This window comes from Pogoniulus pusillus, chromosome 37 (assembly GCF_015220805.1).
Source record: "Pogoniulus pusillus isolate bPogPus1 chromosome 37, bPogPus1.pri, whole genome shotgun sequence".
NCBI classification, from domain to species: domain Eukaryota; kingdom Metazoa; phylum Chordata; class Aves; order Piciformes; family Lybiidae; genus Pogoniulus; species Pogoniulus pusillus.
In genome coordinates, this window is record NC_087300.1 from 9,550,328 (window position 1) to 9,832,259 (window position 281,932).

Sequence of the window (281,932 nt, forward strand, 5' to 3'; positions counted from 1 at the left end):
AGAGTGAGAGAAAATGGCCAGAGTGTTATCTAATGTTTTCATGTCTTGTTCCCATACATCTCAGCAAGGCTCTGAGCGAAGCAGACATCACCATTGTTTCCTTTCACAGCCTGTGATCTAGTTCTTCTCACCAAAACACTCTAGCTAGCTTCAAACTAGCACACCTGCACACAGGGCAGATGTGAGCTTGGAGCAGCTGCACCATGGCCTGCACAAATTTCACACCTGCAAACATCTTCAGGAACAGAAACACACAGGAACAGAGCCACAAAATCTGGCAGCAGCACAACAGAGCCTGCAGCCAGGCTGCCGAGGAGCAGCACGGGCCCAAGGGGAAGCAGAAGTTGCTCCACATTGGTGCTCCCTTGCTTTCCTGGTTTTTCTCATGGAATGCCATCCAAATAAACAACCCATGGTAGGCCCTGGCCATGTCACAGTATCACAGTATCACCAAGGTTGGAAGAGACCTCACAGATCATCAAGTCCAACCCTTTACCACAGAGCTCAAGGCCAGACCATGGCACCAAGTGCCACGTCCAGTCCTGCCTTGAACAGCTCCAGGGACTCCACCACCTCCCCGGGCAGCCCATTCCAGTGTCCAATGACTCTCTCAGGGAAGAACTTTCTCCTCACCTCCAGCCTAAATCTCCCCTGGCGCAGCCTGAGGCTGTGTCCTCTCATTCTGATGCTGGCCACCTGAGAGAAGAGAGCAACCTCCTCCTGGCCACAACCTCCCCTCAGGTAGTTGTAGACAGCAATAAGGTCTCCCCTGAGCCTCCTCTTCTCCAGGCTAACCAATCCCAGCTCCCTCAGCCTCTCCTCGTAGGGCTGTGCTCAAGGCCTCTCCCCAGCCTCGTCGCCCTTCTCTGGACATGCTCAAGCATCTCAATGTCCCTCCTAAACTGGGGGGCCCAGAACTGAACACAGGACTCAAGGTGTGGTCTAAGCAGTGCAGAGTACAGGGGCAGAATGACCTCCCTGCTCCTGCTGGCCACACCATTCCTGATGCAGGCCAGGATGCCACTGACTCTCTTGGCCACCTGGGCACACTGCTGGCTCATGTTCAGGTGGGTATCAATCAGCACCCCCAGATCCCTCTCTGTTTGGCTGCTCTCAGCCACTCTGACCCCAGCCTGTATCTCTGCATGGGGTTGCTGTGGCCAAAGTGCAGCACCCTGCACTTGGAGCTATTGAACCCCATCCCACTGGACTCTGCCCATCTGTCCAGGCGGTCAAGGTCCTGCTGCAGAGCCCTTCTGCCCTCCAACCCAGCCACATCTGCCCCCAGCTTAGTGTCATCTGCACACTTGCTGATGACTGACTCCATGCCCTCATCCAGATCATCTATGAAGATGTTAAAGAGGATGGGGCCCAGCACTGATCCCTGAGGGACACCACTAGTGACAGCTGCCAGCTGGATGTGGCACCATTCACCACCACTCTCTGGGTCTGGCCCTCCAGCCAGTTCCTAACCCAGCACAGAGTGTTGCCATCCAAGCCATGGGCTGACAGCTTAGCCAGCAGTTTGCTGTGGGGGACAGTGTCAAAGGCCTTGCTGAAGTCCAGACAGACCACATCCGCAGGCCTCCCCACAGCCACCAAGCAGTCACCTGATCATAGACGATCAGGTTGGAGAGGCAGGATCTGCCCTTCCTAATCCATGTCCATGCTGTGAGGAGCACCAGAGCCCCCCAGGGCATGGGGTCATGTCTTGGGAGAGCCACCAGAGACAGGCTGAGGGTTGTGCCCCTGGGCCACACCGATGGAGAGCTTCAGCCAAAGTGCTCCAAGAGCCAGAAGCTGGCATGGACTCTTGGGCATCTTTAAGTCATGCTTTGGCTGTTGGGCTGGTGAGCTCGAGCTCTAAGTGGGACACAGCAAGCTCATCTGCTGGGCAGATGAGGTACTGATGGAGAGGGCAAGAGGCAGAGCAGCAACACTGCTGAATTTTGGCTTGCCTAGCCTCAGGCACCTAGAATCAAAGGGTGGCACAACATCAGTGGTGCCAGGACCAAGCCTCTGTCCATGCAGGGACTGGATGTCCCCAGCCAGGGGCCTGGCAAATCCCAGCACTGATCTGGGCTTCTTTGCCTCAGTCATAAATCATAAACCATAATCAGTCACCTCTTCCCTGGTTCTTCTCCAGAGGGTGCAGGCAGCTCACCCAGGGCTATTCTAGAGGGAAGCAGTTGGGGTGCACTTCTTGGTGCCCCGGGGTGAGCAGAGGCAGGGTGTGCACCCAGCTGCCTGCAGGCACCATGAGCCCCAGCCCAGCTCCCAGCCTGGAAGGGTTGTGCAAGTGCTCAGCTGTGCAAACCAGGGTGCCCTGCTGCTCCAGGCCCTGCTCAGAGGAAGCTCCAAAACACCACAAGTGGCACCACAGCTGGACATGCCCTGAGCTGCTCTGGGATTGGCTTTGTCTCCCATGTCAGCAGCCTGAAGTATCCAAAGAACTCAGAAGCCACCTAATCTGAGCAGGGCCCAAATGCCCCCCATGCAAGGCAGCACTGCATGGAGTGGGAGGCCCTGCCGTGCCCCAGCAGGGTGGGCTGCACCAGAGGGCCAGGAAACAACCAAGCTCTGACTCTGTCTGGCCATAGCAGGGTGACCTGAAGGGTGACTTGAGGCTCCTGCAGTGATGTTACAGACTTCTGCTGGGGCAGAGGCTGCAGCAGTCTCTGCCCTTCTGCCACCTGCCCTCCTCCCTCCTTCCCCCTTCCTCATCAGCCACAGTGAAGACAGCCCAAGGAACCAGACTCTTTGTGGGCTATGCAGAACCCCACTTATGCCCCAACTGCTTCTGGGAGCTTAAATTGAAACCCATCTCAAAGAGAGCCAAGGAGGCTGGCAGGCAGCCAGTGAGGATGTCTGCTTGCAGAGGGGAGGGAAGCTTGCAGGCACTGCAGCAGTGGCCAAGGTTTGCTGTCCTGCCACAGCCAAGTTCTTAGAGGAAATGGAAGCCCAGGAGGTACTGAGCTGGGGAGGAGCTCTCATGAGAATCTTCATCCTTCCTCTGCTTGGCCTGCCTTGGCTCTGCCACTGATGGGACACACGCTTGGTCCTGAGGTCCTGCAGAGTCTGTAACCCCCAGAGAACCAAGCAGCACAAACCCACCAAGGTCGGTGGTGAAAGACACAAAGAGACCTGAGGGATGGAAGCTGCAGCAGTGACACAGCTTTGCTCCCACTCGCGCTGGGGTCAGGACACCTCTGACTGCCCTAAGCTGGCACCAAGCCCACGATGGCCTGAGCCTCCTCACTGCTCTTCGGATTCACGCAAGTTTCAGCGTTGCCTCAAGTGCTCAGACTGTGCCCCAAGCTGCTGAGACTGACAGAAATGCCCAGAGCATGCTTGGTGGTGTAGATCAGCCTCTTGCTAGGCTTGCCCTGCCCCTTGTCCACCTCTGAGTTAGGTGAGAAGTTCCCTTCCTTGCCACCTCCAACGTCAGCTGCTGCATTTAAAGCATGAAAGGTCGAAGGGACCCAAGAGTCAGCATGCACAGTGCCAAGGCACTATGTGAACACTCCCAGCCCCTCCTCCTGCACTGCCCCCTCTCTGTTTCACACTGACACATCCCACTGTCCCGGGCAGTGCCCACAGCCAGCCCCCCTGCTCTGCATCCCTTCCAGTCTGGGGACTCCTCTCCCTGCTCTCCTGGGCTGTTGCCCTCTCCGTGTGCCTGGCTCAGAGCCCCCAGTGCTTGGCACCTTGTGCTGGCAGGGGCCTGGCCCAGTGGCCTTGCAGTCTTTGGCTGACCTCTTCTCAGCTTGGGCACACAAGCCCTGACGATGCTGCATGCCAGGCAAGGCCAAGTTCAAAACAATCTTGACTGTCTTTTATCAAGCAGACTTAGAATCTAATAAAGCCAAATCAGCTTCGACTGCAGCTGATTCCCGCAAGAGGCTGCTGAGCACTTCAGGCTCTCCAAACAGGACTTGGATCCTGGAGCAGCTTTGCAAATGTTGCTTCCCGGAGACAGCCTCATGCAAATTGCAAACTGGTTGGGTTGGCAGGCAGTCCTGTTGCTGGCACTGTGCCAGCACTCCCATGGCAAGCACAGACTGCTGTGAGAGATGCTTGCTGCTTCTTTTGGGCACTGCCGGCCTCTGGCGTGTCCTTGAGGTCACTTCTTTCTGAGATGTAGCCTGGCAGCAACACCCCCACCTCGGGTGGCCACACACATGTGCATTTTGCAAGTATCAAAAACTCTCTTGGCTCTGAAAACAAAGGATTATGAACAGGAGCAAAGCCACCTCCTGCCCGGACCGGGGAGCAGTGCCTCAGCCACAGCCTCTGACAGCCAGCTGCCTGTTCCGTGGCAAGAGCAGGGAACAAGGACAAGAGACAACACTTGGAGCTGGTGAGAGCACCAGCTGCTGCCAGCAGGCTCAGAGCTGCGTGGTGCCCGCAGCACACCGAGCCAGCACACAGGTGAGCGTGGTCCCTGCTGGTGCTGGGCAGACAGGCCTTTAAAAGGTCCTTTTGAACCAGAGCAGATGAGAGTCTGGCACTAAGCATTCTGCCAGTGAGCTTCCACTGCTCATCTGCTCCCTCTGCACGATTTCCTGTTGCTTGTTGTAGGAAAGGAATGGAAATGGCAACTCTCTGCAGCTTGCCCCTGCCAGCGTTCCCAACCCAGCACAACACATCCCCACCTCATTACCAATGCCCAGAATGTGCCCAGAGCAGAGGTTGCTTGGCAGGGAAACTCACCAAGCCCAGCAGTCAGGAGCCCCTCTCAAGCAGGACCAGCCACATTCTGGCAGTCATTTGACAGTTGCAGAGGCAGGGCACAGCTCCTGGGATAGCCCAGCCTGGCAGGATGGCCCTGCCAGGAGCTGAGTAGCCCTGCCAGCTGAAGCACAGAGCAGAGCCCGGCTGGCCTCAGCGGGTGGAGCTCATGCAGGGGTGACTGCTGCCTCCCAACAGCAGCTGGCTGCCCTCTGCCCTGGCCAGGCTCTGCCCTGACCCTTGCCCCAGCCCGGTGGGAGCAAGGGCATGGACTAAACACCAGCAGCATAAGGGACCTCTGCTCCTGGAAAGCCTTTGAGCATTGCCTCCTCTTCCTCGCAGGAGGAAGGTCCATGGCAGGACTCCTCACCCAGCAAAGCCACCCAGATGTGCACCAGGACCCAGATGAGGGCAGTCCCCACCTGCTCAGCCTGACCCACCATGGCACGCCTCAGCCTGCGTACTGGACACGGGGATGGGGAGGACAAGGACAGCTCTGAGGCCCCTGGAGCTGTCTGAGACGCACTGCTCAGAGATCCAGGGCCACATGTCCCAAGATGCCCAGACAGAGAAGGAACCTATGGAGCCCAGGGAGGGAGGCCAGCACCCTGGACAAGCAAGCAGAAGGGGAAGGAGCCTCTTACCTCGGGGCACAGAGCAGCTGGCCGCAGACCCCAGCCGGCCACGTCCCTGCTGCAAGCGGAGCCGCCAGCAGAGCCGAGCCGCCAGCGTGGAAGAGACGCGGGTGGGAAGGAGGACCGGGAGGGTGGGGAGCACACGGCGCTCACTCGCAGGTGGGTGACTCACTTCCCTCCTGCTAGTTGCGACACAGCTCAGAAGTGCCTCCGTTGCACCTCGCAGCTTGACACAGACTGCCGTGGCCCTTCCTGGAGCAGGCAGCGGCAGGGAAGCGGTGGCAGAGGCTCCCTCCTGGCCAGGAGCCTGTGTGTCCCCCGGCGCCTCGCAGATCTGACATAGGGCGGCCCTGCCTGGCGGCAGCCCCAGGACATTGGCAGTCGCCGGGCCAAGGTCACAGAGGTGCAGGGGCTTGGCCAGGGGTGGGTCTGTCCCTGGGCTTCTCGTTTCCTGCTGGCCGCGGGGCCGGAGCCAGCGCAGCAGCAGCAGCAGCGGCAGGAGCCTGTTCGGACCCCTCCACGGCAGGTGGGGTGAGGCTCTGCTCTGCTCCCTGCCCTCGCTGCAGGTTTACAACGCCTCCTCGGCTCTTGAGCTCCTTCGGCTTCAGAACAGGCACAGGAGGGACCCACTGCTTGCTGCTGCATTCCTCCGGCATTCCTCTGCTCAGGTTTCAGCTGGGATTTCCCCGGAGCTGTCCTGTGGCACTGGCATCTCCTGGGGCACGGGTTCCACATCCGCCTGAGTCACCCGAGTCAGAGCAAGAGCTCACAGGTCTTGCTGTCTGCCCTGGAACCAGCCTGGGGGTTGACAAGGAAATGCTGTTGGCCTCTCTTAGCTGCTCAGAAGAGGCACTGGCTTCTGCAAGCAAGAAGCTATGAGGCCTCAGACAGCCCTCAAGAATCAGACAGTCACAGCTGCTCGGTGCAGAAAAGCAGATGGAAAGCACAGCTAAGCAGGCAACACCACCTGCACCACCAGCAGCAGGAAATGGCTGTTTGGGTGTCCTGCGGCCCCCACCTGAGCTTGCAGCATGCAGAGCTGCAGCAGATCCTCGTTCCCCAGCTGCACAGCAAAGCTGCCCCAGTTGCATCTCTCCTAGCAGCAGGGCTTGCTCCTGTGAACGGGCAGGGCTGGACCATGCTAGGAGCACAGCCAGCAGGCTGAGGACAGTTCATATCCCCTCTGCTTGGTGGTCCTGCACCTGGAGCAGTGGGAACACTTCAAACTCTAGGAGCACTGACAGAGAACTACCACCACAGACTGAGCTTCAGGAGGAAGCTGGGCTGGGAGAGCCCAGAGGCTGAGGGATGATCTGATCTTGGATGTGCGGGCCGAGGAGGTGGCATGTGCCTCAACAAGGCCAGATGCTGTGTCCTGCACCTGGGTCACAACAGCCCCATGAACACTGCAGGCTTGGAGCAGCACGGCTGGAAAGCTGCCGGGCAGAACAGGGCCCGGGCAGGCAGAGGGGCGTCCCATGGACAAGTGGCTGAAGATGAGCCAGCAGTGTGCCCTGGTGGTCGAGAAAGCCAATGGTATCCTGGCTTGGATCAGCAAGGGTGTGGCCAGCAGCAGGGCAGTGATTGTCTCTCTGTACTGAGCACTGGTGAGGCTGCACCTTGAGTGTTGTGTTCAGTTCTGAGCCCCTCGATGCAAGCAGGACATGGCTGGTATTAAAAATGCTGTGTGCAGCAGCAGCAGCAGGGAGGGGATTGTCCCCTTGGGCTCAGCTCTGGTGAGGCCACAACTTGAGTGTTGTGTGCAGTTTGGGAACCACAATACAGGAGAGCTGTGGAGGTGCTGGAGCAGGTCCAGAGGAGGGCAAGGAAGCTGTGAAGGGCCTGGAGAATAAATCCAATGAGGAGAGGCTGAGGGAGCTGGGGATGGTTAGTGTGAGGAAGAGGAGGCTGAGAGAAGACCTCATTGTTGTCTACAACTATGTGAAGGGACACTGTGGAGAGGCTGCTGCTGGGCTCTGCTCACAGGAAATTGGAAACAGAACAAGGGGGAATGGCCTCAAGCTGAGGCTGAGCAGGTTTAGATTGGACATTAGGAAGAAGGTTTTCATGGTCAGAGTGGTCAGGGACCACTGGTCAGGTCAGGAATGAGCTGCCCAGGGAGGTGGTGGAGTCCCCACCCTAGATGTGTTTCAGGGTGGTTTGGCTGTGGTGCTTGCGGCTGTGATTTAAGGCGAATCTTGCAGAGCAGGGTTCTAGGTTGGACTTGGTGATCCTGAAGCTCAAGCTACCTCTCTAGCAGGTTATACCTAGCAGGATGAATAAGGTAAAGAAAATGTATGCCTGTGTTTACAGAGAAAATAGAACTCTCAGAGGCACAGAACACCCAGACACCTTCCTTGTACTAGGCAAGAACATGTCACTGTACATCTGCTCACACAGACCAGTGCAGAAGAACAGAAGAGATGAAAGGGGGTGGAGGGCAGCAGCCACTGTTCAGCATTCATCTGTCCTGGGCCCTCTCTGCACAACTCCATCATGGTGCTCATCCCTAGCAGGCAGAGATGGAAAGCAATTAACCAGTTCTGAAAGGTGAGACATCAGAAGATGCAGGCATCTCCTCAGGGCAGCAGAACCCCTTTTCCTGAAGGGAGCCCTTGTGAGTGCCCAGGACACAAAGAGCAGCACAAAGGAGTGTGCACAGCTGAAGAGGAGTGCACACAGGACAGCAAGCCCAGGTGAAAGGAGCTGGCAGCATCTTCATGGAGGGAAGCTGCTCACAAGACCCAGGGTCCTCAGGGCAGCTGGGGAGGGTTTCTGGGAAGGTCTGCAGAGGGTTGTGCCATGCACACCAGTCTGCAGCACACAGCCTTTCAACAGCTGAGAGTCTCTTCAAAATGTACACCACCCACAAGGCAGGATTAAAAACAGAACTGGGTTTGAGCTCATCCCACAGCTCTGAGGAGCTCCACTCGCACAGGTGCCCAGGTCCTCTCAGCCCACCCACGCTCCCCAAAGGCTCACAGCTCAGCTTTCAGCATGGGCTCTGGCACACCTGCACCCACCCAGGCAGGGAGTGAGTCCTGTTCTCCTGGGTGCCACTTAGCAGCACTGCCACTTCAAGTCAGCAGACTCTGGGACTCTAGCAGAACCTCAGCAGGAGAACTTCATGCTGAAGAGTAGCAACACCTCAGTGGGCAGCACCCAACTCACAGCCCTGCAAATGTGCCTTTGAATAACTCCACCAGAAAAAAGGGAACTTGGGTAAAAATTTATTTTACATACAGACCATTGCAACTTAACTAATCATAGGAGAGGTTATTGTCCCTTTGCAGGAAGTGACCTGCAGGAAGGGCTGAGATTAACAGAGGTCTGAGCCTGAGAGCTGGGATAGGAGTTTGGAAATCAGATTTTGGGGACGTTCTTCCAAGCACCACAGTTCAGTGAGGAGCTGCAGGTCAGCTGCACTGCGCAGTGCTGGAAGCAGATTCCCAGGGTCAGTTCAGCCCTTTCCAAAGCTGAACTTGCTGAGCAAGATGATGCCTGGGAAAGGATGGATGCATTCTCAGTATTTTGTTCAGCTCTCAAACTAGAAATGGAAGTGGTGAAACAGCACAATCTGGGAAGTACAAAACATTTAGTTACAGGGCAGCAGACAAACAGGACAGCAAACAGTGGGGACCCTCCTAAGCCAAGGGTTTTACGTGGAGCAGGGTCCTGGCAAAGTTCCTACTATGGCCCTAGTTCAGATGGACAGAGTACAAAAAATACTTTGACCAATAATTAATTGTACTGGAAACAAAGAGTCTACTAAAAAGCAAATCTTACTCTAGGTGCCAATGAGTCCTTAAAAGCAGGGAAGGGACTGAGGAGCTGCACTTGGGCAGTGCTGCCAGGATCATTCGCGCTGCTCCATTTTTACTTTGGGAGGTCTCAGGAAGGTCCTGTTCTTCTTTTCCTTCTTTCCCTTTGTATTTGCCTGGAAATTTCTCCAGCTGTCCACACGCCCATCCCGACTCTCCTGGGAATGAGAGAGAGGCAATGTGAGAGTGAAGAAGTGCAGGAGGCAGAGCACAGGCAGCACACACTGGTAGCAGTGGAACAGTAGCAATTTCCCACTTATCCAGCATGGAGCACCCTGGCAGCCAGGACAGACAGACACTGTGAGGAGCCAAGACAGTCAGCTCAGTGGAACCACAGAGGAGCTCACAAACACCAGCACCAGCATTAATCTTGCTTCAGAAGCAATCAGCTTGAGATGTGCAGTCCTGACTGGTGCTGGATTCTCTGATGTACAAAGGAAACAAGAAACCTCCTCTGCAGTGCAGGGCTCTGGTCTGCCAGCCCAGAAGGTGCTATTGCCTTGCTCTGCCCCACAGCCCTGAGACAACTCTGCTTGAGCTACAGCCTGGAGACAGGCAGAAGGGGAAGGGAACCATACTGCTGTCTTCTCTCATGCTTCTTGCCCCAGGCTTCATCACAAAGACACAGTGAGAACAGGTCTCTAATGCCCTTTTCTCCCCTCCCTGACCTACCTACAGAACAGAAACCCCTCCTATAAAACACAGCAACCAAAAATCCTTCCCCCAAGCCAGCCTACAATCCCTGCAGGCTGAAGGCTTTGCACAGCTGGACAGAAGTCCAAGGAGGCTCTGCCTCACAGCATGGGATCCATACACTCAAGTTCCACCTGCCCATGCAGTGCCTGCAGCACTGGTGCTGCACACAGGTTCTGGCCAGGACAGCTGCCTGCTTCCCTGCCCTGCTTCCCCATGGTGTGATGGGGTCAGTGATCTGGATGATGAGGCTGAGCACCTTGGCAAGTTTGCAGGTGATCCAAAGCTGGGAGAAGCTGACAGCCCAGAGGGTCATGCTGCCATCCAGAGGGATGCTGACAGGCTGGAGCCAGATGTGAGCTAATGAGAGCCTCATGCAGCTCAGCAGGAACAACCCCTGGCACCAGCACAGCGTGAGGGCATCTGCCTGAACAGAGCTTGGCAGAAAGCCCAGCAAAGGGCCACGAGTGTGCCTTTTGGATGAGGACTGGAGAAAAGAGGCTCAGGGGGATCTCAATGATGTCTACGTGGTGGGAAGAAGACTGAGCCAGGCTCTTCTTACTTGTGTCCAGTGCCAAGGCCAGAGGCCAAGGGCACAAACTGAAACACAGTAGGCTGTACCTGAGCATCTGCAAACATGCTTCCATGGAGGGTGACTGAGCTCTGGAACAGGTCGCCCAGAGAAGCCACAGAGATTCCATGGCTGCAGATACTACAAAGTCATCTGAACATGGTCCTGGGCAGCTCTAGGTGGCCCTGCTTGAGCAGGGAGAGCTTGGATCAGATGGACCCGAGGACCCTTCCGACCTCAGCCATTCTGTGATCACACCTTTGCTAGGATGAGACTGTCCAGCAGCTCCTGTTCTAGCAGCTTCTGTTCTATACTTCTTGTTTCTTAGTTTGTTGGTGGACAGAAGCTCAGCTGCAGAACAGCAACTCTGGGGTGTTCTTAACAGCTGAACCACCACCTGAAACAGCTCCTCCTATGGGACAGGCTTTGAAGGCAGCCACTGAGCTAGCAGCCAAGCATTCAAGTGTTCTTTTGTCTCCAGCCACCCTCAGCAGCAGTTTCTTGTTCTTGTGTCCTGCAGGGACCCATCCTGGACACGAACACCAAGCTTTGATGCTCTTTTCACATGGATTAAATAGGCACCAGCAAGGCTGGAGAAGACAGCTGCAAGAGCAGAGGTTCAGCTGTTCAAGAGTGGAGGAGGACATGCAAGAACTCAGAGCTGCAGGATCAGCAGTTCTGCAGCTCCCCTGTTTGGTCCCTCATTACTTGCTTGCAGTACCTGCTCACATCTCCTCAGCTGCTCTGCTTCACTGCATCCCCACAGCACTGACATCCAACTGCTGTGGCCACCCTGGCACAAGGACACAGAGCTGCCAGCAGCAAGGCCAGTGCCATGCTCACTTCTCTCTCTAGCATGGGATGACAAAACCACAGCACCAGTACACAAGCTCTCCACAACATCCATGTCATGTACCACATGAATACAAACTCTGCCCAGATGAGTCTGCAGAAGTATCCTGGCTGGCTGCTTGCCACCAGATGCCAGCCCAGCTCAAGCACCTCTCTCCCAGACACCCTCTTTCTTAAAGTCCTCTTGAACACAGACTGGGATCCATGATCCAGCTTTGGCTCAAATGAACAAGCCAGCTCACCTTGTCTGGAGCTTCTGCACACCACTGCTGACCTCCTTCCTGCAGACAGGAAGTCACAAGACTTTACCTCTCCTGTGTAACGAGGGCAGCCATAGAGGCTTGATCAAGCTTTTGGCAGAGAGCGGGTTTGTCCCCTGGCATAGCAGAACAACCACCACAAAGCTGCTGCTAATGGGTCTCAATCCTGAGTACAGAGAGGGTCAAAGTGACAGGACCCAGCCTGTGACATGTGTGGGAGATGTGGTTCTGTGCCTGTCAGACCAGAAAGTACCACCCACAGTGGCTGAACGGCTGCCAGATGAACCCTTCCTGGTCACTGTGGCAGTTTGAGCTGATTTTCCATCTCAGACCTAGGGGAGAGGTGAACATTCCCGGGATAGGCCATAGAATGGCAACAATGGATAAGTTAATATAATTTCACTGGAGCACCAAGAGCTTTATGCCAGAAGCACAGCTTGTTCTTCCCCCTTGCTGGCTTCTGCTGCTCGAGCTGCACCTGCCTGCTATCTTCCCGCCCTGCTGTTTTGGCTGCTGCTGCTTTTGCTGCTTCACCCCTTCCCCATCTTCCTTAGGGTCATTATATTTTTTCTCCAGTAGTTTATTTCTCCTTATACTGTTACACTTAAACTATAAAAAATACAATTTCATCTTTCCCTGACTTTCCAAAACAATCTGCGTTGTGGTGAGTTTATTCTTCCGGGGGAGGGACCCAGGGAGGGACCCACCCTAACCCGGGACATTAACTTTTGGTGCCCAACGTGGGGCACGATCTTGGTTTGCTTTTTTCTTTTGATTGATAATCAGGACAAGGAAGTCAGGGAAAAATGAATTTGTTTGGTATTCTTTGGCCCATTATTGCTTCAATTTTGACTTTCTCAGTTCAGCAGTGCTTTACCACTGTGGTGCACTACCAGGTGTGTTTGTTCCTTGCTAAGATGGTCTGGAGCTCAGCAAAATCTGCGTTAGCGAAGGTTGGAAAGTTTGTTACGGATGTTTTAGGGTTTAGGAATGTCACTGAGGCTGTGCCATATGTTGTGCTGGTGTCAGAGACTAGAAGTTACTTGGGAGAGCTGAGTTACCCAGTGGCCTGCCTACTATGTTTGAATTTGATGTTTCTGGCTGCTATTGCAGGTCTGATTGTAGTTTGGAGACAAGAGAGATGCAGGAATAAACAGGCTACAAAGTGAGGGTTTTACCTTCTCTGGAGGCAGTAGTAGGGAGATACGGGTTAAAGACAGAGTCTGCAACCCAAGCCGGGAGGGAAGGCCACGGCACCGGGGGAGGGAAGGCCACGGCACCGGGGGAGGGAAGGCCACGGCACCGGGGGAGGGAAGGCCACGGCACCGGGGGAGGGAAGGCCACGGCACCGGGGGAGGGAAGGCCACGGCACCGGGGGAGGGAAGGCCACGGCACCGGGGGAGGGAAGGCCACGGCACCGGGGGAGGGAAGGCCACGGCACCGGGGGAGGGAAGGCCACGCGTGGCCCCGGGCAGATGCACTGCTCGTAGAGCAGTGAAACATCCTGTCTCGGGACCTTTGCAAGAGGAAGAAGTAGTGGTCATGGCCTGTACCCCACTGACCCTGAAGCGTGGAGGCAGGAAGCTACCTGCCTCACGTTCGTACTGAATAGAATGGAGGAAAGTAAGGGTAGGAGCAAGGGAACCCCTGTGGGGGTGCAGCCACAAAGGGCTGCTGCGGCAGCAGTGCCGGATCTGCCTGCAGACGGTGTGGGCTATGGCAAAGTCCCTCGGATGGATAAAGTTGAGGAACTTGCTTGTGGAAAACGCAGCTCGAACGTTTTGATCTGTAGGAGAGTCGCTGACACCAGAGCCTCTGCCAGTAGAGAGGCTGCTGAGGCAAAGGTTCTTTCACCTGCAACCAGGGGACTGGAAGCGGTATCAGGGGATGCAGTGGGGTCCTTGGAGGGTGAACCCACTAACACCATGGAGCCTGCTAATTCCACTGCTCCTGCCTTAGCCCCACTTGTCTCTGCCGAGAAGAAGGTCAGGCATATTAGGCAAGACTATGCCTGGAAAGAGTGAGCACTGTTGATGAGTTGGCTGAACAGACGCTGGGATGGAGGCATGGACACCATAGAAATAAACCCTCCGACAGTAAGGCAGTTGGGAGTTTCCTCGAGAGACAATGGCATAGATAAGCACTTAGGACATCTCGGTGGCAACTCTAACCTCTGGTCAGGCGTATTGACAGCTGTGGTACTTCGGTACCCCAACAGGGATGATTTACCCTGGAGACCTTCACGCTGGAATACAGCTGAGCAGGGGGTTCAGTGCTTGCAGAGATGGCCATAAAAGAGCTAATCTATGGAGATTATGCAACAGAGGACACTGATGAGATACCTATGAGCTGAGCTCTCCTAAAGAAACTTATTCAGCTCGCCCCCTCTAATTATGCCCATATATTGGCAAGTAAAATGGTGGGGAAAGACGATGAAACAACTCCTCTGACTGTGAGTTTGCTGATCAAATGAGGCAAATAGAGGACAGCCTTACATTTAATGCCATGGTGTCAGCCATAAATACTATGGCTGAAGAGATTAAAGATAGCATGAAACAACTCAAGGAGGAATTTAAAACCTCCATATCCCAGTTGGCAAAGGACAGTGAACTTTCTTCCTCACCCTCAGAGTGAGTACATGTCTCGGCCATCAGAGATAGGAGTCCTCCCAGAAGACCAATTCAAACTAGCTCACTAAAAAATAGACAAGAGTCACGTGGGTCTCTTTGGGTAATCTTATGTGACCAATTTGGTGAAAACATGGATAACTGGGATGGGAAACCTACCTCACTTCTCCTGAAAACAGTGAGAGTTGCAGAATGAGAAGACTAAGAGTAGTTGCCTCAGTTTCCCCACATGACTCAGACAGTTCTGGCAATGATTCAGCTAATACCATTAAACACTGTGCCAACTGCACTTGTAATGGCCAACATTAGGGGGCCTTGCCTCTTACCAGGCGGAGGCCAGGGACCAGGAAGATAAAAGGATATACTGGAATGCGTATGTTAGGTGGCCTGGTACCTTGAAAATTCAGAAATACAGGGCTCTGGTGGACACAGGTGCTCAATGTACATTGATGCCTTCAAATTCTGAAGGAATGGAGTCTATTACTATTTCTGGAATTACAGGAGGCTCTCAAGAATTGACAAGGTTAGAGGCAGAGATGAGTTTGACTGGGAGTGATTGGCGAAGGCATGCCATTGTAACGGGTCCAAGTGCACCTTGCCTTTTGGGAATTGACTTTCTGACAGAAGGGTGCTTCAAGGATCCCAAGGGTTTTAAATGGACCTTTGGAATAGTAACTGTAGAAGCTGTTGGAGATAGACTGAAGTTGTCTGCTAGGCCTGAGCTCTCAGATGAGTCTGCAGTTGTTGGAGAGCATAATGTAGAGGATGTGAAGTTGCCAGTTGCCACTCAAACTGTACACCACAGGCAATATAGAACAAACCGTGACTCTTTGGTGCCCATACATGACCTGATTCGTCGTCTGGAGCACCAGGACGTCATTAACAAAACCCATTCACCTTTCAGCAGTCCCATATGGCCTGTGCGAAAGGTAAATGGAGAGTGGCGACTGACAGTTGACGTTCACGACCTAAATGAAGTGACTCTGCCCATGAGTTCTGCTGTGCCAGACATGTTAGAACTCCAGTATGAGCTAGAATCCAAGGAGGCCAAATGGTATGCAACCACAGATGTTGCTAATGCTTTCTTCTCTATCCCAATAGCAGAGTTTGCTTTCACTTGGAGGGGGATTCAGTATACATTTAACTGCCCCAGGGGTGGAAGCACAGCTCAAAGATCTGTCATGCAGTGATCCATGATGCATTGGAGAAAGGTGAACTCCAGAGCATCTGCAGTTCATTGATGACATCATTGTCTGGGGGACCACAGCACAAGAAGTTTTTGAGAACGGGAACAAAATAATTGCCATTCTGCTGAAGGCAGGTTTTGCCATAAAGCGAGACAAGGTGAAAGGACCTGCTAGAGAGATCCAGTTCCTGGGAATTCGTTGGCAAGATGGTCACCACCACATTCCAATGGATGTGATAAAGTTTCTGCCATGGCAAATCCCACAAATAAGAAGGACACATTGTCTTTCTTAGGAACAGTTGGATTTTGGAGGCTGCACATCCTTGGATACAGCCAAATTATAAAATCTTTCTATGATGTGACTCAAAAGAGGAACAACTTTAGGTGGGGACCTGAAAGCAGCCTTTGATCAGATAAAACAGGAAGTAGTTCATGCAATGGGTTTGGGGCCTGTTCGAACTGGTCCAGACATTAAGAACATTCTGTATACGGCTGCAAGTGATAATGGCCCAACCTGGTGCCTATGGCAGAGAGCCCCAGGAGAAACATGTGGCCGACCACTTGGTTTCTGGAGTAGAGGATATAGAGGGTCAGAAGCAAACTATACACCAATGGAGAAAGAGATCCTTGCTGCTTATGAAGGTGTAAAAGCTGCTTCAGAAGTAATTGGAACAGACTCTCAGCTTCTTTTGGCTCCCAGATTACCAGTTTTGAACTGGATGTTTGAAGGAAAGAGGTCATCGCCACATCACACAACCGATGCTACCTGGTCTAAGTGGATGGCTCTCATAACACAGCGAGCACGCATGGGGAGTTTTGAACAACCTGGCATAGTGGAGATGATCACCAACTGGCCAGAAGGCACAAACTGTGTAAATCCTCCAGAGGAGCGAATAACTTGGGCTGAGGAAGCTCCTCCTTACTGTGATGTGTCTGAAGAAGAAAGGAACTATGCTCTATTTACTGATGGTTCCTGTCGCCTTGTTGGAAACAAGCAAAAATGGAGAGCTGCAGTTTGGAGTCCTCTGCAAGCAGTGGCTGAAGCAAAAGCTGGAGAAGGTGAGTCAAGCCAGTTTGCAGAGGTAAAAGCTGTCCAACTTGCTCTTGATGTGGCTGAGCATGAGAACTGGCCCATGCTTTACCTCTATACTGATTCGTGGATGGTGGCTAATGCCTTATGGGGTTGGCTAAAGGACTGGAAAAGAAATAAGTGGCAACGGAAAGGAAAGCAAATTTGGGCTGCTGACTCATGGCAGGACATTGCTACCCATCTAGAGAAAACCCCTGTAAGAGTAGGACACAGACACTCACATGCCCAAGAGTAAAGCTACTGAGGAACATCAGCACAACCATCAGGCAGATTTGGCTGACAAGCTGTTTCAAACCGATGTGAATTGTGATTTGGATTTAGATTGGGAACACCGAGGTGAACTGTTCTTAGCCCGGTGGGCCCACGATTCCTCAGGACATCAAGGCAGAGATGCTACCTACCAATGGGCACGGGACAGAGCAATCAACATCTCCATGGACACTATAACACAAGTTATACATGACTGTGATATTTGTGCTGCTATTAAACAAGCCAAGCATCTGAAGCCCTTGTGGTATGGTGAGCGATGGGCAAAGTACAAATATGGTGAAGCGTGGCAGATTGATTACATCTCTCTACCTCGTTCTCGGACTGGAAAGCAGCATGTGCCCACCATGGTAGAAGCAAGCACTGGATGGCTGGAAACCTGTCCAGTTTCCCATGCTACTGCACGTAACAGCATTCTGGGCTTGGACAGACAAATCCAGTGGCGACATGGCACTCCAGAGAGAATTGAATCAGATAATGGAACCCACTTTAAAAACAACCTCATAAAAACTTGGGCCAAAGAGCACAGCATTGAGTGGATCTATCACATCCCCTATTATGCACCTGCCTCAGGCAAAATCAAACATTACAATGGCTTGCTAAAAACAACTTTAGAGGCAGTGGGGGGAGAAACCTTAAAGAATTGGGAGAAACATCTAGCCCAAGCTACCTGGGTAGTGAACAGTAGAGGTTCTACCAACTGAGCAGGTCCAGCTTATTCAGATGTGCTACAAAAGGTAGCAAGTGACAGGGTTCCTGTCATTTGTGAAAAGAATTTGTTGGAGAAGTCTGTTTGGGTATTCTCCCCTTCAGGGGAGGCTACACCTGTCCGAGGGTGGTTTCTGCTGAAGGACCTGGTCATACATATTGGGTTATGCACAAACTTGACACTGGCAGAGAGAATGTAGATATGTTGTTATGAGTTCTTTTGCAGATGATTGTGGTGCCCATAAAACCCATGAAGGACCCACTGTACATGGGCATGAACCCTGTGAGTGCCAAGAGTCCTGCTCCATCCCATTCACTGAGGAAAACATCTGACTGTTTCTTGAAAAACCTTTGAGCTAGTTGACGTCTCAGGCAGATGGAAATGAGGAGAGGCATGAGAGGAGTTGGAGAAAAATGCCTGAAGCCTGGACAACAATCGTCCACAACACTGATGTTATCCCTAGTTAGATGGAACGACTTGATGCTGCAATGGGAATTATATTAAAGGGGTGGATTGTGGCCATTTGAGCTGATTTTCTAGCTCAGACATAGGGGAGAGGTGAACATTCCAGGGAGGGGCCACAGAATGGCAACAATGGATGAGTTAATACAATTTCAATGGAGCATCAAGAGCTTTATGTCTAGAGGCACAGCTTGCTCTTTCCCCTGCTATCTTCCCTCCTGCTGCTTTGGCTGCTGCTGCATTTGCTGCTCCACCACTGCCTGACCCCTTCCCCATCTTCCTTAAAGTCATTATATTTTTCCCTAGTAGTTTATACTGTTACACTGAAACTACAAAAAATACAATTTCATCTTTCCCTGACTTTCCAAAAAAATCTGTGTTGTGGTGAGTTTATTCTCCTGGGGGAGGGATCCACCCTAATCCAGGACAGTCACCAGTGAGCAGGGCTAAGCAGCAATTCAAACTTGTGACTAGGGAAAAGAATGAGCTGCTGCCAGAGCTGAAACCATCCACACCTCAGTTTGTCAGACTTGTCTCAGGACAGTGATACCAAAGCTCCAAGACTGGGCTCTTCTCCCCACAGCACCTATGCTTGTGCAGGTTCATTACTAAGTGTCCACTGAAATTATCTTCAACACCTGCAGACAAAAAGTCCCCTCCAGAAGCACTCCCTGTAGCCTGGGTAAGAACTACTGATGCTCATGCTGCAAGTTAAGCTGCTGATTACCTCAAAGTTCTTCTGCCATTCTCGCTCTCGTTTGGCTTTCTCCTGTGCCTCTATTTCCTCTTCCCTCTGCCGCTTCCTGGAAGGGAAGCCACAGAGCAGTTCTGAACCACAAGCACCTACTTTAGAGACACACAGCAATACTTCCAAAACACCTCAGAAAGCTCTTCTCTTGAGAGGTAGAAGTGCTTATCAGAAAAGACAAATACACAGACCTAAGACAGAACTCGATTTCAGATCCAGAAGAGCAGGGAGCACAGAAGATGGTCTGGCACCACTGGCACCAGTGAGTCAACTTCTCTGGCTCAGCAAAACCATTTGGACTCCTTTACAAAGCCAGTGCCAAGTCTCTAAATCAGTTGAGAGGGCACATTTCGAGACGTTAGGGAACACTTGAGGATGCAAGGTAAAAATGAAGGTGTTCCCCCCCTTAATTTTACTCTCTAATCAAAAGCAGTCGCCCCTTGTACTGCCCTCACTGACTGACATAAACCCCCTCCACACGATGCACCCACTGGGACCGCTCAGCAAGGTGCTTAGTACACCTACAACAGCTCAGGGCCACAATGCCACAGGATATTTCTGGCACTGAATTAGAATTTAAAAAATCAATTCTTGGCATGTTTGCAACAGGCAGAAAGGTGCTGGGCCTGGCTCCCACTGTGCACACCAAACACATTGCTGTGCTCCACAGCAGGGCAAGCCTCCTGTTGGCACAGAGCTCCACACCCCACAGGTTACCCAGACAGGAGAACTGTAATTGCTGAAATCAGGAATTAGACCCTTGTTAATCTAATCCAAGGCCTTGCTTTCAGCAGGAGGCTGGACAAGATGATCTCCAGAGGACTGTTCCCATTTAGGATTTTCTGAGACTCTTATCTACTCTGAGGAAGCCTGAGGCGGGAGGGAGGGCCTGAACTGCAGAAGCAGAATGCTGCTCATACCTTTCATGCATTTCTTTTGCTTCTCTTTCTTTTCTCTTGATTTCCAGTTCAGCAAAAAGCTTCATTGTCTGTTTGTACACCGCTTGTTTGAACTGTAAAACACAAATTCAGTCTTAAAAGAGTGCCCCCTAACACAGTTAGAGAACTCTGCTGCACACAAGAATGTGCTCACAAACCCCCCCCAGCCTTGCCAGCAGGCACTAGCAGAGGGACACACAAAGGCTGGAAATGCTTCTGATAGAATTCTAGCCCTGGCACTGGCAAACGACTCTCATTAGCTTCATATTGGTCTCATTTTCATTTGTGCCTAAACAGAACTGTTCATTTCAACCTCTCTTAATCCCCTGTTAAGTCTTGCAAGGTTATATTTGACCAAAAAAAGGGTCACTGCTTAGACAGTGATTTCCCAGCAGATCTTATTGTTGCGTTGCAAAACTCTAACATTGGCTTTCCAACAAGAGATGGCTTAAACCAAACTCCAGCATTAGAGAAGGGCAAGAGACTTCTGAAGCAGAGTAACATGGTTTGGGGTTGGATACTGTGATGGTATCAAGAGGAAAAATAATGCTGTAGGAAAACAAAAAGGTGACAACAGTGAGACTAAAGAGGTCAGTGCTTGACAATCCCCTGCCATGGTGCTAAAGGCTCTAACGTCACCTGGCTGCTTCAGACTAGAAGCCAGGGAAGAGCTCAGATGTGTCCTGCCTGTTTCTCTGACGGTGACTGCTGCAGCACGACACAGCACAGCTCCACACCTCACATGCTGCATGGCAAACAACCAAGACAGTCCTCACTATAGTGTCCCCAAGAGCATGCTGGAGATGCTGCAGCAGGTTCTGCTGGAAGGACACCACAGCTCCAGCATGCAGAGTGTAACAACGAAGTCCATTCAGGGAGCCTGTGCAGCAGGGAAGACTTGCTCCAAGAAAAGACCTGGATGTGAGCTCCATGAGGTTATGGTACCTTCACTCCTCACAGATGAACTGCTGTCTAAAACACACAGGTGCTACCCAACTCTCCCATTTTTCTCTAAATGGAAGGATGCAGAACACTCTAACAAGTCTATTAAACATTCCAGCACTGATTTTGACTCTTAATTCCTCAAAACACACCCTGTACTCCCCAGTTTCTCTGAACAGCACTGTAACTTACAACTTCAGGATCATCCTCTTCTACAGTGGGAGGTTTTCCATCCTTCTTCAATTGCTTCTTTTTTTCTTTCACCTACAGAGTAACAACAAAAACAAGAGCCTCAGAAGTTTTATAGGGCTTACAAAATTATACACAAGTAGTTCTGCAGTCCTGCATGCAGCTTTGGAGCCCTCAATACAGGAATGACATCGACCTGATGGAACAGGTCCAGAGGGCCACAAAAATGATCAGGGGGCTAGAGCACCTCCACTATGGGGACAGGCTGAGGGAGCTGGGGGTGTTCAGCCTGAAAAAGAGAAGGCTCCACGGAGACCAGAGAGCAGCCTTTGGTACCTGAGGAGGCTACAAGAAGGTTGCAGAGGGACTGTTGCCAAAGGCCTGCAGGGACAGGAAGAGGGCAATAGTTTGAAATGAGAGCAGAGCAGATTGAGATTGGATGTGAGGAACAAGTTCTGCAGCAGGAGGCTGCTGGAACACTGCAAAAAGTTGCCCAGGGAGGTGGTTGAGGCTCCATCACTGGAGATATTCAAGATGAGGCTGGAGAGGGCTGTGGGCAACCTGCTCTAGTGGAGGATGTGCCTGCTAAGCACAAGGGTTGGACTGGATGAGCTCTGGAGCTCCCTTCCATCCCAGATGCAGGAAGAACTTTGGATGACAGCAAACTCTGCATTTGGACCAATGTTTTATTTTAGACTTCTGGTCCTAGGTCTAGATAAAGACACAGAAGATCACTGCCAGCTGAACTATTAATTTAAAATCCTGTGTTAGATACTATTCATTCAACACAATCCCTTTGCTGCTTTTTGTTTAAGATACATTAACAGGCAAGATGCACCACCCAAATCAGTTTGTTTTGGTTTGTAACAGTCAAAAGACCAACAACACCCAGCAGAACATCTGAGTATCTGAGCCCCCCTTATCATCTGCTTCCTCAAGCTTCTTGTTGTTTAGTCCATCCACACAACTCAACCAAGCTCTTGGTCAGCACAATCCAAGCTCCTTCCCTGGTCTTGGAGGCCAGTTTCCCCAAAACTTCCCAGTTTCCTGCTGTCACCACTCACTTTCTTCCATCTACACACAACTCAACTGCATCATTCATTCAGACTTGAAAAACTTGAGGTTAGATCATGTGGTCTGACCTAATTCTGTGAAGTACTGAATTTCACTGAAGCATCCTGCACTGAACTCAGCACTGGTGTTGGATGAAGCATACTTGCTCATGTCCTGAAGAGCTGAGTCTACCTGAACACCTTCAGTAGAAGGTTCTCTTATCTCACCTTTTAATGACCTGAATATGCAGCAGGTGAACCAAAAAGCATGTTATGAATGACTGACTACCACTCACCTGCACCTCTGGGAATTACCATGGAATACTTACAGTGTGTTCCACATATTCTTTTCCTGCCTGTATCACATCCAGGGCCCTCTTCTTCTGCTCCTGATCCAGCAGTAACTTGTATGCTTTATCTACAGCTACAAGAAAGCATCAGCATCAATTGCACCAGCAGGCACACCCCCACAGCAGCACAACATTGCTGCCTGCTGACCACACGCATTTCACTTCCTAGAATTTGGGGGGTTGCTTGGTTAGGTTAAGTACCTATGGGTAAGTGGTATCACAATTAGTCAAATGAAATCTGGGGTAGAGCAAAGCCAGAAGCTCTCAGGTAGCTTTTGGAGTTAGTAGGGTGAAGGCATTGGCCCTGCCAGGGCATAAGGTCAGGTTAAAGCTGCATAACACCCCACAGTAACGCAGAGCACATCGGGAACATCAGCTCCTGCTGTTGCCTGGGCTCTGAATGCCAAAGCACAGCTCAAACAGCTTCCAAACAGCCTGGACAGCCCAGGACCGAGTTTGTGCCCAGTGGGGAGGGACAGGCATGGGGACTGCCACCTAGCGACAGCTTTGGCAATCCTGCCGGGGGCTGCACCCCGAGGGAGCATTTCAAGCAGTCCAACTGCCAGTGTGCAGGAACGGGTGAGAGCTTTACCTTCAAACGCCTTCTGGGCTCTGTCTGCATCGTCCTGATTTTTGTCTGGATGCACCAGTATGGACAACTGCAAGAGAAAGGATCTGGCTGTCAATGGTACTTTGAAAGGGGAGTGCTCCAGGGGTGCCTGTGAGAGGAGGGAAATCACTTCAGACAGAAGGAAGCACAAGGGATCACACTCCTCTGGGAACTGACGAAGCAGCTGGTGAGCAGCAATGTGCATCAGTAACGGCTTACAGAGCCAGTACAGGCCCTGTATAGGCTGGCTGGGAAAAACTGCATCCTGAGACAGCCTTCAGCTGCAAGGCCTGGGACCAGCTGCAAAGCCCTTGGTCACCCAAGTGTCCTTCACCTTAAGAAACTAATCTACAAAAGTCTTCCTCAATCGAGGTTTACCTTCTAATCAATGTCTCCTAAGATGTTCTCCGGTACTGCCAAGGCTCTGCAACTATCAAACCGTCAAAAAGAGGGCAGCATAAGATTTTCCTTAGGTTCCTTTAATGAAAGCTAAAACTCCTTCCTCTCTGCTCTGCCCAGCAGAGACAGGACACTACTCACTACCATCTTTAGGGCAATCTTAACTGGGCTGGAAAGCACACCCTACACCTCCCTCTTTCCAGGAAAGAGAAAATTCTTTTTGGCTTTCCCCATATGACTCTTTTCTTTTTCTCCCCAGACTACTCTGGTTTTGTTGCTGCTGTCTAGACTCTGAAGTCTGTTGTTTATCTGCATCTGCACAATGTTCACAACCAGCCACAGTGCAGCAACCAAAATTGCATCAGTGCCAGAGAATGCAAAATAATTATTTCCTGAACACTACAGATGGCTCTTCCTGGCCCCCAGGAACAGGCCTGCCTCCAGCCCTAGGCAGCAGCATGCTACTGATTTACTCTCTGATCTGCTACAGCCAAAGTCTTTTTCCTTCTGTTGGCAGATCTACATTCAGGTGTTTTACTTCTTCAGTCCACAATCCCATGCTCTTTTTTCCATTTCATCATGCTGACTTCAAAGCATTTCCCTGAAGCTAAGACAGCCTCAGCTCATCCATTTGCAGAACTCTCCACAACAGACTAAAAGACTACTCTCACACTTCCCACACCTACCAGTAGTCCATATCTCAACTTGGCAGGCATGGTCCTCTGTCAGCTTGTTCAGGTGGCAGGCTTACAGCCTACAAATATTCTTTCTTTGATGCATGCACTCATCAAACTCAATTTTCTCCTGCAGATCTGTCAGCAGAGTAAGTCTGGGGTCTTGTTTACTGTGCTTCACAGAGCCCTCCAGATAAGTCAGTGAGCAGGGCTGCTGCTGTTCAGCACCAGCAATGACACTGAAATTCTTAAAGAAACCTCATGAGAAATGCCCTCCTCAAGTTCATACACTTGAGTGGAAATACCCTTTCTGGTGAATTCTGAGCCTCTGCAAGGACTGAAGCTCACCAGGCTGATCACACCTGGGCACGGTTTGCACCAGCCCCATCACAGCGCACACCATGCACGGGGCAGGGACACTTCAGCTCTCCCCTTGCTGAGACAAAGGCTGTTCTATGCATTTCTTCCCTCTGCCCAGATACAGCTTTGCCACCATTTCTCTTGTTCCCAAGCACAGGTGCACAATCTCTACTGAGCTTCTAGTTTCCTTCCAGAGGCTTCAACTGCAAAAGCTGAATACCTGCCGGAATCTTTTCTTTATCTCTTCGTCTGTGGCTTCAGGATCCATCTGCAGCACCTAGAAGAGACCATGAGAGCAGATCTGGTTTGACAATACTCGACATGTTTCATGTTCCTGGCAGCAAGCGCTAAACAATTGGTTCTCTGGCACACAGACAATGGCAGAAAGCTCTGGCTGTGCTGGTGTCCTTTCCACACTCAGCTCTCATGCAGACAGCCACCATCAGTCTAGCCCTTACCCAGGCCTGCAGCAACTCTCAGTCTGGAACAAAAGCATGTGGTGGCTTTGGGACACCATCAGATGATTTGTAACTGAGAACTTTGGGCAGGAAGCATACTGCTTCGTGTGAATTTATTCATTTTTATCCCTTGAAAGCAGACAGGACAGTCTGAGTCTGAATGTCTGGATTCCATGAATAAGCCCATTGGCCTACTGCTCCTTAGGGACGTGGCAGACTTTAGGACCTCTTGTCTGTTCTTACTGAACAAAAGAAAGACCTAAGCAACAAGTGAGCCTGCCCCATGCTGGTCTGACACTAAGAACCTGTAACCACCACTCCACAGGAAGGCTAGAGTCTACCTCTAAATGGCTTTCTTAATTTACTGTTCAAATACACCAAGATACAGAGAACTGCATGTTGCCAAGGTGAATCTGCCAACTGATCTGTCTGACCAGTCCTAAATGGGGACTACAAAGTGCACCCAAGGCTTTAAGAAAGGCAGACAATGACAATACTGGGAGAGAAGACACGTGGGGAAAGGCAGTTCCACATGAACAAAAGCTTGTTTATTTACTCTCTTCAGGCTGTCATACTTGTTAAGACTTCAGAACTGACTGCAATGTAGAATCAACGTAAGTGTAACACTGCAACAGGTTGCCCAAGGAGGTAGTTGAGGCCCCATCCCTGGAGATATTCAAGGTGAGGCTTCACAGAGCTCTGGTTGAGGATGCCCCTGCTGACTGCAGAGAGGGTTGGACTGGATGACCTCTGGAGGTCCTTTCCAACCCAACCCATTCTATGATAACATGCAAGGGAATTTTGCAGTGACCCCTCAAAGATTACTCACTAGTGTGAGCACTGACAGCCCTCTGCCCATTCCATGCACTACTAAGGTTCAGTGGGATGAACATCCAAAGGCAAGACACAACTGGAAGGCTGCTCAGAACAGAACCTGAGGAACACACCAGCTGCAGCATTCAGAAAATACCTGACTTTCCTCTACCACATCTTCCAGTCCTGTTACGTGAGGGCAATATGTCAAGAGAATAGTTTGTGCCTGTTGTAAACCAGTGGAAAGGAGAGGCAGCACACAGATGTCACTCTTCTGTCTTCTGTGCTGCCATAGACATCTGGAGAATTTTTTTGGTTCCTTATGTTTGGTCCCTCTACTGAAAAAAATACCCAGTAAACCTGCAAGTTGTTATACTAACTCAAAAGAGGATGAAACATTCAAACTAACCTCAAAAGGGTTCAGGTTGAAGTAGGAAGATCCAGGTCGAGTCAGTCTGTCAATTTGGTTTTTTGATGTTAAAACAGAGTCTCGTTTTTCTATTTGCTTCACCTGAAGAACAAGAGTGGCCTATGTTAGCTGACCATCACAGAGTGCTTACCTGGGTCACCAGGCATTGTTCCATACAATTCACACCACCTTTTGCTCATGCCAAGTCCGTAGTTCTTTTACTCAAGCATATTGTACAGCACAGCAGTACTTCTAACACTGCATTTTAACTATTACACACCCTAAAATGAACATCTGCCTGTCTCTCCCGTGGCTTGCTCGACACCTGTGGCTTTTCCCCTCACTTTGCTCCTACTCTAGCACCATCATGGGGATTCCTTGGAAGCCTACCCGCCGCTGCAGTTAACCTGCTGTTGGCATCGCAGCCACACAGTGGGCCCGGTTCGAATTTACAGGTGCTTCGTTCTGACCACAGCTCCCTTCGGTCACTTCAGTGATCACGGTATTAAGCCAAGGCGAACCACATCTGTTCATGTAGCGTGTACCTTTACCTATAGTAACGAGCACTCACTGCCCCGGCACCAGCTCTCTGCGGCAGGCCGAGGCAGACCAAGCCTTGCACGGTAACGGAGCCTGACAGCGGCTGCGGGAGCAGGCCCCGCACAGCGTTCCAGGACACTGTATCCACACACAGGCTGAGCCATGGAGCACAGCGCAGGGATGGACTCAGAAGCTACGCGGCGCGCATCTCCCACCGGCTATACACGAGGGGCGAGACAGGACTGAGCACTCGGCTCCTTCCCCCGACCACGGCAGGAGCTTCCCGGAGGGCGGGAGTCGCCACGGGGCCAGCGGCAACGAGCACTGCGAAGGCCCGTTTCCCCAGGCCAAACACAACCGCACCGGTACCTGCCGATTGTCCACCCCAGCCACTTACTCGTCGCCTGCCCGACACCGCCAGCGGCTTCTCCCGCCCCGCCCGCCCGCCTGCCCGCCCTCCAGCAGCTCCGGGCGGCCCCAGGAAGCGCCAAGGCCAGGCTCGGGGCCCAGCGGATTCCCGCCGGAGCGGCGGGTCCCGGCCGGGCCAGGCCCCTGTGCTGGGAGAAGAGTCCGCGGAGCGCGGCCGGGCGGCGCCGGGAGCGCCGGTACCTCGCTGTAGAAGGTGAGGAAAGCCTCCTCGGCGGCGCCGCCCGCCCCGGGCTCCCCTGCCGCCGCCATCGCCCGCACCACGTGACGCCGCGCGCGCGCACGTGAGAGCAGCGCTGAGGCCGGCGGCGCACTCGGCACGTGACCGCCGCGCGCCATAGCAACAGGCCCCGCCCCTTCCCGCCCGGCCCCTTCCCGCCCGGCTCCCGGCTCAGCTCCCGGCCCGGCCCTGCCCCCGGCCCTGCCCCCGGCCCTGCCCCCGGCCCTGCCCGCGGCCCTGCCCGCCTCAGCTCCCGGCCCAGCTCCCGGCCGGCCGCGGGCTCTGCGCTGTGGGGGCCTACAGCCTCCGGCCCTGCCCGGGCCGCAGGGGGAGGCGGCGGCGTGAGAGCGAAGGCTGCGCATGCGCAACCCGTGACGCGCCGGGCTGGGCGCGGCCCCACCGCGGGGGTGAGTCTCGTCCGCGGCGCTCCAAGGGCAGCTGAACTATGGCGGCCGCGGCGGTGGCGGCGGCACGGGGCGGACTGCGAGGGGCCCTTCTGGTACAACAGCAGCGCTGGAGCTCGGGCTCGGGCGCCGACCAGGTGGGCGCGGGGTAGTGCGCCGGGCCGGGCCCGGCCGGTGGTGTTCCTCCTTCCCTCCCCTTCCGTCTTTCCCGCTTCAGCGCCGTCTTTCTCTGCAGCTGGGCGAGCTGGGCAAAGGCGCCGGGAAGGGCGGCGGCGGCGGCGGCACTATCCGTGAGGCCGGGGGCGCCTTCGGGAAGAAGCAGGCGGCCGAGGAGGAGCGGTACTTCAGGTGAGCGCGGCGCGGCCTGCGGCGGCGGTGGTCTGCACGGGCAGACCCCAGCCACCTGGATGAGCAGCACAGGGCCCGGCGAAGTGGCCTGGAGCTGGGCTTCTGCCAGCCTCGCCTGTAGCCGTGGCGCCGGCTCCTGAGCCCTGCGCCCGAGGCTTGCTGCCGGCCTGGACTGTGCGGTTGCTGCACCCTGTGTCGTGCTTTCTTGCAGGGAGAAGGAGAGGGAGCAGCTCTCAGCCTTACGGAAACACCATGAGGAAGAGATTGATCACCACCAGAAAGAGATAGAGCGTCTGCAGAAAGAAATCGAGCGTCATAAGCACAAGATCAAGAAACTGAAAGATAACTGAGCTGATGCTGTCGTCGAATGTACATGGCCAATACTGATTGAAGACTGTATACTTTGGCCAACATAATCCAAATTCATGCTATTGTACTGTGATCTACAGCAGTCAAATAAACTACTCAGTCTCTCTCTTTTGGTCACTGTTTAATGAAAACAAAAAAACGTACACTGTTTTTAAGCTATGTTGTTCTTCCAGAAGAAGGATATGCCTTTGTGTAGGCAGCCCTGTACAGAACTGCACTGTTTTCTTCAGCTCCGTTTGGAGAAATGGCTGCATATGCCTGCTGTGCCTATAACTAAAGCTGCAAGTGAAGTTGGAGCAAAGATGGTATCTGTGTGGATTCAGACAGATGTGTCTCGAGAAGATTGTTGCAGTGCCATGGGAGGGCATGGCTCTCCACTGCCAAAAATCAGGGGCTTTTGCTACACTTAGTATTTAGTGCCATAAAATGAGAGAAAAGTACTATTCTAAGTCTGGTTCTACGAATCATTTCTGATTTCACCTGTGGTGGTGCAGGTTCTGGAGTAAGACAGCTGAGATCTGATTTGTGCAGGGATGTGCTTTTCTGCAAAGACTTTAATTGCCCAATGGTGACTTTTCTGTCTCTAAGTCTTGATGTTCCTTTCCAAGGAAGGGTGGGTTAAGATTAATTTTATGTGGGTTCAGTCATTATTGCAACTTTAATACAAGAGAGCTATCGTTAAACAATGCAAGTGACTGCTGAGATTGTGTGGCCTTAGCGCACCAAGGTCTGGCAAGAAAATACAGTAAGAAAACAACCCTTCTGAACCTACACAGTCACGGCCATGAATTGGCCACATCAGGCTTTGTTTCTACCACTGCGTGCCAGTATGCTGTGTGACGCTGCAAAGTGTTGAAGTGGAGGTGGACTGGAGGGCGAAGTGGCCGGAATCGTCTTCTGTGAAACGGCAGGTGGCAGGTCCGCGCCTTTGATGCAGAAGGTGCTTTGACAGGGGTTCGAGTGGGTGAAGATGTCCCAGTTTCTCTGGGGTTCGCTGGTGCTTCCCCAGCCAGCTGCTCTCCTTGGGCCACTCCCACCTGAGAAACGTCGCAGCCAGTGGTGTCTTGTCTGCACGGTACAGAACAGTACTAGCACTGCCCAATAGAGCCCATTACCTTAAAAACTTGCTAATGAAAAGGTCGTCTGGAAGAGAAAGTGCCATGTTGCACATGTGATTCATGGGATGTTAGGGGGTGGGAGGGACCTTTGTCTGGCTCTGCCCAGTCCCTGGGAGATGCAGCTGCGGCAAGCCGTGCAGATGTGCACGGCCCTGGCTACAGGCTTTTCACTTTGAGCTGGTTAACCTGAGAAAAATGCTGCTGCCTCCTTTTCCCCACCTCACTGGGAGGAAATGCATCATGCAAAGCAGTAGACTATTGACCTGCTTAGCTTTTACCATTTAAAAATCCCCAATGTTAGCAATTTAAAAATCTGTTTCCCATTGTTTCTTTGGCTTCTCCCAAAAGCTGTAGAGCCACTCATGAGATGTCCCCACTGAAGACCAATTTGTTGGCATCAAAGTTAGTGGGCTATGAAACAGCTGAAATAAGTATTAGGATAACTTTATACTCTGAAGGGAATAGATGAGGAGTTAATGCTTTGGGATTTACTCTGCATTGTTGTACACCACAACAATGGTGGTAGCTAGGCCATGTAAGCTCAGCCACAGAACTCCCATCCAAGTGCCTCTAAGGAAGAGGAGGATTTGCTGTGTTGCGATTTAGACCAGTATTATCTACCATGCCACTAGCCCTCTGACATGCCCTGGAGCTCAGGTGTGTGGTACAGGATCTTACTACAGAGCCAAGAGCTATCTTGCATAGCAGTGCCCTCTGAAGTCTCTTTTTCCTCATGTTCCAATTTTGCAAAAGTTTCAGGGGGGCAGCTGTGCTGGCAGAGGTGCTGGGTCTCTTACCGTCTCTTCTTACACCCATCTCATTTTCTGGAGAGGAACATTCAGCTAATTCACTGCTTTGCAGTCACCGTGAACCTCAGGCTGTGGCAATGGGAGAACAGGCAGGGCTGGGGAGAGAAGTACCTTTTGGCTGCAGTTTGGCAGGCAAATGATGATGATAAATCCATGCCCACAAACTATGACTGCTGGGGAAGCTGGAGAAATTCATGATGCTGCTATGCAGAGTGGATGGTTTCCCTCCTGCTGGCACCTGTTTTCTTCCCTTTCACACTCAGGTACATGGAACTCCTTGGGGGAGCCACTCGGCCTGCTACCTCCCTGACCCATATTTTTGTTCTGACCCTGGCAAATCTTTTGCTAGGTTAGCAAACTGTGTAGCTTGTGGAGTCCCGAAGTACGAAAATCCCTAGCAAGCAGACATGACAAGCATTGAGGAGAAAGGGGGGTGGGGGGGAGCAGTCTCATCCCAGCTCTTGAAATTAACTTTGCTAAATTATACAGGTCTATATTTTTATTCAGCTGGCATAGTAATTTATTTTGCAGCCATCTTCCTAACGGGGAATCCACTTGGCTGTGAGCCTTAATGCCTTGGGTAGGGACTGTTATATTTGTTCCCCTGATGAGGTTTCTCTACTACATTCTCTCCACCAACCTCCTCTTCAGGGAGTCCCAATAACCTGAATCTCCCCAACCCCAGTCTGCTTTGGTTTAACGCAGGTGACACTTCAGCCATTCCTAGATAACAGGATTTTCCTTGTTTCTTTTCAAGGAAATACAAATCTCTCTGCCCACCAAAAGACTTCATTCCTGGACTTGTATTAGAAATCATAAACACCTCACCCACCCCACTCTGGTACCCACTCTTTACCAGGGGCAGTTTTGTGAACAACTGCAACTCCTTGGACAGTGCTTGTGCTGAAAAACAGAAGACAGGAAAATGTGAAAGATGCCTGAAGTACAGACAGAGCTCTTACCACAAGGGTTTCAGCCACGGGAAGGCAGAAGCAGTTGGGAGTGGTGAGTATTTCTCCAGTAGGGTTTGTTATCCTGGAGCAGACTGCAACACTGAAGGGCTTCTGACAAAAGGCGCCAGCATTCCTGTGAGCAGGAGCAAGCAGAGAACCTGGGGCTCAGTCACCCACTTCCAGTGCCAGCAGAGGAGAGATGCCAGCTGCAGGCTGCAGCCACTTCTGCACTTTGTTGTAGAACTCCAGAGCTGTAGCACTGGTGAATAAAACAAGATTACACCTCAGACCTGACCTGACTGCTGTGAGATTAAGAAGGTAGGAGCTGTCTAGACCAGTTCTCCCCTCAGTCCAGCCTGACCTGGAGGACAGGGCTCAGCACTCTTGGAAATGAGTAGCAACCAACCACAAATTGTTCTCAGGCAGTTCTGGTGCAGAGTAACTAGAACCCAAAGCTGATGTTGGAGGCTGGTAAGGCTGCAAGGATGGCATTTAACTGGGACAACAAGCCATGGAGGGGCAGATGGTTCTGGGCTTCCTCTGCTGCTCTGGAATGGCTTATGGCCTGAAAACCCCTTCTCTGTCACACCGGCACAGAAATTCTCTGTTCCCTGCCAGCACTGGTGCACCTGGTCATTCAGCTGTCCCTCAGAGCTGGGCCCACCCCACTCACACCACCTTAACTCTCAGCAGCCACCTACAGCAGCTTCATAATGAAAAAGATTCAACTCTTGGAGTGGCTCTTACATTTTGATGAGATGCACATCCTTCCTCACCCCAGGTCCCGGCTGGACCTCACTCCTAGGGATTGTGGCCCACTGCAGAAGCAGGGAAAATGCACTTTTTTCCAGGAAAAAACTGAGCTGGTGATTATTGCTGCACCCAAAGCACTTAGGTTGTGCTCCATCCCACACAGATATGATGAAAATTGCCGAGAATCCTTGGCTTAGGGGTGGTGACAGAAGTGACAAGTGAGGAAAGTGATGCATCCAAGATCTTTAGCAAGCATGGCACTCGGGCTGCCCAGTCCGGTCTCTCTGGGCCTTTTTCTCACACTAGACCTCCCCACTCCAGAGCAAGTAAAGGGCATGAAGTAGAACAAAGCAAGCATATCACAGAACTGTCAGGGTTGGAAGGGACCTCAAAGATCATCCAGTTCCAACCTTTGTGCCATGGGCAGGGACAACTCACACTAGATCAGGTTGCTCAGAGCCACATCCAGCCTGGCCTTAAACACCTCCAGGGACTAGGCTTCCACCACCTCCCTGCGCAATACGTAACAGTCTCTCACCACCCTCATGCTGAAGAACTTCTTCCTAACATCCAATCTCAGTCTACCCACTTCTAGTTTTGCTCCATTCCCCCCAGTCCTGTCTCTACCTGACAGCCTAAAAATTCCCTCCCCAGGTTTCCTGTAGCCTACTTCAGATACTGGAAGGCCATGACTGGGTCTCCTCAGAGCCTTCTCCTCTTCAAACTGACCAACTCCAACTCTCTTAGCCTATCCTCATAGGAGAGGAGCTCCAGCTCTCTGATCATCCTCATGGTCCTTCATAGCAAACACCCTGGCTTTGCTGAAGGCAAGATAAAAGGTAATAGCAGCATGGCACTACAGGCTGAGCTGCTCCTGAGCATTTCCCTGCTTTAGAGGGGTGGAGCACACTTGGGGCTTTCAGAAGGTTGCTGAGTGATAAATAAAGTCTGTAGATCTGTTTTGAGGACAAATCTCTCCTTGCCTAGGCCTCTGCAAACACTTGAGAAGAACCTTATGAAGAGCACCAGAGATCAAGAAGCTTGCTGGAGGCAAGCACATCCACAACACGTTATCCATAATATTTGCACTGGTCTAAAGCACTGGAAAATGTCCTATTCTGTGCACTTGTCAACAGCTCACATGCAACCTACAGCAGAACCAACTCTGTCATCTTGCCATTGATGTGCAAACAAAGGAGTTTCAGTGCAAGCTTGGAAGAGGAATAGCAAACTAGTGGGAACAGGCTGAGCCTCAGCAAAATTCAACCTCTGGCCATTAAGACAATAGGAAAACATCAGCAGGTTCCAGGGCGCAACACATCCAGCTGCTGAAAAGCCTGGTCCCTCCACATCCTTTGCAACGCCTGCTAATAGAGATGCTCACCTTGATCCTCTGCAGTGTCTAGGGACTTCTGAGAATGCATCTTGAGTACTGCATCCAGTTCTGGTACCCCTAGCAGAAGAGGGCCATTAAACTGCTGGAGCAGGTCCACAAGAGGTCACAAAGAATATCAAAGGCTGGAGAACCTCCCCTACAGGGAGAGGCTGAGCAAGCTGGGGCTGTTCAGCCTGGAGAAAAGGCGGCTCCAGGGAGACCTTAAAGCAACCTTCCAGTACCTGAAGGGAGCTACAATAAAGCCGAGGAGGGACTTTCTATAAGGGCTAGTAGCAATAGGACAAGAGAGAATGCATTGAAGCTTGAGGAGGGCAGATTTAGAGTGGAGATTAGGAAGAAGTTCTCAAGAGTGAGGGTGGTGAGACACTGGCACAGATTGCCCAGGGAGGCTGTGGATGCCTCCTCCCTGGAGGTGTTCAGGACCAGGCTGGATGGGGTCTTGAGCAACCTGGGCTGGTGGGAGGTGTCCTAACACATTGCAGGGGGTTGGAACTGGGTCATCTTTAAGGTCCCTTCCAACCCAAACCATTCTGTGAATCTGTGACTTCTGGGTGCTGAAACTATCAGAAAAGCTGAAACTCACTGCCAGAAGCCATGGCCTCACCTTCCTGATGACTGCAGGGACATCTAACCTTCTGCATGTCCAGGAGGTTGCAGGACTTGCTGCCTGCCCTCACAGCTTGATGCAAGCTCTCTGCAGCAGGAATTAACACTGTCCTTGTTTCCAAGATGGTTTCTGTTCTGCTTTGCCTTGGCCCAGAACTAACTGAGGTCTTGTGTGCATGTTCAGTTCCATCCAGACAGACCTGTAGCTGGTATCACTGCAGGGTTTTCTAGCAAAAAAATAAAATTTTAAAGCCTAGCAAGGATTTAAAATTACTTTGTCCCAGGGCATCCAGGACCTCCTTTCAGGCTCAGCTTGCTGTCTGGCACTGGACTAACTCTACAACCTGAAGGCCAAATCTTGTTCCTGGATAGAGGTATTCAATGCTCGGATCACTTGGGGCTGAGTAACATATAGAGCACGAGACCAAAGTGGCTGCCAAAGCACACACAGAAGCTAGTGTGGTACTAGCTGCAGACATCCTGGCCTCTAAGCTAAAGGGGTAAGGTCTACAGCCAGCCTGGAGCCCAGGCACCTTTGTACTAATGGCACTACAATAGAAGACACTTTCTTCTCATGTCCCCCTAACAGTCAAGCACCCAGAGAACAGCAACAGGGCAGAGCACACTTATGGACAGAAAGATGGCAAACCTTCCAAACACAGAGACAAGAATATGCCAGAGTAGCAATGGAAGGAAAAGACCATTCTCAGCTGGGGCCAACTCAGAGCTAACAACCTGTTCACAGGTGCACAGGGAGGAAAGAAGCACCGAAGGATGCAGACATGCCTCACACCAGAGCTCAGGCAGCCCTGTACTCTCTGCAGCACACAGCAGAATTTCCAGACCAGTTTTGTCAGTGTACGAAGGGTTCTGTTGTCATCTGAATCAAAGTTATGTACCTCACCAAAGACAAAAATATCAACTAGACTGCTTGATGGAAGCAGTATTAAAAGGGAAATAATTTCAGAGCAAGTATAACATTTCAGTGAAAAAGCTCTAGTGCTAGATCTTCTTAAAGAACACAGGGTGGAAGAGTAGGAGCAGAGACTTAATCCATGCTTAATTACTAATTCTATTTTATGATGACCAATTATGAATTGGTTAAAGTATTAATCTCCCAGCAGGCTAAAGGCCTGTGCTAGCAAAAGCCTGCCAGATTTCACAAAAAAATCAATATTGATTTGGGGCAGGAAAGAAGGACTAGCAAAAAAAGCCCCACCTCACAAATCCTGCTAAGGCTCACTTTTATCTGCATGCCAGTGCACAACAGTGTCAGCATTGCCATCGGGGCTTTTGTTTTGGCAATTAGTGTATCAGGAATCTTCCCCATGCAAGAACTTGCAGTGCTCAACAACAGCTACCACTGCAAAAGCAGCTGTACCACAGCGTACATTTTGCTGTAGTCTCCTCATGCTCAGCTGTCAGCTGACAGATGTGTCAGCACACTCCATATTTCACTCCTGAATACTGTAATATAAAATATTGAAGAGCTCTGCAGGACATTTATTAAGCACCACTAAAGTGACAGATGCTCAAGTCCCTCAATTCTTCTCAATTTTTATGCTGCAAAAACTCCTTAAACTTATCATTCTTGCCTCCTAGTGAAATAAATGCCTGCAGTGAACTCAAATGAATAAGGCAATGAACAATTATATCTTCTTCATCTTCATGCCACGGTGGACTATATTCAGCAAAGAGCTGTTACTTCTTCAAGATCAGGAGAGTCACAGAGGCAGCACAAATTTCACAAGAGCAGCAGCGTGTCTGCCACCAGACAGGTTCAGCAAGACTGAACGAACACCTCCAACACCTGTGCAAGTTCTCCTCTGACTTCTGGTTCTGAAAGCCTCTTTTGTTAACATCAGGTAACACAATTGGTACCCCTGCTCCATGTGAAGTGATGGTACCAGACATACGCAGAGTCTTCAGGAGAGTAATTTCTGGTTACACTCCTGAAAGGTCATCAAAAGCCTGATTAAGCGAATCAGGAACGCTGCATTTAATTACAGGCCGACTTCAGAAAAGCAGGCCCAGACATCACACTCCCTCACGCCAATATGCTGAGAAGGGCCTGAGCTGCTCCTACGGCAAGCCATTTCTTGTCATTCCAGGCCTGGAGGCCAGCCGTGACCAGCCCTGGCCGGGCAACGGCAGGGAAAGGCTCCAGCGCCGCCCGTCAGGCCCCAGATGGCTTCGTCGAGCAGCACCAGCAGTAAGCGGGCGGGCAGCAGAGCGCCAAACCCCACGCCTACAGCCGCCCCGGCCCCGCGGCCAGCCCATCGCCGCCGCTCCCGGTGCAGGAGCGTTAGTGCAGGCGCAGTGCCCGGGAGAGCCTGGGCAGGGCCCAGCCCGCGCACCAGCTGCTCCGCCCGCCGCCCATTCTCCGAGCCACGGGCAGCCCCACAGGGCAACGTCCCCGCTCCGGCAGTCCCGGACAGCGGCCGAGCCCGCTCCCTTCGGGCGAAGGCTCCACAGGCAGCACCCTTACGCCGCACGGGAGGGTAAGGGCGGAGCGACCCCGCGCCCTCGCTGCGCTCCCTTTGTTCGGAGGCCGCGGGCGGCGCTGCGCCTTTAAACGGCCCCAGCGCCGGCCCTACCGGCGCGCCGAGCTGAGGGCGCTGTGCGATTGGTTCTGGCGCCTCCCTTTGATTGGTCCCCGGGCGGACCGCCGCGTCCCGCCTCCCGCGTCTGATAGGCGCTGCGAGCCGCTTGTCCGCAGCGTGAGCTGCTGAGTGGGTGAGGCCGTGGTCCCTGGAAACAGTTCCGGGAAACCCCGCGTGTTGCCGGGGTCGCGCCGCCGTCCATGAGGAGAAGGAGGAGCGCGCGCCATTTGCCGTCGCTGCTTGGGCCCGAGCTGCGCCGCGCAGGCCCCGCTCCGGTGAGTCCCCGGGAGGCGCCGGGGGTCGGCCTCGCGAGAGGAGGGGCGCTTCGCGGCCTGGGGCGAGGGCTCCCGCGCAGTCACCCCCTGCTACCGCCGCGTCGCGGGCAGCCGCGGGCTCCGGGTAGGCCTGGCGCTGGTGGAGGGCGGGCCTAGGACGCTAGAGCGGTGTAGGAGAGCGGGGTGGGGGCGTCGGGGGGGTGCCGGCCGCGGCGTGTCCGCTCCGTAGGCCGCGGCGGGGCGGGGCGGGCCGGCCGGCCACGCGCGGGAGCTGGCGCCGGGGACAGGCTCGGTGGCCTGGCGGGTGGAGGCGGGGCGGCTCTGCCCTACTCGGCGCGGGCCCTGCATGGGGAGGGCGGCGCGGCCGTGGGCTCTGTCCGCCCGTGCGGATTAGGCTTGCATGTGGCGGGGAGCCGGGACGCGCTCTTCTCGCGGTACTGCCGCGAGAGGTAGCGGCGGGGCGGCCGTCCTGCTTTCCCGATCCTTTCCTGGCGTCGCGGAGCTATAATACTGTAACGGTGCGGGCGTCCTGCTAGGCAGCGTCCCCGGCCGTTGCCTGGCCTGCGCTGTGATGTGCCGGCGGGGACTGAAGAACGCTATCAGTAGAACACCCACCGCTGTTCCAGCGCTCTTTGCATCTTGTGTAGTCCGTATTGTGATCGAGCTGGCTCTAGAGAGAGCAAACCGCGGTGCGCCTACACGCAGCGCTCGGATCACGTTTAATTCGTTGATAGAAAGTGTAACGGCTGACAAACGCTCCAAGGGAGAAACGTTAGAATTTTCTTGCAAAGGCGTTACTTTTCTTAACCATTCTTTTGCTGAAGGCATTTACCAGATATCCCAGAGTTTTGCTTAAATAATTGTTACTGTTACTTTTAAAGTGAGGCGGCTGTTACTGCGTCTTAGGAGCCTTGTTACCTGTCTGTTTATGAAGGTGGCTAATTCTGTGCTTAAGCTATGCCAGACTTTTCATTTCGAAAAAGTTACTTGGATTCCCTTTCCCCGTATGCCGCAGCAAAGAGTTTTACCAACAGTTTGTGCTGCAAAGATTGTGAACGCTCATGAAGCTGAGATTTTGGGGGGGTGGGGGTGGTTTTTTTTCCTTTGAGGTTACAATTCCGCACTGAATTTTTACGTGTCTTCTAAAAGCAAAAGTAATCCAACTAGAATTCTGCATCCTGCAGTGTGATGTATTTTTTTTTTAACTGATGCAAACTGTGATGTTTTTAAACAACCAGAGTCTGGTAATTTTGTATCTCGGAAACCATTCCCATGAGTACTTCATATCCTTACCTCTCAATTTTTTCTGTCTAGATGTGAATAATACTTGAGTCTCCTGCTAACACTCAATTTCCTAGTTTTGTCAAAAGAAAACCCACAACATTCCCTGCTTGCTTAGGCAGAGATCTGAAAAATTCTTCAAGGATAAATTCATCGGAACAAAGCTCTTTTTTGTTGAAGTGTTGCTTTGAACTGGAGTCACATAAATGTTCTGTATAACGGAGACAGCCAGATGCACTTTGAATGGCCAACTCTGGTTAGAAACAAGTAGGTACAGACTTACAGGTTAGCAAGATGTAGAAGCTGCAGATGCAGTCATTGTTGTATTCTTGTGGCACCGAAGTGCACCTCGCTAACAAGTTGTGGTTATCTCTTGGTGGTGGTGCTTATGTAGGCGTCGAAGTGTAGTTTATGTATGGACTATGCTAATCTCTTGCTTAGTATCATGATAGAAGTTCTCTGATGTTTTTCATTCCGTTGGGTTTTGGAGTGAGAGGCTGAGAGCTCTGCTGGAGGGGTGAGAGTCTGCCACTGAAATGCTTGTAACGCATATGGTGTTCAGAGTGGGATAAATTTGAAACGACTGTAGTTCATGCTAATAATCTGTATCATAAGCTATTAAAGTGTGCCTTCTGTGATTGATAAGCTGTGGTACAAAAGAAAAGGCTATTATGCCTTCGTGTAGGGAGTAAAGAGATGTGCCGGTTATGTTTGCAAACAAATGAGGCCTTAGTAAATCCCCATTTTAGGCTCTTAATGTGAATTCTTATCTTCCCCTCACTCGTGTGTTTAGTTTCTTCCTGTTTTGACACGAACCTTCTTGAAGTCTAAGGCTTAACTATAAAGACTAGCTATGTTTGTTTTCTTGTGATTCATTTAAAAAACTAAACAAAACCAAAGAACAATGTAAAGAAAAATGCCAAAATTCTCCTGAATGCTGTTTTTCATGCTTGTCATGAAAATTGGATAGGAGGAATAAACTAAGGAATAAGCAAGTTGAATTACTCTGGTGCCGTTTTTTATGTATGGATTAGTTATGCTTCCTGTGCATGTAAGCTAAACAAGTTTAGTTCCTCCATGAAATCAAAAGTTAAGTCAGAGGCTGAAAACATTATTGATGTATAATCACCGTGAAGCTGGTTATGGTAGTTTGAGATGTTGTCCCTTTGCAAGAAACTGCCATTCCTGTTCATATAAACTGTTACTAAGCATGTTTTAAGTTAACGAGTCTGTAAATTTATAATTAATTGGATGGTGTTATACTTAGATAGTCTGTGGGTGGCAACCTCTGTTAAGAGGTAAGGCCTAAAATACAGGGAACAGTAACATCATGGTTATTTAACCAGCGACTGTTCGATTGAGGCTGAGATCCAGTTTCTGTTTTTAAGATTACATACACAGGCCCAGATGTTTTGTTTTGTTTATATCCCTCCTTTCTTCCCCCCCTAGGAAAATAACTATTTGAGTTAGTAAACATGACAAAGAAGGTTGTTCCTGGGTAATTTAGAAGCACTTGTAGTTTTAGCCTCTTGTCATATGATTAGAGCTTAAAATGGGCTAGTCTTTTTGGAAGTTGCTCTTCAGATGCAGGAATCTTAGGTGAAAGACAGTGGATGGCTAAAAACGTGTTGCAGGTCAGGAAGTATTCGTGATCTTCAGACATACATTGTTGGCAGCAGCTGTGCAAAGATTGAAACAAGGCTATCCTGCCTTTCTCTGTATGCAGTTTTGAGGTGATGAGAGGCAGCCGCTCAGGTACCAGTGGAAATTCTCATTGCATGTGTAAAGTTGCCCCCAGTGTGTATTTAGCGCTGCTGCTTAATTCATAAGCAGTTTTTTGTATACACTGTTTAAAGTCATCCATTTCTGCGTGTTTTAATCCCAAACATACTAATGTACATAGTCTTTTACAGTCCACACACAAAATCCTTTTGATCCAACGAGTCTTTCTCTTTTCTAGATACTTGACTTGTTTAGTGCAGATTAAAAACTTGAGTGCATGTGTGTGCTCTTCTGTGTGGCCTGGCCTGTTGGAGGCTGTCACATGGATACCCTGCCCATGCAGACACAGGGATCACTCCCCTCTTGAACAGGCTTCTAATTTTTTTATAGAGGACAGCAAAACTGTTAGTAAAATCATGATCTGTTTTCCTTACTCATAAGATTCGGTTAAAAATATTTCTCTTGATAGCTGCATGTAGCTCATTTTATCTAGAGGGAGAGCCAAATGGTCTTTGTCAGCTGTGTCTTTCACCCACATATCTGCTGGACTTAGAGTGCAGATTCAGTATTGTAAGAGATATGATTTTGCCTGTTGGTGATCATTCGGGAGGAAAAGTCAATCTGATCTCATGTTTCAGGCCAAGCTTGCAAAGCCAGTAGGGAACCTATTACAATATCTGTGAACAATATATTTTTTCTGGATGCTATCAGGACCTAAATATTTTGACAGCTATGTCACTTCAAAATTTTCCAGAATAAATTGCTCTAAGAAAATCTCTCAAATTAAGTTTCTGTGACAGGAAATAGATAACTCTTGAACACCGAAACCGAACTTCTCTGGATGGTGAACATGCACTGCATTTGATTTTGGTTCTTTATGAGAACACTAATTATTAACCCCAAATAAACCATACAGCTAGTGAATTAAAATGCTGAGACTTAATTTACCTTGTCTCAAAGCTTACTTTATAAAGCATTTGATTAGCTGTATCTCTGTGCAGTAATCTGATACCAAGGGGTTAAGTAGTGCTGCAGACACTGGTGCTGTTTGTGATACAGGTACCTTTTCATGCTGCTGTATTGTCAGTCTTTCCTGTCAGAAGTTTGAGTTACTGAACTGCAGATGAGGGCTTTGTTCAGCAGAGTGGTCCACCTTGTGTTCAGCTGTAGGCACCACTGAGAACAGAGCTAAATTTTCGCATATGCGACATTTGAAAGGTAGTTGGAGAAAAAAAATGTGTCCTGGAGCATCGCCATAAGTCGGTGAACTTTAGAAGGTGCTTGTAATTGTTTCATATAACTTTAGGTATTAGTTTAGTCTTACAGTTCTTGGTGGTGTTGGTGTTTTTTTGTTGTTTGTTTGTACAGAAAAGGCCTTATATGTGCAAGTAGTTGTTTTTACAAGGCAGTATAAAAGTGGACACCAAAATACTGCACTTTTTTTTGGTATGTATATCTTTTGTGTATCTTTTTTGGATGTATATCATTCCGTGCATTTTTGAGAAGAGGGGTGGAGAATGCTTACAGCATTTTCATTTGGACTGAACCCCTCTGCCCTGCCCAGTTCCATATTTGAGATCTTGCAGGGGCTCTCTAGCAAGCAGGCATCTTGCAGATTTTTGTTTTCCATTACTTTGGTAACAAGTAGAAAGTTCATGTCCAGTTGATGGTTTGAGGGTGCAGATAATAGCTGTAGTAGTAGGTGAGCATTGCTGTAGTCTCCAGGTTGCTTTTTCTCTTTGTCAGAAAGCAGTTTGTCTTTATCAAGTAGAAGAATGTGTGTTTGTGTAGACCTATGTGCTATGTAGCTAGAGAAAACTTCCTTTTCCTAATTTCCTAAAGAAGTGAAACTTGACAGAGAAGCAGTGCGAGGCTGTTAGGTGTCTCTAGAATTGCCCTTCAAGCCAAGACAGCTTTAGTAGAATCATGACTTTTCTTTTTGAAGAAAAAAAAAGATCTTTTTATCTCTTCCCTTGCTCAAGCTTGCAGATCTTCATAGGATGTCTTCCAAAAAGTTCCTGAGCTGTAGCCTAAAAAGGATGGGCATAGAAGTGACTTCAGAGGTGCGGTTATGTTTGGAGCTTCACTTTGCAGCATAGTAAACAGCTTGAGGCTTCAGCGTTTTAAAGAAACCCTGGGTCTTGAGTCATCTCCGTGTCTGTATTCCAGTATCAATGCATTGCTCCCGCCATGCTGCATATGTCCATCGGGGTATCATTCACTGCCGATCATCAGCTTCTTCCCTGCCTTTTAAAGCCTGAGGCTCATTTAATTCCGGAACTTAACAGCTGATCATCCCAATATTCTCTGCTGGGTAGTGCAATTGTCTCTTGTCAGCCTTTTTATTTGTGAGGACTAAATATCAGCTGGCTGGCTAATTGAGAAATTGAGATTGTTTGTAATGAATTGGGCAAAGCCCACTGGAATTGTATGAGAAGGTATTTGTGCATTTTTCAGTGCACATATTTGTAACCCGTTTGTTAATTTTGAAAGCAAGTCCTTCAATTAATATATGAACTATAAAGATGCTGCAGTCATGGCTGCCTTTTAAACCACTAAGTTATTGTGAAATAGCTAGCTGTGATTTGTAGAGCTCCTGTTTGAGTAAAACATGGAAACAGTTCAGTTGCAGCTACAAATTCTAGTGTGCATTAAGTGCAGTTCTCCTGTCCTCACTGAGTTCTGACAGCACCATCTCAAAGTGTTTGGCTAGTCTTCTGCAGCATGCTGGGTTTGAAGGAAGACATGGCAACAAGCCAAGAAAGTGGAAAATTAGCAGAAAGTATTGACGTTTTTTTACGTGAAGCTACCCTGCAGGGCTCTGTGTTCACTACATTGTAAATGATTGTTTTTAAAAGTAGAGGAATGGGAAATGCAAATAGTGCTAGAGCTCTTCTGATTCTGGTTGAAGGATGTTGTTGTCGTGTCCCCGTACATTCTAGCTGCTACGGTAACCAGCTAACTTCCTGCAAATCAGTAGATAAAGTTTAGACCTTGTTATGTACATGAAGTCCATTTTTAAAATGATGTCAATCCTTCCATGTACATTTGCCACAGTATGAACAGTTGTACTTTCTTTTGAAACTTAGATCAGCTGCATCCACAAAGTATTAAATAAAAACTTTTGATACAGGTCATTTGCAGCATGTATACAAATTAGTTTAGATAAATCATGAATTGTCCTACAAACTAGTTATTTCTGGCTTATTGTAATATAGCTCCTGAATTTTTTCCAGCAGCATAATAAAATGGCTAATCAGGTGAATGGTAATGCGGTACAGTTAAAAGAAGAGGAAGAACCAATGGATACTTCCAGTGTAACTCACACAGAACACTACAAGACACTGATAGAGGCAGGCCTCCCACAGAAGGTGGCAGAGAGACTTGATGAAATATTTCAGACAGGTATAATATGCATTTCTTGTTTCTGACTGGTTATGAAAGTGAGGGCATACCATTTTCAAATTTTTATAGATTAAGGTTTAAAAATTCATTGTTTTTGATCTGTGCAGCTCTGAATGTTTTGCTACTTTGACTTCCCTAAAGGCAAATTGGGTTTGGCATTGACTAATACTTGACACATCCTTAGTGTTTAATGTGATATCTTAGCTGCTTTAGGGCACAGAACACTAGTTTCCTAGATGCTGTCAAATGTGTGTTGGAGCATACTAAAACTGTACTTTTATTTTTTTTTCTTCAAATCATAATTTTGCTTTTACTTTTCTACTGTCAACTCCTCCTCACAGTGGTTCTTAATCACTGAAATGCTGGATAGATGACTTAGTGAGGGAAGCAACTAGCTTGTCTTGCCTGGGACTACATTTGAATTGAGTCTGCCTGTGGATTTTTTTGTTCTCTCTAGTTCTGAGTGGACAGTTTAATCCATGGTGGTTATTACACTGAAATGTTCAGTTTGACACAAACTGCTTTTCAACAAAGTTGAGGGCTAAGCTATCTAGCAAATTGAGTAATGCCTTGCTGGTAGCAAGTGTCTCTGCAACTTTTAGAAAGGTTTCTTCATACATACCAAGATTTTGCTATTTTGATTTTGTAATCTTCTTATGATTTTGTCCTATAGACAGAGGCTTCCCTTTCCTCTTTAGTGTGTTTTGTGAACAGACAAGAAGCAGTAGACCTGCTATATGTGCTGAACTTGAGTGCCTTGGTGGCAAGATGACAGTTTTTGTTGAAAAGAGTCAAAATTTCACTGATGAAGTGAGGCAGTTAAAAACCAATACCTTATGAATCTCCAGTGTGATACTCTGGCTCACGTGGGTGGTGTCTTTTGGAGGTCATTCACAGTGAGCTCTCATCAAGCTTTCATTAGCTTTAGACATACACTTTCTAACTGTGGGTCACAGTGATGTGCACTTGATGGTTTGAGAGAAGGTGTAAATGCCTGGGCAGAGGAACTTGTGGGGCTCTAACACGTGTTGGAGTTAGGTTGTGTTATAAGTTCTCAAGGGATTTAAGAGCTTTTCATCCCAGAATCTGACTGCTTAGTAGAATTACACCGCATGAGTAACCTGAAAACATTTATTCACCCTTCCTTAATGACACTGAAGATGTTTGCATTGTGCAGGGGCTTCTCAGTGAAGCACACTACTTTAGAGCTAAATTTGGGGTTGCATTTAGGAATTTTTAATCTTCTGAGGTCTTTCATGAAAGATACAGGTGCCTTCCAATATGCAGGATCACTTCTGAAATGTAGTCCTTGGGCTTGGCACTACTGTGCATTTTTGAACTTAAGTAGCAATTCAGTAGTCTGTGTATGCTGGAGATCAAGCTGTTGCAAAGTGTGTGGAGTTCTTGGTATCTGCTTTAAACTTTGTGTAGTTTAAAAAGTGCAAATCTTAAAGTCTAGACTTGTCATGCTCCACAGCTTATGCAAGTGCACAGGGAAAGGTCCTTAAAAAGACAAAAGTGCTTCAGAACTGGTCCAATGTTTCTTGGGGGAGTCTGTACCTGTAAAATTAACATTAGCTTTTTCGGGTACATAGCAGGGCTTGAAATGATAAATTTTTTTTAATTATGGCTCTTAGCACTGCATAAGTCAAGAAAATGACTAAAAAATAAAATACTATTTTAGACATGCAGGAAGTCCACTGGTTTTTGCTTTTTGAAGTTGGAGGAAGAGAGTGAACAAACCATTCTGCTTCTGAATATTTTGTGGGGTAAAGCTTCATAAGTGTTTGATTTCCAGCTAGATATCTCCTTTTCAGGGATGGTAGAATACCTGCAGTGCTCACATGTCAGTTTACTCCAGATTAGCTCCACTCCAGAAAAGGAAGACTGAGCTTCTGAAGTCAAAGACTAACAAAGTCCAAATTATTAGAAGTGAGCCAGAGTTCATTGTTTCCAACCCTGGTGTGTAATGCTGCTTTTATGCATCAGATTGGGGTCCTGAATGTTATAAAATTTAGACGTGGGGTATAAGCTTGCACGTCTACTAGTGCTTAGGTATATACATTTTGATTTTAACTTTTTCCATTGTTGTACTCATGTTCTTTCATATACTTGTATAGGAATGTGTAATGATATTAAATGTATAATTGTGTTGCTATGGAACGTAACTTTGTGGCTTTAAAAGCAAACTGCTTAGTTCTTAGTTTATATGAAATTCAATAGAAATCTGTAACTTCTTTATCTTTAACTTTTAGGGTTGGTAGCTTATGTCGATCTTGATGAAAGAGCAATTGATGCTCTTAGGGAATTTAATGAAGAAGGAGCCCTCTCTGTATTACAGCAGTTTAAAGAAAGTGACCTGTCGCATGTACAGGTAAGGTGAGAGCTCCAGGAGTGTGAGCACTTCAGTATAAATAGTGTTCTGACACTACTGGCAGGAGAGATGTAACTTAGAAATTCGTTGATGTTGCTGTATTCTTACATTTCAAACCCAAATCACGAGCCTGTTAAAAATTGTCTTAAATGTCTAGGTGTTTGAGTGCAAAGCAAAAGCTCCCAGATAACAAAAATGAGTGCAATTGAGAACAGAAGGTAAAAATGTTACCTTGAATCTGACTTTTTTCAGTCTGACAAGTTTGTTCAGTGAATTGTTGTATTTTTCTAAAGGATTCTTCTGACATTTTGTTCATTGTGTTGGGTTGATGTAGTTGGCTTCGTGGTATGGAGTGTAAGATTCAGGATTCTCAGGGCTTATCATACACACAATTGAATTATTTTGTAAATTGTATCTACAGAACAAAAGTGCATTTTTATGTGGAGTTATGAAGACCTACAGGCAAAGAGAGAAACAAGGCAGCAAGGTACAGGAATCAACGAAGGGACCAGATGAAGCAAAGATTAAGGTAACATTCAGAAGGACACTGACAATTTGCACAGAGAAGTGATTTTGGATGCACTTACTTACTGGGTAGATGTACTCACAGTGGGCTTGAAATAAATATGTGCATGGCAGTGATTCAAAAGAGAGAGCTTGTTTCAAGTGCCCATCTTCCTGATGACACAGTTGCCAAAATGCCTGAACTTAATGTTCTGTAAGGGCTGTGAAAACATTGATATCTGTTTAAGAATGGTCTGAGTTGTGCTTTTCATTAAAGCTTTTGTGTGCTCACAAAGCTACTTGGAGACTAATGGGACAGTTCTGCAAGATACTAGTGCACTTCTGTTGTGCAAAAACCCTTTTGCACAGAGTGGGTGAAAAGAATCGCCTGGTGTTCTGGAATTCTTGGGGTACTGCATACAAAGTGGAAAACAGGGAAAAAGAAACACTTTGGAGTGTAAGAAAAGCTTAGCTGTTTGTGGTGGTGTTTTACGCTTGTTCTGTAGGTTCTGTGTGTGTATAACTTGCTATCAAATGTGGTAAGGAGTAGATAACAAAAATCTTATCTTAGGACACTTCTGATTTCTGTATTTTAACCTCCCATCCTCCCCCTGGTAACTGATGTGATGCATTTTTTTCAGGCTCTGCTAGAGAGGACTGGTTACACTTTGGATGTAACTACCGGACAGAGGAAATATGGAGGTCCTCCTCCAGATACTGTATATTCAGGTGTGCAGCCTGGTATTGGAACAGAGGTTAGTATCTACAAACTGCTCTGATTGTTATTTTGTATGATTGTGCAATCTGATACATAAACACTTGAAACCAACAGTAGTGCAAGTGAAAGTTTACTGTAGAGAAAGCATTTTTCTGTGTGTCTTCATTGGTCTTTCTTACTCCTCCAAAAGCCACGTCTCTTACTCCTGCAAAAGCCAGGGCAATAGGTCGAGAGGGGGAAAGCAGGTGGAATGTAGTCGGAAAGGCTACAGAAAATTTCTTAGAATGTGAAATAAGTCAGGAAACTGTCAGATCTGATGGCCCACCCGAAAGCTTACAGTCCATGGTCTGTCACTTAACAAGTGACCACTGTAGGTAAAAGTGGGATGCAGAGGTCTTTACTTAAAACATAAATGGAATTTAAGTGAAAGTGGCAATCTGTTTCATGCAGTGTGCTGAAAGTGAGAAGGACTTGGGTGCTGGGTAAAGATACTGTTACAAAGCCAGAGGACAGCAGAGATGAGTCATTACTAAGGAATTGTTTATTTGCTTTTGTTTTGGTCTACATGAAAACATCCTCGATGCTTGCATGGACTGATAGTCAAACTGCCACACTGAAGAGTCTGTGGAGCTTGGTTCCTGGTGTAAATCTTTGCATTTCTGTGTTCAGAAAAATGGCTTAGAAGTTGTTTACCAACTTGGTGGTGTTGCCAGAGTGGTTATGTAATGGTATAAAGTGTTCCTTAATTACACTGTCTGATGACATTAGGAAGCATTTCTTTACTGAGGGGATAGTTAGCCCCTGGAACAGGCTCTCTGGGGAGGTGATTGTTGCCCCAAGCCTCTCCCTGTTAGGAAGCACTTGAACAGTGCCCTCAGTGATGTGCCTTGACTTCTGGTCAGCCCTGAGGTGGTGAGGCAGTTGGGCCAAATGGTATTGTGGGTCACTTCCAGCTGAACTGTTCTATGCATGGCTGATCTTATGTCAGTATCAGCAATGGCTACACTCTTCAGGAAGGAGCAACAAAGCCTGTGCTGTGCTTTAATACTCTTAAAGAACAGATTTTTGTAGTGTTAAGTTTTCTGGAGCTTGTTGGAGTAGATAACTTGTGGAAGCTCCCTTAAGGCAAGAAGGTATGTGCTTGTGCCCTGCGTCAGCAATAGTGACCCAGCCAGCTGCTTACAGAGACCATACTTCTTCCAAATGAACTTACTGCTGGCATTGTGCAGGATTACTGCTTCAGACAGGCTGCTTGATTTGCCTGGCTGAGATGCTGAACACCTTGCTGAACCTGATGTATGCTCAGATAAATTTAGTTCTTAGCTCTTGCTGTTGAACTCTGAGGCACAGTGAGCAACACCATCAACTTAGATGTGATTTATAGTTTGGTAAACTAGGCAGAGCAGGTTGGAATACAAATGACCGGGGAGCTTCGTGGTTTTGTTTCTCAGACTGAGGTAGGTGTATTTCACTGCAGTAGGATTTTGGTGATTTAGGGTGGGGTTTTTTTGCTAATTTTCTTATTTGGTTTGTGGGAGGCGTGTTGTGCTTTGTTTGTTTCTGCTTGTTTGGACATTTTGGTGTTGGGATAATACTTTTCAATTTTCTATTTAGTGGTTTTTTGGTTTTTTTTGTCTCTGAGCTATTGAGAACAAATTCTGTCTTCAACACTTGGGGTTATGGAGGAGTGTGAATGCTGCCTTTTTACTGTTGTGGGTAAAAACACAAAAACCCAGAAGCTGTATCCCTTTGGATTGTGGCAGTGTATTTTTTGCATTTGAAACTTAATACTGATGCTCCCATAGCTTGTGCCAGCTAAGGTGTGTTGATGCCATAGCTATAATTGATGGCAGAAATGACAAATTTGTTTTTTAAGGCAGTACTACTACAGATTCAAGAAGACAGGCAGTAGGAAATCTTTTTCCACACAAGATGCATCAGAGTTTTTTACTATTTGTACCCCAACTAATTTGTCTTTTTAAAGCATTACAATGGAATTCAGACATTTAACTGTAGCTTCAACTCTCAGTATGTACTTGAACATTGTGCAGTGAAACTGCATCATAGAATCAACCAGGTTGGAAGAGACCTCCAAGATCATCTAGTCCAACCTATCTCCCAGCCCTATCCAGTCAACCAGACCATGGCACTAAGTGCCTCATCCAGGCTTTTATTGCACACCTCCAGGCATGTTGCCTCCACCACCTCCCTGGGCAGCCCATTCTAATGCCAATCACTCTCTCTGTGAAGAACTTCTTCCTAACATCCAGCCTATACCTACCCCGGCACAACTTGAGACTGTGTCCCCTTGTTCTATTGGTGGTTGCCTGGGAGAAGAGACCAACCCCACCTGGCTACAACCTCCCTTCAGGTAGTTGTAGACAGCAGTGAGGTCACCCCTGAGCCTCCTCTTCTCCAGGCTGCACAACCCCAGCTCCCTCAGCCTCTCCTCATAGGGTTTGTGTTCCAGGCTCCTGACCAGCTTTGTCACCCTTCTCTGGACACCTTCCAGCACCTCAACATCTTTCTTGAATTGAGGAGCTGAGAACTGGACACAGCACTCAAGGTGTGGCCTGAGCAGTGCTGAGTACAGGGGAAGAATAACCTCCCTTGTCCTGCTGGCCACACTGTTCCTGATACAGGCCAGGATGCCATTGGCTCTCTTGGCCACCTGGGCACACTGCTGGCTCATCTTCAGCCTAGTGTCTATCAGTACCCCCAGGTCTCTTTCCTCCTGGCTGCTTTCCAGCCACTCAGTCCCCAGCCTGTAGCACTGCTTGGGGTTGTTGTGGCCAAAGTGCAGAACCCTGCACTTGGCCGCCTTAAATCTCATCCCATTGGCCTCTGCCCACCCATCCAGCCTGGCCAGGTCCCCCTGCAGGGCTTTCCTGCCTTCCAGCAGATCAACACCTGCTCCTAGCTTGGTGTCATCTGCAAACTTACTGATGCTGGACTCAATCCCCTGGTTCAGGTCATCAATTGAACAGGACTGGGCCCAGCACTGATCCCTGGGGAACACCACCAGTGACAGCTGCCAACTGCATGTGGCACCAATCACCACCACTCTCTGGACTCTGCCATCCAGCCAGTTCCTGACCCAGCACACAGTGAATCTCTCCAAGCCATGAGCTGCCAGCTTGGCCAGGAGCTTCTTGTGGCAGACAGTGTCAAAGGCTTTGCTGAAGTCCAGGTAGACTCCATCCACAGCCTGCCCCACATTCACCAGGCAGGAACCTGATCATAAAAGGAGATCAGGTTGGTGAGGCAGGACCTGCCCTTCCTAAACCCATGCTGGCTGGGCCTGATCCCTTGGCCATCCTGGAGGTGCTTTGTGATGGCACCCAAGATGACCTGTTCCATCACCTTGCCTGGCACTGAGGGCAGGCTGACAGGCCTGTAGTTTTCTGGCTCCTCCTTACGACCCTTCTTGTGTATGGGAATCACATTGGCAGCTTCCAGTCTTCAGAGACCTCTGCAGTGAGCCAGGACTGCTGATAAATGATGGAGAGTGGCTTGGCCAGCTCAGCTGCCAGCGCTCTCAGCACCCTAGGGTGGATCCCATCCGGTCCCATGGACTTGTGAGGATCCAAGTGTCTCAGCAGGTCCCTTACTGCTTCCTCATGGATTAGAGGAGGACTATACTGGTCCCTGACTCCATCTGCCACTTCAGGAGTCCAGCTGTGCTGGAGACAACCTGTCCCACTAGTGAAGGTTGAGGCAAAGAAGGTGTTAAGCACCTCTGCCTTTTCCTCATCCTTTGTCACTCTGTTCCCCTCTCTATCTAACAAGGACTGGAGCTTGTCCTTGGCCCTTCTCTGCCATTCAGATATTTATAGAAACATTTTTTATTCCCCTTACCAGCAGTGGCAGCCTAAGCTCCAAGTGGTCTTTTGCCTCTCTCATTTTTTTCTACAAGACCTAGCAACATCCTTGAACTCTTCTGGGACACCTCCCCTCTTTTCCAAAGGTGATACACTCTCTGTTTTGTCTTTAATTCCTTCAGCAGCTCCCTGCCCATCCAGTCTGGCTGCCTCCCTCCTTGGCTCGTCTGCCGGCTCAATGGCACAGCTGCTCCTGTGCCTTCAGGAGTTCTTTCTTGAAGCAGCTCCAACCTTCCTGGACCCCTTTGTTTTTAAGGGCTCTTTGCCACAGAACTGTCTGAGTTAGTTCCTTAAATAGGCTGAAGTCTGCCCTTGGGCAGTCCAGTGTGGAGGTTCTGTTGATGCCCCTCCTGGTTTCACTCTATCATTTCATGGTCACTGGACCCCAGGCAGCCTCCAACCACCACATCCCCTACCAGCCCCTCTCTATTTGTGAGCAGCAGGTCAAGCAGGGCTGCCCCCCTGGTAGGCTCATGTAACAGCTGGGATAAGAAGTTGTCTTCCACACACTCTAGAAACCTTCTAGACTGCCTCTTCTCTGCAGTGTTTAAGTCCCAGCAGGTGTCTGGTAGGTTAAAGTCGCTCACCAGAACAAGGGCAGGTGATCTTGAGGCAGCCTCCAGTTGTTGAAAGAGTAATAAATCAACCTCTTCTTCCTGGTTGGGTGATCTATAACAGACTCCAACCAGGATATCAGCCTTGTTGGCCTTCCCTTTAATTCTCACCCATAAAGACTCAATCATCCTTAATTTCTCCCCCCATGAAGTGTTGAATCAACGAACACAGAATGGTCTGGGCTGGAAGGGATCTCCAGAGCTCATCCAGTCCAATCCCCTGCACTCAGCAGGGACATTATCCACTAGGTCAGATGGCTCAGAGTCCTGTCGAGCCTCACCTTGAATAGCTCCAGCCATGGAGCCTCAACCACCTCCCTGGCAACTTGTTGCACTGTTCCAGCACCTTCATGGTGCAGAATTTGTTCCTCAATCTGCTCTAGTTTGAAGCCATTGCCCTCATCCTGTCCCTGCAGGCCTTTGCAAACAGTCTCTCTCTATCCTTCTTGTAGGCCCCAAATAATGAGCAGTCTTAGGGTTGTTCAGTGTGGTGAACACTCACAAATCATCACAGTGGCTACTTTGCCCAAAGGATTCTGTCAGTGAAGCTGACTCCTGAATTCGAGGAGCAGCTGGACATTTTTGGAATGTGACTCTATAACAAAAACAAAGTAGTTACAGCTGTGCAGAATTGAGGAGGAGGAAATAATTGCAGTAGGGTTTGATGTTGAACTTGAGTATTGATTGTAGTTAAGCCCTTACTCCTCCAATGTGAAGCATTTTTCTTACAGTGAAGCCACATGATGTTAATACTTAGAGATGTTTATGATAAAGTGTTTATGAGATGAGAATGGAAGCAATTCTTTGTTTCCTTCTTTCCTTGCTCTGCCTTTATTTGTATCTGCTAACATTGGTAACTGCTTATCCTGGAAGGGCTTGTACAGTGCCCCTTGGTTTTGCTTCAGATTTCTGAGATCTTTTTTTCTCTCCCTTTTATAGAATCATAGAATTGTCTTGGTTGGAAAAGACCTCTAAGACCATCAATCCAACCTTCTGCCCAGAACTTCCATGACCACTAGACCTGAAGTGCCACATGTACTCATTTCTTGAACACCTCCAGGCATGGTGACTCCACCATCTCCCTGGGCAGCCTGTGCTAATCCGTGACCACTCTTGCATCAAAGAATTTTTTCTTCATCTCCAGCCTAATGCTACCCTGACACAATTTCAGGCCATTTAATCTCTTTCTGTTATCTGAGACTAGGGAGAAGAGACCAATCCTGACCCCACTGCAGACGTCTTTCATAGAGAGCAGTGAGGTCTCCCCTCAGCCTCCAGGCCGAACAAACCCAGCTCCCTTAGCTGCTCCTCCCCAGTCCTGTACTCTAGACCCTTTCCCATCTTTTCCCTTCTCTGGGCCTGCCCCAGCCTCTCAGTGCCCTTGGAGTGAGCGGCCCAGAACTTAAACCCAGTACTGAAGATGTAGCCTCACCAGTGCCCAGAACAGGGGCATGATCAGTGCCCTAGTCCTGCTGGTCACACTCTTCCACACATAGCTGGGATGCTGGTGGCCTTCTTGGCCATCTGGACGCACTGCTGGCCCATCTTCAGCTGCTGTCAACCACCATCCACAGCTCCTTTTCCACCAGGCAACCTACCAGTCACTCCATCCCAAGCCTAGAGTATTCATGGGGTTGTCATGACCCAGGTGTAGTGCCCAGCACTTGGCCTTGTTGAACCTCATACAGCTGGCCCTGGCCCATGGATCCATCCTGGCCAGATCCTTCTGTCCAGCCTTCCTACCTTTGGGCAGATCCACACTGCCACCCAAATTGCTGTCATCTGCAGCCTTGCTGAGGTCGCCTCAATCCCCTGGTCCAGATCACTTATAAAGATATTAAGCAAGGTTGACCCCAAAACTGAGCCTTTCCCTTTCCTTAGCTTCTGTGTTCTTTTAAAAGTAGTTAAACGAGTTTGAAAGATACTTTTTTTTTTTAATAAACATGTATTTTTTGTCTTCCCAAAAGACAAGGCTTGGCCATTAGGCAGGTTTGGGAATTCAAGGTCATGGCTGAAGCTGTGCCTCTTACACAAGTGATAGCAGTCTTTGGTTTGTCCATGAAAATGCTTGAGCTGTGTATTGCCTTCTTTCCTGCCCTGCAAGGCTCTGGGCTCTGGCAGCCTGTTCTGTGGTTTACTCCAGAGGGTTTGAATGTTCTCAGTCACACTGTTGTGACATCTTAGAAACAGGAGTTGTGGAGGTTCTGTAAACCACTGAATTAGATGTAAGAAAATTATCAACTGCTTGAATGTCAGTTTTATAGATTAGCTTTGCCTCCTTTTGGATGCTGAAGCTTTTGTATATACATTCTATATACTGTCATGAATGTGCGTAGCAGTGTCACAGTAGAGATGATTTCTAAAGAGATTATTCATATTCCACAAATGGAAATAAATTCCTTGCTGGAGAGGAAGTAATTAGACTGAAATACAGTGACTGATGTTTTTCAGGACTTCTGAAACTGTGCTTTAGTGAGCTTGTTCTATGCTAATTGTAGTTTATTGTTTTACTAAAGTTTATATGCTAGAAATGCTGAAAAAACTGTTACAATCTATTTTGTTTTTTGTTTTTTTTTTTTTAGATAAAACTACTTGAATTTGTCCTGCTGTGGTTTAAAATACCCCAGCTGTTTGTTCAGCAGCACTGGAGGGAGCACAGCACAGGCAGTAATAGCATCTACACAGCAATTTCAGTAAGTTGAGATCAAGTGCAGACAAGACAAGGAAGTCAAGTGTTAGGTTTCATTAAATTCAGTTACAAGCAAGGAGGAGTTAAGGAACAAAAGGAGTTCTACTAGCTAAGGGTGCTGAAGCTTTGATGCAAACCAGGCAAGCATTCAGTGTTCCAGCTGGTGAACACTGGGTGGGAAATCTGACATCTCTAGTGTCTGCACTTGTGGGTGGTAGCTAAGGAGCTTGAGGTTAAAATACAGGTTTGTCACTTCTGATCCTAGAACTGCTGACTGAGGAGCTTTTAGTTGTTAAAGTTTAGTGTGGGGTTTTTTTGTCTCTCTAAGCTTTTGAGAACCTTCAGTTTTCTTGATTTTTATATATATATATACTTAATGGTTATTGCTTTTTATATATCTTTAGAGGTTATTGCTTTTTATATATCTTTAGAGGTTATTGCTTTTTATATATCTTTAGAGGTTATTGCTTTTTATATATCTTTAGAGGTTATTGCTTTTTATATATCTTTAGAGGTTATTATTTTTTATATATCTTTAGAGCACTGTGGAAAAAATAACATCTGCCGTGCAGCTGGCCTGTCCAGGCTAACATGACAACAACAATTAAGGAAGTGACTGGTGTGGCACTTGATTTCCATCCTTCACCTTCTGGTGTAAACTGATACAACACCATGTAAGACAGTGTGAGGAACAGGAGGCTGCACTGATGATAACCGTAAGATACCAGCCCTCTACCCCACCATGACAGGGGCTGGGGGAAAGCACTTCTCAAAATAGGCACAGTGCAGCTGGCATGAAAGAAAAAAAGAGCAGATGTAAACTTGATATAATAAGTTCTGCACCATGAGGGTGCTGAAACACTGCAACAGGTTGCCCAGGGAGGTGTTTGAAGCCCCGTGTCTGGAGATACTCAAGATGAGGCTGGGCAGAGCTGTGGACAACCTGCTTTAGTGGAGGATGTCCTTGCTGAGTGCAGGGGTTGGACTAGGTCGCTTCCAACCCAGACCATTCTGTGATCCTGATTGCAGAATTGGTTTCAGTGTTAGTGGGTCTCAAAGTAGGAACTTCTGAGGCTGAGGCATTACTCAGTGTTTGATACGAAATAAAAACTTAAACTCTGTAACTAGGTGGCTTGCCTGTAATGCACTAAGGTGATGTGCAAACTTAGATATGACATCTTGGGATGGGGATGGTGGAGAGATTGCTGCATGTCCTTTCCAGAGCTGGAATTGATTGGGTAAGTATATGAGAAACATCATATTCTTTCTGGAACAGCTGTGGGGCTTTGCACCATGCTGGAATGATTTTCCTTTCTTTTTGAAGAAGGTGATTGTAGATTGAGAGGAGGTGAAGTATTCCTGTGGCCTACAGTAATTAGCACATAAATCTGATATTTGGGGAAGTTCTGAGTGCAAAGCACATGAAGAGCACTACTGAAAGGATGGGTTTTGAAGAAGCTATTGCAACACCACAGTACACTGCTCATAGCTTGTGGTGGCCACAGAAGAAGCTCAGCTCGTGGGATAGCTGAGGAACACATCATCCAGAGTGCCCGGGGCTGCACTCCTCAGGAATGCTCCACAGAGATGTCCAGGAAACTGTAATTTGGTTGTTTCCTAGTTAAGACTTGGCATTATCAATCCCAATCAATAGTAAGTAAAATGAAGTACTTCGTACAGGTATTTAGGAAGCAAAACTGGACAGTCTTAGTGCCAGTGGTTATAACAAAGGCCTAGGAGTGCAGTTACATCCTGCTGAGACAAATGTCTGCCACTGGCGCATTGATAGAGCCAGGTTCTAGAGGTTTTCTGCAGTACTGTGATGGTTTGGGGGTTACCCCGCCCCCCCACACTTTTGAATTTGCCCCAGCTAACTCAGACGGACCCTGGGATTATAGATGAAGCAATTTATTTACAGCTAGCAGAATTTACAAGCAGCTATTTACAATATATACAGTTATATACAATTATATACAGAAATATACAAAGGATAAACAATACAAAAGCACAACTCCCCTCCCAGAAACCTGAGTCCCCAGGAGGGGCTCTCAAACCACCCCAACACCTCCCCCCGGCCCTCTCAACCTTACCCCAGTTCTCAGGAAGAAGAGAGGTGCAGCCAAGAGGTTAGGGAGCAAGGTTAGTAGGAGCAGGGTTAATGAGATGTGACCAGGTCTAAGGCAAAAGCAAGAGAGAGAAACAAAATGGAGAAAGTTTTCTTCTTCCCAGAGTTCTCAGCGAGACTATGAGAGAAGTTGACACAATTGTTTTTTATTTCACTGCCTGTTATCTAGTTCTTTTACCAAAACATTCCAGCTTGCTTCAAACTAGCACAATCCACCCCTGTCTACTTCGCTCAGAGTATCGCTGAGAATTATCCAATCTAATCTAAATCAATATTTACACTAAAACAATATACACAAGTTCAGTTCACACTTCAATCAGATGTAGGTGATTCAAAAGCTCAGAACAGGGACTCCCAGGTGATATTGGGTTCGTGCTCATGTACTGTAGATTCTATCGTAGATTCTCTCAGTGTTGGGCGCCGATGTTACCTAGAACAGAAAACTCCTAACAGCTTGAATTTAAACTCTCTCAGCTAAGGTTAAATTTCTCTGTGGAATACACTGGATTTCACCATTCTCCTGCATTACCCAGTAGGTATGACCAGGACCTTCAGCAGATACCACCCCTCGGACAGGTTTCCCTTCGCCCGAAGGAGAGAATACCCAAACAGTTTTCCCTAACAGATTCTTCTCACGTACAACAGGAACTTTATCACCGTCTACTGTTTGGACCAAATCTGATTGTGCAGGTCCTGCTCTATTTACTGAACCTCTACTATTTACCAACCAGGTAGCTTCTGCTAAATGTTTGTCCCAATTTTTCAGAGTTCCACCCCCCATGGCTTTTAGGGTGGTTTTCAGCAAACCATTGTAGCGCTCAATCTTCCCTGAAGCTGGTGCATAGTAGGGTATGTGATAGATCCATTCAATACCATGCTCTTTGGCCCAATTTTTTACAAGATTATTCTTGAAATGAGTACCATTGTCTGACTCGATTCTTTCTGGAGTTCCATGTCTCCACAAGATCTGTCTCTCCAAACCAACAATGGTGTTACGTGCAGTAGCATGTGGAACTGGATAGGTTTCCAACCATCCAGTGCTGGCTTCTACCATCGTCAGCACATACTGCTTGCCAGATCGAGATCGAGGTAAAGTGATGTAGTCAATCTGCCAGGCTTCACCATACTTGTACTTTGACCATCTCTCACCATACCATAAGGGCTTAATTCGCTTAGCCTGCTTAATAGCAGCACAGATGTCACAGTCATAGATGACTTGGGTGATAGCATTCATGGACAAGTCAATTGACCTATCGCGAGCCCATCGGTATGTTCCATCTCTGCCTTGATGTCCAGATGAGTCATGGGCCCACCGAGCTAAGAACAGCTCACCTCGGTGTTTCCAATCAAGGTCAAGGTCAAGTTCAGAGTTGGTATCAACTTGAGCAATCTTAGCAGCTTGGTCTGCCTTCTGGTTATGTTGATGTTCCTCAGTTGCTCTGCTCTTGGGCATGTGTGCATCTACGTGCCGCACCTTCACTGGAATTTTCTCCAGCCGTGCATCAATGTCCTGCCATAGATCAGCACACCAAATAGGCTTTCCTTTCCTCTGCCAACCATTCTTCTTCCAGTCCTTCAGCCAACCCCATAGAGCATTGGCTACCATCCACGAGTCGGTGTAGAGGTAAAGGATAGGCCAATTTTCACGTTCAGCCACATCAAGAGCAAGTTGAACAGCTTTTACCTCAGCGAACTGACTGGATTCTCCTTCTCCATCTTTCGTTTCGGTAACTCTCCTGGTTGGACTCCAAACCGCTGACTTCCATACTCGCTTGTTCCCAACAAGACGACAGGAACCGTCTGTGAACAAAGCATAGTTCTTTTCCTGATCAGAGAGATCACCATAGGGAGGAGCTTCCTCAGCACGAGTTATTTTCTCCTCTGGAGGTTTGGGACAGTCTGTGCCTTCCGGCCAGTTGGTGATCACCTCCACCAGACCAGGTCGGTCAAGATTACCCATTCGTGCTCGTTGGGTTATCAAAGCCATCCATTTAGACCAGGTTGCATCTGTGTCATGATGTGGTGATGAACCTTTGCCTTTGAACATCCAGTTTAGAACTGGCAGTCTAGGAGCTAAAAGCAATTGTGACTCAGTTCCAATCACTTCAGAAGCTGCTTTCACTCCTTCATAGGCTGCTAGAATCTCTTTTTCAGTTGCAGTGTAATTTGTCTCTGAACCTCTGTAACAACGTCCCCAGAAACCAAGTGGACGACCACGTGTCTCATTTGGAGCTCTCTGCCAAAGACTCCAAGTTGGACCATTGTCACTGGCAGCCGTGTACAGAATGTTCTTAATGTCTGGACCAGATCTCACAGGTCCTAAGCCCACTGCATGGACTACTTCTCGTTTGATTTGATCAAAGGCTGCTTGTTGTTCAGGTCCCCACTCGAAATTGTTTCTCTTACGAGTCACATCATGCAGAGGTTTGACAATCTGACTGAAACCAGGAATGTGTAGCCTCCAAAATCCCACCACACCAAGGAAAGAAAGTGTGTCCTTCTTACTGGTGGGAACTGCCATGGTAGAGACTTTGTTAATCACATCCTGAGGAATGTAATGGCGACCATCCTGCCACCGCACTCCCAGAAACTGAATTTCTCTGGCAGGTCCTTTGACCTTGTCTCTCTTAATGGCAAAACCTGCTTGCAACAGAATGTCAATGATTTTGTTACCTTTCTCGAAGACTTCCTCAGCAGTTTGGCCCCACACAATGATGTCGTCAATGTACTGGATGTGCTCTGGAGCTTTACCTTTCTCCAGTGCATTGTGGATGACTGAATGACAAATGGTTGAGCTGTGTTTCCACCCCTGAGGCAAACGATTGAACTGGTACTGGATTCCTCTCCAGGTGAATGCAAACTGAGGCCTGCACTCCTTTGCTATGGGAATAGAGAAGAAAGCATTAGCAATGTCTATGGTTGCATACCACTTAGCCTCCTTCGATTCCAGCTCGTACTGGAGTTCCAGCATGTCCGGCACAGCTGCACTCATGGGTGGCGTCACCTCGTTGAGGGCACGAAAGTCAACTGTCAGTCTCCAGTCGCCCGTAGGTTTGCGCACAGGCCAGATGGGACTGTTAAAAGGTGAATGAGCTTTCTCGATGACAGCCTGACTCTCCAATTGACGAATCAGCTGATGAATGGGCAACAAAGAGTCACGGTTAGTTCTGTACTGCCTATGATGAACAGTTTGAGTTGCAATTGGCACTTCCAGGTCCTCTATGTCATGATGTCCCACAACTGCAGATTCATCAGAAAGTTCAGGTCTAATAGACAATTTCAATTTATCATCCTCAATCTCTACAGATGCTATTCCAAAAGCCCATTTATGACCCTTAGGATCTTTGAAACCTTGTCTCAAAAAGTCAATTCCCAAAATGCAAGGCGCATCAGGACCAGTTACAATAGTATGTGTCTTCCACTCTTTACCAGTTAAACTGATCTCAGCCTGTATCTTAGTTAACTCTTGAGATCCACCAGTGATTCCAAAAATAGAAATGGACTCTGTCCCTTTGCAGTTAGATGGCAATAAAGTACACTGAGCACCTGTGTCAACTAAAGCCCTGTATTTCCGAACTCTTGAACTGCCAGGCCACCTAATGAACACATTCCAATAGATTCGGTTCTCTCCACTATCCCTTTCCTCCTCCTGGCTGGAGGCAGGGCACCCCTAATGCTGAACATGGCATGTGGGGTGTACACAGTGATTGGTGTTGTTGTGAGAGAAATTGCAATTGCGGGAGTAATTGCAGTTGCTCTCGGGAGCTGAAGAAGTGACAGCTACTTTCCTGGCATTACTGCCTCTGTTTCTGCCACTCTGCAGTTCCCTGACCCTCTTTGAAAGAGCTGAAGTAGGTTTACCATCCCATTTGTTCATGTTCTCACCGTATGTGTCACGCAGAAGTATCCACAGTGACGCACGTGATTGCTGATGTCTGGGTGGAATTTGTCTCCTCCTGGGCTGGAATTGCCTTGCAGGAGGTGGGCGTCTGTTCCTGACTGCAGAAACATGCACCCATTCAGATGATGCAGGAATGGTATCCTTTACCAGATTGGAAATTGAGGTTTTAAGGTCCTCCTTCAGTTCTTTCATGCTGTCCTTGATGCCATCTCTAATCTCTGTACCTAGAGTTTTTATGGCAGAGACTAGGCCAGAGTGTGACAAGCTATCCTCTATCTGCCTGAGCTGGTCAGTGAATTCACCAACAGTGAAAGATCTTCCATTATCACTCCTTGCTAGAAACTTACTGGCCAAGATGTTAGCATAGGATGAAGGAGCAAGCTTAATAAGCTTCTTCATGAGACCTGTTCCCAAAGGAATATCATCAGGCTCATGAGTGCCATGATCTCCATAAAGCACTTCCTTCACAGCAAACTCCTTCAGAAGCTTAATTCCCTGCTCAACGGTGTTCCACTTCTTGGCAGCCCATGGCAAATCATCTCGGGAAGGATATCTCATAGCCACAGCCAACAAAAGGCGTGTCCACAAGCTAACCCTACCAAGAGGACTTGCCAGGTGTTTGTCCACTCCACTCTCCTTAGTGAGCGGTCCCAGCTGCTTGGCAGACTTGTCTCCTACCTGCAGAGCATTAGCACCAATGCCACGGCATCTCACTAGCCAGCTTAGGATTGGCTCTCCTGATTCCCTTGTGTATTCCTTCCTAACTTCCCTGACCTCTCTGAGTGGATCCTTTGAGCCTTGGATGTCATCTTCCTCCTCTTCTTCCTGTTGTTCTGGTGGTGCCTGGCCTAACACAATCTTCCTCATAGCATTCCTAAACTCATTGGAACCATCCTCTCTCTTAGCAGCTAACCTCACAGCGCTCCTCTCACTTGAGTATTGTTGTCTCAGCACATCTACAAGGTCTCGCAGACTAACTGCCTCCTCTTCCTCCTCTTGCTGCTGATCACCAGATGTCCCCTCTCTTACATCCTCCTGCGAACCACTCTTTGTCTTAGCTTTTGCCTTAGCAGGTGCCAGAAGGGCCTGAGCAGCAACAGACTTGGATGTGTCTGCTGGAGGATTTGAATCCTTAGGGGTCTGACCTGGAGCATTTGAATTATTGGAGGTCTGACTTGGAGCATTTGTATCCTTAGGGGTCTGACTTGGAGCTTGTGAGTTCAGATCTGCCTTGCTTTTAACAGGAGGATTTTGGTTCTGGTCTGCTGGCTGGGGGTTTGAATTGGCTGAGCTGGTATCATTAGGATTTGGACTGACTGGGCTAGCGTTACTAGCATTAGCATTAGCATTAGTGGGATTGTTTGCCTGTCCTGCTGGGATGCCTGCCAACCCTGACTTGTTTTCATTTTTGCTAGGAACATTCTGATTTTGGGTACCTGCCTGCCCTCCTGAGGCTCCTGCTGAACTCTGTGGCTTGTTTTGGTTATCCTTATCATTGTTTACGTTAGTGGCGGGAACACTGGCCGTGTTCCCAGCAGTTGGAGAAGGAGGGGCAGAGGCTGGCAAGGGGGAAGCCGATGACTGTGTTCCCTTGTTTTGCTGTGAAAGAGACTGCTTCTGAGACACAGAATTTTTCCTAGCTCTTACAGAAGCTGGTTTTGAATTTTTCACACATAATGCCAAAATTAATATGAAATTTAAAACTACAAGAGCCAGTATAATGCCCAGCATCCCTGCCACGCTCTGTTTCGAGTAGAAATCCTTGCATGGATTTGGCATTTCAGTTTGGGGCTGGATGACCCTCATGAGAGCAGTAGATAAAGCAGACTCTCGATTGATTGTAACATTATTGACAAAAACTCTTGTAATATCACTAGTAATATTCTCAGTGACACTAAAACCAGCATAACCAAGAATAAAATCACCCCAGCTCCAGAACATGTTTGAAAGCTTAACTTTAGCCTTCTTAAAAACTACATGAAGTAAGAAATAACCAATTTGATCTTTGATCCAGTTGTACACAAAAAACAGAAAACAGGCCACACAGCAATCCCCACCAAGTACAATAGCTGCTTGATTAGCTTCATCTTAATTCCCAGAGCTGATTTCCACTCACTGAAATATCTAGCCCCACGTTGGGAAAGCCAATTAAAAAAATGTGATGGTTTGGGGGTTACCCCGCCCCCCCACACTTTTGAATTTGCCCCAGCTAACTCAGACGGACCCTGGGATTATAGATGAAGCAATTTATTTACAGCTAGCAGAATTTACAAGCAGCTATTTACAATATATACAGTTATATACAATTATATACAGAAATATACAAAGGATAAACAATACAAAAGCACAACTCCCCTCCCAGAAACCTGAGTCCCCAGGAGGGGCTCTCAAACCACCCCAACACCTCCCCCCGGCCCTCTCAACCTTACCCCAGTTCTCAGGAAGAAGAGAGGTGCAGCCAAGAGGTTAGGGAGCAAGGTTAGTAGGAGCAGGGTTAATGAGATGTGACCAGGTCTAAGGCAAAAGCAAGAGAGAGAAACAAAATGGAGAAAGTTTTCTTCTTCTTCCCAGAGTTCTCAGCGAGACTATGAGAGAAGTTGACACAATTGTTTTTTATTTCACTGCCCGTTATCTAGTTCTTTTACCAAAACATTCCAGCTTGCTTCAAACTAGCACAAGTACTCATGTGATGGAACTGAAAAAGGGACAAAGACCTGCTTTTGCAGTCTTTGGTATTTCACAGAATCATTAAGGTTGGACAAGCCATTCAAGATCAAGTCCAACCATCAACCCAACACCACCATGTCCCACAGTGCCGTGGCCATGCAGTTCTTGAGCCCTGGACAATCTGGGCCATGGCTCAACAACTCTTGCTGTGAAATAGTTTTTCCTTATGTCCATCCTAAACCTCTTCTGGCACAACTTGGAGTTGTTTACTCCTGTCCTATTGCTTTCTATTAGGTAGAAGAAACCAACCACCTTACTGCAACCTCCTTTCAAATAGTTGTAGAGAGCAATGAGGTCTCACTTCAGCCTCCTCCAGGGTGAACAACCCCAGGTCCCTCAGGTGCTCCTACCCAGCCCTGTTCTCCAGATCCTTCCTCAGCTTTCTTGCTCTTCTCTGGACCTACTCCAACCCCTCCATGTCCTTGGAGTGAGGGCCCAAAACTGAGCCCAGTGGTGTGGGTGGCCACGGTGTGGCCTCATCAGTGCCCAGTACAGAGTACAATCACTGCCCTACTGCTGCTGGCCACACCATTGCTGACCTAGGCCAGGATGCTGATGCCCTTCTTGGACACCTGGGCATACTGCTGGCTCATCTTCAGCTACTGTCAACTGGCATCCACAGCTCTTTTTTCCACCAGACAACCTTCCAGTCACTCTGCCCAAGCTTGGAGCATTCATGGGGTGGTTCTGACCCAAGGGCGGGACTTGGCACTTGATGTGGTTGAACCTCATACTGCTGGCCTTGGCCCATGGATCCAGCCTGGCCAGGTCCCTCTGCAGAGCCTGTCCACCTTCAGCAGATGCACACTGCCCCCCAATTTGGTGTCACCTGCAAACTTGCTGAGGGTGCCCATAATCCCATCATCCAGGTAATTGATGACAACAGCTGAGCCCTGGGGGGACACCAGTAGTGACCAGCCAACTGGCTGTCACTCTGCTTTAATTCACCTGTTTTCAAGCAACTTTATTGAAGCCTATCAACATACCTCAAAGGGAGTGCAGATGTTTCTTCTGAGCCAAATGAGGCATTCACCTGCTGTTTGTCCTGCCCCATGTTGATCCTGTGTTAATGGACATAGTAGATTTACAGGCTCAGAGCAGATTCACTTGGATATGAGTAATTTCCCTAGGGCTGGGTAGTCCTGTTCCCACTGCAGCCTCGAGCAGAGGTCAGGTGGGAGTGCGTTCAGAGTTGATCCTTGGTTCTCTTTCTCATGCTGGTTTCCAGGGCATATTGCCTGAACTGGCAGAGTGATCTGGTGGAATTGGCCGTGGTCGAAGCTTTATAGAGTGAGCTGGAGAGACTGGAAAGAAGCGAGAAGTCAGAAGTGTTTAGGATGATAAATCTTTGATAAGTAGCTGGAAAAGTAGGCTTTGGGTTAGGGACTTTTACCCTTCTGTTCTGTTAATGTCACCTTCAGCTGCTGGTGGTGTTGGTGGCTCTGAGACAAAGAACAATGTGGATTTCATACATGTGGCTGACAGTTAAGTTTGTGGAGAATTCAGCTGACAGACTCAGCAGCAACTTGGAGTTCTTGTGCTGTGCATATCCATGATGGCATTGGTCTGTTTTGTCTGCCAAAGCTGCACATGGGTTTTGGAATTAAATGTTCTAGATGGAATGACAATGGAGGTTGTGATGTTATGACAGTCCCTGCTGTTTGGTAGGGACTTGTGGAGTTTTTGGGGAGGTGACAGGAGGAAAGCCTGTTGGCTCTGCTGTTACATTTCCACTCAGTGTGATCAGTCTCTTCCTTTTTTTTCCTCTCAACAGCAAATATATCATGGGCATTTGGCATTCACACTGAGCTCAGAGAGGCTAAGCTAAGTAAAAGATGTGTTCTGAAAGCTGAATTTTAGGAATCCAAAGGTTCTGCCTTTTGGAGGAAAATATTATGGTTTGCATACTTGTAAAATGAGAGTCATCAAGCTCTCTTCATGCTTTTGTTGGTGTCAGTGCTTTCCAGGTGCCTTTAGCTTTGGAATTCTCTGCTGGATTTCTGAACAAGTTTGGTTTAAGTGTCCTCTTCCTTTTTAGGTTTTTGTTGGTAAGATTCCCAGAGACCTGTATGAAGATGAGCTGGTGCCACTCTTTGAGAAGGCTGGTCCCATCTGGGATCTGCGCCTCATGATGGATCCTCTTTCTGGTCAAAACAGAGGCTATGCTTTCATCACGTTTTGTAGTAAAGATGCAGCACAGGAAGCAGTCAAACTGGTGAGTAACTTACTTTCAGATTGAGCAAGCACACTGATGATCCCTTGGGTACTCAAGTCTTGGAATGTTTCATTAAAGCATCCATTCTGCTTGCAGGACCACACTGCTGTAGCCCTCTGCAGTCTGCTGGACTACCTGGGTTACATGATTACCACTGCAAAAATGCATTCTTTAAGCTTCCCTGTGTTTATTGCCTTTCCTACCTAAAGAGGTGATTAAAGATGCATTGTCATGCTGCTGCCATGGTGGAGGTCTCTGATTTGCTCTGTATGGTTCACAGTGCCCTTTAATTCTTTCTGGTGGCAGTCACAGAGTCAGCTCCGTACGTGAAAACCTGACTTAGCCGGTGCTGAGGTGGTTTGGCAAAGGACACAAAGCAAGCCCTAGAGAGTCAGCATGAGAGACAGCAGCCAGACTGGAGCCCGGGTGCATTTGGCCTTGCCTCTGTGTGAGCAGAACCAGTGGAATGAGGCAGATCAAAGTGTGCCTCGCTAGGTTTTGGATTTGGCTGTGAGATGCTGCTTGCACTTTGAAGCAAACCGGATGAAATGCTCTTTCTCATTTGCCTTGGCAGAATTCAGCTGATCCTGTATGAAAAAGGGAGGGGGAAAACTTAAATATTTAGTAAAGCTAAGGGAGGGGAATCTGGACATACTTTAAAGTGCTTCTGCTGCCTTGTAAGGGGTCATCGCCTCTAAATGTTCTGGCATTTGTGCCTCATACTTTGCTGTGTTACAGGAAACTTGCAGTTTTGTTAGGCTCTTCTGAGACCATAAATGGCCTGTCCCTGCTCAGGCTGAGTGTCCTTTCTAGAACCTACTTGGATGTTTCCTGAACGATTTTGCAATGGATTGCCCCTGGGACTCAGTGTTTGAAGGTGGTGGATATGAGTTACTGTCACTTAGGAGGAAAACTTGTTTTTTAACTCATAGGGGATTTTGTCCAGATTGAAGATGCAAGGAGCTGTTACTTTAATTTTTTAATTGATAGGGGATGCTGAAGGGGAGGCTACTGAAGTAACAGGAGATGTAGCAAGTGATATGCCACTGATGGTGCATTTTCTTTCAGAAAATACACTTGAATTGTTGGAGTCTTGGTTTCTTTATAGCAGCTGGGCCTTGTCCTTGTGTTTGCAGATAGCAGTGGGAATGGGGTTGATTGCAGGTCAAATGGCTTTGTAAGGTAAGAGATGATTTGAAAAGCAGACTGAGATTAAGTTCATGCACTAGAAAAGAGTTCTGTTGTGTTAGGAGTCACTCTTGTATATGAAACAAAATTCTGAAATGGCTTTGTCTTCCTTAAAGTGATCTTGTTGGGCCTGCAGTAGCATAACATTGTCTTTTCTCTTTCTGAATGAGGATTAGTGAAAGTTGTGCTGCCACCCGTGTGGCTGTGTCTCAGCTAGGGGGAAAAAAGCTGAAAACCTGATTTGAATTGGATGAGATTTTCAGGAGCTGGCTAGTGATCAAGCAGTCCTTCTCTAAAGCTGTGTTTGAAAGGTGATGTGTGTTTTGAAGAGGTTATTCTGTGTTTGTTTTGTATGTGTTTTTTTAAAGCTGAACCCTTGTACCTTTAAAGACCTATCAAAATGTTGGTGTTCAAAGGAATCCAGCTCTAGGTGCAAATGTGAAGCAGTGGGCTCAGGATTTCTAAATGGGAAGATTTTTTTTTAATTTAACAGAAGACATATCAAAGCCTCAAGCATCCACAAGGTCCAGAAATTCCCTGCTGTGGGATTGGGAAGTGGTGGTGCCAACAATGTCAAGCACTTCAGTATCTCACAGTGTATTTACTTAGTACTCAGGATCTCTAATGCTCTGTTTGCTTCCTAATAACAGCAGCAATTGCTGAAACTGAGCCCCAGCACAGGAAGCAGGCACAAACTCTCTAGGAAGGTCTCTCAGAAGCAGTGGGTGAATGAGTTGAGGCTATGTAGTCTGGATGCTCTGAGTTGTTTCTCCTCCATCAGTTTCTTTGCAGCTTTCCCTTAGCAGAACTTTGGACGTGCCTGTGGAAGAACAAAGCTTGGCAGAATTCTTCCAAGTGAAGGCGGACCCCAGACCTGTAGTTTAAGTTTCCTCTTGCCATGTGCTGTGTATAAAAGTGGTAGTGGGAGAAAAAGAGATGATTTCATGATTTTGGGGATCTTTTTGACAGGGTTGTTGTGGCTAAAGCAAACAAATGGCTTTTTATTTTCTCAGTGTGACAACTATGAAATTCGTCCTGGGAAGCACCTTGGAGTGTGCATCTCTGTGGCAAACAACAGGTTGTTTGTTGGGTCAATTCCAAAGAACAAGACTAAGGAAAACATATTGGAAGAGTTCAATAAAGTCACAGGTAATACTTTCTCAGTGAGATTTCAACATCCATCCCTAAATACCATACAGGCCCTCTGTTCTGTAGGTCTGGATGTGACAGTTCTGTTCAGCCCTCATTTAAACTGCTCCCAAGCTGGATGCCAAATTCTTAACTGGTAGAAATGCTATAGATCGGATATATTTTATGTCTGGTTTACTGACCTTAAATGACCAGTGTTGTAGGTTACAAAGTGAGATGGAAATAGCACAAATGAACTCAGAAAAGATGTGAAGGACCTAATTCTGTTACCTGTTGTAGCATCCCGTTGAAGGTTGTGCATTTGTTGCTGGATCTGCAGCAGATTCTGCTCTCACAGCTGAGAAGCTTTCAGGAAGCTTCAAATAAACACATTATTGATAAGTGGTGGGGTGGAGGAAGTGCTAAACAATTGTAAAAGGAATGCTATTTTAGAAATAGTCAATGACAGATGAGTTGCTGTCCCAGTCTGTCAGTATTGTTCCCCAGTGTATGCAGCAAGTAGGAGGAAGGGATGTCAGCTCCTCAAGGGAGGGATTCTTCTGCTTTAAATCAGAGCTTGATCACTGGCTTTGCCTTCTGTAGGATAGTTTTAACTTGCCGCTTGTTTTAAAGGATTGCTATTTATAAGTACTTCAGGGAAGTGGTGAAAACAGAAGTTGAATATTTAGTTTTCTCTCCTCTTTGGAGAAATGTGGAAGAGATTCTTTGCAGCTTCCCCAGGAGGCGGGAGTGATGCCACACAGTAATGCTGACTCCTTCTCAAAAGAGTAGAGGTGGTAAAACAAAATACAGGAAACTTACACAGTGTGAACTGTTCAGGTGGGTGTTTTGTAAGGCCTGTCAGGTAAGTTTATTCTGGAAAGCTTCACCTGCTGCACAGCCCCTTTGTGAGATAGCTCTTACTTGGGTTGCTCATTCTGCTTTCAGCAGCTAAATTAATGGCTGTGTATTGCAACAAGCAAGGGAAGACATTTGAAGATAGGTTCTGTTTTGGTTTGTATTTGGTTTTGTTTCTTCTTTCCTTTTGAAGCTGAATACTGAAGACTTGTTTTTCAGAGGGTTTGGTGGATGTAATCTTGTATCATCAACCTGATGATAAAAAGAAGAATCGAGGATTCTGCTTCTTGGAATATGAGGACCACAAGTCAGCAGCGCAAGCTCGCCGCCGCCTGATGAGTGGGAAAGTAAAAGTCTGGGGAAATGTTGTGACAGTGGAATGGGCTGATCCAGTAGAGGAACCTGACCCAGAAGTCATGGCAAAGGTAACTAAAAACTTAACTGCATGCCCTTGTGCCTAGGGGAAATGTCTTTATGCCACAGTGACAAAGATTTGCTCCAGTTGAGCAATAGTAGTCTAGAAGTAGAGAAGGCTATAAAAGGGCATATTTGTATTGAACTATGCAAACTGGTGTGGTCTGAGCACTGCAGCAGAGTTGCCCTTTTTAAGAGGTTGGGAAGGTGCTGTTGTAACCTGCCCTTCACCTCTGAACTGGTAGTGTGCAGGGCTGTCCTGCATTGACACAGCAGGCTGCTCGTTCTCTGGTGGTGGTCAGCACTACATGGGGATTCTGCCAGGCTGCTTCCAGAGTGAGGTGAAGGTGGACTGCAGTGCAAGGAATAACATCCTCTCTATTCCTGTGTTCTGGGGTAATCCTCTGCTGCTCTTGACCTGTTACTATAATTTTACTGGGATTTGTAGCATCCCAGACACAGCAAATCAAAATTGGAAATTATTCTGGTCACGGAAAGAAATTGTGGAAGGAGAAAAGTTGTAGAAACATCATACAGGTAACTACGAGGTTGTTTTGGTTTGTTTTCTGAGCTATTGCTGAATTCATATGGTCACCCAGAATTTCAGTGCAGATATGAAGGGAATCACATCTCACTAGTTTGTTAGGTTCCTTTGAGGTTTGACTTTTAAAGGTTACAGCTTTACATTCTCATTATTTTTTTTCACCAGGTTAAAGTTTTATTTGTAAGAAACTTGGCCACTACTGTGACAGAAGAAATTCTTGAGAAATCATTTTCTGAATTTGGAAAGCTGGAAAGAGTAAAGAAGTTGAAGGATTATGCCTTTGTTCATTTTGAGGACAGAGGTGCAGCAGTGAAGGTGGGTTGATTTGTCTTTCCTAGCTAAACTGATGTGAGCAGTTTCTTTTGTACCAGTTGTTTAAGACACTTCTTCAGACTGTGTAGCTAAGACGTTTGTAGATCCCATGTAATAGGTTTCCCCTTATGACAATTTTGACACTAATGATTTTGTTCCTATGATTTCAGTAGCTAGCAGGATGTGAGACTTGCAAAGGAAACAAAAATGTAGCAAGTTAACAAGTAGACTGGAAAAGAGCTATAGACCAGTGCAGGAGTCTAGAGAAGAGGGAAAAACCTAACCTAGTCAATTATTCTGAGGAAGCACTGACAGAAGGTATTGGTTGTCTCCCTGTTGAAAGGCTGTGTAGCTTTGGAGTGGCAGAAGTATTGAATAGTAATTGCAAGGGGAGAAGAATGGCATTAGCAGCTCTCTTAATCTATTGCCTGTTGTTAACTTTGCATGTTCCCTACAGGGTTTCTTTTTAAAAGTCATTACTGTAAGATTCAAAGATGTCTTCTTTTGTATCCAAGGGCAGTTGAAGGCCAGGAATCTCTGCTTTCTGTACTTCAGATTGAATTTGATAGAAATTAATCTTGTCTGCTTTTTAAACCTGTAATTTTTTTTGGGGGGGAGTGGGGAAGGAGGGGAGGAAGTTCCTTGCATCTGGGTGTCTTGAGCAAGCATGCTGTATGTGGTGTATGTGACTAAACAGATCCCAGGCTCTTTGGTCAACTGTGGGCAAGTTTTTGTAACCATTTAATCACTTAATGTTTTCCCACCCACTCAAAGAAGGCTTAGAATGCTCTTGCCTTTGGCTTTAGGATGAATGCCATTCAGTTAATGAAGCCAAAGTCTGTTTTGGGTAGGTTTAGACCATGTTCAGGAGAGCTTGTTAGCAGAAGAGGTAAATCAGCAGTGCCACCTGCCATGTTTTGTTGTAGTATGTCTTTAAGCATCTTCCAGTCCTGCCCAGCAGACCTTGCATCTAAATGCTCTTAGATATGGCAGCTGAAAACTCATAGCAGGGATCAAAGGCAGCACCACAGAGCATGTTCTGAAGCTCATCTCTGCAATCTACTCAGACTGCAAGCTGGAATGGTACCCCATCTCCCCATGTGACTGCTCTGTGGCCACTGCATTGGTTTGTGAATTTGCTGAGACACTTTTGTGTATGGGTATGTTGGTTAGGTTTTAGTGGAAGTAGGATGATATTAATGCATGGAATTGGTTCAGTGATTCCTGTGCCTGCTTTTTTTTGTGCCACCTTTGAAATAAATCACCACAATCCTTCAGGCTCTTTAGGCATACAACTGTACAGACATGGAAAGGTTGTGTTAATGCAAATACTTATGCCCAGAAATGTTAAATGCCAAGCAGATAACTGCAGATAGAGCATGGGGGGGGGAGGCAGTCCTTTGTGTATGTGTGTGATGACCTCTGCGTGTGCATTTGAGGCAAATGACATCACTTCTGCTGGAGGATTCTGGCCTCCCTTGGGACCATCACCAGGTTTCAGAAACATTGTTTTTCCCCTTAATTACTCATGCAGTGTACTGAATTAGCTCACATATAAAGGAAGCCCACATATAAAAATGCTCTTCTCCTCCTGTGTGTTTGCTCTCTACCAGGCTCACAGGCACGGGGGCCGTTTGTGTCACTGAGTAGTGAGAATGTCTGAACCCTATCTAGAGAGTATAGGAACAAAAGGTGCTGGCAGTATGTCTGATTTAAAATAAAATACCACGTTTTAATCCCCTTCCTTTACCTCATGATATAAAGAGAAGTATTTTTTTTTAATGCTCTTTCTCTAGCTGGTTACAAAAGTGGGACTTGAAAGAATGCTGCCTAAGATCTTGTTGAAGTGGCAGAGGAGCTGTGCCTGTGGCTGAGTTCGGCCTGGAGCAGCCTAACCATCTTCTTTCTTTCAGAAGGTTTTAGCTTCCTTTTGAATGGAAAAAAAAAGTTAAATATTTCTCTTCTAACTTTTTATACAGGCTATGAATGAAATGAATGGGAAAGAGATAGAAGGGGAAGAAATTGAAATAGTGTTAGCAAAGCCACCGGATAAGAAAAGGAAAGAGCGTCAGGCTGCCAGACAGGCCTCCAGGAGCACTGCGTGAGTGTCCCTTCCTGCACTACTGCTCCACGGCAGCCCAGGCCCTGCTGTCAGAAGGGAGCTGGGTTAGAAGGGCTTCCCTCCACGTTGAGTGTTCTTAATGGTCAAAAGGAAATGTTTTCTGGGCTTGGGAAGCCTTCTGAAGATCAGTAACTGCATGTTTCTTTCTCTTACTAGGTATGAAGACTATTATTACTACCCTCCACCTCGCATGCCACCTCCCATTAGAGGCAGAGGCCGTGGAGGCAGAGGTGGCTATGGCTACCCCCCAGATTACTATGGCTATGAAGATTACTATGACGATTACTATGGCTATGACTATCATGACTACCGTGGTGGCTACGAAGATCCCTATTACGGCTACGATGATGGCTATGCTATAAGAGGAAGAGGAGGAGGAGGAAGGGGTGGGAGAGGTGCCCCTCCACCACCTAGGGGGCGGGGAGCACCACCACCAAGAGGTAGAGCTGGCTATTCACAGAGGGGGGCACCCATGGGACCACCAAGAGGAGCCAGGGGTGGGAGAGGGGGTCCTGCACAGCAGCAGAGAGGACGCGGTGCTCGTGGAGCCAGGGGCAACCGCGGGGGCAACGTAGGAGGCAAGAGAAAGGCAGATGGGTACAACCAGCCCGATTCCAAGCGCCGCCAGACCAACAACCAGCAGAACTGGGGCTCCCAACCCATCGCTCAGCAGCCTCTCCAGCAAGGTGGTGACTATGCCGGTAACTATGGTTACAATAATGACAACCAGGAATTTTATCAGGATACTTATGGGCAACAGTGGAAGTAGACAAGTGAGGAGGGATTTGAGAGAGTATTGGAAACATAGAATTGGCTCTAGCTCTACATCCTTCCAAACAAAATTGGCTTAATGTTCATCCTTCCGTAGCGATTGGCTGCCGCCTGTATGGGCTGAAGAATTCCTCCTGTGTATATACTCCAGGCTCTTAGGTTTCTTTTTTCATAACGCACTTGGACGTTACTGGGCTTGCAGAATTCCTGAACTCCCCATGGGGTTTCAAAGCTTTTATCATTTTAGGCTTCATTTTAGCAGTTTACAAGCAGGAATGGCACACTGTTCAATCATGATTTTGCAGAACCTCTGGTTTTGGACAGGTTTTTTGGTTTGATTTTTCTTTTTTTTTCCCTTTTTTTTTTTTTTTATTTGGGATAGACTACATAGGAGTATGCTGTACATAAAAGTAAAAGCTAGTGCTTTGTCTCAGTAGTTTTAAGAAATTACAACAAATTTAAGTTTTCCTGTATTGAAAATAACATGATTGTATGTTTTGCATTCCTAGAAGTAGGTTAACTGTGTTTTTAAATTGTTATAACTTCACACCTTTTTGAAAATCTGCCCTACAAAAATTTGTTTGGCTTAAAACAAAGGTCAAAGCCGTGGCAATTTGTTCCTTGATGTGATTGTATTTCCAATTTCTTGTTCATGTAAGATTTCAATAAAACTCAAAAATCTATTCAAAACATTTACCTATTTCAAATTCAATTGTGTCCTAAAACATTCTTTCATTGGTAATTGTTCTCAAAGTCTAACTGCCTATGTGAGTGATCAAATCCCTGCAAAATTTCTTGTGCTTTCCAACATGTGGCACTGCGGACAACAGACTGAAAACTAGGCGAGATCACAGCTGGCCCACAGGGCACTCTTTGTTTAATTGCTGTTCAGTAACTTACCAGCATCTCATTTTGAAGCTGATTGATACTTTTTTTTCCCCCCTTTAAGTGTTGAAATATATCCAAACGTTCACAGAGATCTAATTTAAATATAATTTAATGCAGTGTGGAGAAGGAAGCAGAGCCTACAATGGTGTTAATTTTGGTTTTTTGATTGTGCTGTGGAGGCCTTCCAGAGGCTCTTCTCTATCCTGTCACGTAGTGTGCAAACACAGGGATGTGGGGTTGATCTCCAGAATCTTAGCCTAACTTAGGAAAATACTTGGCTAGGAATGAGAATTATTTAGGTCCTGTGGCACAGTAAACTTCTTGCTACAGATTGCACAAATGCAACTCTCCATATTCTGCTTATTTCTGTCTTGCTGTTTTAATTTGATGTTCTGCCATGATGAACAATTTGCCTTAGAATTCTCATGCCTTGTGTGAAAGGCTGCTCCAAAAAACCCAACCTAGTACCTTTTGGGGGCATTACTGGAGTATTAGGTGTTACTTTAACCCTTGTCTTGGACATTCCCAGATGTCATTTTTAACTGGCAAGTTATGACATTGCTCTTCGGTTGCATCTGAGCCATTCTGTACCCCAATGAAGAACATTTACTTCTCCAGAAAAGAGAAACGAATTTAAACTTGCTCTAAAGAAAACTATTGCTGCACCTCTGAATATCCAAATCAGATACCTTGCTCATACCTGATTTACAGCATCCCAAACACAGACTATTGAGGAAGTTAAACTTCAGTGGTCATACTCCTCCCTTTGTCTTCTGTTCCTGTCTGGTGTCTCTCAACTGTATTATGTCAGAATGCAAAGTGAAGGATGAGTCTCCCACACTGTACTCGTGTGGGTCTGTACTTGACTGCATGGTTTAACCTGAACTGAAGCGAGGATGCCTATCTGCTTCTCCAAAGTGGGTTTGCCCCTCCTCTTCAAATTAATAGAGTTGGTTATAAACAATCCAAAGTGCATTTCAAAATTCCTATTTGGTGTGCTTCACACCCTGTTTGGATTCTGGGGTTTTATTTTTGGTGGTGGTTTTTTGCTTTGCCTTCACTGATTTATTTTTGAACCTCATCAAGTGATAGGGCCAATTCCTGTCTTCTCTGTTCCTTACCTGAGCAGTGAAGTCAGAGGGCTATTGCCTGGGTTTCAGGCTTCTGGGTGACAGTCTAGCTGGTAATTTTGTTTTAATATAAGGACTGACTTGGAGTCACTGTGTAGCTTTTGTGGTGCTGAGCAGAACCTTGTAGTTCCAATAAGTATTTCATTGTAAAGGGAGCTTAATTGGAAGCAAATTTAAAGCACTCTCCTGACTCCTATTATTCTGTGATTCTGGAAGCAACTTAATCCGTCCTTGCTGCACCTTTCAAGTGTTAGCCTAGGAGAGGGGAAGTGCCAGTGCATGCTTATGGTGGGTTGTGGGGAGAAAGTGAAGCACTTCAGTTCTAAAGTTTACAAAATAACTAAGCAACAAAAATACTCAAATGTCTTCCTTGAGAACTGTAAAGCTGCATCTTGGATCTAGTGCTTTCTGCTCCAAGCACCAGGCCTGTTCATGATTTTATGGAACGGCAGAAGTTGAGCTATATATTTTATAGGAGAAAGCTACAATTAGTAGAAATTGGTGTTTGCAAGGCTTACAAAGTTCTTCACTTTACATGATCTATGGATTCTTAAATTCATCATTTTAAATTTGCAGCAGTGCTTTACTCATCCTTAAAGACTGCCTGTACTCCATACAGCTGGTTTGAGTAGAGTGGGTATTGGACTTGAGCTTAATTACTGAACAATTATACTGTAGCACAGTGGGGAAAATCTACCCTGCCTGATGACAGATACTTAAGGGAAGAATTTTGCTCTAGCTTCTGGGCACAAATTGGATAAAACCCCAAATAAATTTAAATTTGCTCTTGTGCATCTGTTTTGATCATTTCTTCAGTGTAACTTAGCCAACATCCTTTTAGAAAATACAGTGAAAATGGACTTCAGCTTTCAAAGCAAGTATTAAACTTTTTGAGTGTCCTGCTGGCATTGGAGGAGGAGCCATGAAATGGGATTTTAATAATCATTTGATCACTCATTTATAGCAGTTGCTTAAATGTCTCTTTTGATAATGTGTTTGACTGAAAAAGAAGTAGCTTGACAGATTCTTAGCAATTCAGAACCTGAGCAAAAGATTCTTGCAGCTGTTGTGCTATTAGAGACTTCCTTCCACATTGTTAACAAAGCAATTTACCAAACTAGGTTTTTAATTCTATTAATTCATTAAACATAATTGCCTTTTTTTCTCCAAAGCATTAAAACTGTCAATTTTTGTAGCAGTTGTTTCCAGAACCTGGTTTCTGTAGTCTTAATGCTTGAAGAATGACAACTGCATTGCTGAAACCCTTTCAGAATAAAGCAGTAGAAGCTCACCACATGGTTTTGGTGACTGCATAAATACTTGAGCACTTTTTGTCCCCTCTGCATTTGGACATGGAGCCCATTTCTGTATTTTTTAACTACCCAGAGCAGAATGCAGAAGGCACTCTTCTTATAAGGCTGGCAGAAAACCAACTGAGCAAAAAGGCTGAAAACTGGTAGCAAAAGGTTTGCCACCAAGAGCTGTGCACCCTAGTACAGATGTGTGGACTTGTTGTCCAAACATGGTCATGAAGAACATCTCAGGACAGCAAGGACCCTATCCTGTAGATCTGTCCTGAGCAATCCTTGATCCTATGTGACTTGAGTTGGATACTTGGGTTATTACGGGCTGCTTGCCCAGGGCAGGTTTGCCAGTTACATTCTGGTGTTCATGTGAGCTACTTCAGGAGATTTGAGCCTTATAGAAAGAGTCCCAGGAGCTAACCAAGTCATGCTTCCTTTTTTAAATTAAAAAAAGAAGAGGAGATAGAGGAAAAAGTGAGAGCTTCTGTTAACTTGGCATTGGATGAGGCTGACGGAGTCTATTGGCCTAAAATGTGTTCTGAGACCCAGAGTGGCTAAGCTGAGCACTTACTAGTTGATAAAACGTGTGCAGCAGGGGCTAAGCCCCCTCGTTGGTGCTGATGGAAAGCTTTCATTCTCCTTCAAACTAAAGAGTCCAGGTGGATCTGCAAGATTTGGTTGTTCAGGAACTGCAGAAATTTTACAACAGGAGAATCCCACTGCAAAAGTGTTTGAACATCTCGGAGGTTACCAGAAGCTCTGAAAGACAGTTCAGAATAGTTTGCATCACGTTTGCTGATATCCAGAAGTCTGCAAGTGTCAATTTTGTATTTTAACTCCTTCCTTTTACCTGACTATCAGGGAAGCGTGGTTGAGGCTGACCTGACATGTCATGATGTCGACTTGCTAGGTGGGGGTCGCAAGGGACATTAACCTTGGAGTTCTCGGTAAGACACCTTTCTTTCTCATTTCCTTCAGTACCGTTAAAGGGCTGGGGAGGGGGGGGGGGAGGAGGTGAGCTCCACAGGCCTGATCACTGGACTATTACTGAAAATCTGCCATTCCCATGGAGGGATTCCCAGCAGTGAAGGTGAAGGTTAAATTTAGCTGTGTCCATGGCCAGGGGGAGCATGGCACACATCCCTACGGCTGGAAGTGGTTTGGAAGCCAAGCTGACTTGCACTGCAGAACATAAGTGTTGTAGTGTTGCTGGAAGCAGAAAAGATTGTGAATGCTTAAATTTCCCCTCTATAATTACATGCCACTTTGGGGTGTTTGGGTTTTCCCCCACCGTGAAAAAAGGCAAAGAAGTTACAGCACAATTCTTCCAAGTCCAGCAATGCTCTTAAGAATGAGTCCAAGTAGATGTCTGTAAAAGAGTAACAAATAATAAAACCAATATTTGTTTTCTCCTGAGAATTGACACAAACCTGTCACCAATCCTGAGTCCAGATCACTCAGTAATGCTTAGAGGGCATTGATTGACAGAGGCTTGGCCCTAAGCCAAGGAACAGTTGTAGTCCACCCCATTATGAACCTCTGGGTTTTGGTAATCTTTTTTTTTTTGTGGAGGGCCTGATATGTTGATTCTAGAGAAACAAATAGCAAAAGCTGAAGAACAGATTTGCAGATCAGACTTGAACACTTGTTGAATCCTTCGTGGCACCTGCTCATCTTGCACACTTCTTCAGCCAGAGGCATCAAGACCTTTCCTTCCTGGTTGTTCCTTTGTGCAGTACTCTGAAAGATGCAGAGGAGTCGGAAGGAGCTTGCTAGGCTCTAGGAGCGATCCAGGTTCAGTCAGTGTTGTGGACCTGAATAGCAGTTCTGATGTCAGCTGCAGCAGAAGTGTAACTGGTGAGTAGAGGTATTTTGTAAGGATTTTTTAGATCTGAAGTGTTTGTTTAATTCCAGATTATCTTGTCTTGGGATACCTTATCTGAGAAGAGCTTCAAGCACGCAGTTACCAGTGCTCTTTTCACTTGAAAGATCTTCACAGAAATAAGAGGCTCTCTCACCACTGGATTCTCCAATCCTCCCCATCATGTGGCATTACTGACAATTAAGAGTGGTAGGAGTTGTTGAATATGCTCAAGACTCTTGTAAATGAAGCAGGAGAAAGCAACTGGAGTGGTTGACTTTTGCTTCTGTGGAATTTGGAGGTAACTGCAGAGTGCACCACTGAGCCGTGTTCCCCAGAACAGAACCGGCAGTTCTGTAGCAGTGAGCTCTCTGAGTTTGAAACACCACTTCAGAATGCTGTGATGGTAATCTGCCAGATGGCTTTAAATTAAGGGAAAAAAAATCAAGTAAAAGGAAGGGCAGATCGAGCTGCAGTCCTGCCTGCCCTCCTTGCTTCAAAGTAGAGCTGTGCCCTTTCCCTCAGGGCCAGTGAGTATTCAGCCTTGCTCAGTCATTTTCCTGCTGAGCTTTCTGCAGAACCTGTGTCTGTGTAGGACACACAGAGGCTCCTCTCTTTGTCTATATCTTCATCTCTTGAGAGGTGGCTGCATTTCCATTCTCATCCCAAGAGACCCATTGCATCAGTGCAGTGCCTCGTTTCCATGACATGATTCTGACAGACCTTCAGACGTTTCAGACTTGGCGTGCAGAAGTTGAGACCCAACTTGCATTTAAGAGGGAGTGTGTAGTGTGAGCATGGTAGGAAAGGGAAGCTAATTCTGGATGAAAATGCTGCTGATCTCAGCATCCAAACCACCCTCAGTGTGGAGGATTTTCCTAGAGATTGTGGCTGGAGTCAAATCCTCAGCATGGAGCATTACCCTTTGAACAGCAGGCAGAGGATGCAAGCAGCTGAAGACAGTCCCACGAGCTGCTGCTGAGCAGCTTGTTGCTGTTAATTTATTAGTCATTGCAACCTCCACTTACCCTGTGAAGCCCAGAACTGAAGAGCAGTGATTCCTCCTGTCGGGCAGCAGCTCAAGCCTGTTTGTTGATCTTTTGTTCAGCACTTTATTTCCCCCTTGAACAGCCAGCAGTAGTAGCTCCTAGGTTATGCAGTACACATTCCAGTCTTCCCCATGTTTCCTCTTTACTGTTCCTGTGCACTTAGCTCTTCAGGTTGTTTGCAGCTGGAGAAGCAGTGAACATTCTCTGCTGAGTTTTATTCCCTCTGGAACGGATCAGAAAGAGGAGCGGTAGAAAAGCCACGCAGCTGAAAAAGTCTAAGCCTGCAGCCCAGCAGCTGCAAAGGTCTTGCTTTTAGTTAGAAGAAAAAAATTGTCTTGCCTGTCATATCTCCTGGTGAAGTTCACTCTGAAGGACTTATGCTGGTCTGGTGCTTCCCAACAGGCCTCTGCTGCTGAGCTTTTCTGTGAGCTTGGTCTGAGTAGGAAGCAGACTGAAAGTGGCCACTCTGAGGGCTGGGATGCACCTAAGGCAGATCTTTTTTTTCAGTGCAAAAGAATAAGTGACTATTAAATTAATTAGATAGTATCACCTTATTAAATGCAGAACAAACTACTCCTGGATATGTCTTTAGGCAGGCTCTGCCTAAAGGCAGGGCATGGTACAGCAAATAAGAATCTTGTGAGCTGTCTGTGAACCAGCTCTAAGTCTTTGAGGGAACTGGATGCATGTTTCTTGCCACAACTCAGACTGCTCTAAGTGCTTCAGCTGTGCAGGAGAGGCTTCAGTATCTCTGGAATAGCTAATCAATAACCAGATGCATTAGGGGCTGGACTAGATGACCTTCAAAGGTCCCTTCCAGCTCAAAACATTTCATAATGATTTTTTTGTATTTGATGCCTCAACAAGATTGGTTTTCTTCATTTGTTGGGTTGGTTTGGTTAGGGTTTTTTTTTGTGGGTTTTTTGTTTGGTTTTACATTGGCTTGGTTGGGTTTTGGTGGTTGAGTTTTGCTTGGTTGTTTTTTTGACAAACCAGAACTTTTGGCTGCAGTCAAGTGTTGGTGCATGAGCACTCTGATTTGCTTTAAGGGGGTGTGTGTTCTGACATCATGCCTGTGCTCAGTCAAATTGAACTGCACTGGTCCTCAGCTAAAGACTAAAAGTGAGTTTTTGTCTTGTGGCTTCACCTATCTGCTGTGATGTGGATGCTGACTTCAGATCAAAGCTGAGCACCTCACTTTAGGTGCTTGGCAGAGCTTGTAACAGCAATGTTAGCACAAGTGCCTGTTTCTGGAAGACAGATATGGGTGGGGCAAAGGGTCTCTGCTCCCCCAGATAAGCTTTATTTTGAGTACTTAAACTCCAAAGAAGCATCACCTAGTGTGGTTATTTCGTACAGCTCCTGGGCACAAAATCCATTTTTCCAGCCATAAGTGACTGCTGGGAATTGTAATGCCCCTGGAAGGAAGATTGGGAACCTGGATTCTTCCTGCTTGCAAAAAGGTGTCTCAGAGGAGTCACTGGGATGAGAGCAAGAGGAGAGTAAACTGTTGGGAAGAAACAGGCCCTTGGTTTTACCAGTGCTGGGCAGTGTAGAAAAGGTTGCTTCGAGTATGATCTTTTTCCAGGGCCTTTATGGTTTCAAAATGCAGCAGTTCACAAAAAGTTGAAACCACTTTGTCTCAGTTGAAGGAGCTTGTGAAACAGGTGAGATTTCTGAAGCAGGAATGGGAGGCCTCAGTCCCTGGCTCGTTCATTCATTATTTTTCCAGTTGATGATGTTAGCATTCAGTGCATGCAGGTCTTAAAAAAAAACAAACCAAAGTGCAAACAAAGGAGAAACCAACCCAAAGCAAAAGTCTGACCAACCCACAGAGCCCCGCAGAGAGACCAAAGCAGCAAAGGCAGCATGGCCATGGCCCCAGCACCCCTCATCCCAGGAGTGTCTGCAGAGGACAGAGTGGTTGGCAGGGGTGGTCCTGCAGGTGGAGGTTAGCCACTCAGGTAGGTGGGGAGCACTCTACTGAGGCAGCAGTTTCAGAGCAGAGATGCAGCTGAGCATTGTTCAGTGCAGATGAGTCTTTGGCAGGGATGGCTCCAGGCAGGCAGCTTTATGGGCTTGCTGAGTGCCTGGCCACAGGAAGGAGCAGAGCTGTGGATCCTTGTGTGTTGCAGGTGTGGTTGCCGTGCAGGTGGTTGATCAGTGTGGGTGTGCAGCAGCTGGGGTGCCACTGCCACACCTGAAGTCTGCTCCAGGCTGCTCCAGGAAGATCAAAGTTAGGAGGCCTTTGCTAAGGGGTTCATGGAGCTGTGATGCTGGGAATCCAAAGACTGCATCCTGTGCTGGGAGGGAAGGCAGGAAGGTGGTAGCTGACAGGCATTACTTTAGGATTGCCGGGAATTGTGAAGAGTCCAACCCTGGAGCAGTGTCCATTGTAAAGCAGGTCCTTAGGTAACACAAGCACTGTCTCAGTTACTCCAGATAGCTGAGCAGTAACTCCGTGAGTGAGCACTGCACTGCTCACTCCAGAAAGCTGAGCAGCCGCCTTTACCGCCTTCTAGCGGTTCTGGATTCAAAGTCAAGTTTGTGGTGGAGACAGCTTTAAGGAAGACTCTTACTCCTAAGCCTTTCTGTCAAATGCTTGCTTTTCTGCCACACACATACTCTTTCAGCTGAGACTTAGGCGTTTGCTCCAGCAGCCCTGCTGGTGAGCAGCTGCTCACTTCTGCTGCCATCCCTTGGTGTCAGACTTCTACAACTTTCAGTGTTTGGTCTTGCTGTACCCTTTCAGGGTTAAGATGTACTGCAGTTAAGAAAGCAGGCTGGAGGCTTTATGGTAGAGTGTTGCAGAGGTAAACACGGATTAGAGGGGAAAATAAAACACTTTCAGGTCGAAAAGGGAGTCCTTAACAGTGCTTCACAGAGACCAGGCTTGCTAGCAACATTTTTCTGCTATTTCTTGTTCAGTTCCAAAGCAGTGTTCACCCTCCAGTGCTGCTCCCCTTGGGAAGCTGAAGTTTGCTGCTTGCAGTTTTTGCTGCTGTGTACAAAGGGCAAACAAATTGGTACTGTTAGAGGCACTGGATTTGAGGTTCCTGAGCACTCTCAGTTCTCAGAGCCTTAACTGTAGCATCTGTGGCTTGTTAGCTCCCCCCTACTGCCCATCCTTGGATTGGGTGTACACCTCTGCTTCTCTTTCTTGGCAGGGGGAGAGAGAGAAGTGTTAGCTGCAGCAGTCTGCACACAGGTCCTGGACAAGCAGCAGGTGCAGTTTGGAGTTGCTGCTGTTTTCAGTGGACCTTGTTATCTTTTAAAGAGGTTTTTGATGTGGTTCATAGAAGTCAGAACAGCACAGGATTCTTTGAGTTGCTTTGATGTTACCTCCTCTGCATGAAGTGTGAGCTCTCGAGGTGCTCATTCTGTCAGCATGTGTAGCTGATCCATGTCACACAGCACTGCAGCTGTGGGCCTGGGAGCTGATTTTGCATTTCTTTTGCCCATTTAGTGCAGATAAACCTTTGTTACTCCCTGTGGCTGCAAAGCATTAAAACATCAATTTTTTTTAATGCTCCTTGTAAAAATTAAATGTTCTACAGCATGTTCTTCCTGTGGGATTTCCCCAGTGGCCATCCAGGGAAAAGAATTGGGCTTGTTTGCTTTTCTCCCTCTTTATTTGTTTCTTGACTGACTCTTGGTTGGTTTTAGCTGTTTCTCTCGTGTCAAATAGAGTTTACTCAAAGAGGTTTTGTTCAGGTTTTAGCCATTTCTCTGATCTCAAATAGATTTCTTCACCTGTGTACTTGATGAGTGCATTCAAGGAGCAGGTGATCTCTGAGGTCCATTCCAGCCTAAGCCATTCCATGATTGCATGAGTGCAGCACAGCATCCCGAGGCTAAGGCTTGGGAGGGAAGTCTGTCTCCTTGGGCTGACGGAGGACACCTGCAGTGTGCTGGCTCTTCCATGCTGCAGATGGGAGAAGCAGCTCCACAAATGTAGGGCAGCTTTGCTTGGAAATGGCTTCAAAAAGCCTTTTAGCAGCTGAACTGAGGTTTAAAATAGAAACAGCTGAAGGACATAAAGTGTCTGCCTGTATTAGTGGAAGCTGCTGTGTAAATACTTGAGTGGTTTCACTAGTGCAAGGTCTTTGTTGTGTGGGGCATGGCAGAGTGCTCGTATTTCAGGGAGGAAGACAATGGAGTTTGCAGGCTACTCTTGCTGACTGTGAGTGGCTCCACCACTCCCTTAGCCAAGATCCAGTGGTAGTGGATTTTTAAATGAAATCTCACTTTAAGAAATAAATTAAAAGTTGGTGCTTTAACATTAGAGCACTAAGTGTAGTGTCTAGCACAGAGGGTTTAGAGTCCAATTCTGTGCTGGGATTTGACATCCTCCTCCTTAGAGACAACACTTGAAATGTTTTTTTCCTTTAGCTTTAGTTATTTTCATGTTTTAAACATTTTACATTAGATCAGTGTTTCCCTGATGATGTAAAAGCCATAAATTTGAGTGCTTGGGACTGAGACATGGTAGCTTAGCTTTCCGTGGAGACTGCTGCAAGGTAGAGATTTTAGGCAGACTGAGGGAAATTGCTGACTTTTGGTAGGTTTATCTTGTCTCAACTGGCAAGGACAGGAGGAAGCAGACATCTGCAGATGTGACCTTTTGAGCATACAGATTTTCTGCTAAGTTAGCCTTTTTTCAGAGCTGTTTGTATGAGAGAGTAGAGTTGAGGTGAATGGGCTGGGAAAGTTTTCTGCTCAGTACTTCTAGGGGAGGTTGGGACCTTCTAAAGGTCCCAGGAGGGAAGGAAGTTATCCTCTAGGCCAGAATTGGTTAGTCAGCTCCATTATGACTGGAGTTTATTCTGCCTCCTGAAGGTCTCTTAGCTGTGCAGGATGTGGTCTGTCTCAGGTATGTTCAAGTTGGCAGAAAAGCAGTTGATGTTTGAGTGCTCCTGAGCTCAACCTGAGTTTGTGCAGTTCTTACTGTCAGTGGGAGACTCTTCCTGTTGCTTAGGAGGAGCCACTCTCATGCTGAACAACTTCCTCCTCATGTCCAGTCTGACTTTCCCCACCTCCAGCTTTGCTCCATTCACCCCAGTCCTGTCACTCCCTGGTAGCCTCAAAAGTCCCTCCCCAGCTTTTTTGTAGCTCCCTTCAGATACTGGAAGGCTACAAGAAGGTCACCTGGAAGCCTCCTCTTCTCCAGACTGAACAGCCCCAACTCTTTCAGCCTGTCCTCATAGGAGAGCCAACAGCCAAGGGTTGGAGTGTTGACTAAGTTCAGGAAATGGTATTGGTTTTCACCTTCTCTCATCTCTGCTTTCTCACCCAGAACTCTTTACCTGACCAGCAGTCGGAGTGAGAAGGAATTCTTCCAGCCAGTGCCTCCAGTCATGCTGTGCAGAGCAGCCTGTGGGAGCCTGTCAGTGCAGGCAGCAGCCTGCACAGGTATTTCTTCTTCTGGTTCTGTTGTCTGCACTGGGGATCTCACCTGAGGGAACCCCAGCACTTCCTCCTGCTTTGGCTTCAGTGTAGGTTCTGTGCAGGGCTGGGAGTGGCAGCTGTGGAAGGGCCAGAATGCTGTATCCGTGCCCAGCTCTGCGGTGTGGTTCCAAGCAGGCACACGGTGGCTGGCACAGCCCATCTCTTCTCCCTGACCACAGAGGGTCAGGTGTGCTGAATCCCACCAATTCCCACGTGGCCTTCGGATCAATCAGTACTTCTCTTGGCTTGGTTTCCCCAGCTGGGAGCAGCTGTTCCATCTCCCTGCTGTCCCATGTGCTGTGTGCTCAGGTGAGGCAGGCAGTGCCTGCCAGGGACAGAAGCTGCTGCAGGGGACTGTGAAGAAGCTGCCAGGAGTGGAGGCAGAAGGCCAGGACAGTGAATGATCTCGAGTGCCCCCCTGGCAGTGCTGGAGGGTGATGATGGGCAGTTGCTCAGTGAGGATAACAGTGCACAGATTCTTTGTAGGCTTTCCCTTTGGGTGAAATTAAATAACCTGGTGGTGGTGCCTGTGCACAAGGCTGCAAGGAGGGAGTGACAGGGGTGGGAGGCACAGCCAGCAGAGTGGCAGACCCATCCAAAGACTGGCAAGGTGGCAGCATTTGGCATCTCATGTGCATTGCAGGATCAAAGTCTATGCTGGTAGTAGTGAGCACACCAGAGGATCCTGCTGTCAGCCTTCAGCCTCCTTGTAAGGTATCTGGAGACCATGGCTGACCTCTGTGCAACCAGTCCCCTTCGTTTCCCAGCACTGTGCTCATGACAAGCAGAAGACCCTACCAGAGTGCTTCCAGTTCTGAGGTGTCTTAGGCCAGTAAAGTCATCACAAGATGCTGAAGCAAAAAAGCCTGAACTGTAGGAACAGTTCCCAGAAGGATTCTGTGTGAGCAGAGGAGGACCACTTGCAGTAACACTGAAGTTGCACGAGAAGTAAGATGTGGTCAGATGGAGTGGCCTTGGCCTTCTGTCTTCTTGGGTCTTAGATTCTTCTAGACATGTTGACTGGGCCACAGCAGCAGCAATGGGGAGAAGAAAGCCTGGTGAAGCTGCTGGGGGGGCTGTTACTGTGGTTTGAGGGTTGTTCTTTGTTGGTTTTGTTCATATTTGGGTTGTTTGTTTTTTTAGAAAGTAACATCTGCTTTGTTTTAATCCTGACAAAGAGAGTCCAGGCGTCCCTCCCTCTCCCTTCCCTCCTTCCTCCTTTGAGTGCTCCCAAGGGGCTGTACCTTCCCACTCAGATGCAGCCTTTCTGAGTGAGGATCCAGAGGTGTATGGCAGAAGCCACGGCAGTGCTGGACCAGCTCTTTCCTGGAGGGAGACCTGAGCCCAAGGCCCAGGTTGGCTGTAGGCTTGGTAAGCAGGCAGAGGGAGTGATGAGGAACACGAAATTCTCTGTGCTATCCTTTGCAGCTGTTTATGGTTCAGGGTGAGGTCCTACAAGCTTGAAATGCAAAGTTGTGTTCCACACCTCTTCAGCTGTCATGGTTCTTACAGAGCCTCCAGTAATTAGTAAATGAGTGCAGGGCAGTCCAGAGCCATGTCTTGTGTAACTATTTAAAATGACTCTTTCAGGTGCTGGCTGTGGCAGGAGAGCTGGGGCTGTGTAACTCCCATGGAGTCTCTGCTGGGAGTCACTCTGTTGGTAGGTGAAAGTAAGGTGCTTGGCTTCCTGAATCCCTGGGCACTGAGGGACTGCAGGATGGAAATATTTAAGAGGACCTACAGGAGGAAGTGGGACTGGCCAAGCCACACTGGTCTGAGGCAAAGACAGCCTCCTCTTGGTACACCCAGCCTGTGCCTGTGCAAGCAGTAAATGCTCTCCTCCAAACTGAGACCACAGAGGCTTTGGCAAGAGAGGTCCCACACAAAGGTTTAGACTCCTCTTTTGTTTGGTGTCAGTGCCTGATCCCTTGTATCCACTAAGAGTGATTTAGCTTCCCTCCTCACCTTGTCTCTCCTACTCCCTGAAGAATATTCATGGTGCCATAGAACTGAGCTGGCTGGTAAGTTACCTCTCTTTATACCTCTGGAGAAGTTTGGTTGTAGGCTTTTCTGAAAGCACTTCATCCAAGGCCCAGCCTGGAGCTGCAGCCTCTACAGGCTTACAGAGTCTGTTCAGATTGTGTCCCAGTAGCCAGCAAATTGGATCATAGAGTCAGGGAATGGGCTGGGCTGGAAGTGACCTCCAGAGCTCATCCAGTCCAACCCTCTGCACTCAGCAGGGACATCCTCCACTAGAGCAGGTTGCCCAGAGCCCTGTCCAGCCTCAGTTTGAGTATCTCCAGAGATGGAGCCTCAGCCACCTCCACTGGCAACCTGCTGCAGTGCTCCAGCAGCCTCCTGGTGCAGAATTTGTTCCTCACATCCAATCTCAGTCTGTTCTGCTCTAGTTTAAAGCCATTGCTCTTATCCTGTCCCTGCAGGCCTTTGGGAATCAAACCTTTCCCTGGGGTGACTCCCAGCCTGCAGGGGGAAGCTGCATTTCAGCTCCTCTCAGCTGGTGTTTTGCAGAACGCTGAATGGGGAGGGAAGAGTTGGTTGATCACCTTCTGGGTTCTTGTGCTGGGTTGCATGATTTGAAACTTGCTGGGATGAAGCCTGCTGTCAGCAAGCTGTGCTTTACTGCTGCAGTCATGCTTCAGTTTTGCCCAGAGCTTTTTGAACTGAAATGGGTCAGGCAAAGTGTTGCTTTGAAATATTCCTGACTGCTTTGTACAGCTTTGCACACAAATCCTGGCTGAAGAAATTCCAGCATTCCAGTAGATGGCTCTTCAGTGTCCCTTTTGCATTCCATCTAGGAGAGAAAAAAAGAAAGAAACCAAAAGAAACGGATAGAGAAACCAGACAGAAGAGCACAGGACTCTCCTTCCTCTCCAGTATTTATTGCTCTCTTTTTTCCAATGTATGTCCTTTTCTAGGTGTTGTCTGTTTTTCTGGGCTTAGGCTCTGTCATTCTCAACCTCTTGTGTTTCCAGTCAGCACTCCTGGCAGAAGGCTTAGCTCATATTTGCCCTGCAGTTTAGAAGTGATGCTCCTTGAAGACATAAAACCAAAACAGAAACAAAAAGGACCAATAAAACAAAAGAAGGCACTGGAGGGTATTTCACTCTTTCTGGATCTCTGTGTTTTGAGGTGCAGTGTTTAGGGAGCTTGGTGTTAATTATTTTTGCTGGAGGTGGAAAAAGAGAGTGCTGGTGGAATTGCCCATTCTGTTTGTCTGAAAACAGCTCTGTGGATGTCACCTGCTTCATCTCAGTGCTTCTGAGAGCCCTGCTGCTTGGCAGTGCTCTCATGGGATGATTGTGGGGCTGGGTGGTACCAGGGACAAGAAGAGCAGAGCAGGAGATGTGGGTCAGTTGTGGTCCCAGGGCTGCAGCCCAGTGCCTGCTTTATAGTCTCTGCTGGATGGACATTTCTGTTCATTGATCACCTGGAGCACTGCACAGAACTGCACAGCACTGCATTTTCTGGGGGGAAGGGCAGGCCTGTGGGAGCCGAGGACACTGCTGAGACCCTGGGGCAGCTTTCTGTGCTAGCCACAGCACCCTTGCGTTTTTTGCTTTCCTGGCTTGCTTTAATCCTGCAGCTGTACAGAGGGAGGTGCTGGCATGCTCCCAGCACAGGCCCCACACCACCACCCTTAGGAGTTTCCTGGCAGATGGAACTTTTCAAACTTGTTCCTGAGGGCATGATGGGAGCTGGGGCATGGTCCTCTGAGGGGGCCTGCAGGGAGCCATTGAGATCCTCCTCAAATGAGCTGTCTCTGCTGGGTCATCTTGTCGGGGTCTGACAGAGCAGGCTTGGCAGGAGCGTGCAGGCTGCTTGCGGCGTGGCTGCACCTCCTGAAGCAGCATGACCACAATCACCTGCTTCTGGATCGCAGCAGCCTAGACCCAAGGGGGCCTGCTCTCTCCTGGCAGCTTCTCCTGCTTTGGTCACAGATGTCAGCTGCCACAGGTCTGTGTCCCTTCCAGCTCTGTCACAGCCCTGGTGAGAGGGAAGTCACTCTTCTTGCCTGAAGACGAACCCAGTGTGGCTTTGCCTGCAGCTCTTCAGCTGTTGATGCCTTTCGCATTTTGTGTGTTTGTCTCTGTGCTCCTCCTTTCAGTGTGACCATTTCCCCTTTTCATGATGACTTCTCAGAACTTGCTCCTACCCATACTTTCAGTCCTCTCATTGTTCTTGGTGGGTTTTTGTCAGAGGCAGAACCTCCTGACATCACTTGAAGCCTCGGTGGATGTCTTGGCTGTGGCAGCAGTGGGTAACGTTGGAGGGGCACTGCTGCTTTGCCTCTACCTCCCTGTTCTGTTGAGCTCTTCCCACCTCTGCAGTGCTATCTTTCTAGCACTGCTGCGTGTCAGCTGGGAAGGATTTCCACCTTCCAGAACAGTGCAAGTGGGTAGCCCCTGCTGGCTCTGGGGCTTTATTGTCTGAATGCTTTTTGATGCAAACTACACTTGGAACCCAAGTGTTCAGTTGCTTTGAGTGAGTTTGAGAGCTTTAGACCTCCATGCTGACAGAAGAAACTCATCAACAACTGCTGCTTCTTGGAGCAGTGAATTTGCTGATCAGATCCATTGGAGTAGGGTTCTAGATCCATTGACCTCTGTTCCCTGTCATGCCCTGGGTCACCAGCTGGCTGCATGCACAGCTCTTCATCTCTGTATGTTCAATAAAGAAACATTTCTTGATTTAATTCCATTTGCAGTGAAGTAGCCTGCTGAGAACAGGGAGCTCAAGAATTCTTCAGACCTGGTTGTGTTGTATTCACTGCTTTGGGCCATTGCCCTTAGAGGATGCTCTCAGGGGATGTGGCAGGGCATTGCTTGCTGTAGTGGTGCCTTGGCAGGTTCCTCAGGCTCAGATAGGCAACAAGAACCCATGTAGCCTGCCTCTTTATCATCCACGTGAGTACTGGGACTCAGCCAGGACTTTGAATCCTTGCCTCTTCTGCTTGGATTCGTCCCAGTAAGTAACTGCATTTCATGTCCCAGCTATGAAACTGGGGCAGTGCCTCTTGCATTGTTTGGGCTGCAGGCTCTCTAGCTTGATCCATCTTTGAACAATCTCTGTGTCCTTCATGGGCACTTTGGAAAGAGTATTGCTTCCTTCCAGAGCAGTTGGGGTTTCTTTTTATTCTGCATGCTTAAAAGAAATGTCCAAGGTACAGTAGGAGAAAGAGTAAAAAATAAGGAAGCTTTGCCAGTGGAACTGAAGAGCAGGAATCTTTATTGCTTATCCCAGACCAAGTCTCAGAGAAAGTCGGAAGTCTGAAGTGTTAAACCAGCTCGAAGTGGCTCTTGTCATCTCCTTCAGTAAGCTGAAGCAGCAGCTCAGGGAACCTCCTCATTCCCATATGCAGCTATGCAGCCCATAGCTTTAGTTCGCAGCTGTGCAGGTACACAAGTTGGAGCTTGTTACAGAAAATCCATCTGGCTGCCCAGAGTGCTGGGAGCTGCCCCATCCCTGCAGCCATGCCAGGGCAGGTTGCCTGGGTCTGTGATGCTGTTTAGAAGTCCTTTCCCGCTCAAACCATTCCATGATTCTGTGTTTTTGCTTGTTTGGCCTGTACATGCCAAGCAGGGGAGATCTGCTGTCTGCTGACCCACCAAGTGCTCACTGGAGAGGGAGATGAGCTGCTGGCTTGAAGGTTGGACTGGATGGTCTTGGAGATCTCTTCCAACCAACTATGTTCTGTGACTCTGCGATCAGGACCTGCCCAGGTACAGTTGGTGACCCAGGTAAAGCTGATGCCTGCTTCCCTCTGTGGCCTTTGGCTTTATGCTCCTGGAGAGGCAGGAGCAACAGAGGCAGCAGCAGGCTGCACCTTCTCAGGCTGATTGCCCTTTCTCTGAGCCATGCCTCTGTGTGTCACACACTGCTGTTGCTACCCAGCAATCTCAGTTAAATTCTGCACCACAGTGATGAAGAGGGCAGCAGAGCCGTTCCTGAGCTGTGGAGTTCATTTTATTCCTGTTACTTACAGCAGAGATCTGTGTTGCTTTTGTGTCTGCTGAACGCCAGTTTCCTCTTGTCCTTGCAGTGGGGTTGGAGAACCTGTGCTCTGCTGCAACCTTCTCTTGTTTGAAGTGTGGCTCTGCTCTTGTCTGTTGTAGGGGCTGCAGAACAGGCACTCTGCTGGGCACTGGGGCAGCAGGAGCTCTGGCACAGGTACTCCTGTCTCGTCCTGGGGCTCTGACCTGTCTGGGGAAGGCTTAGGGCCAGGCTGCTCTTGGCTGTGGTTCTCTGCTCTCAATGTCTGAATTTCAGTGCTGGTACAGAAGTCTTCATTTATAGCATGTCCAAGAGCTGCACTGCAACAGAGAAGGTAAGTCTGGGGGGCGAGGGGGCAGTGAGTTGACAGCCAGGCCCTCAATACTGAATCCCTTCTAGTTTTCCTGATCTAATCCTTGCAGTTTTATGGGCAGATGTTGGACTGATCAGGTGGGTGCTAACCCCACAGCAGTGGCAGCAACCAGGGCATGGGGAGGAAGAGAGCGACTTGAGAATTAGATTTTTAACTTTTCCTGCTTTATGTTTTTGTCCTTTAGACAGAGACCCAGATGCAAAGTCTGCTCAGTGAGGAATTTGTCACCTTCCACTTCTGTCTGTGTAGTGCCTGTTGCTGGAAACTCTTGAGCTGCTCACACTCATTCATTTCTCCACTATGAGTGCAGCTGAGTACTGCTTTCTGTTCTGTGCTGGGGGCTGCTGGTTGCTGTTAGCTGTGCTCTAAAGGCAAGAATTGCAGGTTTGGGTCGAGTGTAGGTGGTGCTTGCTCCACTAATGTAGATCTCAGTTCTCTACTTTGGGTGATGTTTTGGGCCTGTGAGTCTTGCTTTGATGAATCATTAGGTCTCTGGGTTTCTTCCTTAGGTAGCCAAGAAAACACTCTGCTAGGTGGAACCCTGTGTTTCATTATTCCTGAGGACAAGTGTAGTGTAAGAACTTGACCCCTGGGTGACTTTAAATAACTGCACGACATTTCAGGACATTCTTTCAGCATCTTAGAGCCCCAGCCTGGAAGAATGCAGAAATGCTTGCTTCTGGGGCTTCCTGTGCCTGTCCTTACAGCTGTGCACACACTGCTCTTGTAGGCCATGCCATGAATGAGCTGTCTCCTAGAAGAGCTTCAGCCCGATGGGGGCAAGCGATGGGAGCAGAGACTTCCCCGTGCTGGCAGCTTCAGGTGGGTGTGTCAGGTGTCCACTGCAGATGTGGTGTTGTGTGTGTTCTCTCCTGTTCTCTGCAGTGCTCCAGAGGCTGCACTTGCCCTGTGTGTTTTGTTCCCTTCCCACTCCTCTTGTCACGTCCAGTTTTTCAAATAAACATATTTCAAAGTCATTGCTTTGTGCCTGTTTTCCAAGGGTCTGAGTGTTCCTGTGTGTTGTTTGTCCTCAGTGACACAGGGCTGGAAGGGACCTCAAGGATCATCCAGCCCAGCCTTTCAGGGTGAGAATATAGCTGAAATGAGCTGGCCCAGTGCCTATCAAGCTGGGCCTTGAAGGTGTCTGTAGGGCATTCCACCCCTCCCTGCAGACTGTATTCCTGTGGTGAAAAAGTATTTTCTGGCATCCAGTCTGAATCTCCCCAGCAACAACCTGTGCCCATCCCCCCTTGTCTCTGCCATGGGACTCTTTGTAGAAAGCATCACACAGGGAGGAGAAGAGAAACTCATCCTCACTGCCTTTGGGGGGGGAGCTTTATTTTAAACTGCCAGGGCAAAGTGCAAGAGACCTTTTTTGGTAGCTTCTCTGCTTTGAGTGTTCCCTGCCTGGTGCATCAGAGCAGACGTTGTAAGCAAACTCGAAGAAAACCTCATGCAGCAAAAGCAATTCTAAATGTTTGCTGGGAAGATGCTGATGAAAAGAATTGGAATGATGACCTTGTGATTTTATCCTCCTGAAGTGGCTGCCGGAACCTGCAGCCACCTGAAGCTGAGTTACCTCACACCTCCATCAATATCAAGAGATTTTGGCTTCATCCTGCCTTCTGAGTTTCTGTTTCAAAGGAAGACTGAAAAAACAGCTGCTGCACATCAATCCAGCAGGGGGAGGTCTTTAATGTGCAGCCTGTCACTGTATGTGCAGCTGTTTCCAGGCAGCATGGGGAAGGTGGCCTCTGTGCCTGCCCAGGTGCTCTGGGGAGGTGAGGATTTGTGTGTGTTGTGCATTGACTTAAAATGCTCTTTTCTCTGTAGAAGTGTTCTGGTGGTGCCGTATTGCTCAGTTGGGCTTTGGTTTGCATTTCAGCTGTGCAGGTGTGACCAGAATGAGTCAGAGACTCTCCTTTCCCCATGCTTAATCCTTTTCCACGCAGTGCTGTACTGGTCCTGCTGAGCAGTAGGAATGAACAGTTCCTGAAAACAGCAGAAGTGTGAATTCAGGAGCTGGCATCAGGCTGTTTTGGAGGCTTGGCCAAGAGAGCAGGATTGGAATGAATCCTGCACTAACCAAGCTTGGCAAACCAGATGTAACATCCAAAAGGTTTGAAGTTGGACTGGGCTCTCACCTTTTCCAAACAAGTGAAAGCCCAAGACCTTGATTTGGCTGGCTGTGGCAGTGCTGTGTCTGCAGCCCTAGGGATGCAGCTCTGGGCTTGTAAGTGGTGTGGCAGGCAGCTTGCTCCCTGGGGAGAGGCTGCTGTGAGGTTGCATTCCCTCAAAATTCAGTGAATGTTTCCTGTTAGGGAAAAAATTGAGGTTAAATCTAAGTTTAGCATCCCACGAAGAGCAGAGGTGAGAAGGGAAACAACTGCAGTCAGGGCTGGTACGGAGGAATCAGCTGCCTGGGGACGAGGAACCAGGCACTGCCCTTCCAGTGCACCAGAGATGGCTTCAACATCCCAGGGGTGTGCTTGAGTGTCTGACGTTCTGCTTTTTGTGAGGGAGGCTGTGGGCTGGAAATCAGTCTAGTGCGTTCTGGGGAGGGAAGAGAGCTGAGAGGATCCTTGGAAAGTGCAGAGCCTCTGCGTGTTCCTCGGCTGCAGAGCTCCAGTTAATGCAGGACGCTGGGAACAGCTCTTCTCATGGTGACCCTCGAGCTGCTGGGGTACTTCAGCTCCTCCTTGGAGGAATGAAATGGTAAAGATTCAAAGGAGGTGCTGCACTGTAGGAATAAGGCTCCTGAGATACTGCTAGGAGAGCATCACCCTTCTCAGAGCTGCTGCGTGCCACAGCCTGCAGACGTGGGATTTGCCGCAGCATTGGCAGTGTAGTGTTAGAACTGAAGAGAGGCTCTGAAACACAGCAGGCAGCTTTGCCTTGCTTTGCTTCAGCTCAGCGTGACAGCACCTCCAGGCTGTGGTGCTCTTCATGTGTCCTGGGTCACTCTGGTGTAAGCTGTCCCTGAGAAGTGCTACAAACCAAAGGCCAAAAGTACCTTTTTAGCAGGACCACGCCGCGGTGCTGCCAAAGGGCCTCGAGCAGCAATTCATTCTTCGGGGGAATTGGTGTTTTTTTTCTGGATCTTCCTGCTTCCAGTGTGCAAAGTGCTTGGGACAGGCAGCAGGCACTGGGGAGCAAGCATGCGGGAGGCAGCAGCGGGGCTGGGCTCTGCCGTGCGCTGTGTCGGTGGCTGTGGAAGCAGGGCCTGGAGAGCAGCCTCTGGGTGCCACTGAGGGCTTCTCACTGAGGCTGCAGGGGAGCTGGTGCCGAGTTCAATGCCGTGGGTGGCTTGGCTGAACCTGAGCCACCTGGAACGGATAGAAAAAGGGCAAACTAAAGGAAAGTAGAGGGCGATGGTTGTTTACCTGCCTACAGCGTCAGGAGCTGTCGGTGTGACTTGATGATCTAATTTAAATGTGTGCCCTGTGGCCGTTCCCAGTGCTCAAACAAATTCACAGTTCAGGCTTGGTTTCTGCTGTGCCCTTCACTTCCACTTCTCTATTTCTGCTGTCTTCCCCTGCACTTTCTCACTATGCAGTTTCTTTTTGCCTTGTGAAATTCTTTCCTGAGCTACATAAATGGATTTCCTACAGAGGGTTGGGGTTTTTTTAGAAGGAGGGAAAGGTAATCAAATGTCTTTGACCACGACCCCCTCGGAACTACAGATTTCAGCTGCAGCTGCCACAGTCCCCTCTGCCTGTCCTGGGGGGACTCTGTGTGTCCAGAGATGCTGAATTATGGCTGGGAGGGGGTGGATGGATGGCCAGAGATCAGCACGATTGGGACCTGGCACAGGGAAGCCAGATGCAGTACAGGAGCTCCAGGACTGCCTCTCCTGGCTGAGAGAGGCTTCCTGAGCTTTGCAGTGCATGTTGTGCACTTCTGAAGGAAATGCTTCAAGCAGCAAAGTCAGACTGGAGACAGCTTGGGGCACACTCAGTGAGGCAGGGTGGAAACTGGGTCCTTGCCTGCTTTCGAGGCTTTGAGCTGAGCTGCCCCTGTGTGAAGCTGAACCACCTACTGCAAGGTTTCCTTGTGTGCAGAAAGAGATCCTGAAGAACTGTGTGAGTCATGCTGCACTGATGTCCTCGTTACCAGAACCCATGAACATGAGCCATGAAGCACAGACCCCCAGTGCCTGTCAGCTCGTGCCCAGGGGTGCACCTGAGCTGCAGTTGTGTGCCCAGGAGGAGGCTTTGCTGGGGCTGCTGTGGTTGCTTTTGGACAGTGCTGTGCTCCCATTATTTGCAGCTGGTCTCATCCCTTGAAAGGAAGGACAAGTGATTGATATCAGAAACTGCTTTCTGTGCAGGAGGCAACAGAGCTGGGCTGTGTTCCCTAAGGCACCTGGTGTGTACCAGATCTGCTGCCAGCCTCAGCCTGGCTTGGCTCCTGCCTGGCATCATGGCAGTGGTTCAGCTCTCACACTGCAGACTCCCTGCCTGAGCTGAGCAATCAACTGTAAGCCCTTTGCAGACCCATGGTGCAGTCTAACTGCCAGCTGGCCTGCAGCAGAATGTGCTGTGGATGTCAGCACACAGCATTGTAAAGCTTTTCTTGATCTCCTTGCTCTCCTGCCAGAACAAAACCTGAAAGGTTGAGCCTGGCTCAAGGATCTAGGGCACGATCCAGCAGCAACCATACAGCTCCCTGAAGGTCACTTAGCAAGCTGATGGTGCTGAGCTGGGAACTAGCAAGATTCAACACCTGCAAATAGTGTCCTGGAGGTTCCACAGTGGGCATAGGGAACATCTCTGAGGAGAGCACTGCTGGTGAGTTCTCATCGCTGCAGCCCAGCTTGGGTGGCAGGTTGCCCTCCTCGAGGCTTGAATTGGGGTGAGACCTGCAAAGGTGATTGGCAGGCAGCAGGAAGGGGCTGTGCCTGGGAGCAGAGTGAAAGCCTGCTGCCAGCTGAAGAAAAAGGACTTCATTAACCTCTTCTTCCATTTTTTATTTATAGCAAACTTTGGGTTCCATGAGTGGTGCACTTCAGGCAGTTGCCTTCTCTCTGAACTTTGTGGTCTTGTGGGTCATCAGAAAATGTGAGTTGAACAGCTCAGAGCAGTGTGGGGGTGCACATGGTCCAGGTTCAGTGTGAAGAACCTTCTGTGGCCCTGCCTGGGGCCAGTCTTCTACCAGCTTCCTGTAATGCCTGAAGAGCTCTGAGTCAGCCCATGCCAGGCAGCTTTGCTGCTCTTTGCACCAAGCACATGAAGTTCTTTGGTGGAACTGGGAGCTGGTGGTTGGTGGCATCCGCTGCTAACAGCAGCATCAGTGCAGAAGTGGCTGTGTGCAGCTGTGTATGTGATGGTTGGACAGCCAAGCACACCTCCTGGCCTTGAACCTGAGTGAACTCCCATTACCTGCTCTGTGAAGCCATCCACCCCGGCAGCTCCTCTCCCTGAGCACGGTCTGCTGCAGTCAGCTGTCATTATCTGTCTGCCACAGCTGCCACAATTGCCTCCCACACTTAAATTCTTCTACCTGCACCCAAACCTGAAGTGCCTTCAAGGGAGGTGTGCACATTGCATCTGTGAGAGCCTCTCACAGTGCTCTGCCTGCCTCAGCTGCCTCCTTGCAGCTCTGCTGCCTTTTGCTTCCCTCTCCAGTTTGGGGGTTCCCTTGGGGGTTCCCTTGCACCTCCACGTATGCAGGAGCTGGTTCCGGCGGGACAAAGTGTCTCAGGTTGCAGATCCTGCGGCACCTCGGGTGCGCTGAAACCCTCGGGGTGGCAATGGTTTGCATACCTAACGGCTTCAGCTCTCTGCCGTCACCGGGGAGTGATTCTGAGGCATGCTGTGTGCCTGTGCCGTGGGAGGTCAGGGGGCAGAGCGGCTGCTCCCCAGCCCGGTGCAGGGCTCACAGACAGGCTCCCCCGGGAGCCCTGCTGGAGCGGCCCACAGCAGCCCAGGAGCGGAGCCTGGCCGGAGCCAGAGGTTTCCTCTGCCGTGGGCGGTTGGGCGCTGGCCACGGCAGGAGGAGTGCGGAGCAGCGAGGGCGCTGTGGCTGCGCTGAGATCTGCCTGTATGGAGAGAAGTGGATTCTCTCCATGTGCTGCACCCAGGGGGTCTCCTGCTCCTGTGCCCGAAGAAACCGGCAGGCCGGGCCCTGCAGGCAAGCACTCCTCTCCCAGTTGTCCCCTCCGAACCATGCCGTGGTTCGTCACCACTTGGTGGACTGGATGTCCTTATGCTTGGGCTTTTAGTCAGCAGCCCCGGAGGCAGGGGACAGGATGCAGCCGGCCCTTGAAGCTCTTGGTGGCCATCAGGATCTGTGATGCCTTCTTGCAAGAGTGCCTGGGTCCTCTCTGCTTGTGGCACTCTTGCACCCTCCTGGTCCTCTCTGGGAAGGTTATGGTCTGCAGCACAGCAAAGCACAGCTGGCTGCAGCTTCGTGCTCTCAGCCACATCTTGTTGAGGTACCGTGGCAAGAGGCTGAGGTGAGAGGGGCCACAGCCTGGCTGCAGGTGACTGATTTGTGCTGCCAGCCTGAGGCCACACCAGCTGCCCAGTGTTCACTGCAGGCACAGTGGCCTTTGGCTTGTTTGCTTTTTAGTATTACTCATTTATTTGTTTGTTTGTCTGTTTTTTTGTATAGCTGTACAGGGAAGCTATAAAGCATGGGAATGTTCACATACATTTTGTCTCTTTTTTTTTTCTCCATCTGGGGGATTTGGGATGCTGAGAGAGCAGAAATGAGTTCTAGGGGCATTTCCTGATGTGTGGTGATCGTGTACACATTTCCTGTGTATCCTGATGCTGTGATGAAATGCTGTGGTGTAGCATTTTGAGGAGTGTGGTGCAGAGAAGGCTGTGCCATAGAGGGGAGGAATTTGACTATTTTGAGGTCTACAAGAATAGAAGTAGGACAAATGTGAATGTGCTGAGCAAGAGTAAAGGATGGTCCCTTCCTGGGGAGATTTTGCACTGTGTCCAGTCTGGGATCTGACACCTTCCAAGAGTCCCTTCTGGAAATAAAGCAGCTTTGTTTATCAGGCTCTGTACAGGCATCTCTGCCTCTCTCTGATGTCTACAAGCACCATCAGGAATCTCCTTAGGAGCTCACAGCAGGGTTCAGGTGGTGGATGCTGCCAAACCAGCACCAGCACAAGAGTGCAGTGCTGATTGCACATTTGGGGTGGTGAAGGGAACACCTGAGCTGCACAGAGAGACTGAGGAAGCCTTTCCTGTGCAGCCATTACTGCCATGTGCTGCTGGAAATGAAAGTGCAAGCTGAAGAACTGGAGAGAGCTGTGGAAAGCAAGAACCAGCAGTCAACTGCAGATAAAACCTGGAGAAATCATTGCCTGTCTAGAGCTGCAGTGTGCCTCAGGGAGCAGTCTTGGGCACAGGAGACCTTCGCTATCTTTCTTGGATGACTTGGGTGTTCCTCTCATCTCCACCTACTCCTGTGCCAGGACAGCTCATTGCTTAACCTGAGTAATTGCCCTGGCCATTGTGTTCAGAGGACTCTGGGCTGGCCAGCAAGAAGACGCTTTAAGCAAGGATCTGTCTGTTACCAGGAGAGGGACACGGAGCTCACAGCAATCTGCAGAGAACTGTCCCCATGGGTTGTGTTCGGCTGCTCAGTTATGGTTAGATCTGGAGATCCCTGGGCTCTGCTCCTTGGTGGAATCTCAGCCCTGGGGCATGCAGAGAGTGACTGAGCTTCCACACTGGAGACCTTCCAGCAGTGGCCTGGGCTACAAAGTGCTCTGAAGGTGTCAGTGCAGTCCAGGGCTCTGCCGCATCCAGAGACAGCAGCTGCCCTGCAAACCAGCCCTGGCAGTTGCACTTGGACCCAGAGTGAAGCACAAGCAGAGCAAGGGCACAAGAAAGGGGCAGAACTGGAGTGACACACAGGTACCTCCAACCATCAAGCTATTGTAGGGCCATTTGTACAAACCTGGGGCTGGCTTGGCAGCCCATGCCCTTTGCATGGCACCCCGGGGTCCATTATTCACTTCTTTAGTGCCAGTCCTGGTGGACAGCAAGAAGGGGGTTGTCATGTTGCAAAGGCTTTTCAACTGCTGAGGCTTATCCCAGGCAGGACTCCGCAGCTTGCCCTGCTGTGTTTGATGTTGCTCTGCTGCCTTGCTGACTGTTGCAAGACAAAGCTGGCAGGTGCCAGGAGAGAAAAGCACTGATGGGGGAGCATTAGCTGTGATTTCCTGTGCTGACTGCAAACAGGAAATCTGCAGCTGCTTGTGCTGCAGGAATTGTTAGATGTGATGTGGGCATCGGAAGGCTGAGGACAGGGTTTATGCAGCTGCTGGGTTTTGGTAACACGTAGCTGATCTCAGAGTGGGTGCCTCTGTGACAGCCAGTGGGATGCAGGCAGCTGGGTGAGGCTCTTGAGCAGAAACCCGAGTAACAGGAGCTGTGATGCTTCATATTCAACGCCCAGCAGCCCTACAAGTGCCTCATTCTTTCTTGCAGATGCCAGGAGGAAAAAGCTGAAAGCCTTGTTTTAAAAATGAGGACACTAAAAAATCCATCAGACACCTGGAGAGAGACAGTCACTGCTGCATGATGTGCAGCAGAGCTCTCCAGTGCTGCTGCAGGAGTGGTGCCAGGTGTCAGCAAAACTGAAGTCTCGTTAGTTAAATAAATGTCTCAACAAATAAGATGGGAGCCTTTTGAACTGAACTGAGAGGCCTGAAAGCAAAAGGAACAGTGGTGGAGCTGCTAGGCTGAGATCAGGGAAAAGAGCAGCAAGGAGGACTTTGATTACCCCAGCAGAGCCTGGATGTGACGCTGAAGCTAAGTTTAGGGCTAAGTCTGGAGCAGACAGTGGGGAACCCACAAGAGAAGTGACTTTTGGCATGGCCTGGTTAGCGCCCAGGATTTGATTCAGCTGTTTTTAAGGAATAAGTGGTCTGAGGGAAGCGACTGGATGGGAACAGCTCATTCTGGAGGTCTTCTGTGAGAAAACTCTCAGGAAGAATAATCATGGATTCGTGAAGGGGAGGTCAGGTTTGAGCAAGCTGGGAGCCTTCTAACGATGGCATGACAGGCTGGGCAGATGAGGGGACAGCAGTGGCTGTTGTCTACCTCAGCTTCAGCAAGGCTTGGACACTGTCCCACAGCATCCTCCCAGGGAAGCTCAGGCAGTCTGGGTCCTAGTTTGTCCAAGGTAAACCTGACTGAAGTGTAAAGGGCAACCTTCCACTTCCAGTGCTCCCATCCTCATCCCCTTCACCCCTTGGGCTGTGCTGGGTTTGACACTGCTCTGTGTTGCATGTAGAGCTCCTGGCTGTCAAGATTAATTGTCCTTGAGACATGTTGGTCCTCTCTGCCTGGCCAAGCCATCCCCAGCCTCAGCAGTGGCATCGATGTGCAGCAGCTCAGGAGAACTGCTGGTGGTGCTGCACGCAGCACTGCAGCAAACGACATCTCCCTGCTTGCAGCAGGCCTTTGCCCACCCACCTTAGACCTTTCCCATCCCCACACTGACCTGGCCCTGATGTACATTTGCCTCAATTCGTGCCAAGCTAACAGAATCCTTCAGTTGGCAGGAAGGAAGCATTGCCCCCCCCCTCCCCTTCACACAGACTAGCTGAGTGCAGAATGATTTAACAGGGAGGCAGAGAAAAGTTAAGCAGCAAAGCAGTTACAGCAGCAGCCATGTTCCAGGGAGGGCAATGGATCCCTTTGAAGTGGCAGCATTAGGCCTTTGGAACAGGGCAAGCACAGTGCAAGAGAGTGTAGTGGAGGGGGATTCTGCCACCTATGCCAGTTGTGGCGGAGGAGAGAAATTAACTGATGCAAGAGGATACTTTATAAAAACATGTATTTATTAACTTCAGTATTTTCAACTCTTGCCACCCCCAACCACTGAACTTTAATATTAGTATTTGTTCTACAGAGTTATGAAGACGTTATGGAAATATACCAAACATTAACTATTATAACAACTAGCAAACATTCAAACTATTAACAGAGAGAGTTTTCCCCGCAGCTTAATGCCACTTGGGGTCATATACTACTTGCCCAGCAAGGGCAGGCTGCAAGCTGTTTTCTGCTCTATGGCAGAGGTAATAGAAATTACAGAAGCATTAAAGTATTTACTCATAATTCTGATTAATCAATAATTGCCCTCCAGGGCTACGTCACAGCCTATGCCAATTCTTCAGGTTCTCTGCCTGTGGACTTTGAGGCTGGAATCCTCCTGTTTCAGGGGAAACTACAGTCTCTGACCTTATGCTGCTGATTTCTTCTGGCTGCTCTCTCCAGGGATATGTAGACAGGATCTCAGGTGCAGAGGCAGGATGCTGTGCTGTCTCAGCACGATGTAATGCTGGCTACTCAGGCCGATCATGTGCAGACAAGTGGGTCTGCTCCTGGCAACTTGTGGCAATGGCGCACACCAGGTAATCATATAAAGGCAGGCATAAGTGAGCTCTGCAAGTAAGTACGCAGGCAGGCAAGCAAGCAATGTGGGGGAGCAAGCAAGTGAGCCTGTGAACCCCTATTTATTAAGTGTGGGCCGAGAATTAATGCCCATTGGCCACTAGAATGACCAATCAGGTTGGCAGTCAGCCAAACCTTACCATAATAGGTGAAAGCCACTTGCCTGGGCTTTCCAAGTATGGTAATCACACGGGCCTAGCACTAGGCAGGCAGGAGCTGGGCGTGTGGGGGCTTACACAATCAGGTATTCTGGGCAGGCCAGGCTTTATGACACCAGGTCTGTTGTGCCCCTTTGTTCTTGTTTAATATGTTTACCTCTGGTGCAGGCAGAGAGACATGTCCAGGCAGGGCAAGGCATAAATGAGCCTATTTTTGGGCCTGCATGCCCTTCACAACAATACCACCCCCTGGCCAATGGGCCATTAATCGAGGGCAATTAATTATCCCTCTGGGGACAAAGTATTTTGTGTGGATTACCTCGGGAATAAGCATGCTGCCTTTCTTGGCAGCGGAAACCCTTTGATATGGCATATCACCTTTGGATTAGGTCACCTGCATAAACACAGTGGGTTACATATATGCACAGTGAGTTTACATGCTACATGCATCAAACAACAGTGTATACAACCATATTACTCTGTGTAGAGCAGAATACAAACTGTTTAGAGCTTTATTGCTCTGAGCCCAAATACCTGGTACTCTTTATTAATCCCCCCACCCCCTTGACTGGCTTATGTGACACTGGATCAAAAATATGCATGGAGCTTTTCAATTTCCCATTCTCCACCCCCAGATGAAGACGGATTGCTGTCACCATGACAGCTATTTCTCATATCAGGTTGAGATTACATTCGCGCCCTTTCTAAGCACCAACATTCGAATTCTGGTTGGTGAAACCATTCAAAATAACTTAGGAACTCCTCATTGCTGACGCCGTGATCTGAACGGCTGGAGGAGCTGAGATCTGGACAGCTGGGGTCGCTGTCACTTGAGCAGCTGGGATCTCGGGCGAGCCCTTCTGGTGCGAAGCCTTTCCTTGTCCCTCTGGTGATGCTGCCTTCCAGATTCACCAGAGGCTGAGGACAGGTCTTTGATGTGCACCTTCCTTTTGCCATGTGGTTCTGCACCATGGTTTTCTCTGTGCTGCTTGTTATTTGTGCCCTCAGCTAAGGCTGAAGGTTCAGCATCTTTCTGCTATTTAAGGGTTTTTCCCAAAATTTCCCCTTTGGATTACGTCGGGAGGCTTCGCAATGTTTACCCGCTTTCGGCTTGGGTTTGCGGCTTGGAGGCAAGGCTCCGTCGCTGGACGACGGCGCGGCGTGGCTGTCCCAGGATCTGTGGTTGCAGACGGGCTGGATTGGTGTGCTGAGTCGCGGTGAGGCTTTTCGGGTGCTGTGCCTTTGAAGCTGCCGTTTGCAGGCTCTTCGCGCGTCTCAGGCGGCTGGGTGGGGCTCGGCTGCTGTGCAGTGCGGGCATGCACTGTGCGCACGCAGGGGCTGGCGCTGCGGACATCTGTGTGCTTCGGAGAGCCGAAGTCTTTTCTCTCTGTGCTGCTTTTAACTTTGCGGCTTCTCGCTTTTAAATCGCGTGGCTCTGCTTTGAGAGTCGGACGAGGCGCTGGCAGAAGCAGCTGGAGCTGCCGGGGCTACTGAACTTTGGGGGCTGTCCCTCGCGTGGCTGTTTGCCGAATTAAGGTTTACCTCGGCTGAATGGAACACTGATAGCTCCTGCCCTGAAGGGAGAGCCATGTCTTTTGTCTTAGCTACTGTGCTAGCTGATGGGCGATTAAGTACCTCGCCCTTCCCTGTGCCTGCTTGGAGAAATGGCAGGAACACAGGACTTGTTTTTGCCTCTCTTATAAGGCATAAAGAGATAAAGTCAAAAAGCCTCTGATTTTGTAATTTCAAATTTTCATTCTCTCTAAGCTCAGGATTTTTTCATTTGCATTTTTTTAGCTCTGTGTCTGCACTAGACAGGTAGCCGGGATTAAAGCATGTTTTTCTTGAGCGTTCTTTGCTAGGTTTTCAAGTGAGTTTTTGGGTTGGCAGCAAATTTAAGCTGCCCATTCTAGCCCATAGCCTGTGATATTATAGACCAAGTTATGAAATGTCTTCATCATTGTGTACCCTGCTTGCTGCGCCAATATTGTCACAGAGAGGTATTCTGCCACCTATGCTGATTGTGGCGAGAGTTGAAAATACTGAAGTTAATAAATATATATTTTTATAAAATACCCTCTCACATCAATTAATTTCTGTCCTCTGCCACACTTGGTGTAGGTGGCAGAATACCCCTCCACGACAGAAAGGCTGAGGGGTGAGAATTGCTTTGCTTATTGCTTGGCAGAAATTGGCTGCACAGGCCAAGCAGTGTCTCAGCTCAGACCAACCACGTTGCTGATGTGCTGAGATCATAGTTGCAGGACACACTCCTTGATCCCTGCATTCCTGTCAGCAGCCAGGGTGGCAGTGGGGGAGAGCAGGAAGCTTTGGCTGGGGGTTGCCATGCAACTTTCAGATGCAATGATCTCAACGACCGTTGATTGATGCACCACTGCTGCCTGCCCTTTCACCCTCCCAGGCCTCCTCTGTAGCAGTGGAGCTGGGGTGTGTGTGGGAGAAACCAGAAAAGAAACTCTTCTGTGAAAAATAAAAATGAAGCAAATACCAAAAAAAGCAATAAATGCTGCAAAGTGGGGAAGAGCCCCAGCAGCCCTGGGTGTGGTGTGGGGCTGCTTGAGCCAGAGCCTGGGGCCACTTGCTGAGGTGGGGATGTCTGATGTGGCTTGGTAGTGAGGGTGGCAGCATCTTCACTGGGGCAGAGGGACAAGCCTCGTTCCTTTGCTAGGTCTAGCTAAGGCCGTGCAGGTAGGGTTTGCTTTGCTCTTGCCAGTGCTGACCTTGTCACAGAAAATACCTTGGCACGTTCTTCATGCCCATGTGAGAAATACATAGAATCATATGTTTGATCTGATCAATTCGTGGCAAGGGGTCACAGACAAGGAGGAAGGGGGGTTTGAACGAAACTGCATTCCTGCTTGCACCACCATCGCAATAAGCTTAAGATAAGAGTAATTAGATTGAGGAAGGAGGGAGGCATGTGGAAGAGATAGTCTTTTGCATGTTTAAATGGAAATGCATTCCTCCTGGTAACACCTTTTCTGTATGAGCAAATAGAAGAACCAGGACTTTGGAGTTCAGGCGAGAGCGAGGCTGTGACGGGGGCTCGTGGCGTCCGCCGCGGGAGGTTTAAATCCCCACCGGTGCCGCACGCTGCCATTGTGCCTGCAGAGCCTCTGCTCTGTCTCTGCCTGTCAGTATCACTGTGCACTATGCCTGTCACTCGCGCTATGAAGGGCAGGAAAAGCCTGTGCACGCAGACTGACTCGACCCAGGAACACACAGGAGTCCAGGCTACTGGCTGCAGGGAGTACTGGAGCCTCTCACTTGCTGCAGAAGGGGAAGGGGAGAACAATTGCACCAGGTGTGAGCAGGTGAACTTCCTTCTCACTTTGGTGGCAGAATTGAAAGATGAGGTGGCTGAGCTGAAGGATGAAGTATCCAGGCTCAGGTCCATAAGGGAGAACGAAAGGGAGCTGGATCTGTGGGAGCAGGCCCTGCAGATCGCCCCTGCTAAGGAAGCTGCCCCTGGAAACAGTGAGGGATGGGTACAGATCCCTGTCAGGGTTAGTAAGGGAAGTCCACCCCGGCCCTCTCCTCCTCTTCCTCTGCCCTTGCACAACAAGTATGAGGCCCTGCATGCAGAGGGCACAGAGGATGAGAGCACTGAGGAGCATCCAACCAGGATGATGCCTAGGGTGGAGCAGTCCCCACCAACTCTGGTTACCGGCTCCACAAAAAACAAGAAAAAGAGAAGGGTCATAGCCGTTGGGGACTCTGTCTTGAGGGGGACAGAGGGACCCATCTGTCGTCCCAACCCATCTCACAGGGAGGTCTGCTCCCTTCCTGGTGCCCGGGTTAGGGACATCACCAGGAGACTCCCTAACCTAATCCAGCCCTCTGATTATTACCCCTTGCTGGTAATTCAGGCTGGCAGGGATGAGATCGAGAAGAAGGGCACCAGGGCAATTAAAAAGGAGTTCAAGGCCCTGGGGAAATTGATAGATGGGGCAGGAGCACAGGTGGTGTTCTGCTCAGTTCCCTCTGTGGCAAGGGAGTTCACAGAGAGGAACAGCAGAACCTATGACATCAACAGCTGGCTCAAGGGATGGTGCCAGCAGTGGCATTTTGGGGTCTTTGACCATGGGGGAACTTTTACTGAGCCGGACCTGCTCGATCCTGATGGGGTGCAGTTGTCTAGGAGGGGCAGGAGAGTCCTGGCACTGGAGTTGGCAGGGCTCATTAGGCAGGCTTTAAACTAGGTCTGAAGGGGGTGGGTGAGGCAATTACTCTCTCTGAGAAGGAGAGAGTGGGAAGGAAACTAGGGACAATTGGGGAACCCAGAGCCCAGCTGAAGTGCATCTACACCAATGCACGCAGCTTGGGTAACAAGCAGGAGGAGCTGCAAGTCCTGGTCCACCAGGGTGACTATGAGATAGTTGCCATTTCAGACACTTGGTGGGATGACAGGCATGACTGGAGTGCTATACTGGGGGGATACAGCCTCTTCAGAAGAGACAGGTAAGGGAGAAGAGGAGGAGGGATGGCCCTGTGTATTAGGGAGTCACTCCATGCCACTGAGCTTGAGGTGAGGGATGAAGGGGTTGAGACCTTGTGGGTTAAAATCAGAGGGAGGACTAACAAATCTGACATCCTGGTTGGAGTCTGTTACAGACCACCCAACCAGGATGAGGAAACAGATGAGATATTTTACAAACAGTTGGAGGCTGTCTCAAGATCAGATCTTGTCCTTGTGGGTGACTTTAACCTGCCAGATATCTGCTGGGAACTTAATTCAGCAGAGAGGAGGCAGTCCAGGAGATTTCTAGAGTGCATGGAGGACAGCTTCATGTCCCAGCTGTTAAGTGAGCCTACTAGGGGTCAAGCTCAGCTTGACCTGCTGCTGTCCAACAGAGAAGGGCTGGTAGGAGATGTGGCAGTGGGAGGCTGCCTGGGGTGTAGTGATCACGAGATAGTGGAGTTTTCAATATGCAGGGAGGTAGGGAGGCACTGCAACAAAACCTACACCTTGGACTTTCGGAGGGCAAACTTCCATTTGCTTAAGAAACTTATTTGCAAAGTCCCCTGGGCAGCAGTCCTTGGGAACAAAGGGGTCCAGGATGGTTGGACCTACTTTAAACAGGAGCTCTTGAAGGCACAGGAGCTGGCAGTTCCCATGTGCCGAAAGATGAGCCGCAGGGGGAGGCGACCAGCCTGGATGAGCAAACAGCTCCTGAAGGAACTGGGGGAAAAAAAGAGGGTGTATCACCTCTGGAAGGAGGGGAAGGCTTCTCCTGATGTGTTTAAGGCTGTAGCCAGATTATGCAGGAGAAAAATTAGAGAGGCTAAGGCCCAGCTAGAACTTAGGCTGCCACCTCTGTGAAGGATAATAAAAAGCACTTTTACAAATGTATCAATGCTAAAAAGAAGGGCAAGAAGAGCTTCACTCCTTACTGGACCGGGAGGGGAACACCATAACTGATGACAAAGAAAAGGCTGAGGTCCTGAATGCCGTCTTTGCTTCAGTTTTCAACAGCAAGGAGGGAGGAGTTCAGGGCAAGTGGCCTCTTGAACTGGGGGATGGGGTCAGGGAGCAGTGTGTTCCCCTGGAAATTCCTGAGGAATTAGTTCAGGACCTGCTGAGCCACCTGGACACCCATAAGTCCATGGGACCAGATGGGATCCATCCCAGGGTGCTGAGAGAGCTGGCAGCTGAGCTGGCCAAGCCACTCTCCATCATTTTCCAGCAGTCCTGGCTCACCAGAGAGCTCCCAGGAGACTGGAAACTACCAACGTGGTCCCCATCCACAAGAAGGGTCGGATGGAGGAACCTGGGAACTACAGACCTGTCAGCCTGACCTCAGTGCCAGGGAAACTGATGGAGCAGGTTAGCTTGGGGGTGATAAGAGCGCACCTGAGGGATGGCAAAGGGCTCAGGTCCAGCCAGCATGGGTTTAGGAAGGACAGATCCTGCCTCTCCAACCTGATCTCCTTCTATGATCAGGTGACTGCTTGGTGGATGTGGGGAGGCCTGTGGATGTGGTCTGTCTGGACTTCAGCAAGGCCTTTGACACTGTCCCCCACAGCAAACTGCTGGCTAAGCTGTCAGCCCATGGCTTGGATGGCAACACTCTGTGCTGGGTTAGGAACTGGCTGGAGGGATGGACCCAGAGAGTGGTGGTGAATGGTGCCATATCCAGCTGGCAGCTGTCACTAGTGGTGTCCCTCAGGGATCAGTGCTGGGCCCCATCCTCTTTAACATCTTCATAGATGATCTGGGTGAGGGCATGGAGTCAGTCATCAGCAAGTATGCAGATGACACTAAGCTGGGGGCAGATGTGGCTGGGTTGGAGGGCAGAAGGGCTCTGCAGCAGGACCTTGACTGCCTGGACAGATGGGCAGAGTCCAAGGGGATGGAGTTCAATAGCTCCAAGTGCAGGGTGCTGCACTTTGGCCACAGCAACCCCATGCAGAGATACAGGCTGGGGTCGGAGTGGCTGGAGAGCAGCCAGACAGAGAGAGATCTGGGGGTGCTGATTGATACCCACCTGAACATGAGCCAGCAGTGTGCCCAGGTGGCCAAGAGGGCCAGTGGCATCCTGGCCTGCATCAGGAATGGTGTGGCCAGCAGGAGCAGGGAGGTCATTCTGCCCCTGTACTCTGCACTGCTTAGACCACACCTTGAGTGCTGTGTTCAGTTCTGGCCCCCCAGTTTAGGAGGGACATTGAGATGCTTGAGTGTGTCCAGAGAAGGGCAACGAGGCTGGTGAGAGGCCTTGAGCACAGCCCTACGAGGAGAGGCTGAGGGAGCTGGGATTGGTTAGCCTGGAGAAGAGGAGGCTCAGGGCAGACCTTATTGCTGTCTGCAACTACCTGAGAGGTGGTTGTGGCCAGGAGGAGGTTGCTCTCTTCTCTCAGGTGGCCAGCACCAGAACGAGAGGACACAGCCTCAGGCTGTGCCAGGGGAGATTTAGGCTGGAGGTGAGGAGAAAGTTCTTCCCTGAGAGAGTCATTGGACACTGGAATGGGCTGCCCGGGGAGGTGGTGGAGTCGCCGTCCCTGGGGCTGTTCAAGGCAGGACTGGATGTGGCACTTGGTGCCATGGTCTGGCCTTGAGCTCTATGGTAAAGGGTTGGACTTGATGATCTGTGAGGTCTCTTCCAACCTTGGTGATACTGTGATACTGTGACACTGTGATAGAATAGGGTATAAAAAGAGAAAATTGAAGGCAAAGGCTGTGCTTTGGGGTAGATCAGAGTCTCCCCTCGTACCCAGGCCTGTACATTGCTTGATTCCTGCAACTCTATTAAAGCCTTAACTTGCATGAACGCCAGTTTATGCCTGTTATTTATGACACCCAGGAGGCAGCAGGAGTTTCTTGACACTGCTGCAGCAGCCACCCTCCTGGACTCCAGCCATTGCAGGAGGTGGCTGTAGGTGCCACAGCTAGGTTCCTGGCTGAGCCATGGAGCTGGGGCTTCACCCACCATTGTGCCCAGCCCTGGTGATGCAGCTATGACTGTGGCAGATGTTCTGGCTGTGCCACACAGAACTGCAGAGAAAGCATCAGGGGCAGGGAAAAGATCTGACTTACCTACAGGGAGGTAAGGGCAGCTGCCTGCAGAGAGGTAAATGCCAAGGGATGGTCGCATGGCAGACAGGACTCAACTCTAGCAGGCACTGCTGAAGAGCCCTTGGGAGACCAACAGAAGTCTGCAAATCCATGGTGGGTGGATCACTGCAGCTACCTGAGGGGCAGCCTGGCACCTGAGCTCACCTGGCCCCATGGCATCTGGCTGCAGAAATTCACTGCTGCCAAGGTGCAGTGACCGCGTTGGCATCTTTGACAGAATGAACCCCAAGGTTCACAGCAAGGATAGGAAGGGAAAGAGGAAGGGGAGGGAAAGGGGAAAGAGAAGGCGAAGGGAAAGGAAAGGGAAAGGAGAGAGGAGGGAAAAGGGAGTAGGAAACAGGGATTCACACTGACACTGCGACCTCTTGAGCCTGGACTGGGCTTCATGGAGTCTCTGTCAGGGACAGGGATGAGTTGTCAGAGCACTGCAGGAGGGTTTGCTCCACGCTACAGGCTGCCTTGTGAGTCATAGAATCATAGAATCAACCAGGTTGGAAGAGACCTCCAAGATCATCCAGTCCAACCTATCACCCAGCCCTATCCAATCAACCAGACCATGGCACTAAGTGCCTCATCCAGTCTTTTCTTGAAGACCCCCAGGGACGGTGCCTCCACCACCTCCCTGGGCAGCCCATTCCAATGCTACCCTTTCTCCACCCTGAGGCTGCATCCAAGTTGGCACCTCATTTCTTTCTGCCTGAGATAATTCCCCCTGATTCCCTACAGTGACTGTACCATTGCAGGGGCTGTCCCTGGTCAGCTCAGCCTGTGTGAGTTGTGGAGGTGCAGAGCAGCATCAGTGCTAGCCATGAGGCTTTGCATCAGCTGTACCACCACACAGCATCTCAAGGCCTACTGAACTGAATTCTGGCTGCTGAGGCATAGACACTTCACATTTCTGCCCTGGGCAGCAAACCCCAGGACAGAGCACAGCCAGTCTGACAAAACTGATTTTTGCATCCTTTGGTTCTTTCCCCATGGCAGGACTCTCGAGGTTTGAGCAGCAGCCTCACCTCGTGATGCCTCCACTCTCCTACATGGTCAGTGTGGGGAATATTTTTTCGGTGTTTCTCCTAGATTTAGATGCTTCAGGTCTCCTTTTGGCTGCCAATGCAAAGTATCTGTTGTGCCAGGGAACTCACAGGAGGTACAAAACGAGGCAGGGATTTCTCAGCAGCAGTGGGGAAGAGCAGCAGTGCGGAAGCAGTAGCAGCACAGAAAACAGAACAGTTCATTATGCTGGAAACTCAGAGAGAGAAATATCTGGGAATGGGCTTTTTTGGGATTCATTTGCATGAAATCTCTATGCTCACAGCTCTGCAGCTGACCTCAGCATCTTCCAGGAAAAGCTGTGTGATCAGGGCCAGAATGTCTAATGAGAGAACAAGTAGGAGATGCATTGATCCTCACTGTGCGTGCAGGTCTTATTTAGAAGCAGAGCAGACCACGGATTCAGTTCTTCCTCTCTGCATTTCATTAATGATTGTGAAGTAGCTAAAGACAGCAGAAGAGAGCCTTCTGTGCCAAGCCACCATCTTATCATTGTTAATAACTCAGACTACATTGAGCTGCCCCCAGACCAGGCAGGTGGCATTAAAACCCCACACTTTTTAATGATGACATGGCACTGCTGGCACTCCGCAGCTTGAGTGAGTGGCTCCCACATGGTGCTGCTGGTGGTTTAACTTCAGCTTATAAATCCTGTGAGAAGGAGAGGCAATAGCTTCCCAGCAGGGAAGAACAGGAGGTCCAACAGCACTTCCACATCTTGCTTCCCCAGGTTAGTCCTGTTTCACCTTTACCACACAGTTGCCAAGTCTCTGAAAGCCAGCAGGACCCAGGTGCCAAACTGAAGGAGTTGCTCGGACCAGACATGGGAAGTTGTTATTGTTTATCCAAAATCAATATCGATGTGAGAAATAAATGTTTGATCCGATCAATTTGTGGCAAGAGGCCACAGACAGGGGTGAGGGGGGACTTTGAATGGAGCTGCACTCCTCCTTGCACCACCACCACAAAAGTATACACTTGGCTTAAGCTAACAGAGCAAGAAATAATTAGGAACGAGAAGGGCTGAGGTAGGAGTGAAACAGGTGGAAGAAACAGCCTTTGGCATGAGCAAACAGAGGAAGAGCCATACAAAAGACACTACTGCTTTGGAGTTCATGCAAAGGACACTTGAGGAAGACCCCTTACTTCATCACTGAAGACCACCAGAGGGACCACCGGATAAAGAGAGCCATGCGTGGAAGAGACACCTCCCATTCTTGGGACTGCTAAGGACAATCCAATCTTTTCTTCGAATTAGTAATGAGTCTGTAACAGAACAGGATCTAAAAAGAGAAGATTGGAGACAAAGGCTGTGCGTTAGGGCAGAGCAGAGCCTCCCACTGCACCCAGGCCTGTGCATTGCTTGATTCCTGTGACTCTATTAAAAGCCTTATTCTGCATAAACCTAAGTTTATGCCTGTTATTTATGACAGTCAGTATCAATATTGATATTTTGATGTCCAGGTGAAGATTATTAATAATTATGAAAATTGTTTGTTAATATTAAATCTCACCAGAAAACTTTATGAGGTTGGAAGGCAGGGTTGGGTGTTTACAGACAGAGACACCAGGCAAGTTAGAGCAGTTTGCAGAAATGCAAACAATTTAAAGAGTTGGAAGGAGAATCTTGTGGCCAGTCTGCTGCTCGCCCTCCAGGGGGACCTGAGGAGCTCCTTTCTGCTATGGCAGAAGCCACAGGAGCTTGTTCACAGTTACAGAATCAGAACTTCAATTACAAAGAGGCTTTTTAGAGTACCTACTCCAGGGCTGCATTGCAGTACCAGACAGTACCCGAGGCACATGGAGGGGCTGCTGTCGGTGGTGTCAAAGCCACTGGAGGCTTTTGGAGTTTCCCCAGGGCTCTCCTCTTGGGATGCTGGAGTTTAGCATAGTATCTGACCTAGTCGTGACTCCTCCCAGGCCAGACAGTGTCAGGGGGGCAATGTCCTGCTGCTGGCTAATTCTCACCAAGACAAGAGGCACTCAATGCCTTCTCCTGGCAAACTTGAGGCACGGCAAGGTTTGCAGGTGAGCAAAGCCTGTGCAACAAAGCTAAGCTGGTCTGCAGCATGAGGCAGAACACAATGAGGCAAAAGCAGGATGGGTCGGGGCCGGGAGCCTGTTTACATCTTAGCTCTGTTTATAATTCGCCTGAGCGCTAAAGGCTCCTTTGGCCACAGAGATTCACCAATCAGAATGGCACTTTGCCAAATCTGACCATGCTAGGTGGAACCAGAAGCTGGCTTATTCTTATTTGAGGAGACACAGGCCATGCATACACTGGAGTACACACCTTGTTTACCACTGCAAAACAGGGCAAGTCTGGGACCCTCAGGCTGTGTCTCTCCAAGCCTTTTCTCTTCTCTCCAATGCTCTGCTCCCCCCAGCAGAGGGAAGGGCTTGAGCTGGAGGTTGTGCCTGGGCAAGCCAGGCCATGTATTAGGCCTGTATTGGCCTTCCTTGACAGAAGTGGAGGGGCTGTGCGCCCCCCCCCCCCCCCCCCCCCCCCCGTGCCTCTCCCCTTCTGGCCAAGGACTGGGTGCTTATGGAGGAAAGCCTCCTGCTGGGCCCATGCCCGGGGCCTCTTGCTTACCATGGGATAATATTCACATCTTGAAGAGCAGAACCAGGCTAGCAGACACTACTGCCAGGAGAAGGGAATGCTCCCTGGAATCTGAGGGCCTTAGTGTGGGATTTGCTCTTTGGTTCAGTCTCTGTTCTCCATGTTGGCTTGGGCACCCTCCTGTCCCCAGATCAGCCACATCACCACCCCATCCCACTAGGATTTCTTGCCAAAGCACATCCTGTCTGCACTTCCCAAATGCTCCCTGTCCAGCCTTGTCCAGAGAGCAGAAGTAGTGCTGGTCCCTGCAGTGGCTGTGGTCAGCTCCATGCAGCACCTCTGATACAGCATGGGTGCCTCTTGCAGCACATAGAGTTGGTATCTCCGCCTGCAGTGTCTTTCTTGTTGACAGCTTCTACCTGGATGTGGTGCCTGGGGTTCACTTGTGCAGACCTAACACCCCAGCACAGCCCAGCACCCTCCAGTGCCACATCTGTACCCAGCACCTTCTGCAGATCCCCATGCCCGTTGCCACTGCTCTCATTCCTCAGGGCCAGCACAACAGGCAGATGTCACTCTGGGAGACCCACCCTGCTGACTGGTGCTGTCTCCTTACCTACAGCAAGGGCAGTCCTGCCTCTGTGGGCCTCTTCCCCATTCTGGGGTGTGGTGGAAGGTCCAAATGATGCCTAGAACACATCTCCATCACATGCCCTAAACGCCTGCCCAAATACCCACCTTGGCCCCCTTTCCTGCTTCTTCTTCCCGGGTGGAAGAAGCGAGAAAGCAGACAAAAGCTTTGGTGCCTCTCAGTCTATCACAGACCCCATGTTTGTCCTTGTTTTACAGCCTGCTTTGGTTTGTGACAACCACAGGTCAGGATCCCAGGCCTGTGCATCTGCCTTTACTGGAGAAATAACTCAGGACTGGCTCCAGGGCTGGTGTTACCTGTTACTGTTGGTCACAGACGCTCGCCAAAATGCTTAAACCCTGCAAACTGCTCATTTGCCATTTGCCTTTCTGCCTCTATGTGCCACCACACTTGCATCACGCCTAAGCAGGGACTTGAGTTAAAACTGAGCCACCAAAAACTTCTGTAAGTCTCAGTGTTATAAATTGAGAATGACTCAAAATCAAAGTGTCCAGGTTACAAATTTATTCAATTAGGCAAGTAGAATATGAGCAAAGTTACAGCGCTGGACGACAGGGGAGTCACCGCTCCGCCAACTGCCGTGCCAAGTCTCTTAATTAGCCTATATTTATACTATGTTGTCTGCGTTGTTCCGCCCTGCAAATTACATAAATCCATCCTTTCTGCGCATGTTCCTTCTTTTGGGTTAGGGTCTTCCTTCCCTTCTGGTGGTCGTTGAGGATGAAGTAAGCAGTCCTCCTCAGGTGTCCTCTGGTTCACCCGTCTCCATATATGGACTTCCTTTGGCTGGTTAATGTCCCGAATCCCACTTCTCAAAATTAAAGCTTAGTCCTTGGAACATGACTGATTAATGTCCGAGTCCCACATGTGGCATGTTCTCTTCTTATCTCAAAATTAAGGATGCACCTAAAGCTTAGTCCTTGGAATATGACTGATTAATGTCCCGAGTCCCACATGTGGCATGTTTTCTCAAAATTAAGGGTGTACCTAAAGTTTTAGTCTTTGAAATACTCAGCAATTAGCTAGCTTATTCTTTGCACATTACCATCTATAGCATGACCTCTGGGTTAGGCATATCTCCTGATTTGCAACAGCTGTATATACGCTGCCTTTTGCAGCTAAGCATGCTTAACATTCTATTAAAATACTTATTTATTGGATAATTACAATCACCTATTACAATTCTATTAATATGTTTCCTTATTAAACAATTACAATCACCTATTACAATTCTATTAAAATGTTTCCTTATTAAACAATTACAATCACCTATTACAATTCTATTAAAATGTTTCCTTATTAACAATTACAATCACCTATTACAATTCTATTAAAATATTTCTTTATTAAACAATTACAATCACCTATTACAATCCCCCCTTTTTCTTTTTCTCATTTGTTTATTAAAGAAACCTATTTACTCCCCTGTTTCTGATTCATTGTAAGACTCTTCTGATGTGGGTACAACGTTATAACCTGTGTCTCTGTTCAGAGCTAAGATAAACAGTTTAGCAGTATCAAAGCGATTTTTAACTAATCTTGTAATATAGTTCAGGATACATGGCCCAAATACCAACACCATTATTATAACAATAATTGGTCCTGCCAGTGTGGATAGGATGTTTGTGATCCATGGAGATGTGTTAAACCAATTTTCATACCATACTTTTCCATCACCCCTTTCCTTTTTACGTTGCTCTAATCGTTTCTGTAACTCATTCATTGAATCTATCACCACTCCAGTATGATCTACATAAGAACAACATTCCTCCTTTAAGGCTACACACAGGCCACCTTCTTTTAATAGCACTAAATCCAGTCCTCGTCGATTCTGCAATGCCACTTCGGATAGTGATTTTACTGAGGTAGCTAGCTTCTTTATGTCTTCTTCTAATCGGTTAAGATCCTCATCCACTGCCAATTGTAATGATTTTATTTCCTGACTTTTCACTAGTGAAGCAATTCCAGTTCCTGCTCCTACACCTCCTGTTATTAACAGAGCAGCTATAGTTATAGCAGTGAGGGGTTCCCTTGGACTTATGGGTAATCCCCGTTCAAAATAATGGTACACCTCTTCAGGAGTGTGGTACATGATTCTAGGAACTATAGAGACCTGTATGCAGAATTGAGATACTTCAAAAATCTGGAGGGATAAACAAGGAGTGATTCCTGTATCAGAACATATCCACTTGGCTCCTTCTGCTGGAATTATCCACTTATATGCTCTATTCCTAGCGCTTTCCAAGGCGTCTTTTCCAATAGTGTAATTACATAACAGTTTGTATCTATCAGGAACTTCTCCTACACATTTCCCTTGTCCTCTTATCATTTGCAAAGTTATTCCCTGGGTCTGGTTCCTCTGCTCATCCCAGTCGCATTCAGCTGGGTTAGTACCTTTTGACCAGTGTATCCCTTCCGCTCTTCCTACTGCTTCGTAAAAAGGTGGTCTCATACTATAACATAACCAACAACTTTCAGTTAAGTTTGGTTCACTTTGATTAAGTACCTGATATGAAGTTTTCATCAAATTCCATAATGGATCACTCTGTATGGGAATCATATCTTTAGATAATGTTCCTGATGTTACTGATGGTGTTTGAGTTGTGTTAGAAGGTTTAGATCTATAGGTGGTGTTCTTCGTACCATTAATATTTTGAGGGTCTGTTACCGGAGATGTTACTCTGGTGGAACCTGGATTTAGGTATGTATTTGGGCCCATGGCTATTGGGTCATGTAAGAGCCGTTGTTTAATTATTTTTATGAATCCTCCTCTATCTTCTCCTGGCTCTCTTACTCTAACTCCCCAAAGTTTCCCAACTTCCCATTCTCTTTTCAGAGGGGTTTTGACAGTTAATCTTAAACTAGTGCAACTTGCTGGATAGGCTTTCCCCATAATATCTCCATCATGGGAATAAGTAGGTGGTTTACAATTTTTGGGAAGCCATTCCAGCCGGAGATCAGGATCTCGTTGAACTCCCCACTCAAGTGCTATGGTTTCGCAACCCCAATATCCACAGTAATACTGCCCTGGATAATTACAATAGCTTTTTCCAGGGTTTGAAGCAGGACAGAAATATAAAGATAATTCATTTCCCCTGGCTCTCGCCAGTCGATTAACTGATTCAAGTTTTTCACACAAAGATATTATCATTTGACATGACGTGATGTTAAACGTCGGAGTCCCCGCTCCCTGATAGGTTGCAATTATTTTCCCAAGTTCCAACTGATACATTATCCACCTCCAGGGTTCATGGGGATTCCCTGCTTCAACTATTGGAGCCATCCAGATGAGTGAGTAAATGCAAAAAATGGTCAAACATTTTTGAAGTTTTGTATTATTTAGCTCACCAGTCCTTAGGAAGTTCTGCCAATGCTTTCTTTTTATTCCATGCTCCTTCCTGGATCCTCCTCTGCCTCGCTCGTCGACTTGGTTGCAGCAAGCCACGAGGTGTTCCATCTTCTTGGCAGCAAGAGTCATCCGTCCGGAGTAACTTACCCTTTTTTATTTAATCTTCTGAGATATGCTGGTCAGGCCTTCACCTTAACCATATACTCAGAACATCCAGCGGTTAGAGCTTCCGTTCGGCACTGGACCTGAACTAATTCAATCACAAATGGTATAGATTCTCGTGGGCTAAAACAATAGGAGTTTGGGTTCACTCCAAAGGTTTCGTAAACCCAATGTAGCGGGTCCCACAATGAAGTGGGATCTCTAGATTCTAGGTATTGCAAAGTTTGATATGTGATTTCTCTTTTTCCTTATAACTAACATCACATACTCCCCTAGGGGAAATCCGTCTCTACAATGAGCCCACCATTTTTTCTCGACACTTTTTGCATTTAAAACAAACAAATGGATAGCATATGCACCCTGGTTTTCCACAAAAGATCAATACATCTATATTACATATAACTGTAGTGGGGTCCTTGGTGAATCTAACACATCTGCCATATAATGCCCAATCCCTTTCACTGTTATCTTGGTTCATGAACACACACCGTATCCACACTTTGCAATTCTCCACAAATAAAATATTAACAAAGAAATTAAAACAGCTATTGAAAATGCTATTATAAACTGTACTCCTAAAGGCAAAGAACGAAATTTGTCAAAAGTGTATTCAAATATATCTAAAATCATGATTCATCTTTTCAAGATTATTCTAGTATCTCCAGGAACACTGGTTATCTTCCACTGGGGTGGCACTGGTCCCTTAATTCGGCTGGCATGCGTCCATCCACGTTCAGCAGTTCGGATCGCTGTTTCTGTAGTGAGCAACACAAGATAAGGTCCTTCCCATTTAGGTTTCAAAGTTTCTTCTTTCCAGGTTCTAATCATCACCCATTCACCTGGTGTAATATTATGTATTTTCAAATTCAATGGTGGTCTCTGGACAATCAATCCCTTTTTCCACAACATTTCCCTATGTTCAGCCAATTTTGATATATATTCTTGTAATTCTTGATCTCTTATTAATACATTATCTTGAGGATTCTCAATCCTATAAGGCATCCCATATAACATTTCGAATGATGATACCCCCAGATCCGTCCTTGGTCTTGTTCTCAAAATCAACAATGCCACTGGTAAACACTTTACCCATGATAACTTTGTTTCTACCATCAATTTAGTCAAAGTACTTTTGATTTCTGCATTTATTCTTTCTACTTTTCCTGAGCTTTGTGGATGCCATGGAGTATGGTAGTCCCATTTGATCCCTAATGCTTCGACCAATTCTCGAACAATTTTTGAAATAAAATGAGGTCCCCTATCTGAGTCAATAATTAGAGGTACCCCATATCTTGGTATGATGTTTTCAAGTAAAATTTTAATTACCTGATTTGCAGTAGCTCTAGCAGTTGGAAATGCTTCTACATAATTTGTCAAATGGTCCACTATTACCAATAAATATTTATATCTTCCAACTTTAGGTAATTCAGTAAAATCAATTTGTATATTCGAGAAGGGTCGGTAGGCAGGGGGTCTCCCACCAAGGGGCTTCTGTTGTTTACGGCTATGATTTACTTTGAGACAGGTTTCACAGGAAAGTATCACACCTTTTGCCAAGTTGTGGACTCCTACACATGTATATTGTTGCTCAAAATGGTCCACCAAAGCTTGGGCTCCCCAATGAGTCTTCTCATGTACTTTTGTAAGTATATCTACAGCTAGTCCCTTGGGTAAAACTTCCCGCCCGTCTGGCAGTACAAATTTGCCGTCTTTTTCTACAACCCCCATTTGTTTTAATTTTTCCTTTTCATTTAGATCAAAACTCTTTCCATAGTCCTTATTTTGTACAGCCATTGTTAATATAACGTGTATGTTCCCAGCTGCTTTCTTTGCTTCTGTATCAGCCATGTTATTTCCTCTAATCTGATAATTAGTTCCCCTTTGGTGACCTTTTATATGTACAATTGCTATTTTCTGTGGTCCTTTTAATGCTCCCAAAACTCTCTTAACTAATTCCTGATGAATCAATCCTTTTCCTTGTGAGTTTATAAAACCTCTTTCTTCCCAGATTTTTCCAAACGTGTGTACTACTCCAAAGGCATACTTAGAATCAGTATATATGGTTCCCTCTTTCCCTTTTAAGTGTTCTAAGGCTTTCCATAGGGCATATAGTTCACAGGCTTGCGCCGACCAACTAGCACTTAAGGGTCCCGATTCCTTAAGTTTGAATTCTCCTTTAAGCAACTGGACAATGGCATATCCTGATATTCTTTTCCCTTCTACAATCCGGGATGATCCATCCACAAAAAGAATTTCTCCCTTGTCAAGTTCTTCTTCTTCTAAGTCAGGTCTTATCCTGGTTTGTTGCTCGATAGTTTGTAAACAATCATGGACCAGTGTTTCTTCTTTTCCTGGATACAAGAATTCGGCAGGGTTAACAGCAGCAGTTAATTTTAGATCTAACCTGGGGGATTCTATTAAGATTCCTTCATATTTCAGAAGCCTGCTATCTGTCAACCACTTTTCAGCTTTCTGTTGTAATATTCCCCTGATGTTATGGGGGGCATATAAAATGACTTCTCCCCCAAAGGTAATCTTGTTAGTCTCTTCAAGTAGAATAGCAGCAGCAACTACAATTTGTAAACAACTGGGCCAGCCCCGACTCACAGGGTCTAACACTTTTGAGAGATATGCTACTGGTTTCTTTTGTCCAGCCCACTCCTGAGTCAATACCCCTAGAGCCGTTCCTTCACTTACATTCACAAACAGATGAAAAGGCCGCTTTAAGTCTGGTAATTGTAAGACTGGAGCCTGACTCAATTCTATTTTTAACTGCCTTATCTTATCTTCCTCTTCTGTGTTCCAGCGAGGTAATTTATCCTCACTTAATTTTTCATACAAAAATTTAACTTTACCACTATAATTTTCTATCCACTGTCTGCAGTATCCTAATAATCCTAAGAGTTGTCGAATCTGCCTTTTAGTCTTTGGTATTGTAAGCTCGGAGATCCCTTTAACTCGCTCCGGGTCTAAAATCTTTTTTCCTTGGAATATGTAATGCCCTAAGTACTTTACTTTCTCTTCTACAAACTGCACCTTGTCCCTTGAGACCTTTAGTCCCTTTTCTGCCAAAAAGTTTAATAACTTTATGGTATCTTGACTTACTCTCTCCTCCTCTTTTCCTGCAATGAGGAGATCGTCCACATATTGTAAAAGGACATTTTCTTCATGTGTCTGAAATTCCCGCAGAAGTTCCTCTAACACTTGGCCGAATAGGTTTGGTGACTCTGTGAATCCCTGAGGCAGCACCGTCCATCTTAATTGTTGTTTTCTATTTGTTTCTGGGTCTTCCCATTCAAAGGCAAAGTAGTCTCTACTTTCCTTAGAAATCGGGCATGCCCAAAAGGCGTCTTTTAAATCAATTACACTATACCAGGAATTATCTGGCCCTAATTTACTCAATAGTGTATATGGATTTGCTACCACAGGGAACCTAGTAATTGTCCTCTTATTGATTTCTCTTAAATCATGCACCAACCTATATTTCTCATTTGATTTCTTTACTGGTAAAATGGGTGTATTAAAAGGAGACATACAAGGTTCCAAAATTCCTTGTTTCAAAAGTCTGTCTACCTCTGGTTTTAATCCTTTCCTTCCTTCTAATGGGATGGGATATTGTTTGATTCTGACAGGTATTTGTGGGTTAGAAATTTGTATGTCCAGTGGAGGTATGTTCAGTCTACTTATGGTTTCTGGATTATACCATACTTCGGAATTTATTTGCTCTTCATCTTTAATTGTTAACGGATAATTTAATACCGTAACCTCCCGTTTCTCTACTTTAATTTCTAGTTTCAATTCTACAATCATGTCGCGTCCCAGTAGATTATACTCTGCTTCAGGGACCAAAAGCAAATCTCCAAGCCCAAATTTATTTTCTGTTTCAAATATCACATTTTTTATTTTATTAACCCGAAAGGGTTCTCCTTTTGCTCCAATCACCCTTGTGGTTTCATTAGAAATTTCACATCCCCGGGGGAGGGTTTGAATTGTTGATTTTTCAGCTCCAGTGTCTACTAAGAATGTAAATTCTTGCTTTTGGGGACCTATTTTGATCTTTATCAAGGGCTCCCGATGACTTCGGTCCCCTAAGAGATAGAGCCCCTGACTCCCCTATTCTATTTTCTGTATCTCCTCATCTTTAATCCTTTCTCTGCAGTTTTTCTTAATGTGCCCTTTCTTGTTACAGTAGTGACAAGTTATTGCTTCTCTTTTCTTCACTTCCTCATCCGAATTTCCCATCCTGGCTCCTACTGTTTTTCGCTCAGGGGTTTTATTGCCCCTATTTCCTTCTCTGACTGCAGCTGCCATCAGCTTAACCTGTCTTTTCTCACTTACTACTTCTCTCCTAACGTACACTTTCTGTGCTTCCCTCAAAAGTTCATCTAAACCTTTATCCTGCCACTCTTCTAACTTCTCAATTTTCTTCCTAATATCCTCCCATGATTTAGCTACAAACTGAGTTTTCAGCAGGGCTTGTCCAATTGGATGATCAGGATCCACTCCTGAATACAACTGCAATGCTTTTCTTAATCTTTCCAACCATTCGGTTGGACTTTCATCTTTCTTCTGTCTTTCACTGAATGCTTTATTAATATTTTGGCCCCGCGGCACAGCTTCCCTAATTCCCTGGATTATAATAGTTCTTAAATCTTGCATGTGGGTCCTATGTAATGGATCCTGGTTATTCCAATTCGGCCGTTGTAGTGGCCACTTAATGTCTGCTTGAGGTCCCTGGGCATGTTGGGCATCCCAAATCCTCATACCAGTTCTTCTGATCATGTCTCTTTCTTCTGTTGTAAATAACTGACTAATTATAGACTGCATCTCATCCCAAGTATAAAGATTAGGACCTAAGAATTGATCCAATCTCTCTGCTACTCCTAATGGGTCTTCAATTAATTTACCCATCTCATTTCTCTTAAACTCTCTCAAATCTCCTGAATTCAGAGGTACAGAAATGTACCCTATTGTTGGTTGTGGTCCTCCCATAGGCATTTCCCTTAAAGGGTATTGCAAGACATCTTTCTGGCTCCTAGTTTGTCGTCTGGGAGGAGTAGGAGTTTTAGTTAATTTAATTGTTGATGTGGAGCCAGAGCTTTCTTGTCCCGTCTGCTGTAAATTGGGTACAGGCATGGGATCTGGTGAGGTTCTTACTACTGGGGGTGCTGTGGGTGGAGTGGGTGGTTCAGGAGGGACATAGGGTGGTGGTATTAATAAAATGTCTTCCTCCATTTTTCTTTTCTCTTTCTTTTCCTCCTCTTTATTGCCTGTTTCCTTTAAGGGGAATAAGGCAGTTGGTCCTGATGTTTTTATCCAAACTTCTGCATACTGACCTTCTTCTGGATTAAAGGGTCGTTTATTATTGACCCAAACATTCAATTTTTGTCTGACCCAATCCTCTGAGGACCCAAAAGTCGGCCAGAACACATTTTTACTAATCTCTTTTCCCCCCCATATCCTTGTACAATAAAATATCATTTGATATTTAGTCTTACCCCTCGTCCCAGGGTAATTATTCCAGTTATCTAACATTACCGATAAGGGGGTTTCCTTAGGTATAACGGGCAGCAAGCCCATGGGATCAGAGGACTTGCTCCCCCCTGCCCCCATCTTCCTCGCTCCCCTTATTCCCGGCCCCCCTTTCTCTCAGTTGCCGTACTCCGGGAAAACACTATCCCACCCGAACGGTAACCCCTGCAACCCTTGTGCAGTATATTCACGCGCCCCGCGTCTTCCTCCGGGCTCCGGGAACACACTATCCTATCTGAACGGTAACCTAACCCCTGCAACCCTTGTGCAGTATATTTACATGTCCCGCGTCTTCATCCGGGCTCTGGGAACACACTATCCCACCCGAACGGTAACCCCTGCAACCCTTGTGCAGTATATTCACGTGTCCTGTGTCTTCATCCGGGCTCTGGGAACACACTATCCTATCCCACCCGAACGGTAACCCCTGCAACCCTTGTGCAGTATATTTACACGTCCCGCGTCTTCATCCGGGCTCTGGGAACACACTATCCTATCCCACCCGAACGGTAACCCCTGCAACCCTTGTGCAGTATATTCACGCGTCCCGTGTCTTCATCCGGGCTCTGGGAACACACTATCCCACCCGAACGGTAACCCCTGCAACCCTTGTGCAGTATATTCACGCGTCCCGTGTCTTCATCCGGGCTCTGGGAACACACTATCCCACCCGAACGGTAACCCCTGCAACCCTTGTGCAGTATATTTTTGGGCAGCAAGCCCATGGGATCAGAGGACTTGCCCCCCCCTTGCTCCCATCTTCCGGAGTACCAATCAGTCACACACACACTCGCTCCCCTTATTCCTGGCCCAGTCCCTCGCGGGATATGGGAACCGCAGTACTAAAGGGTCCGCACTTCGCTTGGGTTGGTGCCGAGCTGCCGGCCCCCCTCTCAGTTGCTGTACTCCGGGAACACCCAATCCCGCCCGAACGGTACCCCCTGCAACCCTTGTGCAGTAAACTTACGCGTCCTGCGTCTTCGTCCGGACTTCTGTGCACAAAAATTTATGGGATTGACCGGTTTACCACTTTGCTCAATATTCTGTTTTAGGTTCGTCGGTCAGGTTGAAGCAAATTCTCTTCCTTCTAGCAGGACCTCGGGTCAAGCCCGAGAGGCGCCTTCCCACAGAGTCAGAGACTGCTTTCCCTGATCCGAGTCACGGCACCAATTGTTATAAATTGAGAATGACTCAAAATCAAAGTGTCCAGGTTACAAATTTATTCAATTAGGCAAGTAGAATATGAGCAAAGTTACAGCGCTGGACGACAGGGGAGTCACCGCTCCGCCAACTGCCGTGCCAAGTCTCTTAATTAGCCTATATTTATACTATGTTGTCTGCGTTGTTCCGCCCTGCAAATTACATAAATCCATCCTTTCTGCGCATGTTCCTTCTTTTGGGTTAGGGTCTTCCTTCCCTTCTGGTGGTCGTTGAGGATGAAGTAAGCAGTCCTCCTCAGGTGTCCTCTGGTTCACCCGTCTCCATATATGGACTTCCTTTGGCTGGTTAATGTCCCGAATCCCACTTCTCAAAATTAAAGCTTAGTCCTTGGAACATGACTGATTAATGTCCGAGTCCCACATGTGGCATGTTCTCTTCTTATCTCAAAATTAAGGATGCACCTAAAGCTTAGTCCTTGGAATATGACTGATTAATGTCCCGAGTCCCACATGTGGCATGTTTTCTCAAAATTAAGGGTGTACCTAAAGTTTTAGTCTTTGAAATACTCAGCAATTAGCTAGCTTATTCTTTGCACATTACCATCTATAGCATGACCTCTGGGTTAGGCATATCTCCTGATTTGCAACAGCTGTATATACGCTGCCTTTTGCAGCTAAGCATGCTTAACATTCTATTAAAATACTTATTTATTGGATAATTACAATCACCTATTACAATTCTATTAATATGTTTCCTTATTAAACAATTACAATCACCTATTACAATTCTATTAAAATGTTTCCTTATTAAACAATTACAATCACCTATTACAATTCTATTAAAATGTTTCCTTATTAACAATTACAATCACCTATTACAATTCTATTAAAATATTTCTTTATTAAACAATTACAATCACCTATTACATCAGGAGTTTTATTTTGGCAAGCAAGAGGCAGCGCTGGCCGCAGGGCAGTTTAGCTGCGCAGCTGCGCGCTGTACGCAGGCGGCTGCAGTTCTGTTTCCCGCTCACATACACATTCACAGAGCAGCTCAATGCATATTCAAACCCTTCCCGAGGAGGTTGTGGCTTTTCCTGGAACTGCTGCACATGCCTGCTAATCCTCCTGGGGGTCTCTCTGGTGGTCGTGAGGCTGAAGTAATGAGTCTTCCTCGGGTGTCTGTGACTCAGCTATTTGTGTCTGCACAGTTGTGCACTTTACAGCTTCTTATCTGCCCTGCTCGTGGCGCTTTCTGTTATCGCCCGTCCCTAGCCTTGCTCAGTGAGCTCTGGCACACCCCTGCTTTGTTCACGTCCCACACTGACAGGCTGCTATCTCTCACAGCGCTTTCTGTAATCTCTCGTAGGTTCCAACATCTCCACCTAGTTAGCTCTGTCACGCCCTGCTCTGCCATTCTCATAGTGACATAGTCTCATTTTCTCGTATTCTCATATTCTGCTCTGCCCTGTCTCATATTGACACGGGTACCATTTTTCACACTTGCCTATGACTGGCAGCCTGACCCTGCCCAATCGAGCCCAAATATAGGTAATGACCCAGCAACAACCCAGCAATGGGTCGCGACATTGGGACTTGCTGGGCCACCACTCCAGCCTGCCGTGCCAGCCCAAGGGTCGCCTTCTTGCTATACACAGCACTCAATCGGACTGCTCCAGCTCACAAGCCTGGACCCTGCTGTGCCCAGGTGGCTGCTGACCACCCGATGACTTCCTGAGAGCCACGAAGACCTCTCTCATGTCCGTAGGCCTTCTCAGATGGCATGCTCCACCTGGACTGAACCAGCAGCACAGCTCCACCGCATTGTTGTCAGCTGAAGTCCACCACCTGGCTTTGCCTAGATATATTTTCCTGTTTATGCTTTTGGAGTGCAAATATTGAGACTTCTGACTAGTGAGTAGCTGAACTCCCTTTACTCAAGTTTGTACAGGTTGATGCGTAACCTTTCAGCAGCAGTTTGTGCTGCCAGGCTCTCTGGCTAGAAACGTTTCTGAAGACTTTTCCTAAGTCATTTGACTCTCCCTATACACATTCTGCAAAGCAGCTTTACCAACTGCACCACAGAACCTGTCTTCATTGTAAATAACTTTGGGGAAGTTTTCTTTGTATAGTTAAAAAACTATTTAATAATTTTTTACATTGGCCTCATTACAATTCACTCCTAACCCAGACTCAAGCCCCTCCTTAACATGGGATTGTGGTGAAGACCACCTTGTCTTTGGGCACTGTTTGATACTGTTTCAGCAGCAAGTACCGGATGAACCCAGCCATGCCTCAAGGGCAGACTCCTGCTCCATTTGCTGTGGCTCTGGCAGAGCCTGGTCAGGAAGATTTTGCCAGCATTCCAGGCTTGGCTGTCCCTTGCAGGGACAGAAATCCCTGCTGCAGGAGCCCTGCTGAGCCCACGCAGTGGCAGTGACTCTTGTAGCCATTCCATGATCTAGTTGGCCACAGCAGATGATTGGTGCCGTCTTTTTAGCATGATGACCACTTGTACCTGGCCCTGGGCAAAAGCTGGGTCTGTTAAACAAAGCTTGATGCTTTGTAGCACCATCTCCTGTGTCACTCTGGACTCTAATCTCAGAAGCCATGCCTCTAGTTCAGAAATGGTCCCAAAGTTGTGTCATCAGCCCTGTGGAAGACAGCTGCAGGAGAGATCTCAATGAGCTGCAGCAACAGGTCACCAGGGATTTCAGCACAGGTACATGTCTGTTCCTGCCCCTGGAATGGAATAACCCCACGAGACCAGGACAGGTAAAGGAGAAATTGCTGGGGAGCGGCTCCCTAAATACCTGGTGGGCAAGTTCAACAAGTATCAGAAGGATGTCCCTGTGCTGAAGGCAGTCAGCCACATGCTGGGCTATGTTAGCAACAAACCACCCAGAGCTCTAGGGAAGGGATTCAACCCCCTGGCCCAGCACCTCTTAGACACATCTCAGCACCATGCCCACCTTGGGGCTCCCAAGGGCAAGAGAAGTCTGATCAGATGGAAAGTCTAACAGAGGTCCAATAAGATGGCTGGGAATGGGGCGTTTGATGAGCTGGAGGAACAGTAAAGAGGTGTTAGGGTGTGATGGTTTGGGTGTTAACTGCTCCCCCACACTTTGTAAATCACCCAGAGTAGACACAGCAGCTCTGGAAATTGAATGAAGCTTTGTATTTACAGCATAGCACAAGATACAAGCAGAGAGTTACAGTATATATAGCACTGTAGACAGAAATATGCAAGGTAAAACGTAATGCAGAAACGCAGCAGCCCTCCCAGAAACCTGAGTCCCCAGGAGGGGCTCCCAGACACCCTTTGTTACGGAGGGGATATTCTGTGACCTACGCCTATTTGGTGGAGGGGAGAAATTAATTGGGGTGAGATAATTTTGTATAAAAATATATATTTATTAAACTCAATATTCTGAACTCTGCCACCCCCACCCACTGTATATTAATATTAATATTCAGTACATGGTTATGAAAACAATCTGGGATAAAATATGTACAGGAATTGGTTAATTAACCAGCAAACATTCAAACTATAAACAGAGAGAGTTTCCCCTGTGGCTTAATGCCACTTGGGGTCTCTATGCTATTTGCCCAGCAGAGCAGGCTGGAACTGATTGTGCTCCATGGCAGAGGCAACAGATATTTACAGACGTATTAAAGCTTTTACTCACAACTCTTATGAATTATCAGTCACCTTCAGGGGCTGCATCACAGCCTGTGTCTAATGTCCAGACTTCAGGGGATCTCTACCTGTGGACTTGGAGGCTGGAATCTTCCCGGCTTGAGGGGAAAGGCTAAATCTTCCCAGTCTCTGGGGAAATAGGTTTACTGACCTTTTCTCCTGGCGAAGAGGCGATCTCTGCCTTTGGTGCTGCTGGCTTCTTCTGGATGCTGTGTCCAAGAATTCTCAGCTGGCAGGATCTCAGGTGCAGGAGAATATCATGCTGTCACTGGCACGGTTGTTCACAGCTAGCAGGCCATGTGTGTGTGCAGACAATCCAGAGTCTGCTTCCTGGTTATCTCAGCGGCAGTGGCGCTTACCAGGCAATGATAGGCAGCAGGCATGCAAAGTGTGCGCTGCTGCTGGGAGTCTGAGCTCTGTAGGTAAAGGCAGTGCAGGATCTGGTCCTGGTAACACAGTGGCATGCAGATGTGCACAGATGGCTTAGTAGACTACAGGCTCCTTATATATATATATATATATATATATATATGCGCAGGCTTAAATGAGCTCTGCAAAGAAAGGTACGCAGGCAGGTGAGCTGCAAGTGAGGCTCAGAGCATGAGGTCTGGGCCTCTGAGCATCTGAGTGGCTGAGCTATGCAGGGTCTGTACCTGAGCACTTTGTTTCCCTGTGCACCCCTATTTATTGACTGTGGGCCGAGATTAATGGGCTCTTTGGCCACTAGAATGACCAATCAGGTTGGCAGTCAGCCAAACCTTACCATAACAGGCAGAAGCTGCTTGCCTGGACTGTCCCAAATATGGGGATCACATGGGCTTACCCCAGGGAGACACGAGCTGGGTGTGTGTGGCTTACACAACCTGTTTACAACCAGGGCTCCTGGCAGAAAGACATGTCCAGGCATGCATAGGCATAAATAAGCCTCTTTTCAGGCCTACAGGCCCTCCATGACACTCTTCCACCTTCCTCCACCCCTCTCTACCTTACCCCAGATGTTGCCTTGTGCCCAAGGAAGAATGGAGGGTGGGCCAGGGGGGTTAGGAAGCAGGTGGATTAATCAGAGAGGCAGCAGGTTAGGTTAGAGAGAAATGCAGCCCACAGCCTGGACAGAGAGCATCTCCCTTATCTATGTTTGTGTTCTTGTTCTTATACATCTCAGCAAGCCTATGAGTGAAGTAGACATCACCATTGTTTCTCTTTCACAGCCTGTAATCTAATTCTTCTCACCAAAACACTCTATCTAGCTTCAAACTAGCACATAGGGACAATAAAACGTGTGTCTTCAGCTGCCTGCAAGGAGGGTGGTGATGGAGGTGGCACTCATCTCACAGCTGTGTGGCAAAATGACAAGAGGTATCTCTCAGAGGATCACAGAAATGTCCTGGTTGAAAAAGCCCTTTGGGATCACCAAGTCCAACCAATAATGCTATTCTGCAAGGTGCATCCAAAACCATATTCCCAACCGCCACATTCAAACAACCTTTAAACACATCCAGGGTTGATAACTTCACCTCACTCTCCACCTCCAGGTAGCTGTAGAGAGTGATGAGGTCTCCCCTCAGCCTCAGCTCCAGATTGCAAAACCCAGTGATTGTACATCAGTTAAAAAACACCCAAACTGCGAGGACATCAGCCACTGGAAGAGGAGGCCAGAACTGGTGGAGACTGGAGAAAACCCTGCCAGAACTCTAGATTTGATGTTAGCCTTTCTTGGAGCAGGAGGTTTTATGAAATGACCTCCAGAGATCTCTGCCAGCCTAAATCTTTCTGTCATTCTGTTATGAGATCCAAATGCCTCCAGCATGGGAAGCCCAAGGGCATGACTGATTATTACATAAGAAATTAATTTAGCCATAGAACCATGGAACTGTTGAGGCTGGAAGAGGCGTTTGAGATCATTGAGTCCAACCAAAGTATTTGGATGTGGGTGGCAGCAGCCATTGCACCCTGCTGTGATGGCAGAGGATAGAGGCCAGACTCAAAACAAGGCATAGGAAGGAGCCCAGCAGGGACTTTATTTTGGCAGGGATAAGAAATCCTAAGGAGGAGTTACAATTTTCATGCACACTTTGCCCTTTTAACCCTCTGTAGGGCAGAGATGAAGCTCTATGAGATGCACTGCTCTAAGATGAAGCTCCAGTGACTGTTCAGCCAGCCTTATGAACCTGCATACAGATGGGCCTGTGGAGGTGTCCTCAGTGCACCCACCTGTGTGGCCTCCAGTGCCCAGACTGGGGTGGATGAGACCGTTTGCAAAGGCTCTCCAATGAAAGGAGTGCTGGCTCTCAACAGTTCAGTCACTGAGCTGAAGGCAGAGGGCATCAAAGTCCAGAACTCCCTGAGCACTTCCCTTAGCTCTCACGAAGTGCCCCTGGCTGCCTCCCTCCAGTCTTGGATTCCTCCTTTTCCAAGTCTTCCCATTTCAACCTTGGGAGGGTCCCAGACAGAAGAACCCCTCCACAGTCTGCCCGCTGGCAGACACTGAGAGGACTTCAGAGGAGCAGATCAAAGCAGATGGTTGCCTTCACTGACAACTGAACAGCTACTCCAGGCATGTCCTTTCAGCCTCTCACCTCCATTTCTGCAGTGAACCCTTGGTGGTTTGCTCCTTGCCCACCCTGCATGCCCCCTGCAAACCTCCATCTTTTCCAGCTTCATTATTCACTTGAACAGGAATCTGAGTGAAACCCACGCAGAAGTGATTGACCACAAGATCAAACAGTGGATGTGTCAGCTACAGCCAAAGGTCAATTCCTTTGAGAAGTTCCCTCAGCCAAATGCAGATCTCAGCAGATGGGCAGCAGATGGAACTTGGTACAGAAATGATCCAAGAGAGATGCCTTTATTCTGGGCTTTCTCTCGAGGCTACTGGCAGCTGCTGGTGATGTCTGCATGAGTGAGGAGCACAGGTGACAAGGTAGCAATGTCTGCCCTGATGTGTGGTCAAGTGTCTTCAGGGCCAGTACTGGACAGGACATGGTGGGGCCCAAGGTCTCACAGCTTCCCTGTCCACAGTGTGGACAGGGACAGCCTACAGAGAAAAGGAGACTTTATGGTCATTCTCCTTTTCTCTGTAGGTGGGCTCAAACTACAAAACAGCCATGGGCCACTGCCCTTTCTCCCTGCTCATCCTGCCTGGGCAGAAGTTGCTGGTCCAGGGGCAGCATAGAAGGAATTCCTGGGGAGTTGTCTTCATCCTTTTCACATCCTTGGATCCCCCTCATGGCTACATGTCCCTGAGCTCTCCCTCCTCTTTCCTACCACCATTTCTCTCATGCCTCTTACCTCCACACTCAGAAGTTTGGACTCTGTACAAGAGCTCCCACCTGCCATGGGGTCCCCTGCCCCGTGCCACCACTCAAGCTGTTTCCTTGGAGCAGCAGGCAGACTGCAAAGGCACTCTGGATGCATGCACTGGGGCCTAAACCTCTGCCTACTTGGTGTGAGCGGCTCCTCACTCCTAGCCCCTTGAGTTAGTTGGGGCAATTAATGAAGCAGGAATTATGAAATATGTAGCCCTGGCCACAAACTATACAAGACAGTTAAATTTGGGTTTTAATTCCATCAGGAAAATCTTCACAACTTTGGGCAACTTAGTAATTTAGGAGAATCAGAAGATTGGAAAGGTTTAGCCACACTTATAAATAGACAGCCTGCAGCCCTAGGGGAAGTCTGTGCTACTCATCGCAGTGGAGTAGAAATTTCCATATAGTCCCTGGCTCCTTTGCAGCAGTGTTGGAACTGTTCAGCATCTTGATAGCCACTGGGAGGCTTCCAGATCTTCCCAGGCTCTAGCAGGGTGCTGGGAAAGAGGCAGACATCTCTGACCTCATCCTGGTTCCTCTTGGCACAGGGATTTGCAGAGGTGCAAGCAGGATCTCTTGCAGCTGTGCAGAGAGCACCATGTCAATGACACTTCTCACCACATCGTGAGGCACTTAAGTTTCCAGGCAGTTCAAGCCCAAAACATCAGCTGGTCTGAAGCACAAGACAAAGCAGAACACATCCAGGCCAAGAGCAGTGAGGCAGAGCAGGTTGTCTGAAGAGAGCAGAATTTAGAGCAGAGCAGCACACACTGAGGCAGAGCAGTGAGGCAGAGGCAGCTCAACTGCTTGCAGCTTAGCTCAGTTTATATTATTTGCCCAAGTGTGGTGGCTCCTTTGGCCACAGGTTCACCAAGCAGAATGGCATTTGCAAAACTGACCATATTAGATGAACCCAGGGCTCACTCACCCTTATTTGGACAAGACACTTACAAGTGCATAAACACCTGTGGGTACCTGTTTATCACTTTGGAAGGGGACATAATGGCCCAAGCCTTTGTTTTCCTCCCACTCTTGCTTCCCCCATCAACAAAAGGGTGGGGCAAGCCAGGATATGTTTTAGGCCTATTAGCCTTCCATGACACCCCTCAGTACCCTGCACGCATTCAGCCATAACCAAGAACTCCACTGCACCTCAGCCCAGACCTCTGACCCTTATGTGTACTTCCAAGTTCATAATTCTTCATCATTAGTGATCTTCTGGAAATGTCTGTGTCCCCTTGGGCTAAGTGGAAGGATGCTCCTTGCACCAAGACATGACTGAGATGTTCACTCTCCTGATGCACTGGGAGTAGTGATGCAACCAGGGTGGTCTACAAGGAAGAGCTCTCCTCAGTATCTCAACTGCATGGAGCAGGAAAAAGTCACCATGTGTGGCACCTTCAGAGCCACACAGACCATATCCTGGTAACTGCACAGCAGTGTTCAGAGAGCCGGAAGGGAGTCTTGACTCATCTAAAATGTCTGCTGGCACCAGTGTGGAGGCATGCTGTGGATTTGGCTCCAAAGCTCTCTTTTCACAGCAGGCAGAACAAGAGATCAGGATCAGCTCTTTACAGCACATCATGAGACTCGCCCACCTGTGCCAAGCAGTTTGGACTCCCTGTACTCACAGCACTGCTTTGGGTGTTTAATGAATGAGCCTCATGAAGCAGACTTCTTGGCTCCCACTGAGGGCTCCACTTTTCTTTTCCTGTGTTTTTTGAACTGGTTTTCATTGCTGCACCTCTCAAAGCGAACTGGCTTTGCTGGAACTGCCAAAACACACCGAAAAACACCAAGAGGTCCTAAAAGTCTAAAGGAGAGCAATGTTCCTTGAGATATCTCAGCTAGCAGGAGACACAATGCAGGGACACAATCTGTGTTGGGAGCACTGCTTTGTGCTTCAGATCATTGAACAACGCAGATTTAGATCACACAGATTTATGTTGTAGTTTGTTTGCATCTCCTTTGGCACTGTTGGAAGCTGTGGGGTGGCAGAAAGCTGCCAAAGAAGCAAAGGTAGAAAGATGATAGAAACATGGCACAGGGAAATGGACTCTTTGGGAAGTCCAAAAAAGAAAAAAACAGTTGATTCACAACAAAGTGTTTGGGCTTTAAATGCTTGTAACTAATTAAAAGCCAATGCTGGGCTGAGTTCCTACAAATGCACCACAGCCCAGGCCTCTAGAAGAGGCTGTGGTCTCCATTTCTTCAGGAAAGGACCTCAGGTTTTTCCATCTCAGAAGAGAGAGCGGCTCCGTTGTTCAGACAGGGGAAGTTTTATATCATGCTAAGTGGTGGCTCTGGGAGGAGATTCCACCCCCTCCGATCTTCTCAAGCTTCCCACAGCTCCTTGCCTCCCCAGGCAGTGTTTTCACACACTGACTCCTCTGGCTGAATAGCAGCCAGGAGGCAATGGACAAATTGCAGGAAAGGAAAAAGCCTGAATGGACAGAACTGCTCAGAGTGGCCAAAGACAAGTGCAGAAGCCTGCAGAGACTGCATGGTGTCATTGAGCCTGGAAAAGAGAAGGCTTCAGGGAGACCTAATAGTGACCTTCCAGTACCTGAAGGGACTACAAGAAGGCTGCACAGGAACTGGTCCCAGAGGCCTGCTGTCCTGGAGTCCTGTACCCCTAAATTCCTCTCCTGCCCGGACTTCGGGGGGAAAGGGGAAAAGCCGCCTGGTTTCCCTCCCCCCTCGCCTGCCCTGCAGCCGTGAAGGGGGCGGGGACTGCCCCGTGAAGGAGGCGACTGCCCCGTGAGTTCCCGCGCTGGAGCCAGGCTGGGATTGGCCGTGCGCTTTCGCGCCTAAGGTGTGGTAACTCTGCCCTTTGTCTAGCGAAGGTTATAAATATTGGGGGTCTTCCCGCCTTTGGGGTTCCCGCTTTGGATTTTGCCTGTGCCTGGACGTATGTCTCTGCCTGAGCTCGCTCACTCCCCTGTGCCTGGACTGCAGAGAGAGCAAGGATTCGCTTTCCTGTTAGGCACACCTTTGTCTGCCTAACGACCCTTAACGACCCTTAACGACTGCTGCAGCCGCTGGAAAGGAAGAGAAGGACAGACCACACGAGCCAGCCTGAGTGAGTTATTTGGCTTAGCTTAATTTAGTAAGAAACCGCTATTAATTAATAGCTGAGTCCTTTTCCAAATTCTGACTTCCAAATATAGTCAGATTATTAATGGTATCCTTGTAGATTTCTCATGCAACTGAACCTGTTTATCAAACGAAATTAATCTTTGTATATATAGTTGTGGGGGCGGGTTTTGTAAAAATAAAAAATATCTATTTTTGATAAATTCTCGACTCGGCCACGAATTAATCCTGCTCTCCACAACATTATGGCGCAGTGTATGCTGGGTAGTTCAATCATAGAATTTCTACAAGAAAAGGGATGCCTAATCACAGGACTTGATTTAATTTGGGCTCAGCAAAATTGTAAAAATCCGGAGAAAATCCTGGAGAAATTAGCTGAGCACTCAGACCCTGTGATTCCTGAGTCTCCAACGGAGCATTTCTCTGTTGTTCTGGGGTCAGTCGTGACCCAGATTCTGGCCGAATTTGAAAAATTATGAAAAAAGAATTCAGGCCTTGGAAAAGGATTTATTAGCAGAAAAAGCTAAGAGCCAAAGTATCTGGGAGAACATGCTGGCGCAGACAAAGAGCCTGACCGCGGCACTGACTGCCCAGATGAAAGAAAGGCTTGTAACGCCTGCAGACACTACCTCTTTGGTCTCCGTGTCTGAATTTGAATGGAGTGATTCGCGGGAATCGGGGAAAAAGGCAGAGAATGCCCCAAGGGGCTCTTCAGGGGAGAGGAGTTCCCCAAAACCAGGCACAAAAGACTCTGCTAGAGACTCAGAGAATTCCTCTGCACATGCCTCTGTGCGGCAGAAAGCCTCAAAGCCACGCAGAAAGCGCAGGTCCTGACCGGACTCCCCCGTGGCTAGCGGTGAAGAGAGCTCCGGTGAGGAGGGCGCCATGATGCAGAAGCACGTGCTGCCTGTAATAAGGACTCAGTCCGTGAAGGGCAGAAAAGGCGCTGCAGGGACCACCGTGATCAAAAAGCAGTTCACAGACGCACAGCTCAGTGACTTACAAGTCAAATATGCGAGAGATCCTGGGGACTCAGTCGCTGACTATGTGTATCGAGTGTCCCGAGCCGGTGGGGACCGGGTCCTTCTAGACTCGCAGGAAGCGGCTGGAGACTGGGGGGACGATGTGTTCCTGACACGTGAACCCGAGGGGACACACAGCCTCACCGCCCGGATAGCTTACTGGGCCAGCAATGTCCGCCCAGCCTACCGGGGGGAGCCGACGGAACTAAAGGTCACCAGCTCCTCTGAGCTCATCACTGCTCTCCGCAGACTTGCCTGTGTCCAGGCTATCTATGATAAGGGACATTATGATTGCCCGTTTTATGCCCCTGTGGACCCGGAGAGACTGCACCCTATTATGAAGGGTTTGCCAGCAACTCTGCAAATCCAACTAATGAAGAATGTTGAGAAAATTGAACGTGTGCTTGGAAAAAATGCAGAGAACGATGATGCTAAAGAGCATGTAATGACTTGGGCTGAACTGTTAACCGACTTGAATGCCCACAGGCTGCAGTTTGGGTTTGGGTCTCCTGAAGGAAAAGGGGCTGGGGAGAGACAGTCTCGTGCTTCTCCCCCAGAAAATCCCAGGACTCCACGCAGGCAAGTCCGGCCAGTGCAGGACTGCTGCCCCAGGGGGACGGGTCTTGCAGGCTTCTCCCCGAGGGGAAGGGGCAGAGACCAACAGAGTGACTGGAGACCCAGAGAAAAGAACAGTTGGCATAGACAAGCCCTGACTTTAGGGGTACCAAAAACTGTTTTAAGGCAGCTGGCAGACTGGCAGCTGAAGGATCTAGTGCGGTGCCTTCAGAAATCGGCTGCAAAATCCAGAGGCAGCCGCGAGAAGCCCAGGGCCAGCGGCAGCGGCACGCCCAGCGGTGGCTCCCGGAGCGGCTCGCCCAGAAGCGGCAGCCCCCCCGCTGGGAACTGCAGCTCGTCCCCAGACAGAAAGGTTAACCCTTTCTCGTCTCCCACACGGGAGGCAAAACACTGAATTAGTGTAATAGTGGCTCGGCAGCTTTTAATGGTCAGCAGTCACCGGGAGAGCTGCAGAAGCTCTCCCAGAATAAAGACCTGCTGCTTAGGTGAGCCACGTGGTCACTGACCACCTGCCCCAGTACAAAAGGCCAACCTATAGGGGTAGTGCCAATGACACGGGGTAAACCCAGAAGCTTATATGCCTGGGAAGCCCTAGATGCAAATGGAAAAGGCCACCGGATCAGTACACGGTGGATCGTCCCCAACTATTAATTGTCAAGCCTGGCCTTTATAGGCCGAGGCAGATTTTGTCTCCTTACAGGTTAAGGTCGAGGCAGAGGACCAGTTCCTGACCACCTGACCAGCACCTGGGAAAGGGAGAACCAGCTACACGAGAGATGGAGTCATATCACCGGGGTGGCCAGTGGATGATGGCATCAGGACCCACGGACTGTGACCTCCAGCCATGGACTCAGAGCATCCAAGGCTCTGCCATGAACTTGGTTGCTCTACCAGGAACAGAGCAATCTTCAAATTGACTGTGTAGCTTTATTAATACTGTTTGGGCTATTATTTAGCCTTGTTAAGTATTGTTAAATATTGTTGGGGCGATTAATGTGTTACATATTGTTAATGTTGGAAAAGGCTAAGCCATATATATATATTAATAAGTTCCTAAATTGAAGGGGGATCACCTGTCACTCAAGTTCTAGACAAAGATGCTCATTACCACCGGGGTGGGATGTCCTGGAGTCCTGTACCCCTAAATTCCTCTCCTGCCCGGACTTCGGGGGGAAAGGGGAAAAGCCGCCTGGTTTCCCTCCCCCCTCGCCTGCCCTGCAGCCGTGAAGGGGGCGGGGACTGCCCCGTGTGTTCCCGCGCTGGAGCCAGGCTGGGATTGGCCGTGCGCTTTCGCGCCTAAGGTGTGGTAACTCTGCCCTTTGTCTAGCGAAGGTTATAAATATTGGGGGTCTTCCCGCCTTTGGGGTTCCTGCTTTGGATTTTGCCTGTGCCTGGACGTATGTCTCTGCCTGAGCTCGCTCACTCCCCTGTGCCTGGACTGCAGAGAGAGCAAGGATTCGCTTTCCTGTTAGGCACACCTTTGTCTGCCTAACGACCCTTAACGACCCTTAACGACTGCTGCAGCCGCTGGAAAGGAAGAGAAGGACAGACCACACGAGCCAGCCTGAGTGAGTTATTTGGCTTAGCTTAATTTAGTAAGAAACCGCTATTAATTAATAGCTGAGTCCTTTTCCAAATTCTGACTTCCAAATATAGTCAGATTATTAATGGTATCCTTGTAGATTTCTCATGCAACTGAACCTGTTTATCAAACGAAATTAATCTTTGTATATATAGTTGTGGGGGCGGGTTTTGTAAAAATAAAAAAATATCTATTTTTGATAAATTCTCGACTCGGCCACGAATTAATCCTGCTCTCCGCAACACCTGCATAGCCAAGATGAGGGCAATGGTGTCAAACCAGAGCAGAATAGATTTAAGTTGGATGTGTGGAACAAGTTCTGCACCAGGAGGCAGCTGGAACATTGCTACGTGTTGCTCAGGAAGGTGATTGAGGCCCCATCCCTGCAGATATTCAAGGTGAGGCTGTGTGATATACTTGAAAGAACATATGAAAGGCTTCACAGTGCAAGTGAACAGTAGAGTAGCCCAACAATGTCTTGGGTACAGGAGGAGCATGGGCTGGAGAAGGCTGCATTCTGATAAATGGTGCCCTGCATCAGGGACTTCAGCGCCATTGTCTCTTTGATCCTCCTCGGACTGCAACCCCATGGAGCTGACCGGGAGAGTGAGTACATGACGTGCCTGAGCCTCCATCCCCTATGCCCATCGGAATGGTACAGGGACTGTGGTTGGGGTAGAAACAATGGAACGGGAGTGACTACATCACAACAATTGCACCATGAAGTGCTTAGGCGATCATCAAAGAGCAAGGAGAGAGAATAGATCCTCAAAAGCTTTCATTGCTGTTGCTCTAGATACGTAGCAATTGCCCCTGCTTCCCTGAATCTGGAACTTAGGACAGAATGGAGCAGCGTGGGAGAAGCCCTACAAGAGGCACAATGTACCAGTAATGACTTTTCACTGGGCACTTTACTAGCTTGGCACATTTTAGTGCTTGCACTTGCTCTGCTACCTAATAGACACACTCAGAGTGTAACTTCGGCAGCTGCGGGTGGCACAGAAGTCAGTAACGCGCAGAGCACAGACGCAATAGGAAACACTGCAAGCCCTATGGAAGCAGATGCATGTAGAGCCTGGGGGGGTGGTCATGATCAGGGGGATTTGATAATACTGTAGAATCCTACAACAACACAGATCAGTCTGCAAACAAACTTAAGGACCCAAGAGCTGATCAGCATGGGACTGCCTTCAAACCCTTTAATGATACTGTAAATCCTCACTGACAACTATTCCAGATGCCCCTCTTTTGTCAAATGGTAATCTTCCCCTGTGCCAAGTATACCTTATCACCCTCCACCCCCCTATATGAATGGAATGGGTGGCATGGGATGTTCAATGCCTTATACACCAGGCTGGGCTCCGGGGGAAAAGAGCAGGGAGAGACAGCAGCAGCACCGGGCTTGGTGGCCGTGCCATGGCTGGGCTACTTGCAACGGGGCCCAGGCTGAGACCGTGGAGTACAGCAAGGTGGATGTCTCAGTCGGTGCTGCAGCCAAGTCAGCAGAAGTGGGCGGAGAAGTCCACCATCCTGAAGGACAGGGGCACTGACGTGCTCACCTGGCTTTACAATTCAGAGTTCCTAACCCAGCTGCCTTATTATGTGACTGATGTAAAGGATTGTTTCTTTGGTATTTACTTACATGATGGAGGTTGTAAACATTTTGCCTTTTCTGTTCCAACTGTCAATTGTCAGACACCTATGGAAAGATATGAATGGGTGGTACTGCCTCCAGGCATGAGAAATAGTCCCACGATATGCCAATTCGTAGTGGGATCAGCTTTGAAGCCCCCTGGAAATGCCTGGGGAGGAAAGTTACAGAGAATCTAACTCTTTCAGTGTCACCTTTAGTATGGGTATGTGGCCACTATGTGTGACCCCCTAATAGGAGTAAGCTCGATTTTGTCTGTTTTCATAATCAGAAGTATACTGTAGGGGTATCAGCTAATCGATCAGTAACAAACCACCCAGGCACTGAACTCCCTGGAGCAGTCACACAACCTGTGAACGTTACTGAACGAACAGTGGTACCACACTGTGTAGTTAAAAAACAGCTTGAAAAGATGAATCGCGTTAGGTGGCAATCTTGTTTAGGTCAGATGCCACAGCAGATTAATCATAGTGGTGCTGAAATAAATAGACTGGGAACCATGGAGATCTGCAGATGAAGAAAACAGTACAAATGGTTTCACGGTGGTTGCTCGGGTCCTGCAGTACAGATGGGTTTTGATGGTTTGGAACGCGTAATCCACAAAGCGCTTTGGAGAACAGCTTCACCTTTCGTGAACCAAAGCTTATGTTCTGCACGTAGAGGGAATAATATCCCAGTTAGTCATTTAGTTACAGTGCTTCTACTACTGTATGTACTATGCCTCCATATATTCTGGGGCAATCACAACGAAACTCCTGAGCAGGGATATATCACTTCTGAAGAAATGTATTTCAAACATGTATGACAGATCAGGGTGTAAAAGCGATGATATAATTGTGCCATTTAGACAAGGGGCGGAGGTTTGGTTACCTGTCAGTCTAACGAGGGGATGGGAAAGTGAGAATGGTTTAGCTCACATAACTTGACTGCTTAATCAGGAGTTTAGAGAATCAGGCAAAAGAGCCAAAAGATTTGTAGGATGGCTTATTTTTGCTGTAATATCTGCAGTAGTCACATTGGCTTCCACAGCAGTTTCAGTAGCAGCTTTAAGGAAAATTGTGCAGGATGCTGAAACGGTAAAAATGCTTTTGGCCAATGTAACTGAGGAACTGCGAGAGCAAGAGGCCTTTGATGAAGAAATAATGGTACGTTTGACCACGTTGGAGGCTCTGGCCGGGGGGGTCAGGAAGCTGCTCCACAGACACGCGTGAATTACAAGGTGATTGGGAGTACCAGGAGAGAGATGTGTGTTGCATCACTGCGATGCAGTCATCATCACTGGCGTTTAGCAAAAGCACTTTAAAGCAGCCTTTGACAGTGCCTTGCAGGATGATATTAAACCAGTGAAACATCAGTTGGAAATGCAGTTGAACAATTCACAGAATTTACAGATAGATTCCACTTGGCAAGCTCTAAACAATAATTTAAGCTGCTAAACCCAAAAAAGTGGGTTTTGGGGGTTCACTCATGAACCTGGCTATTAGGGGGTGTGGTGGTAATAGTGGCTATAGCAACACCTCTGCTGATCGTGGCTGTTGTAGGTGGGATTGGAAAGAATCGAATTGTTAAAGCAGAGCTGATGACAACATTTTAAATAACACAAACGTGGGGAATTGTGATATATCTGAAAGAACATATGAAAGGCTTCACAGTGCAGGTAAACAACAGAATCACCCAACAGTGACTTGTGTACTTGAAGTAAACAACCTCCTTGTGCTAGACCAGAGGAAATAGTCCCTGGCATTCAAGGATTAGCATATCTTAACAAGGAATGCGGGTGAGAACAGATGCATTGTCTAAAGAGCACAGGTGTATGATCAAAGGAGAGTATTATGTCAAAACCAGAGTTGTAGGGCTGATGATAGCCATGTCTGCCTCTTTACCCCAGATAAGACACTCTGTTCTACAGAATAAACGATTCCTGCCTGACTGAGTCGAGAGGCCCTGCCTGCATTCTGATAAGGCAGGACAGGGCTGTGGGCATCCTGCTCTAGTGGAGGATGTCCCTGCTGTATGCAGGGTGGTTGGACTGGATGTGCTTTGGAGGTCCCTTCTAACCCAGACCATTCTGTGATTCTATGACTGAGTCCTTACTGGCCTGATTTTTTAACTCAGACCCAGCTCTTGGGTAAGCAGTAGGCCCATGTGGCAGCCTACAGAGAAAAGGAGAATTTATGGTCATTGGAAGAGATGGTCTTGACCCGACCTTTTGTTGACTTTGCCAGCATATGGTCCTGAGAAGCATCCAACTCAGGGAAGATGTTGGCTGCAGCTCACTGAGATGCAGGGCAGCTCACAGGGGCTCTTTTGGATCATTCTGTCAGTGTCTATGATAACTGACTTTCATCAGGTACTTTTCCACTTTGGCCTAAATCAAGTAATGCAATATTTAGTTTGCACATGTCTAGAACTTGCTACATTTTGAAGTCCTTGTGTTTTTCCATTAGCTGTGCATGTCCAGAGCTTGCTGGATCTTGAGGTCCTGGTATCCCCACTTTGTGCTGCAAGCCAAGCACAAGGGCACTGGGTAGTGAGAGGGTTAAGCGATCATTTGAGACAAGGAGAGGAGTAGGAGCCAGAGGCACCAAGGAGTCCACTGCAGGAGGTGACTGTCCCTATAGGCACCAGAGAAAAGGGGACCCAGGGGCACCTAAAGGCTCTGGCAGGGCGTCTTTCACAACACAGGTATGACTTTCCCAGTGGATTGCTGTGTGGCCCGAGGGCAAGTTGCAACCAGTACCAAGTGACCCACAAGTGGGGCAGAAATGTACCACCACAAATCCACAAGCTCCAACCCATGAGCTCTGGCTCCTCTTTGTCCTTCAGCCAAGGCAGCTCAGCCTCTCCCTGCCTGCCGAACTCCTGTGCCCAGAGCTGCTCTCTCCTGCTGCATGTCCAGCAGCATCACTGCTGGGCTGTGATGGTTCTTCTGAAGCATAGGAGGAGCTAAGCAGTGACTGCTGTTGCCTAAGTGCTGCACAGCACCGCAGCTGCTGCTGGCCCTTCTGCAGCATAGGGCACTCACACTTTCATCTTCAATATTGCTCATGGTCTGGTCTTCATCTTCCTCTCTCAAAATGTTCTCTCTCATTTCCTGCAGGAGGAAGAACCTCATCCATTCCTGTAAGTAGAAAAATCAGATAAAAGGTTATTGAATCCTGCTTGCTTACCCACTGCCAGTGAGATTGATTTCAAGGAGAGAGCAGTGCCTGGTGTTACAGCCAGAACCCTTGATTCCATAGGAAAAGGCGGGAGCCTGTGCTGGCACTGCTGGAAGATGAGTTAATGTCAGTATCTGCTCCTTCTGTGCTCTCTGTGAAGCTGCCTGCCCATTTTGTCCAAAGAAAGGACCTGTTCTGCTGCCACACTGGAAGAAGGTAATGGATTATGGATGGCTGAGAATTAGTCTTTGGAACAGCTTCAAGTGACCTACCAAGACTGCTCTGTTTCAACCACCTTGCTGGTGTTTCCCAGCCTTCAGGCAATCCCTTGCTCTTCCTCTTGTCCAAAACAGCAGCACATGGAAAATTAGTTATGCACTTCTCAGGAAAAACTACCCAATGGCACCCAGTTCAGCTACAGAATTTAGTGACATCTAAAGGACATTTTCCCCATAAAATACAGCAGTTTTTTCTGGGGCAGGTAGTTTTACAACTTAGCTGGCAAAGCCTCCTGGCTTGAAGCCCATGACCAAGTAATTGTACCAGAAGGGCTCTGGTGTTGCCCTTTTGTTTCCTCTGCACTCGTGGTCTTCTTCCAGTCCAATGGCTCCTGATCTGTTCAGTCTCTCCTCACTGCAGACTTGTTCTCTGTCTGATCTTTTGTCCTCCCTGTCAAAGATCTTGTACCAGAACTCCATCCAGCATCCCAGGTGTGTGCACACAGCAGGTGGGGATTTGTGTCGCCATCTGTAGGTTGTTCTCTAGTCTTCCACCAGTGATTCCATCATGGGATTTTGAACTACAGCTGAGCACAAAGCTCCTTTCTGGTTGTGTTTTTTGTTTGTTGGTTTGGGTGTTTGCATGTTTTGTTTTGTTTTTCAGAAAGCTGCCCCCACAAACTGTCTGTGAGTGGAAAATTTGGCCCCATTGCACATCCTGGAGCCTGTCATTTGCAAGTCCATGCCCAGCTGAACTCCACTGCTGTTCTCACCCCTGCCATGCTATGTGGTGCTGCATTCGGTCAGTATCTCTCAGCAACCTTCCTAGCATCACTGGCAGGCTGCTCTCTGTCACCAGCAATCTTCTTACCCTGTTGGTCAGCCCTTCCTTTCTCCCCACACAAATGTTATGGGACCTATGACAAGATGCTGCTGCAGAAGAGGTCCAAGAAGTGTCAGAGTAACTTGTGGATTTCTTACAGCCTTAGGAAAAATATTTAATCTGCTCTTTCAAGCCTGTAATCACACAATAAGAATGATGGAAGAGGCAAGCCAGGATCACAGGTTACAAAACTGACTGAGTAGGTCAGCTGAGTGGAGACTGAATGAGTCTTGGAAGCCTCATGCTCCTCAAAGGACCTGAGTGAGGCATTTTATGCCTTTCCTTCAAAGCAGGCTTCTAAACAAAGCAGTGCAGCTTGTGCCAAGCCTTGTCCCTGTATTGAGCACAGAATGGTCAGCCACATGCAGTGGCCTGTGTCCTGACCCCAGTGTGGAGGAAGCCAGATTACATTTGGAAGGATGCTGATTTTGTCACCCACTGGGTGTCCTGTGCTGCCTAATGGCTTCCTTTTGTGTTGATCTGAGGTGAGCTCAGCCAACAGTGCTCATGCAGCCCAGAAGCCCAACCATATCTTGGGATGCATCAGGAGGACTGTGGGCAGAGGGCAAGAGAGGGGACTCCCTTGATTCTGCTCTGCTGAGACCTCACCTCCAATCCTGCCTCCAGTACTGCTGTCCCCAGCAGCAGAAGGACACAGAGCTGCTGGAGAGAGGCCAGTGGAGGCCACAAAGATGAGCCAAGGGCTGGAGCAGCTCTGCTGTGAGCACAGGCTGAGGGAGCTGGGGGAGTGCAGCCTGCAGGGGAGAAGGCTCGAGGGGGAGCTCAGAGCTGTTGCCAGTGCCTGAAGGGCTCCTGCAGGAAGGCTGCAGAGAGACTTTTTACAAGAACACTGACCTATAGGACAAAGTGAATTGAGTTTAAATTGAAGCAGAATAGGTTTAGATTGGATCTTAGGAAGACTCTCTGATGAATTGTCCAGAGGTGCTGTGGATGTCCCTTCCCTGGAGATGTTCAAAGTGAGGTTGGATGAGGCCTTGAGCAACCTGGGCTACTTGAGAGGAGTCTCTGCCCATGGCAGGGATTGGATTGGGTGACCTCTGAGGTCTCTTCCAGCCTAAGCCATTCTATGATTCCATCACTGTGATGCTCTGCCAGCTGAAATGTGGCAGGACTGAGCAGTGAGCTGTGGAAGGCTGTCACGCATACCCTCAGGTCAAATTTCTCTATTTAATGAAACAAAAAAAAAGCCACAGCAAAAAAAACCCCAAACAACCCCAAATGCGTTTGAAGCCCTGATGGCAGCAGGGCTGCTGGCACTAGCACCTGTGCTGATTGTTGACAGCTCATCAGGGACAATGACACTTGGAGTCATATTGATTAGTGGTAGGAACAGCATTGCCACACTCTGCTCTTCTGACAAGCGAGAACAGCTTCAGTGCTCAGCCAGAGAGTCCCCTGCTGTGACTCGGGTGCTGGGCAGGCAGCAGCAGGCTCTCCTCTCCCACACCAGCAGCACAGCTGGGCCACCAGAGCTCACTCTTTCCCCATCATCTGCTCACATCTGCTTCAGCTGGTGTCTTCTGTTCCTGACAACTCCTGATGTCATCAGGACAGCATTTCAGGAGGAAATAATTAGCAATGCAGTCTTCATGGGAAGTTTGAAGAACAGGTGAAGGCTTTGAAGCTTTGGGATTTGGGATTCAGGATGCTATTCACCTCTCAAACTACCTCACAGCAGGGACCTCACAGGCTCACAAGATGTTAAGGGTTGGAAGGGACCTCTGGAGATCATCCAGTCCAACCCCCCCTGCCAGAGCAGGACTATAGAATCTAGCACAGGTCACAAAGGAACATATCCAGATGGGACTTGAAATTTCCTCTCAGATGAGACTCCACAACCTCTCTGGGCAGCCTTTGCCAGTGTTCTGTGACCGTTACAGCCAAGAAGTCCTTCCCCATGTTGAGATGGAACTTGCTGTGCTGCAGTTTCTATCCTTTGCACCTTGTCCTACGTCAGGGCACAGGTGAGCAGAGGCTGTCCCTGTCCCTCCTTGTCGCGGAGGGGTATTCTGCCACCAACGCCAGTTGTGGCAGAGGGGAGAAGTTAATTGGTGAGAGATAATGTTCTACAAAAATAGATACTTATTAAACTCAGTATTCTGAACTCTGCCACCCCCAACCACTGCATATTAATATTGAAAAGGATTCTACATGGTTATGAAAACATTCTAGGATAAATATCTACAGTAACTTGTTAACAATCAGCAAACATTCAAACTAGAAACAGAGAGGAGTTTTTTCCCCCGCGGCTTAATACTGTTTGGGGTCTATATGCTATTTGCCCATCAGAGTGGGCTGAAAACTGTTTCTGCTCTATGGCAGAGACAATAGAAATTACAGAGGCATTAAAGCATTTACTCACAACTCATTAATTATCAATCACCCTCTGGGGCTACGTCACAGCCTATTACTAGTGTCCAAACTTCAGAGGAGTCTTTGCTCGTGGACTTCGAGGCTGGAATCCTCCCGGCTTGTGGGGAAATGACAGTCTCTGACCTTGTTCTCCTAGCAACGGATGCAATCTCTGCCCTTATCTCCTGGCTTCTTCTGGATGCTCTGTCCAGGGATTCTTAGCAGGATCTCAGGTGCAGGAGTAGGATGCTGTGCAGTCTGAGCATGATCTCAACACTGGCCAGACAGGCTGATCACGTGCAGACAATTCAGAGTCTGCTTCCTGGTAACTCAGCAGCAGCGGCGCTCACCAGGCAATGATAGGCAGCAGGCATGCAAGGTGTGCACGGCTGCTGGGAGTCTGGGCTCCGTGGGTAAAGGCAATGCAGGATCTGGTCCTGATAACACAGTGGCATGCAGATGTGCACAGCTGGCTGGGAGACTGTGGGCTCCACATACATATAGGCAGGCTTAAGTGAGCTCTGCAAGTAAGTACGCAGGCAGGGGAGTCTGAGCGTGAGCAATGGAGTCTGAGCGTGAGCAATGGAGTCTGAGCACGTTGTTTACCTCTGTACCTCTATTTATTGAATGTGGGCCAAGATTAATGGCCCCTGGGCCACTAGAATGACCAATCAGGTCGGCAGTCAGCCAAACCTTGCCATAATAGGCAAATGCCACTTGCCTGGACTTTCCCCAAATATGGGAATCACATGGGCCTACACCAGGGAAGCAGGAGCTGGGCGTGTGGGGGCTTACACAACATGTTCACAAACACCTTATATGACATAGACCCTGGGCAGACCAGACTTTGTGGCACCATGTCTGTTGTGTCCTTTTGTGCTCGTTATGTGTTTACCTCTGGTTTGGGCAGGAAAACATGTCCAGGCAAGGCAAGGCATAAATAAGCCTGCTTTTGGGCCTACAGGCCCTCCACAACACTCCCTTCCTGACTCCCAGCCTTCAGATATGTATAGACATTTATTAGATCCCCTCTCAGCCTTCTCTACACCAGACCAAAAAGCTTCAGATCCTCTCCTCATCAGGTGGTGCTCCAGCCCCTTCATCATCTTCATAGCCCTCTGCTGGACTCTCTCCAGTAGATCCCTGATCCCTCTGGGGAGCCCAGAACTGGATGCAACGTTTCAGGTAAGGTCTCACCAGGACAGAGTGGAGGGGGAGGAGAACCTCCCTTGATCTGCTGGACACACTCCTCTTAATGCCCCCCAGGATCCCTTTGGCCTTCTTGGCTACCAGGGCACATTGCTGCCCATGCAGAACTTGCTGACCACCAGCACTCCCAGGTCCCTCTCCGCACAGCTGCTCTCCAGCAGATCACCTCCCAACCTGTACTGGTTTGTTATTCCTTCCCAAGAGCAGGACTCTGCACTTGTCCTTGTTGAACCTCATTTGGTTCCTCTCTGCCTAGCTCTGTCTGTCCAAGCCTCCCTGAATGGCCTCACAACCTTCAGGGGTCTCACCCAAGCCTCCCAGTTTCGTATTGTCAGCAGACTTGCTGAACAGACTCTGTCTGTCTGTGCTCTCAGCAATGTCACTGCTAAAGATGTTGAACAGGACTGGCCCCAGCACTGATCCCTGGGGGACTCCACTGGTCACAGCTCTGCAGGTGACCTTGGCACCACTGACCACCACTCTTTGCACTCTATTGTATAACTAGTTCCTAAACCATCTCACTGCCTGCTCTTCTGTCCCACACCTTCTGAGATTGCTCACAAGGATGTAATGGGAGACAGTGTCAAAAGCCTTGCTAAGGTCAAAGCAGACTACATCCACTGCTCTGCCTGCAGCTGCCCATTTGGTTACAGCACCACAGAATGCTCTCAGGTTAGCCTGACTGGCCCTTGGTGAATCCATGCTGACTACTGACAATCTTCTTCTCTTCTGAGTGCCTAGAGATAACCTCCAGAATGAGCTGCTTCATCATTTTTCCAGGGATGGGCGTGAGGCTGACTGGTCTGGAGTTACCTGGAACCTCTTTCTTTCCTTTCTTGAAGACTGCAGTGCCTTTGGCTTCCCCCAGCCCTCAGGCACCTCTCTTCTTTGCTGCCATTTAGCAATGATGGAGAGTAGCAGAGCAACAACATCAGGCAGTTCCCTCCCTGCAGCCTACCTTGACACAGGACTTTGGACATACACTTGAGCTTATAAAACCAGAAACCATTCCAGCTGTTCCAGCACCTGTATCACTCCAGACATTCCTGAAGGCTATAGGCAGGATGCTGTTGAAATTTACAGTTGCCCTTCCCTCAGAACTGCTGCTCTGCCAACCTCCAGGGTGGGCAGCTAAACTAGCAGAGATGGAAACTGTTCAAAAGACAGAAGCCTTTGCTGCAGGTTGAATTCTTGCCTTGTCTCATGGTTGCGCGAACACCAGTGACAGTGCAAAGAGAGGGGCAGCATCTTTGGTGGTGGCATCACATCACCACAGTAGTTCAAGGCATGGGACTGCCTCAAAGAGTGCTTCAAGGATGAGCAAGAACAGCTCCGGAAATCCTTGTCTGGGTGTCACTGGTTCATTAGGATGGAAAATGCTGTATAAGACCAGTTCTGAGTGCCACTTCCTATGGAAACAGGACATGCTCAGCTGAGCTCTTCTGTTCTGCCTTCTGTGCTTTTTCCATTTTCTGCTTGCAAGGTTCCAATATTCCTGTTCTGCTGATGTAGAATCCCAACAAAAGCACTAATTGAGCTGACTTTAAGGAGCTGCTGAAAACTCAGGGCTGCATTTGAAATGCTGGCAAAAATGTCTGTCAGCTTATTCCACAGAATGCAAAAGATTTGTTAATAGATCATGGAATTAGAGGATGATGTAGGATGGAAGGAGCTGGAGGGACTGGTTTTTAAGTTTGCTTGGATCCTCTTGCATTTGGGACCTCTTGCATTTGGTACCCCTTGCATTTGGGACCCCTTCCATCTAGGACCTCTTGAGAGGCCAGTTCATCCATGTAGCCATGCATTTAAATGGCAGAGGAAGCCTTTCACATACCCAATCCAAAATCAGTGATTTTGGATGCCACAATCCTCACCCTAGATTTGAAAGTATTATTTAACTGTAGCTACTGTGGTCAAGAGACAGCAGATGGGAAATCCTTCCCAAGAACATCCGCGGTAGCACACATTGAACCCACCTGCAAACAATTCTGAAAGAAGGCCCAAGAAAGAAATTAACAGGTCCAACAAGGACACTATTTGGCTTCCTAGCAGCCACTTTTCTGAGATGAGCAGTGGGGGTGGGGGTAGAAAGAACTGCATGCAGAGCAGCGTAGGAGGCTGTGATTTAGCTGGGGCAATTAACGAGGCAGGAATTATAAAACATGTAGCTAATTTTATTTCTGGGAAGCCCCGCCCACAATGATATGCAAATGAGTTACATTCAGTTGGGAAAATCTTCTCAAGGATGCTTCTGGGCAGTTCACTCATTTAGGAGGATCAGAACATTGGAAAAGTTTAGCCACAAAATGGCTTTGCCTCACTTACAAACAGGCAGCCTGGATCCCTAGGGCAAGTCTGTGCTACTCACTGCCATGGAGTTTTCCCTAACAGATTCTTCTCACGTACAACAGGAACTTTATCACCGTCTACTGTTTGGACCAAATCTGATTGTGCAGGTCCTGCTCTGTTTACTGAACCTCTACTATTTACCAACCAGGTAGCTTGTGCTAAATGTTTGTCCCAGTTTTTCAGAGTTCCACCCCCCATGGCTTTTAGGGTGGTCTTCAGCAAACCATTGTAGCGTTCAATCTTCCCTGAAACTGGTGCATAGTAGGGTATGTGATAGATCCATTCAATACCATGCTCTTTGGCCCAATTTTTCACAAGATTGTTCTTGAAATGAGTACCATTGTCTGACTCAATTCTTTCTGGAGTTCCATGTCTCCACAAGATCTGTCTCTCCAAACCAACAATGGTGTTACGTGCAGTAGCATGTGGAACTGGACAGGTTTCCAACCATCCAGTGCTGGCCTCTACCATCGTTAGCACATACTGCTTGCCAGAACGAGATCTAGGTAAAGTGATGTAGTCAATCTGCCAGGCTTCACCATACTTGTACTTTGACCATCTCTCACCATACCATAAGGGCTTGATTCGCTTAGCTTGCTTAATAGCAGCACAAATGTCACAGTCATAGATGACTTGGGTGATAGCGTCCATGGACAAGTCAATTGACCTATCACGAGCCCATCGGTACGTTCCATCTCTGCCTTGATGTCCAGATGAGTCATGGGCCCACCGAGCTAAGAACAGCTCACCTCAGTGTTTCCAATCAAGGTCAATGTCAAGTTCAGAGTTGGTATCAACTTGAGCAATCTTAGCAGCTTGGTCTGCCTTCTGGTTATGTTGATGTTCCTCAGTTGCTCTGCTCTTGGGCATGTGTGCATCTATGTGCCGCACCTTCACTGGAATTTTCTCCAGCCGTGCATCAATGTCCTGCCATAGATCAGCACACCAAATAGGCTTTCCTTTCCTCTGCCAACCATTCTTCTTCCAGTCCTTCAGCCAACCCCATAGAGCATTGGCTACCATCCACGAGTCGGTGTAGAGGTAAAGGATAGGCCAATTTTCACGTTCAGCCACATCAAGAGCAAGTTGAACAGCTTTTACCTCAGCGAACTGACTGGATTCTCCTTCGCCATCTTTTGTTTCGGTAACTCTTCTGGTTGGACTCCAAACCGCTGACTTCCATATTCGCTTGTTGCCAACAAGACGACAGGAACCATCTGTGAACAAAGCATAGTTCTTTTCCTGATCAGAGAGATCACCATAGGGAGGAGCTTCCTCAGCACGAGTTATTTTCTCCTCTGGAGGTTTGGAACAGTCTGTGCCTTCCGGCCAGTTGGTGATCACCTCCACCAGACCAGGTCGGTCAAGATTACCCATTCGTGCTCGTTGGGTTATCAAAGCCATCCATTTAGACCAGGTTGCATCTGTGGCATGATGAGGTGATGAACCTTTGCCCTTGAACATCCAGTTAAGAACTGGCAGTCTAGGAGCTAAAAGCAATTGTGACTCAGTTCCAATCACTTCAGAAGCTGCTTTCACTCCCTCATAGGCTGCTAGAATCTCTTTCTCAGTTGCAGTGTAATTTGTCTCTGAACCTCTGTAACAACGTCCCCAGAAACCAAGTGGACGACCACGTGTCTCATTTGGAGCTCTCTGCCAAAGACTCCAAGTTGGACCATTGTCACTGGCAGCCGTGTACAGAATGTTTTTAATGTCTGGACCAGATCTCACAGGTCCTAAGCCCACTGCATGGACTACTTCTCGTTTAATTTGATCAAAGGCTGCTTGTTGTTCAGGTCCCCACTCGAAATTGTTTCTCTTACGAGTCACATCATGCAGAGGTTTGACAATCTGACTGAAACCAGGAATGTGTAGTCTCCAAAATCCCACCACACCAAGAAAAGAAAGTGTGTCCTTCTTACTGGTGGGAACAGCCATGGTAGAGACTTTGTTGATCACATCCTGAGGAATGTAACGGCGACCATCCTGCCACCGCACTCCCAGAAACTGAATTTCTCTGGCAGGTCCTTTGACCTTGTCTCTCTTAATGGCAAAACCTGCTTGCAGCAGAATGTCAATGATTTTGTTACCTTTCTCGAAGACTTCCTCAGCAGTTTGGCCCCACACAATGATGTCGTCGATGTACTGGATGTGCTCTGGAGCTTTACCTTTCTCCAGTGCATTGTGGATGACTGAGTGACAGATGGTTGAGCTGTGTTTCCACCCCTGAGGCAAACGATTGAACTGGTACTGGATTCCTCTCCAGGTGAATGCAAACTGAGGCCTGCACTCCTTTGCTATGGGAATAGAGAAGAAAGCATTAGCAATGTCTATTGTTGCATACCATTTAGCCTCCTTCGATTCCAGCTCGTACTGGAGTTCCAGCATGTCCGGCACAGCTGCACTCATGGGTGGCGTCACCTCGTTGAGGGCACGAAAGTCAACTGTAAGTCTCCAGTCGCCCGTAGGTTTACGCACAGGCCAGATGGGACTGTTGAAAGGTGAATGAGCTTTCTCGATGACAGCCTGACTCTCCAATTGACGAATCAGCTGATGAATGGGCAACAAAGAGTCACGGTTAGTTCTGTACTGCCTATGATGAACAGTTTGAGTTGCAATTGGCACTTCCAGGTCCTCTATGTTATGATGTCCCACAACTGCAGATTCATCAGAAAGTTCAGGTCTAACAGACAATTTCAATTTATCATCCTCAATCTCTACAGATGCTATTCCAAAAGCCCATTTATGACCCTTAGGATCTTTGAAACAACCTTGTCTCAAAAAGTCAATTCCCAGAATGCAAGGCGCATCAGGACCAGTTACAATAGTATGTGTCTTCCACTCTTTACCAGTTAAACTGATCTCAGCCTGTACCTTAGTTAACTCTTGAGATCCACCAGTGATTCCAAAGATAGAAATGGACTCTGTCCCTTTGCAATTAGATGGCAATAAAGTACACTGAGCACCTGTGTCAACTAAAGCCCTGTATTTCCGAACTCTTGAACTGCCAGGCCACCTAATGAATACATTCCAATAGATTCGGTTCTCTCCACTATCCCTTTCCTCCTCCTGGCTGGAGGCAGGGCACCCCTAATGCTGAACATGGCATGTAGGGTGTACACAATGATTGGTGTTGTTGTGAGAGGAACTGCAACTGTTGGAACAATTGCAGTTGCCCTCGGGAGCTGAAGAAGTGACAGCTACTTTTCGGGCATTGCTGCCTCTGTTTCTGCCACTCTGCAGATCCCTGACCCTCTTTGAAAGAGCTGAAGTAGGTTTACCATCCCATTTGTTCATGTTCTCCCCGTATGTGTCACGCAGAAGTATCCACAGTGACGCACGTGATTGCTGATGTCTAGGTGGAATTTGTCTCCTCCTGGGCTGGAATTGCCTTGCAGGAGGTGGGCGTCTGTTCCTGACTGCAGAAACATGCACCCATTCAGATGATGCAGGAATGGTATCCTTTACCAGATTGGAAATTGAGGTTTTAAGGTCCTCCTTCAGTTCTTTCATGCTCTCCTGAAAACCATCTTTAAGCTCTGTAGTCATAGTCTTTATGGCACAGATTATACCAGAATGTGACAAGCTATCCTCTATCTGCCTGAGCTGGTCAGTGAATTCACCAACAGTGAAAGATCTTCCATTATCACTCCTTGCTAGAAACTTACTGGCCAAGATGTTAGCATAGGATGAAGGAGCAAGCTTAATAAGCTTCTTCATGAGACCTGTTCTAAGAGGAATGTCATCAGGCTCATGTGTGCCATGATCTCCATAAAGCACTTCCTTCACAGCAGGGCAGCACCAGCTCTTGTCTTTGGCAGCAGTTTGTATGTCGGCCCCAGAATAACCACAATGGAATTTCACCAAGGTTTGCTGGCAGCTGGGTCTCCAGCTAGGTCCAAAGAAAACCCATTAGAGTTAGCTGATATCAGCTCCCTGAGCCCTTCTGGGTAGAAGCACTCCAGGGTCCCACAGAACTGCAGTTCTTCCTTCCATACAGTTCTCCATTTTGTGTCATCCTCTTCAGCTTCTGCCTATTGCAGCTTTCTTACCTTACCATGCCAAGAGAACACAGTCTGTGTATGGAAGCATTGTCTGTGTATGGAAGAAAAGCAGGGCAAGGGATGGATGTGCTGATAACCAAGTGTCCTGGGTTAGGGTGGATCCCTCCCCCGGGAGAATGAACTCACCACAACACAGACTTTTTGAAAGTCAGGGAAAGATGAAATTGTATTTTCTGATAGTGTAAGTATAACAGCATAAAGAGAGATAAACTACTAGAGAAGAAAAACAAGATAATAACCTTAAGGGAGGTGGGGAAGGGCTCAAGCAGCAGCGAAGCAGCAGAAGCAGCAGCAGCCAAAACAGCAGGCAGGGAAGATAGCAGACAGGTGCAGCTCAAGCAGCAGAAGCCAGCAAAAGGGGAAGAGCAAGCTGTGCTTCTAGACATAAAGCTCTTGACTCTCCAATGAAATTACATTAACTTATCCATATCCACTATATGGCCTGTCCCTGGAACATTCACCTCTCTCCTATGTCTGAGCTAGAAAATCAACTCAAATGGCCGCACCAAACAAGCCAATTGCTTAGCCCTGTGAAAAGTGTCATTTGGATCACAACAGGATGAAGAGCAGTTCATGTGTCCTCCAACAACAGGAGGATGCCAAAGTACCACACATGCTTGACCAATCTGAGAGCCTTCTGTGCTGCGGTAGCCAGCCGGGTAGATGAGGGGAGAGCAGTGCCTGTTGTCTGCCTCAGCTTCAGCAAGATTTGGCCCTGTCCCACCGCATCCTCCTCGAGGAGCTCAGGCAATGTGGCTCAGGTGAGTGGGCAGTGAGTTGGATGAGAACAGCTAAGTGACAGAGCTCAGAGGGCTGCAAGCAGTGTTGCAGGCTCCAGCTGGAGACCTGTGGCTGGGGATACTCCCCAGGGGTCAGGACTGGCTCCATTCTTCTTCAGTATCTTCATCGATGGCCTGGATGAAGAGACAGAGGGTCCCCTCAGGCAGTTTGCTGAAGATCCCAGACTGGGAGCAGTGGCTGACACCCCCCAGGCTGTGCTGCCACCCAGTGAGGCCTGGCCAGGCAGGAAAGCTGGGCAGAGGAACCCCATGGGTGCATCAAGGGCAAGGGCACCTGGTAAGAAACAACTCATTCCATCAATGCAGAGTAGGGATTGACCTTCTGGAAAGCAGCTCTGCAAAGGAGGACCTGTGAGTGGTGGTGGACAATGAGTTGTCCATGAGCCAGCAAGGGGCCCCTGTGGCCAAGGGGACCAATGGTCTCCTGGGCAGCATGAAGAAGAGTGTGACAGGGTGAGGGAGGTTCTCCTCCATCTCTGCTCTGCCCTAGTGAGGCCACAGCTGAAGTCCAGTTCTGGGCTCCCCAGAACTGTGATGTCTCCTTCTCTGGAGGCTAAAAATTCCCACCTGAACATGTTCCTGTTTGGACCCAGTGACCTTCAGAGGTCCCTTCTAGCCCCTGCTGTTCTGTGATTCCACAATCACATACAATCTTCCTCTTGTTACGCTGGCTGGAAGACAGATGGCTGCTGTGAGATACCCAACAAGAGAAGCACAAAGGGCAGCAACTTGGACTTAGATGCATGGGGAGTGGAATCAGCTCAACAAGCATTTACTCTTAAAGAGTGTGAAAGAACTACCCAAAACTTAGTTCACTCTTGCCTGTCAAAGAGAAGGAGAGACACAGTGAGGATGGAACAGTGCCATTTGCCCTCCAGCTCAAGATGAAGGATCCTGTCCAGACCAGCTTGAGACACCTGCCTTGGTGCCTGTGAGCAGAGGTGTGGGAGTGGCACTATGCAGACCCAGTTTAGAAAAGCCAAACAAATTAAAACTCCTCCTCCTCCTCCTCAAAAAGATCTCAGATTGAGTTTTGTCACACCAGGAAACTGCATCCTTCAGTGACAGGAAAGCCAGGACCAGTGCAGCCAGTGCCCAGTGCGGGTGGGACTGCACGGCACAGCTGGCAAGTCATAGAGTCGTTGAATGGTCTGGGTCGAAGAGACCTCCGAAGGTCATCCAGTCCAACCCCCCTGCAGTCGGCAGGGGCATGCGGCGGGCGCTGCGCCTCCCTGAGGGTGCTCCCCCCCCCGCTTCAGTGGAGGTTTGCCTGTGCGAAGGCGAGGCTGAAACTGCTTTCCTGCCCCCTCCGGGCTGGAACTGGGACCGGCGAAAGGCCTTTTCCTGCCGCTCCCATAGGGGTGCTCAGTGCTGGGGGCGCCGCGGCAGGACTTGGGCTGTGCTTGGCTGTGCTCGCCGCACCCAGTGCACGCTGGCCCCGGACGCTCAGCCCAGCAGCGGGAGCCGTGCCGGAGGGGCCGCAGGTGCCGCAGGGGCCGGAGGGGCCGCAGGTGCCGCAGGGGCCGCAGGTGTCGCAGGTGCCGCAGGTGTCGCAGGGACCGCAGGTGCCGCAGGTGCCGCAGGTGCCGCAGGTGTCGCAGGGGCCGCAGGTGCCGGAGGGGCCGCAGGTGCCGCAGGTGCCGCAGGTGTCGCAGGTGCCGCAGGTGCCGCAGGGGCCGCAGGTGCCGCAGGTGCCGCAGGGGCCGCAGGTGTCGCAGGTGTCGCAGGGGCCGCAGGGCTGCGAGGCCGTTCGAGAGCTGCCTGCAGCAGCCGGACCCAGCGCTCCTCCACCCGCTGGACTCTGGCTGCCTGCTCGCTGCCCCCACCTGGCAGGACCCTGCCCCGAGGTAAGCTGTCGCTGCTGGCAGACACACGGCAGCAGCGCACAGTGCCGCTCCACCAGGGCTGAGACACTCTGACTCTGGGGGCTCCATTCCCATTGGATTTGTGCCGCCTGAGTCTGCAGTGGGATTGTAACCTGCGGTTTCCAGAAGCTGCCGCAAAGGAGACCCAGGAGCGTCTCCAAATCCTACTCTGCCCCCGCGAGTAAATCCCTGTTCTCTCACCTGCCCACAGCTCTGCTCTGACTTCTGAGGGGGGAAAAGCTGCTTTGTGCCTTAGCCTGGTCCATCTTCTGATCTCCCTGAATGACCGAAGCTGCCCATAAGCACCCTTGTGGACATGCCCGACTGAATTAGAGCCTGTGAATAAAACTGAGCTGCTTTTGTGGACAGCTCTTGGCAGGGCTTTTGGGGAAAATAAAATAGCAATGTTTTTATAATTCCTGTCTGTCAAACTATTCCAAATCAAATCTTCCACTAGATCAGGTTGCCCACAGCCCTGCCCAGCCTCACCTTGAATATCTCCAGGGATGGGGTCTCAGACACCTCCCTGGGCAACCTGTTGCAGTGTTCCAGCAGCCTCTTGGTGCAGAACCTGCTCCTAACATCCAATCTAAAGTTGCTCTGCTCTAGTTTGAAGCCATTGCCCTTGTCCTGTCCCTTCAGGCCTCTGCACACGACAGCTGCTTTTTGGCTGCAGTAGGAAGTTCATCAGCTGAGAGAGCTGGAGATGATCTGATGTCCAGGGGCTGCCCCTCCAGCCAGGCAGAGGAGATCCCCTGCCCCACACTGGTGGCTCTACCTTCTTGAGCTTGTCAATGGAACACTTCCTGTGCTGGTCTTGCTGTGCCCAGGGGGTAAAGCTCTACAGGTACAGGCACCACATTTTACTGGCCTTCATGGATGACTCAGAGCAAATCTTGTGCCCTCCTGTGCTGTGTGCTCCAAGGGCACCCCGTCCTGGGCAGAGGCACAAGGGTTATCAGCAGTAGCCAGCATGGATCAACCAAGGGGAGCTCTTGCTTGACTAAGCTGACAGCCTCCTACGATACCATGACCAAATGGGCAGACGAAGGCAGAGCTGTGGCTGTCATCTACCATGGCTTCAGCAAGGCTTTGGATGCTGTCTCCATAACATCCTCACAGAATCAGGAGATGTGGCACAGAGGCTTGGTCTGTGAGCTGGATTGAAAACTGCTCCACAACAGAGTTCAGAGAGTTGGCATCAGTGGCAGAGTCAGGTTGGAGGCCTGTGCCCAGTGGTGATCCCCAGGGGTCAGTGCTGGGTCCAGTTTAGTTCAGTATCTTTATCAACGACCTGAATGAGGGCACTGAGTGCACCCTCACCAAGTTCCTGATGATACACAACTGGGGAGTGGCTGAGATCCCTCAGGCTATGCTGCCACCCAACCAGGTCTGGAGAGGCTGAGAGCTGGGGGGAGGGATCCTCATGAGGCTCAATAAGGACCAGTGCAGGGTCCTGCCCCTGGGGAGGAATAACAGCAGGCACCAGTGCAGGCTGGGGCTGCCCTGCTGGAGAGCAGCTCCGTGGAGAAAGCCCTTGGGGTGCTGGTGGGCAGCAATGTGCCCTTGGGCCAAGAGAGCCAGTGGCAGCCTGGGGGGCAGCAAGAAAAGTCCAGCAGGGTTAGGGAGGTTCTTCTCCTCTACTGAGCCCTGCTGAGACCACAGCTGCAATACTGTGTCCAGTTTGGGGCTCCTCAGTTCAGGAGAGACAGAGACCTGCTGGGGAGAGTCCAACAGAGAGCCACGAGGGTGAGTGGGGGACTTGAGCATCTCCCTGTGGAGGGAGCCTGAGAGCCCTGGGGCTGGTTAGTCTGGGGAGGAGAAGGCTGAGTGGGATCTGAGCAATGTCTACAAACATCTGAGGGGTGGGGGGCAAGTGGAGGAGGCCAAGCTCTGTCCAGTGGTGCACAGCAATAAGCCAAGGAGCAACAGGCACAGACTTGAACATAGAAGGTTCCACCTCTACAGGAGGAGAAACTTCTGTGGTGTGAGGGTGCTGGAGGCCTGGAGCAGGCTGCCCAGAGAGGCTGTGGAGACTTTCCAAACCCACCTGGCTGTGTTCCTGTGTTCCCTGCCCTGGGTGCCCCTGCCTTGGCAGGGGGGTTGGATTTGATGATCTCTGGAGGTCTCTTCCAACCTCTAAGCTTCTGTGATTCAGGGGGGAGCACAGCAGGGTCCTTCCTTTGCTAGCATGGCTGTCCCAGCTTGTGCTGCTTTCCTTGCATCAGGACTTGGGCTGGACACCTGAGATGGAGAACCAAACAGCAATTTCTCACAGCTTCTGAGACAGATACACTGTTCCCTAGGAACGGAGCCTCAGCATGACAAGTGATTTTTTTCTGACAGTCCAAGCCAGAAGCAGCTCTGCTCAGTGTGTTCAGGGAGTGGCTTTTTTCAGCTATTTTCTTCTTGAATTCAAAAGATATTTTTAAATAAAGATCAGTCAAGTGGAAAGCAAAGGCCCTTACCCCAGCTTCACCTTTGCTTCCTTCCCATCCTACCCCTCCTGCAGGAGGCAAATACTGATTCCAGACATTTCTGGTTTTCCATGGTGCTAAAACTAGGATTCTTCCAGCCCTCCTTGTGCAGCAGAAGATGCCTCAGAGAAAGGAGCAAAGCTCCACTCGCAGCAGTGCTGCCCCAGCCATGCCAGATCAGACCATGAGCCTTCAGCCTGAACATGGAGCCAATGGCATCCTGGCCTGCATCAGGAACAGTGTGGCCAGTAGGACAAGGGAGGTTATTCTTCCCCTGTACTCAGCACTGCTTAGGCCAGACCTTGAGTACTGTGTCCAGTTCTGGGCCCCTCAATCCAAGAGAGATGTTGAGGTGCTGGTGAGGGGCCTGGAACACAAACTCTATGAGGAGAGGCTGAGGGAGCTGGGGGTGTGCAGCCTGGAGAAGAGGAGGCTCAGGGGTAACCTCATTGCTGTCTACAACTATCTGAAGGGAGGTTGTAGCCAGGTGGGGTTGGCCTCTTCTCCCAGGCAACCACCAACAGAACAAGGGGACACAGTCTCAAGTTGTGCCAGGGTAGGTATAGGCTGGATGTTAGGAGGAAGTTCTTGCCAGAGAGAGTGACTGGCATTGGTGTGGGCTGCCCAGGGAGGTGGTGGAGGCACCGTGCCTGGAGGTGTGCAAGAAAAGCCTGGATGAGGCACTTAGTGCCATGGTCTGGTTGACTGGATAGGGCTGGGGGATAGGTTGGACTGGATGATCTTGGAGGTCTCTTCCAACCTGGTTGATTCTATGATTCTATGACTTGGGCCCAGCTCTGCAGCCTGTCTGGGTCCCTCTGAATGGATCCTTCCCTCCAGCTGTCAGCCAGACCACACAGCTTGGTGCCACTGTCCATGCCACCAATGAAGATGCTGAACAAGACTGGAGCCAGTACTGATCTTAGAGGGACTCCACTTGTCACTGTCTCCACTTGGACATGGATCCACTTGTTGGAGAATTCTTGTTAGCAGAGGACACAGAAATGATAAACATCATCAACTGTGCTGAGAAACGTCCTTGGGACGCTGCTAGCCCAGGAAACCAAACTGTAAACAAGTGAGCACCCCACACACAGCTGCAGTGGGCAGAGTTAGATAGCCAAGGGGGCTGGGGTAGGTGGTCTGGAGGGCTGACCCTTAGAATGTTATGGTATGCTGACCTATCTATGCCTTACAAGTAACCCTGTACCCTCTGACTGTAACCAATCTTGGTGGAGCAGCCTCTTGCTAGAGGCAAGTGCATATAGTGACTTGCACTTATATAGTGCATATAAGTCAGTGTATCACGGAAATAAAGTGGCTTATGACCATCTAACCATAGTGGTGAACAAAGAGTCATTTGACCCAAGGTGCTCCACTGGTTTACGCTGACACCCACTGACAGCCAGTCTTTGGGTGCAGCCATCAAGCCAGTTCTGTACCCACTGACTTGCCCATCCATCAAACCCATGTTTTACCAGCTTAGGGCCCAGGTGTGGAAGGCTTTGCTCAAGCCCAGGTAGATGCTGTCAGTTGTTCATCCCTCCTCTACTGACGAGAAGGCCACCAGGTTTGTCAGGCAGGATTTGCCCTTGCTGAAGCTGTGTTGGTTGTGCCACATCACCTCTTTGTTATTCTTCTGCCCCATCATTGCCTCCAGGAGGATCTGCTCCATGATCTTAGCAGGCACAGAGGTAAGACTGCCTGGCCTGTAGCTCCCTGCTTCTTCTTTCCCTCGTTGACAGTGGGGGTTATGGTTCCCCTTTTCCAGCCACTGAAGACTTTGCCAGCCTGCCATGGCTTGTGGAATATAATAGAGAGCAGTTGATGACCTCATCCAGCAGTTCCCTCAGTACCTGTGGGTGTATCTCGTTGGGTCCCATGGACTTGAACACTTTCAGGTTCATCAGATGGTCATGGATCTAATCTTCACTCACCATGGGCAGTTCTTTCTTCCAGCCCCTGCCATTGTCTTTGGTGACTCTGCAATGTGGCTGCAGCCCTTGCCAGTGAAGACTGAAGTAAAGAAGTCATTGAGAACCTCAACCCTCTCTACCAGTTCTCCTGTTTCTTTCCTGAGGGGGCCCACACCTTCCCTGGTCTTTTTGTACCTATAGCAATGTTTGCTTGATCTCCCTGGCTGGATTTAATTCTAACTGAACATTGGTCTTTCTAAGCAGGGCTCCTGCTGCTCAGGCAGCTTCCTGGTATATTCCCATTGCTGTTGTCCTTTCTTCTAGTCTTGTGCACTTTTTTTGGTGTGCCAGTCTGTCCAGGAGCTCCTTGCTCATCCAGGCAGGTCTCCTAGCATTCTTTCCTGACGTTCTCTTTGTCAGTATCCATTGCTCCTGGACACAGAGAGGGTGATTCTTGGACACAGACCAGTTGTCCTGGGCCCCCCTTCCCCTTAGAGCTTTGTCCCACAGTACTCTGGCCAGCAGCTCCCTGGAGGAATCGCAGTCTGCATGCCTAAAAGTCCAACGCTGTAAGCTTGGCACACATCCTCCTAGTTTCCTTGGGGATCTTAAATTCCATCGTTTCATGGTCACTGCAGTCAAAGCTGTCCCTGAGCCTCATAGAATCGTAAAATCATAGAATCAACCAGGTTGGAAGAGAGCTCCAAGATCATCCAGTCCAACCTATCCCCCAGCCCTATCCAGTCAACCAGACCATGGCACTAAGTGCCTCATCCAGGCTTTTCTTGCACACCTCCAGGCACGGTGCCTCATCCACCTCCCTGGGCAGCCCATTCCCATGGGAAATCACTCTCTCTGTGCAGAACTTCCTCCTCACATCCAGCCTATACCTACCCCGGCACAACTTGAGGCTGTGTCCCCTTGTTCTATTGGTGGTTGCCTGGGAGAAGAGGCCACCCCCACCTGGCTACAACCTCCCTTCAGGTGGTTGTAGACAGCAATGAGGTCACCCCTGAGCCTCCTCTTCTCCAGGCTGCACACCCCCAGCTCCCTCAGCCTCTCCTCATAGGCTCTGTGTTCCAGGCCCCTCACCAGCTTTGTCACCCTTCTCTGGACACCTTCCAGCACCTCAACATCTCTCTTGAATTGAGGGGGCCAGAACTGGACACAGCACTCAAGGTCTGGCCTGAGCAGTGCTGAGTACAGGGGAAGAATAACCTCCCTTGTCCTGCTGGCCACACTGTTCCTGATACAGGCCAGGATGCCATTGGCTCTCTTGGCCACCTGGGCACACTGCTGGCTCATCTTCAGCCTACTATCTAGCAGTACCCCCAGGTCCCTTTCTTCCTGGCTGCTTTCCAGCCACTCAGTCCCCAGCCTGTAGCACTGCTTGGGGTTGTTGTGGCCAAAGTGCAGAACCCTGCACTTGGCCTTCTTAAATCTCATCCCACTGGCCTCTGCCCACCCATCCAGCCTGGCCAGGTCCCTCTGCAGGGCTCTCCTACCTTCCAACAGCTCCAGACCTGCTCCTAGCTTGGTGTCATCTGCAAACTTACTGATGCTGGACTCAATCCCCTGGTTCAGGTCATCAATAAAGATATCAAACAGGACTGGGCCCAGCACTGATCCCTGGGGAACACCACCAGTGACAGCTGCCAACTGCATGTGGCACCATTCACCACCACTCTCTGGGCTCTGCCATTCAGCCAGTTCCTGACCCAGCACACAGTGAATCTCTCCAAGCCATGAGCTGCCAGCTTGGCCAGGAGCTTCCTGTGGCAGTGTCAAAGGCTTTGCTCAAGTCCAGGTAGACTCCATCCACAGCCTGCCCCACATTCACCAGGCGGGTAACCTGATCATAAAAGGAGATCAGGTTGGTGAGGCAGGACCTGCCCTTCCTAAACCCATGCTGGCTGGGCCTGATCCCTTGGCCATCCTGTAGGTGCTTTGTGATGGCACCCAAGATGACCTGTTCCATCACCTTGCCTGGCACTGAGGGCAGGCTGACAGGTCTGTAGTCTTCTGGCTCCTCCTTACGACCCTTCTTGTGGATGGGTATCACATTGGCCAGCTTCCAGTCTTCAGGGACCTCTGCAGTGAGCCAGGACTGCTGATAAATGATGGAGAGTGGCTTGTCCAGCTCAGCTCCAGCTCTCTCAGCACCCTAGGGTGGATCCCATCCGGTCCCATGGAATTGTGAGGATTCAAGTGTCTCAGCAGGTCCCTTACTGCTTCCTCATGGATTAGAGGAGGACTATACTGGTCCCTGACTCCATCCACCACTTCAGGAGTCCAGCTGTGCTGGAGACAACCTGTCCCACTAGTGAAGATTGAGGCAAAGAAGGTGTTAAGCACCTCTGCCTTTTCCTCATCCTTTGTCACTCTGTTCCCCTCTCTATCTAACAAGGACTGGAGCTTGTCCTTGGCCCTTCTCTGCCATTCAGATATTTATAGAAACATTTTTTTATTCCCCTTACCAGCAGTGGCAGCCTAAGCTCCAGATGGGCTTTTGCCTCTCTCATTTTTTCGTCTACAAGACCTAGCAACATCCTTGAACTCTTCTGGGACACCTCCCCTCTTTTCCAAAGGTGATACACTCTCTGTTTTGTCTTTAATTCCCTCAGCAGCTCCCTGCCCATCCAGTCTGGCTGCCTCCCTCCTTGGCTTGTCTGCCGGCTCAATGGCACAGCTGCTCCTGTGCCTTCAGGAGTTCTTTCTTGAAGCAGCTCCAACCTTCCTGGACCCCTTTGTTTTTAAGGGCTCTTTGCCACAGAACTGTCTGAGTTAGTTCCTTAAATAGGCTGAAGTCTGCCCTTGGGCAGTCCAGTGTGGAGGTTCTGTTGATGCCCCTCCTGGTTTCACTCTATCATTTCATGGTCACTGGACCCCAGGCAGCCTCCAACCACCACATCCCCTACCAGCCCCTTTCTATTTGTGAGCAGCAGGTCAAGCAGGGCTGCCCCCCTGGTAGGCTCATGTAACAGCTGGGATAAGAAGTTGTCTTCCACACACTCTAGAAACCTTCTAGACTGCCTCTTCTCTGCAGTGTTTAAGTCCCAGCAGGTGTCTGGTAGGTTAAAGTCGCTCACCAGAACAAGGGCAGGTGATCTTGAGGCAGCCTCCAGTTGTTGAAAGAGTAATAAATCAACCTCTTCTTCCTGGTTGGGTGATCTATAACAGACTCCAACCAGGATATCAGCCTTGTTGGCCTTCCCCTTAATTCTCCCCCATAAAGACTCAACCTGATCATCCTTAATTTCTACCCCCATGACATCCAGAGCATCCCTAATATACAGAGCCACTCCTCCACCTCTTCCCCCTTGCCTGTCTCTCCTGAAGAGTCTGTAGCCATTGATCACAGCACTCCAATCATGTGAGCCTTCCCACCACGTTTCAGTGATGGCAACAGTATCATAGTTTTCCTCCAGCACCAGAGCTTCCAGCTCCTCTTGTTTGTGACCCATACTGCGTGCATTAGTGTGCATGCACTTCAGCTGGGCTGCTGCTTTTACCCCTAGCTGTAGCCTACCGTCCTCAATTCTCTTTGATTTATCTCTATGTTTAACCCTCTCCCCCTTCCATTCTAGTTTAAAGCCCTCTCAACAAGCCCAGCCAGCTTATGTGCCAGGGTCCTTCTCCCCTTCTGTGTCAGTTGTATCCCATCTGCTGCTTGCAGACCTGTGGCAAGATTTAGTTTCCCAGGATCAAAGAATCTGAAGTTATGTTGGAGGCACCAACCTCTGAGCCACTTGTTCATCAAATATGCTTTCCTGTTCTTCTCTGTATTCCAGCCTGTAACTAAGGGTATAGATGAAAAGATTACCTGTGCCCCTGCTCCCTCAACTGCTTTCCCCAGTGTCTTAAAGTCCCTTTTGATAGCTTTTAGCCCTCTGCTATTAATCTCATCATTCCCTGCCTGTATAACTAACAAGGGATAGTAATCAGAGGGCTGCACTACAGTAGGCAGCCTCCTAGTAACATCCCTGACCTGGGCCCCAGGGAGGCAGCAGTGCTCCCTGTGGAAGGGGTCTGGCCGGCATATGGGGCCCTCTGTTCCCTGCAGAAGGGAATCACCAATAACAATTACCCTCCTCTTTTTCTTCTGGGTACTTGTTCTGATGCGAGGGGGCAACTGATTTGTTTCAGTTGCCCTCCCAGATGGTGATACTTCTGCCTGCTCCAAAACCACCTCATCCTCAACCTCTAGTGCCCTATATCTGTTGTGTAAGGGCAGCTGGGGACGTGAAGATGGCTGGAAGGGTTTTCCCTTGCCCCTTCTGGCAGGCACCTGCATCTATTCTCCTTGGCTGCTCTGTTCGTCTCCCTCTGGCAAGGGGGACTGCAGAGCATGGTGCTCTCTTTTACATTCCCTTTCAGCTTTCAGGCGTTCCACCTCTCCCTTAAGTTCAGCCACCAGGTTAAGCAGACTATTAATCTGCTCACACCTAATGCAGCCAATGTCTGTGTCTCCCTCGACTTCGAGTGCCAGGCTCCAGCACTCCTCACATCCAGTCGTCTGCACACCTGCATTCCTACAGGTGGGCTCTGTTTGGGTGCCCACAGTTTTACAAGTATTGTACAGCTTGGACCTAGTTTGCACCATGTCTGCTTTCCTGAGGGTCTGATGGGAGTTGTTTGGTGTTGTTTTTTTTTTTTGTCACCAGCCCTTCCCTGTTCATGAGAACAAGGTCCAGCATTGCACTGTTCCCATTTGGAGGAAGCTGTTATCTATGCACTCCAGGAACATCCTGGATTGCTGCTGCCTTGCTGTGCTGTCCCTCCAGCAGGTGGTTGAAATCCCCTATGAGGACCAGGGCTTGTGAACGTGAAGCCTGTGGAGAACCTCATCTGCTTGGTTCTGCTGGTCAGTGGCCTGTGACAAACCCCTACTGTAACATCACCTTCCCCTGTCTTCCCCTTAACACATATGCTCTCAGCCAGCTCCTCAGCCCCCCCCAGGCGGAGCTCCACCCACGCCAGCTGGTCACTGGTGTAGGGGACAATACCTCCTGGCCTCCTCCCCTGCCTGTCCTTCCTAAAGAGCTTGTACCCACCTATCCCAACATTCCAGTCACAGGAATCACCTCGACACGTGTCAGTAACAGCCACTACAGCCTGGCTTTCCATCAGCACAGTGGCCCTTAATGCACCCCGCTTATTGCCCAAGCTACGTGCATTGGTGCAGAAGCACTTCAGCTGGGCTGGCTGTGCCACCTCTTTGTGCCAATTCCCCTTGATTCCCTTGGGGTGTCTCAGTGCATCAGCCCTGGCTTGTCTCAGGGAAACGAGAGCCCTTAGGAGCACTGCACCCCTCTGCCTCCAGTGAGCTGCCCCACTGTATGGCACAGGCCTGCAGGAGATTATTAACCCCTTCCCCCTGCAAATATGGTTTAAAGCCCTATCAGTGAGCCCTGCCAACTCCCCAGAATCCTTTTCCCTCCAGGACAGCTGCTCCAGCCCTGTAAACCCCAAACCCCTGTCAGTGATGCTAGTCCTGAGCCATGCACTGACCTGTTGGTTCCTCCTATATATTCCCTTGTCCATCACTGGTGTCAGAGGGCAACCTAAGCTCCTGATCCCTTTACCAGTTGCCCAAAGGCCCTGACATCTCTTTTAATGGGTTGTGAGCCTCTTATTGCTGAGTCTTTTCCAACCTGAATGTTCTGTGATTCTGTTAAAAATGAATCTGTTAAAAGGGACCAGTGGAAAGGCCCAAAATGTAAGAACCTTGGGAACGCCCTGAGGGTCCATCCAGCCTAGCCTTGCCCAGCACCATGTCTAACAGCAGCAACAGCAGCAGGGAGGGTGTGAGCCTGGCCACTCTCCACCAACCCTGTGCATCCCTTCTGGCAGCCACAAGCATGGGACCAGAGGTGAGATTCCTGCCTCAGCCTCCAGCATTCACTCGTGGTTGTTCCTCACCAATTTGTCTCGGAACCAGTTTCTGGGGCAGCCCCCACAGCAGCTCCCACATCCACCTGGGGCAGCTCACAACCTGCCACACAAAGAAAGTTTTGGTTGTCTTAGACCCATCTCCAGCTAGTTTCTCAGTGCTTCCAGTCCCGGTGTGGCAGGACTGGGTGAGCAGCTCCACTCAACACATTCTCTGTCTTCAGCATTCTGTGAACCTTGATCTCGCTGCCCCTCAGCACCTCCCTCTCCAGACTGAAGAGACTCAGCCATTTCAGCCTTGCCTTGGGAGGCAGCTCCTCCCTTCTCTTGCCTCTCTCTGTTCCCACTTGGCATGCACAGACCTGAGCTGCAAGGTGTATGTGTTAAAATGAGTAAGGAATTGGTCACAGCTGAAGGTCAATGCTCGATGTCCAGATGGAGATGGGTCACAAGTGGTGTCCCTCAGGGGGCTGTACTGGGGCCAGAGCTGTTCAATATCTTCATCAATAATACAGAGAGCAAGTCTGTAGATGACACCAAGCTGAGTGGTGTGGTTGCTATTTGCCCAGCAGGTGAGCTGAAAGCTCTTTCTGCTCTATGGCAGAGACAACAGAAATTACAGAGGCATTAAAGCATTCACTTACAATTCTTATTAATTATCAATCACCCTCCAGGGCTATGTCACAGCCTATTACTAATGTCCAAACTTCACGGAAGCCTTTGTCCAAACTTCATGGGAGTCCTCATGGACTTTGAGGCTGGAATCTTCCTGGCTTGAGGGGAAAGGAGAATCTTCCTGGTTTCTGGGGAAATGACTGTCTCTGACCTTGTTCTCCTGGCGAAGGATGCAATCTCTGCCCTTGTCTCCTGTCTTCTTCCGGATGCTCTGTCCAGGGACTGTTGGTGTGAAAAATTGTACCCATGTCAATAAGAGAATGGCAAAGCAGAATATGAGAATACGAGAAAATGAGACTATGTCACTATGAGAATGGCAGAGCAGGGCGTGACAGAGCTAACTAGGTGGAGATGTTGGAACCTACGAGAGATTACAGAAAGCGCTGTGAGAGATAGCAGCCTGTCAGTGTGGGACGTGAACAAAGCAGGGGTGTGCCAGAGCTCACTGAGCAAGGCTAGGGACGGGCGATAACAGAAAGCGCCACGAGCAGGGCAGATAAGAAGCTGTAAAGTGCACAACTGTGCAGACACAAATAGCTGAGTCACAGACACCCGAGGAAGACTCATTACTTCAGCCTCACGACCACCAGAGAGACCCCCAGGAGGATTAGCAGGCATGTGCAGCAGTTCCAGGAAAAGCCACAACCTCCTCGGGAAGGGTTTGAATATGCATTGAGCTGCTCTGTGAATGTGTATGTGAGCGGGAAACAGAACTGCAGCCGCCTGCGTACAGCGCGCAGCTGCGCAGCTAAACTGCCCTGCGGCCAGCGCTGCCTCTTGCTTGCCAAAATAAAACTCCTGAGACTTACAGAAGTTTTTGGTGGCTCAACTGTAACATTGGCAGGACCTCAGGTGCAGAAGTAGGATGCCGTGCAGTCTGAGCAGGGTCTCATGCTGGCTAGCAGGCTGATCGTGTGCAGATGAGTGGAGTCTGCTCCTGGTTAACTCAGCAGCAGTGGCGCTTACCAGGCAGTGATAAGGCAGCAGGTGTGCAATAGGGTGCACGGCTGCACAGGAGTCAGAACTCCGTAGGTAAAGGCAGGCAATACAGGATCTGGTCCTGATAACTGACCACGGTGGCATGCAGGTGTGCACAGCTGGCTGGGAGACTGTGGCAGATCCTGTCTCAATAACAGCAAAGCAATAAGGCTTAGGCGGTGCTGGTGAGTCTAAATCTAATACTGAGCGAGTGAGCCTGAACGTGAGCTATCGGGGGAGTCCTGAGCACGTTGTTTACCCATGTGCCTCTATTTATCAAATGTGGGTTGAGATTAATGGCCCCTGGGCCACTAGAATGACCTATCAGGTTGGCAGTCAGCCAGGCAGGCACGAGCTGGGGATGTGGGGGCTTACACAAACATGTGTACAGCCACGTTATACAACACAGACCCTGGGCAGGCCAGACTTTGGCACCAGGTCTGTTGCCCCCCTTTGTGCTTGTTATGTGTTTACCTCTGGTTTGGGCAGAAAAACATGTCCAGGCAAGGTAAGGCATAAATAAGCGTATCATCGGGCCTACAGGCCCTCCACAACAGGGGACAGGCTGGGAGAGCTGGGGCTGTTCAGCCTTGAGAGGAGAAGGCTCCAGGGAGACCTTAGAGCTGCATTTCAGTACCTGAAGGGGCTCCAGGAGAGCTGGGGAGGGACTGTTTAGAAGGGCCTGTGGGGATAGGCTGAGGGCAATAGCTTTTAACGGAAACATGACAGAGTTAGGATGGACATCAGGAGGAAGTTGAGCACAGTGAGCTTGGAGAGAGACTGAAACAGTTTGTCTAAGGAGGTGGTGGAGGCTTCATCCCTGCAGATATTCAAGGTCAGACTTGATGGGACCCTGAGCAACCTACTCTAGTTGGATATGTCCTTGCTGCCTGCAGGGAGGTTGGACAAGACGACCTCTGAGGGTCTCTTCCTACCTGGTGTATTCTGTCATTCTATGAGATCTTACCAGAGGTCCTTGCCATCCACCTTCAGTGTAGCATCAGAGCACTCAAAATAGCTTAAAACAGCTTTAAATCAATAATTTGCATTTTCTTTTGTGACTCTTGGGGTCACAGTTCTTAAAGGAGAGAAGGTTCTAAAGCTCTAACAATGCAGAAGGACACAGCAGGCTTTTGAAATTGCTGAAGCAAGTGATCAAGTGTTGGGATGCAAATCTCTCACTTGAAGAAGGTCAGGTTGTATCCAAGCATCATTCCCGAGGCCAGGAAGACTGAATGTGGCCATTTGCATTGGGCGGTTCAAGGTAAAGAGTAGGTCTTTGGAGCATCCAGAAAGACTAGTAGGAATTTTCCATGGCAGGGTCAGAGCAAGGAGAAGGTCCTGGTCCTGGGCACAGGCAGTAACAGCTTGTCAGCCACCGAGAGCAGCAGGACTCTGCAGGGTGTGAGGAGCAACAGAAACAGCTTCAAGTACTGCAGCTGTGAGCTGGCAGATGAGCAGCTGCTGATCACAGGGTACCCCTTTTATCTTCCTGTTCTGCTCAGCTCTAACACTGCTCTCTTATAACAGTGGCATCAGCATTCCCAAGCACATCCTCGCTGAGCTTCCAAACAGCTGAGCTGATTTTCTGGATGTGCTCTTGGGACAAGGCTCAGGCTTCACAATACCAGTTTATAACCAGGGAAATCCAGCACACATAGAACTGAGCTGGAGCTGTCTGAGGGATGGGATCATCAGCTCAGACCCAGGAAAAACTGCCAACCAAATGTCTGAGGCCTGTGAGAGAAGAGTGGAAAACCTCACTGAGGTCTAGAAATAAAGCTCTGGAACCTGTGCTGGGCAATCTGCACACCTGAAGAGACTTTTGCCATGGAGGGTAGCAGAAGCCCTTAGCAAGCCTCCCTGTTGTGAAAGTTATAGTGTCTCACATTAATGCCAGGAGCATCGCAAAACCAAAACAGCCTTTCAGTGCCATGAGAAAGTCTCTCCCTAGTCGAGATAAAAGGTAAACAATGGCCACTGTTTGGGCTAGGGGGAATGGCAGTTCTCATGCCCGCTCCACACCTGATGTGGGCCGAGCTTGGGGTGGTCTTAGAAATTGTTTTGGTAAAAGTTCTCCAATTGTATGGATTGATTATAACTTTGTGCCAATCTGTAAGAATAACATAGAATAGCCTGGGCTGGAGGGTTACACCTCTTTTGAACATTATAAATGGTGTGCCTGCCTGGATCGGGAGCTTGCTGGTACCTGCTCCTACCTGCTCGCTCGCTAGCCTGCCTGTCTGCCTCGCTCCTGCCCCGGTGACCTCTCGTTCCTGATCGGCCCTGCCCGACGAGGGGCCCGCAGAGGCCTGAAGCTGCTTGGGCCCGATCCTGACCAACAAAGGGACACCGCCCAAACTTCGAATCCTGCTAATCTGAACCACTGAATCGTGAGTAAACCAAAGAAAGAACTCCTCACCTAAAGACTGAGTAACTTTAAAGACTCAAAAGAACTCTAAAGAAATCACAGACTCTCCTTTATCTGCTATTTTCTGCAATGTTATTCTACAACTTCAAACCTAAAAGAACTCACGTGGGGAATTTAGTTCGGGAGGGGATCTCCGTGTTTGAGCAGTAAATCACTTGAACTATACAAGTGAGCCATCGCGTATTTTCCCCACAACCTCCCAAACTACCTTCCGTGACACCTTTCTGGTGACATATGAGGCACAGGGATCACAAATGTGTGTGCACTGCCAGGGATCTTCTGGGGTCGCAAAGACACAGTGGCATGGCTCACACTACTGGAATGCTGTAATGGATGGAGAGAAGCCCTGCAGGGAGGACAGGGCAGAGTGGAGAGAAGAGGGCTGCACCTTCTGGGAGAGCATCTGCTTTGTGCTGAAAAAAAACATCCAAAACATGAGGAAAATGGGTGTTGTTTGATGAGGGTTTCCACAGGCTTTAAAGGAGCAGGAAACTCTGATGTCATTAACCACTCAAGTGTGCTGCAAACTTCTCAGTCTGATAGGCTGGACCCTGCCACAAGTGAGCCATCGCATATTTTCCCCTAATCCTCCCAAACTACCTTCTGTGACAAGGAGCTGTGGGCTCCTGATCCTTCTGTTGAAGCTCAGCTGGACCAGGCCCAGCAGATTAGGATCTGTTCAGTGGGAGGGGCAGCAGCCTCCAGCAGTGGAGGCCAGTCCTGTCTGTTCTACTTTATGAATCTAGATTCAAACTGATCAGACAGGCTTTATCTCCTCCCTGGTTCAATTTTCTTTCTCCAGTGTTGACAGGTTTTAGCTCAGCACAGGGGTTTTTCTTTTCACTGTTCACAATGCAAGAAAAGAGAAGCAAACAAAGCAAAAATCTATTCAAAATTTAGGAAATAATAAACCAAAACCCAACAAGCAACTAACCAAAAAATCCAAACAAGCTATATACAGAAACCCAAATGCTCACAAATTTTGGAAGATATCCTGGGGCAAGTGAAAATGCAGTTTTTACAGATGCACTTCTGTACATTTGTACTTTTAAAAATGGGAATTACCTTAAGGTTGTTCCCTGAGTATTATTTTCCATGTCTGGTTCCTATACACTGGCAAATGATGTCTTATTCCTCGTCCTTACACACTTTCTCTTGACTAAAACCACCAAGGCCAGATGCTTCTAGATGAATCATGATCTTTCATTCCCAGGCTGATTCCTCTCCTTTTTTTTCTGCTTCAGATTCATGCCCCTGAAACAATTAAATGTGCAGTTTTGAAGCACACATTAGAGATATCATCACCAATTTGGTCACCTCAGTCTCCTTTCTCTATGTCCACAGAACCATCTTGCCCATTGTGCTGTTGGAGGAATGCCCTCCCCTGGGATGTGCTGGTGGGACCACTGGGATGGTAGTTTACCATCCACAGGGAAGTAGCAGTCCCTCCCCACACACATGCCCTTTTTCATCCCCTGCTGTCATGGCAAATGGCAGACTGTGAGTCTACCTCCTCCTGAGACTCCAGCAATTTTCAGATCTTAGCTGGGTGAGGCTTTAAGTGACCTGAGATCTTCCAGGCTGGCCCAGCTTTGAGCAGGAGGTTGGACTTGAGACATCCAGGGACACCTTCCCTTATTCTGTTGTTGACTTGTGTGTCCTTGCACAGGGTCCATTTCAGAGACTCTGACAGAGCTGCAATGCCACCACGACAGAGGACACGTCCTCTGTTTGCCTGTGTGCCTTGCCACGCTGCCTGGCATGGTCTGGTGTGCTGGAGCTTTTTATGGGAGAGCAATGGAACTCTCACTTCCCATGGACTCATTGTTCTCACAGCTTTGCATGTTGGAGCTTCTCTCAGCAAAGTAAATGGTTAGGGACACAACAGGAGCTGGCAGGTCCTGAAAACAAAATCTGGTGTGTTGTGCTTCAGAGATGAACATTTTCTCTTGCTCTTTTCTTCACACTCTTAATTTCCCAGCAGTCTGTAAGGCAGGAGGAGGATGGCAAATAAACGCAGACTTAGCAGTTTTAATCAAGAATACAAATGTTTGTCCAACAGCATAAAAGCAGCAGCCCAGCTGAAGTGCATGCACACTAATGCACGCAGTATGGGTCACAAACAAGAGGAGCTGGAAGCCATGGTGCTGGAGGCAAACGATGGTGTTGTCGCCACCACAGACACGTGGTGGGAAGGCTCACATGATTGGAGTGCTGTGATCAATGGCTACAGACTCTTCAGGAGAGACAAGCAAGAGAGAAAGGGTGGGGGAGTAGCTCTGTATATTAGGGATGCTCTGGATGTCATGGAGGTAGAAATCAAGGATGATCAAGTTGAGTCTTTATGGGGGAGAATTAAGGGGAAGGCCAACAAGGCTGATATCCTGGTTGGAGTCTGTTATAGATCACCCAACCAGGAAGAAGAGGTTGATTTATTACTCTTTCAACAACTGGAGGCTGCCTCAAGATCACCTGCCCTTGTTCTGGTGGGCAACTTTAACCTACCAGACACCTGCTGGGACTTAAACACTGCAGAGAAGAAGCAGTCTAGAAGGTTTCTAGAGTGTGTGGAAGACAACCTCTTATCCCAGCTGTTACATGAGCCTACCAGGGGGGCAGCCCTGCTTGACCTGCTGCTCACAAATAGAGAGGGGCTGGTAGGGGATGTGGTGGTTGGAGGCTGCCTGGGGTCCAGTGACCATGAAATGATAGAGTGAAACCAGGAGGGGCATCAACAGAACCTCCACACTGGACTGCCCAAGGGCAGACTTCAGCCTATTTAAGGAACTAACTCAGACAGTTCTGTGGCAAAGAGCCCTTAAAAACAAAGGGGTCCAGGAAGGTTGGAGCTGCTTCAAGAAAGAACTCCTGAAGGCACAGGAGCAGCTGTGCCATTGAGCCGGCAGACGAGCCAAGGAGGGAGGCAGCCAGACTGGATGGGCAGGGAGCTGCTGAGGGAATTAAAGACAAAACAGAGTGTATCACCTTTGGAAAAGAGGGGAGGTGTCCCAGAAGAGTTCAAGGATGTTGCTAGGTGTTGTTGAGGAAAAATTAGAGAGGCAAAAGCCAACTTGGAGCTCAGGCTGGCCACGGCTGTCAAGGAAAATAAAAAGTGTTTCTTTAAATATCTGAATGGCAGAGAAGGGCCAAGGACAAGCTCCAGTCCTTGTTAGATAGAGAGGGGAACAGAGTGACAAAGGATGAGGAAAAGGCAGAGGTGCTTAACACTTTCTTTGCCTCAATCTTCACTAGTGGGACAGGTTGTCTCCAGCACAGCTGGACTCCTGAAGTGGTGGATGGAGTCAGGGACCAGTATAGTCCTCCTCTAATCCATGAGGAAGCAGTAAGGGACCTGCTGAGACACTTGAATCCTCACAATTCCATGGGACCGGATGGGATCCACCCTAGGGTGCTGAGAGAGCTGGAGCTGAGCTGGACAAGCCACTCTCCATCATTTATCAGCAGTCCTGGCTCACTGCAGAGGTCCCTGAAGACTGGAAGCTGGCCAATGTGATATCCATCCACAAGAAGGGTCGTAAGGAGGAGCCAGAAGACTACAGACCTGTCAGCCTGCCCTCAGTGCCAGGCAAGGTGATGGAACAGGTCATCTTGGGTGCCATCACAAAGCACCTACAGGATGGCCAAGGGATCAGGCCCAGCCAGCATGGGTTTAGGAAGGACAGGTCCTGTCTCACCAACCTGATCTCCTTTTATGATCAGGTTACCCGCCTGGTGAATGTGGGGCAGGCTGTGGATGGAGTCTACCTGGACTTGAGCAAAGCCTTTGACACTGTCTGCCACAGGAAGCTCCTGGCCAAGCTGGCAGCTCATGGCTTGGAGAGATTCACTGTGTGCTGGGTCAGGAACTGGCTGGATGGCAGAGCCCAGAGAGTGGGGGTGATTGGTGCCACATGCAGTTGGCAGCTGTCACCGGTGGTGTGTCCCAAGGATCAGTGCTGGGCCCAGTCCTGTTCAATATCTTTATTGATGATCTGGAGGAGGGGATTGAGTCCAGCATCAGAGCAGGTCTTGATCTGCTAGAAGGCAGGAGAGCTCTGCAGAGGGAACTGGACAGGCTGCATGGGTGGGCAGAGGCCAATGGGATGAGATTGAACAAGGCCAAGTGCAGGGTTCTGCACTTTGGCCACAACAACTCCAAGCAGTGCTACAGGCTGGGGACTGAGTGGCTGGAGAGCAGCCAGGAAGAAAGGGACCTGGGGGTACTGCTAGATAGTAGGCTGAAGATGAGCCAGCAGTGTGCCCAGGTGGCCAAGAGAGCCAATGGCATCCTGGCCTGCATCAGGAACAGTGTGGCCAGTAGGACAAGGGAGGTTCTTGTGCCCCTGTACTCAGCACTGCTCAGGCCACACCTTGAGTGCTGTGTCCAGTTCTGGGCCCCTCAATTCAAGAGAGATGTTGAGGTGCTGGAAGGTGTCCAGCGAAGGGTGACAAAGCTGGTGAGAGGCCTGGAACACAGAGCCTATGAGGAGAGGCTGAGGGAGCTGGGGTTGTGCAGCCTGGAGAAGAGGAGGCTCAGGGGTGACTTCATTGCTGTCTACAACTACCTGAAGGGAGGCTGTAGCCAGGTGGGGTTGGGCTCTTCTCCCAGACAACCAGCAACAGAACAAGGGGACACAGCCTCAAGTTGTGCCAGGGGAAGTACAGGCTGGATGTTAGGAGGAAGTTCTGCATAGAGAGAGTGATTGGCATTGGAATGGGCTGCCCAGGGAGGTGGTGGATGAGGCACTGTGCCTGGAGGTGTGCAAGCAATGCCTGGATGAGGCACTTAGTGCCATGGTCTGGTTGACTGGATAGGGCTGGGGGATAGGTTGGACTGGATGATCCGTGGGTCCCGAGAAGAGAAAACAAAAGAGCAGTCTATTGTTGTATGATAATGTGGCCAGAGGAACGAATATGTTTGGGTCCTTTGGGGACTGGGCTTGTCAAGCCCTGGCAGTGTTTGAGCAACAAGGAACCACTCAGCCCGAAGGGGGTTGGATATGCTGACCTCTGGAAGCAATCAGCGGAAAGAGAAGTTAAGTAGGGGACAGAGGGGAGAAAGAGGAGTGGGAGCCCTTAGACAACTCACCACCCCCGTATGTGGTTCCCTCTCTTTGCCGCGGTGTCCGCCTCGGCCCTGCCCCTTCCCCCTTGCCTCAGCCGCGCCAGGCCCCCCCCGCTCTGGCCGCGGCGCTGGCCGTAAAGGAAGCGTTCCCCGCGGACAGAAAATAAACAAAGCCTCTGGGGAACAGTAAGGCCAAAAGAATCCCCCACAGATTGGTTAGAAAGATTAAGAAAAAGTTTATAGATGTACTCTGGCAAAGATCCAGTTTCACCTGCTGGAGTGACCCTCTTGAGAACACAGTTTGTGGCCAATACTGGGGGGGGACATTAGAAGGAAATTAGAGCGACTAGAAGCCTGGCGAGGCAGGGGCTGGAGGATCCTTTGGGAGAAGCCCAGAAGGGACGTGCAGAAGAACAGAAAGCAAAGGCTAAGATCTCTGTAGCAGCAGTAGGGAAGTACAAGCTACAACTAAAGAGCTAAAAGGGGCCCAAGGGGCCTCTGGAGAATCAGGACTCGAAAGAAGGAGAACCTCCTGTGTGTTACCGTTCAATATTGTCCAAAAAGACACAGGATGAAAAATGATCCAAGGAAGAGTAGGGGTGCCAGGGGCTCTGCCTCCTGGGGACCCCGGGACATCGAGAGCCCTTGATAAAATTGTTAGTAGGTCCCCAGAGGTTAGAAGTGGAGTTTTTAATTGACACAGGAGCAGAAAGAACAACTGTTAAGAGCATTCCTAAGGGAATTGAGAAGGGAAAGAGAACCTTAACCACAACAGGGGCAGAAAAGGGAACCTTTTAAGGTCCCCATATTAGAAAATGTAGAAATTGAAACTGCTAAAAGAATAGAATTGGATGACCTGTTATGGCTACCTGAAATAGAACATAACCTCTTGGGAAGGGACTGGAGCCAGAGATAGACTGGCTCCTGAAACAGGGCTTACTGAACCCTGTATGTCCCCCCATAATGCCCCCATTTTACCTGTGAAGAAGCAAGCCAGATGGAACATACAGGCTTGTACAAGGCCTGAGAGCAGTGAACCAGAGAACACAGACAAAGCTCCCTGTAGTCCCTAATCCATATACCCTGGTGAGCTGCTTGTCTCCGGAATACCAATGGTACAGTGCTATAGATCTGAAGGATGCATTTTGGGCCTGCCCATTAGACAAAGCATCCCGAGGTTATTTTGCTTTTGAATGGGAGGATCCAGAAACCAGGAGGAAGCAGCAGCTGAGGAGCACTCTGCTACCCCAAGGGTCCACAGAGTCACCTAACTTATTTGGACAAGCTCTGGAAAAGATATTGGAAAAGGTAGATTTAAATCCAGAGATAAAATTATTGCAATATGAGGGTGATTTATTGCTTGCTGAGAAATATGAATCAATAGTCAACGAAAACAGAAACTGTTGAACTATTTAGCCCAGAATGGACTCAAAGTATCTAAAGGAAAACTCCAGTATGCAAAGCAGGAAGTAAAATACTTGGGACACTGTCTGGAGAAAGGAGAAAAAAGGTTAGAAACCTTTCCTTCTATTTGTAAATGTGAGTGAATAAAAGGGCATATGGAGTGTGGGTCCAGGGCTGGGCTGGAAGGAAGAAACCAGTAGCATCCTGTTCCAAATGATTATCCCCTGTCAGCAGAGGGTGGCCTGCCTGTGTACAGTCTATAGTGGCCACAGCTTTGTTAGTAGAAGAGGTCAGAAAGATAACTTTTAATCCCCCTCTCAAGGTATTTACCCTGCATAATGAAAGGGGAATTCTACAACAAAAAGCAGAAAAGTGGTTAACAGGTAGCAGAATGCTTAAATATGAGGCAATGCTCATAGATTCCCCTCAATTAGAATTAGGTGTTATGGGGGTCCGAAACCCAGCTCAACTGGGGGAACTCCCAATTTGGGGAACCAAGTTCAAAGTTAGCATGATTGTCTTAAAGTGACAGAACTGGGAGGTGAAGGTGAGGCCTGATGTAAAGGATTATGAGATCAGAGAAGGGGAAAAATTATTTATAGATGGATCTTCAAGAGCGATAGAAGTACAACGAAAACTGAGATATGAGATTGTGGGAATGGACTTAGAGGTTAAGGAATCAGGACCCCTGAGCCCTGGGTGGTTGGCTCAGGCTTGTGAATTGTATGCTTTATGTAGAGCATTGGAACTTCTAGAAGGAAAAGTGGGAACAATATACACGGACTCCATTTTGCCTTTGGAGTAGTACATACCTTTGGAAAAATCTGGGAAGAAAGGGGAATAGTTAACACACAAGGAAAAGATGTCACAAAATGGGCTTGAGCGTCTGTCCAGACATGTTTACCTGACTGTCAGTGTGGGACGTGAACAAAGCAGGGGTGTGCCAGAGCTCACTGAGCAAGGCTAGGGACGGGCAGTAACGGAAAGCGCCACGAGCAGGGCAGATAAGAAACCGTGAAGCACACGACCGAGTCACAAAGACACTCGAGGAAGACTCATTACTTCAGCCTCACGACCACCAGAGAGACCCCCAGGAGGATTAGCAGGCATGTGCAGCAGTTCCAGGAAAAGCCACAACCTCCTCGGGAAGGGTTTGAATATGCATTGAGCTGCTCTGTGAATGTGTATGTGAGCGGGAAACAGAACTGCAGCCGCCTGCGTACAGCGCGCAGCTGCGCAGCTAAACTGCCCTGCAGCCAGCGCTGCCTCTTGCTTGCCAAAATAAAACTCCTGAGACTTATCTCTAAGTTTTTGGTGGCTCAGTTTTAACATATCTGTGCCCTTCACCCCTCCCATGTCCTTGGGCCCCAAGGCTCAAGCCGCATCATAACCTGGGTTCAGACTGCTGAGAAAATTATTAAGCTGTAAGAATCAGTAGTGTGAAATTCTTAAGTCTTCACACATGGCAGGAAACAGAATTAGAGTAGGACTGCTGAGATGGGATCAATTTGAAAATAGAAAATGGAATCAGCCAAGTGAAAGTCAAACAATGTGATGTGAAGAAGAAATTCCCTAAGAGCTGCATGTGAAGCCCAGATCTTCTCCAAAGGACTTGCCTCAGACAGTACCAAGTGCAAATGTACCTGAGCAGCACTGATGTACAGCTACAACTGAATCAGTCCACAGACAGAGCATCATCACCACGCTCCTTGCCACACCATCACCCTTGCCGATCCCACTGTGGGTTCTTTTCCTAGTGTTAAACCAAAGAGAAGACTTGTTCCAAACCCTCCTTTATCTGTGTATCTCCCCCTCTTTCTGTTGCACATTCACACCAGCTCTGGGCATGAGCACAAATTCTGTCTGTGCACCCATCCCTGTTTCTCCTCCCCTCCAAAAAAAAAAAAAGAGAAAAACTAAAAAAGAGGGAAGGTTAACCTGTCTCAAGAAAGAAGGGTTGCATTATTTTTCTAAGCAGGACACGTAGCACAGGATATTAACTACAACACTGATTCTGACCTTACAAAGCATGAGTGAAATGAACTGTAGCTGTTATTGGGAAAGAGACTGGATGAGAAAAGCTAGAGAGAGAAGAACTTACTTATCTATTTAAATAGACAAATTTGCATCCTAAAATTCTCTTCCATTCAGCCTAAAGAAATGCACTAGAAACTTCATTTTCATGCATGGAATTAATATTTCTGAAGAATATCCAGCACCTGTGAAGCCCTGGCATGGCACAACGGTGACTTTACAGCAAAAGTTCCTCCTGTGCTGTAAAGAAACTGGCCTCTGCCTATGGAGGTGAATTCTTAATTCCGCTGGCATGGCTGCCTTGGGTGGCCACAGACCTCAGATCACCCTGAATTTTCTGCTGCAAAGCTCTGCAAGATTCCCTCAAGTATCTCTTGCCCCAAAGGTGGAATTCATTGCTCAGCTGAAGGCAGAAAACTGCTTACCTCTTTCCTTGCACATTGTATCACACCACACACACTTCCACCCACGAAACAACATCTACAGTGTTTGGAAGGAAAATAAACTGGGAAGTATCTTCTCTAGACCTTCAAAGAACATCTATCGTAGCTACACTTGCCCCAGTCAATTTCTAGGAAATACTGGAGGCTCGGAAGATTCACCACATGTGCTCTCCGAGCCTGGACACAAAGCAATGCTGCCGGGAATTACTGTAATCATTTTGGCACAAGTCACACCATGATGGGCATTTTGCAAAGCCATTTCCTTCTCAGTCTTACGTGAGGCTGTGGCTTTGTGACTTGACACCCAGCCTCTTTGGGTTTAAAAACATATTCTAAATGCTAAATCGTACTGTAGAATAAATGAAATGCTGCTATTCCTGTCCCCATGTGAGGTACTGGAGGTTGGGATCCTTTAAAACGCTGAGTGTGTGTGTGATGTTTCTTCAGAACCTGAGCTCAGGATCAGGCTGAGTCACAAACCCTTTCGAGTGCTAATGGATTTCAACCAGCTACACAGAGACAGCATGGTGCAGACAGCAGAGCCTGCCTATCAGCAGTAGTAAGTCTTCAGAAATCATGAGATTATCTGCTTTTTTGAAAGTAAACCAATATGTAAATTATCTGCCTGAGGGAAATGGAGACAGCTGGTTGGCAATGGCTGATCTGAAATCCATTTAAGGCCAAGTGATTCTGCATAGGGGCTGTGACTTTCATGCTCTTTTGAGACTTCGGCTCCACTTTATTTGCCTTTATATAAATGTTTTGTCTAGCATGAAAAAAGTCATTGCTTCTCCCCCCAAACTCTAGCTTCTATTTCTCATTAGCGATTGAAAACAGTTAGAACCCACTAACTACACTAACTAATCACCCCAAGGATCTGGGATGAAAGCTCTGGGTGTCCCAGAGGTCTGCGCTGCTGGAGGGGCTGCGAGCCCCAGGCAGCAGCCTGGTCTGGGCCGTGCCTCGAAGCTCTGAGCCTGCACCTCCCGGCCATAGGTGGTGCCTCTTGCAACCTTCCAGGGCATCGCCGCTATCTCCATGAGTTAGGTTTGTGCAAATCCCCTGGAACAACGCGAGGGGCCTTGGCACTGCGGCTGGCCGGAGCAATGTTTCGCTGCTCCAGGGACCAAGGCTGGCGCGGCGCGGGCCGGTGCTAGGAGCACCCAGGGGGAGGGGGCAAACCCCACCCCGAGAGCTCCGCACTCTGGCTCCCGCCTGCGGACCCTCGCGGCCCCGGCCCAGCCCCCATCGCGGAGCGGGACGGCGAAGTGAAGCGGTACCGAGCGGAACGCGCGGTGGTGGCGCAGGAGAGCCCAGCCCTGGCTGCCGGTATCTAGGGCGGGCGCTGGCACAGCCGGGCGGCAGCGGGGACGGCAGGTGAGTGCTGGCTGCTGGGGCGATGCCGGGGCAATGCCGGGGCAATGCCGGGGCAATGCCGGGGCGATGCCGGGCGATGCGGAGGCGATGCCGGGCGATGCGGAGGCGATGCCGGGGAGGCGCCGGGCGCTGCCTCCGCACCGACGGCTCGGGGTTCCTCCCCCATTTAGCCTGACTGGGCCGGCGACGACTGCGAGGCCCTGGCTGAAGTTGGGTCCTACGGCACGGCAGAAACCCAACGAGCTGTCCGCGTTGCCGGTACCTTGGCCCCGCCGGGCACGGAGTGGCTCTCGGGGCTTCCCCGCGAGCACCTCGACACGGCGGCCGCGGCTGGACCGTGCCCCGGCGGTGCCGGGGACAAGTCGAACGCCACGCCGGGACGCGCCGCTGGAGGCCGGTGTCAGTGCGGGAGAGGGGCGCGGAGTGGGGCTGGGGGCAGGACGTGGAGCCGGGGCCTAAGGCAGCATCACTCCGGCTCGGTGGGCGCTGGCGAAGGAAGCGAGCAGAGCTCTCGGACCAGCGCCGCCTTCCCGAGGCTCGGCTGAGTGCGGAGAGCGGGACTCGGGAGGTGCCGGGCGCGTTTGGGGGTTGCCTGGAAGGAGGAACCCCACAGCCGGGTTCGAATTTGTGAAGGATACTGCAAGTCTCGTCCTCGGCCGCAAGGCGACACCGGGCACATGAAGGGAGCACTTCAACAGTGCCGTTCAGTCTGGATCGTCCTGGGGAAACTTTGGGTGACAGCGGCTCTGAGCTGTGTCCTGTGACTGCCGGCTCAGCGTTACCCTGGTGCGTGTACCACGAGTGACACAGCTGCCTGGCCTCTTCCTTCCCTCCTTCAGCTATGATAGTGACCAAACGTCGCCTCCATGTAGGTGGCAGCACAAACCTAGGAATCTCCAGCATTGTACTCCTGGATTCTTCAACCATCTATGTTTATGCACCTGCTTGAATGCAAGCCAAGATTTCCAGAGCAAAGCACATCCTCTGCCCTGGAGCCAGCAGACCGTCACTATGTCATGTATTCTATCAAATGGTAAATGTGAACCACACCGGGGATAGGCTTGATACTCCAGCAGAGAGCTGGAGTGAGCCATGGAGGACTGCCAGCACTGCCCTGCAGCCATCATACAATCATAGAATGGTTTGGGATAGAGCTTAAGGATCCTCTAGTTCCAAATTCTACAGCTCCTATTAGACCAGATTTCTCAAGGCCTCATCCTACTTGGTTTCAAAGACTTCTAGTCATGAGATGGTCCTTATTTTCTCAGCAACAATGCCTGGGACTTGAGCAAGGGCTAAAAGGAAAATAAAGTTGCCACAACGACAGTGCCTTTCCCTGTTATGAGCCTGATGTAAATGGCAAGGAAGAAACTTCCTTCACAGAACTAAGCAAAGCACCAGTGGGTGCTCTGCAGAGCACAACACAGTGCTGAACTGAGCAGGAATAGCTTTGATGAGACCTGCAAGATTTTTTTCAGTATTTATTGTTATAGACTCCAGCTGATAGTGCCAAGGTTTGAGAACTGAGGACTTCTCTAATTGCATGGGGCTGCTCCAGAACACTCAGTGTGAGCCTAATTCCCATCACTCCACTGAATGAATGCTGACATTTTGCTAACTTAAAGGAATCAGAACATCATTAAACAGGATGTTTGGAAAGGTTGTAACAATGATTACCCATTATTTTCTAGACAGACAGTACTTTGGAACATGTACCTGGGAGACCTCTGACTGATCTCCCACCCCTGCTCTGACTATCCTGCTGTCCACCGCTGCTTCCAGACTCTCATGCTGGGCTTTTAAGTGCTGGAGTCAATTCAGGCTTCCTTTGCAGGTACTAGAAAGAAATGGGCACCACCTAAACCAGACTTCCAAGAGCTTCTAAAGAAGCTTCAGGCTTCTAAACCATGAGACAAAACTAAATTCTAGAGAGAGAGAGCCTGAGATGATTCGCTACTCTTTGCCTCTGCCAGGTCAGGCCTTCTGTATCACTTGAGACTATCCAGGCCAGAGTCAATGGCTCTCTGCTTTTTCCTGATCCCACCTTGCAGGCAGCTGGACACAGGCTGCATTGCCAGCTCACACCCACTGTATTTCATTGGCCCTTAGAATTTCACTTGTTATATGACATTGACCATTAATAGGAGAGAGGTGTAAGTGCAAGTTGTGACTTGTTAATTAGGTACTCAACCCATTGCTAATGCATGTTGGCTGTGGGTAAAGGCAAGAGACAAAAAGTGTCAGTACTTCAAAGCTGAGTGAAAACAGAGGGTGCGGAGAGAAGGGAAAGGTATTAAATGTTGCCAGTAATCACTACCCAATTATCACTGAAACAGTTTGTCTAAGGAGGTGGTGGAGGCTTCATCCCTGCAGATATTCAAGGTCAGACTTGATGGGACCCTGAGCAACCTACTCTAGTTGGATATGTCCTTGCTGCCTGCAGGGAGGTTGGACAAGACGACCTCTGAGGGTCTCTTCCTACCTGGTGTATTCTGTCATTCTATGAGATCTTACCAGAGGTCCTTGCCATCCACCTTCAGTGTAGCATCAGAGCACTCAAAATAGCTTAAAACAGCTTTAAATCAATAATTTGCATTTTCTTTTGTGACTCTTGGGGTCACAGTTCTTAAAGGAGAGAAGGTTCTAAAGCTCTAACAATGCAGAAGGACACAGCAGGCTTTTGAAATTGCTGAAGCAAGTGATCAAGTGTTGGGATGCAAATCTCTCACTTGAAGAAGGTCAGGTTGTATCCAAGCATCATTCCCGAGGCCAGGAAGACTGAATGTGGCCATTTGCATTGGGCGGTTCAAGGTAAAGAGTAGGTCTTTGGAGCATCCAGAAAGACTAGTAGGAATTTTCCATGGCAGGGTCAGAGCAAGGAGAAGGTCCTGGTCCTGGGCACAGGCAGTAACAGCTTGTCAGCCACCGAGAGCAGCAGGACTCTGCAGGGTGTGAGGAGCAACAGAAACAGCTTCAAGTACTGCAGCTGTGAGCTGGCAGATGAGCAGCTGCTGATCACAGGGTACCCCTTTTATCTTCCTGTTCTGCTCAGCTCTAACACTGCTCTCTTATAACAGTGGCATCAGCATTCCCAAGCACATCCTCGCTGAGCTTCCAAACAGCTGAGCTGATTTTCTGGATGTGCTCTTGGGACAAGGCTCAGGCTTCACAATACCAGTTTATAACCAGGGAAATCCAGCACACATAGAACTGAGCTGGAGCTGTCTGAGGGATGGGATCATCAGCTCAGACCCAGGAAAAACTGCCAACCAAATGTCTGAGGCCTGTGAGAGAAGAGTGGAAAACCTCACTGAGGTCTAGAAATAAAGCTCTGGAACCTGTGCTGGGCAATCTGCACACCTGAAGAGACTTTTGCCATGGAGGGTAGCAGAAGCCCTTAGCAAGCCTCCCTGTTGTGAAAGTTATAGTGTCTCACATTAATGCCAGGAGCATCGCAAAACCAAAACAGCCTTTCAGTGCCATGAGAAAGTCTCTCCCTAGTCGAGATAAAAGGTAAACAATGGCCACTGTTTGGGCTAGGGGGAATGGCAGTTCTCATGCCCGCTCCACACCTGATGTGGGCCGAGCTTGGGGTGGTCTTAGAAATTGTTTTGGTAAAAGTTCTCCAATTGTATGGATTGATTATAACTTTGTGCCAATCTGTAAGAATAACATAGAATAGCCTGGGCTGGAGGGTTACACCTCTTTTGAACATTATAAATGGTGTGCCTGCCTGGATCGGGAGCTTGCTGGTACCTGCTCCTACCTGCTCGCTCGCTAGCCTGCCTGTCTGCCTCGCTCCTGCCCCGGTGACCTCTCGTTCCTGATCGGCCCTGCCCGACGAGGGGCCCGCAGAGGCCTGAAGCTGCTTGGGCCCGATCCTGACCAACAAAGGGACACCGCCCAAACTTCGAATCCTGCTAATCTGAACCACTGAATCGTGAGTAAACCAAAGAAAGAACTCCTCACCTAAAGACTGAGTAACTTTAAAGACTCAAAAGAACTCTAAAGAAATCACAGACTCTCCTTTATCTGCTATTTTCTGCAATGTTATTCTACAACTTCAAACCTAAAAGAACTCACGTGGGGAATTTAGTTCGGGAGGGGATCTCCGTGTTTGAGCAGTAAATCACTTGAACTATACAAGTGAGCCATCGCGTATTTTCCCCACAACCTCCCAAACTACCTTCCGTGACACCTTTCTGGTGACATATGAGGCACAGGGATCACAAATGTGTGTGCACTGCCAGGGATCTTCTGGGGTCGCAAAGACACAGTGGCATGGCTCACACTACTGGAATGCTGTAATGGATGGAGAGAAGCCCTGCAGGGAGGACAGGGCAGAGTGGAGAGAAGAGGGCTGCACCTTCTGGGAGAGCATCTGCTTTGTGCTGAAAAAAAACATCCAAAACATGAGGAAAATGGGTGTTGTTTGATGAGGGTTTCCACAGGCTTTAAAGGAGCAGGAAACTCTGATGTCATTAACCACTCAAGTGTGCTGCAAACTTCTCAGTCTGATAGGCTGGACCCTGCCACAAGTGAGCCATCGCATATTTTCCCCTAATCCTCCCAAACTACCTTCTGTGACAAGGAGCTGTGGGCTCCTGATCCTTCTGTTGAAGCTCAGCTGGACCAGGCCCAGCAGATTAGGATCTGTTCAGTGGGAGGGGCAGCAGCCTCCAGCAGTGGAGGCCAGTCCTGTCTGTTCTACTTTATGAATCTAGATTCAAACTGATCAGACAGGCTTTATCTCCTCCCTGGTTCAATTTTCTTTCTCCAGTGTTGACAGGTTTTAGCTCAGCACAGGGGTTTTTCTTTTCACTGTTCACAATGCAAGAAAAGAGAAGCAAACAAAGCAAAAATCTATTCAAAATTTAGGAAATAATAAACCAAAACCCAACAAGCAACTAACCAAAAAATCCAAACAAGCTATATACAGAAACCCAAATGCTCACAAATTTTGGAAGATATCCTGGGGCAAGTGAAAATGCAGTTTTTACAGATGCACTTCTGTACATTTGTACTTTTAAAAATGGGAATTACCTTAAGGTTGTTCCCTGAGTATTATTTTCCATGTCTGGTTCCTATACACTGGCAAATGATGTCTTATTCCTCGTCCTTACACACTTTCTCTTGACTAAAACCACCAAGGCCAGATGCTTCTAGATGAATCATGATCTTTCATTCCCAGGCTGATTCCTCTCCTTTTTTTTCTGCTTCAGATTCATGCCCCTGAAACAATTAAATGTGCAGTTTTGAAGCACACATTAGAGATATCATCACCAATTTGGTCACCTCAGTCTCCTTTCTCTATGTCCACAGAACCATCTTGCCCATTGTGCTGTTGGAGGAATGCCCTCCCCTGGGATGTGCTGGTGGGACCACTGGGATGGTAGTTTACCATCCACAGGGAAGTAGCAGTCCCTCCCCACACACATGCCCTTTTTCATCCCCTGCTGTCATGGCAAATGGCAGACTGTGAGTCTACCTCCTCCTGAGACTCCAGCAATTTTCAGATCTTAGCTGGGTGAGGCTTTAAGTGACCTGAGATCTTCCAGGCTGGCCCAGCTTTGAGCAGGAGGTTGGACTTGAGACATCCAGGGACACCTTCCCTTATTCTGTTGTTGACTTGTGTGTCCTTGCACAGGGTCCATTTCAGAGACTCTGACAGAGCTGCAATGCCACCACGACAGAGGACACGTCCTCTGTTTGCCTGTGTGCCTTGCCACGCTGCCTGGCATGGTCTGGTGTGCTGGAGCTTTTTATGGGAGAGCAATGGAACTCTCACTTCCCATGGACTCATTGTTCTCACAGCTTTGCATGTTGGAGCTTCTCTCAGCAAAGTAAATGGTTAGGGACACAACAGGAGCTGGCAGGTCCTGAAAACAAAATCTGGTGTGTTGTGCTTCAGAGATGAACATTTTCTCTTGCTCTTTTCTTCACACTCTTAATTTCCCAGCAGTCTGTAAGGCAGGAGGAGGATGGCAAATAAACGCAGACTTAGCAGTTTTAATCAAGAATACAAATGTTTGTCCAACAGCATAAAAGCAGCAGCCCAGCTGAAGTGCATGCACACTAATGCACGCAGTATGGGTCACAAACAAGAGGAGCTGGAAGCCATGGTGCTGGAGGCAAACGATGGTGTTGTCGCCACCACAGACACGTGGTGGGAAGGCTCACATGATTGGAGTGCTGTGATCAATGGCTACAGACTCTTCAGGAGAGACAAGCAAGAGAGAAAGGGTGGGGGAGTAGCTCTGTATATTAGGGATGCTCTGGATGTCATGGAGGTAGAAATCAAGGATGATCAAGTTGAGTCTTTATGGGGGAGAATTAAGGGGAAGGCCAACAAGGCTGATATCCTGGTTGGAGTCTGTTATAGATCACCCAACCAGGAAGAAGAGGTTGATTTATTACTCTTTCAACAACTGGAGGCTGCCTCAAGATCACCTGCCCTTGTTCTGGTGGGCAACTTTAACCTACCAGACACCTGCTGGGACTTAAACACTGCAGAGAAGAAGCAGTCTAGAAGGTTTCTAGAGTGTGTGGAAGACAACCTCTTATCCCAGCTGTTACATGAGCCTACCAGGGGGGCAGCCCTGCTTGACCTGCTGCTCACAAATAGAGAGGGGCTGGTAGGGGATGTGGTGGTTGGAGGCTGCCTGGGGTCCAGTGACCATGAAATGATAGAGTGAAACCAGGAGGGGCATCAACAGAACCTCCACACTGGACTGCCCAAGGGCAGACTTCAGCCTATTTAAGGAACTAACTCAGACAGTTCTGTGGCAAAGAGCCCTTAAAAACAAAGGGGTCCAGGAAGGTTGGAGCTGCTTCAAGAAAGAACTCCTGAAGGCACAGGAGCAGCTGTGCCATTGAGCCGGCAGACGAGCCAAGGAGGGAGGCAGCCAGACTGGATGGGCAGGGAGCTGCTGAGGGAATTAAAGACAAAACAGAGTGTATCACCTTTGGAAAAGAGGGGAGGTGTCCCAGAAGAGTTCAAGGATGTTGCTAGGTGTTGTTGAGGAAAAATTAGAGAGGCAAAAGCCAACTTGGAGCTCAGGCTGGCCACGGCTGTCAAGGAAAATAAAAAGTGTTTCTTTAAATATCTGAATGGCAGAGAAGGGCCAAGGACAAGCTCCAGTCCTTGTTAGATAGAGAGGGGAACAGAGTGACAAAGGATGAGGAAAAGGCAGAGGTGCTTAACACTTTCTTTGCCTCAATCTTCACTAGTGGGACAGGTTGTCTCCAGCACAGCTGGACTCCTGAAGTGGTGGATGGAGTCAGGGACCAGTATAGTCCTCCTCTAATCCATGAGGAAGCAGTAAGGGACCTGCTGAGACACTTGAATCCTCACAATTCCATGGGACCGGATGGGATCCACCCTAGGGTGCTGAGAGAGCTGGAGCTGAGCTGGACAAGCCACTCTCCATCATTTATCAGCAGTCCTGGCTCACTGCAGAGGTCCCTGAAGACTGGAAGCTGGCCAATGTGATATCCATCCACAAGAAGGGTCGTAAGGAGGAGCCAGAAGACTACAGACCTGTCAGCCTGCCCTCAGTGCCAGGCAAGGTGATGGAACAGGTCATCTTGGGTGCCATCACAAAGCACCTACAGGATGGCCAAGGGATCAGGCCCAGCCAGCATGGGTTTAGGAAGGACAGGTCCTGTCTCACCAACCTGATCTCCTTTTATGATCAGGTTACCCGCCTGGTGAATGTGGGGCAGGCTGTGGATGGAGTCTACCTGGACTTGAGCAAAGCCTTTGACACTGTCTGCCACAGGAAGCTCCTGGCCAAGCTGGCAGCTCATGGCTTGGAGAGATTCACTGTGTGCTGGGTCAGGAACTGGCTGGATGGCAGAGCCCAGAGAGTGGGGGTGATTGGTGCCACATGCAGTTGGCAGCTGTCACCGGTGGTGTGTCCCAAGGATCAGTGCTGGGCCCAGTCCTGTTCAATATCTTTATTGATGATCTGGAGGAGGGGATTGAGTCCAGCATCAGAGCAGGTCTTGATCTGCTAGAAGGCAGGAGAGCTCTGCAGAGGGAACTGGACAGGCTGCATGGGTGGGCAGAGGCCAATGGGATGAGATTGAACAAGGCCAAGTGCAGGGTTCTGCACTTTGGCCACAACAACTCCAAGCAGTGCTACAGGCTGGGGACTGAGTGGCTGGAGAGCAGCCAGGAAGAAAGGGACCTGGGGGTACTGCTAGATAGTAGGCTGAAGATGAGCCAGCAGTGTGCCCAGGTGGCCAAGAGAGCCAATGGCATCCTGGCCTGCATCAGGAACAGTGTGGCCAGTAGGACAAGGGAGGTTCTTGTGCCCCTGTACTCAGCACTGCTCAGGCCACACCTTGAGTGCTGTGTCCAGTTCTGGGCCCCTCAATTCAAGAGAGATGTTGAGGTGCTGGAAGGTGTCCAGCGAAGGGTGACAAAGCTGGTGAGAGGCCTGGAACACAGAGCCTATGAGGAGAGGCTGAGGGAGCTGGGGTTGTGCAGCCTGGAGAAGAGGAGGCTCAGGGGTGACTTCATTGCTGTCTACAACTACCTGAAGGGAGGCTGTAGCCAGGTGGGGTTGGGCTCTTCTCCCAGACAACCAGCAACAGAACAAGGGGACACAGCCTCAAGTTGTGCCAGGGGAAGTACAGGCTGGATGTTAGGAGGAAGTTCTGCATAGAGAGAGTGATTGGCATTGGAATGGGCTGCCCAGGGAGGTGGTGGATGAGGCACTGTGCCTGGAGGTGTGCAAGCAATGCCTGGATGAGGCACTTAGTGCCATGGTCTGGTTGACTGGATAGGGCTGGGGGATAGGTTGGACTGGATGATCCGTGGGTCCCGAGAAGAGAAAACAAAAGAGCAGTCTATTGTTGTATGATAATGTGGCCAGAGGAACGAATATGTTTGGGTCCTTTGGGGACTGGGCTTGTCAAGCCCTGGCAGTGTTTGAGCAACAAGGAACCACTCAGCCCGAAGGGGGTTGGATATGCTGACCTCTGGAAGCAATCAGCGGAAAGAGAAGTTAAGTAGGGGACAGAGGGGAGAAAGAGGAGTGGGAGCCCTTAGACAACTCACCACCCCCGTATGTGGTTCCCTCTCTTTGCCGCGGTGTCCGCCTCGGCCCTGCCCCTTCCCCCTTGCCTCAGCCGCGCCAGGCCCCCCCCGCTCTGGCCGCGGCGCTGGCCGTAAAGGAAGCGTTCCCCGCGGACAGAAAATAAACAAAGCCTCTGGGGAACAGTAAGGCCAAAAGAATCCCCCACAGATTGGTTAGAAAGATTAAGAAAAAGTTTATAGATGTACTCTGGCAAAGATCCAGTTTCACCTGCTGGAGTGACCCTCTTGAGAACACAGTTTGTGGCCAATACTGGGGGGGGACATTAGAAGGAAATTAGAGCGACTAGAAGCCTGGCGAGGCAGGGGCTGGAGGATCCTTTGGGAGAAGCCCAGAAGGGACGTGCAGAAGAACAGAAAGCAAAGGCTAAGATCTCTGTAGCAGCAGTAGGGAAGTACAAGCTACAACTAAAGAGCTAAAAGGGGCCCAAGGGGCCTCTGGAGAATCAGGACTCGAAAGAAGGAGAACCTCCTGTGTGTTACCGTTCAATATTGTCCAAAAAGACACAGGATGAAAAATGATCCAAGGAAGAGTAGGGGTGCCAGGGGCTCTGCCTCCTGGGGACCCCGGGACATCGAGAGCCCTTGATAAAATTGTTAGTAGGTCCCCAGAGGTTAGAAGTGGAGTTTTTAATTGACACAGGAGCAGAAAGAACAACTGTTAAGAGCATTCCTAAGGGAATTGAGAAGGGAAAGAGAACCTTAACCACAACAGGGGCAGAAAAGGGAACCTTTTAAGGTCCCCATATTAGAAAATGTAGAAATTGAAACTGCTAAAAGAATAGAATTGGATGACCTGTTATGGCTACCTGAAATAGAACATAACCTCTTGGGAAGGGACTGGAGCCAGAGATAGACTGGCTCCTGAAACAGGGCTTACTGAACCCTGTATGTCCCCCCATAATGCCCCCATTTTACCTGTGAAGAAGCAAGCCAGATGGAACATACAGGCTTGTACAAGGCCTGAGAGCAGTGAACCAGAGAACACAGACAAAGCTCCCTGTAGTCCCTAATCCATATACCCTGGTGAGCTGCTTGTCTCCGGAATACCAATGGTACAGTGCTATAGATCTGAAGGATGCATTTTGGGCCTGCCCATTAGACAAAGCATCCCGAGGTTATTTTGCTTTTGAATGGGAGGATCCAGAAACCAGGAGGAAGCAGCAGCTGAGGAGCACTCTGCTACCCCAAGGGTCCACAGAGTCACCTAACTTATTTGGACAAGCTCTGGAAAAGATATTGGAAAAGGTAGATTTAAATCCAGAGATAAAATTATTGCAATATGAGGGTGATTTATTGCTTGCTGAGAAATATGAATCAATAGTCAACGAAAACAGAAACTGTTGAACTATTTAGCCCAGAATGGACTCAAAGTATCTAAAGGAAAACTCCAGTATGCAAAGCAGGAAGTAAAATACTTGGGACACTGTCTGGAGAAAGGAGAAAAAAGGTTAGAAACCTTTCCTTCTATTTGTAAATGTGAGTGAATAAAAGGGCATATGGAGTGTGGGTCCAGGGCTGGGCTGGAAGGAAGAAACCAGTAGCATCCTGTTCCAAATGATTATCCCCTGTCAGCAGAGGGTGGCCTGCCTGTGTACAGTCTATAGTGGCCACAGCTTTGTTAGTAGAAGAGGTCAGAAAGATAACTTTTAATCCCCCTCTCAAGGTATTTACCCTGCATAATGAAAGGGGAATTCTACAACAAAAAGCAGAAAAGTGGTTAACAGGTAGCAGAATGCTTAAATATGAGGCAATGCTCATAGATTCCCCTCAATTAGAATTAGGTGTTATGGGGGTCCGAAACCCAGCTCAACTGGGGGAACTCCCAATTTGGGGAACCAAGTTCAAAGTTAGCATGATTGTCTTAAAGTGACAGAACTGGGAGGTGAAGGTGAGGCCTGATGTAAAGGATTATGAGATCAGAGAAGGGGAAAAATTATTTATAGATGGATCTTCAAGAGCGATAGAAGTACAACGAAAACTGAGATATGAGATTGTGGGAATGGACTTAGAGGTTAAGGAATCAGGACCCCTGAGCCCTGGGTGGTTGGCTCAGGCTTGTGAATTGTATGCTTTATGTAGAGCATTGGAACTTCTAGAAGGAAAAGTGGGAACAATATACACGGACTCCATTTTGCCTTTGGAGTAGTACATACCTTTGGAAAAATCTGGGAAGAAAGGGGAATAGTTAACACACAAGGAAAAGATGTCACAAAATGGGCTTGAGCGTCTGTCCAGACATGTTTACCTGACTGTCAGTGTGGGACGTGAACAAAGCAGGGGTGTGCCAGAGCTCACTGAGCAAGGCTAGGGACGGGCAGTAACGGAAAGCGCCACGAGCAGGGCAGATAAGAAACCGTGAAGCACACGACCGAGTCACAAAGACACTCGAGGAAGACTCATTACTTCAGCCTCACGACCACCAGAGAGACCCCCAGGAGGATTAGCAGGCATGTGCAGCAGTTCCAGGAAAAGCCACAACCTCCTCGGGAAGGGTTTGAATATGCATTGAGCTGCTCTGTGAATGTGTATGTGAGCGGGAAACAGAACTGCAGCCGCCTGCGTACAGCGCGCAGCTGCGCAGCTAAACTGCCCTGCAGCCAGCGCTGCCTCTTGCTTGCCAAAATAAAACTCCTGAGACTTATCTCTAAGTTTTTGGTGGCTCAGTTTTAACATATCTGTGCCCTTCACCCCTCCCATGTCCTTGGGCCCCAAGGCTCAAGCCGCATCATAACCTGGGTTCAGACTGCTGAGAAAATTATTAAGCTGTAAGAATCAGTAGTGTGAAATTCTTAAGTCTTCACACATGGCAGGAAACAGAATTAGAGTAGGACTGCTGAGATGGGATCAATTTGAAAATAGAAAATGGAATCAGCCAAGTGAAAGTCAAACAATGTGATGTGAAGAAGAAATTCCCTAAGAGCTGCATGTGAAGCCCAGATCTTCTCCAAAGGACTTGCCTCAGACAGTACCAAGTGCAAATGTACCTGAGCAGCACTGATGTACAGCTACAACTGAATCAGTCCACAGACAGAGCATCATCACCACGCTCCTTGCCACACCATCACCCTTGCCGATCCCACTGTGGGTTCTTTTCCTAGTGTTAAACCAAAGAGAAGACTTGTTCCAAACCCTCCTTTATCTGTGTATCTCCCCCTCTTTCTGTTGCACATTCACACCAGCTCTGGGCATGAGCACAAATTCTGTCTGTGCACCCATCCCTGTTTCTCCTCCCCTCCAAAAAAAAAAAAAGAGAAAAACTAAAAAAGAGGGAAGGTTAACCTGTCTCAAGAAAGAAGGGTTGCATTATTTTTCTAAGCAGGACACGTAGCACAGGATATTAACTACAACACTGATTCTGACCTTACAAAGCATGAGTGAAATGAACTGTAGCTGTTATTGGGAAAGAGACTGGATGAGAAAAGCTAGAGAGAGAAGAACTTACTTATCTATTTAAATAGACAAATTTGCATCCTAAAATTCTCTTCCATTCAGCCTAAAGAAATGCACTAGAAACTTCATTTTCATGCATGGAATTAATATTTCTGAAGAATATCCAGCACCTGTGAAGCCCTGGCATGGCACAACGGTGACTTTACAGCAAAAGTTCCTCCTGTGCTGTAAAGAAACTGGCCTCTGCCTATGGAGGTGAATTCTTAATTCCGCTGGCATGGCTGCCTTGGGTGGCCACAGACCTCAGATCACCCTGAATTTTCTGCTGCAAAGCTCTGCAAGATTCCCTCAAGTATCTCTTGCCCCAAAGGTGGAATTCATTGCTCAGCTGAAGGCAGAAAACTGCTTACCTCTTTCCTTGCACATTGTATCACACCACACACACTTCCACCCACGAAACAACATCTACAGTGTTTGGAAGGAAAATAAACTGGGAAGTATCTTCTCTAGACCTTCAAAGAACATCTATCGTAGCTACACTTGCCCCAGTCAATTTCTAGGAAATACTGGAGGCTCGGAAGATTCACCACATGTGCTCTCCGAGCCTGGACACAAAGCAATGCTGCCGGGAATTACTGTAATCATTTTGGCACAAGTCACACCATGATGGGCATTTTGCAAAGCCATTTCCTTCTCAGTCTTACGTGAGGCTGTGGCTTTGTGACTTGACACCCAGCCTCTTTGGGTTTAAAAACATATTCTAAATGCTAAATCGTACTGTAGAATAAATGAAATGCTGCTATTCCTGTCCCCATGTGAGGTACTGGAGGTTGGGATCCTTTAAAACGCTGAGTGTGTGTGTGATGTTTCTTCAGAACCTGAGCTCAGGATCAGGCTGAGTCACAAACCCTTTCGAGTGCTAATGGATTTCAACCAGCTACACAGAGACAGCATGGTGCAGACAGCAGAGCCTGCCTATCAGCAGTAGTAAGTCTTCAGAAATCATGAGATTATCTGCTTTTTTGAAAGTAAACCAATATGTAAATTATCTGCCTGAGGGAAATGGAGACAGCTGGTTGGCAATGGCTGATCTGAAATCCATTTAAGGCCAAGTGATTCTGCATAGGGGCTGTGACTTTCATGCTCTTTTGAGACTTCGGCTCCACTTTATTTGCCTTTATATAAATGTTTTGTCTAGCATGAAAAAAGTCATTGCTTCTCCCCCCAAACTCTAGCTTCTATTTCTCATTAGCGATTGAAAACAGTTAGAACCCACTAACTACACTAACTAATCACCCCAAGGATCTGGGATGAAAGCTCTGGGTGTCCCAGAGGTCTGCGCTGCTGGAGGGGCTGCGAGCCCCAGGCAGCAGCCTGGTCTGGGCCGTGCCTCGAAGCTCTGAGCCTGCACCTCCCGGCCATAGGTGGTGCCTCTTGCAACCTTCCAGGGCATCGCCGCTATCTCCATGAGTTAGGTTTGTGCAAATCCCCTGGAACAACGCGAGGGGCCTTGGCACTGCGGCTGGCCGGAGCAATGTTTCGCTGCTCCAGGGACCAAGGCTGGCGCGGCGCGGGCCGGTGCTAGGAGCACCCAGGGGGAGGGGGCAAACCCCACCCCGAGAGCTCCGCACTCTGGCTCCCGCCTGCGGACCCTCGCGGCCCCGGCCCAGCCCCCATCGCGGAGCGGGACGGCGAAGTGAAGCGGTACCGAGCGGAACGCGCGGTGGTGGCGCAGGAGAGCCCAGCCCTGGCTGCCGGTATCTAGGGCGGGCGCTGGCACAGCCGGGCGGCAGCGGGGACGGCAGGTGAGTGCTGGCTGCTGGGGCGATGCCGGGGCAATGCCGGGGCAATGCCGGGGCAATGCCGGGGCGATGCCGGGCGATGCGGAGGCGATGCCGGGCGATGCGGAGGCGATGCCGGGGAGGCGCCGGGCGCTGCCTCCGCACCGACGGCTCGGGGTTCCTCCCCCATTTAGCCTGACTGGGCCGGCGACGACTGCGAGGCCCTGGCTGAAGTTGGGTCCTACGGCACGGCAGAAACCCAACGAGCTGTCCGCGTTGCCGGTACCTTGGCCCCGCCGGGCACGGAGTGGCTCTCGGGGCTTCCCCGCGAGCACCTCGACACGGCGGCCGCGGCTGGACCGTGCCCCGGCGGTGCCGGGGACAAGTCGAACGCCACGCCGGGACGCGCCGCTGGAGGCCGGTGTCAGTGCGGGAGAGGGGCGCGGAGTGGGGCTGGGGGCAGGACGTGGAGCCGGGGCCTAAGGCAGCATCACTCCGGCTCGGTGGGCGCTGGCGAAGGAAGCGAGCAGAGCTCTCGGACCAGCGCCGCCTTCCCGAGGCTCGGCTGAGTGCGGAGAGCGGGACTCGGGAGGTGCCGGGCGCGTTTGGGGGTTGCCTGGAAGGAGGAACCCCACAGCCGGGTTCGAATTTGTGAAGGATACTGCAAGTCTCGTCCTCGGCCGCAAGGCGACACCGGGCACATGAAGGGAGCACTTCAACAGTGCCGTTCAGTCTGGATCGTCCTGGGGAAACTTTGGGTGACAGCGGCTCTGAGCTGTGTCCTGTGACTGCCGGCTCAGCGTTACCCTGGTGCGTGTACCACGAGTGACACAGCTGCCTGGCCTCTTCCTTCCCTCCTTCAGCTATGATAGTGACCAAACGTCGCCTCCATGTAGGTGGCAGCACAAACCTAGGAATCTCCAGCATTGTACTCCTGGATTCTTCAACCATCTATGTTTATGCACCTGCTTGAATGCAAGCCAAGATTTCCAGAGCAAAGCACATCCTCTGCCCTGGAGCCAGCAGACCGTCACTATGTCATGTATTCTATCAAATGGTAAATGTGAACCACACCGGGGATAGGCTTGATACTCCAGCAGAGAGCTGGAGTGAGCCATGGAGGACTGCCAGCACTGCCCTGCAGCCATCATACAATCATAGAATGGTTTGGGATAGAGCTTAAGGATCCTCTAGTTCCAAATTCTACAGCTCCTATTAGACCAGATTTCTCAAGGCCTCATCCTACTTGGTTTCAAAGACTTCTAGTCATGAGATGGTCCTTATTTTCTCAGCAACAATGCCTGGGACTTGAGCAAGGGCTAAAAGGAAAATAAAGTTGCCACAACGACAGTGCCTTTCCCTGTTATGAGCCTGATGTAAATGGCAAGGAAGAAACTTCCTTCACAGAACTAAGCAAAGCACCAGTGGGTGCTCTGCAGAGCACAACACAGTGCTGAACTGAGCAGGAATAGCTTTGATGAGACCTGCAAGATTTTTTTCAGTATTTATTGTTATAGACTCCAGCTGATAGTGCCAAGGTTTGAGAACTGAGGACTTCTCTAATTGCATGGGGCTGCTCCAGAACACTCAGTGTGAGCCTAATTCCCATCACTCCACTGAATGAATGCTGACATTTTGCTAACTTAAAGGAATCAGAACATCATTAAACAGGATGTTTGGAAAGGTTGTAACAATGATTACCCATTATTTTCTAGACAGACAGTACTTTGGAACATGTACCTGGGAGACCTCTGACTGATCTCCCACCCCTGCTCTGACTATCCTGCTGTCCACCGCTGCTTCCAGACTCTCATGCTGGGCTTTTAAGTGCTGGAGTCAATTCAGGCTTCCTTTGCAGGTACTAGAAAGAAATGGGCACCACCTAAACCAGACTTCCAAGAGCTTCTAAAGAAGCTTCAGGCTTCTAAACCATGAGACAAAACTAAATTCTAGAGAGAGAGAGCCTGAGATGATTCGCTACTCTTTGCCTCTGCCAGGTCAGGCCTTCTGTATCACTTGAGACTATCCAGGCCAGAGTCAATGGCTCTCTGCTTTTTCCTGATCCCACCTTGCAGGCAGCTGGACACAGGCTGCATTGCCAGCTCACACCCACTGTATTTCATTGGCCCTTAGAATTTCACTTGTTATATGACATTGACCATTAATAGGAGAGAGGTGTAAGTGCAAGTTGTGACTTGTTAATTAGGTACTCAACCCATTGCTAATGCATGTTGGCTGTGGGTAAAGGCAAGAGACAAAAAGTGTCAGTACTTCAAAGCTGAGTGAAAACAGAGGGTGCGGAGAGAAGGGAAAGGTATTAAATGTTGCCAGTAATCACTACCCAATTATCACAGCTGCTCATTTTAAACGGGAAATGTTTTGCATACAATTGATCATACAAAGTACTTCTCTCTAGCAAAGAAATAGAACAGGCATACTTGATTAACAACCTATTCACAGTAATCCTAGCATTAGAGATCTGGTGGTGCTGCATGAACTGTGCTGGGGCAATCAGCAGTATCATGGGTACTTCTCTAGAAACATCAACTCCTCTGCACCAGCTCCCTGCAGTCACTGAAGAGAAATGCTCAGCCATAACGACTTGGCTGTCTGTCAGAGCTGACCACCTCTGACTAAGCTCAAGATGTCTAAGTGGACTGTGCTGAATCCCACCTTAACTTTGATATATTGTAATGCATCACCAAAGTAAGGGGCAAGACGAGTAATGCTGGAAGCAGTGCTTATGTCAGTGGAAGATGTTCTACCTATAGCAAACAGAGCTGATAGATCAGTAAACACCTAACATAATACAGCAAATATTTTTTTCTAATAAAAAGCTTAGAAAGTAGAGTTAATTGTGTTATGACAAACACAGTAAACTCCTATTAATCATCATTTAATCTGTAATTATGGTATCTGAGATCTGTAATTATGGTATCTGAGATCTGTAATTTCCCCATACTGATTGGACAGCTCCTTAAGTGCATCAGTGCACTGAGTTCAGACATACTGATGAAGACATTTCAGAGCAAGTCAAGGTAGGAGGGTGCAAGCTAGTCAGGACTGGAGTATTAGAGCTCTGTTTCTTGAAATGCCTTCCTGTGTTAAAATGTTGTTTGGTCTTGTGAAGTACATTTGAGCATCCTCACTAATCAGAATAGCCAGTCTAGCCAGGAACTATCCTTACTGTTCCCTAAATGCAGGAGAAATTCAGGGGCAAACTCAAGCTTTTACCGACTCAGCTCAGAGGTAGACAAATTTTTAACCACTTATTCTCCTAACAGAGGTACCTACAATGGACAGGAACCAGAATCCCATGTAACTTGCCAGGAAGGGATCAGCAAGTGAAAACTGCCGCCCAGATGCACATTGGTGTGGCCAGGGCTGGATATGTTTCTGTGTGCTCATGCCTACACTGGTCAGTGCAGGTGCGTGCACTACCTGCCTGGCAGGTAGGCAGGAGGAATTCACCCTTCCTGCTCTGCTGGGAGAGTCTTACCCAAACAGGGCCCTCCTGCCAGCAAAAGTGGTGCTGTGCTCTGCAAAACCGAACCTTGCTCAGTGCTCCTCTGTTAGAGCATGAGACAGTAGAGTAGTGAGGGCCAGAGACATGGGAATGTCACCCAGCTGTGCACAGTGGTGGGTGGGAATAGAGGAGCAAAGAAAAACCTCACCGTAAGCGCTGCCTGGCCTTCCTGTGGCCTTGAGGGTTGCTGCTTCCTGTGCATGTTTTTGGCTTCTCCCCAAAACTGTAACATCCTTCCAGCTTGCAATGCTTGCTTGAGTGGAAAACAAACCAGCAACTGCAGTTGTGCTCATCCTTCTCTCCCGAGGGCTCAGCAGCTTGTGTCAGGACAGCTGGGGCACTTTGGTGGGTTCCTCTTGTTTTGCTTTGAGTTTAGCTTCTGTAGCCAATGTTGAAGTCACTTTATCACATGGGGACACTTCTAGTCTAGATTGCTCTGCTTTCTTTTTGAGGTGCTGACTCAAGTTCAGTGCCACGTTGACTTGTGGGCATTAAGTAGCCAGGCTCCCACTGCACTTCTTTATCTAATCCTCCAATAACTTTGCTCCTGTACTTGTGACAGCAGTGTGGCAGTCTCTTCAATACACAGGTTGCCTAGTCCTGCTTTGCTGTGCAAGGTACAGATCTGCTTTCCTTCCTGTCAGTTCATTCTCTTTTACTAACAACAGCTTTTGCAAAATCTGATGCATGTCAGGCAGCATAATCCAAAGCTAGGAAACTGGTTAGGACTACTCTTACTTTTGCAGCATATCCACTCTGCTATGCTGATGCAAACCTGCTCATGCTGCATTTTACAGATTTTTTACCAACTTTTATGCAGACTCTGCCTTTTATGTGGATCCCATTTCTCACTGCAATTCACTATGGTGGTGTCTTATTTTTCTCCCAGAAGCTGCATTCTGATTTGGTTACAGTCTATGGACAGGCAGATTTCTATAGCTTATTATAAATGTACTTCATGATGTTTGAACAGTTCTTGTCTCCAGGCTAGGATCTACGGAGATTCTTATGCTGCATGCTTGAGTTAGGTGTCCCAAATATGCAAGACCTTAATAAAACCTGTCTCCCTTTTCGAGTTCTCCCATGAAATGCTCTTTCCGAGGTGTGATTTCTGCTAGGAGTGCCATCTGCTGTTTGTCAGCTCACACAGCTTTATTGCTCGTCGAGTTTTCAGCATGATAGAAAACAGCTTTTCAAAAGACAGCAGGTAAAGGAAATGGAACATTAGTTACCAGAACGTGGGAGAGAAAATGGAATTTCAGTAGTTCTGCTTTGTGCCGTGCTCCTTCTGCAGACAGGCTAAGGTGACTGTGTTCTGTACTGTGGTTACCTGATTTTGATTGGTAAACTCTCTTCTTACCTCACTTTCTTTGTGAGTTGCTTTTCCTCCACTCCTGTGTTGGGAAAGCAGCCAGGTTAGTCCTCTGGTCTGGCGTGACCCGCTTTGGTCTGACTCAAACCAGCCCACATTTCAACACACTTTTGTACAGGCTACTGACCTCACTCCAACACAGATCTGCATTGGTGCACTGAAGCTTTCTCTTTGGGCTGTGCAGTGTCAGAAACCATAGTCAGTAGCAGCACAAAATCATTGTTTGCAGGGACCACCCTGTTCTCCAGGAGGGAGAGAAATGTTTGCACGCTGAGCTGAGTATCTTTGGCAATCCTTGGGGGTGTCCATGCAGGGCTGTAGCTCTGTCATAGAATCATAGAATCAACCAGGTTGGAAGAGACCTCCAAGATCATCCAGTCCAACCTATCCCCCAGCCCTATCCAGTCAACCAGACCATGGCACTAAGTGCCTCATCCAGGCTTTTCTTGCACACCTCCAGGCACAGTGCCTCCACCACCTCCCTGGGCAGCCCATTCCAATGCCAATCACTCTCTCTGGCAAGAACTTCCTCCTAACATCCAGCCTGTACTTCCCCCAGCACAGCTTGAGACTGTGTTCCCTTGTTCTGTTGCTGGTTGTCTGGGAGAGGAGACCAACCCCACCTGGCTACAGCCTCCCTTCAGGTAGTTGTAGACAGCAATGAGGTCTCCCCTGAGCCTCCTCTTCTCCAGGCTAAACACCCCCAGCTCCCTCAGCCTCTCCTCATAGGCTCTGTGTTCCAGGCCCCTCACCAGCTTTGTCACCCTTCGCTGGACACCTTCCAGCACCTCAACATCTCTCTTGAATTGAGGGGCTCAGAACTGGACACAGCACTCAAGGTGTGGCCTGAGCAGTGGTGAGCACAGGGGCAGAATAACCTCCCTTGTCCTGCCGGCCACACTGTTCCTGATACAGGCCAGGATGCCATTGGCTCTCTTGGCCACCTGGGCACACTGTTGGCTCAGCTTCAGCCTACTATCTATCAGTACCCCCAGGTCCCTTTCTTCCTGGCTGCTTTCCAGCCACTCTGTCCCCAGCCTGTAGCACTGCTTGGGGATGTTGTGGCCAAAGTGCAGAACCCTGCACTTGGCCTTGTTCAATCTCATCTCATTGGCCTCTGCCCACCCATGCAGCCTGTCCAGGTCCCTCTGCAGGGCTCTCCTACCTTCCAACTGTCATATGCAAACTTACTGATGCTGGACTCAATCCCCTCCTCCAGATCATCAATAAAGATGTTGAACAGGACTGGGCCCAGCACTGATCCTTGGGGAACACCACTAGTGACAGCTGCCAACTGCATGTGGCACCAATCACCACCACTCTCTGGGCTCTGCCATCCAGCCAGTTCTTGATCCAGCACAGAGTGAATCTGTCCAAACCATAAGCTGCCAGCTTGGCCAGGAACTTCCTGTGGCAGACAGTGTCAAAGGCTTTGCTTCAGTCCAAGTAGACTCCATCCACAGCCTGCCCCACATTCACCAGGCAGGAACCTGATCATAAAAGAAGATCAGGTTGGTGAGACAGGACCTGTCCTTCTTAAACCCATGCTGGCTGGCCCCGATCCCTTGGCCATCCTGTAGGTGCTTTGTGATGGCACCCAAGATGACCTGTTCCATCACCTTGCCTGGCACTGAGGGCAGGCTGACAGGTCTGTAGTCTTCTGGCTCCTCCTTACGACCCTTTTTGTGGATGGACATCACCTTGGCCAGCTTCCAGTCTTTGGGGATGTGGTGGTTTGGCTTTTACCTGCCCCCCCACACTTTAGAAGGTACCCCAGCTAACTCAGACGGACTCTGGGAATATAAATGAAGCTATTTATTTACAGCTAGCACAATATACAAGCAGCTATTTACAGTCTATACAGTTATATACAAAAATATACAAGGTAAAAACTATACAGAAGCACAACTCCCCTCCCAGAAACCTGAGTCCCCAGGAGGGGCTCTCAACCACCCCTGCCCCTCTCAACCTTACCCCAGTCCTAAGGAAGAATAGAGGTTCAGCCAAGAGGTTAAGGAGCAAGGTTAGTGGCAGTGAGGTTAGGGAGATGTGGCTCAGTCCGAAGCCAGAAGCAGAGTGAGTAAAAAATGGCGAAAGTGTTATCTAATGTTTACTTTTTTCTTCCCATACCTCTCAGCGAGACTGTGAGGGAAGGAGACATCACAATTGTTTTCCTTTTCACAGCCAATTATCTACTTTTTCTCACCAAAACATTCTAGCCTGCTTCAAACTAGCACAATCCACCCTGTCTACTTCTCTCAGAGTATCACTGAGAATTATCTGATCCAATCTAAACCAATATTTACACTAATGAATATCACAAGTTCAGTTCACACTTCAATCCGGTTGTCTCAGATGTAGGTGATTCAAAAGTTCAGAACAGTTTGTCTCCTCACAAGTGAGACGAGAACAGGGACTCCCAGGTGACACTGGGTTCATGCTCATGTACTGTAGATTCTCTCATAGATTCTTTCAGTGTTGGATGCCAATGGTACCTAGAACAGAAAACTCCTAACAGCTTGTATGATACACTCTGAATTTAGACTCTCTCAGCTAAGGTTAGATTTCTCTGTGGCACTGTGATGGTTTGGGCTCTTACCCGCCCCCCCACACTTTTGAATTTGCCCCAGCTAACTCAGACGGACCCTGGGAATATAGATGAAGCAATTTATTTACAGCTAGCAGAATTTACAAGCAGCTATTTACAATATATACAGTTATATACAACTGTATACAGAAATATACAAAGGATAAACAATACAAAAGCACAACTCCCCTCCCAGAAACCTGGGTCCCCAGGAGGGGCTTTCAAACCACCCCAACACCTCCTCCGGCCCTCTCAACCTTACCCCAGTTCTCAGGAAGAAGAGAGGTGCGGCCAAGAGGTTAGGGAGCAAGGTTAATGAGATGTGACTAGGTCTGAAGGCAAAGGCAGAAGAAAAAGACAAAATGGAGAAAGTTTACTTCTTCTTCCCAGAGTTCTCAGCGAGACTGTGAGAGAAGTTGACATCAATTGTTTTTCATTCCACTGCCTGTTATCAAGTTCTTTTACCAAAACATTCCAGCTTGCTTCAAACTAGCACAATCCACCCCTGTCTACTTCGCTCAGAGTATCACTGAGAATTATCCAATCTAATCTAAACCAATATTTACACTAAAACAATATATACAAGTTCAGTTCACACTTCAATCAGATGTAGGTGATTCAAAAGCTCAGAACAGGGACTCCCAGGTGACGTTGGGTTCGTGCTCACGTACTGTAGATTCTATCGTAGATTCTCTCAGTGTTGGGCGCGGATGTTACCTAGAACAGAAAACTCCTAACAACTTATATTAGACACTCTGAATTTAAACTCTCTCAGCTAAGGTTAAATTTCTCTGTGGAATACACTGGATTTCACCACTCTCCTGCATTACCCAGTATGTATGACCAGGACCTTCAGCAGAAACCACCCCTCGGACAGGTTTCCCTTCGCCCGAAGGAGAGAATACCCAAACAGTTTTCCCTAACAGATTCTTCTCACGTAAAACAGGAACTTTATCACCGTCTACTGTTTGGACCAAGTCTGATTGTGCAGGTCCTGCTCTGTTTACTGAACCTCTACTATTTACTAACCAGGTAGCTTGTGCTAAATGTTTGTCCCAGTTTTTCAGAGTTCCACCCCCCATGGCTTTTAGGGTGGTTTTCAGCAAACCATTGTAGCGTTCAATCTTCCCTGAAGCTGGTGCATAGTAGGGTATGTGATAGATCCATTCAATACCGTGCTCTTTGGCCCAGTTTTTTACAAGATTGTTCTTGAAATGAGTACCATTGTCTGACTCGATTCTCTCTGGAGTTCCATGTCTCCACATGATTTGTCTCTCCAAACCAACAATGGTGTTATGTGCAGTTGCATGTGGAACTGGATAGGTTTCCAACCATCCAGTGCTGGCTTCTACCATCGTTAGCACATACTGCTTGCCAGAACGAGATCGAGGTAAAGTGATGTAGTCAATCTGCCAGGCTTCACCATACTTGTACTTTGACCATCTCTCACCATACCATAAGGGCTTGATTCGCTTAGCCTGCTTAATAGCAGCACAAATGTCACAGTCATAGATGACTTGGATGATAGCGTCCATGGACAAGTCAATTGACCTATCACGAGCCCATCGGTATGTTCCATCTCTGCCTTGATGTCCAGATGAGTCATGGGCCCACCAAGCTAAGAACAGCTCACCTCGGTGTTTCCAATCAAGGTCAATGTCAAGTTCAGAGTTGGTATCAACTTGAGCAATCTTAGCAGCTTGGTCTGCCTTCTGGTTATGTTGATGTTCCTCAGTAGCTCTGCTCTTAGGCATGTGTGCATCTACGTGCCGCACCTTCACTGGAATTTTCTCCAGCCGTGCATCAATGTCCTGCCATAGATCAGCACACCAAATAGGCTTTCCTTTCCTCTGACAACCATTCTTCTTCCAGTCCTTTAGCCAACCCTGCAGAGCATTGGCTACCATCCACGAGTCAGTGTAGAGGTAAAGGATAGGCCAATTTTCACGTTCAGCCACATCAAGAGCAAGTTGAACAGCTTTTACCTCAGCGAACTGACTGGATTCTCCTTCGCCATCTTTTGTTTCGGTAACTCTCCTGGTTGGACTCCAAACCGCTGACTTCCATATTCGCTTGTTCCCAACAAGACGACAGGAACCGTCTGTGAACAAAGCATAGTTCTTTTCCTGATCAGAGAGATCACCATAGGGAGGAGCTTCCTCAGCATGAGTTATTTTCTCCTCTGGAGGTTTGGTACAGTCTGTGCCTTCTGGCCAGTTGGTGATCACCTCCACCAGACCAGGTCGGTCAAGATTACCCATTCGTGCTCGTTGGGTTATCAAGGCCATCCATTTAGACCAGGTTGCATCTGTGGCATGATGCGGTGATGAACCTTTGCCTTTGAACATCCAGTTAAGAACTGGCAGTCTAGGAGCTAAAAACAATTGTGACTCAGTTCCAATCACTTCAGAAGCTGCTTTCACTCCCTCATAGGCTGCTAGAATCTCTTTCTCTGTTGCGGTGTAATTTGTCTCTGAACCTCTGTAGCCACGTCCCCAGAAACCAAGTGGACAACCACGTGTCTCATTTGGAGCTCTCTGCCAAAGACTCCAAGTTGGACCATTGTCACTGGCAGCCGTGTACAGAATGTTTTTAATGTCTGGACCAGATCTCACAGGTCCCAAGCCCACTGCATGGACTATTTCTCGTTTAATTTGATCAAAGGCTGCTTGTTGTTCAAGTCCCCACTCGAAATTGTTTCTCTTACGAGTCACATCATGCAGAGGTTTGACAATCTGACTGAAACCAGGAATGTGTATTCTCCAAAATCTCACTGCACCCAAGAAAGAGAGAGTGTCCTTCTTATTTGTGGGAATTGCCATGGTGGAGACTTTGTTGATCACATCCTGAGGAATGTAACAGCGACCATCCTGCCACCGCACTCCCAGAAACTGAATCTCTCTGGCAGGTCCTTTGACCTTTTCTCTCTTAATGGCAAAACCTGCTTGCAACAGAATGTCAATGATTTTGTTACCTTTCTCGAAGACTTCCTCAGTAGTTTGGCCCCACACAATAATGTTGTCGATGTACTGGATGTGCTCTGGAGCTTTACCTTTCTCCAGTGCATTGTGGATGACTGAATGACAAATGGTTGAGCTGTGTTTCCACCCCTGAGGCAAACGGTTGAACTGGTACTGGATTCCTCTCCAGGTGAATGCAAACTGAGGCCTGCACTCCTTTGCTATGGGAATAGAGAAGAAAGCATTAGCAATGTCTACGGTTCCATACCATTTAGCCTTCTTCAATTCCAGCTCGTACTGGAGCTCCAGCATATCCGGCACAGCTGCGCTCATGGGTGGCGTCACCTCGTTGAGGGCACGAAAGTCAACTGTAAGTCTCCAGTCGCCCGTAGGTTTACGCACAGGCCAGATGGGACTGTTGAAAGGTGAATGAGCTTTCTCAATGACAGCCTGACTCTCCAGTTGACGAATCAGCTGATGAATGGGCAACAAACAGTCACGGTTAGTTCTGTACTGCCTGTGGTGAACAGTTTGAGTTGCAATTGGCACTTCCAGGTCCTCTATGTCATGATGTCCCACAACTGCAGATTCATCTGAAAGTTCAGGTCTAGTAGACAATTTCAATTTACCATCCTCAATCTCTACAGATGCTATTCCAAAAGCCCATTTGTGACCCTTAGGATCTTTGAAACAACCTTGTCTCAAAAAGTCAATTCCCAGAATGCAAGGCGCATCAGGACCAGTTACAATAGTATGTTTCTTCCACTCCTTACCAGTTAAACTTATTTCAGCCTGCAACTTAGTTAACTCTTGAGATCCACCAGTGATTCCAAAAATAGATATGGACTCTGTCCCCTTACAGTTTGATGGCAACAAAGTACACTGAGCACCTGTGTCAACTAAAGCCCTGTATTTCCGAACTTTTGAACTGCCAGGCCACCTAATGAATACATTCCAATAGATTCGGTTTTCTCCACTATCCCTTTCCTCCTCCTGGCTGGAAGCAGGGCACCCCTAATGCTGAACATGGCATGTGGGGTGTACACAGTGATTGGTGTTGTTGTGAGAGAAATTGCAATTGTTGGAACAATTGCAGTTGCTCTCAGGAGCTGAAGAAGTGACAGCTACTTTTCTGGCATTGCTGCCTCTGTTTCTGCCACTCTGCAGTTCCCTGACCCTCTTTGAAAGAGCTGAAGTAGATTTACCATCCCATTTGTTCATTTTCTCACTGTATGTGTCACGCAGAAGTATCCACAGTGATGCGCGTGATTGCTGATGTCTGGGTGGAATTTGTCTCCTCCTGGGCTGGAATTGCCTTGCAGGAGGTGGACGTCTGTTCCTGACTGCAGAAACATGCACCCATTCAGATGATGCAGGAACGGTATCCTTTACCAGATTGGTAATTGAGGTTTTAAGGTCCTCCTTCAGTTCTTTCATAGTATTTTTCATCTCTGTGGTCATAGTTTGTATGGCAGAGACTAGGGCAGAATGTGACAAGCTGTCCTCTACCTGCCTGAGCTGGTCAGTGAATTCACCAACAGTGATAGACCTTCCATTATCACTCCTTGATAGAAACTTGCAGGCCAAGATGTTAGCATAGGATGAAGGAGCAAGCTTAATAAGCTTCTTCATGAGACCTGTTCTAAGAGGAATGTCATCAGGCTCATGTGTGCCATGATCTCCATAAAGCACTTCCTTCACAGCAAACTCCTTCAGAAGCTTAATTCCCTGCTCAATGGTGATCCACTTCTTGGCAGCCCATGGCAGATCATCTCGGGAAGGATATCTCATAGCCACAGCCAACAAGAGGTGTGTCCACAAGCTAACCTTACCAAGAGGACTTGCCAGGTGTTTGTCCACTCCACTCTCCTTGGTGAGTGGTCCTAGCTGCTTGGCAGACTTGTCTCCTACCTGCAGGGCATTAGCACCAATGCTACAGCATCTCACTAGCCAGCTTAGGATTGGTTCACCTGATTCCCTTGAGTATTCCTTTCTAACTTCCCTGACCTCTCTGAGTGGATCATTGGAGTCCTGGATGTCATCCTCCTCCTCTTCCTCTTGTTGATCTGGTTGTCCCTGGCCTAGAAACAGAACCTTCCTCATAGCACTCTTAAACTCATTGGAACCATCCTCTTTCTTGGCAGCCAACCTCACAGCACTCTTCTCATTTGAGTATTGGGATCTCCTCTTCCTCCTCTTGCTCACCAGAGGTCCCCTCTCTTACATCCTCCTTTGAGTCACACTTTGTCAAAAGCTGTGTCTTGGCTTTTGCCTTAGCAGGTGCCAAAAAGGGCTGCACAGCAACAGACTTTGACGTGTCTACTGGAGGGTTTGAATCATTTGGGGTCTGACCTGGGGTCTGTGAGTTCAGATCTGCCTTAGAACTAACAGGGTTCTGGTCTGCTGGCTGGGGATTCGAACTGGCTGAGCTGGTGTCATCAGTGTTATTAGGAACATTCTGATTTTGAGCCTGTACTCCTGGGATGCCTGCCAAACCTGACACATTATCTTTGTTGTCGTTCTTGTTAGGAACATTGGCAGTTTTCCCAGAATCTGAAGAGGGAGGTATAGTAACTGTAATAGTAGCACCCTGTTGTGAAGGAGATGGTGCTCCTTGTTGTGATTCTGAATTTTGCTGGGAAAGAGATGGTGTTCCCGAATTATTTTGATTTCCACTAGTAGTTTGTTATACTTTTGGTTGCAAAACTATCCCTGGCTGTGCCCCTGAATTTATCTGGGGTGAAGGTAATTGTTGAGATGCTTTTCCGTTTGCTTTTGAGACAAATTTTTCTAGTTTTTAAAGCCACTGCATTCGAATTTTTCACACATAATGCCAGAATTAATATGAAAATCAAACCCATAAGACATAAATTGACACATGAGAGAAGTAACACAGTTTTACATGAGCAATAACCTGAACAAATGTCTGGCATCTCAGTTCTGGGATGAATTACCCTCATTAGGGCTGTAGTTAAAGCAGTATTTTGATTGCTTGTAATATTATTGACAAATACCCCTGTAATGTTACTGGTAAGATTTTTGGTGACATTAAAACCAGCATAACCAAGAATGAAATCACCCCAGGACCAGAAAATGCTTGTAACTTTAGCTTTGACCTTCTTAAAAACTACATGAAGCAAGAAATAACCAATTTGATCTTTTATCCAATTGTACACAAGAAAACAGCAAACAGGCCACAATAGCCCCACCAAGTACAATACAGGCTTGATTAGCTTCATTCTGATTCCCAGAGTTAATTAACAGTCACTCAAATGAATTTGTCTCACGTTGGGGAAGCCAAATAAAATATGTGGTGGTTTGGCTGTTACCTGCCCCCCCCACACTTTAGAAGGTACCCCAGCTAACTCAGACGGACTCTGGGAATATAAATGAAGCTATTTATTTACAGCTAGCACAATATACAAGCAGCTATTTACAGTCTATACAGTTATATACAAAAATATACAAGGTAAAAACAATACAGAAGCACAACTCCCCTCCCAGAAACCTGAGTCCCCAGGAGGGGCTCTCAACCACCCCTGCACCTTCCCCCTGCCCTCTCAACCTTACCCCAGTCCTAAGGAAGAATAGAGGTTCAGCCAAGAGGTTAAGGAGCAAGGTTAGTGGCAGTGAGGTTAGGGAGATGTGGCTCAGTCCAAAGCCAGAAGCAGAGTGAGTAAAAAATGGCGAAAGTGTTATCTAATGTTTACTTTCTTGTTCCCATACCTCTCAGCGAGACTGTGAGGGAAGGAGACATCACAATTGTTTTCCTTTTCACAGCCAATTATCTACTTTTTCTCACCAAAACGTTCTAGCCTGCTTCAAACTAGCACAGGGGACCTCTGCAGTGAGCCAGGACTGTTGATAAATGATGGAGAGTGGCTTGTCCAGCTCAGCTCCAGCTCTCTCAGCACCCTAGGGTGGATCCCATCTGGTTCCATGGACTTGTGAAGATCCAAGTGTCTCAGCAGGTCCCTTACTGCTTCCTCATGGATTAGAGGAAGACTATACTGGTCCCTGACTCCATCTGCCACTTCAGGAGTCCAGCTGTGCTGGAGACAACCTGTCCCACTAGTGAAGATTGAGGCAAAGATGTTAAGCACCTCTGCCTTTTCCTCATCCTTTGTCACTCTGTTCCCCTCTCTATCTAACAAGGACTGGAGCTTGTCCTTGGCCCTTCTCTGCCATTCAGATATTTAAAGAAACACTTTTTATTTTCCTTGACAGCCGTGGCCAGCCTGAGCTCCAAGTTGGCTTTTGCCTCTCTAATTTTTTTCTACAAGACCTAGCAACATCCTTGAACTCTTCTGGGACACCTCCCCTCTTTTCCAAAGGTGATACACTCTCTGTTTTAATTCTCTCAGCAGCTCCCTGCCCATCCAGTCTGGCTGCCTCCCTCCTTGGCTCGTCTGCCGGCTCAATGGCACAGCTGCTCCTGTGCCTTCAGAAGTTCTTTCTTGAAGCAGCTCCAACCTTCCTGGACCCCTTTGTTTTTAAGGGCTCTTTGCCACAGAACTGTCTGAGTTAGTTCCTTAAATAGGCTGAAGTCTGCCCTTGGGCAGTCCAGTGTGGAGGTTCTGTTGATGCCCCTCCTGGTTTCACTCTATCATTTCATGGTCACTGGACCCCAGGCAGCCTCCAACCACCACATCCCCTACCAGCCCCTCTCTATTTGTGAGCAGCAGGTCAAGCAGGGCTGCCCCCCTGGTAGGCTCATGTAACAGCTGGGATAAGAAGTTGTCTTCCACACACTCTAGAAACCTTCTAGACTGCCTCTTCTCTGCAGTGTTTAAGTCCCAGCAGGTGTCTGGTAGGTTAAAGTCGCTCACCAGAACAAGGGCAGGTGATCTTGAGGCAGCCTCCAGTTGTTGAAAGAGTAATAAATCAACCTCTTCTTCCTGGTTGGGTGATCTATAACAGACTCCAACCAGGATATCAGCCTTGTTGGCCTTCCCCTTAATTCTCCCCCATAAAGACTCAACTTGATCATCCTTAATTTCTACCCCCATGACATCCAGAGCATCCCTAATATACAGAGCCACTCCTCCACCTCTTCCCCCTTGCCTGTCTCTCCTGAAGAGTCTGTAGCCATTGATCACAGCACTCCAATCATGTGAGCCATCCCACCACGTGTCTGTGGTGGCGACAACACCATCGTTTGCCTCCAGCACCATGGCTTCCAGCTCCTCTTGTTTGTGTCCCATACTGTGTGCATGCACTTCAGCTGGGCTGCTGCTTTTACCCCTAGCTCTGGCCTGCCAACCCTCAGTTTCCTTTGGTTTGTCTCTAGTGCTGTCATGTTTAACCCCCTCCCCCTTCCACTCTAAAGCCCTCTCAACAAGCCCAGCCAGCTCATGGGCCAGGGTCCTTCTCCCCCTCTGCGTCAGGTGTGCCTCATCTGTTGCTTGCAGACCCGAGGCCATATAAAGTTCCCGAAGATCAAAGAATCTGAAGCGTTGTTGGAGGCAGCAGCCTCTGAGCCACTTGTTCATCAAATAGACTTTGCTATTCCTCTGCATTCCAACCTGTGACTAAGGGTACAGATGACAAGACTACCTGTGCCCCTGCTCTCTCGACTGCTTTTCCCAGTGCCTTGAAGTCCTTTTTGATAGCTTTTAGCCCTCTTAGCAACCTCCTCATCCCCTGCCTGTGTAACTAACAAGGGATAGTAATCAGAGGGCTGCACTACAGTAGGCAGCCTCCTGGTACCGTCCCTGACTCGGGCCCCAGGGCGGCAGCAGAGCTCCTGTGTGGGGGGTGCAGCCTCGCTCTCCGGCGCGCGCTTCACCGCCCAGCTGCCACCACCCTGCCACCGCCATGCCCTGCCCTGCCCTGCCCTGCCCTGCCCCGCCCCTGCCATCGCCATGCCCTGCCCTGCCCCGCCTCTGCCACCACCCTGCCCTGCCCCGCCCCTGCCACCGCCATGCCCTGCCCTGCCCCGCCTCTGCCACCGCCCTGCCCTGCCCCGCCCCTGCCCCCGCCATGCCCTGCCCTGCCCCCACCCTGCCCTGCCCTGCCCCTGCCCCCGCCATGCCCTGCCCTGCCCTGCCCCGCCCCTGCCACCGCCATGCCCTGCCCTGCCCCGCCCCTGCCACTGCCATGCCCTGCCCTGTCCCTGCCACCGCCCTGCCCTGCCCTGCCCTGCCCTGCCTTGCAGCTGCCCTGCCCTGCTGCCGCCCTGCCCTGCCCTGCCCCTGCTGCCGCTCTGCCCTGCCCTGCCCCTGCTGCCGCTCTGCCCTGCCACCGCCCTGCCACCGCCCTGCCCTGCCCTGCCGCCGCCCTGCCCCTGCCCTGCTGCTGCCCTGCCGCCGCCTGGGTGTCTCCGGTTGAGAGTCCCAAAGTGAAGAAAAAAGCTTCTCAAAGGCTTCGGAAAAGCGCGTTTGAGCAGAGCTCGCCTCGGTACTGCTCTCTTCGCGAATCAGGCTCAGTCTACTCGGTGGCACTGTCACAAGGAGCCTCCTGCTTGCATCTTTACCTGCCCCGTCACGACTGGCACTTGCTTTCCCTTTCAGGTAACCAGGCTAGAGCTGCCCCCCCTTGCCCTTGCTGCGTTCCTGTAACTTCACAGCTGAAGCACAAAGCATCTTCTCAAAAGGAATACCTGGTTCCAAGTAAGGACCCTGAACTGTGGAATAGTCCCAGTGGTTATCACCAACAGCTGAAGTGTGTTCTCTTCCCACACTAAGTGCCTCACTTCACCTTCCAGCACCTGAACTGAGACTTCTGCTAGACCAAAGGGCACAGCATTTTCTAAAATTGTTTCTCCATTTAAGTACTCTTTCCTGTGATTAAATTATCTTTCCTCCTTAATAGTGAATGAAAAAGAGCCACTCCAGTCTCTCCAGGGTATTAAGAGATGATTACATATCCTCACCTCCCAGACTCTCACAGGAACCACTGAATGTACAGAGGAACTGACCAAAAGGTTCCTCCTCTATGAAACCTTCAATACCACTGGCGGTGTATAAATGAGGGACACTATCAGTCCTGGTCGCATCTGGGGTGAAGAAGAGAGGCAGTTGCCGAGGGTGGCCTGCAGTTAGGAGCTGCTGTTCCCTTCTCAGTGGCTCCTGAAGAGGTTCTGGTGACAGTGCTGCTTGCTGTGGTAGTGGCTGTGTCACTGCTGTCTATCTTCACTTCATGGTCACTCTGTGCCTTGGTTTCTCATCATCCTCACATGTGTTTGAGTTTGCTCCATCCTCCCTTGACTGCCAAACCTACATGCCACGTGGGGGGCAGTGATGTGGATAAACCAGGGACAGGTTTGGCTGATTTTGCTCCAGCTTTTGTAGGAAGCACTGCCTGCAAGCGTCCAACACAGCCCTTCCCCCGAGCTATGCACTGCACATCGCAGGGCTGTGCTGACACTCTGGTAGGCTGTAGCATCACCTTCAACCCTCAGGCACTCTGAACTGAAGTAATGCTTATGGGTACAGGCACCAGGCAAAGAAGAGATGAGCCAAGGACAGTGACAATGCAGCCAATTTGCCTGAGATGAAGTGGGGGTGAAACACCTAATTGGTGCAGGGCCAGAGGGATAACAGAGGTTGATGCCTTCAGCACTCTAAACATAACTGCAGACACCACAGTCAGTGGCCTGCAAATACCCAGACTGTAAACTACACATGCTGGAGACACTATCTAGAGATGGTAACTGATCAGGTTCTGCTCATGTTCCTGAGACCATGGAAATCCTGCCCTGGCAACACATCCCAGTGGGAGACTGCTCTCAGCTGAACATGCCAGATGGCCTCTTCCTCCTGCTGGGCTCCCAGGGTTTCAGGATGTGCAAGTGTGTGCATTTCTTCTGTTTTCCTTGACATCCTTGTAGTTAATTTCATGACTGTTGAGAGTTGATTTTATTTTTTCTTCAGTGTGTGTAGCCTAAGCATACGATTTTTTCCATTTCTTTTTCAACAGGGAAGTCATTGACCTCTGTTCAAGACTTTTCCTTGAGTAAAAGGTAATTTAACTAAAACGTTAAACTGTTGAGAAGACACTCATTTTAGCTAGGTGGTAACTGAAATTCATTATATCCTTATATACTAATTTTAACCACAGCCTAACTAATTTTTCTTTTTTTGTTTTTTTAGTTACATGGGTGGTAGTGATCAGCAGCTCACACATTAAGTAACACAGACTCTGAAACAGGCATCACAGAGAAGTACACTCAAGGAAACTTTGAAAAGTATATTCAGAGCCCCTCAAGGTTGGAACTTTACATTTGCAGCAGTCCATTGCGTGTAGTGGTTATCTGTAGTGGATGAAGCTGGGTCCTTAAGCAAATGCATTGGAAAAGAGAGGTTGTAGATTTTAAGAAATTCTAATGGTCATTCTGGCCTTGTGCACATCCCCAAGCACAGCACTTGCCTGCAAGTTTTCTTCACAGAGCCCAGGAGCTTCCAAGCGGCTGAAGTGAATCACAGCTCCGTTTAGGAACTACAGCATGTATCTGTTTTACAGTTCCACACTGCATAGTGTCACCTTACTGCCTGTAAGGGAAGGATTATTTCTGGCTAATCATTCTGCATAAGCCTATAGGCCCTGGGGGGGATTTATTTGTGGGGAACATATTTTAATGTTGACACAGGGAACACCCAGAATCACATATGTCAAGTTCACAGAATCACAGAACATTAGGAGTTGGAAGGGACCTCCAGAGATCATCCAGTCCAACCCCCTTCCCGAGTAGGGTCACTCAGGACAGGACACACAGGAACACACCCGAGGGGTCTGGAAAGTCTCCGGAGAAGGAGACTCAACAGCCTCTCTGGGCAGCCTGCTCCATGCCTCTGTCCTGGAGTCCTGTACCCCTAAATTCCTCTCCTGCCCGGACTTCGGGGGGAAAGGGGAAAAGCTGCCTGGTTTCCCCCCCCCCTCGCCTGCCCTGCAGCCGTGAAGGGGGCGGGGACTGCCCCGTGAGTTCCCGCGCTGGAGCCAGGCTGGGATTGGCCGTGCGCTTTTGCACCTAAGGTGTGGTAACTCTGCCCTTTGTCTAGAGAAGGTTATAAATATTGGGGGTCTTCCCGCCTTTGGGGTTCCCGCTTTGGATTTTGCCTGTGCCTGGACGTATGTCTCTGCCTGAGCTCGCTCACTCCCCCTGTGCCTGGACTGCAGAGAGACCAAAGGATTCACTTTCCTGTTAGGCACATCTTTGTCTGCCTAACGACCCTTAACGACCCTTAACGACTCCTGCAGCCGCTGGAGGAGGAAGACAGACCGCACGAGCCAGCCTGAGTGAGTTATTTGGCTTAGCTTAATTTAGTAAGAAACTGCTATTAATTAATAGCTGAGTCCTTTTCCAAAATCTGACTTCCCAAAAATAGTCAGATTATTAATGGTATCCGTGTAGATTAATTCTCATGCAACTGAACCTGTTTATCAAACGAAATTAATCTTTGTATATATAGTTGTGGGGGCGGGTTTTGTAAAAATAAAAAATATCTATTTTTGATAAATTCTCGACTCGGCCACGAATTAATCCTGCTCTCCGCAACATTATGGCGCAGCGAGCAGGGTAGTTCAATCATAGAATTTCTACAAGAAAAGGGATGCCTAATCACAGGACTTGATTTAATTTGGGCTCAGCAAAATTGTAAAAATCCGAAGAAAATCCTGGGAAAATTAGCTGAGCGCTCAGACCCTGTGATTCCTGAGTCTCCAATGGAGCATTTCTCTGTTGTTCTGGGGTCAGTCGTGACCCAGACTCTGGCCGAATTTGAAAATTATGAAAAAAGAATTCAGGCCTTGGAAAAGGATTTATTAGCAGAAAAAGCTAAAAGCCAAAGTATCTGGGAAAGCATGCTGGCGCAGACAAAGAGCCTGACCGCGGCACTAACTGCCCGGATGAAAGAAAGGCTTGTAACGCCTGCAGACACTACCTCTTCGGCCTCCGTGTCTGAATTTGAATGGAGTGATTCGTGGGAATCGGGGAAAAAGGCAGAGAATGCCCCGAGGGGCTCTTCGGGGGAGAGGAGTTCCCCAAAACCAGGCACAAAAGACTCTGCTAGAGACTCAGAGAATTCCTCTGCACATGCCTCTGCGTGGCAGAAAGCCTCAAAGCCACGCAGAAAGCGCAGGTCCCGACCGGACTTCCCCGTGGCTAGCGGTGAAGAGAGCTCCGGTGAGGAGGGCGCCATGGTGCACAAGCACGTGCTGCCGGTAATAAGGACTCAGTCCGTGAAGGGCAGAAAAGGCGCTGCAGGGACCACCGTGATCAAAAAGCAGTTTACAGATGCACAGCTCAGTGACTTACAAGTCAAATATGCGAGAGAACCTGGGGACTCAGTCGCTGACTATGTGTATCGAGTGTCCCGAGCCGGTGGGGACCGGGTCCTTCTAGACTTGCAGGAAGCGGCTGGAGACTGGGGGGACAATGTGTTCCTGACACGTGAACCCGAGGGGACACACAGCCTCACCGCCCGGATAGCGTACTGGGCAAGCAGTGTCCGTCCAGCCTACCGGGGGGAGCCGACGGAACTACGGGTCACCAGCTCCTCTGAGCTCATCACTGCTCTCCGCAGACTTGCCTGTGTCCAGGCTATCTATGATAAGGGACATTACGATTGCCCGTTTTATGCCCCTGTGGACCCGGAGAGACTGCACCCTATTATGAAGGGTTTGCCAGCAACTCTGCAAATCCAACTAATGAAGAATGTTGAGAAAATTGAACGTGTGCTTGGAAAGAATTCAGAGGACGATGATGCTAAAGAGCATGTAATGACTTGGGCTGAACTGTTAACCGACTTGAATGCCCACGGGCTGCAGTTTGGGTTTGGGTCTCCTGAAGGAAAAGGGGCTGGGGAGAGACAGTCTCGTGCTTCTCCCCCAGAAAATCCCAGGACTCCACGCAGGCAAGTCCGGCCAGTGCAGGACTGCTGCCCCAGGGGGACGGGTCTTGCAGGCTTCTCCCCGAGGGGAAGGGGCAGAGACCAACAGAGTGACTGGAGACCCAGAGAAAAGAACAGTTGGTATAGACAAGCCCTGACTTTAGTGGTACCAAAAACTGTTTTAAGGCAGCTGGCAGACTGGCAGCTGAAGGATCTAGTGCGGTGCCTTCAGAAATCGGCTGCAAAATCCAGAGGCAGCCGCGAGAAGCCCAGGGCCAGCGGCAGCGGCACGCCCAGCGGTGGCTCCCGGAGCGGCTCGCCCAGAAGCGGCAGCCCCCCCGCTGGGAACTGCAGCTCGTCCCCAGACAGAAAGGTTAACCCTTTCTCGTCTCCCACACGGGAGGCAAAACACTGAATTAGTGTAATAGTGGCTCGGCAGCTTTTAATGGTCAGCAGTCACGGGGAGAGCTACAGAAGCCCCCAGAATAAAGACCTGCTGCCTAGATGAGCCACGTGGTCACTGACCACCTGCCCCAGTACAAAAGGCCAACCTATAGGGGTAGTGCCAATGACACGGGGTAAACCCAGAGGCTTATATGCCTGGGAAGCCCTAGATGCAAATGGAAAAGGCCACCGGATCAGTACACGGTGGATCGTCCCCAACTATTAATTGCTAAGCCTGGCCTTTATAGGCCGAGGCAGGTTTTGTCTCCTTACAGGTTAAGGTCAAGGCAGAGGACCAGTTCCTGACCACCTGACCAGCACCTGGGAAAGGGAGAACCAGCTACACGAGAGATGGAGTCATATCACCGGGGTGGCCAGTGGATGATGGCATCCAGACCCACGGACTGTGACCTCCAGCCATGGACTCAGAGCATCTAAGGCTCTGCCATGAACTTGGTTGCTCTACCAGGAACAGAGCAATCTTCAAATGGACTGTGTAGCTTTATTAATACTGTTTGGGCTATTGTTAAGCCTTGTTAAGTATTGTTAAATATTGTTGGGGCGATTAATGTGTTACATATTGTTAATGTTGGAAAAGGCTAAGCCATATATATATATTAATAGGTTCCTAAATTGAAGGGGGATCACCTGTCACTCAAGTTCTAGACAAAGATGCTCATTACCACCGGGGTGGGATGTCCTGGAGTCCTGTACCCCTAAATTCCTCTCCTGCCCGGACTTCGGGGGGAAAGGGGAAAAGCCGCCTGGTTTCCCTCCCCCCTCGCCTGCCCTGCAGCCGTGAAGGGGGCGGGGACTGCCCCGTGAGTTCCCGCGCTGGAGCCAGGCTGGGATTGGCCGTGCGCTTTCGTGCCTAAGGTGTGGTAACTCTGCCCTTTGTCTAGCGAAGGTTATAAATATTGGGGGTCTTCCCGCCTTTGGGGTTCCCGCTTTGGGTTTTGCCTGTGCCTGGACGTATGTCTCTGCCTGAGCTCGCTCACTCCCCCTGTGCCTGGACTGCAGAGAGACCAAAGGATTCACTTTCCTGTTAGGCACATCTTTGTCTGCCTAACGACCCTTAACGACCCTTAACGACTCCTGCAGCCGCTGGAGGAGGAAGACAGACCGCACGAGCCAGCCTGAGTGAGTTATTTGGCTTAGCTTAATTTAGTAAGAAACTGCTATTAATTAATAGCTGAGTCTTTTTCCAAAATCTGACTTCCCAAAAATAATCAGATTATTAATGGTATCCGTGTAGATTAATTCTCATGCAACTGAACCTGTTTATCAAACGAAATTAATCTTTGTATATATAGTTGTGGGGGCGGGTTTTGTAAAAATAAAAAATATCTATTTTTGATAAATTCTCGACTCGGCCACGAATTAATCCTGCTCTCCGCAACAGCCTCCACCACCCTTACACTGACAAAGTTTCTCCTCCTCTTCCCATGGCACCTCTGCTGCAGCTGGCACCCAGTGCCCCTTGTGCTGTCACTGGGGATCCCTGGGCAGAGCCTGGCTGCGTCCTCCTGACACTGCCCTGCGCATCCTTAACACAGCACTGGGGGCAGCCCTCAGGCTCCTCTGCTGCCAGCTGCCAGCCCCAGCTCCTTCAGCCTGGCCTCACATGAGATGTTCACTGCCTGCAGCAGCTTTGTGGCTCTGGGCTGGACTCTCTCAAGCAGTTCTCTGAGGTCCTTCTCGACCTCAGTTCTGTGTAAAGAACAAAAATTCTCAGGACCACATGCTCTGATCATCTGTTTTAATCTAATGACTAATATTGCCTAGCTGCCTTGCAGGGCTATTGACACATCTCTGCCAACTGGGATGGGTGGAGCTGCTCAGAGTGCAAATGTCTTGCAGAAAGACTCAAAATCAAAAGACTTGCTCAGTACTCACAAGTGCAAGATTCTATTAAACACAAAATTATCCTACTGAATGTCCTGAGGACCCCAGCAGAAGTCCTGCCAGATGTGTCAGATGCAGGGTGTACATTTACTGGTGGAAATGGCTTTCAGTCACGACAGCCTTATTTGTGAAACAGCCAATGCACTCTTTCATACCTGGCGTGGAGTATGTCTGTAAAAATCGTTGGGTTTTATTTTTCCTTTTTCATCACATGAAAACAGTTATTTATAGAAATCAATTCAGTAACTCTGGATCTGTTGAGGCATTGTCTGGATTCCATCAGAATTTTTCCCAGGCTGTTCTGTTTACTGATATGTTGGAAATTATTCGTTCATTTGAACTCTGTACTGGCTCATTTGACTGCAGATAACGTTTCACACCAGATATTTTTTCCTCTCAGTGACTGACAGCTGTTGGAAGTTACAGGATTAATAAGCTTGTTCAGGTACAGGTGGGTGGGTGATGTGCTCTTAATTTTCTTTCATGTTGCTAGAACTGTTCTGACAGTGAACAATGGCTGATACTTGCAACACGTGGGAAAGGCTTGATACAGCTTCTCTTAGTAACTGAAATCAAGGTTGGCCTTGGCTTCAGTTTTTAAGTAATAATGTCATTGTCTTTAATATTGCTTGTCAGTGCCTCTGATGTATTTGGTTTTTGGGATGTGTGACCAGCCCAGTGTTTACTTGAAAGAGATTTCTTAGACTCTAAAAGTGACAGGTCCAGTGGAGAGTCAAAGGAATGGTAAAGGTATGAGGAAATAAACAAATCCAAACCAAACTGAAAAACCTACCAGAGAATGTAAAGGAAATTTCTTGCAGAGAAACTGGACTGACTCAGGGGTGTTTGTCCACTAGACGTGGGTGTTTACAAGTGGGGCCAAAGCGAACAACAAACCTTCATCGCCCACCAGTGCTCAGCTCCAGAGCTTGATGCAGCTGAAGATCTGAAGTGCAGTGCTGTCGAGGGGGGGGGGGGGCATTCAGCCTCTGCTTGAAACTCCCCTCGCAGCTGCTCACTGTGAGACAGCTGCTGTGGTGCCACCTTCTGCAGCCAGAGACTGCTCATTGGTAAGCAGGATTCCTGGACTTGGCACTCTGTGGAACTTACAACAAGCAAGTAGTGCTGCACACTGGGTAAAGGTGCTGGTTAAGGGAACAGCTGTAGTAAAGGTAAGTTATGTCTCTCAGTCTCTTGAAATAATTAAGAGCAGTGGATGAGTATCTGGATTGGGCACTGTTCAGATGATTGATTGCTGGGGCTCTAAAGAGACTTGACCAGGATGTTTCCAGGGACTTAAAGAAAGCAGATGAAGTTCAGAGTGCCCAACGTGTTGAATGATCTGCCAAGTGCATGAGCAGTGGGGTGATGACATCTTCTGGTAAAACAAAGCTCTTCATGGGAGTAAAGACAAGGACTGACTGCAGACTGGCAAAGAATCTTAGTTACAGAGTGGCAAAAGGGAATGCAGTAAAGGTACATACAGGGAAAAAAGGGAATGGGAAAAAATGCTGATGTGAGCACTGAAGCTGTGGAATTCTGTTAAACTGGACTGTTCCGTGGAAATGTCAGCTTCCCATGGCATTCTCCTTCAGAAATTCCTGGCACAAGGCTTGGGTCAGTCCCCTCTGCCCTGGACAAAATGGTTCAGTGCTGGAGCATGTCTTCTTTAATGTCTTTATCAATGATCTGGGTGAGGGCATTGAGGCACTCTCAGTAAGTCTGCAGATGCACAAGGGACAGGAGGGGATCATCACCCTGTGCTCAGCACTGCTGAGGCCACAGCTTGAGTGCTCACTCCAGGAAGGACATTGAGGGGCTGCAGCCTGTCCAGAGCACGGCAGAGGCTGGGGAAAGGCCTGGAGCAGCTGGGTGTGAGGAGGAACTGAGGGAGCTGGGGGTGTTGAGGCTGGAGCAGAGGAGGCTGAGGGCAGAGCTCATTGCTCTCTGCAGCTTTCTGCAGGGAGGTTGCAATGAGGAGGGGGCAGCCTCTGCTGCTTGGTGCCAAGGGACAGGAGCAGAGGAAATGGTTCCAGGCTGTCCCAAGGGAGGCTCAGGCTGGAGCTCAGGAAACATTTTTGCACTGGAAGGGTTCTCAAATATTGGCACAGGCTGCCCAGGGCAGTGCTGGATTCACCATCCCCGGGGGTGTTTGAGCAGCTGTGGAGCTGTGCTTAGGGACATGGTTTAGTGTTGACTCTGCAGTGCTGTGTGGAGGGTTGGACTAGATGAGCTTGGAGAGCTTTTCCAACCAGATGTATTCTTGTGTGGCTGTGATTCAGTGCTATGATTAAAAAAGCAAAGTTAAACTCAGCAAATACTAGGAAAAAAAATTGAGAACAGAAGGCTGCTGTGGGATCAGTCCAAGGTGTCCACACATTTGCAATACCATGGTTCTGGTCCCTTTGTGTGAGGAGTGTGTTAGAGTTGGACAAGCATCAGAAAAAGGCAGCGAGATTCAACTGAACCTCAGGGTCATCATCAGAGGCAAGTGACTGGGTTTGATGGGCTTTGGTCACCATGGCTGTTCTTATGGTCAGAAATTCTTATACACTGAATCTTTGTTCAGTGCCACAAAAATGGTCATTAGGAACAGAGGGTTTTTTACAGACCTTCCTGGATAAAACAAGTCAAGAAAGTAACAGCCTAGTGTGAAATATGAAACTCTTCTAGGGTCCCTTCCTGAAGAAATGCACCTCAAAAGAAGCAGCATCTCTAAACCTAACTTTGCCTCACAGGCAGTGGATGTGATCTTTATGAAAAGAGCCAAAAAGTGGCAATCTATATGTTAGGATTCAGGAGCTTAAGAGAGGCTGGCACCAAAGTGTTAAGCGTTTCACACTGAATTTAGAATAGAATCATAGAACTGTTTTTGTTGGAAAAGCTCTCCAAGATCATTGAGTCCAACCATCAGCCCAACACCACTGTGGCAATCAAACCGTATCCTCAAGTGCCATGTCCATACAATTCTTCAGCACCTCCAGGGATGATTGACTCCACCACCTCCCTGGGCAGCCTGATCAGTTTTTCCTGATCTCCAACCTAACCCTCCCCTGGCACAATTTCAGGACATTTCTTCTCCTGTCAGTTATTACTAGGGACCAGAACCCAACCCTCACCTCACTGCAGCCTCCTCTCAGGGAGCTGTAGAGAGCAATGAGGTCTCCCTTCAGCTTCCTCTTCTCCAGGCTGACCACCCCTAGCTTCCTCAGCTGCTCCTCCCCAGCCCTGTTCTCCAGACCCTTCCCCACCTTTGTTGCCCTTCTCTGGACCTGTTCAGCCCCTCAGTGTCCTTGGAGTCAGTGACCAAAACTGAACCCAGTACTTAAGGTGTGGCCTCACCAGTGCCAGTCCAGGGGGACAATTCCTGTCCTGCTCCTGCTGGCCAAACCACTGCGGGCCCAGGCCAGGCTGCTGGTGCTCTTCCTGACCACCTGAGCACACTGCTGGCTCATCTGCAGCTGCTGTCAACCAGCACCCCCAGGTCCTTTCCTGACAGCAGCTTTCCAGCCACTCTGCTCATGCCTGGAGCATTCATGGGGTGGTTGTGACCCAAGTGCGGGACTCAGCACTTGGCCAGGTTGAATCTCATACTGCTGACCTTGGCTCATGGATCCAGCCTGGCCAGGTGGTGCTCTTGCTCTACAGATTCCTAAATGGGTGACTCTCACTTCTGTGTCAATTATGTTTCTCGTCCATGGCTGGGAGGAAGCTGGCCTGGTGATTTTCTTCGTGGAGGTGTTTGTCATCTCTTTTTACCCCTGATAGCAGACATTTATGACCCATATTCATGACCTCTTTCAAGAAAGCTTGGGCTGACAATGATGTAAATGACATTCTGGTACTTGTGGGTGGATTTGAAAGAAAGATCTTGAGGAAGTCTGTCTTAGGATGTTTATTCAGATCTGTAAAGATGTCAGATTACACTGAGCAAATCAAAACACATGGAACACCTGCCGATTGTGTCCTGTTATCCCTCAACTTCCACAGCTCTTCTGTCACCACTCCAGACTCAAACATTTCCTTTCCTTTTCCAGATCCTCTTACCCAGTCTACTCTTCCTCTTCTGAATCACCACTCCACAGATTATTACAATCATTCACCATGTGCATGATCAGGAACATCTCAGTACTTGGAACATGCTGTGAGCTTCAGCTCCAACAAAGTGAACGCTGGTACCCAATGCATGACTTCATCATTTGAAGACTGAATGTTGAAAAGAGAACCTGAACGGTCTGGAGGACTAAATGAAAAAGCACAAATCTGCACTCCTCACTAGGTGGTCTTGATCTACATATCTGGCAGAAATTATGTTTACAGAAGGAATCCAGACAGTATTGTTTTGTATCTCAGGTACTCTACTGGTAATGTGCATGTGGTAAATATAAAGAATGTGACATCCAGCTTTCAGAGAGGGCAGGAAATTACTCTTAATGATAGCTTAATGACAGAGGCATCAATTACATGCCCAGATGTTTGGGTTTCAGTCTCTCACTCTTGAGTATTGATTTATGTAGCTTTGCAGAAGATTAGTTCAGAAAGGAGGTGTGAAGAAAAGATAATAAAGAATGATTTAGTAATCTGGAAGATGAAAACCACCTAAATTCCTCTCTCGCAGCATCACCACCCACCACAGTCAGATCTGGATGGTTATGCCAGTGTTTTGCTTGAACAGTGTCTTTGATGTGAAGAAAAATCTAGCTTAGCAGAGTGCCTCATCTGCTGTGTAAGCTGAAGCCTTCAACAAGTTCATATTTCTTCACTGTTGGGCTCCTGTATGAAAGGTATTATTTTAGCAAAGCAGTCAGCATTGTCCCAGAAAGGTTACACTGGAGAGTGAGAAGTGAAATTAGAGCACAGGATGACTCAGTATAACCAGTCAGCAGAGCTCTCTCTGCAGAGCTCAGCAAACAGGTCACTGAATTTTACTGGACCCCCTCTGGCTCTGGATGATGGAACACTGCTAGGGATGAAGATTTCACTGTCAGTCCTCCTGTCCATTATAACCTTGGCAACCATCCTTGCAAATGTTTTTGTTGTCATTACAATTTTTCTGACTAGAAAGCTACACACACCTGCAAATTACCTCATTGGCTCCTTGGCAGTGACTGATCTGCTGGTGTCTGTGCTTGTAATGCCCATCAGCATTGCTTACACGGTCACCCACACCTGGGCCTTTGGCCAAGTGCTATGTGATATCTGGTTGTCATCAGACATCACGTGCTGCACAGCCTCAATCCTGCACCTCTGTGTGATTGCGCTGGACAGGTACTGGGCTATCACAGATGCTCTGGAATACGCCAAGCGCCGGACCGCTGGCCGTGCCGTGCTCATGATTGCTGTGGTGTGGATGATCTCCATCAGCATTTCTGTGCCGCCTTTCTTCTGGAGGCAAGTTAAAGCTCATGAAGAGATTGCAAAGTGTGCCGTGAACACAGAGCAAATTTCCTATACAATTTATTCCACCTGTGGAGCTTTCTACATCCCAACTGTACTCCTCCTGATACTGTATGGTAGAATTTATGCAGCAGCTCGATCCCGGATTCTGAAGCCACCTTCACTGTATGGAAAGCGTTTTACTACTGCACACCTGATCACCGGCTCTGCTGGGTCTTCCCTCTGTTCTATTAATGCCAGCCTTCATGAAGGGCATTCCCACTCAGGTGAATCCCCAATATTTATCAACCAGGTCAAAATAAAATTTGCAGATAGTGTCCTGGAAAGGAAAAAAATTTCTGCTGCAAGAGAGAGGAAAGCCACCAAAACTTTAGGCATTATTCTGGGAGCTTTCATTTTCTGCTGGCTGCCATTTTTTGTCATGTCCCTAGTCCTACCAATCTGCCAAGATGCTTGTTGGTTTCATCCTGTCCTACTGGACTTTTTGACATGGTTAGGTTACTTAAACTCACTAATCAATCCAGTAATTTATACAGCTTTTAATGAAGATTTTAGGCAGGCTTTCCATAAACTAATGCATCTCAAAAAGTGTTCATCTTGAGCCTTCTTGTGTTGCTGCCCCTTGTGCACTCTTGCAGCCTCTCTGCAAACCTCTGCTTTTATTCCTAAGGTGTGGAGCGGCAACTGCCACCTCTGCTGCTACCCTGGGCTGTACATGGAGCTGGGAATTTCTTGCCAGTTTCTGGAAATCAAGTTCCCATAACAGAACTTGTCTGTGGTCTCTGCAGTGATCGTTTGTGTGTGTAAGATCAACACATGAATTAAGCTCTGTAACAGGGGAAGGGTGTGAACCTGGGAGCTGAGTTCGTATGAGATGATGCAAATTACTCAACCCTGCCATAGCTTTGTAATGTGGCAGGAGGAAGGTGTGTGCCTGCGTGCAGGGCACCAGCATTTCTGTTGTATGTTTTTAACCATATCTGTAGGCTGGGAAAGTTTCTGGAGAATAGGAACTGATGTCTGCGTTTTCTGTGGCATGTCTCATCCTTCTGAAGCTGATAAAGCCTGGGACTCTCTCTGACGTGGTGTAACACAGCTGACTGTAAGCAGCAGGGCAGAGAAGGCACAGCATGTGGGTATTTCACAAATACTGCATTTGAAGCCATGCTTTTGGTAAACTGTAGAAAGAAGAGAATTTGAAATCATTTTCACAGGAATACCCAGTGCAGAAACACTACAAAATAAAGAGCATGGAAATGACTGAAAGTGCCTCTGCCTCGCATTCCTGTCATTTGTGTGCATGCATGTTTAGTGCCAGTGCAGAATGATTGGGACCTCAGAACAGAGCCAGGAAGTTCACTCCTGGGTGACAAGAAACAGGGAACTGGAGAGGACAGGATGAAGGGACTCACCAAGGAAAACTGTCTTGGTAATTGAGGTGATTGGTGGATGTGACATCACTGTCTCTGGAAGTCTGTCAAACAAACACCTGTCAGAGATCACAATGTCAGGGCCCTCCTCTGGGGCTGTGGGGACTGAAGCAGGTCTCCTTCAATCTGCATCTCTCTCCTGGAGATTATATGCCCTACTTGGCAGATGTGAAGTATGTGGAGGTCTTGGTTGAAATCTTGGACAGGACAGCCTAAAGTTCATGGAACTCTAGAGTCTCTGGGCATTTTACAGCAGAAACATCACATCCACACTCCCTATGAACAGCACACACTGCTTTGGAAGAGTTGTAATTTTTCTGACTGCCCTTCCATTTCTCAGTCTGCCCAAATTCATCTCCACCATCACTCCTGTGGCCATCCAAACACAGTCCACCACAGCCCACGTTCACCACAACTCTTCAGTCTCTCTGAATTTGCTGCACAGTCATGCAGCTTCTTCCTGTTGCTGATGTCTCTGCCGAGGAGTGAACCATGAAGTAGAGTCCCAGGACCACCTACACATTGCAACATCAGGCAGAGCAGTTGTGTAGATCACAGAGCTGTAGTCTTCTCTCTCACAACAGACACCAAGGACAATTAAGGCTGCCCTGTTTGGGACACAGGTCTTCTCCCCTCACAAGAGTGAGCAGCTCTAACGCAGTCCAGATAACAGAGATTTTGTTGGTGCCACTCCTGGCCACATCCAGAGTGTGTGCTGTGCCCACTGTCAGTGCCCTGTGCTCACACCTGCACTGTGCTTGGGGACACATGAGCTGGCAGCCCACAGTCATCTTGGGGAAGCAGTGCAGAGAGTTGAGTTCTCACACCTGAGACCAGGCCCTGGTAACATTTAATTTGCCATTCTAACCTGTGTGAAGAGGCAGTCTACAGCTTGGAGCTCCAGGCTCCTTTCTGGGCTGCCAGCCCTGCGTTCCGGCCACTCATGGTTGATACCATTGTGGGACGATGGTCTGGCACCACTAGTCCACTGTTGATCTGGTGGTAGCTGAGGTGTGTAGGCAGCCCAAAAGGTTGCTGTAATCATCCCTGCTGGAATAATGGAGTAGAGGGTCTCATAGTGGGCCTGAGACAGGGAACTTATATGATTGCAGAAATCCAAAGAGATACATCTCCAGGACCTTGCAGAGTCTATAACTGAAAGAAGCATTTGCAGAGACTGGGAGAAGTCACCTCGCATAACACAGGACATTGCACATTCCAGAACACTGACATCTACAGGAGACAGACAACGAGCCAATTCCTCCCCACAGGACACAGTCTGTCTTATTTCAGAACAACCTTCCTCATGGTCTGGGTGCTACAGGTCTTCCTGTACAACAGTGTCCCATATTAGGGTTTCAGTCAGCTGTTGAGCTAATATATTTAAAGAGGCAATGCTTAAAAGTTGGCTTTATGCCCCTGGGTCCTCATCACTGGAGAGCTCTGGAGCATCTACAAAGACTTGGAGAAGCCTTTGACACTGACACAGCAAGACAAGATTGTACTCCCAGTTATGGCTGACCATCCAGAACAAAGAGCACCTGGGAAGTTTCCTGCAGCTATATAGCATAGAATCATAGAATCATAGAATGGTCTGTTCAGAAGGGACCTCCAAAGGTCATCCAGTCCAACCCCCTTTACAGTCAGCAGGGACATCCTCCACTAGATCATGCTGCCCAGAGCCCTCTGGAGCCTCATCTTGAATGTCTCCAGGGAAGGGGCCTCAATCACCTCCCTGGGCAACCTGTTTCAGTGCTTGACCACCCTCATAGTAAAGAACTTGCTCCTAACATCCAATCTGCTCTGGTTTGAAGCCACTGCTCTTGTCCTGTCACTGCAGGCCTTTGTAAACGTGTAAACCTGTAGCCCCCTTCAGGTACTGGAAGGTCACTATTAGGTCGCCCTGGAGCCTCCTTTTCTCCAGGCTGAACACTTCCAGCTCCCTCAACCTGTTCCCCCCTGATCATTTCCATGGCCTTCTCTGGACACTCTCCATCAGGTCCATGTCCTGCACTGAGAGCTCCAGACCTGAACGCAGTACTACAGCTGAGGTTTCTCCAGAGTAAAGAATCCCATGTCTGGATCTGCTGGCCATGCTGCTTTGGATGCAGCCCAGGTTGCTGTTTGCCTTCTGAGCTGCAGGCTCACACTGTCTGCTCAGATCCAGCTTTTTGTCCATCAGCACCCCCAAGTCCTTTTCCACAGAGCTGCTTTCTATCAGCTCATCCCCAAGTCTGTACTGACTGAGGATTGTTACAGCCCAGGTGCAGAACACTGCACTTGCTCTTGTTGACTCCCATGAGGTTCACCTGGGCTCACCTCTGCAGCCTGTCCAGGTCTCTCTGGATGCCATTCTGTCCCTCTGGCATATTCACAGCACCACTCAGCTTGGTGTAATCTGCACACTTGCTGATGGTGCCTCGATGCCACTGTCTGTAGCAGTGATAAAAATACTAAACAACAGAGGTGTCAGTACAGACCCCTGAGGGACACCACTTGTCCCTGCACTCCGTCTGGACTTCAAGTCCTTGAGCGCCACCCTCTGGATGCGACCATCCAGACAATTCCTTATCCATTGCACAGTCCATCCAGCAAATCCCTATCTCTGCGCCTTGGCAAGCAGGATGTTGTGGGGTACCGTGTCAAAAGCCTTGCAGCAGTCCAGATAGATGACACCCACAGGTCATCCCTCGCCCACTGACATAGTCACTTTATTGTAGAAAGCCACTAGGTAGGTCAGGCAGGATTTGTTCCGAGTTAAGCCCTTCTGGCTGTCTTGAATCACCTCCCTGTCCTCCGTGTGCCTTAGCATGGCAGCTAGGAGGATCTGTTCCATGATCTTCCCAGGCACAGAGGTGAGGCTGACAGGCCAGTAGTTCCCAGGGTCTCCTTTCTACCCTTTTTAACAACGGGTGCAATGTTTCCTTTCTTCCTTCCAGTCCCCAAGGACTGCACCTGACTGCTAGGACTGTTCAAATACCATGGAGAGTGGCTTGGCAACCACATTAGCTAATTCCCTCAGGACTCTGGGAGGCACTTCTTCTGGTCCCATGGCCATGTATATCTTCAAGTTCCTCAGAGGCTCATGCATCTGTCTGCACGTACAGACAGGGAGGGACTTTGTCTCCCTGGTCTCCCTCTTGTGGGCCATCACCATGAGAGCCATGAGCAGAGAGGTTGCCAATGGACACTGAGGCAAAAAAGCGGTTGAGAATCTCAGCCTTCTCCCTTGTCCACTGTTGTTAGTTCCCCACTGTTGCTTATCAGTTTTTCTGGTTAATGCACCTGTAAAAGCCTTTCTTGTTTTTCTTTGCATCCCTTGCCAGCTGCACCTTAGCCTTCCTGACCATGTCCCTACACAACTGGGCACTGTCCCTATGCCCCTCCTAGGATGCCTGTCCCTTTTTCCATTGCCTGTGTAGCCCCACCTTGCCCTTTAGTTTTGAAAATGACTTTGCATCATCTCATCTGTTTCTTCTCACTACTCAGATGTCCATCTGGATCTTTTCCAGCCACCATCTTTCTCTGGATCTTTAGCTCTTTGGCTTCCCTGCCCTGTGATAGCTCCTAGCCAGAAAAAATTGCCCTCATATGCAAGTGAAGCTGGGAAGAGCAAAAAAAAGAGCAAGACCTTGACAGTACAGTCCAGTAGTTAGAACACACCTAGACAGAAGAAGACACAGGGCCAAGTCTGTTTGCTGATTAGTAGACGCACCACAGAATTACTTCAGCAGGAGAAACTGTGAACTTTGTCTTTCAGTATCTGGGGAGTGACATTGTTTGAAAACAGCTTTCCCAGCAGAATATTTCCATTGACTTAGAGAGCTGACATGGCATCAGCACCCAAAGACAAGGAAAGTTCCCATCTGAGAATTCTGGGCCAGTAAGTACCTGTGCACAGGGATCTGGTGGCCAAAACACTCCACAGAATTTCTTCTGCTGGGTCACTTACCTAATGTGAATCATAAACCCACGGATATGGTCCTGGAAGGGCCTTTGGGAGGCTGGCTAGTCCATTCCCTTTGCTCTGTCTGGATCTGCTATGCTCTTGTCCTTCTGTCTTGCCAACTCAGAGATTTCCACTGATGAAGAGAATGCCAAAATACAACAAAGGAGGATGACCCACTACTACTCTTTGGGCTTTGATAAGACTATGTTTAATTCAAGAGCAAACAAATGAAGCACTTTCTTTGATGAGATTTTAACCTAATTTAAAAAGGCACATGACCTAATATCACACCTTTCATAGTGCTGGCAAACATTTGATCTAGTGTTTGTGCTGGAAAAAACAGTAATGTGGAACTGCCACAGGAAAATACTAGCTAAGGATCATAAAGGAAAGACAAACACCCCATAGCCTCTGAGTTGAAAGGAGAAGGCTATCGTGTCATGGAGATCAATATCCATGTTTACCATGCCATGAATGCTCTGTGGATCAGCCAAGAGTACACAGATGCACTGCACAGAAGGTACACGAGGGCTGCAGGATTTCCAAGTGCCTCTGGTGAAGCTCCTGCGATACTGACCACACAGGTAGGTCAAAACATGCCTTTTGATCTGTACAGTACCGTGTGGTTGTCTCAGCAGAGCTATTTCAGTGATAAGGTAGAATTTATTGAAAACAGAACAAAGAGCTATGCAGAAGTGACACCGTCTGCACAGAGTCACAGCACTGCAACACCCTGCAGTTCAATAGCCATGGAGGTTATTCCTGCAGCTGAAGAAAAGGACAAGCAACAAGGAGCCCCCATGACTGAAGGCTGGCAAGACAACTAAAACGGAAGGTGCTCAGTCCTCCTGGGACAAGCCTGACTCTTGCAATATGAAGGGAAGATGGACAGTGAGAAGAGTACCCCATGCATACCAATCCAAAGAAAATTCCTTTTGAGTAGGGCAGGGGGAAAGAAATGTTCTGCAGTAAGCCTTGAGAGACCTTGAAGGAATGTCAGGAGGGATGGACGGCTGCAGTCAGGGTTCCTGTGCAATTTCCAGTATGATAATTTGGTTACAGATGCTCAGTGGCTCTTGTTAATCAGATGTGGGGAATTCCTGACAACTTCAGCAAAGCTCAGGTAGCTTTTCTGATTGCTGTTTCAATACAGCCAAGATGCTCCTGCTGAAAGTGCCGATGACTAGATGCACTTTCCATACACTTGTTGCCAACAACAGATCTTGCATTTGGGTTCCACCACTAGCGAAACAGAAGGAAGAGATGTAGGTTAGTAGTACGGAAGCTAAGACCCCTCTCTGATGGATTTCCTCTATGTTACCTTTTTCACATGGCACTCTGCCTCCAGCTTCTGGTCATGTTTTCACAGCAGCTGGCAGCTGTTCTGATGGCATCTGCTCCTGAGAGACAAGCCCTGTGCCCTAGCTTTCCAAAGTCTCTCTCAGTAGCAGCCTTGTCCTATACCATAGCAATAATTTCTCCCCAGTTTGATACTGTCTGCAAACTTGCTGAGAGTGTAAGCCAGCTCACTGCCCAGGCCACTAACAGACATTGAACACTACTGACTCATCAGAGCACACCCACGGAGGACAGCCCAGTAACTGGATACCAGTTGGACTTGATAGTGTTGACACAAGCCCTTCAGCCTGTTTTTCATTCACTTCACACTCTACTTACCAGTCCAAAATTCGGCAACCTGTCTACAAGGAGATGATGGGAGCCCACGCCAAAGGCCCTGATAAAGTCAATGCTGCAACCAACTCATACAACTTCCAGTGCCCTCCCACTGTCCACACCGGCTGTGATCTCTCTGTAGAAAGTAATCAGGTTGAGGAGGCACAACTGGCCCTCATCAAAGCCCTGCTGCCTGCTCCCAGTTATTTTCTGGTCCTTCATGGGAAGAAGCTTCTCAGAGACTCACCAGCTCACAGCTGCCTGGATCCTCCTTCTTGATGACAGATATGACATTTGTCTTTTTCAAGGACCAGGAACTCGTCCCAGTCACCAGGACCTTTTGAAGAGAATAGACACAATGCTGAAATTAGGCAGGCAGGCATCCTTGCCATTCTGAAATGCATCCTTTAGGCTTATTCAGCTGGCATTCTTCAGATGTCTGCTCCAGGAAAGGGTCAACACCCTCTAAACTCAACTGACTTCATTGACAATATTTTAACTTCCTTTCCATAGGAAGCAAGACCAAAATGAAGCTTGAGTGGAAGAATCTGTTAAGAGAGATGTCTAATGTGTTCAGACAAATGCTGCTCGGTGTGTGCAAGTCTTGTTTATTATTCCCAGAAACTGCCACTCCCTGTCCTGGTGTTCTCCAGATATGTCCTATTCTTGTTTCCTATGAAGCTAGTGAAGAAATATGAAGATCCTTGCTCTGAGGATGACAGAATGTTCTCACTGTAATGCCACAGCACATGACTTTTGACCAAGAGCCAGCCTCACCTCCATCTCTGGAAAAATGATGGAGCAGCTCCTTCTGGAGGGCATCTCAAGGCACTTGGAAGAGAAGAAGTTATCAGGAGTTGTCCACGTGGCTTTACCAAGGGGAAGTCACACTTGACTAACTTGAGAGCATTCTGTAATGCCATAACTGAATGGGTAGGTTCAGGGAGAGCAGTGGCTGTAGTCTATCTTGACCTTAGCAAGGCCTTTGGCACCATCTCCCATAACATCCTGGTTAGCCAGCTCAGGAAGTGTGGGATGGAGAGGCAGGCAGTGGAGGTGGATTAAGAACTGGTTACAAGACAGAGTTCAAAGAGTGGTGATCAGTGGTGCCAGGGCCAGCTGGAGAGCTGTGACCAGTGCAGTCCCCCAGGGATCAGTGCTGGGGCCAGGCCTGTTCAGCATCTTCATCAATGCCACTGCTGAGGGCACAGACAGACAGAGTCTGCTCAGCAAGTTTGCTGCTGACACCAAGCTGGGAGGCTTGGCTGAGACAGCTGCAGGCTGTGCTGCCATCCAGGGAGCCCTGGGCACAGAGCTGGACACAGAGGTTCCTGATGAGGTTCAAAAAGGACAAGTGCAGAGTCCTGCACCTGGGGAGGAATAATAAACTACACCAGGACAGGCTGGGAGGTGACTGCTGGAGAGTAGCCCTGGGGAGGGGGACCTGGGAGTGCTGGTGGAGAACAACCATGGCACAGCAGTGTGCTCTTGTGGCCAAGAAGGCCAATGGGATCCTAGGGTGTATTAGGAAGAGTGTGTCCAGCTGATCAAGGGAGGTTCTCCTCTCCCTCTGCTCTGCCCTGGTGAGACCTCATCTTTAGTACTGCCTTCAGTTTTGGGTTCCCCAGTTGAAGAGGGACAGGGATCTGCTGGAGAGAGTCCAGTGGAGGGCTAGGAGTATGATGAGAGGACTGGAGCACTGCCTCATGAGGAGAGGCTGAGGGCCCTGGGGCTGCTTAGTCTGGAGAAGACTGAGAAGGGATTGAACCAATGTTTATAAATATTTGCGGTCTGGGGGTCAGGAGGGGGGGGACAGGCTCTGCTCACTGCTTCCTGGGATAGCACAAGGAGCAATGGATGGAAGCTGCAGCACAGGAGGTTTCAGCTCAAGACAAGAGGGAACTTCTTTACTGTAAGGGTCCCAGAGCCCTGGCACAGGCTGCCCAGAGAGGTTGTGGAGTCTCCTTCTCTGGAGATGTTCCTGTGTGCCCTGAGCTAGATTGTGTGGTCCTGCTCTGGCAGGGAGTTTGGACTGGATTATCTCCTTGGGTCCCTTCCTACCCCTGACATCCTGTGAGCCTGTGAAGAGGAAGAGGAAGATGGCAGCATGGACTAAGACATTGACCTAGTTCTAATTTCTGCTTGCTTCTCAGTACCTTTATTATCATGCCTTTATTATCATCGTGTGGCTGCAGGCTCCTAGAGGAGGTAATGGTGGTACTTTGCTAATCATAGGAACAAGAAACAGTTATACAAACAAAAAAAACCCAAACCCAACAGCATTTCTGCTGGTTTCCATACACAGTGATGATAATGATATCATACCAGAAAGCCATGCAGCCCACTGCTGCTCACAAAAACAGGCACTTCTTTCTTTTTTTCTGCTTACTGTGTTTAATGAGATTCCTAAACTCTGACACTCAGCACAGCCAAAGCTCTATCTCTCTCAGGAGCTTTTAGAAGCTAGTCCAATAAACACCAGGATCTTATGATGACTCTGATGTGATAAATTATTTAAGTCTGAATACCTGGAATTGAGTAATAACAGGAGAATCTCCACTTCCATTAACAAACTCCAAATTATTCTTAGTCTGTGGAAAGACAAAGGAAATTCTGCTTTGCTGGATAGCACAGGGTCAGCAAACAGTGGTCTGGTTCACCCAAATGAACTGGCAGAAAAGTGTTATTTTCTGCCAGTCTAATGACCTGAACAAGTGCCAGAACTTGTGCAACAGAAGCGGCATAGCCCCACAAGTAAACTTCAGGAATGAAGCAGAACTGTACATATCATCATCGAGCTGTTAGACTGACTTGGACACCTCATTTAAATTCACCATAGAAACAGAGCAGGCTCAGAGAAGCAAGAATATCTTAAGAGTCAGTTCAAGGACTTCATGAACTGGAAGATGACTCAGATAGACATTTTTAATAGCCGCTGAGGAATTTCTTCTCTGTGAGCTTGTCTAATCTCTTTCCAACCTCATGCCTCTGGTGTATGTGGCATCTTGTGGCCATCCACTTCTCACGTTACCAAACTGTGCATAAACTGCATGAGCTACTGTGTTTGTTCAAACCTGCTACACCCAGATGGGCCCTTGCCATCAGACACCTGACAGATTCTGTCACTTCCCCATATTATTCATGACTTTATGGGTGTTTGTCAGTTCCCTTCCCCCATCATCTCTGGTCACATTTACCAATACTCCTTACAACTGGAACTCCTGGAACTAACCAAAGTTTTCTATTAAGTACCACTCCACAGTGATAGTCACAGAATTATAGAGCCACTGAGACTGGAAAAGCCCTTTGAGATCATCCAGTCTATCTGTAACCCAACTGCCATGACCACTAATCTATATCCTGAAGTGGCACATCCATGTGCTTCTTGAACACCTCCAGGGATGGTGACTCCACCACCTTCCTGGGCAGCCTGTTCCTGACCACTCTTGCAGTAAAGAAATTCTTCCTAATTATCAACCCTCCCCTGGCACAATTTCAGGCCATTGCCTTTTGTGTTTTCACTGGTGACTTGGGAGAAGAGACCAACACCAGCCTGACTCCATCCTCCCCTCAGACAGACGTAGAGTGCAGTAAGATCTCCCTTCAGATGCCTCTCCTCCAGAGTAAACCCCCCCAGCTCACTCAGCTGCTCCTCATATGATGTCCTCCAAACTGCCCACCAGCCTTGTTGCTCCTCTCTGGACACCCTCCAGCACCTCAGTGTCTTTCTCATCCTGTGGCACCCAGAACTGACTGCAGTGCTCAAGCTGTAACCTCACCATGTCTGAATGCAGGGCATGATCACTTCCCTGTGCCTGCTGGACACACAGATTTTGATCCAGCCAGCTTCCACGTGAGAAAGAGGCACCTGCTTCCCTCCCAGTTTGGCACAACCTGCTAGTCCTACCTGCCCACAGGCAGAGCAGCCTTCTCCAGTTTACCTTACACCGATGCACAACACCAGCAGCACAACTTCCTCTACTCCCCCAAGTCTGCTCTGTCTTCCTGTTCCAGCCAGTGCAGGTTTCACCGTCCTGATCCTCTTCACTATTCAGGGCAAGTGAGGCTTCTCTACTCTCTGCCCATCTTCTCTGTCAGTCACCTTTTGTTCAGCATCTCCCCAGTCCAGCCAAGAGCTGGCTCTGCCTCCTCATCCTGTTAAACCTTCCATCCTGCTTGTCCCTGTCTGTCCTCTTGGCTGGTGGTTCACGGACTGCCCTGGGTCCCCATCAACACAAACAGCTCTTTAACAAACTGCTCCTTCCCCTCGGAGCAGCCCAGCTTCCTCCTTCTTCCTCTAGGTCACGGATCACATTTCCCCTCCCAGTACAGAAACTTTCTAACCTCACAACACGAAACTTTTTCCTTTGAGGAATCTGTATCACCAGCTGAACACTCAGCATATCAGCTGAGCCTGCCAACCAAGGGTTGGGTGCCACCCAAGCCCTGCTGCTGGGTCTACTCATTACACACAGCCTTCCACACCTGCTACACGAAGGTGGTGGTGAGCCTGATGGCAGAGACAGGCCCATCACCTGGCCCCTGTCCCAGCCCAGATCCCCCAGGTGCTTCACCACCAGCAAAGAGTCAATGCTGACAGGCCTCCCTTGCCTTTGGGGAGAAGTTCAGACGGCTGAATGAGCTTCCTGGTCACATGAAATGTCAAAACCGAGCATCACCAAACACATCAGGGTCTCAGGTAGGTCATTGTACTAAGAAGACAGAGGCCATCACCGTCATGTCAGCATTGCGCTCCTGCTGGACACTAGTGCAGCTCCTGAACCTGTGAGAGGAAGGCTCAGGGGTAAGAGGAGGCACTTCCACCATGATCTCTGTGAAGAAGGGGAGAACATTTCTCTCATACCTAGGGACAAAGGTGTGCTGAGATTTACACAACTACACCTCAGTGCTAGGACCAGGGATTGTGCACTTCAGCAGGTGTTCCACAGGAGGTCTGGATCCACACTGAACCTGCACAGGGCTCTTGTCACAGTGAGTCAGCTGCAGAGGGGACGCTTGGGCACGGCACATGCAGGAGCTCTTGGCGATTGCTCTCTGTGGCATGTTGGTCTACTCACACTTGAGCAGCCATGCCTGGATGAAGAGAACACATCCATTTCCTGCCACCTGGAATATTGTTTAACACCTTTGTTAGAAACTTGAATGGTGGGATCAAAGCACACTCATCAAGTCTGCAGAGGACACCAAGCTGTGTGGTGCAGCTGACAGCTGGAAGGAAGGATCCATCCAGAGGGACCTGGACAGGCTGCAGAGCTGGGCCCAAGCCAACCTCATGAAGTTCACCAAGGCCAAATGCAAGGTCCTGCAGCTGGGTCAGGGCAATCCAGGCTGAGTAAAAAGTGGGTTGACAACAGCCCTACAGAGGACTTGGGAGTGCTGGCTGATGAGGTGCTTGGCATGAGTTGTCACCATGTGCTGGCAGCCCAAATACCCAATTGTGTCCTACGCTGCATCAAAAGCAGTGTGGCCAGCAGATCAAAGAAGAGGATTCCATCCCTCTACTCTGCAGAGACCCTACCTGGAGTACTGCATCCAGCTCTAGAGCCCCCAATACAAGAAGGACATGGACCTGATGGAGGGGAGCATGAAGATGATCAGAGGGCTGGAGCACATCTCCTGTGAGGACAGGCTAAGAGAGCTGGGACTGTTCAGCCTGGAAAGAAAGCTCTGTGGAGACCTTAAAGCAGCCTTCCAGTATCTAAAGGGGGCTACAAGAAAACTGAGGAGGGACTTTTGACAATGGCTTGTGGTGACAGGATGAGGGGCAATGGCTTTAAACTAGAGCAGGAGGGATTTAAATTGGACATTAGGAAGAAGTTCTTTACTATGAGGGTGGTGAGACATTGGAATGATTTGTCCACAGAATCTGTGGACTCCTCATCCTTGGAAGTGCTTAAGGCTAGGCAGGATGTGGCATTTGAGCAATTTGGTCTAGTGGAAGATCTCTTTGCCCAAACATATATATACATATATATTTTAAATATCTTGCAAGATGTTTGAATCCACAAGAGTGGATTGTCTTATGGGCCCCACCTGGTGCCTAGAAAGGCTGCTGTACCTTCAAGCCAGACAGATGACATCTTTTTGGCACTTAAAGACTTTAGAAATCATGGGTTTTACACTTGTGACCAGGGCTCACTAAGGCTGTGAGCCAGTCACCACCAGGCCAATGCTTTCAGACACTGTCATGAACATGACTGCAGACAGCCTGCCTGGCATGCTGGCAGATGTCTTTTCTCAATCACAAAGCAGAGTCTAGCAGACACTTTGGATCCAATGGAAAAGTCCACTCCCAAGAGTGGGCTTCTCAGACCACCTCAGAATGCTGAATCACTCTTCAGATCCAGTTTTGCTATAGCACAATAGCCACAAAATGGTCTGGAGAGATTTTCTTGAAGAATTCCAATTCAAAAATCCTGCCTTCATATAAAAGTGGTGGTTGTCCTTAGAAGACTGACACTGGACCTGGCCAATGTCATCGACACTGGATGCTCTCAGAACCAGTCAGCATGATCAAACAGATTCCATTGTACCAACTTTGCTTATGGGGTGGTCCACGCACAGCATCATCTGAAGCATCTCTCAACTAACTGATCCAGATGACTGTGTCCCACATTCCCTATTTTGCTCCTACTGTGAGGCAGGTTCTGCAGGAGCAGTGTCACCCTATTCACCCTCACCTCTGTCCTCATAACCAAAGGTTGTGGCCTCTAAGTACCTCAATGCTCTAAACTCCTTTGCTGTCTCTATATTGAGAACCTGATACCAAACCGGGCATTGAATCTTCTCTGCTGCACCCCTCCACAGACAGGCCATTAAGGCTTTTGATACTCTTTTAGCCGTGGAAACAGTGACATCACTGCTAGATGGATTTCAAGAGCTGGCACTATACTAGCAAACTCCCCTCAAAACCTGTTTGGAAACGTAGAAGTAGCATCAGCAAAGCAAAGAACCAAACAGCCTGCGGAGCGTGGCTGCACCACAGAGCACAGGGAGCTGCGCCTCTGCTGCTCCACGCTGCGCAGGTGGAGCTCCAGGGAAGCGAACAGCCCCGGGCCGGCACGGCCAGACGCAGGCCCTCCTGTTAGCCTGCGAGTAAGGTCTTGCTCATTCTGTAGCTTTGTGTGGCCCTGGATTTTAGATGGAAACCTTAAAATTTCACTTTAAAATGTTGACACTTCATTCAGAAGGAGAATATTTCAGAGCGTGGTACGGAAACAGCGGCAAGGAGCCGCACTTCAGCTCGGCGTGACATCATGGATAACATTCTACAAGACAATTATCACTCAGCCTTACCAGAGGCAAAACGCCTGGCACGGAAAGCATCTCCCCTGTGGCAATGGCTGAAATGACAGTTTTACCTAACGTACCCACTGGCAAAAGGGGACGGTGGATTTGCAGACTGACACCTTCATCTGCCCAGCAGAGAAGCTGGAGGTACCACCAGCTGCTACCCCGCTCCTCTGTGCACTCAGCCTGGCAACAGCAGCCCAGTGCCGGGCAGCAACTCTGAGCCGCTGCCCCCGGGTGTCTGCCGCTGCACCACCGCTCAGCTCAGCTCTGGAGCTGCGCTTCACAGCCCGGGAACACCCTGAGCAGCCTTTCCCAGCCCAGTCCTCGAAGGGTTGCGGTCCCTGAACTCATCTGAACATAGCTGAACTGCATACACTACAGGTGGGAACAACTACAGCCGAGTCTTTACTGGATTCCCCACTTCCACCTTCCAACAGGAAAAGTCTGGGGACCCACACGCACCTCACTCTCCGTCCCGCAACCGTCCCACGACACCCACCCCCAGCAAGCCGCTCTCCTCAGCCGTGGCCTTCTCGTTTTCCTCCCAGAGTCCTCCAGAAGGAAGCAGCGCCCCACGACGAACTCAACCCCCGCTCCACCGCCAGCCCTCCGGAGGTGGCCCGGCCCCGTCCCCAAAATGGCCGATGGCCCCTCCCCGCCCGCTCCCAGAGCCGGGGGAGGGCGCCGCGGAGCCGCACCGCGTCCGGACCGGGGCAACCCCCGCCCCGCTGCCGTTGACGTCAGGCACCGCCCGGTACCGCGTCCCTCCCCTCATTGTCAGCGCCCGCATCCGCCGCCCGAGCCCGGAGCCCCCCGAGGGCTGCGGCTGTCTGAGCCTGGGCTGTCCCGCCGGCGAAAGCGTGTCCCGGGCAGGAGGGAGGCCCGGCCGCTCCCGCTGCTCAGGTAGGCAGAGGTGGACGACGACGAGGGTGCGGGTGGGGGGTGTCGAAGCTCCGCCAGACCGGCGGGGCGGGGCGGAATTTGAGGCATCCGCTTTGTCTGGGTGGACGGCAGACCGCCTTCCCTGCCCGGCCGGGCGCCGCAGGGGCCGGTCAGTCGCGCTGAGGCTGCGGTGAGGACCCCGAGGCCGCCGCACCGCTGACGACTCGGCCCTGCGGCGCCGGTCAGGGCCTCGGCTCCCGCTCGGAAATGGAGCCGCCGTCGGGCTCCTTCCGACGTGACCGGAACAGCCGCTTTCCTGACCGGAGAACGGCCCCGCCAGCTGCCGGTCCCGCCCGGGGAGGGCACGGTTCTTCACGGGCTGCTACGAGCTACCGTCGGGGAAGGTCTTTCACCCACCGCAGTGCATCGTTGGGTTTTGGGGTAGTTGAGATTTTGGAGGTTTCCAGGCAGGGGATTTCTTTGAGCAAGCGTTTTTATGCTTTGCTCCCTTGGCTGCAGCCACACGCTACCTTTTCTGTTGCTCACTTTTTCTTAACTTCTTCTTTCTCCAGCCCATTACCTCTGCGATAATTAATAATGCTCTTTTCTATGTGAGCTCTTCTGATGTGCTGCCTTTGTGAATCAGCTGTCCTTATTTGCTCCCCTGCCGTGGGGGAAATCACCGATGGAACATTGCAAACCGTTTTCTTTTTCTCCTCTTATAAAGTGCCACCTTTGGCTCTGCCAGCTGTCTCACGTGCTGGCATGCAGAGCAAGTGGGACAGCAGACCCTTGGTGACCACGATTCCATTACAAATCCGAGTTTTGCAATTTTATTTTTTTACAAGCTCTTAAACCAGTCAAACACGAGTTAAAGTCACCATCCCAACTAATCAGCACATTCGAGTGAGGTGCAGTGGGATTAGATTTTAACTGGTGCAGAAATGCTCTTAAAATCTTCCACAGCAATACCAGGGAGCAGAGGTTGGTGTTGCAGACTGCCTTGGGCTTGGTTCTTAGCAGGTCTGTAGCTGAGAGCCGCCTGGGCAGGCAGGCACCTCCGTGCGCTGCGCACGGCGATGGCAGTCAAAGTGGGAAGCGTTTCTCTGGCCCTGGAGTAGCCTCAGGCATGCAGTTTAGGGCAAAAACGCAGCTCCTCACCACAGCCCTGCAGTCTCTTGGCAGTGAGCTGCGTTTCCTGGCCTGCTGGGTAGTGAGAAGGGGCAGTTGCTCCGCACAAAGCCGGCAGCGATGTGATCTGGTCTGTTAGTGCAGCCCGTGGCCATGGCACATGTTGGCAGGGCCAGCCTGCTCTGTGGCAGTTGTGCTTCCACGGCACTCTCGGTATAATTCCTCCATTGTGCTGTCTGCGCAGCGGTGAGGACAGCAGAAGGCTGTCGGTGCTGCTTGCCAGAGTGACCGCCCCATGCCAGCGCTCTGAGAGGCCTGAGGAAGCGCTACTGGAGTGGGAGGATATGGTGCAGGACCCGTCCTGGCTATGGGGACGCTTTCTGGGCATGGGAGCCCCTTTCTGGGATCGCACCTGGGCAGTTGTCGCAGGCCAGGCACTGCAGGGAGGAGCTGGATGTGAGTTGGTCGCTGTGTTTCTTTCAAACCCGTGGCTGAAAGTTTCTGCAGGCAGGAGTAATTTGGAGTAACAGAGTGGGCAAGTACTCATTAACTAAACCATAGTTATGCCTCTATTTCAGTCTGGGTAGCCCTTCAACCTCAGCTTCCCCATAATCCTATACATGTTTTCTCACTTCCACTACAGGGCAGTCCGACTGATTTCTGCTTCCTAGCAAGTACATACAAGTTAATGGCACTGTGGCTTCTTCACTGGCCACTCCGATTTTCTCTGTACTCTGAAGATTTGGTCTAACTAAGTTACCTAATTTATTTATTCAATGTGAGCTAGGCTATCTAGACAAAAATAGCTCTTGTTAAAAAAAAATGAGTACTCTGAAATGTGACTGCTGCCAGAAACCGTAATGTTAAAAGCCTGGCGTGCCTTACAATCTAGCCCACATGATTTTGGTTGTTAAAATGGGTTGGTGATTACATCCTAGAGTATAACTCTACCATAGTATTGCACACAGACATGCTGAGGTTGTGCTCATCCTCTGTGGAACCTTTCCTTCCCACCCAAGGCTGTGAGCATCAAACTGATCCTGCCTCCTGCAAGCTTTTCAGAAGGTGTGGCTGGCAGGATTGAGCTAAATGGCAAAATAGGATAGTTTGTTATGTTGTTCCACTGAAATGAAGCAAGCCTTTGGATTGGAAGCGTCACACGGTGGTGATGGCTGCTAGCAGTGATGCATTTTGCACTGACTAGTGCAGTGCAAGTCATAAGACTCCTTGGAATATATCAGAAGGGAGACCATTAGTTATGGTGGCTTTGGCAGCTATGTCTTCCCAAATTTTCAAGGCCTTTTGTGCAGCCTTTTGTCTTGGACAATCTTTAGATTTGCCCATGTGCAGCATGAGTGTGTTCAAACACTTGGTGACAGCTGCTGGGCAAGCAGTGCTTGCCAGCGTTTCCTGCATCCCTGGTGCTGGTGGTCTGCCTCATCCTTCCATACTTTTATTCCCTCTGATTTAGGCATCTTTGGAGGGCTTTGAGTCCTTTAACTTGATTTCCTTTTAGCTCCGTAATCCCTAAAAGTGAGATTCAGCTCAGCTGTTTGCAGGGGGACAGGGGAAGAAAACTTCCCCCGGTGGTGACTGTGGCCACCCACTGCACACACTGCAAACAGTCTCATCTCTCTGCGTTTGAAGGTCTAGAGCTAGTGACACAATCAGTGGGTAGAAAACCCACAAACCGTTTGCTTTTAATTGTCCAGATTCAGGAGCCTTCATGACCTCTGTGAAGCCACTGTGGGCATGCATTGAGTAGGTGGCTTCTGGGGTGGTTCAGCAGCCTGAAAATCAGCACTTTTGGAGGTGATCAAATAGGAAGTGTGGCATTGGAGGTCAGCCACATCTCATGTGTTTCTTGGCTTTGTCTTTTGGCAGTGATGATCCCCTGCCAAGGCTCTAAGGGCAGATAAGGGGTTGTAAAGGCACAGTTCAGCCCCATGTTCTTTAACCCTCATCAGGGTGGAGTAAGATATTCAGGTGCAACAAGCAGCTTACCCAGGTGCACCAGGGGTGTGCACGGAAGCATAAACATGTACATGCGGTTTCTGTTTCCTTCTCTGTGAAGTAGCTGAGACTGTTTAGTTGATTTCTTGCAGCAAAGTGCAGTAATTCAGTGTTTTCATTCCTAAATGTTTCTGTTTCTCATAGAAGCACAAATACAGAAAGGTGAATGCTCTGAAAGGAGACAGAGATTTCATTAGGAGTCCTAATGTTATACTCAGCCATCAGCCTGCTAGGCAGCCTTCTGCTGTGAGAGCTGGCTAAGCTCTGCTGATGGTGGAAGCCCATAGGATCCACACCAGTAGCCCCAGGAACCAAACAAATCTTTTATTCACTTGAGAGCAGAGTTGCCAAAACACAGACCTGTAAAGTCTGTAAGAAAACATCAGCTGGTAAGTTTGGTTTGGAGTGACAGTGCCCAGGTGAGAGCTGCTGCAGTGCTGCTGCCTTGGAGAAGAGACAGGGGTTTGGCTTCTGTGCAGCCGTGGCTTTGGGAAGGGCTAGGCCAGTGCAGGTGGGCACTGTAGCTGAAGGAGGTGGTTTTGCCTCTCCCCTTGTCCCAGCCACCTTCCCCTCTCGGTGCCCTTTCCAGCCTATCCCAGTCATTGCAAACTCCATGCAGCAATCTGGAGGGAGCTGATCTGGGTGAAAATTAGCCCCTTAGTTCTGCCTCATTTCCAGCTTGGCTGCAGGGTTGCTTTTGTCTAGCCAGGACAGGGGAGTGCAGGGCTCGAAGTGGGCAGCTGCAGTGCAGAGCCACGTAAAAATGTCTATAACACTTCAGTCTGAAGAACTAGTCCAAATCTGTGAGGTCTCTTCTGCAGTGATGGCATTCCCTGAGTGTACTGCATGTCCCACCTGCGTTTGTATCTCTGCTACCTCCTTGCTTTCCTGGTGACTTTGGATGTGGTGCTATTGCAAAATGCCTGCTTGCACAAAGTGCTGCCCAGACCTGGGCAGACATCATCACATTTAAAGGACTTCAGTGGGAATGCTCCTGTGGTATGTTATGACCCAACTATTTTTGTGCTTGTTTGTCAGATCTTCACAGGATAGAGCAGACCTAAAATAGCTTCTCAAAGAGACTCCTAAGCTGGGGTCTGATCAGCTGTATTGAACCTAGGCCAGCAAAGTACACTGGTCTTCCAGCCTAATGCAGTGGTTTTGTGTGTGTAAATACTTTGTGTGAGCTGGACATGTCACTATGGCTGCTTCTTGGCCCACTGCAGCCTCACACCAGCTGTTCCGAGCTGCCTTGTCTTCTGCGCTGCCCTGATCCCTGGGGAACCAATTGTTCACAACCCAGCCATGCTTGGTGCTGGCTCTCGTTCTTTCTTGGTAGCAGGCATGGGTTGGGTTGGTCCAATTCCATGGGCAGATTCCAGTTCTCACAGGTGGGGTTCAGGGTACTCCAGGATAAAGTGCTGCCAAGTGTGGATACTTCATCAGCACCTTCTCTCAGTTTGGGAGGAATGAGTGGTGGCTTTGCCCTTTCCAGTCACGAAAGGGAACCTGTAGGCTTCAGTGATTTCAATCAGTGCTGCATGGACTAGCCCCTGCCTGTAAACTTTTACAGTTCTGAATTTATTTAGCTAGCTGGGTCATAGTTGAAGTCATAATTTGACCTGCTCTACAGCCCAGGCCATGGCATCAACCCTTGCTTGCTATCAAATTAACTAATTGACACGGCCAGTTTGAGATTCACTGTTTCAAATCACAGACTTGATGTTTGAGTGGGTAATGGTGGATATGAATCAGATTTTTTGCCATGAAAACCCATATTTCTTGGTTGGATTTGTGGTTGTCTGCCTCAGAAGTAGCAGGACAGGTTTCATTTGGACACCCTGCAAACAGCATTGTGGCCAAGACCAGGCATGCATCTGGTGTGTGCCCCGCATGCCTGTGGAAGGACAGAGCAGCAGCAGAGGAGGACTGAGGCCTTCTTAGCCCTGCTAGGAAACAGCTTTGGTGTTTAATATTGCAAAACCCCTGAAGCTTGGGGCTCATATGTCAGACTCCATGGCAGGAGAGAAAAGCAGATGCTTCTGCAGGCAGGTGATGCAAGAGGGCTGCTGAGCTGCCTCAAACCGCAGCACGTCTGAGCTGCTCAGAAATCTGCTTTCCAGCAGCTGCCACCCTTGCTGCAGGACAGCGAAGCTCCACTCTGGGAGCCAGAAGGCAGCATGTAGCTGGTTCTCCCGTCAGCTGCTTTGCACCCACTACAGGGGTGGGCAGTAGCAAGTGTGCTGCATTTGAAGTGCAAGTGCCACAGTAGGAGGTAGCATAGCAGCAGAAGAGTGAGCATGTTGTTGTGAGGTGGCCAGGCCTGCATGTGTGCTTCTCATATATGTGTTGCAGTGTTTTAATTGCTCTCTCAGGTGGTAGCTTCATTGTAAGCTGAAAATGTGCCTTTCTGCCTGACTGCAACAAACGCAAGCTGAAGCAACTCTTTAGTTAGCTCAAACACTTTCTCTTTACCTTGAGCGTTTAGTTTTTATGCTTTCCTCTGCTGTTGCATGCAGTCCAGAACCTTGCAGAAAGGTGAAGCAGCTCATGGCTGTGGAGTGGGCTTCTGGCAGCAGAGCTCCCTGCTTGCTGGTGTCGTCAGCTCTGCTACAGCGTGCTGCATGCAGCACGGCATCCTGTGCCTGGGAAGGACACTGCAGTGCTGCACCCTCCCTACGTGTTGCAGCAGAATCTGTCAGGCTTTGTTTTCACACTTATTTTTTAAATGGCTTTAAAATAATTTGCTTTTATATGCATTATCTAGGGTCTGAGCAACAACACTGGCTTGTGGCTTCCCTATTGAGTTGGTTTGAAAGTCACAGAATCCAAAGCTGAAAGGCTGCAGAGGCTCTAAGCTTCTGCTGATCATCTGATTCCACTGCAGTACTTCCAGCTGCTTGTGCCTTTGAGATGCCTATGCCTCACGTGGGAGTGCAGTGGGTTACCTTAAAGGGAAAATCTGATGAAACTGCTTCAAGAACTTGTTGTTACATGTGATGTCTTAGTGGAATTTACCAGAATAGAAAGGAGATTCCTGACCTAGGATCTGGAACAGAGCTGCAAAAACATTAATTCCTTAGGTGGTGTGAATCATCTGGAAACATGTCTGTTTTTTACAGGCAAACAATAATTCCTGTGTGATCATAAATAACTGTTAGTGCTGCAGTGTGGTGACAATTTGAACTAGGAGCAGCCAGGAAACCCTAACAAGCTCCTCGCTCTCTCTGTACGGCAATCTTTACAGCTGGGCTTGGGTTTAGTGTTGTTGAGTGTGTTTGATGGTTTAGCATAAAGGTGTCCTGTGTGACACGTAGCTGTTGATTGTTCTGTATGAGATTTGGCTCTAGTACCCTAGGAGCTGCCTGCATGTAGCCTGAAATTCTCTGGGTGCCTTTGGGTAACTTTTCTACATTGGGCAGACTAGCAAAAAGGAGTGCAGTTTGGAACAGAGCAGCTCTGCTCTGAAACACTGTCAAGGAAGTGAGTCTTGCTGGTGTTCTGGGCAAGCTGTGAAACTGCCTATGAAGGTGACACTGGAGTGGTTCTGTCACCTGTGGAGCTGTGAGGGCTGTTTTCCTGCAGGTAGAAAGTGGGAGAGAACTCTTTGGGTGCTTAGTGTCTGCAGAGTGCAGAGCAAAGAGCTTCTGATAGCTGAATGTTAAATAGCTAAAGGTATGAGGCTGGGTTTAGGCATGGGCAGAAGGCTCCTAGTGCACAAGAACCATTGTGCTGTATTGAGTACCTTGATTGCTGTGTGACTCTGGAGCCTGGGTCTGTAATGGGAGTTGCAGGCCTCATTCTCTACCTTTCTTTCCCTGTCTTGAAACAGAAACATGCTTCTGAGCCCTTACCCACAAACCATCCCCGTTCACTTTTTCCCTTGCTGCCTCTGTTTTGAGCTGATTTGTAGGCAAGGCTCTTTCTGGTTTTCTCCTCTTTATCTCTCTTTCATTTTTTTCTCTTCCTCCTCCTCTCTTTCTTTTAGAGGTCTCTGCCGTGTGTGCCTCCAGTGAGTGAGTGCCTCCTTTTGCAGCTGATGGAGCATGTGGCTGCCAGGGCAGCCCTGTTGTGCTGTATGTGAGCTGCTTGGGCACACAGGGCATCTCTGCTGCAAAAGCAGGGCTGTGGGCAACAAGTTGGATGGGGTCAAGAAAGCATCAGTGGTGCAGTAGTGACTGCTTGTGGAGCTGTGAGTAACAGTGCTGTGGGAAGGTCAAAGTTGTTCTCTTCTGCTCAGGACTGGTGAGGTGGTGTCTGAAGTGTCATGAGAGTTGGGTGGATCTTGCACTAGATCAGGTTGCTCAAAGCCCCATCCGGCCTGACCTTGAACAGTTCCAATGAAGTTGGGCATCCACAACTTTTCTGAGTGAGCTGTTTGGTGTCTCATCACCTTCATCACAACATGTGGTCCTTCTGTCTGCTCTAAACATACCCTCTTTCAGTTTGAAACCATTGTGCCTTGTCCTGGCCCTACAGGCTCTGGTCCAAGGTCTGTCTCTCTTAAAAACCTCCTTCATGTATTGAAAGGTCATAAGGTCTTCCCCTGAGCCTTCTCCAGGCTCAACAACTCCAACTCTCTCAGCCTTTCTTCACAGGAGATGGATTCCAGCCCTCAGATAATTTTTGTGGCCTCCCCTGAACCCACTCTAATCTTTCTGAGGGCTCCACAGTATTCCAAGAGGGGTCTCATGAGAACAGAGCAGAGGGGGAGAATCATCTCCCTCTGCTTGTTGGCTGCACTTGTTTTGATGCAGCCCAGTGGTGGGCTGCAGGTACACATTGCTGGCTCAAGTGCAGTATTTCATTCATCAGCACCCCCAGGTCCTCCTCTACAGGGCTGCTCTCAACTCATTCACCCCAGCTTGGCCCAGCCCAGGTGCAGGAAGTTGGATGTAAAGAAAAAGAATTGTCACTGGTGTATGGGTGTGTGCTGAGCAGGGCCCAAGGGGCAACAGCAGCTCCGGCACTTGGATATCCTCACAACTTGATGCAGTTCTGACCAGTCCACGCCAGCTTTTGACACTGATCCTTTTTGGAGCAGGAGCTGGACTGGCTCTTTGGGTTAACTTCAGCCCCTGCCTGGCAACTGAGATGAGACAGAAAATGTGGATTTCCCAATTCTTCCCTGCTCCATAGAAAGGAGCAGTGTGGTGGGGGAAGTGGTGTGGTCCCATCTTGGTACAGTCAAGCCAGTCCTACCTTCCTGAGAAACATCCTTCCACTCTTCAGTCCAGGGAGCACAAGTCAAGAAAGGACACATAAATAAGAATGTGAGAGGGTGAGGGCAGCCAGCCCTGCCCTGGGCAAGGGCGGGAGGGAGACGCTCTGCTACCATTTGTGGCTGATGTTCTACTCTCTACTTCTTAAAGGTGCTGTAAGAAGAGCAGCAGCCCTGGGCTCTGCCCTTCTTTTGGAATGGCATTCGGAGAAGTGAATGCGGACATTGAGCCTGCAGATGTCTTCATTAGCATCTTGTGTAGTGCAGGCAGGAATGTGCATGCTTCAGCAGCAGCAGTCTCTCTTCTGTCTGCTCCTTGTCTGCTGTCCATTAGATACAGGTGGACTTAATAGCAAGTACAGGCTCCCCAGCAGAAGTGATCCAGAGTGATCTTGGTCCAGCATAAAACAGAGAATTTGGAGGAAACTGTGATAGTTGTGAGTTGACATATTTAACTCTTTCATGCCCTGTGAACAAAAGGCTGCTATGAGTGTGATGAACTTTGAAGTTAGTGATGTAGTCATCCCTGTCTGTGGGAGAAGTACTGCTCAGTGCCTTCCTGCTGGCAATGGTAGGAGTTCAGAAGGACCTCTGGAGGCCATCTAGTCTAACCCTGCCCGGCTAAAGCAGGTTCTGCAGAGCACGTTGCCCAGAATCATGTCCGGGTGGGTTTGGAATCTCTCTGGAGAAGGAGACTCCACAACCTCTCTGCACAGCCTGCTCCAGGGCTCTGTCACCATCACAGGAAAGAAGCTTCTCTGGAAGCTTAGGTGGTGCTTCCTGCATTGTCATTGTTGCCATTTGCTCTGTCTCTGGGCACCACTGCAAAAAGAAACTAGCCCCATCCACTTGGCACCTGCCCTTTAGGTATTGATAAACATTAAGAAGATATCCTCTCAGGCTACTCTTCTCCAGGCATCTTCAGCCCTTCCTCCTCAGAGGTAGTTCAGTCCCCTCCTCATTTTTGTAGCCTCTGCTGTCTCTCTTGAACTGGGGAGTCCAGTCCTGGGCACAGTCTTCCAGATGTGGCCTTGCTAGGGCAGAGCAGAACAGAAGGGGAACCTCCCTCTACCTGCTGACCACACTCTTCTTATTGCACCCCAGGAGACCATTTACCTTCTTGGCCACCAGGGCATATTGTTGGCTCATGGTGAACTCAAACCCCAGCACTGCCAGGTCTTTATCCAGCAGGTCACCCCTCACCTCTACTGGTGCAGCAGGTTATTCTCTTTCAGGTGCAGGACTCTACCCTTGTCCTTGTTGCACTTCATGAGGTTCACCTCTGGCCAGGTCTCAGTGGATGGAAGCACAGCCTGATGGAGTGTCAGCCACTGCTCCAGTTTTGTGTCACTGCTGAGGGTGCACTCTGTCCATCCTTCTGGTCAGTGATGAAATCTGTCATCAGTGAAATCCTGTCTCACACTTGTGACTCCAAATGGCTTCTTGGCTGCTGGATACAGCAGTCCCTGTGTGCTGTTGAACTGGGAGTGACTGCAGCCTGTTTCTGGGCAGAAGGGGCAGAGGCTGCTGTCTCTTTGCTGTCTTGTTCTGCGTTAAGGAGCATCCTAGCTATGCTGAATGCCCTGGCAGGTCACTAGACCTCTAAACTCTGATGTGTGGAGGGCACTGAGCTTTCCCTTGGAGCTCTTGGCCTGAAGCAGGGTCTGTAGTGCAGACATGTGGCTGGTCTCTGCCTGCCTCTTCAGTGAGATGCTTGCACCTCTGTAGCCCTTTGTGCCAGCTTCTGGCCCAGTGCTGTGCATCCCTTGTGTGACATGCCCCTTGTCCTCTTGAGACACTCAGCCTGCAGGGGAATGTCCTCTCCATGAATGTATCAGGGGTTACGAGGAGGCTGTTCCCAGTGGCACAGCTGAAGGGTGCTGTGGCACTGTCCTCACCGCCTGGCTTGGAGCCTCTCATTTGGGGTCCACGTGTTTGGGTCTCCACAGTTACAAGTGTGGTCTTGCAGAGGCAATGTGTTCCTTGAAGGACTCAGTGCAATCTTATTTGCTTCTTTGTCACCCCAGGGTATTTTCAGCAATAAATTGACCGAAGAAGGTTCCTATTCAGTCTCCCAGTCCATGCAGTTGTCTTCGCTGGATAATTTATCCCATGCCAGAGAGTGGCCTAAGCCCCAAGACACCACCTTTCATTTGACTTCCTGCTTGCCAGTGGACACAAAAATTCTGAAGCCACTGTGTGGGAGCTCAGAGACAGGAGATGCCTGTTGTTAGAAGAGAGTCCAAGACCACTTTTAGTGTTGGTACAGCCAGGGGACAGGGCTCCCAAGGGCTTGTGAGGAATCAAGATCACTGACAATGTGTTAGCCAGCCTGGGCATGGACCTGGATGTTGACTCTATGATTCTATGAAGGCATCTGACAGGCTATGCCTTGGGTCCACCCTGCTTCAGATGACACCAGGGAGACATCACCCAGGTTTGGCCTGTGGGAGCCTGTGGTAGGTGCAGTGTCCACCGCTCCTCACTGCTGCTGGCAGAGCTGCCTGCTGGTGCTTCATGCCTCATCCTATCAGCCCATTGACCTGCCAGCCTGCTGTCCTGCTCCTCACTGTCTTGCTGTCCTGGCTCAGCTGGCTGCTTCCCAATGAGCACCCAGAGCACCTCAGGAGAAGACCCCAACAAGATGTGACCCAAGCCAGCCAGCCTTCATGCCTGAGGCATTTCAGACAGCTGACTGCCAGGTGGGCTTCTCCTGCCAGCTCCTGCATTCCCCCACCAGCTGAGCTGGAGGCGCTGCTGGTCTTTCCCTTCTCTAACAGGTGCTTGTTCAAAAGGTTCAGGTTGCACAGCATTCCTGGCGCCACTGAGCTCCAGCACAGCTGTGAGCTGCTGCAGTCCTACTGCTGCCAGCAGTGCATGCAGTGCGCTGCCAGGCCCTGCCTGGCCGCTAGAAGTTTAAGTCTAAACCTTGGCTTGCTCCAGTAGCAGCAACAGTGGCACCTGATCCATCTTCCCAGCTTCCTTGCAGGCCCTTCCACATATCTGCATTGCTAATTGCAGTCTTAATTCAACTCCATGCATTTTGGCTGCCAGGGCAGGGCAAGCATCTCAGCATCACTGCTGCTGTCCATGCATCCTAGTGCAGAGTCCTAGAATGGTACCAGAAATTTCATCTTCTGCACCTGCGGTAAGCAGGGCAGGTGCTGACTTTGCATCAAGGAGTGTCTTTTGTCAGATGTCAGCTAGGGCAAACTTCTCACAGAAGAGCCAAAGGATTTCCCCAGCAAGAGCAACTTTCCAGAGACTTGGGATAAAACTTTCACTGATTTGGGGGATTTTGCTGCTGATATTTGTCTCTAGTGGCAGGGCTGTTCTGTTCAGTGCGTGAGTAGCAATGGTTTACAAGACAGGCCTAGGAGAGAGAGTTAAATGCTTGTGTTTGAATATTTAATCAGAGTAGTTAGTAGTTATTGAGTTAAAGGGCTATTAGCAAAGGTTAATGAAAAGTTTAAATGTGGAGGTTTGTTTAAATCCAAATAATCATTTTTAATGTAGGTCACATTTCAGCTCCTTGTTCTGCTGTGACCTGAAGGTCTGTGCAGTGCCTGCTCAGAGCCAGTTCCTGGGTGTATGGAGAAGAAGGCGATGCAAGGCAAGGTGTGCAGAGAGGACAGGACACCTTTCCTGAAACATAGCTGAAAGTTGTTTGTTTGTCCAAGCTGTTCCCAAAGGATTTTTCATACTAGTACTAAGCAGTGCTGAAGGGCAGTCCTGAGCCCTGGATGGGTGTCATCAGTGCTGCTTTGTGTTTGTCTGGTTATTGGCATGGCTTGCCCTTGTCTTCTGGGGTAGCTCAGGAGTTAGGACTGTCCCATCTGGAAACACAGGAGGTTTAATAGGGCAGGGGGGCTCATTTCATACTGGCTGGCCCTGAAGCAGAGGGTGGATTAAAGCAAGGCTCATGCAGCTGTACACTTGAACGTCCTCTTTGGTCAGCAGGGAAAATGTGCAGTCTTCAGGGTGCCACCCACCCAGCCTTAGGCAGCAAACTCAGAGCAGGAGAAAAAATACTCAAAGTGCTGCCCACTTTCTTCTTTTAATCTATAAATGCTTGCATGCTTCTAGGCAGTGAACAGCCCCAGAAGGCTGAATTGTGGGGAGGACAGCTGCTGTCCAACCAGATGGAGCATCCAAGCAGACCATACAGAGGCAGAGCTGGGTAGGACCTCAAGGTCAAGCAGTTCTCATTCCCAGTGTGGAAGAGCCAGAAGGGATGCCAAGGGCCTGCCTTGATCACCTTCTGTTCTCAGTTACCCATGGTGATGCACGCTGCAGCTGAGCTGGGCACTGGTGCTGTGGCACTGCATCTGAGCTGGACACTTGTGCTGAGGATGTGCTCCTGCCGTGGTGGCTGAGCTGGGCACACAGGTGGGCTGTGAGCAGGAGCTGTCATCGAGACAGCAAGGAGCAGCAGGGGCAGCTTGTGTGCAGAGCTATGCCTCAGAGCATGCAGCGCTGCACTTCCGTCCTCACTGCAGCGTGCAGCTGGCTGCTGCCTCTGGTTTCTGGAGGTCATGGTGATGGCTCAGCTCCCTTTTGTGGCTGTGCTGGGCCCTGCAGTCCATCCCTGAAGGCAGCATCATGTCTCAGGCCCCAGAACCCTCAGAAAACCAGAGCAATTCCTTTTTCTGCTGTGTGTGGAGCTCTTCTCTTGCTATGTCCTGAGCATGCCAGGTAGAAGCTCACTTTCCTGTGTTTGCTGTCCGCTGTGAGCCCACCCATTTCCTGTCAGCTGGGTCACTTGCCTGTGGCACCGAACTTGGTTTGGGTTCTGAAGCATTTCTTCTGTGTGCCAGGATTATTCTCAGTTCTGGGCTCATCATTGCTCTCAGCTTAGTGGCATCTGGACACTGTCCCAGTCCCCTGGGCTGCTTGTGACTGCTCAACACACTCTCTGGAGGGGTTGTGCTAGGAAAGTCTAAGAGAGGAAAGATCACTTTGTCATGTTCGTTCTTCCCCCAACAACCACTGCTGGAGATGTTTTGAGACATTTTGGGTGACACAGGCCTTGGCCCTCTGTAGGAGTGTAAGGAAGGGGAAATTAAATAATGTGAGATTGTATTTTTTCCAAAATGAATATTGTTTATTAATTTTGGTATTCAGAACTCTCACCACCCTGACCGCTAACTTTAATAATAATTTGTTCTTTGCATAGTCATGGAAACATTTTACAGACAATACCCAGACCTAGTAATAACCAGCAAAATATATAAACATTGATTGAACTGGAAGAGAATGATCTTGCAGCCAGATACCACTTGTGGTCAGTACACCACCTGCCCACCAGATGGACTCAAGGAGCTCCTTTATACTTATGGCAGAAGGCAGTGGTGAAATAGAAAGAGGCTTTTAACCATTTACTGACAAAATATTCTTACCTGACTCATGGGGCTGGCTGCAGCTTTCAGGGAATTCTGTTGCCATCAGCTGTTGAGAGTTCTGGTTCTTCCCAGGCTCCACGGGCTGGGGGAAAGGAGGCAGAAAATCTCTGACCTGGTCCTCTGAATGATCTGTGTATCTCCAGGACTCGCCGTCTTGGCAGGAGGCTGTCAGGTGCAGGCAGGGTGTCCTGGATGTGCAGTCTCAGCACGATGCCACGCTGGCTGTGCAGGCTGATCACGTGGAGGCATTCAGAGCCTCTCTGGTAAGCGCACGCCAGCGGAGCTCCCGGGCAAGCAGCAAGGCAGCAAGCGATGGCAGCAGGCGCGAACACAGCGGCAGGGCACGTTGGTTACCTGCACGTCTCCTTAGCAATGTGGGCTGAGGCTAAGGGGCCTTTGGACACAGACTAGACAATCAGAATGGCAGTTAGTCAATATTAGGTGAAGCCATAGGCTTGCTTTACCCAAATCTGGGAAAAGCACAGGCCCTGCACAAGGCAGGCACAAGCTAAGTGTGTGTACTTTGTTTACCACAGGACCAGAAGAACATACCTGGGCAAGCCAACACACGTGTAAGCCCATTTCTGGCCTCTCAGGCCTACCATGACAAGGAGTTGTTACCATCTCTCTGGGTTGTTATTGAAAAGGCTTTTCACTTCAATACTGAATCAAGGGACAATTTCAGGGAGTCTTAGACTTTCAAGCTCATTGTGGTTTTATCTAGACTTGTGTTTCCTACTCTGCTCTTGGGAATCTATGTGGGAGATGCTGTCAAAAGCCTTAACAAATCAAGATCCCTCCTGGCTACCAGTTTAGTTACTCAGTGTGACTCTTACCCAGTTCAGCAAGAGCTAAAGTACTGCTGTGAGCTTGAATGTTCCAGTTCTTTATCCATTTTTCTAAACTTAATGTTCTTCATACTTCAGACTGTGCCTTCAGCTTGGCTTTAGAGATGAGAACTTCCCTAACCTTTGATGGTGACATGAGATCAGAACAGTGGCCAAGAACAGGTCTCTAGGGAAGAGCAGGAATAGGGCAGGTGTGCTTTTAGGTAGCTCCTGCACACTTCCAGCCTCCATCCTGCATGACACAGGCACTTACAGAGCTGGATGTTGCTTTCAGGGATTTACTAACCCTCAGAAGACATCTGTGGTGTTTATCAGTTTGCCTCAAACACCTGGGAGCTTCTGGTGTCCACAGGGTCTCTGTGGCAGAGTCTGGCAGCTTACCTGCATGTCATGAAGAGCAACATCTCCTTGGTTGTTGTGACTGCAGAGACTGAACATGTGCTGGTCTCTCTCTTCTGCAGACTCTTCATAGTTCGGTAGATCCTGCACATCCCACCTCAGACATGGTTTTCATCAGAGTCACAGAACATTAGGGGTTGGAAGGGCCCTCCAGAGATCATCCAGCCCAAGCCCTTGCCAGAGCAGGATCACACAGGAACACATCCAGGGGGGCCTGGAAAGTCTCCAGATAAAGAGACTCCACAACCTCTCTGGGCAGCCTGCTCCAGGCCTCCAGCACCCTCCTGTTCCTGTGGCACCTCCTCTGCTGCAGCTAGCACCGAGTGCCTCTTGCGCTGCCCTTGGCCACCCCTGGACAGAGCCTGGCTGCGTCCTCCTGACACTGCCCTGCACATCTTTAGCACAGCACTGAGGGCAGACCTCAGGCTCCTCTGCTGCCAGCTGCCAGCCCCAGCTCCTTCAGCCTGGCCTGACAGGAGATGTTCACTGCCTGCAGCAGCTTTTTGGCTCTGGGCTGGACTTGCTCAAGCAGTTCTGTGAGGTCCCTCTTGACCTGAGAGGCCCAGAACTGGCCACAACATTCCAAATGAGGCCTCACCAGGGCAGGGATGAGGGGAAGAGAAACTCTCTGGACCTACTAACCACAGACAGCACTTATCCACTCCAGGATGCTTTTGGCCTTCTTGGCCACAAGGGCCCATTGCTGGCTCATGGGCACTCTTCTGTCCACCACTGCCCTCAGGTCCCTCTCCTCTGCTCTGCTCTCCTCTCCAACAGCTCTGTCCCCAGCCAGTCCTGGTCCATGGACTTGTTCTTTCCCAGAAGCAAGACTCTACCCTTGCCCTTGTTGGATTTCATTCACTTTCTCTCTGCCCAGCTCTTCCTCTGCAGAAATCATACTTCTGAGTATCTTTGTTGTAGCTGGCAGCAGAGATAGGACTAGATCTGCAAACACCTTTGGAGATGCTGCCAAACTGTGGGTTGATGCAGTGGCAGATGAATGTTGCTTTCTTTCTGTGCTGTGCTTGTTTCCTTGTAACCCATGGTGCTAGATGTGAGTTTTGACCACTGTGGAGCAATGTGCTGGTGTTTTCCCGAGTGGTTCTGGTAAGCTGGAAGCTTGTTGTTTCCCATGGAAACTGAGGATTTGTCTCCACTTCTGTAACATAATACTGATCTGCTCTGGATGTCATCTCTCATATCTTTGGTTAGATTTGGTAGGTCCTTCCTCACATCTTCAGGTTTAGCCTTTGCCTCTCTGACCCTGAGCTTGAAGCACCTTCAGCCGCCTTTATTGAAGTGCTGGATGGCTGCATGGACTTGCACTGCAGGTGTCACAAGGGCGCACTAACTTCTGTAAGGAGGTGCAAGTTCAAAGCAGAGATGCAGATCCAGGGAGCTTTCTGGAGGTGAGAACTAATTAGAGCTATATCCCTTAAATGCTTCTGGCAGCTGTGGGCAATCGCAGGCCTCACTGGTGAAGACATGATGCCTTTTTCTGCCTCTTCTTTCTGTGCTGCTTGCTTCCACCCATGTTCGTGCCTGTGTAGTCCTTTGTGCTAGATCAAACATTTTTCAGTCCACCGTTTCTTACCTTCATGAAATTGATTTTAACTCTTAAGTTCTGCACGATTGCTTGGGTTAGGAGCCTTGTGAGCAGAAGACAATAGGCAGCTGGGGGTGAGAAGGCATCAAATCCAACTCGGCCAAAATGGACTGCTCCAGCAGCTGCAGTGTTAGGACAGTCTGGGACATCCCTGAGCAAGTGACAACAGATCCAGCATTTGTCTAAGTGCCTGAAGCAGAGTGAAGTGCAACACAAGAAAGGAAAGATGTTTGCATCAGAGCTTGAGCTTCAGAAAGACAGCTTGTAAACCTTGTCATAAATTGGGAAGCAGGAGGAAGAGGACCTGGGGGAATCCTTGAACAAATACTATCTAAGAGTCCCTTCTTGAGTGGACTATGTCCAAACAAATGGAAAGTACCAGCCTTCTTCTGGTCTGAGGGCCAGAGAGCCATTGCTGTGGCATCAGCCTTTTCAAATGCTGCTGTCTTTCAGTGTCCAAAACAGTGTTGAAACCAGCCCATCAGACTAGCTGTGAAACAGTGCATCAGAAGGCCAGTTAAGGTTGCTGGGAAAGTTCAGTAGCAGTGGGTTGGGGTTCAGTGTGGTGTCCTGCAGCCTTTTTGGGTGGATCAAACATGCCACGGTGTCTGTTGGACTTGCTCTTTGGCAGTCAGCAGGCTTCATGATGATTTGCAGATCTGCTTTATTCTAAAATACACTTCAGAGTATGGGGGGACAGCACCCTGCTGGTGCTGGAGAGAAAAAAAAGGGGCATGCCTGCAAGAGCTGGGAGCATGCAGTGTCACGCTGAGCACAGGCTGGCTGGGACTGTGAGGGTGGTGCTCACCCCCACACTGGGAGATGTTAGGTGGTTGTTTTCTGCTGAGCCTCCCCACATGGCTTTGCCCTGCAGCCACGTTGGTGTCTTGGCCTCCAGACACTGGTGCAGACAGGAAAGGTAACTTCTAGGCTTGTACATCTCCTTTTTCCAAGATTTTGCTCCATCTCAGCCTGGGAGTTTGCTGAGTCATGTTGCTGTGCCAGGGCTGGACAGACACCCCCACGCAGGCTGCTTGCTTGCCTGTCCTTTCATTTGTGTCCAAAGCAGAAAACAGATGGTTCAGTAGTTCAGGGCAGTCGGTAGCCATGGCAACTCCCCAGGCTGTTCTTGGGAAGGGTGTAAGGGAGCTAAAAAGTGTTAATTTTAGCACTCATAAACTTCATTGAGCTCTTCCAGGAAAGATGCTGCCAGGATAACCAGCTCCCTGCACCAGCTCCTTTGGGTGGGCTTCTGCAGCAGGCCCTGTTTTTTGCAAGGTTTGCAGGGATCTGTGTGGAAACATCTGAACAACTGAGCCAGACCTTTGGGCAGGAAAGCTCACAGCAGTCAGAGCAGCCTGTGTCCGATGGGGCAGGGATCTGCGCTGTCCCGCTGGCTCTCAGCTGTAATGCTGGCCAGAGTGTGAAGGTTAGAGTTGCCTGTGTCTCATGAGCGAAATTATTTGGAGATGGTTGTGAGTACTTGAAGCTGACCTTGCTGTTGTGCCACTCAGGCATTCCTGTCCCAGCTCTGTGGGTGTTGTGTGGGTTTATATTTTTGGGTACTTAGCCCATTTCTAGTGTGGCAGATGCGCAGTGCTAGTCCTGTCTGATCTGGATAGCTGTTTGGGATGGGGCAGTGCAAGAGTGCAAGAAGATAAGAGCTCTACTGGATGAGAGCAAAGGTTTACTTGTCCATATCCCTCCTCCAGCAATGCCTAGAAATGGACTCCCAGGAAAGAGAATAGGAACAGGAGAAGCATGCAACGATGCAGGCCAGAGAATCCTCCTAGCCTCCAGGTTTTGGTTCAGAAACTTGCTGAGTTAGGAGTGAGGCCTTGGCCTTGAGTGTTTGACCTTCAGGAAGTTTTCTTCCATTAATTTATTTAGTTGCTGCTTTGGGAACCCATGAGGACTTCCAGTTTCCACAACATCCTGCAGCAAGCAGTTCCTTAGCATGCCAGCACATACAAACAAAAGCAGAGCACCAAACAGAATGACTCCAACCAGAGATGAGCAGAAGACAGTAAGATGGGAAGATGAAATGAAAACACTGTCAGGAACTGGAGCCAGTGTTACTGTCCCAGCCTAAAGTACAAGCAAGACAAGAAAATAGCGGGAACAAGGCTGTGCTTGAAGAGTAAGGTTTGTGGCAGCTAGATGAAGAGGTTACAAGATGTAGGAGGCAAGCTTCCTAAAGTGACAGCATGGAAGATAAGTCTGAGAAGAGCATTTACCATACACTAAATAGCTGGGGAAATTGGAGAAGTGGAGAGAGGGAGACTTGAATTGATGTGAGAGAGAAGGAGCAGAGCAGAGGGACAAGCCCAAGGTGATATCTCCTCAGCATCCAAGCTGTCCCAATGGCCGGGTGCTGGGGAGGAGCATGGCAGCAGCTAACACACAGGATGATTTCCTCTCCTGCTCGCTCTGAGGAACTTCCTGAGTCTCAGGACTTTGTGCTCTTTGCATTCAGTAGTCTTTGACATTTTCTTCCATGAGTTCTTGTGATCATTTTCTGGATCTCTGTAAACTTTTGCTAACCATGATACCCTGCACCTGCTGATGGCCATGGTTTTGCTGTTCACTCTGAACATCCCCACAGTCACTCTGGCTGATGCCCATCAGTTGGTGTTTTATGGATGGCAGCAAACATCAATTTCCTCTACTCCCGATTTTTGTGGCTTTGTATTAATAACTCCTTCTCCCAGCAGCTGTCTCTGAGGCTGGAGGGGCTGATCCCAGGCAATCTCTGTACATGCAGCCTGTCTGAGATAGACAAGCTGAGAGCTTGCAGCACTCAAGGCAGAGCAATGGTTTTCCCTCCTGGCTTATATCCCTTCTCCAGTACTCTGCCTGGGTTTTGTACTGCTGTAAATACTGAACCAGTATCTTCATGCTGCGCTACCCCTGGGGAGTCCAAGGACCCTTTCCTCAGAAGGGGCAATGCTGGAGAATTACAGATAAAACCCAGTGACATCTGGGTACTGAGCAGACAACAGTAACTGATAAAATGCTGGCCCTGTGGCAGGGCAGTTGGGAAACTTCTGTTAGTGTGAGGCTTTCCTAAACCTTGGATCCTGTGGATTTCAGCCAGTCCATGGGTAGTTGAGTTTCAGACAGCACACTGGTGCTAGCAGCTGTTGTGGGAGAAGCTGTGGTGACAGCTGTGGTCTCTAAAGACCTTGCAGTGCTGAGCCTGATGGAGGGGCAAAGGAGATGGAGCACCTCTGTGTCCAGTAGATACTACAATGACACTGCTGAGTTGGTCATTTTCAGTGCCATCTGCAGGATGCTGCCAAGTTTGTGACTTGCTGGAGAAGATGCCTGCATGGTGTTTGTGAAGTCAAACGTGCCAGTAAAATCTGTTTCTGAGGGACAGTGCAAGTAGCAGCATGGGACAGCGAGAAGAAAAAGCCCTTCCTCAGATCGGGTCCCAGTGCAACATGGGACACTGAGGGGCTGCAGCCTGTCCAGAGTAGGGCAGAGTTTGGAGAAGGGCCTGAGGGAGCTGGGGATGTTGAGGCTGGAGCAGAGGAGGCTGAGGGGAGAGCTCACTGCTCTCTGCAGGGAGGTTGCAGTGAGGAGGGGGCAGCCTCTCTCTGCTCCTTGGTGCTAAGGGACAGGAGCAGAGGAAATGGTTCCAGGCTGTCCCAGGGGAGGCTCAGGCTGGAGCTCAGGAAATATTTCTGCACTGGAAGGGTTCTCAAACCTTGGCACAGGCTGCCCAGGGCAGTTCTGGAGTCACCATCCCCAGGGGTGTTTGAGAAGCTGTGGTGCTGTGCTTAGGTTTGATGTTGACTCTGCAGTGCTGTGTGGAGGGTTGGACTAGATGAGCTTGGAGAGCTCTTCCAACCAGATGTATTCTGTGAGTCTGTGATTTTTCTTCTGTTCCTAAAACTGTGTACCAGTTTGGGATCAAGAATCAAACCAAAATCAAATAAAAAGCTGTCCTTCCTTCTCTTTAACTGATTGAAGGCTCTGGCCACAGTGTCCTTCCTCTGCTGCCATTTGTGTCACCAGTGTCCTTTTTCTAAACAAGTAGCAGAGCAGTTTTGCTTTTCAGATGAAGAATGACATAATGACATGCCTTCTCCCAGCCCCTTCCACCCTGGGGCAGGGAAGGAGTATCCTGCCATTGCTATCACCATGCTCAGCAGCACTGCTATGTTAGACCATGACATGTCCACAATGCCTTCCATGCTTTTGCAACACCAGAAGCCCTTCAGTTCAGCCTGCAGATGTATTTGCCTCCAGCTCTGGAACACCCTGGGCTGCATCAAAAGCAACGTTGCCAGCAGATCCAGAGAGGTGGTTCTGCCACTTTGCTCTGGTGAGACCACAGCTGAAGTACTGCGTCTGGTTCTGGACTCCTCAGCACAAGACATGGACCTAGAATCATAGAAGCAGTCAGGGTTGGAAGGGACCACAAGGATCATCTAGTTCTAACCCCCCTGCCATGGGCAGGGACACCCTACCCTAGAGCAGACTGGCCAGAGCCCCATCCAGCCTGGCCTTAAACATCTCCAGGGATGGGGGGATATACAGGGTGAGGCTGGACAGGGCTCTGGGCAACCTGCTCTAGTGTAGGATGTCCTTGCTGAGTGCAGGGAGTGGGACTGAATGAGCTTTGGAGGTCCCTTCTAACCCAGACCGTTCGGATTCTATGATACGAGAAGGCTACACAGGGAGTTTGAAAAGGCCTGGAGGGACAGGAGCAGGGCAATGGTTTGGAATGAAAGCAAAGCAGATTGAGATTGGATGCGAGGAGCAAGTTCTGCAGCAGGAGGCTGCTGGAAATCTGCAACATGTTGCCCAGGGAGGTGGTTGAGGCCCCATCCCTGGAGATATTGAAGGTGAGGATGGACAGGGCTCTCTGGGCAACCTGATCTAGTGGAGGATGTCCTTGCTGAATGCAGAGGATTGGACTGGATGACCTCTGGAGGATGCTTCCAACACAAACCATTCCGTGGTTCTCTCTGTACATGGAACACAATCCAACAAACACACCCAAGCTCCATTTCAGGTGTGAAAGTATGCTACAGGACCAGAGTGTGGTCTCTTCAGCTGCCCCCTGACCTGCCTGGGACTGCTATGGGGGCTGACCTTCCTACCCTAGGTGTTGCTGGCTGCCATCCCCAGGGCTGCCGTGACACCTGAAGTGTCTGTCAGCCTCCTCATGCGATTGCAATCTCCAGTCCAGAGGCCTGTGTTGCCTGAGGCTCTCTTTCCTCAGGTGTGTGCAAACACTCCCAGCAGCGTGCTCAGTGCAAGCACAGTTCCCATGGGTATTCTCAGCAGTAATTTAGAGCCTCCCTGCTCTGTGTTCTGCTAAAGTCACTGCAGTGTTTGAGGGGAGTATACCCCATCCCTAAGAGCATGGACAGTAAGTCCACTCTGCTCCTCAGCTGAAACTAGACCACTTGTAAGCCAAGGAACACAAAACTCAGCCTTTGTGGCTTTCAGAGGTTGGAGGACCCCAAGGACTCCAACTACACTGGGGCAAATTTCTGTTCTTACCTGCCTGTGGCTCTGCATGAATCTCTGGCCTGATGAGTGCTGCTTTCCCGGGTCTACCAGAAACCTCTGCATCTTCAAGAGCAAAAGAAGAAATGAACAGAAAGGGGTTGTAGGATGAGGCATGAATAATTCTCATTCATTGTTAGGACTGGATAAGGCTGAACCTTCACACTCCCAATGAGATGTTACCTCTTTGAGTGATGGTGTTCTGTAGGAGGCCAGCAGTGCTTGCCCCCTCCCACACAGTGAGGGATGCTGCATTGTCAGTACAAAAGCACAAGCAAACCCACAAAACCTCCAAGATGAAGTGCAAAATGTGCTCATGAGAGATAGCAGAGTCTTCCAACACTCAGCAGGCACAAAGAGCATTTTTTATCTTGGCACAGCAGAAAGCACAGTAGGAGTGGGTGCCAACAGTTGTTCCCATATGGGTGTGTTGAGGACATTTTCAGACTCAGAGCAGTCTGTGGGACTCCTACCAGCAACCAAATCAGAGAAGGAGAATGATGAGTAGAGTAAGATGCTGCTGTGCATCAGGAGAGCAACAGACTCACAGTCTAAGGACTTCCGTCAGAGCTCATCCGTGTAGGTCTCAAGCAGCAGTCATTCAGCTGTTGTTCCTGAGACCAAAGATGATTGTCTCCCCCGTGTTCCAACCAGCACACGTGTTTCTAGCCAGAGTTTTTGTGTCTTCACAGCTGTGAACTGTGTGTTGTGCAGACAAGAGAATATAGTCCCAGGGGAAGTTTCTGTCCTGCTGCGAGGGAAATGCTCTCATCAAACTGTGGATGATGGACAAGACTGGGTGTGAGCAGAAGCTGCAGTTAAGAATCTGAGGGGTACCTCAGAATGAAGAAAGTACTCTGGGAAATGTCTCAGGTACTGGATTCTCACAGCTTTAACAAGATGCCATATTCAAAGCCACAGTCAGAAGACCCCTGGCCAATAATCTCTGCTAAACAAGAGAGGATGTAGTCAATAGTGATAAATACAGATGGTTAGGGGATACAGGCACACTGAGGAGGAGCAGAAACCCCAGCGACAGATACATGGGAAAAAGTAGAATCTGAAGGAGGCCACATCTGTAATGTTGTGTCCAGTTCTGGGCCTCTCAGGTCAAGAAGGACCTCAGTGAACTTGAGTGTCTAGCCCAGAGCCACAAAGCTGCTGCAGCAGTGACCATCTCCTGTGAGGCCAGGCTGAGGGAGCTGGGGCTGGCAGCTGGCAGCAGAGCAGCCTGAGGGCTGCCCTCAGTGCTGTGCTAAAGATGTGCAGGGCAGTGTCGGAAGGATGCAGCCAGGCTCTGCCCAGGGGTGGCCAAGGGCAGCACAAGGGGAGACATCTGTGCCAGGGCCCACATCTAGGTTCTCTTCATCATCAGTGGGTAGAGTGTGATCCCTTGAAGGCTGATTTCTCCCCTCCTCTGGGCAGTCCCATCAACCTGCGAAGGTCAGATACCCGAAGACACTTGTGCATCTTCCTCTCTTTGAACCTAGAAGGCTCAAGAGCAATTTGTAGTTGTCTTTCTTGCTCCATGTCACTGCTTAAGCAAGATGAGATGCATCACACTTGAGTGTGCAAGTCCACAGGCTGATACTTCACACAAACTCCTGTCATACTCCATCTCCTGCTGCTGCAGCCAGGAGGGGCTGCCTCAGAGCTGCAGCAGTAGAGCAGCTGCTTCTATAGGTAAAATTTCTGCACATTTCTGCCTTTTCAGTATTTGCAGGGTGTAGCCCTTTAGTCTTTGATCTTGGTGACTCAGATGGCTGTGGGTAACTGAACTGTCCTTAGTGCATTTGCCACTGTCACAGGTTTTTGCTGCTTGGGAAATGATCATACTTTCTTCTTCCTGGGCTGGTTTGTTTTTAATTTGGGATTGTTGTTTCGTGGGGTTTTGTTGGGGAGTTTTTGGCAGGTTGATTTTGGTGTTTCTTTGTGTGGTTCGTTTGTTTTTTCTTCTAAAAATGCAAAATAGAGCTAGGATTAGAATTGTCCCTTTCTAAAAAGCAAGACAGAGAAATCCACAGCCCCTTCACCTGTGTCAGGTCAGTACCAGCTCAGTACCTTTACAAGCTGAGCAGGTTGCTGCTTTATCAGATTCATGTATCAAATCCTGTTTAAACATTCATCAGTGATATTAATTAGCATTACCAATACTGCCAGTGTTTGGCTCCTGTGCCCAAATATCAGTGATAGATTGGAGAAGGAATAGTCATGAGCATTGCCCTCAGGGGTCCATACTGGGACCTGTGCTGTTTAATATTGTTATCACCACTACAGACGGGGGGATCCAGGCACCACCAGCAGTGTGCTGATGACACCAAGGTGAGTGGTGCTGTCCATGTGCCAGAGGGACAGGATGGCATCCAGAGAGACCTGGACAAGCTGCACCAGTGGCCCAGGTGAACCTCATGAGGTTCAACAACAGCAAGTACAAGTTCCATAACAGCAGCTGCAAGTTCTGCAGCTGGTCTGGAACAATCCTCACTGTCAATGAAGGCTGGAGAAACTGAGAGCAGCCCTGCAGAAAAGGCCTCGGGGGTGCAGGTGAATGAGAAGCTGGACAGGAGCGAGCAATAGGCACTGGCAGCACTGAAGGCCAATAGCAGCCTGGGCTGCATCCAAAGCAGCATGGGCAGAGATGGAGAGAGAGGATCCTGGCCCTCTGCTCTGAGGAGACCTCAACTGCAGGGCTGCGGGCCAGCTGTGGGATCTCCAACACAAGATAGATCTGGACCAGATGGAGAGGGTCCAGAGGAGGCCACAAAAATGATCAGAGGTCTGGAGCACCTCTGCTACAAGGACAGGCTGAGGGAGCTGGAAGAGAAGGCTCCTGGCAGACCTAAGAGCAGCCTTCCAGTACCTAAAGAAGGCTGCAGAGGGACTGTTTGCAAAGGCCTGCAGGGACAGGACAAGGACATTGGTGAATATGAGCCAGCAGTGTGCCCAGGTAGCCAAGAAGGCCGTCAGCAATCTGACCTGGATCAGCAATAGTATAACAAACAGGAACAGGATTGTCCCCCTCTACTCAGCACTGGTACCTTGAGTACTGTGCAGTTCTGTGCCACTCACCCCAAGGAGGATATTGAGGTATTGGAGCAGGTCCAGAAAAGACAGCCTGAGGAAATCAATGGGACTTGGCACAAGAGGAGGCCAGGGCCAGCCCAGCTGAAGTGCCCCTGTGCAAATGCACAGAGCTTGGGCGACAAACAGGACGAATTAAGGGCCACTGTGCTGCTGGGATGCCAGGACAGGGTGGCTGCTACTGAAACCTGGTGGGATGATTGCCATGACTGGAATGTAGGGATAGATGGCTACAAGCTCTTCAGGAAGGATAGGCAGGGAAGGAAAGGAGGAGTTGTTGCCCTCTGTCTCAGTGACCAGCTGGAACCAGTGGAGCTGCACTTGGGGAAGGATGCTGAGCTGGTTGAGAGGGTATGGGTTAAAATCAAAGGGAAGCCAGGGGAGGGTGACGTCACTGCAGGGGTCTGCTGCAGGCACCTGACCAGCAGGACCAAACAGATGAGACCCTTCACAGGCAAATAGAAGCTGCTTCCAGGGCACCAGCCCTGGTCCTCATGGGGGGATTTCAGCCACCCTGACATCTGCTGGAGGGACGACACAGCAAGGCAGCAGCAATCCAGGATGTGCCTGGAGTGCAGAGGTGATAGCTTCCTCCTCCCAATGTTAGAGGAACCAACAAGGAAAGCTGCTATGCTGGACCTTGTTCTGGCCAACAGAGAAGGGCTGTGACCAATGTGGGGCTTAGGGACAGCCTTGGCTGCAGTGACCATGACACAGTTGAATTTCCGATCCTCAGGGCAACCAGGAGGAGGTATCCCAACCTTACAACGCTAGACTTTAGGTGTGCAGACTTTGGTGGCTTCAGGGATCTGCTGGCCAAAGTATCATGGGACGAAGCCCTAGAGGGAAGAGGGGCCCAGGACAGCTGGGCAGTGTTCAAGGATCACCTCCTCTGTGCCCAGGAGCAATGGATACCAACAAAGAGGAAAGCAGAGCAGAATGCCAGGAGGCTGCCTGGCTGAGCAAGGAGCTCTGGGACACACTGGCACACAAAGAGAGACTCTGCAAGGAGTGGAAGAAAGGACAGCTGGAATGGGGGGGATATAAGGAAGCTGCCCCAGCAGCCAGAGATCTGCCTAGGAAAGCCAAGGCAGAGTTGGAATTGAGTCTAGCCAGGGAGGACAAAGGGAACACCAAGAATCTCTACAGGTACATTGCTGGCCAAAAGCAGCCTAGGGAAGGTTGGGCCCCCTCAGAAAGAGAACAGGTGAAATGGTCACAAGTGACGTGGAAAAGGCTGAGGTTCTCAAGGACTTCTTTGCTCAGTCTTTACTGCAAAGGCCTCCAGCCACACTCCTGCAGCCATGGAAGGTAATGGCAGGGGCTGGCAGGAAGAGCTGCCCATCAGAAGTGAAGATCAGGTTCGTGATCACCTGAAGAACCTGAAAGTGTTCAAGTCCATGGGACCTGATGTGATACACCCAGGGGTGCTGAGGGAGCTGGTGGATTAGGCTGGTAAACCCCTCTCTGTTCTATCCCAAAGTGATGGCAGTCTGGGGCAGTCCCCACTGACTGGAAAAGGGGAAACAGAAGTGCCACTGTCAAACAGGGTAGGAAGGAGGAGCTGGGGAGCTCCAGGCCAGTCACTCTCACCTCTGTGCCCAGGGAGATCATGGAGCAGATCCTGCTGGAGGCACTGCTGAGACAGGAGAGCAGTGAGGAGGTGATTGGGTGCAATCAGCATGGCTGCACCAAGGGCACATCCTGCCTGACAGACCTGGTGGCCTTCTATGAACAGGTCACAGCATCCACAGATGAGGGTTGAGCAACTGATGGCATTGAGCTGGCCCTGAGCAAGGCCTTTGGCACTGTCCCACACCACATCCTGGTCTCCCAGCTGGTGCCACATGGGTTTGAGGGGTGGAGCACTGGATGGATGCAGAACTGGCTTGATGGCCACACCCAAAGAGTGGCTGTCAATGGCTCCATGGCCAAGTGCAGCAGTGACAAGCAGAGTCCCTCAGGGACCAGTCCTGGCACCAGGCTTGTCCAACATCTCTGTGGGTGCCATGGACAGAGGCACTGAGTGCAGCCTCAGCAAGTTTGCTGCCCACACCAAGCTGTGTGGTGCAGCAGCCAGGCTGGAGGGCAGGGATCCACTCAGAGGGACCTGGGCAGGCTGCAGAGGTGGGCACAAGCCAAGCTCATGAGGTTCAACAAGCCCAAGTGCAGTGTCCTGCAGCTGGGTCAGGGCAATCCCAAGCACCAATCCAGGCTGGGCAGGGAGTGGCTGGAGAGCAGCCCTGAGGAGAGGGACTTGGGGGTGCTGCTGGAGGAGAAGCTCAGCAAAAGCCAGCAGTGTGCACCTGCAGCCCAGAAAGCCAAGCAGAGCCTGGGCTGCAGCAGCAGAAGTGTGGCCAGCAGGGCCAGGGAGGTGATTCTCCCCCTCTGCTCCCCTCTGGTGGGACCCCACCTGGAGTACTGCATCCAGTTCTGGATCACCTATGGCAAGAGGGCTGTGGAGATGCTGGAGTGTGTCCAGAGCAGGGCCAGGAGGATGCTCAGAGGGTAGGGTGTCCCTGCCCATGGCTGAGGGGGTTGGAACTGGATGATCCTTGTGGTCCCTTCCAACCCTGACTGATCCTATGACTCTCAAGGGTGATGAAGCTAGTGAAAGGTCTGGAGAACAGGACTGGTGAGGAGCAGCTGAGGAACCTGAGTGGAGACCTTGCTGCTCTCTACACTGTCTGAAAGGTGGGGGGTTGGGCTCTTCTCCCAAGGAAAAAGTGACAGGACCAAAGGAAATGTTCTCAAGTTGCACCAGAGGTTTAGGTAGGACATTAGAAGAAACTTTTCCCCTGAAAGGCTTCTCAAAGACTGGAACAGGCTCCCCAGGGAAGTGGTTGAGTCCCTGCCCCTGGAGGTGTTTAAAAGATGCATAGAGGTGCTGAGGGACATGGTTTGGACCCAGACATGGTAGAGGTAGAGGAAGGTTGGACTGGATGATCTCAAAGGACTTCTCCAGTCAAAACGATGCTGTGATTCTACTCCACTATGCACAGAGAGGCTTCCGCAGCACCTGCATGTGAGGTGTCCTGCTGCACCCGGGGGACAGCTGATGCTGCAGGAATAGTTGTGACACAGAAGGAGGAAGCTGTGGAGGTAGCTATCCATGCCCCACTCTTCCAGTGGAGTGGACATTGGTGGTACTGGTGCCACTGGCAGTGTCTCTGTGGTAAGAAGCCTGTTGCAGATGGACTTGGGCCACGCACAGACTTCTCCTGAGCTCTGCAGGAAACAACCTGCAGGAGTCATGGCCTGCAGTCCAGTGCTGCATTATTAACCATCAGTAACCTTCGTTAACCCTGTTAACTACCATTAACCCTTGTTAACCATCAATAACCACTGTTAACCATCCTTAGCCACTGCTAACCCTTGTTTTAACCATCAGTAACCATTAACTGCCTGCTCTGGGCCTGCTGGGGGCAGGGCTTTGTTCTGCTCACTTTGTTTTTTTTGTAAGGCTCTGCTGAGGTTCCTGGATGGGATCTGCTGGCTCTGTGCAGCAGCTGTGGGCAGCATGAGGGAGGTGGGCCAGGCGTGGTGGTGAAGGGGAGGATGGGCATGGGGCCAAAGCCAGACATGTGCCAGTCTCTGAGCTTCCTCACCGGGTGCACTTTTCAGGGCTCCTCCCAGCTGCCTGAGACCCATCCTGAGTGAGGGAGGTCCCTCAGAGAGGAGTGTCAGGGTGTCAGCCTGCACAGAGGGCTTCTTGGCAGGCCTGCCCCCCAGCTTGACAGGAAATAAATCAGCTTCAGTCAGGGGGTGCTGCAGCCTCCCGACCCTTCCTGTCTCCTCCCTGCATCTGGCTCCTTGCTTCTTGGCGCTGTGGAATAGGAAGTCCTGAATGGTTCCTCTGCAGGTAACTCCAAAACAATGCTGGAGGGATGTGGGGCAGAGAGCTGCAGTCACCTTGCAGCAGTCCTTGCACATGCTGGGGTTGTGTTGCAAGGGCCAGGCCAGGCCGATGCCAGTGCTGCATCTTGCACCTCACTTGCTCAGGTACCCTCCCTGTTGCTTGCTGCTGAGCACAGCGCTGAGATGGGAGGAGATCTGCATTTAGTGTGTCAGGCTGTGCTCTGATCACTTCTCACGGGGGCAGCAGTATCAAGGAGGAGATGTACAAGTGCATGCAACTGCTTGTCTCCTGAGTGGGTGGGTGAGAATAGCTGAGGTCAGTGACAGCTCTTGAAACTGGAGGGAGAAGCTTGCAACTCCACTACCACAGTGTTCTCAGAATGTGACTACAACCCACGTGTCTATTTCTGCCAAGCAGCTCACAGGAGAAATACAGGCAGTGCTGCCCAGCAGCAGCAATCCCACTCTGCATCTGTGAGCTGGGGGTGTGGGAGCTTGTCCACTCCTCAGTGGCCACCAAATGGCTGAGGATTGCATTTTCTGGTTTCCCGGTCGTGTTTATGGTTCCTGAATCTTCATCTCTAAGGTGTCTTCAGGAGCTGGGTGCAGTGCTGAAAGGAGAGGTGTCTGCTGGCATTGGCATGGGACAGGGACTTGAGTCCTGCACATGCAGGAACTTTTGCAGCCCAAGAGCTTGCATGGGGGCAGCGGCAAGTGGCTGCCAGCTGTGCACACACTGCCCGTGCAGACCTGCAGCCTGTCCTTCCCTCACCTACAGGAACAGGCTGCTTTTGGAAATGCCAGTGTAAATGGACTGTAGCTCTGCTCTGCAGTTTCACGGCACTCAGGAATGTGTTTAATTAACAGGCTATTTATAGGAACGTTTCTAGTCTGACTTACACAGTAAGAATATTTGTGTTCTGAGCTCTTATAGTGACTTTCAGCATTTTTTTCTTTCAAGGTGAGGTTGCCTCTGTTCAAAGGAAGAGTAAGGTACCAGGAATACACAAGGTGCCAAAGACCACACTATTCACCTAGACTAAGCAAAGCTGTCCCCCAAACGGACTAAAAAATCACCATGGCAGAATTTACAGGTTACAAGGAAACCTCCAGTCGGCACCTGCGGTTCAAACTGCAGAGCCTTAGTCGCCGCCTTGATGAGCTGGAGGAAGCAACCAAAAATCTGCAGAAAGCCGAGGATGAACTGCTCGACCTCCAGGATAAAGTCATTCAGGCAGAAGGCAGCAACTCCAGCATGCTGGCTGATGTTGAAGCCCTGCGGAAGAGAGTGCTGAAGATTGAAGGCAAAGATGAAGAAATTAGGAAAGCTGAGGAGCTTTGCCGGTTAATGAAAGAAAAGCTTGAAGAGGAGGAGAGCCTCACCCGAGAGCTGAAGTCAGAAATTGAGCATCTGCAAAAGAGGATGACAGAGCTGGAGAAGCTGGAGGAGGCTTTTGGTAGGAGCAAGAATGACTGCACACAGCTGTGTCTTAGCCTCAACGAAGAAAAGAACTTGACCAAAAAGATATCTACGGAGTTAGAAATACTCAGAGTGAAAGTGAAAGAACTGGAAGCCTCTGAGGACAGGCTGGATAAAACTGAACAGAGCTTAACAGGTGAGTTAGAAAAACTTAAATCCTTAGCTCTGAGCTTCATCACCGAGAGAAAACATTTTAATGAAAGAGAAAAGCAGAATGAAAAAATAATCCAGGAGCTCACACAGAAGCTAGAGCAAAACAATAAACTGACTAGAGCAGATCAAACGAGAAATGCATCCAACTTGCTAGAAAGGTCATCAAATAATCTCTTGGACAGAAATGACTTGAGAATTGAGGATGACTTGACTTCTGCATTGCCCTCAAAGGAGGCCAGGAGGAAGGGAAGTGTGGACTACCTGAAGCATGTAGAAAATGAAACCAGGGATAAATCGGAAAACCAAAAGAATAAAAATCAGGAAGACAACAAAGTGAAAGATCTCACCCAGGAAATTGAGAAACTTAAAACTCAGATCAAGCGTTTCGAATCTTTGGAAGAAGAACTCAAAAAAATGAAAGCCACAAACAGCGACCTGCAAGACAGTTACCTGAGTGAGCAGAACAAAAACAAGCTTTTAACAGGTCAGCTGGAAGAAATCAAAATGCAGATAAAGAAACAGAAAGAGCTGGAGAATGGGGAGTTGGAGAATGAAGACACAAGCTTTTCTGGCAGGGGCAAACATGACAGACCAAAATACAGAGGTGTGACAGCTGATTTGGCCACTGCCAGGCACAAGCCAAGGGAGCTCTCACCACAGCAGCGCCGAGAAAGAACAAGGAACAGAGATTTCTCTGTCAGTAATGACAGCTACAGTCATGGTGGGAAGCAGGTGCTGAGCCCAAGCTTAATGAACAGAAAAGCAGGAAAGGCAGCTGGTGCATCTGCCCTTTTAGACACTGCTGGGACAGATACAAAAAGACTGGAAGAGAAGTCTTCAGTTTCCACTTTTTCTTCTGGTCAGAAGGAAGGCAGTGTCACACAGCACGAGGGGAGGAGAGCAAAGGAGCAGCCGTCTGTCCTTAGCCGCTACCCTCCTGCTGCACAGGAGCAGAAATCTTGGAAAGCGCCTTCCAGACACGGTGGTGATGCGGGCCTGAGATCCAAGGCTGAAAAGCCATCCCAGGTGCTCCGTGGCAGCTCTGTGGCAGCTGAAACACAGGATGACAAGTCAAGCAAAGGAGACTCAGTGGCTTCTTTGGCTGAGAAGCTGAAATCCAGTCAGGCAGAGGTCAGTGAGTACTCAGGGGACACACTGCTTAGCAGGCGTCATCATGTCTCTGCCAATGGCACAGCTTCATCACACAGGTACCACCTCTCCTCCCACACCTTGGCATCTGACTCCACTGGCTCTAAAGCAGAAGCAGTGACCACTTCTGCTGCCTCAAACTGGCAGCCCTCAGAGGGGAGGGCTAGAAGAGCAATAATGTCCCAGGAAAAAGAATTTGCAGAGACCTCACTTGAAAGTGCGAAGCCTCCGACACTCACCAAGCGCTCCCATCACTCCAGGAGTCAGGAGGACATTCTGCAGAGTCTCACAGGTCTGGATAAAGAAGACATGGAGCAGTCTTCAGCAACAGATCATGTAAATGCTGGCTTAAAAATAGACTCGAGGACCACCCAGAGTAACCAAGAAAAACATAATGCAGATGAAGAATGGGGAAGAAGCAGAAAAACGGGCACTCAGTCAGAGCTTGAGATGAGAAAGAAAGTCAGTGCCAAGCAGTTTTCCAATTCCAGAGCAGTTCCTAGAGCATCAGTTTTTGACAATGACAAAACCACTGTCAGTGAGGAAGACTCCACCAAGTGTATGAAACCATCAGAAACCAGCGCTGGAGGATTTCAGCCCAGAAGGTCATTCAGCCCAAGAGAAGCTCTGAGGTCAAAAGCTGTCATTAAACCTGCCATTGTTGAAAAGGATATGAAGGCAGTCATGGGAGGGACCATTTCTGAGGCAGAGTCAGAAAAACAGAAGTCTATTTTGAAAATGGTAACAAACAAAATGACAAGCAGCATCACCATCTTCCCTTCTGAGCCAACAGCTCCAAGGACTGCTGCAGATCCGTCAGCAAAGGAGAGGCATGTTACCACCAGCAACATCAGAGTTGCTCCTAATGAGCCCTCTCCAATAGCAAACAATCTCCCCACCCCCTTCGAGATATCAATCAATAAAAATGCTCTGAAATTTTCTGAGATGGACAGAACTGGAGAGGCAGCATCCAGAACTAAGGCAGAAACAGTGGTCTCCAGAAGCAGCATTGTAATAAAGACTTCTGAGCTCCTGGAGAGGACCAGTGAGACGCCTGCAGAGACAACCAGCTGGAAGAGCCATGGCTTTCCAGATGCAGCTTCAGCAGAAACAAAACATATCACTGTGAGAAGTTCCTGGAGAACAAGACAAGGCTTACATTCCTTGGAGGACTCTCAAACTGAAGTGGAGAAAAATGCAGCTTCCAGTGCTACAAACATGTGTAGGTCCTCAGTTGACCTCTCAGACATGGCAGGGAACAGCATAAGAATGGACACTCTGGAGCAGATCTCAACAAGGACCAGTGCCACGGCCAGCTTCTGGAGTGCCCCTGAGCTGGAGTCCCGAAGGACAAAAAGTAACTTGAGTGCTTCTGAGCTGCTGACACGCAGGAGCTACACCAGTGACCCTGCAGCTGCCTGCCATCGTGCCACACCGCTCGTAAGTACCCTGTGGGAAGTACTTGGCTTGCAGCTGAGGAGGTTTCCCAGGTTGCCTCCTGCGTGTGGGGTCCCTGATCTGAAATCCTTGCTGCTAATTTCTGAAGTGCTGCCCTGTTCCTGCTCCTGCTGTCATCAGCTGACTCCTCACTTGTGAAGTACCCGATTTAGGCTTCTTGAAATTCCATCCACCTGCTTGGGTCTTGTAAGGCCATTTGGTGCTGCCAAGAGGAGGGAAGATAGAGTCACAGCTTATGTAGCACATGCTATGCTTTTCAGAGTGGCTTTGCAGTGCACTGCCAGCTTGGAGCAGAAATGAAAGCATGATGGCAGTCGTGTACAGATACAGCTCCTTTCGGTTAGGAGCTGCAGTTTCCCCATGTGAAACAGACTCCAGTCTGAAAATTCTTCCTGAGCATCTCCTACACAGATGAGTGCTGGCCAGTGCCACAGCCAGCCTGGTCTGTGTCAGTATGCCATCTGGAAAGGCCTAAGAGCCACTGGGATAGCTGAGCTCTTTCTTGTCCCATTGGCTGGTACCAGAGTGAAGGGAACTCTTCAAAGCAGAACTGGCACATGCAGACAGTTGGTGTCATGAGCTGCATGTCCCACCAGAGCTGCAGGCTCTGTGGCATCAAGTGCCTCTCTAGTCTGTTGAAGCACAAAGTGATTCCTGCTGCAGCTCCTGCCACTGCTCCCTGACACTCAGAGCTGCTCTCAGCAGCTGTTGCCATTGCCAGTCTCCAGGTGGAGCCCAGCTGAATAATTTGACAGGAGTGGTGACAGAGAGGCCAGATTCTGAACGGAGTTACACCGACAGAGGTGAGGTGGTGAAGATATGAAAGTTCTACATTTATAAAACTTCTCTCCCACTTCTGTGGCAGTGAGAAGCACAGAACAACTGACACTGACACCTTCACTCTGCAGAGTGTTGCTTGGTGTCACAAAGTGCAGGTTGGTTGCCCAGCTGCACTGGGGCACTGAGTACCTTGTCTCCTTGACCAGGATCACAGGCAGCCTTTGCTGCTCTGTGAATCCAGGCAGAACTTGCATGACTGAAATTGTTGTTCTGTGCTTGGGATCCATCCCTGGGGCTCCCTCTGACCCAGAGTCTGAATTTCCAACACCCACAGCCTTGTGCCTCATTGGTTTCCACATGCAGCTGGGCTCACAGGTGGCCAGGCCTGGAGCTCTACACGATGGGTACCTGCAGGTTGCTTTCCTGTTGCCCCATGGCAGCCAGGGCTGAGTGGAGCACTGCAGAGTGGTCTGCATCCAGGCTCCAGGGCAGATCAAAGTTGACAGCTGTGTGGCGTGCCCTCAGCAGCTGCTGAAGTGTATTTCAGCGAGCAGCTGACCTCTGCATGGCCATCCTGGGTATTCTTGATGAATGGGGTGGCTTCCAGCTGTGCCAGGGGCTGTAGGGACAGTCAGGAAAGTGACAGCAGGATTAGTTCGCCTGAGGCTGAGTACTGAGTTAGGGGGTTACTGCACTGTGCCCTTGGGAAAAAAACATCCAAAGTATCTGCTTTTGAAGGGCAGCTTCAGGTTTCTAAGCTGCCTTGCTTCACAAGCAGTCTGCTGTGCTGGTTTGTATTTCAGCTCAGGATTTAGCTGTCTCTCTGGCAGCAGGTTTGGCACTGACTGCACATTTTGTTTTCATGTGAAGGCATCAGGGGCTCCTCTTTCCAGCTCCACTGTCTAGTGTCTGAGATTGCCTTAAGAGACAGAGCTGCAAAACATAAGCTCTGTGCTGGCTCGTTTGCCAGAACACAGCTTCCTTTCCTCACAGTGCCTGGCCACTTGCTGCAGCACAGATGGAGACTAAAGCAAGCTGGAGGCTTGGCCCCTGCCTCAGCCTGTTCCTCGGGACAGAGCCAGTGTAGCACCTGGCAATAATCCTTGCAGGGAGGTGCCAAGGCACAAGGTGTGATCTTATCCTTTGGGGTTTTGCTGCTGATGGGGGCAGAAGGCTCCAGTGAAGCTAGAGGAGGTGTCAGCAGCTGTCAGCCACAACAGCAGCTCCTGTGACTGCTGATTTGGAAGACTTAGAGAGCAATAGGTGCTGCTGGATGGATGCTGCAGCTGGAGCCCAGCTACCTCTGCAGCTCACAGCCATTCTTCAGTGAGAATGGCACAGCAAGCAGGCAGGCAGCAGTGCAGGCTCAGGGTATGGACATTGTCTTGTGGCTGTGACATTGATGTGGCTGATCTGGGCACATGAGATAGGTTGTGTGGGTGGTGGTGGAAAGGATCCCAAAAGATCATCTATCTAGTCAAGGCTTTTCTTCAAGTGAAGCTGTGCACACCTGCTTGTGATAGGCAGGTCTCATGGAAAGGTCTCCTAGGTAGCATCCGGGGATGTGCTGCCTCTTGCCTCTTCTGTGCTCTGCTGTAGGGACTAACATCAAGTCACTCTTGTAGCCCTTGCTGACTCCACTCCAGCTTCTCCTGAAGCAGCCAGGCAGGCTACATCTTCATCTTCATCTTTCTTTGGACTTTGGTAACTTTGCCCAAGGGCTCCATTCTGTTTAGTGCAAATCCTGGGCGGGGGCGGGGGGGGTCACATTCTGTTCAGAGCAACTTCCCAGGTGATTGTCAGTGACCTTCCCAGGTGATTGTCCTTTGAGGCATCATGAAGAGTGCTGAGCTCCACACTGACCTGGCTCTGGTGCAGTACCAGGAGGTGATGGTCTGCATTGCCAGCGTATGGGGGTGGCCAGCCCGATGGCCCTGGCTTGGCTCTTCACCTGTGGAATTCTTTGAGGCTCTTTGGGTTGATGGCCATAAATTCATCCTGCCTGACAGCAGAGATGGACTGATGCTGCCACGTGCCCAAGGGGATAAAGCTCCTATGTGCTCACTTTGTGGTGCCATAGCTCAGAACAGCATGGTCAGAGATACAGAGGGGGTCTACTCTTGCAAAGCTGTCCACATCCACCAAGTTGACAGCCATTCACTAACTAAAATGGTCAGCTCCTGTCTTTGAGCAGCCTTGCTCCTTGTGGTTGCCTCTGACCCTGTGATGTTTGGAAATCCCTGTGTTGTGCCTCACTGCTGAGGCACTGCTGTGTCCACCTCACTCCTGCTGTAGAGCTTGGGTCACGACAGGGCGGTCGGGGACAGTGTCTGATGGATGTTGTCCACAGCGAGCCAGCACAGGGTGAACGTTTACCCATCCAGACAGCTCAACTCTTTTCTGGGAGCCCATCAAAGCTTGGCGGCTCTCAGAGATTCTTTTCAACCAGACATGGGGGCTGCTTCTCCCCCCTTCCCTGCTCTGGTTTTTACCACAGGGCAGGGCCCAAATCTGTTCCAGCAGTGCCCACAGGCCCTGCCCAGGGTGTGCACTGCGTGTTTCAGCAAGTACAGCACCACCCCTAAAGTGAGCAGAGGCAGCAAAGCCTTCAGCAGCACAGTGCAGCCACTGCACTTTGCCCAGTAGCTGGTGACATTACTGCAGCTGCAAGTTCACCAGTGCAATGATTTTGGTTGTTTCTGATGTTGACGTGATGGTGCCTTACATTGTGCTGGAACTTGTGGATAAGGAAGTTTTCCAGCTAGTAACAGCAGAAGCACTGCCATCTTCCCAGGGAGCTGGGGGCTGACAGGGACTCCTCACACATCCCTACAGCTAACCCAGCCAGCCCTTACATAGCCCCTAGGTCTGTGAATCCCAAAGCATGAGGCCATAAAAGTCCCTCCAAACATTCAGGAAAACATCAGTGAGTTTAAAAGGTGCCAGACATGGATCAGTGAGGAAGGCAGTGTAGGACAATCCCACAGCACATCTTCATTGCCAAGAAAATGGGAGATGCAGGTTGCTGGCCACCCCCTACCTGTGGTAGTTAGAGTTAATTTTGAAGTAACTGCTCCAAGCACTAAGGTCTGGGATTTGCTGCTGAGAGACGTTCAAGGCTGCAGGCATTCTTGGCCCAGCAAGCCATGCAGCTGAGCACAGGTCTGGGCACAGGTCACTCACTGAGCAGAAGCCTTGGGCTGAAGTTACTGGGTAGTTTGAAAAAACACCTGTCATGACTCAGCACAGAAGCGAGGCCATACTAGAGGTGGCCTCATGGGCCAAATCCCTGCCTTCTAAAGAGGCTCAAGCCAGCACCTTGTGCTGCAAACACAGAATCAGGAACTCAGTGCTGTTCGAGACCTCTTCATAGTTCCTAGTCCCCAACCCTCTTCATTTCCTTTCACACAGGGTGAAAGCAAAGACATTGTGTCCAGTTCCAGAAGGAAACAATCCAGCTCTTCTGAATACCTCTCACAGACTGACACAGCAGGGAAGAGGTCAGCCAGCAAGGTGGAGCTGCAGGACCCTGAGTCCAGGCCCCAGGCACCACTGGATCTCCAAGTGGAGGAGCAGGTATGCAAGCCGAAGGAGCACGTGACAAAAGTGATGCAAGGCAGAAGCCAATACCTGGACTGACCTCCCAGTAATATAACTTAGAGAACCTGCCCAATGTGAATGCAAAGCTTGCAGGAGAAGCTCAGGCCCAGAGCTGGGGTGTCTGCTGCAGTGCCCTGGTAACTGACTTCTTTCCTACACTAGTGAAAAACGATAGCTTTCTCTGTGCTGAACTTGTTCAGCTTCATGGCTGAAGTCTTTCTCCAGGTAATCACGAGGCACTGCACCTAGGCATCCTCTGGCACAGTGGCCAGCAGGGGTGAAAGGGAAATGGTGGACAAAATCTGAGCCCCTGGCTTACCTGCTCTTACTGGCTGCTGTGCTAGGATGCGTGCTTGCTGCTGCATGCCTGCTGCTCTGCCTCCTAAAACACACCTGTCTAGATACAGTAGAGGAGAGCCCTGCATTGCACTGTCTGTGACTTACTGCCTGAAATTCAGATTCCAGTCTCTTCAGAGGGGCTCCCTTCAGAGTGACACAGTGCTCTGCGTCATTTGCATCCTGGAATCTCCCCTTTGCCACTGCTCACAGCAGAAAGCATCTTTCCCTTTGTGGATTGTCTACGGCAGAATTATTTTAAGACCTCAAACCTGCCACCAGCATATCTCACTGGACACCCACAGGAGTTGTTGATTGTTGATGTGAGAGCAGCAGGACTGCAAGAGGCAGCTGAGAGCCCTACATAAGTGATGCCTTTGGTGAAGTTGCACAAAATTAAGAGCCGAGAGAGGGACATCATTCCCACTGAGCCTTGCAGGCTGGCACTTAGGGACAGGTAATGGTTGCACTGGAGAGGAGGGAGCTGACACTGTCCTTATTGGTAGTTGAGGGACTCCACAGCAGTGCTCCACGTGGTCACTGAGAGGTGTTAACCACAGTGACAACCTGTACTTGAGGCTCTGCTTCCCTTGTTGGCACAGTCTGGGTTGACAGCAAATAAAATCTTAGGTGAAGTCAGGTGCCCATAACACAAATGCTGTCCTTTGGCTCTTTCGTCTTGTCCAGACCTCCCTGATATACAGAAGCCTGATCACCCCACACCATGGAGCCATGCTCTGACAGAGCAGCTTCATCTCCTCTCTGCTGTCAGCTATTGTGCATCTCACTTGCACACCCTGAATGCAGCTCTTGTAAGTGGGTGCAGGGTATGCTGCAGCATTGAAAATCTGTGTGGGGCAAGGCTTTGTCAGTCTGCTTCAGGCTGGGATCCTGACAGGCTTTAAAGTGGCTGCCTAAAGGCAGTCCTGATGGTCTGCCCCAGAGCAAAACTGCTGCCAGGGGCAGCAGCAGGTGCAGGCCAGGCTGATGCTGTGGGGTTGTCTCTTTCAGGGTGCTCCCCGTGCCTGCCGGACGACATCTCGGAGGTGAGCTGTGTCCTCCACTCCAAGAACACGTATGCAGTGAGGCAAGAGGCAGGACAGCCTTGAGCTGTGGGCATCACATCTGCTGTAACCTCTTCAGAGGCTTCAGCCAGCCTGAAAACAGTTTGTTAATGTGATTTGCAAGGTACAGGAGCTTTACCCATGAATTCTTCTCCTTCATTGCTGAAGAGGCAGCTGCAGAGACTTTGCTCAGGGGACTCTCACTTCTCATCTCTGTACCTGCAAACAGTGTTCTCCATGGGATGATAGGTGTGTCTCCATGTGGGAAGCCTGGGCTGCACAGCAGCTCTGAATGATGGTACTGCTTGGACAAGAGAGAACTTGTTAATTACCTGCATTTAGACAAGATCCCAGAGGTATCCCTGTAACTACAGCCCACCGGCCCTTAACATCTGTCCCACACGGCTTCACAACTGAAAACTTGCAGCTCCTGGGAGGAGTTTGCATTCTCCTAACACACCCTTGGTGGCCAGACCTGTGGTCACGTCGGCATCCTCTGTGTCTAGGCAGGAGGACACCATTCCTCACTGGCTGCTTTACACAGTAAGAGGGGAGGTGAGCAGAGAATGTTTAGAAGTGGTTTCTTCGCTGTTGCTGGCAGTCTCTGCAGCAAGCTTTGCATGATGCTCCTCATCACCAGCTGAGAGCCTGCACCAAGAAGTCACTCACTGAGCCAAACCAACAGCAGTTCACGCAGCAGTGAAACCTTCTTCTGGCCTGGACTGTGGAGCTTCCTTACATGAAGCTTTATGTCCACCATGCTCTGCAGGCAAGAACCCTGCTGCTCGTTGTAAGCAGCTGAGCTCCAAGGGCAAAAAGAAACAACCAGAATGTTCTCGTTTCTTCCAAAGCCAGGTTGGAGACAGCAGGACTGGACCCCAAGCTGAGCTGCAGCATGGCTCAGGGGGCAGTGCTTCCTTTTCCAATCTTTAGGTGGTTTCCCAATTTTATATTTTTAACCCTCTGTTTTTTGCATTTCTTGGTGAGTATTACCTTGCAGGAGACCAAAGGATAATTATTCAAAATAAGTGCTAAGTGGCAGCTCTAATAATGATACAATTAAATGTTATTAAAATATATTCTATCACCTACTCTCTGTTCCCATTTCATAGCATGGCAGAATGGGATAAATGTCACCAAGTATAATGGAAGAGAAAATGAAACTGCAACTCCAAACTAAAAGCAAAAGGAATTAGAATGCTGACATTAAATTCAGGTTTCTGAAGGGCCTTCCCCTGCCCCACATTGACCAGGAAATGCTGGAAACCACTGCAGCTCCTGCAGTTTGAACCCTCAATGGAATTTTCTTTACGAGCCTGTGAAATTGCAGTACCCGCCCTGAGCAGCTTGCTTGGCTCAGGGGTTACCTGCATGGCAGGATCACCAGCACCACCACACAAAAAGACACTTCTAAGAGCTTGCACAGCAGCAGCTTCCCCTGCCTCCTTCTGCACAGATGCAGCCTTCGCACAGCTGCTGAACACTCCCAGCCTGACCAAAAGTGCCAGTCTCAGCAGCGCTCTCCTCTCATGGGACTGGCTGGCTTGCTTGCTATCGTCTGCCAACCTCGGGATGCTACATTGTGACTCTTTGACCTTAGTTTCATGCTAAAGAAAACATTTCCCTACAAAACTCACTATGCTGCAAATCCCCAGGTGGCTGCTCCAGCCTCTGTGCCCTCCACAGTTCCTGCTTGCTTCACCTGGGAGCACACATGTCAGAGGGGTCTTGGCATCTACCAGCTCCTCAGACAGCACAGTAATTATTTATCTCCATTTACATTCCCAAACCTGCTCCTGTGCAGCTCTGCAGCCATGCAATATGTGCTCAGTGACAGTCACCACAGAAGAACTGCTGCTGTCAACTTGCCTGGCCTTGCAGTGTGGTCCCGCAGAGAAGCAGTACCCCAAAGGGAGCCTTTCTCTGCCCCATGTCACTGCTGTACAGGATTTGTAGCTTCATTTTACAAACAGCTGGCCAGCACACGTGCTCTGAAGAGGAAAATGATTGCTTTGAGCAGTGACTGTATGACTTTTCTTCCCAGTGATGAGCCCTGTCCACACCCTGCAGGACAGCTGGAGTGCTCATACACATCCTGCAGCTCTTTCCTTCTCATGGGCTTGGCACGGATCCAGCTTAGCATGGTGCTTCCAAAGCTCTTTCTAAAGGAACTGGTTTCAATCCTGGTCAGAAGAGCTCTCCATCCCTGTGACATGACACCCTAGAGTAACACAGGCTTCCCTGTACCTACCTACAGGACTCTGACACTGTTCAGCCCCACAGCTCACCCCAGTGACAGAACTGTCTGAAATCCCAGCAGCAGCTGGGTTTGCCTTTCTATCAGCCAGGACCAGGCCTTTTCATTAGCCACAGGCAATTGGAGGGGCTTCACCCTGCTGCCCAGCCAGCTCAGCATGCAGCAGGAGCCCCAACTGCTGACCTAGCCATGCAGCTCCTCTGGCTCTGCTCTCCTCAGGTGCTTCTCACAGATGATGCTTCTTTCTCCAGCTGCCTCAGTCACCTGGTCAATATTTCACAGCATATGCACTGAACTCCTGCTCTTGACTCAGCCTTGCTTGTAAATAATGAACACAGGTGTCACTCAGTAACTCTACACTGGGTTGTTTTTACTACAACTGAGATTAAGTCTGAGAAAGAAAACCCTCTTTAAAACAGAAAGGGGCCTTGCCCTCTCACCACGAGTGCAATAGAAGCCGACTGTGTTATTAAACATGCAGCAGTGACTTCAGGAAATACGACGTGTTTGACCCAAATTGCACACAGTTTGGACCAGCTGTAAAATAGTCTGTCTGTAAATATTGCCAGCACTGAAGTATCTGTAATTTTAGCATATAAACATTGCAGTTTTTGCAGTGGGCTTGATGGTGCCACGAGGCAGTGTGCCAGGCTCTGGGGTAATTCCAAAGTTGTAAATGTCTTTGCTGTACAGAGGAAGTCTGCCAGTGCCCACTGCTCCCCAGCACACCGAGGTGCTGCTGCCCTGTGGAGAGCCAGCAGCTGGCTGCTTTGTGGATCAGCTTCCTTTGTGTCCAAAACCATCACACCAGCATGCCTCTCCAGGCACTCAGGTAGCACGAAGGAGTTCAACCACCAGTCCCCATGCATTGTCAAACTGCTGCCCAGTGGACAGGCCAGGGACAGCCATGGTCCTCCTGTGGACAGGACCTCCAGGGGAGGAAAAGGACACGAAGCACAGAGCTGAGTGGTGCTCCTTGGTGCTTCAAGATCCTCAATGAGCAATTTCCTAGCTCTAGGAAGCAATAGTCACACTGGTGTCATCTCCAATAAAGCAGACCTCATCTCTGCCACCCTTGCACATCACTGGAGTGGTGGAGACACTGCTCCAAGGCCAGCCTCCAGTGGACTGCTCTTTATGATGAAACATGAAGCCATTGTTTGCAGATGCCTCTGATGGTCAGTAACCTAAGGACCCAAAGGGTGATCTTCCTAGGCTGCCTTCATGCAGTGCAGGCTCCTGACTTGGGGACACAGCACTCTGGGCTGTGTAGAATGTATTTTTAAGAGAATAAATATATTTTTTTGTATTTGGAGACATATATTTGGGCTGGGGCAGCTTAGGTAGAAGACAACGCAAGACTCTTTTCATGAGACGCATCCAAGTTAAGCAGATTTTCCAGGGTTGTTGCCTATTCCCCTAAACCAAACTGTCCAACAGAGCTTATCGGCACTGTCTCACCCCCTCAAAACTCGCCTTGTCTTAGCATGCTCAACAGAGGGAAGCCAGCTCTTTCCTCCCCTGGCTGCCCATGTAGTGGCCACAGATGGTGCTCACAGAGCTCTTAGTCTGCATGCCAAATGTAAACACACACTTTAGCTGCATGTCTCTCCTGACTCAAACACTGTCAGCTCTGCAGTATATAACCAATAAAACTCTTCTCTTTTTACCTGTCTGTGCTGTGCTGTTTGTAGCTCTGGCTGCATCCCTGGAGTGGCCATTGGTGCTGATGCACCCTTGAAGAAACGCTGAGGCAGCTCCAGTCTGGACTGCTGTGTGTTAGAGCTGAGTGCCTTGGTCTTAGCTTGCATCTGGGCAGAGCTCTCACAGTCAGCCCTAGGCTGCAATGTATTAATCTTTGGCAATTCAAGTTGAACACAGCCACTCTGCACTTACTGAGACTGGATGACCTTGGCCGAGCATTGTTGGGAGCACATTGGAGGAAGAGCTCTTACACAGGGGAGTGAGCTACCACCTCATTTGGATTCTTTCACTGAGCCAGTGCAGGTGGCAATAGCAGGAAGATCTGCTGCCAACTCCTGAAGCAAGCCAGAGGATACAGAGGTTAGTACAAGCGCCAAAACGTCCTTCACCATTCCTAACGTTCTGCAGGACCCCAGTACCAGTACTTGTCATGTGCAGAAGGATCCCCTTTGAGCAGAACCGTATCATATGGGCAGAATGATGTGGATTTGAAGGTGCCTTAGTACTGGCCCAAGCTTTTCTGTCTGACTCAAGGATCAGAGTCCTCACACTGCCTACAAATGTCCAGCTGCAAATCTTTCTGCTTTATTTGTACCGAGAATGTTGCTGCTGTAAATCACCTTCACTGGTGAGATTCAGAGCTACACTTTGTGTGGTGCCCTGCTTAGATCAAACGCCACTTCTCCTTCTCACAGGCTCCTGATCAGCCACTTGCAGAGATCTAGGCAGTGCTTTAACTCTGACATCACATCCCAAGGCAGGGTTTGTCCAAGCTACAGAGGTAGCTAACAGCTGCCTGTAACCTTGCATACTGAGATGCTTACCACTGTTGCCACCACTCCAACCAGAGGATCAGTCCTAATGCCCACTGCCCTTGTAGATGGGGGAGTGCTGGTC

At 49.2% G+C, this 281,932-nt stretch overlaps 5 protein-coding genes and 2 long non-coding RNA genes across 16 annotated transcripts; 5 read left to right on the forward strand and 2 right to left on the reverse strand.

The window, feature by feature from the left end:
* Window positions 1–8,580: 8,580 nt before the first annotated feature.
* Window positions 8,581–27,103, reverse strand: DNAJC8 (DnaJ heat shock protein family (Hsp40) member C8). Its single transcript, XM_064172575.1, has 9 exons — window positions 26,996–27,103; window positions 25,847–25,948; window positions 24,387–24,443; window positions 22,716–22,782; window positions 22,103–22,197; window positions 20,725–20,796; window positions 19,573–19,664; window positions 18,632–18,707; window positions 8,581–9,345 (listed from the first exon to the last, which is right to left on the reverse strand). The coding sequence occupies exons 1-9, from the start codon at window positions 27,062–27,064 to the stop codon at window positions 9,223–9,225; spliced, it is 753 nt and encodes a 250-aa protein (XP_064028645.1). The 5' UTR covers window positions 27,065–27,103; the 3' UTR covers window positions 8,581–9,222.
* Window positions 27,104–27,445: 342 nt separating this feature from the next.
* On the forward strand, window positions 27,446–28,259 carry ATP5IF1 (ATP synthase inhibitory factor subunit 1). Its single transcript, XM_064172614.1, has 3 exons — window positions 27,446–27,573; window positions 27,672–27,784; window positions 27,996–28,259. Exons 1-3 carry the CDS (start codon window positions 27,478–27,480, stop codon window positions 28,132–28,134), a joined length of 348 nt encoding a protein of 115 aa, XP_064028684.1. The 5' UTR covers window positions 27,446–27,477; the 3' UTR covers window positions 28,135–28,259.
* Window positions 28,260–28,577: 318 nt separating this feature from the next.
* On the reverse strand, window positions 28,578–31,308 carry LOC135190862 (uncharacterized). The gene is made up of 2 exons (XR_010308661.1): window positions 31,043–31,308; window positions 28,578–29,190 (listed from the first exon to the last, which is right to left on the reverse strand). It is a non-coding gene; the product is annotated as an uncharacterized LOC135190862 (long non-coding RNA).
* Window positions 31,309–36,540: 5,232 nt separating this feature from the next.
* Window positions 36,541–72,851, forward strand: HNRNPR (heterogeneous nuclear ribonucleoprotein R). 5 transcript variants are annotated; one of them, XM_064172953.1, is made up of 11 exons: window positions 36,541–36,666; window positions 42,906–43,074; window positions 45,330–45,448; window positions 45,870–45,977; window positions 46,594–46,707; window positions 64,646–64,822; window positions 67,024–67,159; window positions 68,216–68,421; window positions 69,120–69,269; window positions 71,246–71,367; window positions 71,545–72,851. In XM_064172953.1, the coding sequence occupies exons 1-11, from the start codon at window positions 36,592–36,594 to the stop codon at window positions 72,155–72,157; spliced, it is 1,989 nt and encodes a 662-aa protein (XP_064029023.1). In that variant the 5' UTR covers window positions 36,541–36,591; the 3' UTR covers window positions 72,158–72,851. The 5 variants fall into 5 exon arrangements, with proteins under 5 accessions (XP_064029023.1, XP_064029024.1, XP_064029026.1 ...); XM_064172954.1 differs by having other exon boundaries at window positions 42,909–43,074; XM_064172955.1 differs by lacking the exon at window positions 36,541–36,666 and adding an exon at window positions 38,195–38,214 and having other exon boundaries at window positions 42,909–43,074.
* An 8,842-nt stretch (window positions 72,852–81,693) lies between these two features.
* Window positions 81,694–91,201, forward strand: LOC135190855 (uncharacterized). The gene is made up of 2 exons (XR_010308658.1): window positions 81,694–89,580; window positions 89,974–91,201. It is a non-coding gene; the product is annotated as an uncharacterized LOC135190855 (long non-coding RNA).
* Window positions 91,202–102,012: 10,811 nt separating this feature from the next.
* HTR1D (5-hydroxytryptamine receptor 1D) lies at window positions 102,013–223,986 on the forward strand. Of its 6 annotated transcripts, XM_064172602.1 has the most exons (5): window positions 193,564–193,724; window positions 210,658–210,756; window positions 212,066–212,108; window positions 212,239–212,354; window positions 221,361–223,986. In XM_064172602.1, the coding sequence occupies exon 5, from the start codon at window positions 222,185–222,187 to the stop codon at window positions 223,319–223,321; it is 1,137 nt and encodes a 378-aa protein (XP_064028672.1). In that variant the 5' UTR covers window positions 193,564–193,724; window positions 210,658–210,756; window positions 212,066–212,108; window positions 212,239–212,354; window positions 221,361–222,184; the 3' UTR covers window positions 223,322–223,986. The 6 variants fall into 6 exon arrangements, with proteins under 6 accessions (XP_064028676.1, XP_064028672.1, XP_064028674.1 ...); XM_064172604.1 differs by lacking the exon at window positions 210,658–210,756; XM_064172605.1 differs by lacking the exons at window positions 210,658–210,756; window positions 212,066–212,108.
* A 44,018-nt stretch (window positions 223,987–268,004) lies between these two features.
* On the forward strand, window positions 268,005–281,000 carry LUZP1 (leucine zipper protein 1). Its single transcript, XM_064172404.1, has 3 exons — window positions 268,005–271,276; window positions 275,486–275,650; window positions 277,022–281,000. The coding sequence occupies exons 1-3, from the start codon at window positions 268,133–268,135 to the stop codon at window positions 277,058–277,060; spliced, it is 3,348 nt and encodes a 1,115-aa protein (XP_064028474.1). The 5' UTR covers window positions 268,005–268,132; the 3' UTR covers window positions 277,061–281,000.
* Window positions 281,001–281,932: the final 932 nt, after the last annotated feature.

Coding starts and splice junctions, on each gene's coding strand:
- DNAJC8 (XM_064172575.1), bottom strand. CDS start 27,064: ATGGCGGCGGCAGGGGAGCCCGGGGCGGGCGGCGCCGCCGAGGAGGCT. Junction 24,444..25,846: donor TCAACCTGAACCCTTTTGAG/GTTAGTTTGAAT, acceptor GGTCTCTTCTAG/GTGCTGCAGATGGATCCTGA. Junction 22,783..24,386: donor TAAAGAAAAGATTCCGGCAG/GTATTCAGCTTT, acceptor TTTCTCTTGCAG/TTGTCCATACTGGTGCATCC.
- HTR1D (XM_064172606.1), top strand. CDS start 222,185: ATGACTCAGTATAACCAGTCAGCAGAGCTCTCTCTGCAGAGCTCAGCA.
- LUZP1 (XM_064172404.1), top strand. CDS start 268,133: ATGGCAGAATTTACAGGTTACAAGGAAACCTCCAGTCGGCACCTGCGG. Junction 271,277..275,485: donor GCCATCGTGCCACACCGCTC/GTAAGTACCCTG, acceptor CCTTTCACACAG/GGTGAAAGCAAAGACATTGT. Junction 275,651..277,021: donor ATCTCCAAGTGGAGGAGCAG/GTATGCAAGCCG, acceptor TGTCTCTTTCAG/GGTGCTCCCCGTGCCTGCCG.
- HNRNPR (XM_064172953.1), top strand. CDS start 36,592: ATGAGGAGAAGGAGGAGCGCGCGCCATTTGCCGTCGCTGCTTGGGCCC. Junction 64,823..67,023: donor CACAGGAAGCAGTCAAACTG/GTGAGTAACTTA, acceptor TTATTTTCTCAG/TGTGACAACTATGAAATTCG. Junction 69,270..71,245: donor ACAGAGGTGCAGCAGTGAAG/GTGGGTTGATTT, acceptor CTTTTTATACAG/GCTATGAATGAAATGAATGG.
- ATP5IF1 (XM_064172614.1), top strand. CDS start 27,478: ATGGCGGCCGCGGCGGTGGCGGCGGCACGGGGCGGACTGCGAGGGGCC. Junction 27,574..27,671: donor CGGGCTCGGGCGCCGACCAG/GTGGGCGCGGGG, acceptor CTTTCTCTGCAG/CTGGGCGAGCTGGGCAAAGG. Junction 27,785..27,995: donor GAGGAGGAGCGGTACTTCAG/GTGAGCGCGGCG, acceptor GCTTTCTTGCAG/GGAGAAGGAGAGGGAGCAGC.